The sequence below is a fragment of the Schistocerca americana genome, chromosome 2, assembly GCF_021461395.2.
Source record: "Schistocerca americana isolate TAMUIC-IGC-003095 chromosome 2, iqSchAmer2.1, whole genome shotgun sequence".
NCBI lineage: Eukaryota > Metazoa > Arthropoda > Insecta > Orthoptera > Acrididae > Schistocerca > Schistocerca americana.
In genome coordinates this window covers 998,020,764-998,309,121 of record NC_060120.1, presented here as the reverse complement: position 1 = coordinate 998,309,121, position 288,358 = coordinate 998,020,764, and positions in this window count along the sequence as shown.

The window sequence follows — 288,358 nt, the reverse complement described above, 5'->3', positions numbered from 1 at the left end:
GGATTGGAGACGTGCTGCTACACAGGCATTTTGAAAATTAAAACTGGTAGGATGATAACCCCCCCATGAACCATGGACCTTGCCGTTGGTGGGGAGGCTTGCGTGCCTCAGCGATACAGATAGCCGTACCGTAGGTGCAACCACAACGGAGGGGTATCTATTGAGAGGCCAGACAAACGTGTGGTTCCTGAAGAGGGGCAGCAGCCTTTTCAGTAGTTGCAAGGGCAACAGTCTGGATGATTGACTGATCTGGCCTTGTAACAATAACCAAAACGGCCTTGCTGTGCTGGTACTGCGAACGGCTGAAAGCAAGGGGAAACTACAGCCGTAATTTTTCCCGAGGGCATGCAGCTTTACTGTATGATTACATGATGATGGCGTCCTCTTGGGTAAAATATTCCGGAGGTAAAATAGTCCCCCATTCGGATCTCCGGGCGGGGACTACTCAAGAGGATGTCGTTATCAGGAGAAAGAAAACTGGCGTTCTACGGATCGGAGCGTGGAATGTCAGATCCCTTAATCGGGCAGGTAGGTTAGAAAATTTAAAAAGGGAAATGGATAGGTTGAAGTTAGATATAGTGGGAATTAGTGAAGTTCGGTGGCAGGAGGAACAAGACTTCTGGTCAGGTGACTACAGGGTTATAAACACAAAATCAAATAGGGGTAATGCAGGAGTAGGTTTAATAATGAATAGGAAAATAGGAATGCGGGTGAGGTACTACAAACAGCATAGTGAACGCATTATTGTGGCCAAGATAGATACGAAGCCCACGCCTACTACAGTAGTACAAGTTTATATGCCAACTAGCTCTGCAGATGACGAAGAAATTGAAGAAATGTATGATGAAATAAAAGAAATTATTTAGATTGTGAAGGGAGACGAAAATTTAATAGTCATGGGTGACTGGAATTCGGGTGTAGGAAAAGGGAGAGAAGGAAACATAGTAGGTGAATATGGATTGGGGGGAAGGAATGAAAGAGGAAGCCGCCTTGTAGAATTTTGCACAGAGCATAACTTAATCATACCTAACACTTGGTTTAAGAATCATGAAAGAAGGTTGTATACATGGAAGAACCCTGGCGATACTAAAAGGTATCAGATAGATTATATAATGGTAAGACAGAGATTTAGGAACCAGGTTTTAAATTGTAAGACATTTCCAGGGGCAGATGTGGACTCTGACCACAATCTATTGGTTATGACCTGTAGATTAAAACTGAAGAAACTGCAAAAAGGTGGGAATTTAAGGAGATGGGACCTGGATAAACTAAAAGAACCAGAGGTTGTACAGAGATTCAGGGAGAGCATAAGGGAAAAATTGACAGGAATGGGGGAAAGAAATACAGTAGGAGAAGAATGGGTAGCTCTGAGGGATGAAGTAGTGAAGGCAGCAGACGATCAAGTAGGTAAAAAGACGAGGGCTAGTAGAAATCCTTGGGTAACAGAAGAAATATTGAATTTAATTGATGAAAGGAGAAAATATAAAAATGCAGTAAGTGAAACAGGCAAAAAGGAATACAAACGTCTCAAAAATGAGATCGACAGGAAGTGCAAAATGGCTAAACAGGGATGGCTAGAGGACAAATGTAAGGATGTAGAGGCCTATCTCACTAGGGGTAAGATAGATACCGCCTACAGGAAAATTAAAGAGACCTTTGGAGATAAGAGAACGACTTGTATGAATATCAAGACCTCAGATGGAAACCCAGTTCTAAGCAAAGAAGGGAAAGCAGAAAGGTGGAAGGAGTATATAGAGGGTCTATACAAGGGCGATGTACTTGAGGACAATATTATGGAAATGGAAGAGGATGTAGATGAAGATGAAATGGGAGATATGATACTGCGTGAAGAGTTTGACAGAGCACTGAAAGACCTGAGTCGAAACAAGGCCCCCGGAGTGGACAATATTCCATTGGAACTACTGACGGCCGTGGGAGAGCCAGTCCTGACAAAACTCTACCATCTGGTGAGCAAGATGTATGAAACAGGATAAAATACACTCAGACTTCAAGAAGAATATAATAATTCCAATCCCAAAGAAAGCAGGTGTTGACAGATGTGAAAATTACCGAACTATCAGCTTAATAAGTCACAGCTGCAAAATACTAACACGAATTCTTTACAGACGAATGGAAAAACTAGTAGAAGCCAACCTCGGGGAAGATCAGTTTGGATTCCGTAGAAACACTGGAACACGTGAGGCAATACTGACCTTACGACTTATCTTAGAAGAAAGATTAAGGAAAGGCAAACCTATGTTTCTAGCATTTGTAGACTTAGAGAAAGCTTTTGACAATGTTGACTGGAATACTCTCTTTCAAATTCTAAAGGTGTCAGGGGTAAAATACAGGGAGCGAAAGGCTATTTACAATTTGTACAGAAACCAGATGGCAGTTATAAGAGTCGAGGGACATGAAAGGGAAGCAGTGGTTGGGAAGGGAGTAAGACAGGGTTGTAGCCTCTCCCCGATGTTGTTCAATCTGTATATTGAGCAAGCAGTAAAGGAAACAAAAGAAAAATTCGGAGTAGGTATTAAAATTCATGGAGAAGAAATAAAAACTTTGAGGTTCGCCGATGACATTGTAATTCTGTCAGAGACAGCAAAGGACTTGGAAGAGCAGTTGAATGGAATGGACAGTGTCTTGAAAGGAGGATATAAGATGAACATCAACAAAAGCAAAACAAGGATAATGGAATGTAGTCTAATTAAGTCGGGTGATGCTGAGGGAATTAGATTAGGAAATGAGGCACTTAAAGTAGTAAAGGAGTTTTGCTATTTGGGGAGCAAAATAACTGATGATGGTCGAAGTAGAGAGGATATAAAATGTAGGCTGGCAATGGCAAGGAAAGCGTTTCTGAAGAAGAGAAATTTGTTAACATCCAGTATAGATTTAAGTGTCAGGAAGTCATTTCTGAAAGTATTCGTATGGAGTGTAGCCATGTATGGAAGTGAAACATGGACGATAAATGGTTTGGACAGGAAGAGAATAGAAGCTTTCGAAATGTGGTGCTACAGAAGAATGCTGAAGATTAGATGGGTAGATCACATAACTAATGAGGAAGTATTGAATAGAATTGGGGAGAAGAGGAGTCTGTTGCGCAACTTGACTAGAAGAATGGATCGGTTGGTAGGAATTGTTCTAAGACATCAAGGGATCACCAATTTGGTATTGGAGTGCAGCGTGGAGGGAAAAAATCGTAGAGGGAGACCAAGAGATGAATACACTAAGCAGATTCAGAAGGATGTAGGTTGCAGTAGGTACTGGGAGATGAAAAAGCTTGCACAGGATAGAGTAGCATGGAGAGCTGCATCAAACCAGTCTCAGGACTGAAGACCACAACAACAAACAACAAAGGATGATAACCGAAGAATGTGTGACAGACACTACAAGGCGTTAAGAAAAGTATTCCTCATTTTGAGAGGTGGTGGATGAAAATACCGCGTATACATGAGATCTGCAACACGTAACTAAAGAGGTATGAGCCCTTGTTCTTTCTTACCGTGAAACACATCTCTTCTGATATAAGCTCCTTGCTATTGCGGATAATCTACAGAGAGCAATATCCAAATAGGACACGTTATTCTGTTGTTGCCCATTGGTACAACATATTAGACGAGGTACCATTCCAACAACGGCTGGAGATGTGATTCATGGGTGATTGAGCACCAACCCATTTTCCCCGGAGTGTCCGAAAACACCTCACACGTACTTTTAATTGACAATGGGTTGGTCGGGGAAGACTAGTACATTGACCAACTTCTTCAGATGATCGTTATGCTTGCGATTTTTGGTTCTGCGGACTGTTGAAACCTTTGGTGTGTGTAAGCCTCATTAATGATGTACAAGCACTGCTTAACGTGCCGGCAATACCGGCCAGCATATCAATGACCAACCTGGAGTCTCTCAAAGAGTGCATGATTCCCTTAGACGTCAGACAGTTAGCTGGTACGCTAGAAGCTCTGCTGTTTCATAATAAAAGAACAATGTGTACTCATTTCTTTCCTGATCTCTGACTGACTTATGTAGGCTGTTCGAAATGGCAAGGAACTTGCTGTAAAGGACATGTGTTTCACTGTAGTGACGATGAACAAATGCTAACAGCTCTTGACGCATGCCGTTTGGAACCCTTATTTATGGACCTCTAAAAATATCTGAAAATTTTCCTTAATACACCGTTTATCGGAGTTACAGAATAAGAAAAAATGTGATAAGACGTCAGGGAGTAATGTTATGGAAGACAGATATTGATGTATATCGTTAATTTTTTTTATTTAGCAAGAGAATTTTGTTCTGTGGAACACGGAACACTTATTTTTCCGTAAGTTAGAAATAAATACACAACAGAATACTGTGGAACTTCCATTTACGTGACCCCAGTCTTATTCAGACTTCACCAAAGTTAAGGTCTGTCAGTCTTAGCCTGCACTCGGGTGGGTCACTGTACGGGTCTGCCAAGTGCTGTTGATAAGCGGGGTGCACTCAGCCCTTGTGAATCCAAGTGCACGAGAACTGACAACGGCCGCGAGAGTGGTGCGCTGACCACATGCCTCTCTGTATCTGCACCTGGTAATACCTAAGGGCTGAGGATGACACGGCGGCCGGTCGGTCGCCATCCGAACAGGCCTTGAAGGCCCAACGGTTCCAACCGGACATCGTGTCATCCTCAGCCCTTAATTATTACTGGACGCGGATACAGAGGGGCATGTTGTCACCACACAACCCTCGCGGCCATTGTCAGTTTTCGTGAGTGGTGCAGCTACTTCTTAATCCGGTAGTTCCTCAATTGGCTGCACAAGGGCAGAGTGCACCCCACTTGCCAACAGGACTTGACGGACTCTGACAGTAAGTCATCCAAGTGCTAGCCAAGCCCGATAGTGCTTAACTTCGGTGATCTGATGGGAACGGGTGTTACCACCACATTGGATCAAAAAAGGTATAATTCCAATTCTTTTGAGGTAGACATCCAACTATACCACACTCGACCAACATCCCAGTCCATGCGCCGGTGGCGGGGATACCACATTGAAATCTTCAGTGGAGAAATTGGAAATTTCTGGCGAGTTCTATGGGACCAAACTGCTGAGGCTTACACACTACTTGATCTAACTTAAACTATCTTACGCTAAGGACAATACACACACCCATGCCCAAGGGAGGACTCGAACCTCCGACAGAGCTAGCCGCACGAACCGTGGCAAGGCGTCCGAGACCGCACGGCTACCCCCTGCGGCCTCTTCAGCGGGAACCCTGACTTTTTTATTTCAGATTACGATTCCACCGCAAAATCCATGCAGCGTATATAGTGTCTGAAGCATTTTCATCGTTTCGCCACAGATGGCGCTGTAATCAGAGGAAAAGAAATGGGTACACAGTCATAATTTACGACAAGCTATTCAACGGCCCTTGAATATCCGATGGCACATAGGATCTCACCTCCGTGCTGCAGGTGTAGGACAGGACAGTGTTTCATAACTTCTAATTGGAAACCCCATTCGCAACGTTGTATTCCTCCGACATATCGAACAGGTGACCACTCGACTCGGCACTATGGATATGGCTCGAGGCGCACGCTACTCTACTTTTTGAATCAGAGTAGCTGTTCAAGCGTAGTACCGTCAACTTCAGTGCACTTAGTGCTTTTCAAATGACCGTACACAGGACGGAATCATATTTGCGATGATGTCAACACCCGCGCTTCTGATGCGGTAGACCATGTCTTCAACGCCTGTTGGCACTTGCTGGTATACCTTGTCTTTTAAATAACCACACAGGAAGAAATCCGGGAACATCAAATTCGGCAGCTTAGTCTGACAATTAATAGGGCCATCGCTTCCAAAGCACCGACCAGTGTAAACGGGGTGTAAACCTCCCATGCTTCTAATGCGCTGGGCAACCGTCGTGCTGAAACTACATACGTTGCTGAATATCCAGGGCAACATCGTGCAGTGGTGCCGGAATTCATCTTCTGAAACAGTTCGGTACTTGCGTTCATTCAACGTGGCGTCGATAAAATACGGACCAATGAGATTTTTTCCTCATGAAGCCACACCATACATTATCCGCCCAAGGACGTTGATGGTCAACTTGCCGTAGCCAGTGGGGATAGTGTACACTCCCTCAATGCTAGTTATACCGGCTAACGCTACCGTGGTTTGTGAATGTAGACTCGTCGGAAAATAGTATCACGGCAATGAACGTGGGGGTCGTTTGCATTTCTTGATGTGACCATTCACAAACACTATCCGGTTATGGAAATCTGTGCCATGAAGTTCTTAATGCAGTGACTCGTGGTATGGATGTTACTTATTACGATGCAGTATTTTGACAATACTAGGTAGGAGGAACATATCTGAATGGTGGTACAATTGCCGGGCGCTTATCCGTCGGTTCTGATGTACTGACGCTAGTACAGCTATTTCATTAACTTCTCCTGTAATACGTTTGCCTCGTTTCCTTTCACTGATCTGTACACTGCAATCAGACACAAAGGCGTTCATCACCATGTCAAAGAACGAACGAGAGCGAGCTTTCCCGGGAAAACGCTCGGCATACAGAGCAAAGCAGTCTCAGCATTTCCCCTGCGTTCTCCGTTGTTAAATCACGATCATTTCAATTTTTTCTTCTGTCGTTGCAACATTCATCGACCATTTGCACGTCTTTTCTCTCTAGTTAGGTGTGCAGGCAATTAACATTGCGCAAGTATTGTAACGTTTACAGCCGCTGTCTGTTCTTGGTATGCACGATACGTGAGCTCCGATCACAGTCTACTACCTGTTGTGATACGTCGCAGTTCGCTACACGGCCACGGTGGCGCATCGAGTAACACATGTTTGAGAAGTCGAAGCAATACAACGTTGCGAACGTGGTTTCCAATTAGAAGTTACGAAATACTGGTCTGTCCTACCCTGCAGCATGGATGTAGGGTCTCGTGTGCTTTGGAATATTCAAGGGACATTGAGTACCGTTGATGTGCAATTCCATTGGGAACCGTGTGCACTACAACCTTATCATTGTCAATATATTTTGGATAAATGCCAGAATAGGCCGTGAAGCTTGAAATGCTTTATTTTATAGATCGATTTAGGTCACTGATTAACCATTTAGAGTGCAAACTATACGAATCTTGTAGGCCCTTATCATAATAACACACTGTCATGATTACTTCCAACAGACATCTTCACTTTTACTGCATACGATAATTTTGAGTCACAGAAGAACCAATCCAGTGACCTTAGCAGTTGCCGATCCAACATACAATTGACTGTATGTTGAATTTTGAGGGACTTTATACGTTTAATTATGTAATAAAATGGAACACTTGCAGCCGCACTTTCAGTGTTATACAGCTATCAGTTTCGGTGTTTCAGTACACCGTCATAAGGCCTAGTGAAAATCGCATACATGATTTCCTCAGTTCATAGATGTTGTCCATTGATGGGATCGTGTATAAGTTTGTAGTCCCACCACCCCCCTTCTGCCCTCTCCTTCAACGTCAATCAAGGCCTGATGATGGCGTACTGAATCACCGAAACCGCTAGCTATGTAATAAATAACATCAAAAGGACGGTAGCAGGTATTCCATTTAATGGCACTAGACATCAGGAAATAACTTCCATGGTACGAGAGAGAGCTGTACAGGGTAAAAACCATAAAGGAAAACATGCACTGGAAAACACCCATCAAATAACGGAGAATTTTTGTCCCAAGTTTTACTCTAGACGAAGGGGATGGCACAGGAGAGGAATTTCCGAGGCGAGCAACATCAAAATAGTCAGAAGAATGATGATTAAGAAAATAATAATAATAAAAATAAAAAAATATTATAATCCAACCACTCAACGTGTACAAAGCAACTCTTAATTGAAAGAAGATGTTGAACACTGTGGAACCCATTTTGATAAGCGAAGAACTATCGATCATAAGATGTACAGACGACTCCAAAAGAAAGCACAGGGGCAGCAAAATCAACCTGTATCCGGCAGCGTACTAGCCGTGATCCCTAACCACTGTGGTACATTCGTCTGTTCGAAATAGGACTAACGTTGCGGCTACAAGAGGTACGCGTAGAACATCAACATCGATATTCTCGGAGAAGCCGCTAGGCAAGTATTCAGGACAAATCTCTGGTACATCGTACCTAAGACTCATCAAAATCCGTGACAACACGTCAGACGGTCTCCTTGTTAGTTGTGTTGATATTCTATGGCATTTTTATTTACCTGTTTTCGAAAGAGGGCAAGGAAAGGCAGCACATTTTGTATTATCGCGAAATATGGGCTGGAAATCATTAAAAGAAAGGCATTTTTCGTTGCGACGGAATCTTCTCACGAAATTCTAGTCACCAAAATTCACCTCCGATTGCGAAAACATTTTGGTGACATCGACCTACATAGGGAGGCACGATCACCACGATAAAATAAGGGAAATCAGAGCTCGTACGGAAAGATATAGGTGTTCATTCTTTCCGCGCGCTATACGAGATTGGAATAATAGAGAATTGTGAAGTTGGTTCGATGAATCCTCTGCCAGGCACTTAAATGTGATTAGCAGAGTATCCATGTAGATATATTTAAGATGTCGTTGTGATTAGATGGTAATAAATATGTCTAGTCTGCCTCTCACTATTAATGAGTCGTATAACTAGCGAGGAAAATCCTCCAGTTGGTAATACCGGGTAGTTCTAGTTAAAGTGGAGCAACTCACAGAGGTCCCTTGTAGGCTACAGCTATCGTAAGGCAGCGAAACTTGATAGATATTCTAATGTTTTAATGAAAAACCGACTTTGACCACCTCGTGAAAAATTTGGCGCTGAGAGCGCAACAAAAAGTTTTAGAGATGTTTTCATATGTAATAGATTAGGGACGGGACGTGTGCAGAAAAAGTGAACAAACAACTGAGAAAGTCATAATGCTAATTTTACGGTATATTGATAATTTTTACTTATGGACCGTCTGACAGCAACTGAATAAAACACAATTTTAGTGCCATACGCGTTTAGCCTTTATTTTCTGCAAGGCATCATCAGTGGTAGGTTGCGTGGACAACTTCTTACATATTACTCTCCTGTTGCATTTTTAGTGTTGTTCTTCTTCTTATGAATACCAATTTGCGGTTTTTCTCCCACATTCCACAGCACTATGAACTGAACGTTTGTTTCAATGCAATGTTTTGGTTTTTGTTGCCGACTGTCAAACGGTCCATAAGTAAAAATTATCAATATACCGTAATATTACACGCAACTGAGGCAGACAGGACTAAAAATGTTGAAGATGTCATAATGCTAAACTTATTATTAATAACCGCTTCCACAAGCGGTTCAATATGAGTACCAGAGACGTCGATGAGATGCTGTACAGCGCCAGATTTGACCTAGTGGTCAAAATGGGAACTAATATTTTGCAGCGTAAATCGGTTCCGCATCAACGCTGTAGCACGTCTACCAAGTGTCGCTGCCATACGATAATTACCGCCCACAGTGGATCTCTGTGGGTAGCTGCACTTTAACTGTAACCATCCGGTACATGCTGTTAGGATCGCTGCTCTGACTTAGACAGGTAGAGCAGCAGATTCTAATTCCTTCTTCGTAGTAAAGCCTACAACGGATCTCGTTACCAAGTATTTATTTTTGGAATATTCCACAGCTACTAGCTGACTAGCAACGGTGTCTTTTTTAATAGATAATTTTGATAGGTATAGGGCAGTGGGGAGAAGAAATGGAGATACTAACGCATTGAAGGTTCTGATACTGTGAAAGTCAATACGTAACGAAGCCCTAAAACTTCATGTAACCCAACGGCCTCTGTAAAATGTACATGACTTAACTGGCTGAGAGACGACTCCATCCCAGCGCCATATTAGAAGGAAGAGTGGTAGCGCCAGCTGCAGCCGGACGATTCGTTAAAGCGAGAGGAGCCAGAATGAGTAGGGGAGGAGTGGGAGCGGACAGTGGGAGGAGAAGGGAGGGGAAGGCGCTGATGAGACGTAATCTGGCCTCCGTCCACGCCGCGCAGTGCTACAATTCAATAAACAGCTCGTCCGCCGAAGAAGGCCTTAGGCTGCCGGCAACGCGGTCCGTCCACTGGCAGTGCTTGCGGCATTTTCTTGCTTCCCCGGTCGCATTTCTTGCCACGCGCTGCCCGCGACAGCTATAACAATGAGCCCGTGGCGGAACTGATGACTATGGCGTTTCCGGAACGTTTCTTGCGTGGCAGATATCGCGGCAAAATACTGTACATATGCAGCTGTTCGTGTGTGATTCTGTACTTATTTGCACAGGGGAACATGACGGTTCCCTCTTCGCCTGGTGACTTCATCAGAGCAGATAGGGGGCCTTCGCTGAGCTCCTTTACACATGGGTACCCCTTTATTATTAATATCAACAACAGCATTGTTAATGCCTTTTCCTGTCTTCTTACCTCCTCCTTGCTTATACATTGAAGTGCGCAAAGGACCTAGTATAGACACTCGTATTCAAATGCATAGATTTGTAAACAGGCAGAATACGACGCTGTGGTCGGCAACGCCTATATATTACAAGTGTCTGGCACAGTTGTTGGATCGGTTACTGCTGCTACAAAGGCAGATATCAATTTAAATGAGTTTAAACTTGGTGTTATAGTCGGTGCATGAGCGATGGAACACAGCCTTCAACAAACAAATTATTTTCAATTTTCTCTTAGTAAGGCCTGCAGCCGTCATTATAGCTTGATACTGTTCGTTAAGATTGTTTAAAAAAGGTTTCAGTATTTTAACATACTACTGCATTCTTTACTTGTAATTCAAGCCTTTAGGCACTGAGTATTCTGAAACTTGCTTATGGCCTTCAGCTCCCAATAATTTTGAATCCTTTCTTAATCAGGGCTTCAACTGTTAATTGTTTGTAACATTGCTTGTGGCCTTTAGTCGACAAATAATTTTCAATCCTGTTTTAGTGAGGCCTTCAGCTGTCACTATAGCTTGTAAATGGTTATTAAGATTATTAGAAAGGGTTTTAGTATTTTTAAAGTGTAATTGTCCACCTAATTTGTAATTGAGGCCTTCAGCCGTTGTGTATTCTGAAACTGCTGCTGGCCTTCAGTTGTTAATTGTCTACAAATAGTTTCAGTTCTGCCTTGATAAGGTCTTTAGGCGTCATTATAACTTGTTACTGTTATTAAGGTTGTTAAAAGGGTTTTTGGTATTTTTAACGTGTAAATGTCCACCTTATTGGTAACTCAGGCCTTCAGCAGTTGTCTATTTTTGAAATTGCATCTGGCCTTCAGCCGACGAATAATTTTGAACCTTCGTAATCAGGTATTCAGCCGATGATTGTGTGTAACATTGCTTGTGGCCTTCAGCTGACAATAACTTGAAATTCTTCTAATAAGGCTTTCAGCCGCCGGTGTAGTAAAAGCTTTTAAAAATGATTGTTGAGAGTTTTTTTTTTTTTTTTTAATAAAGCGTATGTGTTTTCTGCGCAACCAACGGTAACTGATTAGGTCCCGTCCACACCTTTCCTGATTTCCCTACGTCCAACGTCTCACTAATGTTATCAAAGTGCTGGTTCCCATTATTTTGGTAATTCTCGAGCTATACGTCAGCGACTGAGACATCTTCTCACACCACTGACTAGTTATATCGATTTTTTGTCAGAACACTTGTCTCTTCCAAACCTCCTCTGGCCGTGAGACCACTACAATTCAGTATTTCAATAAGGTATGAATAACCTTAGTATTTAAAAATCTAAAGTACACGTAAAGAACCCAATTACGATAAAGTACTTCACAATAGTATATTTTTTAAGATATCAGGAAAAAGTCCCTAAGGCATTAAAGGCAACTGTAAGGGCTAAAATGTGCAAGGGACAATAGAGGTAGGAATTTATTCAACATATAAAGAACTGAACTAGAGACCTCGATGATTCTATGGAAAGCTAGCCTGTGATTTCCTGGGCTTGCGCCACAGAGTTGAGAACTGGTGTGTCCCCCTAAATGGGTCAGATGTACGGCATACATCACAGGCTGCTACTCAGGTAGCTTATTGTGTGTGGGTCGCACAAAATGACTTTTTAGATTAGGTAAATCTCTTTCCAATCCACATAACGATAGCTGCAGGAAACTCAAAAGAATCAGTGTAAGATCAAAAGAAATAGCTTCCACAGGTGATAGTATTAAAAGTCTAATGGTTAACTGCCGAAGCATTCGCAACAAACTGCCAGAGTTTCTAGCGCTCCAGAAAAGCAGTGAAGCTCGCTTAATATTACGTAAAGAAAGCTGGTTAAAACCTGAACTTAGTAGCAGTGAGATTTTTGGGAAATATTTAAATGTATATCGAAGGGATAGACGAATGAGAAATACAGGCGGTGTATTTGCGGCAGTAGAAAGTCAAATCCACCGAGATAGAAATTGAAGATTTATGTGAGGCTGTTTGGGCAAGACTCAGTATCAGGCATAAAATGGTTACCGGATCCTTCTATTGGTCACCGGGCTTATAGTGTGATGTAAAAGAAAACTTTAGAGAAAACGTTAGTTCACTTGGCGTAAGTTCCACAATCATACTGTAATCATCGGTGGAAAGTTTAATCCTCCGACAAATAATTGGGATAATTAGAGTTTTGTGGGTGGTGGGCATGATAATATATCTTGTGAAACATTACTCAATGCCTTCTCAGAAAACTACCTAGAACAGATAGTTAGGAACATCACTCATGATGGAAATATGTTGGATCTAATGACAACAAATAAACCTGACCTCTTGGAGGATGTCCACATCGAAACTGGTATCAGTGACCATGACGCAGTTGTGGCAACAATGATTACCAAAGTACAAAGGACGACTAAACCAAGCAGAGAGGTGTATATTTTCAGGAAAGCAAATAAAGAATTAGTAATATCTTATTTCAGTGAGGAACGTGAAACTTTCAGAACAGGGCAGGAACACGTAGACGTGTAAAGGAACTGTGGCTCAAGTTTGAAAGAATGGTTGACCCCGCAGTGAATAGATATGCACCCAGTATAACAGTTCATAATGGATGGGAAACTCCATGGTAGACAGACACTATAAAAAAAAATACACCATCTTTTAAGAATTACTGCTTAATGATGCAAAACAAATCGTAGGGCTATAGATGAATGAAATGCGTTTGGTTGTCAAGAGAGCAACGCCTGATACATTCAATGACAATCCGTACGAGCATAGTCAAATGAAATTTCACAAAACCCAAAGAAATTTCGGTCGTATATAGTGACACATAAGTTAGTGTCCATTTCCCAGCAAATGAGCGAACTGAGAGTAGCAAAGCAGAAGCTGAAATGCCAAACTCCGTTTTCTAGTTTTCTTTACAAAGGAAAACATAAGAGAGCTGCCCCACTTTAATCCTCGTACCACTAAAAACAAAAATGAAGTAAGCGTTAGTGTCAGTGGTGTTGAGAAACAGCGGAAATCGTTAAAACACAACAAAGCTCAAGGGCCCGATGGAATCCTCGTCAGATTCTATACTGAGCTTGCGGCTCAGTTAACCTCTCTTCTGACTATAATCTATAGCAGAGTCCTCGAACAAAATGTCGTCCCATTTCTAGGAATAAAAGCACAGGTCACACCCGCTACAGGAAGGGTAGTGGAAATGATTCACAAAACTACCATCCAATGTGCTGCAGAATCTTAGAACATATTCTAAGCTCAAACATAGTGAGGTATCACGGACAGAATGTCCTTCTGAATACCCACCAGCATGGTTTCCGTAAACATGGATCATGTGAAACTCAACTCGGACTGGTCTCACATGACATACCGTGAGCTTTGTATCGAGGCAACCAGGTAGATGCAGTATTCCTGATTTCCGAAAAGTATTTGACTCAGCACCACACCTACGCTTTTTGTCAAAAGTACGGCAATGTGGAGAATCAAGGGAAATTTGTGACTGGATTTAGGACTTTTTGTAGGGAGAACGCAGCACTTTATCTTGGATGGAGAGTCATCGTCAGATGCAGAAGGAACTTCAGGTGTGCCCCAGTGAAGTGTATTGCGGCCTTTGGCGTTTATGTTGTATATTACAATATAATACAATAGTAATAGCAATCTCAGAATTTTTACATGAGATGCAGTTACCTATAATGAAATAATGTCTGACAGATGCTGCATAAATATTCAGTCAGATCTTGATAAGGTTTCAAAGTGGCGCAAAGACTGGGAATTTGCTTTAAATGCTCAGAAATGCAAAACTGTTCACTTAACAGAACGAAAAAACGTAGTATGCTATGGCTACAATATCAATAAGTTACTGTTGGAATGGGACAACTTATACAAATACCTGGTAGTAACACTTTGTAGGTGCGTGAAATGATAAAACGGAATGATCAAATAGGCTCAGTTGTGAATAAAGCAGATGATAGACTTCGGTTTATTGGTAGAATACTGGGGAAGGGCAATCAGTCTACAAAGGGCATTGCTTACAAACCATCGTTCGACCGTTCTCTATCCAAGTGTGTGGGACCCGTACCGAATCGGACTAAAAGGGGTATTGAACGAATAAGGAGAAGGACAGTACGAATGGTCCCAGGATTGTTTGATCCATGGGAGAGCGTCACAGAGATGATGAAGGAATTGAACTGTAAGAGTCTTGAAGCCAGACGTGAACTATTCCGAGAGAGTCTATTAACGAAGTTCTAAGCATCAGCTTTAAGTGATGACTCTATGAACATACTACAACCTCCTACGTATCGCTCACATAGGGACCGCGAGGATAAGATTAAACTACAGCGTGCAAAGAGACATTCAAAAAATCATTCTTCCCGCGCTCCACACGTGAATGGAACGGGAAGAAACCCTAATGACTGGTACAATGTGACGTACACTCTGCCATCACTTAGCAGTAGTTTTCAGAGTATAGATGTAGGTGTAGATGTAGAAGTAATCGAAGTTTTGCTACTCTGAGACCAAGAGCTTACCACAGGAGAGGCATCCATGACGGTCCCCATCAAACCAGTTAAAAGAATGATGATGTCACCACCTGCTCAAATAAATCTTCTTTGATCAGAATTACGGTATTCTGTCACAACTATCGCAGTTGATAGCTGTCAAATTCACATTTCAAGAGTTCATTTGTATAATCGGTCGCTGATGTTAGAAAGTAACTTCTTTTGGCCAACGAATATATATCTCTGGAAGTATTTAAATATTATAAGGTTTTTTTCTTCATGTTGCTCGTCTGTGTGACACAACTCAGTGACCATTGTACGCACATCACACATGTCACTAGTTAGTGCATTACTATACTATCACAACGTATGAACACATAATGTATGTACATTCTTGATTCATTCGTTCCCTGAAATGATCGTACATCAAATGAGTCGATTTACAGTACTTAATAGGTGTAAAGCACTTCGATACGAACTTACAGGACCAGCACGACACCCAGAAAAGGATTAAGCAGTTTCAAAAGATAGCGTCAACTTCTGCGTGAGGTAGCTTCCACTTTGGTACAAATGGTATATTTTTTTTGTTATATGAAACTGTAGATCCTACAGTTCTTTAGTAGAATGAAGTATAGAAACATCATGGCTTGGAATAGACGCAAGACGAAACATAAATGATCGCAGTTGTTTTCAAAGGTATTTAAATTTCCGTTAAACGTTCGTTCATGTTGGGTAGCAAAATCATATTCAGCCTGTAAAAAGAAATATCTCTAAAAAAATATACTTAGTCGACTGTAGTATAGAATTTCGCATATGTCTAGATGTTGGAGCTCCGAATGTTGCATTATTATATCGTAATAAAAGGAACAACGACAATGTTATTCATATGAATTATGCAATCTTGAACGTGAGCCGAGTTCAATATCAGAAGTGACTCTAGTACATATTTGTCGCTGAAGTGCACGTCCTGTTTAGGCTTCTTCAGTGCTAAGTTTTTCATATACGCTGTTAGGTCTAACCGTTTTGGAGAAAGTAACGCGCACTTATTTATTAGAGGATTTAATCAGAGCCAGAAACAGATTTCTTAAATTTAGGCTGAGAGTTGTCAAAGAAAACAAGAAACTTTCGAAGAGTATTATTAATGAAAGTAAGGACTTTATAACATCAGAAACGAGATTACGAAGAAACTGGCGAAGGGAAAGAATTCAGTCTCTTCCACTACCTTACGACTGTTACTAACGTAGAAGTTTTGCATTCTTTTTCGAGTGATTTATGTTCTTTATTTCTTTTACAGGTTCATAATGGTTGTCGAGATGAAATTCTTCTACTCTGTTGCAGAAGTTGATGATAATTTGTGAGATATTAAAATTACCCACCTTACCTATTTTATGAGAGCATAGTCATTATCTCTCTTCCTAATTTCGAAGAAATGCGAAGAAGTTTGAGGCGTGCTCAGGGCGATGAATTCGAGGGATGAAACTTACCACAGACTGCTGAGGGCCTCAAGTCTTCGTCGTCACACAGTTTCTGCTTGTCAGGTACGATCAACATAGAGAATACGTCACAAAATCTCACATGAAAAACTGTGTTTTTTAATTACTGAATATCAAATTTTTATGTTGAGTACAGGTCGACGAATTAATTAAAGTAAAAATGATAAATTAGCACTCACGGCATAATGATGTTGATTTGATGGTATCATCAGAATATAAAAAGAATAAACTTAGATTTATTCCAGATAAATGTTTATAGCTTCCAAAGAACTGGCTGGTATCGAAAACAATGAATTCATTTTGTGTTAGCGCCTCCATGTCACCGCTCGTCAATCTTCAGTATTTCTCTTAGGTACGTGCTTGTTGAGCTAACTTGTCTCCCCCACGTAACAAACGCATTTCTGCTGGGTTCAATTTTCACTTCCCCATAACACAAAAAGGGGGGGGGGGAGAGAAAGTGAGAGAGAGAGAGAGAGAGAGAGAGAGAGAGAGAGAGAGTGAGACACATGGATGACAAAGTGCATGAAACAAACACACAGGGAAGAAATTGGTAGCAAGTGAAACTACTGATGCACAGATGCCTCATTTCACCAAGTTGTGTAGGAATTAAGCGAAAATGAAAAGACTTATTGTTCCAGGCATCTCACTCACGGAGGATTACATAATTTCAGAATAGTGTTATTTGAAATGCGTTACTCTGCATTGTCTTAACAGAAACAGTAATGCCTATGACATTTTATGTTTGATGTTGTTATTGAAAAACACCAAATTACTCTTTACAGTATATACAAACAAACATATTTTTTACTTTCAGTGAGTGCAAAAACGGCCTCCCTTGTTCTGTAGTTCCTGATGATCTCAACTCGTAGCAGGACGTAATTTGTATGTGTAATTTATAATAAGGACGTAATTGGTCAGTATCGCTGCTGCTTTAATCTCCTGTTCATCAACGTGTAATTATGTTCCTCATTAACTACACATGTATCGATCTCCGTCTCTGTCCGTGCGGCCAGTCTGTCTCTGTTGTCTGTCTCCCTCACGTACACACAGAGGCACACGCAGTCACACACACACACACACACACACACACACACACAAACACACACACACACACACGCACCCACTCACACATACATACACACCCAAAATGTGCAGCACAGCAACTGACAACAAATTTTGTGAACTGTACATCTGCAGTCCAGTTTCTGCGAGTACACAGCATTGTCAAACATTCTTGATTAACCTCTTTACGTAGTTTACCAGTGTATAGAATCGTGTAGTTGAACGTAATCAATCATTAAAAGTCATTTTGAGTCCACCGCAGCCTTTAATTTGACATCAGTGCTAAATTATTCTTATAAATGCAAGACTTGAAGTTTCATTACGTGTACTACAGTTTCAGCTTCTAGGTGGATTAAAAATGATCGTGGTCTGACGTTAGGTTACGGATCATTACGAAAGTGTATCTTTCTAGCATGCTAATTTCACATCTTAGAGAACTCTGCTTTCCGATGACAGGTTAAAACTCTATGCTTGAAATATGCTTGTTGTGACACTGAATATTTGCACCTGATCGAATTACGATTTCGCGCAGACTACTTGCAGCTTCTTTCGGGAAGATTCACATGTAACAATAAAATATTGCCTAATTCAAATCACTGAGTTATTGATTTTATAACAAATAGTTGCTAGCCCAATACTGTTAGCACGATGAGTACGCTGATAATCTGTTCTTGTGAGGTCACAATTTTAAGCGTAAGACTATTGTGGAGAAATCATTCACCTCGTAAACAGTCTCTTTCTAAGCAGTCGTACTTCTAGATTGTCTAGAAGCTGTCTGTTCTGTAGCACGCATTACAACATAATCAGCTTTCCCACAAACAAAGTGCTCAGCACATGGCATCCTAAACATTTGTACTCCTGTCCGTCCGAAAAGGCCTTGGAAGGCCCAACGGTGCCGACCGGCAGCCGTGTCATCCTTAGCCTGCAGGTGTCACTGGATGCGGCTATGGAGGGACATGTGGTCAGCATACCACTTTTCCGGCCGTATGTCAGTTTACGAGACGGGAGCCGCTACTTCACAATCAAGTAGCTCCTCAGTTTGCCTCACAAGGGCTACGTGCACCCCGCTTGCCAACAGCGCTCGGCAGACCGCCTGGTGACCCATCCAGGTGCTAGCCCAGCAAGAAAGCGCTTAACTTCGGTGACCTGACGGGAACCGGTACTACAACAGTGCCAAGGCCGTTATGTAAACATGTCTACACTATCAAAGAAAGAATTAAATCTTAAGCTTTGTATCCAGGGCCACCAACTGTTCCAATGGTCATCCGCGTTATCTACCGTACAGCTTACTGAAGTGATGTAAGACCGAAGCGGAGTCGGCCAGATTTCGGAACTGTTATAGGCCTTGATCTAACTCCACTGTGTGGCCGGACCCGTCTTCATCAAGTAACTACATTGTACGCTGTCCAGTTGACTGTTCTGAAACTTTTGCTGTACCATTCTTTACTTTTGCTTCTATCTTTGACAATAATTTATATATTGTACCTTTATCTGTTGATATATTGTGTCATACGACAACCTTCGAAACACTTTCTTCTGGACACGCGTATTACTTTTGCCTCCTAATAATACGTCGTCCTTGATGACGCTGAAATATACTGAGCTGACATCGCAATTTTAGCTCTTGCATTAATAATACCAAGACTAATGAGACGAAGTATTCTTTAACATTTCCTTGTTCTGTTGTTTTTACTTCATTTCGTTTTATTCCACAAATAAACTGTAGCTCTTTTGCAGAAACAGCCTCACAGTAATATCAACTAATCTCTATGAAACTACTTCGTCACCCACATAAAGCTATGTGCGATAGTGGATGAAACTTACTTTACACCTTGCATCTGAAACTGACACCAGTTATTGTACCCGATGCTAATATGCTAACAGTACAGAATATTGGCAATACTTCCGAATTTATCTATTAATATTCATCTTATCATTTAATCGAAAGCCCCTAGGCTACCAACAGCTCCTATTGTTGTTAGCTGCCCACTTGCTTTAGCCGAAAGTTACAAAATTGTGAAACTCGTGCTTGAGTCAGTCAGCTGATAGACATGGAAGTCCTGTGTGGAGAGTGATATATTTAGTTGCCAAGTATCAATTTTCACAGGTCCCACATGATACCATTTGAGTTACAAGCTGATTATGCTCGATTACACTGCTTGCTCTCTTTGTACTCTCAAAGAAATTGCTGCTCTTTCCTGATGTAACTTTTGAGACACCTTCCGTAAGGACGTTTTCCTGGTTTATTAGTGCAAATGCTCAGTGCCAGGTCGCGTTCCATAGAAATGCTCTCCTGCTGTGACGAACAACTGGCATAATGTCTCATTCCGTTTCGGTGGAATTGTTAAGAACTGTATAGAATGAATACGGACATCTTTGTGGTCGCCAGGTCCATCCGTCGGCGTGTTATAGCACATAATAATGGATCAAGTTGTAGAGCGAGTACTTAGCGCGGATTTTACCTCTGCTGGTGTGAGAGCAGAAATCCAAAGACACTCCATGCACAGGAATTTAGGCTTTCGTTGTCGAGTCGCTTGATAAATAAATGAAAAATGAAATGATATTTATATATCAAAGGGCCCTGTGTGTCTCGACTGGTCAATAATCACCTGTTCATGAAAAGGTACTCTGATTGTATCCTTTGCCTACGGGTAAATGTCGTTTAGGTGGAATTAATTGTGTCGGTGTCCTCTACTTCATGTAACCCAGTCATTAATATGGATGTTGTATAACTATTTAAAGGTTTGCAATAACTGAAAAGTCGTGGTAGGGATCTTAATCAACCTTATATTATGCAACAGATTACAGTTCTATAGCCCGCATCTCGTGGTCGTGCGGTAGCGTTCTCGCTTCCCACGCCCGGGTTCGATTCCCGGCGGGGTCAGGGATTTTCTCTGCCTCGTGATGGCTGGGTGTTGTGTGATGTCCTTAGGTTAGTTAGGTTTAAGTAGTTCTAAGTTCTAGGGGACTGAAGACCATAGATGTTAAGTCCCATAGTGCTCAGAGCCATTTTTACAGTTCTATCTAGTGGGTAAATAATTAAATAAATATGTAACCAGTGATTTTCCTAAGTGACATTAAATTTGCGCTTTGGAGATTTTTCTTTCTCGGCCAGTTTCCGTTCATAAAATACGGAATTTATTATGGCACGCTTTGGAACAATCCCACTTCAGTCCTATCCTTTCGTGAAGTTCCGATAGGTGGTGGCGAAATACATAGCCTTCAAAATTGTGTCTGTAACGGAGTTGCGTTCCAAAAAGACAGCTGTCACTGAGATTTATTTATATATATTACCAACAGACAGTCAGCCCTTGCTGGCTGAGAGGTCAGCGCGACGGTGTGTCATATCTTATGGCCCGGGTTTGATTCCTGGCTGGGTCGCAGATTTTCTCCGCTCATGGACTGGGTGTTGTGTTATCCTAATTATCATCACTTCATCCCCATCGGCGCGCAAGTCGCCGATGTAACGTCAACTCGAAAGAGTGGCACCAGGCGAACGGTCTACCTGACGGGAGGCCCTAGCAACACGGCATCAACAGACAGAACAAGCAGCATACAAACGACTGTGATATTCTGAGTGGCTAACGCGTGGTATATTATAACACGATGTGTAACGTACCTACAACAAATTAACCATCTGTTCGTCTGTGGAAATGGACTCGATAAGCAACCTGAGCTATCAGTAATCGTAACCTAACCTGCGTAACGCTGTGTGCGTGTTTTATGAGTGTCAGTTTCACTGTCTTTTAGGTCCTCGGCAGATCGGTACATGAAAAACTTAACACTAACATTTGGATAAGCTATCTGACGGCACATTTGAATATGAAAAACTACAGGAACAAATGAACCTGTAACAATAAATACGTAAGTTACGTGACTGCATATCAGAATAAGAATTAACAGGTGATACAGAATCTGGTTTGTGCAACGGAATTTACTGGATTAGAGTACATGACATGTTGTGGAGCGTCAGTGTCTCTGTGTTGGCCCTAAGTTTTGCAATCACTTCTTTAGATGACTGCCTTTTTCCAAGTGGCTTACAGGAATTTGCAGCAGCAGTGGCTAAAGCTTTTTGTTACTGAGAATGAATTTTGATAAAAAGGAGTTTGATTTGCGTCCTGTTAACTACTAAATTCCTTGTAAGAAGGGATTTCATAAATCAAGTGTATTTAAAAACTTTAGAAATCATCATGACCAATAATAGTTTTACAAATACTAATAATGGCGAAATGCCTGACAATGGCCTTGTAAGTAGCAATAATGGCTGAGTGCCGAATTAACAAATTATTTCAATTTCAAAGTTACATTATCATTTAATAACCATAACATATTTATGAATTAGATGTGCAGAATAATTATTATTATCTGGAGGATGAGGAGGCTTCTTTAATATACAAGCAAAACATGGGATTATTGCAAATTCGAACTAACAATGACGACCCTAACCCTGCAACTGCGTTTTACGCTATGCTTGCGAATTTTAACTTGAATTCCATGTGTAGTTAATCCAGTTAATCTCTCCTGGGTATAGAAATGAAATCAGCCCTTGAGTGTGGTAAGATCTGCCATCACCGACGTGAGGACAGCGTGAAACGTCTTCTGTCTCCGAGCTCTCGACCAACACTACTGAAATTTTATTCTCCCAGACAGACCTCGTCTCACAACAATGCTTAGAATGGCGCCGCCATGTTTCGCCCTCAGACAGTTACTATCGATATCTGAGTGCTTATTTATTTCCATAGAAAATCGCAGAATCTTACACAATTCAAAGAATAACCGTGGTTGACTATATTGTTTTCGATACTCAATGTAATATTTAATCAATGTAATGGAGAGTTCTGACACACTCCGTACAAATGCTCATGTTCCCAGAGATTGCACTGCCAGACGCTGAAGACATGTTTCTATGTCGCACTGTGGACTAGCACCATCACGTTCTGGCAGTTCGAGCGTAGGTAGTTAATTCAGAAACTTTTCAAATCAGTGTGAGGTTGGTTCTGGATTGTTACTCTGGCACGATTGATGATTATTACGCTGGCTCGACCGACGATTGCAAAAACCGCGGAACATGAATGGTGCGGATCTTGAAGGATGTATACGAAGGGCATTCAGTAAATATGCAACACATTTTTTATCGATCTATTTCGAGTCAAAAAATGTGGAATTTGTTGTGGAACATTTTGGAACGCTGTGAGTAGCCTTCAAAATGGCATGTGTAACAGAGGTGTGTTCCAAGCAGAGAGCTGTTATTGAGTTTCTTTTGGAGGGAAACAAGGACATCGTAGATACCTATAGACGTTTGCAGAATGACTACGGGGACCTTGTAGTGAACAAAAGCATGGAGAGTCGTTGGGCGACGCGTCTGTCATGAGCGCAGCGAAGTCGTGCAAACTTATCCGATCTCCCTTTGTCGGCTGGCCACACACTACAGTTATGATACTCAAAGATGTGCTTCTACTGGGTTCCTTACCGATTAATAGAAGTCCATAAAGAGTAATAAAGGACCATTTGTGCGGAATTCCTTCCGTATTAAAAGGTTGACTGTGAAAATTTTTGTCGAAAATCATCATAGGTGATGATACAGTGGTCCATCATTTCGAACCAGACACGAAAAGGCAATCCATGGACTGGCGTCACACTATGTCTCCTCCGAAGAAAAAGTGAAAAGACGCACCCTCATCTGGTAAAGACTCTCAAGGGGTTATTCTGTTTGATGTCCTCCCTCATGTTGCAACTGTCAGCTGTGCAGTGTATTGTGCTGCACCCAGGTAACTGGAGACACGACTTCAGCCTCATCGTTGCTACAAGAATGAAAAACAAATCTCTCCCAATCCATGACAACGCAAGGCCCACACAAGCGTGCGAACCCGAGAGGAGCTCAAGGGACATCAATGGACAGTTTTTCCTCATCCGTCTTAGAGCTAGGATTTCTCACCTTAAATCTGTTTGGTCCAACGAAGGTTCAAAATGGTTCAGATGACTCTTAGCACTATGAGAATTAACATCTGATGTCATCAGTCCCCTAGACTTAGAACTACTTAAACTTAACTAACCTAAGGACTTTACATACACCCATGCTGGAGGCAGGAATCGAACCTGCGACCGTAGCAGCAGAGCGGTTCCGACTGAAGCGCCTACAACCGGTAGGCCACAGCGGCCGGCCCCAACGAAGGGCGCAGTCCACAGGAAGCAATATGTGGATGAAGGGAGGTTATTCATTTAGTAAGACGTTGACTCTGACGTCGAGCACTGGAGTGGCGCCATGCGGTGTAAGGTGTCAGGCAAATCCAACACCTTCCATGACAACCCTGACATGATAAGCTAATCCAGTAGTATGTCACATAGCTCCGAATAAATCGTGACATTAAATTAACCAAAGTAATTCGAGTAACGAGTGAGCAAATGGAATACCACAGACTAACACAAGAATGCCTAAATGCATTTCATACCTTCCCACCGTGAGACAGACGCAGTTCCGAGGGGAGAAACGAGAACAGAAGCCTAGAGCAGAGCCCTGTTAAGCTGGAAGGCCCTACGATAGGAGACGGACACCTACGTCGCCAGCTAACTGCTAGGACCACCCCAGCCGCAAGTTTTCGCGTGAGACTTTTTGCGTCTCTGTTAAGTCAGGACAGACCCCCCCCCCCCCCCCCCAGCCCATGTTAAAAGCTAGAGCCCTCCAGAAGAACAGTATAGATCTTACGATAACACTAAAAGGACCACGCCAGCTGCAAGTTTTAGCGTGAGTTTTTTTCGTGTCTCTGTTTCATTGCAAACTTTAAAAACATTGCCCCACCACGAAAAGTATAACGTTTCTCATTTGATTGACAGAATTTTTGTAGGCGTAGCTTAAGGTTAACATTGAGACCCTGATTGGTCAGATGAAAACACGGCCAGATAGTTTTTTTAAACTAACTTCGGTAAATTGTAGTAAGGAGAAGTTAGGAGGGAGTTGCTTCCGAGACGGCGATGTGAGCGGAGCTGTGCTGCCCGTCCCCTCTGACAAACACCGACAAGGTAATGAACGCACGCGATGCCGCATAACAGCGCATAAAGCTTCACTCAGAACTGCAGAGGTCTCATCTGTTACACCCCTTTTTGCGTAATACTGGTGTCGATCGTCAATTAAAACTCATGGTGTTCACATTTGCCACTTGAAGTAAAAATCTGAAACGCGATGACTTTTCTGTTATATAGTTATTGAGAAGCCACATCAGCCACTGTAATTTACGACAAGTTAGATAAGTAATTAAAGATAATTGAGGGTCACTGTAGACCATTTTGATAGTTTTCTCTTTTGTGGAACTAAATAGAAACCTAGATTACAGATGTGATATGGCATAGGTCATCCTTTGATCCATAGTAGAACTTGGAAACCCATTCAGGGAATATTCGTTCACATTTTTGTTGAACGCAGTTGGTTTTTACCATCCTGTATTAAAACATTTCCTTTTATGAATAGTGCAATTTATAAACAATGTTTTGTGAGTAGAATAAAATTTCCAATCGTAAACTTAACTGCTTTTTCGACATTATTTTACCAGCTAACTAAAAATAGGAAAGCCTTGAACCCCTTCCACTAAATTTAATTAGTATTAAGATTCTTTTACAGGGAGTGCAGTGGAGCTGACGCTGAAATCCTTAAGTATTTGGTTATATCATTGCTAGTCTCACTGAACTCTTCTGAACTCTACATGTCATGTGTGGTCTGATGTCTCCTTACCAGCAACAGGTCCCAGGTTCAAACTAGTCAATTCCCTAAAAAACACGCTGAGAGCGTCGTTGCGTGAAAGTGGTAGGGAGACATGTTGTAGAACAACAGACACCACGCAGAATGTTAGAAAATGGCGACCCTGCCAGGATGATGAAACACCATGATCGAAGGTCGATCACATGCCTAACTAGGTCAGAAAAATACCCTGTTAAAAAATTTTTCGTAATAAAAAAAATTATTTGAAAGGCATAAATAGTTGAAAACAATAGCTGCAGCGATAGACAGTCAGACATTCTAGCAGAGACAATAGCATAATTAAGTTATGAATTTTAAAAATTTTTAGAATTAAGATTTCTCCTCAATGCAAGCGCACATGTGGCGGATACATCGTTGACATGTTGGTTCTGACCCAACAAGTAAGTGAATATATTGTCAATTCGTGTGTGTAAAAGGTTTACGAAACGCGTGAGAATGTATGAGCGCATGTTGACTTGAAGTAGGGCGCGTGAATTGCTTTTAAAACAGAAAATAATGGATTCGGAAAGATTAGCAATGGCAAATCTAGACCTTAACCGAATTGAGGTAGAGACCCTGCATGAAAATGGACAGAGAATAGAGGACAGTACAACAGACGATGCAGTATCGCGAGAAATAGGACACCATAACGAGGATAATGTACGTCAAGGCATAGAAAACATAAGTCAGCATACGACAGAGGAGCAGGAAAGTAGAGAGACAGTCGATGGAGATTCTAACTTGCGTCTTGAATATGTAGAACCCATAGTACAAGTAATCAGAGCTCCCTCACCACAGAGTACAAGGAATGCGAACAGAAACGTGTCACAGCACAGTTCAATGCAATCGGTTGCGAACCAACACTTGGGAGAAAGTACAGAGCGTAGGACGTCGGAAGAAAACGCAATAGGACCCACCAATCTGGCAGAATTATTACAATTAATGACGGAAACCATGAGAACACAAAGTAAAGAAATTGTGAACCAAATTAAAATTCAGAATGCAGAAACGACGAACCAAATTGCATAAATCACGAGACAAATGCGTGAGATTAAAGAACAAAACAAAAAAATTCAGTTACACCTAAGTCATATTGAAGACGAGGCAAAAGAATCTCGAGAACTGATAGGAAACTTAGTAACAGGTCACAATGAATTAAGAACAGACATTGACAAGGTACAAACGGACGTACAAACATTGCGTAATGACACTCAGGACGAGATCAAAACATTACGTAACATCACCCAGGGAGAAGTCAAGAAACTAGAGAAACAGATAAACGTAATTACTAGACAAGCAGCAGCTACAGCGCGTGACATTGTTGAAAACAGTGTGTTACACAAACGTATCACAAAAAAGCAGCGTTGAAAAGATATGATAACCGCATAGTCAAAATAGAAGCGCAAACGAAGCGACAATTTCAGAAATTGCGAACAGAGTTGTTGCAAACCATTGAAGAGCGTAGTGAACAGGATCGAACAAGCACTGAGTCTGCAACCACATCCGTATCTGTAACAGCACCGGCAAAACAAGCAATTAACGAAGATATCATGCATTTTCAATTCCAATCACAGGGGGAAAGTAACATACGTGAAATCAGACAGCCTGCACCGCGGGTACGCGAAAGTTACAGTGGACAATATCCAATGGATCTACCACAACCCGAAAGAACGATGGGAGAAATGATCAGAAACAAAAGTGGAGAAGAATCGCGGATTTCATATGGAACTATGACGAAGTACGATAACGATCTCCTCACAGCCAGAAAATTTCAACACTTTCGAGAAGGAAACTCATTACATCCACGAACTTTTATTGATCAATTCCGAGTAGGATTACCAGAACTCTGGACGCTAGCACACAAATTAGACTTTACATGTGCACACATGTCAGGAACAGTCGCAGAAACCATGCAGAATGTTGCAGCAACATGCCGATCGTACGAAGATTTCAGAGAGAAGCTTCCCTCACGATACAGAGTGAAGTACGAATTATTACAGAACCCATATTTTGAAAATTCAGGAGAGAAGAGTCCCGTGAAATTTTTCGAATTAATGACAAAGAAAAATCAATGCTTAGATATACCATACAGTGACGGAGAGTTGATTAAATTATGCGGGATGAAGCTACCATTGAAATACCAGCAATCATTAGTAGGTCGCGGAGGCAATGACGTCGAAGCAGTTAAAGGTATTCTAAGGGAACTAGAGTTCATATTTTCGGAAGATGACGCAAGAAAAAGACGAAGCGCACGTGAAAACGAAAGCAAAAAGCAGTGGAATCCACAAGACACAGTACGAAGAAACAATAAATACGAACCACGTGATAACCTCGCACCAAGAAACGACAATAGATTTCAACAAAGAACCGTTTATGGATTTAGAAGAGAATATGGCAATAACTATAATTCACCCAGGAACGGCAACAACTATTACAGAGGGAATAACGACAACCGGAACGGGTACTGGAGAACCAATAGACCGACAAATTATCAACAAAGAAACCACTATCAATAAGCTGAACAAGAAAAGAGAATACAGATAGAAGAGGTGGAGGTAAGACCACCAAACCGCGATAAACGTTCGAATTTACAGCTAAGCGCCCATGCCAATGAGAATGACGCACCGACCCAGGACAATTGCAGCACCTTGAACAGAGAAGTAAAAATCTTATCACGAGAAGAAATGAAGGAAGAAACAAATCCGCAGGAACCAGATGAAAACGAAGACAAGAAAATAACAATATCGTGTTGGGACGAAATTAATTGGGAGAATACTGACGAGGAAGATGAATCACCAGAGGCATGCACAACGAATGTAGGAAGAAAGGACGAAGTAATGAGTATTGCAGAGCTATTTGAAATGGAAACCAGGGAAAGCGAATTCAATGAGGATAATGCGCAGTCGACAGAAGTTGAAAATAAGTTACGATTGGGCACACAACCCAACGTACATAATGAAGGAAGTTATGAAGCGATAATTAGAGCATTTAGATGCGATTATGTGGAAGTGGCGATGAAGAAGGAGAAGATAGACGAGGATGAGGAAAAGGTAGAGGATGTTGAAGGAAGCGTAAATGAAGGAAGAAATAGAGAAGACGAAGTAAAAGAGAGAGAGATCGCAGTCGAAGCTTATCACAAGGGAAATTCCAAAAAAGACTCATGTATGTTGCAGTGGAGGATTCGTTGATTCAAGAAGAAGAAGAACAGAACCAACCCATTTCAAATTCAACCAATTGTGAAGGCCATGGTAAAGCATATCCCAGTCAATATTGTAATTGATAGCGGAAGTGAACTGACTGCGATCTCAGAAAATTTATTCTTGCAGTTTAATGCAAATGAAGAATTGCCAATTCTGAAAACACGTAAGATTAAAGTAAGAGGTCCTATTACAAACAATGCTGTGGAAGTTACGAGACAAACAAAGTTAACTCTTTCATGTCAAGGTCAAAAGATCGAAGCCAACTTCGTGATTACACCTAAACTAACTGTAGAGTTGATTATAGGTGCAGATTTTTTAAATGAGAGACGAGTGATAATGGATATGAGGAAAGGTAGCGTAACATTCGGGTATGTCGCACTTCTCTTTGAGCAAAAGCTAAAATTAGAAGAAATACCAGTTACAAACAAACAATAAAGAATGATGTGAGATAAAGAGGATGAAGAATTAGAATGGTATGCACAAAAGGGGTAATCGCCTCAACTCATGTTAGGAGTCCATACAGAAATCGACGAAAAATTGCAAGAAGTTCAAGGTATTTCGGAACAGTAAAAGACAATTAGAGAGTATTTTACGAGATAAAGCAGAGGTACTTTTACCTACGACTGGCAGTATTAAACACTTTCAGCACAAGTTTATTGCTGGTAAATAATCAGCACAATATTTCAAGATTATGTTCCAGAAAAGATCGTCAGGAGAAAGAAGAATGAAGAGAGAGGAAGGTGGGAAAAAGAAAAGTAGTTTCAATAATAACACCAATAGTACCATAGATTAAGGTGAAGGGATAAAGCATAGATAGTCTAACAGCATGAAATACTAAAATGCTGTACACCATGACACAACACAAAAAATTAAAAACGAATTAGAGGATTGTTTTAGAAGTTAAGACTAAAAATATCTTAGAATTGTAACATGGAAAGGGCGCCGAAATTTGTAAAGCTTTTTAAGAAGGCGTAAAACAATGTAGGTACTAGACATATGTTAGATGATTATAAGTAAATCTTTTTGTACGAACCATTGTAAAAACTCCAGCAAGGACGAGATGCATTGACCCACAAGTTTCAACAAGAGAAGTATCAAGAAAGAAAAGGACGTAATTAGCAAGACACGATTCCTACAAGGCAGAAGCGTTGAGAGAAGGGAAAAGACAGCGAGACCAACAGAGGGCTATTGTATCAGAAATGGGCAATAAATCTGCCTGCTAAGCGGAACCCTGCTGGGTCAGAACACGGAACCACACAGTGGCGGAACCCTGCAGACACACGACAGGACACCGAACGCCAGAAGGGTCTCTGAACGCCCCCACTCAGCGGAGCGAGTAAAAAACGGCCTGACGAGTAGACCAAATGGGCAAGCCACCACTGGCAAAATAAAATATGTGTAACAGTCACACTACTGCTATTAAACAGCACGCTGATGCACGAAAATGAAGAAAACTTCCACAAAGTAAAAATGACATGCCCAAACAATTTATCAAACTGTTACTAAGAGGAGAACTTCAAAGCGACTAGTTATCAATAAATATTTCCATATCCTGCCCAGAGAAGAACCAAGAAGCAAGTAAGAAGCAGAGAAAAAGCAGGTAGAACAGAAGTTGAAGATTTGAAAGATTGAGACCAAGAAAGAAGATGGGTGAAGAATAGACGACATACCTTCCCAACTCCCTATCCTATTGTAAACTAGTCGTCTGCGAAGTATTACAACGAAATACGACCGCTTTCAGTGACACATAACGATGACTTTCATACATACAAAACCAGTAAACCATGAGATTCTGCACTCACAGCTCCATTCCATTATGGGACCTCCACAACAGCAACACACACTTACTAAGCCAACAAGGAACGACGAATGAAGCTGTACATCAAATACTTGCCCACATCCATCTCGCTCAAGTCCATCACCTTTGTGCAAAAAACATTCGCCAACCTCATGCTTAAACATTCATAGGATTGTGTGTATGTGTGAAATCAAATTATGTGATGTAGGAATTGTGCAAAAGAAATGTGTGAAAAACCAAATAAGTTAAGCACACCAGACAGCTAATAAACTACAAAATAACAGTCATTGACTAAGGACTTAAGTAAAAAAAAGACTATCGATAAAAATAAGTCATTAGTTCTGAAATGGACAGTATATAAAGAACAAAAGTAAGGCACAATAAACACTAAAACTATATGCCACTTATTTTCTCCTCATAAAAATAAAAGAATTACTATATTTCACTTATTTTCTCCTTATAAAAACCAAGAATAAAAAATTATCTTGTTGGATGTTTTCCCTTTTTTTTAACATTTGTGCCACTTGCTAGGATAATATCTCAATACTTGTGTATGTATGTATCTTTGTCAAAGCAATTCTTGGAAAAAATTCTTATTTGTTAGTGTAACAATGTTGAAATGAGTGTCCAGAAACAAAAACATTTTACTTGTACATGATATTTAGAAAATGTGTTAGGAATACATTTTATTTAATTACTACATTTATAAAAACAATATTTCTCAGAAAGTCAATGTGAAAGACTCCTCACTTTCGATAACAAACTTGTTAAAAAAACAAACTTCACAATTAAATAAAGAAAGAAAGTAATTAAAAAATAATAATTATAGTAGAATAAAAATATTCTTCCCTTGTCAATATAAACATATTTTTGATAATAGTATGGAAGAATATAAAAATATAAATCAGTAATACAAACTAGCATAGAACAGAATAACGTGGCTGAACTGTAGGCAACAAAATTTAGATAACGGAATAATTTTTGACTGGCTCAGAGAACGATTCAATCATTGCCTAACTTCAGTACAAAAATTAAGTTCGAAGGGTGGTGTTATGTAAGGTGTCTGGCAAATCTAACACCTTGCATGAAAACCCTGACATGATAAGCAGCCGGCCGCGGTGGCTGTGCGGTTCTAGGCACTCCAGTCCGGAGACGCGCTGCTGCTATGGTCGCTGGTTCGAATCCTGCCTCGGGCATTGGTGTGTGTGATGTCATTAGGATAGTTAGGTTTAAGTAGTTCTAAGTTCTAGGGGACTGATGACCACAGCAGTTGAGTCCCATAGTGCTCAGAGCCAGAGCCATGATAAGCAAATCTAGTAGTATGTCACATATCTCCGAACGAATCGTGACATTAAATTAACCAAAGTAATACGAGTAACGAGTGAGCAAATGGAATGCCACAGACTAACACAAGAATGCCTAAATGCATGTCATACCTTCCCACCATGAGACAGACACAGTTCCGAGGGGAGAAACGAGAACAGAAGCCGAGAGCAGAACCGTGTTAAGCTGGAAGGCCCTACGATAAGGGACGGACACCCACGTCGCCAGCTAACCGCTAGGACCACCCCAGCCACAAGTTTTAGCATGAGACTTTTTCACGTCTCTGTTATGTCAGGACCACCCCCGAGCCCATGTTAAAAGCTAGAGCCCTCCAGAAGAACAGTATAGATCTTACGATAACACAAAAAGGGCCACACGCCAGCTGCAAGTTTTAGCGTGAGACTTTTTCGCGTCTCTGTTACGTTGCAAACTTTAAAAACATTGCCCCACCACGAAAAGAATAACGTTTCTCATTGGATAGACAGAATTTTTGTAGCCGGAGCTTAAGGTTAACATTGAGACCCTGATTGGTCAGATGAAATCACAGCCAGATAGTTTTTTTAAACCAACTTCGGTAAATTGTAGTAAGGAGAAGTTAGGAGGGAGTTGCATCTGAGACAGCGAGGTGAGCGGAGCTGTGCTGCCCGCCCCCTCTGACAAACACCGACAAGGTAATGAACGCACGCGATGCCGCATAGCAGAGCATAAAGCTTCACTCAGAACTGCAGAAGTCTCATCTGTTACACCCCTTTTTGCGTAATACTAGTGTCGATCGTCAATTAAAGCTCATGGTGTTCACATTTGCCACTTGAAGTAAAAATCTGAAACGCGATGACTTTTCTGTTATATAGTTATTGAGAAGCCACATCAGCCACTGTAATTTACGACAAGTTAGATAAGTAATTAAAGATAATTGAGGGTCACTGTAGACCATTTTGATAGTTTTCTCTTTTGTGGAACTTAATTGAAACCAAGATTATAGATGTGATGTGGCATAGGTCATCCTTTGATCCATTGTAGAACTTGGAAACCCGTTCAGGGAATATTTGTTCACATTTTTGTTGAACACAGTTGGTTTTTACCATCCTGTATTAAAACATTTCCTTTTATGAATAGTGCAATTTATAAACAATGTTTTGTGAGTAGAATAAAATTTCCAATCGTAAACTTAACTGCTTTTTCGACGTTATGTTACCAGCTAACTAAAAATAGGAAAGCCTTGAACCCCTTCCACAAAATTTAGTTAGTATTAAGATTCTTTTACAGGGAGTGCAGTGGAGCTGACGCTGAAATCCTTAAGTATTTGGTTATATCATTGCTAGTCTCACTGAACTCTTCTGAACTCTACATGTCATGTGTGGTCTGATGTCTCCTTACCAGCAACAGGTCCCGGGTTCAAACTAGTCAATTCCCTAAAAAACACGCTCAGAGCGTCGTTGCGTGAAAGTGGTAGGGAGACACGATATAGAACAAACAGACACCAAGCAGAATGTTAGAGCGGGCAATCAGGCTCTCCTGGTAAGGTGGCGTAAGGTTGTCCCACTGAATGGAGATTATGTTAAAAATAGGGATTTGTAGCCAAAAGATTGGGGAATAATATGTTGCATTGGATTCCTGTTATAAAACCAACCTGCCTTCATAAAAAGATGCGTTTCATTACTTGCTGAATGCCTCTCGTACACTATCCGATGAACAGTATCTGGACACCACTTGTAACTCGGATCTGATCCTCATACGTCACGAGAGGCAGAGCCGTCAATATAATCAGAGGCAGGGGTTATTGTGTTGTCAGTAAGAGAAGCTGTAAGAGCGGAATGCATTCGTCAGGAGGGCTGAATAACCTCGTAAGTGGAGTTGTTGTTGGTTGTTAACAGAGTAACAAAGGTATCAGGAACAGTTCAATTCTTCTAAAGCTGTCCAAGTTAACTGTTGATGATGACATTGTGAAGCGGATACGCAAAGGAACGACCACGGATAAACGAAGACATCATGTGCAGACGGACAAGGACAGTCGACTATGGCTATAAGAAAATCGCATGAAATCTGTGGAAGGGAGTACTCGTGGGATCCCAAGTTCTGTAAGAAGTCCAGCACAGTAACTGTGCATAGGGGATGGGGTGCAGATCCCGAGCATCTCCTCGTAACTCAAACATTATCTGTAGTCAATGCTATGGGGGCAGTTATTAGAAATAAACAGCGGGAAGAGTGTAATCGGTACTCTAGTCTTTTCTCTCTGCAATATTTCTGTCTCGGCGCTGGGTAGCTTCTCCATTTACCGTCTCAAGACACTTGCCTCTTTTACACTGAATGAATGAAGCTAAGTTTTATGACTACAGTTAGCAAATTCCTCTCGAGGAGTGTTAATAGGAGACCAAAAAATGTACAACGATGGAACACGATATGGTCGATGCAAGAGATATAGACCGATGATAAATCAACGTCCCGAAACAGCTCTATATATCATGTACGTGCAAACAGTACCACTGGGGCAACACGTGGTATGGTCACCTTTGTGGATATTCTACATTGCGACATTGGGTGACAGGGAACGATAATCTGAACTGATGTATCACGCTGTATCCTCTGTAGGAACCCGATGGAAGGTCTAGGGTTCGGCGTGTTCTGGCATAGATGGGTTGGTGCTACGGCACGGCGGTGTCTTTAGTGCTCAGCATGTAGTGCATTCAGCGTGATTTTTTCAGTCTGTTTTGATGCCGCCTGCCACTAATTCCTCTCCTGTGCCGACCTCTTCATCTCGGGGTAGCACTTGTAAACTGCGTCCTCAATTATCTGCTGGATATATTCCAATCTCTGCCTTCCTCTAGAGTTTTTGCTCTCTACAGCTCCCTCTGGTACCATGGAAGTCATTGTTTGATGCCTTAACAGACGTCCTATGATCCTGTCTGTTCTCCTTGTCAGTGTTTTACACATATTCCTTTCCTCTCCGATTCTGCGCAGAGCCTCCTCATTCCTTACCTTATCACTCCACCTAATTTTCAACATTCGTCTATAGCACCACATCTAAAATGCTTCGATTCTCTTCTGTTCCAGGTTTTCCACAGTCCATGTTTCGCTACAATGCAATGCTGTGCTCTAGACGTACATTCTCAGATTAGGACTTGTGTTTGATACCAGTAGAGTTCTCTTGGCCAGGAATGCCCCTTTTGTCAGTGCTAGTCTACTTTTTATGTTCTCCCTGCTCTGTTGACGGACAGGGTTATGTTGCTACCTAGTTATCTTCATCTACTTCGTGACGATCAATCCTGATATTAAGTTTGTCGCTGTTCCCATTTCTACTACTTCTCATTGCTTTCGTCTGTCTTCGATTTACTCTCAATTAGTATTCTGTACTCATTAGACTGTCCATTACATTCAGCAGATCATGTTATTCTTCTTCACTTTCCCTCAGGACAGCAATGTCATCATGGAATCGTATTATTGATATCCTTTCAGCTTGAATTTTAATCCCACTCGTGTAGCTTTCTTTTGTTTCCAGTATTGCTACTTCGATGTACGGATTGAACAGTACGGGCGAAAGACTACATCCTTGTCTTACACTCTTTTTAATTCCGAGCACTTTGTTCTTGGCCGTCCACTCTTATTATTCCTTCTTCGTTCTTGTACATTTTGTATATTACCTGCCTCTCCATATACCTTACACCTATTTTTTCTCAGAATTTTTAATTTATTGCATCATTTTTCATAGTCGAAGGCTTCTTTTCAGGCCGATAATTCCTATGAATGTTTCTTGATTTTTAGTCTTCCTTCCATTATTAACCGCAACGTCAGAACTGCCTCTCTGGTGTAAATCACATTAATGGTTTTAATTACAATAAAGCAGATTGACAATACTTAACATGACGTATTTACAAAAATTGGTTGCAAGCAATTGGCGACCTGCAAATAATTAATGTCCTTAGATGCATAGAGTTTCCATGCAAGTAAATGATACTGCTCATAAGTCACGGTTCTTCTATCGCAACTCTACTAGACCTCTCTTCTATTGCGCATCTTCTACTGTCCGGCCGCGGCTTGGCAGCACGTCGCTTCGTGTAGATGCTGCTCCTGCCATGATGGCGTCCTAGACACATTGCTACTGGCTGATGTCGTCTCAAAGCCCTCTCTGTTGTACCGGTATCGTTCGTGATCGTCGTGTCTTACCTTTCCTAATGCCAAACTGATCGTCTTCTTATACATTCAGTTTTCTTTTCCATTCGTCTGTAGGTTATTCTTGTCAGTAAATTGGATGCATTGGCTGTTAAGTTGATTGTGCGATAATTGCCGCACTTGTCAGCTCTTGCAGTCTTCAGAATTGAGTAGATATTTTTTCCGAAAGGCGGGTGGTATAACGCCAAACTCATACACTCTACACACCAAGATGAATAGTCGTTTTGTTGCCTCTTTCCCCAATTATTTTAGAAATTCTGATGGAATGTTATCTAAACCTTCTGCCTAATTTGGTCTTACGTCCTCCAGAGCTCTTTTAAATTCTTATTCTAAACGGGATCCCCTACCTTTTCTAAATCAGATCCTCTTTCTTCTTCTATTCCTTTCCACAAATCTTGCCGTCATAGAGGTCTTCATTGTACTCTTTCCACCTATTCGTTCTCTCCTCTGCATTTAACAGTGGAATTCCCGTTGACTCTTTCTGTTACCACCCTTACTTTTATTTTCACCGAAGGTTGTTTTGACTTTCCTACTTGCTGAGTCAGTCCTTCCTCCATTCATTTCTTTTTACATTTGTTCACAATTTTCATGCAGCCGTTTCGTCTTAGCTTCCCTGCACTTCATATTTATTTCACTCCTCAGCGATTTGTATGTCTGTATTCCTGAGTTTTTCTAAATATTTTTGTACTTCCTACTTTCATCTATCATCTGAAACATTTTTTTATGTTGCCCACGGTTCCTTCACAGTTACCTTCTTTGTACCTATGAAGTTTTTCTTTCTAGCTTCTGTACTTATCTTTTTAAAAGATGTCCACTCCTCTTCAACTGTACTGCCTACTGAGCTACTCCTTACTGCTGTATCTATAGCCTTAGAGAACTTCAACCGTTTCTCGTCATTGCTTAGTACTTCCGTATTCCACTTCTTTGCGTATTGACTCTTTCTGACTAGTGTCTTAAACTTCAGCCTACTCTTCATGACTACTATATTGTGATCTGAATCTATGTCTGCTCCTGGGTACGCCTTACAATCCAGCAGCTTATTTAGGAATCTCTGTCTGACCATGATGTAATCTAACTGAAATATTCCCGTATCACCCAGCCTTTTCTAAGTACACCTCCTCTTCTTGTGATTCTTGAACAGAGTATTCGCTATTACTAGCTGAAACTTGTTACAGAACTCAATTAGTCTTTCTCCTCTCTCATTCCTTGTCCCAAACCCATAAACTCCTGTAAGCTTTTCTTCTACTCCTTCCCCCAAAACTGTATTCCAGTCTTCGATGACTATTAGCTTTTTATTTTTCATATCCCTTTACATACTGTATTACCCTTTCAATATCCTCATATACCTTCCCCTATCTCTTCGCTTTCAGCCTCTCACGCCGGCATGTATACCCAAACAATCGTTGTCGGTGATGGTATGCTGCCGATTCTGATAAGAACAGTCCTGTCACTGAACTGTTCACAGTAACTCTTTCAGCCTTCAATTCCTATTCGTAACGAACCGTACTCCCGTTATACCTTCTCCTGCAGCGTGGAGGATGGGCTGTAGCAGATGCTGTATGCAGAATGAAATGAATATATTTTATCGCATTGTGTACTGTGTATACTAGAGGAAATTTTCGGAGACAATGGTTGCTTTTATCAACGTGACAATTCACTCTGTTATTTAGGAGAACTGTGTAATAGTAGTTTGTGGATTACGAAGTTCCAGAACATTACTTACCTGTCCACAGTTACGACCTGAATCCAATGGGAAAGCTCAGCGATGAATTAGATCGTCACTTTCGCTCTAGACCCCTGGGCTCATCTTCACAACCGTCTCTGGTTTCGGCTTTACAGGAAGAACGGGCTGCCATCTTCCACAGCCATTAACGTACCGTCCTGAAATTGTTTCCAGCAGCGTTCAGGCCGTCATGAAGGCGAAGGGTGAGTGTCACCCTTATTAGTGCCCAGCAATGTGTGACTGGGTTCTTTTGATCAGATGGTGTGGAAGACTGTAGCAGCAATAAATAAGTCAATATGGACCTTGCATATTGAGCCGGCCGCGGTGACAGAGCGGTTCTAGGCGCTTCAGTCCAGAACCGCGCGACTGCTACGGTCGCAGGTTCGAATCCTGCCTCGGGATGGATGTGTGTGATGTCCTTAGGTTAGTTAGGTTTAAGTAGTTATAAGTTCTTGAGGACTGATGACCTCAGATGTTAAGTCCCATAGTGTTCAGATCCATTTAAACCATTTTTGACCTTGCATATGGGTTCCCCAGTGGCAGTCTCCCTTGGGTGACCAGAACTGAAGAGTAACACGTAGTTCAGGAGGTTACGTGGCGTCAGAAAACGGCGAAGGTTACAATATCAGCAAATGAGTGCGCTGGAACAGTGCACAGCTTTATCATATAACTTTTACCATATCACGAAATTTTGCGTATTGGAATCTAAATTGTAGGATGTGTAATGTATTGACACAGTGGAAATAAAACGGTACGCAGCGTGGAGCAAGTAAAATATTACACAAATAGATAAAATAACATGACGACCACCATATTGCCCTTCCGGCCGCAAAAGATCGCCTGCCTTCGTACCCAGTACCCATAAATCAGTGAAACATTGTACTCGCATCCGAAGCCTGAGAGCCTAAATTGCTCCTGTGCTGTGGCACTCAACTCAGTTATAGCCGGTTCAAATCATGGCGGTGGAAGAATTGTTGTCCTTATGTGTAAAAGCGGCAAGTGGAGGTAGAGGCGATGGCGTAAAGTTCAAGAACGCCAGACTTTTCCCCAAACTCCTAGAGTAAATTCCATTCCCCTCCGCAGTGTTTGATGAGATGGAGAAACACATTACGACGATCCTGTCGGATGAGTACATTAAACCCTGAAATCCTCTTGGTGTTAGTCGAGATGAGTAGAATGTGCCGTTGACGTATTTCAGTCCCTCCTTTCTCTCATTGCCTTATAACACTTTATCACCTACATTTCCAACTTCACTGAAGTCCTGCTACATATCTTGTGGGATTAGAACACTTGGAAGAAAGGAGTACTAGTCCCACAAGGTGTGCAGAACTACCTTGAAGTTTGGAAGATGGAATATAAGGTACTGCTCGAAGAGAGGCTGTATTAGATGGATCAGTGCGTTGGTAGGTCAACCTGCAGAGCAGTTGCCTGTGAAAGGAGAGGTCCAGGCTGAGTCCCAGGAAATGTCATCGAAAAATTTTGATCGTTTGCAACTGAGAAAAACATCTAGTGACGTCATATGCCTTCTGAGATTAATCGGGAATAGAAATGCTGCATCAGAGACGTTACACTGGACTCGCATTCGGGAGCACGACGGTTCAATCCCGCGTCCGGCCATCCTGATTTAGGTTTTCCGTGATTTCCCTAAATCGCTCCAGGCAAAGGCCGGGATGGTTCCTTTGAAAGGGTATGGCCGACTTCCTTCCCCATCCTTCCCCAATCCGATGAGACCGATGACCTCGCTGTCTGGTCTCCTTCCCCAAAACAACCCAACTCAGAGACGTTTTTGAGGCCCAAATGCTGCCCTTTCGCAGATAACTTCAAATGATTATTTCCTGTAATTGGCAAGAAATTTCGTTATTATGAAGGCTGGAAAGGGAAGAACCACTTGATGAGAAATGGCGGTACCTATAAGTGAATGGATGATAACGACTGGGAAAGCATTGTGATGACTCCATACCTCTACGTACCGCACCCAAATGTTGCTGTAAAACTCTGCATGACACGGCAGCAGATCATCGTCGAGATTCCTCTGGGCCTTGATAGCAGAGTTAAGGACAGGAAGAAGTAGAAGAAGATGAAGATATGATGATGAGGAGGAAGAAAGATAATCACAAGAAAAGAAGTAGAAAAAACACCAGACGAGATATGGCGATGTAAGTTCTCTGACGTATTTGATGTATCGTATAACATGTAACGTCTTTCTTTTTGCTGGAATTTGCTCAAACGTTAGACTGCATTCAATGTTACGAGTACCCTATGAAATAAACGTAATTCCTGTTTCTGAATTCTTCTGCCTGCTTTCACACAAGAGAGTTGTTTCGGTGGCTGCAGTAGCCACTATTTGACATGTATGTCGCTCAGCTCTTTCAGTTTTTCTTTCACGTGTACATGGTGGAAAAATGCCGCAACATTTGGCGTGTGAATCCTCATCCCAATTCAATAAAAAATGTATGTAGCCAATAGATTCAATAGAAATGCCATTTAAAAAACAATGCTCTGGAATCGCTGTAATTACGTACAGCGTGGTGCGAATAGTTCAGTCTGCTTTCTGCAGTGTGGGGCGAGCGCGCACTCCTAGGGTCTCACCTTATTGTGCTGCTTAAGAGCGAGCGCGCGTTTGTTTACTTCCGCGCAGTGGCCTGTTTCCATATTGGAATTCACCGACTACCATGGTGTTTTCCTATCGCCAAGCCACGATTAAATCAACCTTTCCTTTGGATCATGAACGACCTAAAGCGTGTGAAGTAGAACCGTTTATTTGGGACGAAATGTATCTCCCATCTGGATATGTTCTCGGAATTAATTTTTCGATCGTTAGTACCAATGTGTACGTAAAACTGGCGAATGAAGAGTTGTGCGCCAACATTGTGCAGTGCTATGCTAACGATCTCAAGTACCGGTACTACGACGATGTTATTGGGATTGTTGTGGATGATCACACCGATTTTGGCCCCCAAACGTCGAGGGTTCTCGAATTCCTATTTTGAGATGCCGTCGGTCATAGCGGTGACCTCTTTTAAAGGTTACAGCAGCCTCGTCATTCACGTTGCTGAAGCGTGTAAGACATTCGATACATACAATTCCTCAGTGGTGATGGTCTTGTAAAAATTGAACCGAAAAAACACGCGCCTTCCAACTTGGCAATTGCTGGATGAAGGGCTGTCGTCATGTACGATGGGCAGCGGCGTACTTGTTCAAGTTGTGTCTAGGAAGGTCATGTCCATTCTGAATGTGTCTGACGTAGGCAGGCTCTGACGCCGTTCGGAGACGTCGCTCTTCCTGTGCGCCTGCTGTGTCACCTCTATCTTACATATCCACAGCGGGGCTGTCTGCTGCGCCCACTCTGAATCAGTTGACATCGACTCCTCTTATCGAGACGAAGGACGGTTTGCCTGTCTCTCGTACACTGCCGGAGGAGGCAGTACCAATGGACGATGGTCGTAAGCAGATGGAAGCCGTCTGCCGTGACCCAATGTTTGTTGATCATTGAGCCATACCGACCTCTAATTTTCTGCTGTCTGGCGACATGTCAAAAACCAGCCGCCTACATCCGACATGGGTCAACCTGTTAGGAAGCAACGGTCGTTGAGGAAATGGGACAGTGCCGTACACCTTCTGATTACTCCCTCTGTCTGCTAAGGGCACAGGTTTACTACCCTCCTACTGATGATACACAGTCCTCCGACGCACTGGCACCAAATGACGCGATGGCCTTCCCCTCCTCAGCCTTCATTCGGCAGCCACCGATTGACACCGACCATCCCCCACCTGCATCTCATGTGGTTGCCTCCCTTTCAGTGTCTGAGGCTACCTTTGATAGTGTTCAACTGAACCAGCCTGTTGAGTAGTCCGTCTCCTGGGCAGACCACGTCGATGCTGTGGATGGTCTTCCTGAAGTTATGTAGAGCTATGGACTCCCCTTGGTGGGGTTGACTTCTCCCTGCCACAGTCCCTCCATAGGGACCTAACAGGGACATCCTGTGCTTCCCCCATCCTCCTGGTGATGGCAGCGTTTCAAACCTATTGCACAGCCCCAGGCAGTGTCAATACGATTCGCGGATGCACCTTTACTCCTGGAAATGCTATACACTGTGGACGTTGACGGTGCCTCCTTCAGGAGGTGCATGTTGCAACCTTTCCTGCTCCCCATGGCTTTACATCTTCCATGCTTCCCCTACTGGTATTGGTGTGGTGCTCCTAGGTGACAGTATACTCTTTGATACAGTTGCCTGTCTCTGTAATGCTAGAGTGCTAGAGGTGTGTGTCTCATGTTTGGTGCTTTCAGGACATTAACGTCTATACGCCATCTGGTTCCAGTAGCCGCAGCGAACGTTCCACTTTCTTTGCCAGGGCAGTCACGTCTCTCCTCCTGGGCTGGCAGGAGGCGATGTCCACTCCACCCAGGCACCCAATGACCAACTGCCATATCACACACTGTGCGTGGCACTAGCTGCAATTCTGCAGTGCCTCAGCCTTATGGACTTTTGTGATCGTCTAGGGTTTACGCATTTCACTAGCCATTCTTCTAGTCGCCTTGATCAAGATTATATCTCCCATGATATTTTCGGTGGGGCGGAGACTGTTGAACTCTGGGCCATAGCGTTCACTTACCATTATGCATATACATATATATATATGTGCCATCAGCCTCCATCATCAAAGGATGTGGCGTGCCTGGGGACCATGTATACTGAACATGACGCATCTTACTTCATATGACTGCCAACAGCTCATCGAGAGTTAGCTTGTCGTGAAGCTGTAATGCTTACCGGTCTGCTGTTTTATAGTGGGTGCTCTAAGCAAAGATTTCCCGCGACAAGGCCTTGATTTGTTACTGAAGGGAGGTCACTGTGTGGTGACGATGAGGCCAGGATTTATGCTTCACCATTATCTTGGAATTTACTATGATACCCTATTCGCCAGAGTATGAGGGATGGTGAGTTGTGCCATAGCGTTGCTCACAACCGAATCTCGCCGAAAGCTTGAATGAGCTACGATCATTTCACACACACATGCTGGGCTGGTGCAAGATCGTCACGTATAGAGGAACTTTGTTAGTGTTGGAAGACTTTGATTAACGTTGTTACGACTGACGAAGGGTGGCGCTTAGATATGCAATGGGTTATAGGGTCTTCCCTCCATGTATACTACGTTATGCTATACTGTGCACGTCATGATCCTGCCAGCACTACAGCGGTCTCATGACCCTCCTTTGACTCGTTTCCTGGGAATGAAACGCTGGGTCTGTTTGCTGAAATCACGGAGAATTAAGTCCATGATGCTAACCTGGCATATTCTACAAATAAGTCGCCTGACGCTGAGGGCCTGCCATTGGAGTTTTATCGCGCATTTCGCCCCCTAAAGGCGCTGGCGTGAACGGAAATTTGTCAGGAAGTTACGTCACGTGATGCAGATCTCAGACGATTTATTCTATAGTATCCTCATTCCCATCCACAAGCGTTAGAGTATGTCACAGATATGCTATTCGCAGCCCTTTACATTGCTCAACGGTGACACGAAGACTTTCATCCAGCGGATGGCTGCACAGGTTAAACGGACGGCCCCTGATCAGATGACATGCGCAGCGCCCTCTGCGCTAACTGGATATAATCACTCTTGCTCATGATCATGCTCATCGTGATCTTGGACTTTTGGCACCTCTTGACGTCAGCTTGGCGATGGACTGGACTGATCATGATAAACTGGAAGGGGTGTTCCGCAATATGGGATAGCGTGATACTACCGTCGACATTATAATGCGTCTGCTTCGTGGAGCTACGTCCCATGCATTCTACAATGGCCATATCACTCCTTCGATCTTGATGCATCGTTTGATGCGTCATGGCTGGCTGCTGTCTGTACAGTTGTACTGTTGACCTCCAATCTCCGTCAGTTCTTGTCTTAGATGTCTCTTGGTGGCTAAGTATTCAACTGCAATGCTTATGTGGACGACCTCGTCATCGTAGTGGCGCTGAGGTCAAGGAGTCACTGGCATTGGTTACCGCCTACAGTAAAGCTTCTAGTAGCTCCCTTAACGTCCGAACATCGAGCGCCATTTCTATAGGTGCGGACCTTCCTGCGAACAGCGCTGCTCCATTGCGTTTAGAGGCGACTATCCGACCCTTAGGACGCGATTTTCCAAGTGATCTGCGGTGGACGTCTGCCCCCAACTGCCGTCGCCTATTATTCCGATTAAGAGTGGGTCTCCTTGATAATCATTTACGAGCCCTCGATCTTCTCCAAGGCACGCAGTGCATAAATGTATGTTTGACGTCATAATCTCCCACGTGGCGCAGACACTTACCATTCCGCCATCAATGGCCCGCCATATACTGGCAGCATTGGGTTCATACGGTCGCCATGGGTGGTTGTTAAAGATTCGGTACGATACCCTTACCCTCCCGCGGTGTCAGGGCAGTTTTGCCCTGTATCACGTCCCTTTCCGGCAACTCTCAGATGATGTTGAGGCGCCGTTGTTCCAAGAGACTCACCAGCCTGTTGGTGGAGACCCTGGCATCAAGCTCCCTCAGCCCCTGTCCAGCTTTGGGACGTCCCGCAGCTCTTCTTCCGCCTTCTTTCCTCGAGCTGTTATATCCTTACTGCGATATTTCCAACGCAGTTGACATACGCAAAGGCGCTCAACGGCTTTAAGCAGCACAAGTTACCGAATGTGGCTGAGGGGAAGCATCCTCACTTCAACTGGCGTGCCGTCCGCCGATCGGTATGCTCTCCTTACCAACTGACGGCAGTCTCTATGGAACCTTACAATCTACGGAAAACAAGTATGCCAGTCATACCTTCACGTGATTCACCTTGCAGGCAGCTCGTTGTCTGACGCATGTGATGTATTTGACACGGACCAGCAGCGCTTCGTTCGCTGATCAGCGATAGGTGTCTGGTTCTTGGTGCGACGGAAGCTGGCCCTGATTATCCGTACTACTCCTCATCTGGTATGTCCTCACCTGCTCCTCTTTCCAGACTCGGGAGACATCTCACAAGGACGCTTTCCACAAAGGGAACCGAACTCCCTAAAGTGGATTTGTGGACATGCCGTTCACTACTTGTTTGCTGACTGCAGAATAAAATGCTCTTGATTTTTGGCACTTCCTTAATGAGCGCCACTGCGCAGTTGTACGCAATCCCAAATTCAAATAAATTATCTCCAGTTCCCTTTGTAGTGTCTTTCTTAACCCACCCGAGAGGTGGGTGTTACTGCAATGGGGAGCTGATGCATGCCTTTTTCATTCTTAGAACCGGATATTCTCTGGTCATCGGAATGTTCTTTTCCGAAAAAGTTGTCTCACCGAATCCAGCGACTCGCCCATCTCTCCTCCACGCGATGCCGTTCTTTTGCGGCTCTCGGTAGTAATAATAACTGAAAAACAAGTACAAAATAAAATAAAATAGAAAAGGAACTTTAATAAACCAATAAATCATTGATGTTTTTTATACCTCTACTCCACGTTCCCTACACTTTTCTTGGGACAGGGAGCGGAACGTGGTTGTCAGGCCTCGGGTTGCAACCTCTGCCCACCTTGTCCCCACCCCTCCCTTTGAGCGCCGGGAAGGTTCCTTTGAAATAAATTAAAGTTCTTTTTACTTCTGTTTAAGTCCTATATTTTAGCAAGCTACGTTTATTATCAAACAAATACTGAAAAAATTAAAATTTGGGACGAGGCAACGCCGTAAAGAATGAATGTGCAGACTTGCTGATGGAAAGAGTCGCTTTCGTGTTGAACATTTTTTTCCCTTTTTTTTAAGTTAAAGCGTAAAATGGTATCTAATTTACACCTCCACAGTGCTGTGTCTTGTGTATTTATTTCTATTACTGTTATCCTTATTTAAATATTAAGACATTACTGAACCGAGAATTTAGTTTTAAAACCTTTTGTTTAGAATTTACTTTATTTACTAGTGATTCATCGAGAACATTAACACATTTAATCACACTATGTGACCATAGAAGTAGTTGCCAGTGGGTAATAGAAGAAATCAAATTAAATTTCTTTCAACAAATGGAAATTTTATTCAAAAAGGCCTTTTTTAAACATATTTAAAATTATAATCCTCAAAATATCAAGTTACAATTTTATTCAGAGGCAGAAAGAACAAATATTGACAGTATGAGCTTCCGGGCTGAGAACCTTGCCACTGCTTTTTGACACGGCCGTAGTCACCACCGCTCATCACAACCTCTGAAAGACTACACTGGTGCACACCTGCAACATACAAGATTACTTTAAACTAAAAATTTTTAACAACTCATGCAAGCACATAAACTATGCACCCCGTAGGAGGTATGGAAATGGTACAAAACACTAACATTAAAAAATTAACTTGCCATCGTAGGTGCAATTTGATTTAAAAAAATAAAAATAAAAAACAATTACGGTGGAAGGGTGGCAACTTTATATACTAAAATGACCATTTAAATAAAAATCCATGAAATGCAGTCTTACATAAAATATACAAACATGCTCTACATTACACATATACCGCCTCTCAAGATGAGAGGGAGGATAAAAACATATTTCAGGAATTCGACCGTTGTACTTCAAGTAATAAATTCGTTAACACCGAATCCGACAAACATGACAGAGGCAGCTATTAACGTACGGCAGACCGACAGACAGACAGACAGACGCTAAGAGCCTGACAAATGCGGAAGAGAGACAGACGAGCAAGCTGGTGACGAGAGACTGACCAAGAAAACAAGTAGAATTTAACAAGTAACTGAAACAACATATCACGAATCACTTAACTAATAATAAACAGCGATGTCTGGTGAAGACCTGGCGCAGCACCCCCCTCCCCCCCCCCAAAAAAAAGGCTCTCCCGAACCGTCGGCTGCCAGCCGCTTCAACGGACGCAGGAAGGCGCGCCGATCTCCCGTCTCACGGCGTCGCAGCTCGCACCGGCCTGACCGATGTCGTGGGTTGTCTCCTGTTGCTCTCGTGTCGACCGCGAAGCCACTACCCCTCTCTATACGGCGCGGCCCACTGGACTCACGTGGCGACCTCACATGCGCCGAAGCTCAAGACGGACAACTCATCTTGTGTCCCAGTGCTCGACCGACCAACCGATCGATCCAACCGCCAATGACCATTGCCTGAACAAACTCGAGCAGACTGGTGGCCTAACACATACTAGCACTCTGCCCCACACTGACCCGGCTGACCAACTGACCAGACTCCCACCTAGCTTAAAAGCATGTGAGGAGGCTACTTTTTCCCCTTTACCACCTGAGGGAGACACCAAATCTGCGATTGGCACAGCGGCTCCACCGCCAGAAACGGAGAGCGACTACTTCACACAACGCGCTGTGGCGCGCTCTTCAAATCAGCAATTTTTACCACGGCTCAATTACCCGAACTTCCTACAGACGTAAACAATCATTTTGTTTCGTCCATGACACAAATAAAGCCATCAGAAAATAATAGTGGGTACAGTAACATCGTTAGTATCCAGTGCCGTAGAAAGTATGCTACACCAGACTACACGTTGTGCTAAGCACAATAGTTCCATTTTTTACGTTTGTCGTCCAGGATTATCTTCATAGAGCATATACGTACAGGAAGGCGCAACGCTTAGCTTTAAGTGTTAAAAGCGACCAAGCTCTTTATCACTCGCTGGAACAGCCTTTGCTGGACCCAAGGCAACAACCTGCATCCGCAGTAGCCGAAGCTCATAAGGTCATGAACATCCATGGATGTAGTACTATAAAGCCGTTCTCTTGAGTGATCCCACAAATATAAAACTAGAGGACTAAGGTCCGGCGAAAGTGGAGTCCAGGAGCAATACATTTCGCTGGAAACGCTTTATATAAATTAATAACGCACATTCATTCCAAACCGTGACGGTGCACCATCATGCTGAAACTACAGCTGTCGCCGAAACCAGGTGGAAAGTCTTCTAATAGGTCGGGCAAAGTATTGTAACGAACGTATGGTACAGAGGGGCATTCAAAATCTCCTACAATAGGTATGGGCCCCTAAGGACTCCTTCAACGATTTCAGCCCGCAGCTTGATGCTAAATCGTGCCTCAATGTTACCGTCACGAGTTGTAATCCGACCAATAACGACAATTGTGGAACCTGGAAAGACCTTCGCGAGCGAAGCTAGATTCGTTGGGCAATATCGCATTATTTGTTAAGTGTTCGATATCTGCCACTTGGTGCAAAATGCATTCACAAAACGACACTCGTCGAATGCAGTCTTTTGGCCTCTGGTGTTGAGTCATGTAATGACATGTGTACAGTTCGCAATTGTGCAACACTTCAACGACCCTTCTTTGACAATTCGGGAACAGCTTTGCAATATCACCGGAACTTCACCGAGGTGACTGCCGAAAGGTTTCAAGAACTACGTCCTCCGTTTGTGGAGTATGTGGAGCCCTTGGACGACCTCTGTCCATTACTTGTGGACGAACGTTACGAGTTTCCCTCAGGCGTTGTTCCAGGCGACGAGAAACATTTCTATCGCGATGGGGCCTTTGAGGGTATCGTGCACCACGAGAACAAGCAGCAGCAGCAGCTTCAGCTTGGCTACCGGATGCACCCAGCACCAAAAGCACATCGACGTATTCATCGTTTGTGTAATCTGTCGGGAAGCCGCCCTACATATACTTCACCGGACCAGTTTTGTTATTGCGCTGACAGCTTAGTAGACTCATGCATGCTGTTTAATTGATCTCTCTGACATGTGGCAGGCCATTGTCATGTGACTAAATAATGCCCTGCTCATAGACGACGAAAACTAGGCAATGAGAGTTAAAAAATTGAAAAGAAACCTGACGAGGATTCGAACCACCGTTCCATGGAGGATTCGGGTTTGACGTTCCAGGAGTCGATTCAGTGAGCTATGACGGCCGTTGAAGTATTGGGTGGGTGGGGGGGGGGGAGGGAGGGGACCGAGAGGGGCTGATAGACGAACCGCTGCAGGTTTTCTTGCCATCTCCTCGCTTTCAAACGTTTTTATTTTATTTTATTTTTCAAATTGCACCCGATTTGATTTTGCGAGGTAAACTTCTGTCTTGAATCTGCATGAGGAATCGCATTCTGACCATCAAGTTCGGATTTTTTTCTTCACGCTGCGTAAGGGAGTGGTAGTTTTCGCTGGTGCAGTCAATATTCGGCATGTCTGGTGGAATAACGGTCCACTCAAGCACGTCCGGTTTGTCTGTTGGCCTGACTCATGTCAAAACAAAGCAGCAAAATCGAATAATACTCTTCAACTGCTGGTTCGAGGACGATTCCTAAAACAAGCAGTCATGATTTAACTTTCTGTAAACGCGATTTGGGTCTAAAATGTATATAAGAAAGTAAAAATGTATACCACGTTAACGAAGCCCGTTGATTGTAAAACATGTCGCATTACGGCCCCGTGACCATGAACTGCAAGCAGAAAACGTGTGTGTCATCTGTTTCTGCTCACTCGAGCACGGATTCTAGTGGTGTCTCCATTTGCATATTGTGGTGAGAATGCAAGTCAGAATGAATTACAGGGTGTCGTGTAAACGGAAGAGCCCTACACAATCACATGTGAACGATAATGCGCCGTTTCACGTAGTTCATGCATATGTAGATGACAGTCAACCAGAACGTTATTATTATCAACATAATCGCTTGTTAATCCACCTCTCATATGCAAAAGAGCTGCATTTTATCGTCCTACAGATTTTAAAAAATATTTTGTTCGTACTGGAGGTAAAAAGAGCGTGATTTCCATCCACCTAGAATGCAAATTCTGTGGACTACCACACTGTGTTTAGAGAGACCTAAAACTTCGTTTAATGAAATCCCAGTTCTGTTTAGTTGGACTGATTTTTAACGAATTTAGGGTCAGTAAAGCAGCTAGAATTCATCATCATTTCTTCACGTCCCTGGCCATTAAATTTTGGAACACCATGAAGGATAGCAAGCAATGGTTCGTTTCTAATGATACCACTCACGGATCCCAAGCCATAAAAACCAAGAGTTTCGATTTTTGAAAACAGGTGATAAAACTTGTACTGAGAATTTTTTTTGTTAAATAATACTTTAAAATTCAGATTTTTAAAACATAATATCTTATAATCAATACTATAGCACCAGGGTATTTATATAAACAACAGCTCCTACCATGTATTCTTGTAGCAGCTTCATGTTGGTCCCCAGTTTTGCTCGATACATAAGGGCACGAATGGCATGAATATGACGTCATGTTTTCAACTGCTTCCAGCCACGAAGCTCAAACAATTACATTGTAGCTCCTCGGAGCACATGTGTTCATAATTAATTAATAAAACATTTAGCGGAAAATGACGTTCAATATATTGGAGGCCCATCGGTGTCATGAACAGTTCCAACTTTTCGAAGGGTTTTTATTTTTTGTCATTAGTCTTCTGACTGCTTTGACCCGAATTCCACTGCTGTGCCAACCTCTTTATCTCAGAGTAGCACTTGCATCCTACGTCCTCAATGATTTAGTGGATGTATTCCAATCTCTGTCTTCATCTACAGTTTTTGCTCTCTACAGCTCCCTCTAGTACCATGGAAGTCATTCCCTCATGTCTTAACAGATTCCCTATCATCCTGTCCGTTTTCCTCATATGTGTTTTCCATGTGTTCCTTTTCTCTCCGATTCTGCTTAGAACCTCTTCATTTCTTACCTTATCAGTCCACTTCATTTTGAACATCCCTGTGTAGCACCACATATCAAATGCTTCGGTTCTCTTCTGTTCCGGTTATCCGAGAGACCATGTTTCACTACCATACAATGCTGTACCCCAGACGTACATTCTCATAAATTTTTTCCTCAAATTAAGGCCGATATTTGATATTAGTAGAATTCTCTCTGCCAGGAATACCATTTTTACCATTGCTAGTCTGCTTTTGATGACCCCCTTGCTGCGTCCGTCATTGGTCATTTTACTGCCTAGGTACTAGAATTCCCTCATCTACTTCGTGACCATCAATCCTGATCTTAAGTTTCTCACTGTTCTCATTTCTACTACTTCTCATTACCTTCGACTGTCTTCGATTTGCTGTCAATCCATATTCTGTACTTGTTAGACCGTTCATTCCGTTCAGCAGGTCATGTAATTCTACTTCACATTCACTCAAGATAGCAATGTCATCAGCGAATCGCATCATTGATATCCATTTACCTTGAATTTTAATTCCATACCTGAACCTTTATTTTACTTCCATCATTGCTTCCTCGATGTACAGATTGTACTGTAGGGAGAAAGGCTACGTCCTTGTCTTACACCCTTTTTAATACGAGCACTTCCTTCTTGATCGTCCACTCGTAAAATTCCCTCTTGGCTGTTGTACATATTGTATATGACCCGTCTCTCCCTATAGCTTACCCCTACTTTTTTCATCTTGCACCACTTTACATTTACTAACGCTTTTTGCAGGTCGTCAAACCCTATGAAAGTGTCTTGACTTTTCTTTAGTCGTGCTTCCATTATTAATAGCAACGACAGAATAGCCTCTCTCGGGTCTTTACCCTTCCTAAAGCCAAACTGCTGATCATCTAGCAGATCCTCAATTTTCTGTTCCATTCTTCTGTATATTATTCTTGTAAGCAACTTGGAAGCATGATCTGTTAAGCTGATTGTCTTAGTTCTCACACATGTCAGCTCATTCCGTCTTCGGAATTTTGTGGATGATGCTTTACTGAAAGTCAGATAGTATGTCGCCACTCATACATTCCACACACCAATGTGAACAGTCGTTTAGTTGCCACTTCCACCAATGAATTTAGAAATTCTGATGGAATGTTATCTATCTCTTTACCTTATTTGATCGTAAATCCTCCAAAGCTCCTTTACATTCTGATTCTAATACTCGATCCTGTAAGGTGTCAAGCAAATCCAACACCTTCCATGAAAACCCTGACATGATAAGCAAATCCAGTAGTATGTCTCATAGCTCCGAATAAATCGTGACATTAAATTAACCAAAGTAATACGAGTAATGAGTGAGCAAATGGAATACCACAGACTAACACAAGAATGCCTAAATGCATGTCATACCTTCCCACCGTGAGACAGACGCAGTTCTGAGGGGAGAAACGAGAACAGAAGCCGAGAGCAGAACCGTGTTAAGCTAGAAGGCCCTACCATAAGGGATGGACACCCACGTTGCCAGCTAACCGCCAGGACCACCCCCCAGCCCATGTTAAAAGCTAGAGCCCTCCAGAAGAACAGTATAGATCTTACGATAACACTAAAAGGCCCACACCAGCCGCAAGTTTCAGCGTGAGACTTTTTCGCGTCTCTGTTACGTTGCAAACGTTACAAACATTGCCCCACCACGAAAAATAACCGCCAGGGCCACTCCCCAGCCCATGTTAAAAGATAGAGACCTCCAGAAGAACAGTATAGATCTTACGATAACACTAAAAGGGCCACACCAGCTGCAAGTTTTAGCGTGAGACTCTTTCGCGTCTCTGTTACGTTGCAAACGTTAAAAACATTGCCCCACCACGAAATGTATAACGTTTCTCAGTGGATAGACAGAATTTTTGTAGGCGGAGCTTAAGGTTAACATTGAGACCCTGATTGGTCAGATGAAAACACAGCCAGATAATTTTTTTAAACCAACTTCGGTAAATTGTAATAAGGAGAAGTTAGGAAGGAGAGTTGCATCTGAATCGGCGAGGTGCGAGGAGCTGTGCCGACCGACGCCCCCTGACACTGCCTAACCAACGAAAAGGTAATGAACGCACGCGATGCCACATAACAGCGCATAAAGCTTCACTAAGAACTACAGAAGTCTCATCTGTTACACCCCCGTTTTGCGTAATACTAGTGTCGATCGTCAATTAAAGCTCATGGTATTCAAATTGGCTACGTAAGTTAAAATCTGAAACGCGATGATTTTTATGTCATATAATTATTGAGAAGCCACATCAGCCACTGTAAGTTACAACAAGTTAGATAAGTAATTAAAAAAATGGTTCAAATGGCTCTGAGCACTATGGGACTCAACTGCTGAGGTCATTAGTCCTCTAGAACTTAGAACTAGTTAAACCTAACTAACCTAAGGACATCACAAACATCCATGCCCGAGGCAGGATTCGAACCTGCGACCGTAGCGGTCTTGCGGTTCCAGACTGCAGCGCCTTTAACCGCACGGCCACATCGGCCGGCTAAGTAATTAAAGATAATTGAGGGTCACTGTAGACCATTTTGATAGTTTTCTCGTTTGTGAAGCTTAATTTAAACCTAGATTATAGATGTGATATGGCATAGGTCATCCTTCGATCCATTGTAGAACTTGGAAACCCATTCAGGGAATATTCGTTCACATTTTTGTTGAACCTAGTTGGCTTTTATCATCCTGTATTAAAACATTTCCTTTTATCAATAGTGCAATTTATAAACAATGTATTGTGAGTGGAATAAAATTTACAATGGTAAATTTAACTGCTTTTTCGATGTTATTTTACCAGCTAACTAAAAATAGGAAAGCCTTCAACCCATTCCACTAAATTTAGTTAGTATTAAGATTATTTTACAGGGAGTGCAGTGGAGCTAACGCTGAAATCATTAAGTATTTGGTTATATCATCGCTAGTCTCACTGAACTCTTCTGAAATCTACATGTCATGGGTAGTCTGGCGTCTCCTTACCAGCAACAGGTCCCAGGTTCAAACTAATCAATTCCCTAAAAAACACGCTCAGAGCGTCGTTGCGCGAAAGTGGTAGGGAGGCACGACATAGAACAACAGACACCACGCAGAATGATAGAGAATGGTGATCCTGCCAGGATGGTAAAATACCATGGGTGAAGGTCGACCACATGCCTAACTAGGTCAGAAAAATATCTTGTTGAAAAATGTCTGTAACAAAATATTTTTCCTAAAGTTATAAACAGTCGAAAACAGTAGCTGCAACGATAGATAGTAAGAAAGTATTCAATTGAACGTGAGACATTCTAGCAGAGACAATAGCATAATTAAGATATGAATTTTAATATTGTTAGAATTAAGTTTTCTCTCCAGTGCAAGCGCACAGGTGGCGGATACATCGTTGACAAGTTGGTTCTGACCCAACAAGTAAGTGAATGGATTGTCAAGTCGTGTGTGCAAAAAGTTTATAAAACGCGTGAGATCGTATGAGCGCATGTTGACGCGAAGTAGGGCGCGTGAATTACTTTTAAAACAGAAAATAAGGGATTAGGAAAGATTAGCAATGGCAGATCAAGACATTGACCGAATTGAGGTAGAGACCCAGCATGAAGACGGACAGAGAATAGAGGACAGTACTTAACAGACGATGTAGTATCGCGAGAAATAGGATAGATAACGCACCATAACGAGGATAATGTACGTCAAGGCATTGAAAACGTAAGTCAGTATACGACAGAGGAGCAGGAAAGTAGAGAGACAGACGATGAGGATTCTAACTTGCGTCTTGAATACGTAGAACCCATAGTAGAAGTAATCAGAGCTCCCTCACCATAGAGTACAACGAATTCAAGCAGAAACGTGTCACCCCATAGTTCAATGCAATCGGTTGCAAACCAACACTTGGGCGAAAACACAAAGCGTAGGACGTCGGAAGAAAACGCAATAGGACCCACCTATCTGGCAGAATTATTACAACTAATGACGGAAACCGTGACAAGACAAAATTAAGAAATTGCGAACCAAATTAAAATTCAGAATGCAGAAACGACGAACCAAATTGCAGAAACCACGAGACAAATGCGTGAGATTAAAGAACAAAACTAAAAAATTCAGTTACACTTAAGTCATATTGAAGACGAGGCAAAAGAATCGCGAGAAGTGATAGGAAACTTAATAACAGGTCACAATCAATTGATAACAGACAGTGACAAGGTACAACGGGCGTACAAACATTGCGTAATGACACTCAGGACGAGATCAAAACATTACGTAACAACACCCAGGGAGAAGTGAAGAAACTAGAGAAACAAATAAACGTAATTACTAGACAAGCAGCAGGTACAGCGCGTGAAATTGTTGAAAACAGTGTGTTACACAAACGTATCACAAAAGCATCGCTGAAAAGATATGATAACCGCATAGTCAAAATAGAAGCGCAAACGAAGCGACAATTTCAGAAATTGCGAACAGAGTTGTTGCAAACCATTGAAGAGCGTAGTGAACAAGATCGAACAAGCACTGAGTCTGCAACCACATCCGTATCTGTAACACCACCGGCAAAACAAGCAATTAACGAAGATATCATACATTTTCGAATCTAATCACAGGCGGAAAGTAACATACGTGAAATCAGACAGCCTGCACAGCAACGAACACGTTTCGAAATTCTTGATGAACAAACGGCACCACAAACACATGCAGAACCACTAATGTATGTGTCAAGACAGTTTGGACCGTGCAATGAAGCAGCAAGGTTAGCCGACAAGATAACGAACCTATACCTGACAATGGTAAGCCAGGTCGCGAAGAGTACAGTGCAATACATTCAGCTACATGTTCACAACCGATGGAGGAAAATTATTGCATACCACTCCAACGATACTACGCAAGGGTACGCGAAAGTTACAGTGGACAATATCCAATGGATCTACCACAACCCGAAAGAACGATGGGAGAAATGATCAGTAACAAAAGTGGCGAAGAATCGCGGATTTCATATGGAACTATGACGAAGTACGGCAGCGATCATTTCCTCACAGTCAGAAAATTTCAACACTTTAGAGAAGGAAACTAATTACATCCACGATCTTTTACTGATCAATTCCGAGTAGGATTACCAGAACTCTGGACGCTAGAACACAAATTAGACTTTATATGTGCACACATGTCAGGAACAGTCGCTGAAACAATGCAGAACGGTGCAGCGACATGCCGATCGTATGAAGATTTCAGAGAGAAGTTTCTCTCACGATATTGGTCCAGCGAAGCACAGAACAGAGTGAAGTACGAATTATTACAGAACCCATATTTTGAAGAGGCCCGTGAAATTTTTCGAATTAATGGCAAAGAAAAATCAATGCTTAGATGTACCATACAGTGACGGAGAGTTGATTAAATTATGCGCGATGAAGTTACCATTGAAATACCAGCAATCATTGGCAGGTCGCGGAGGCAATGACGTCGAAGCATTTAAAGGTATTCTAAGAGAACTAGAGTTCACATTTTCGGAAGATGACGCAAGAAAAAGACGAAGCGCCCGTGAAAACGAAAGCAAAAAAAAGTGGAATCCACAAGACACAGTACGAAGAAACAATAATTACGAACCACGTGATAACCTCGCACCAAGAAACGACAGTAGATTTCAACAAAGAACCGATTATCTATTTAGAGGAGAATATGGCAATAACTATAATTCACCCAGGAACGGCAACACCTATTACAGAGGGAATAACGACAACCGGAACGGGTACTGGAGAACCAATAGACCGACAAATTGTCAACAAAGAAACCACTATCAACAAGCTGAACAAGAAAAGAGAATATAGATAGAAGAGGTGGAGGTAAGACCACCAAACCCCGATAAACGTTCGAATTGACAGCTAAGCGCCCATGCCAAAGAGAATGACGCACCGACCCAGGACAATTGCAGCACCTTGAACAGAGAAGTAAATACCTTATCACGAGAAGAGAAGAAGGAACAAACAAATCCGCAGGGACCAGTTGGAAACGAAGACAGGAAAATAACAATATCGTGTTGGGACGAAATTAATTGGGAGAATACTGACGAGGAAGAAGACTTACCAGAGGCATGCACAACGAATGTAGGAGGAAAGGACGAAGTATTGAGTATTGCAGAGCTATTTGAGATGGAAGCCGGGGAAAGCGAATTCAATGAGGATAATGCGCAGTCGACAGAAGTTGAAAATAAGTTACTAGTGGGCACACAACCCAACGTATATAATAAAGGAAGTTATGAAGCGATAATTAGAGCATTTAGATTCGATTATGTGGAAGTAGCGACGAAGTAGGAGAAGATAGACGAGGATGAGGAAAAAGTAGAGGATGTTGAAGAAAGCGTAAATGAAGGAAGAAATAGAGAAGAGGAAATAAAAGAGAGAGAAGTAGCAGTCGAAGCTTATCCTACAGAAAGTCAGGGATATTCCTGAAAAGACTCATGTATGATTCAGTGGAGGATTCGTTGACGCAAGAAGAAGAAGAACAGAACCAACCTTTTCAAATTCAACCAATTGTGAAGGCCATGGTGAAGCATATCCCAGTCAATATTGTAATTGATAGCGGAAGTGAACTGACTGCGATCTCAGAAACTTTATTCATGTAGTGTAATGCCAATGAGGAATTGCCAGTTCTGAAAACACATAAGATTAAAGTAAGAGTTCCTATTAGAAACAATGCTGCGGAAGTTACGAGACAAACAAGGTTAACTCTTTCGTGTCAAGGTCAAAAGATCGAAACCAACCTCATGATTATACCTAAACTAATTGTAGATTTGATTATAAGTGCAGATTTTTTAAATGAGAGACGAGCGATAATAGATATGGGGAAATGTAGCGTAACATTCGGGAATGTCACACTTCTCTTTGAGCAAAAGCTAAAATTAGAAGAAATACCAGTTGTAAACAAACAATTAAGAATGATGCGAGATAAAGAGGATGAAGAATTAGAATGGTATGCACAAAAGGGGGAATCGCCTCAACTCATGTTAGAAGTCCATAAAGAAATCGACGAAAAATTGCAAGATGTTCTAGGTATTTCGGAACACAGTAAAAGAGAATTAGAGGGTATTTTACGAGATAAGGCAGAGGTATTTTTACCTAAGACTGGCAGTATTAAACACTTTCAGTACAAGTTTGAAGTAATACAGCACAAACCATTTAGAGTGCCACCCCATACAATCCCATTAAGCTACAGGAATAAAGTATTTCAGAAGATATCTAAAATGTTAGATGATGATATTATTGAACCAGCTACCTCCACATATAACAACCCGCTCCATATCGTACAAAAACGAGATGGGGGCATCAGGTTAGTGCTTGATTCCAGACAGATCAAAAGAATCATAATCACTGAGACAGATCGCCCAGAAAAATTAGAGGAACTGATACAAAACTTCCGATACGCTAAGATATTTTCATCAATTGATTTATGGAGTAGTTGCTGGCAATTAGAATTGGCCCCAGAATGTAGAAAATTTACAGCATTTATCGTATTCCGTAGATGTTACCAGTTTAAACGATTGCCATTTGGTTTAAACATATCATCAGCAGCGTTTATTAGGGGATTTAATACTATGCTCAGTCCTGAAATTTTACAAAAAATTACTTGTTATGTTGATGATGTGATTATAGCTGAACCCTCTTGGGAACATCACAACGACACATTAAATCAGTTTTTACAGATCATGAAAGAGCATGGGGTCACAGTAAATATAACAAAATCCAAATTTGGAAGGCGAGAGTTCAAATTTCTAGGACACTTAATTTCAGAGAAAGGGGTAATGCCCGACCCAGAAAAACTAATGGCAATCAAAGAATTCTGTACTCCATATAATAAGAAAACTCTCAAAGTATTTCTAGGTCTCACCGGATTCTATAAAAAATTTATTTGGATCGACTCTCTCACAACACCACGCCTATGTGCATTTACTGGAAAAAACACGCCATGGGTATGGGATCAACAAGCCAATGAAGAATTTTTAAAAGTGAAAAACGCATTAACAGCAGCACCGATTTTACCACATCCTGATCTAACACAAAATTTTTGTATGGCCACTGATAGCGTGAAAACAGGTTTAGGAGTTGTTTTATTCCAAGAATACGAACAGGCAGGGCTAAGATCATATAGAACAATTGCATTTGCCAGTCGTGTACTCACAAAAAGCGAGAAAAACTATTCAGTCACGGAGCTGGAAGCACTGGCCATTGTATGGGGCTTCCAACGTTTTCGATACTTCCTAATCGGAAGAAATACAAAAGTATACACTGACCACAAAGCATTAGAATTTCTGTTATCCGCCAGACTAACTCATGGGAGGTTAACCAGATGGATGTTAATACTACAAGAATTTGACTTCACTATTACACACATACCAGGACCAGCGAATGTATTAGCAGATGCTTTAACACGATGTCCATAGGGTGCATCCAATAACACAGGTTTGGAAGCAGCAGAAGACCAGTTTACAATGTACTATATGAAACAAGTACCTTTCGAAAATTACATTACGACAGCATTGAATAACATAGGCAATGAACAGGACAAGGATCCCGAAATACTAGGAATCAAACACAAGTGGAGAAGTAAGGATTTTCCAGACATTCGACAGAACTATCTCGTAAAAAACAAAGTTTTACTTTTTAGACGAAATGTTGCAACGAATGAATGGTTAATTTATATCCCAGATGAACTAATTAGTAAGTACATATGGTATACACATTTAAGTAATGGCCACTTTGGACCAAAGAAATGCTTTTTAAAAATAAAACAAACAAACCATTTTCTCAATATGGAACGACGAATTAGAACAGTATTAGTCAAATGCAAAAAATGTATGAGGGCTTAACACGTCACTTTCCAAACCAAACCACCTATGTTTCCAATAATCCCTAAAAAAAAATTGAAACAAATAGCTGCAACAGATTCGATGGGGCCCTCCTACGCACAAAAAATGGATATAATTTCATATTTGTCGTTTTGTAACTTACTTCTAAATATATTACCATGACACTATTAAAATGGGCAACAGGTCTTACTATGAGTAAAGCATTTAGACAGGATTTTATCAGACAAGTAGGTCGAGTGAAACGAATAATTTCGGATAATGGCCACAATACAAATCAGTGCAATAGCAGAACACGTTAAAACAACACAAAATAAAACCCATCTACATATCTAAGTACAAACCTAGCGCAAATCTAGCAGTACGATATATGAAGGACATAGGCACTTTATGCCGATTATATACAGGCAAAAGACACAACACTTGGGATATATACCTTAAAGATTTTCAAGAAGTAATAAATGAAATGCCACATAGCACTACGCTACTACGTTCAGTTACTGTACTTAAAAATATTGAACCCCCAAACATAACCAGATAAAATGTTAGGTATCCTATTGTACCACATAGACAGCACAAACAAGTCATAGCAACAGCGCTCTCCAACATCAGAAAGGCAGACATTAAAAGAAAAGAAAGAGGAGATAGAACAGCAACTAAAAGAATATTAACGGTAGGCCAGAAAGTGTAAAAACACACCATCTCTCCAGCAAACAGAAACACAAAATACATGTGTTTTACGCTACATAAAAAGGACCTGTCATAATTAGCTGAATTGCTCATGATAATGCTGTGGAACTAATGAACCCAAAAACAGGCTAAACCTTAGGACTTCACCATGTGAGCCGTATCAAAAAGTTTGAAGATTAATTTCATTACTGGTAAATAATCAGCACAATATTTCAAGATTATGTTGCAGATAAGATCGCCAGGAGAAAGAAGAACGAAGTGAGTGGAAGGTGGGAAAAAGAAAGTAGTTTCATTAAAAACAAAAACAAAAATAACACCAATAGTACCATAGGTTAAGGTGAAGGGATAAAGCATAGATAGTCTAAGAGCATGAAATACTAAAATGCTATACACCACGACACTACACAAAAATAAAAAAACCAATTTGAGTATTCTTGTAGAAGTTAAGACTCAAAATATCTTAGAATTGTAACATGGAAAGGGTGCCGAAATTTGTAAAGCTTTTTAAAAAGGCATAAAACAATGTTGGTACTAGACATATGTTAGATGATTATAAGTAAAACTTTTTGTAAGAACCATTGTAAAAACTCAAGCAAAGACCAGATGCAATGAACCACAAGTTGCAACACGAGAAGCATCAAGAAAGAAAACGACGCAATTAGCAAGACACGATTCCTACAAGGCAGAAGCGTCAAGAGAGGGGAAAGGACAGCTAGACCAACAGAGGGCCCTTGTAGCTGAAGTGGGCAGTAAATCTGCTGAACCACTGACTGGCAGAACCCTGCCTCTTCAACTGTACTGCCTGCTGAGCTATTCCTTACTGCCGCAAAACTTCAACCGTATCTCTTCATTCCTTAGTACTTCCGTATCCAATTTCTTTGGGAATTGATTTTTCCTGGTTAATGCCTTAAACTTCAGCTCACTCTTCATCACTACTATATTGTGATCTGTGCCTATGTCTGCTCGTGGGTACAACTTATAATCCAGTATCTGATTTCGGAATCTCTGTCTGACTATAATGTAATCTAACAGAAATCTTCCCGTATTACCCTGCCTTTTCCAAGTATAGCTACTCCTCTTGTGATTCTTGAACACAGTGTTCGCTATTACTAACTGAAGCTTGTTATGAAACTCAATTAGTCTTTCTCCTCTCTTATTACTTGTCCCAAGACCACATTCTCCTGTAACCTTTTCTTCTACTCCTTCCCGTACAACCACATTCCAGATTCCCAGGACTATTAGGTTTTCATCCCCCTTTACATCCCCACAAAGTTTCTCTAACTCTTACTCTTCAGCTTGCGATATCAGCATGTATAACTGAACTATCGCTGTCGGTGTTGGTTTGTTGTTGAATCTTATAAGACCAACCCTGTCACTGAACTGTTCACAGTAACACACTCTCTGTCCTGCCTTCCTGATCATATCGAATCCTACTCCCGTCATACCAATTTCTGCTGCTGTTGATATTACCCTAAACTCATATGCCCACAAATCCTTGACTTCTTTCCACTTCACTTCACTGACCCCCAATATATCTAGATTGAGCCTTTGTATTTCCCCTTTCAGATTTCCCAACCATGTTGAAGATTCTGACATTACACACCCAGACTCATAGAATGTTATCCTTTTGGTGATTACTCAATCTTTTTCTCATGGTAACCTCCCCCTCGGCAGTCACCTCCCAGAGATCCGAATGGGGTCTATTCCACAATCTTTTGCCAATGGAGAGACCATCATTACACTTCTTCTATTACAGGCCACATGTCCTGTGGATAGTCGTTACGTGTCTTTAATGGAGTTGTTTCCATTGCCTTCTACATCCTCATGTCATTGATCATTGCTGATACTTCCGCCTTTAGGGGCAGTTCCCAACCCTTAGGACAAGAGAGTGCCCTGAACCTTTGTCGGCTCCTCCGCCCTCTTTGACAAGGCCGTTGGCACAATGAGGGTGGCTTCTTATGCCGGAAGTCTTCGGCTGGCAATGCTGATCATTAATCAATCAACCATATAATATGTCTTCAGGAAACTTTAATTCCGTTTGCCATTTGTATCATTGCAGCTGCACGGCGCATGGCTCCTGAGTTGGTAGCAGCGCAATATGAAGAGAAAAAGCATCCCCACCTCTCTCCTCTCCTCAACCCGCAGATGCCATGATCTCTCTCCTCTCTTCCCCTCCTCATGCGACACTGCTATGTGGACAGACAGTATTTAATATTATTCAGCCGGAGTTTAGCATTCAAAACTCGCAAATTAGTGAGTTAAACAGAATTCACAGTCTTATTAAAAAAAAGTATCTCTAGAGATAATAAACAAATAGGCTTCTAAATGAAGCACGTAGCTCACCATATAAAAATATCTGTGCTTTACACTTTTTGTTGTGGCGTAACAAGCTAGTTATGCCACACTGAGAAGGGAGCCGAAAGGCACGCGTACACACACGCCGACTGGCGTCAAGTCTGGAACAGGGTACGTTATGACTGCTATAAAGAAAATACGTAGCTTTGGAATATACCTAACTTTATTCTTTGTTGGTTTACAACGTTCTTCTGGAGACATTTATACGATAACTCTCAAACTAGGTATGGCTAATGGCGCCTTGCTAGGTTGTAGCCATGGACTTAGCAGAAGGCTATTCTAACTCTCTCTCGGCAAATGAGAGGAAGGCTTCGTCTGTATTGTCGCTAGCAATGTCGTCCGTACAACTGGGGCGAGTGCTCTTCCGTATCTCGAGACCTGCCTTGTGGTGGCGCTCGGTCTGCGATCACACAGTGGCGACACGCGTTTCCGACATGTACTAAATGGACCGTGGCCGATTTAAGCTACCACCTAGCAAGTGTGGTGTCTGGCGGTGCCTCCACATTCCTCCCCCGCAAATCGGTGAACGGTCGTGTTATAAGGCTTCCGCCCGCCGTGGGGAAGACCCCATGTTGACGTATGCGAGGAGGTGGGGAGCCTAACAACCGGCGAGGCTGTGCCACCCGCACCCGGCCACTGCATCCGAGGGGAGCTGCGAAACGCCTGAAAGCCTAGTCCAGGGTGCACATCAACATGCGGTGTATGCGCCGGTAAAGAGACAGGAGGGGCCGAAGGGTCGACCTCCATTGCGTCGGGGTATCCGATGCGCGAAGACGCCATGTGGTCCGGAGCGGGCAAGAGTTCCATGGCGGAGGGCAGCTGGCCATGGGAAGCGATCGGCGGCGCGTGACCCAGGGAGGCGCTTGGCGGCTGCAGCGAAGCGTCGAATGCGGGCGGCGCCGGCGGGAGAACAGGCGGCGGCGGCGCCGGCTGCGGCGGCGCGTCGCCATGGGGCAAAATGGAAGGCATCGTCGGTAACACCTGGGGATGAGGCGAGCCAGTAGATGGGTCCCCAGGGCGCTGACCGGACGGCACCGTCGCTGAAAGCAGACGGGGAGCGGCAGAACCCGTGCGACGACAGAGGCGCAGCTGATTGAGATGCCGACGCACCTCACCAGAGGCCCCCAAAACCAAATACATCGCGCGGCCGAGGCAGCGAAGAATGCGCCCTGCGAGCCAACACCGTGAATCTCGATAGTTGCGATAAAATACAACGTCACCAGGAGCAAAAGCAGGAGTCTGCCGCTGCACAGGAACCTGATGCGGCGGATGCAGCAAAGACATCAAGGTTCGATGAGGACGACTGTGGAGCAACTCAGCCGGCGAGCGACCATCTCGGGGCTGAGAGCGATACGAAGACAAAAAGAGCAACAACGCGTCCTCCCGAGAATGCGACTCTTTCAACTTTAACATCTGTGACTTGAAAGTCCGGACCAATCGTTCAGCGGCACCGTTTGACTGAGGCGAAAACGGCGCGGATGTCAGATGTTGAATACCATTGGCCTGGCAGAATGACTGAAATACTGCGGACATGAATTGTGGGCCATTGTCGGAAACAATAGTCTGCGGAAGACCTTCAATGCAAAAGATAGCAGAAAATGCTTGAATGGTGGCAGATGACGTCGTGGAAGACATCCGGACAACAAAAGGAAAATTACTGAAGGCATCTACGAGAACCAACCATCGAGCATTCCCGAATGGACCAGCAAAATCCATGTGCAAGTGTTGCCAAGGGGAAGTGGCTTTTGGCCATGCAAAGACTTTCCGCAGCGGTGCGGATTGGTGTCCGGCACACGCCATGCAAGAAGAACACATATTCGTAATCGCAGCATCGATTCCGAACCAAGTACAGTCCTGACGAGCAAGTTGTTTCGTTCGCACTATACCCCAATGTCCTTGGTGAAGAAGCTGTAAAACAGAGGACTGTAACGAACGTGGGACCACGACTCTGGACTGATCATTATCAGAACGCAACAACAAAACACCACGTCGAACAAAAAGTCTCTCCTTGTGAACAAAAAGTCGGCGAACCAACGGATCCTCGATCCGTGACTTTGACAAAGGCCATTGCGTAGCAACAAAACGCAAAACGGTAGCAAGGACAGGGTCAGCAGTGGTGGCTGTAGCTACACGACGAAAATCAATCGGAAACGATTCGACCACTGCATCGGTATCCGAATCAATGAACATGCAAGCAAGTTCGGAAGAATCGAATGCTCTATCTTCAGCAACAGGCAAACGGGACAACGCATCGGCGTTTCCGTGCTTAGCAGTGGACCGATACACGATATCGTAGCGGTACTGCGAGAGGAAAATAGACCAGCAAATGAATTTCTGCGCTGTACGTGGAGGCACAGGTGTGTTCGGATGAAAAAGCGATGTCAAAGGTTTGTGGTCTGTGATGATGGTATAGTGACGACCATACAAGAAATCATGGAACTTAGTAACACCAAACACGAGAGCCATAGCTTCTTTCTCTATCTGTGAGTAATTTCTTTGCGCAGACGAGAGCAATTTGGACGCAAAGGCAATAGGGCGATCATGCGAGCCAACTTTGCGCGCAAGCACAGCACCGATCCCGAAATCCGATGCATCTACCATCAACAAAAGGGGTTTCTGGGGATCGAATGGCGTAAGGCAAGTAGTTGAAAGCAACGCCGATTTCAACTGGCGAAAGGCGCGTTCGCGTTCCATCGTCCAGACGAACGGAACACCTGTACGGCGTAAGCGATGAAGCGGAGTTGAAATGAAAGAGGCATTGCGCATATTCACTCACACCTTATGATGCTAGATCGTTTAATGGTCTTGCGACCTCGTCACGCAATGCGTGGGGAACATTGCGCGCTCTGAAAAATGTCGGTTGCGCGTTGACTTTCAGTTCAAAATGTGCTGCATAGTTTGTAGCGCAACCAAGGCCCGGTGCAAAATTGTCTGCAAATTCTTCACATAAGCGAGAAACACTGTCTGAAGGCACAGTCTGATTCACTGATAGGACCTGATTTACAATAGACATGTTAAGCAACTGACATAAATCTAAACCAAACAAGTTCACTGCAGAAGAAGAACGAAGAACGTAAAATGACACAAGTTTTGTTTGTCCCTTTTATGTTGCAAGAAGAGTGCACTGTCCTAACACAGGGATGAGCTGTCCTGAATAACTTTTTAACTGAACATTTGCGGCACGCAACGGAGGTGCGCCCAGTTGTTTGTACGTGTCGTGATTGAGCAATGAAACTGCAGCTCCGGTATCGAGCTGGAATGATATGACCTCGCCATGAAAGTCCAAATCTACAAAAAGTTTATTGTCCTGCTGACGACAAGAGCGACTGTCTCGTGCAATTTGAACCGATACAGGCACAGCATCACTTGCTAATTGACATGATTTCCGGCGACGTCGACGCACAGTTCTTGTGGGACGAACACAGTCACTGTTAGAGAAAGTGGCACTGGACGAAGTGGAATTAACGACATGAATGTCCATGGGCGAAGGTCCACGAGCCTTAGTGTCCTTGGTTCGATTCCGGCGCGAAGCAAAGGGCCTGGAATGGTTGCGATTGTCTGATCTGAGCTTTGTCTGGCAAACACTTTGAACATGTCCTTTCTTATGACAGAAAAAGCAAATAGCTTGGCGTGACGGGCAATGTTCACGCGAATGTCTAGTAGCGCACCGCGGGCATGATTTCACTGCATTTGTGTGCTGGCGCGGCACACCTGGTGTAGAGCGCGGCGGCAGCTGCGTCGAAGTGCGCGAGGGCAGGTGACCGGGCCGCGCAGCTCGCCCGGCGGGCCGGTTAATGTTACACACTGCTGGCGAAGTTTCAAAAGATTTCTGAGCACAGTCAAGTGTGTCTTGTCTATCCAATATGTCTATCACTTGTTGAAGGGAGGGATTAACTAGTTTCAAAATTTGCTCCCGTATGCGAACATCAGAAATGTTCTGTGCTATTGCATCATGCACCATTGTATCTGAATAAGAAAGGCCGCAGTCACATTCAAAGGCACAGTCCGTAGTAAGTCCTTGCAATGTTGCTACCCACTCCCTATTAGTTTGACCGGCTGTACGTTTTGTATGAAAGAAAGTATACCTTTTTGCAACTACATTAACTGTTTCTTTGAAATAGGCATCTAAAGCAGACAAAATTTCTTCGTAGGACAGAGTTGCTACGTCGCGTCGGGGAAACAATTTCACTATCACACTGTAGGTGGACACACCGACACAAGAAAGCAAAAACGGCTGCCGCTCATTACCTTGAATTCTGTAGGCGGCTAGATGAAAGCCAAACTGTCGGGACCATTCTGGCCACGATTCTTGCGCTGGATCGTAGTGCCTAAAAGGCGGTGCAACTGCGAGTGGTGGCTGCGGTAGCGGTGAAGCGGCGGCTGCCGCATCGGTTTGAATGGCACGTTGACCCTGGACGAGCTGTCCAATGGCATCCAATAACGCCTGCGTCTGCTGATTCTGCAAGCGATAAAATTCGGACAGTACATCTGGCGAAGCCATGACACAAGTAAATGTAAGCAATCAGAAAGAACACTTCTCTCGTCGCCAAACTGTTGTGGCGTAACAAGCTAGTTACGCCACACTGAGAAGGGAGCCGAAAGGCACGCATACACACACGCCGACTGGCGTCAAGTCTGGAACAGGATACGTTATGACTGCTATAAAGAAAATACGTAGCTTTGGAATATACTTAACTTTATTCTTTGTTGGTTTACAACGTTCTTCTGGAGACATTTATACGATAACTCTCAAACTAGGTAAGGCTAATGGCGCCTTGCTAGGTTGTAGCCATCGACTTAGCAAAAGGCTATTCTAACTGTCTCTCGGCAAATGAGAGGAAGGCTTCGTCCGTATTGTCGCTAGCAATGTCGTCCGTACAACTGGGGCGAGTGCTCTTCCGTATCTCGAGACCTGCCTTGTGGTGGCGCTCGGTCTGCGATCACACAGTGGCGACACGCGGGTCCGATATGACTAAATGGACCGCGGCCGATTTAAGCTACCACCTAGCAAGTGTGGTGTCTGGCGGTGACACCACACTTTTTATAATTTGATCACCAGAAAGCTACATTTCCTTGCTATGAACCACAAAATCATATTGTGTGTAGGTACATAAGGGGCAATCAAAATCTTCCCCACTGAAGGCGTTGCTTCAGGGCATATGCTAGTTAGTGTGACTCGGATGTCATTATGTATGCACCAACATGTAGGCAAGGAATTAATGTGGCATTCGTGTCTTTCCGACGTTCGAGCGGTAAAAGCTAAAACGTGAACTACGGTGATGTTATTACCAAGTACGTCCAAATGGAACTAACTTACTGTTCTTCTTTTCTTGGCTGCCGAAGATCAAACACTGGCAGACATCCACCAGAGAATGGAGAATATGTTTGGGACAGTATGTCTGCTAAAAACTACTGCTGTGGAATGGTGCGACAAGTTCCGTACAGGTTGCTGCTGCCTGATGATAATGCACGACCCAATGTCACAATTACCGTAAAGTAGAGGTTACGCTAATTCAAGTGGGAGACACCCGAGCACCCAGCCTATAGTCCTGATCCATCCCCTTGCGATTATCAAGCGTTAGATCCCTTAAAAAAAAGGCTTTGAGGTATCGAAGATACCTGTCGAACCAAGATGTGCAACAGTCATTTAAATACTTCTTCACACAATATAACACGGTAATTTCTAGTCGGGTATCTTCAACCTGGTGTGACAGTGGGACGACTGCTTCAAGGCTTATGGCGAATTTGCCTGATTGGCAAACAAATCTGGATTGTACGGTCTTCGAACGCTAACTTTTCGATCGCCCTTTGTGCCGTGAAATTATCGGCACAAAAGACGAAATTAACAGGCTCTTACTAATTCGAAAGTGGCAGAGGAGGTGATGGAAGTAATGTGTAACTAAATAACAGTCTGACTGACAGTATTTGCAAATCATAAATTAAGTAAACAGTTTCTATGTTACAAGCCACAGAGAAACATCTTTATCATTTAACTTACATTACATTCAGTGTGTAAATGTTGAAGTAATACGACACTGTTGTTGTGTGTTAGCCTCGCAGCAGATTCGGTTCTCATTATTGCCATCGAAAGAAACGACGGTACGTGGTTCTGAGTGTAGATGAAAACAGCGGGCATGAAGCGGTGTGGGTGTTATTCTGTATACAGGAATCGCTGTTACCAGTCTAGGATAAGAACATTTCCATTTACTTCACAATGTCTGCTCCATCACTTCCTTTCTGCACCCACTGATCATTACTCCGTAAACAAACTATAGGGGGCGATCAAAAATAAGCGAGTGGGAGGCATATTTACAGAAACCGGTACCTGTATGTTAGAAGTATTGACCCTGGCTGTTGAGACACTTGTCCCACTGTGATACAAGGCGGTGAATGGCTGTCTCATAAAACTCCCGGGGCTGCGATGTGAACCATTTCCGCATGCACAACTGGTCGTCGTCGTCCAAGGTGAATCGTTATGATGACGTTCTTCTTTGACCAAGCTGACCTCCTTCTGATTCACTTCCTGCAGCACGGGACAACAGTGAATGCCCAGCATTACTCGCAGACCTTGACCACCCTTCACCAAGCGATCAAATCCAAACGACCAGGCAATCTCACTCGTGGGGTCTTTCTGTTCCACGACAATGCAAAGCCTCATACGTCCAACACACTCGGGGTCAAATGGGAGGTTCTTGGCCACCCTCCATACAGTCTGGACCTCTCAACATGTGATTACGTCATTTTGGCTCCCTTAAAAAGGCTCTGAGGGGAAATGACTCACCTAGGACGACGACGTCCACCTGTACGTTCGGATTGGGTTAACATCGCAGCCCCGGGAATTTTATGAGACGGCCATTCACCGCCTTGTGTCACAGTCGGACAAGTGTCTCCACAGCCAGGGTCAATACGTGCAACATACAGGTACTGTTTTCTGTAAATATGCATCCAGCTCGTTTCTTTTTGAACGACCCTTATGGAAATGAGCTCGCTTGAAAACTGTACTGAAATCTCTTAAGTATTATAATTTTGAAAATAGCTGTAAATCTATATGGAATGTAGCTGAGATGAGAACAGATAGAAACTTAACATCAGAATTGACGGTCACGAAGTAGATGTCGTGTAACTAGGGCCTACCGTCGAGTAGATCGTTTGCCGGGTGCAAGTATTTCGATTTGACGCGACTTCGGCGACTTTCGCGTCGATGGAGATGGAATGATGATGATTAGGACAACACAAAACCCAGTCCCTGAGTGGAGAAAATCTCCGGTCCAGCCAGGAATCGAACCCTGGCCCTTAGGATTGACTTTCTGTTGCGCTGACCACTTTCTTTTCTATTTGTTTTGTTGTTGTTGTTCGTTGTATTTGGTTGTAGCGGACGTCACATGACATCCGTTGAAGCTCGTTGTTGATCCTTTCACTCAGTTTTTTTTTTTTTTTAATTACAGAGACCAGCCGGCTCTCTGACCGAACACGCTGAGCTACCGTGCCAGCTTAACTACCGGGGGCGGACATGAAGTAGATGAAGTTAAGGAATTCTGATTCCTAGGCAGTAAAATAACCAATGATGCAAGGAGAACATCAAAAGCAGACTAATATGTTTTGTTGTTGTTGTTCGTTGTATTTGGTTGTAGCGGACGTTACATGACATCCGTTGAAGCTCGTTGTTGATCCTTTCACTCAGTTTTTTTTTTTTTTTTTTTTAATTACAGAGACCAGCCGGCTCTCTGACCGAACACGCTGAGCTACCGTGCCAGCTCAACTACCGGGGGCGGACATGAAGTAGATGAAGTTAAGGAATTCTGATTCCTAGGCAGTAAAATAACCAATGATGCAAGGAGAACATCAAAAGCAGACTAATATGTTTTGTTGTTGTTGTTCGTTGTATTTGGTTGTAGCGGACGTCACATGACATCCGTTGAAGCTCGTTGTTGATCCTTTCACTCAGTTTTTTTTTTTTTATTACAGAGACCAGCCAGCTCTCTGACCGAACACGCTGAGCTACCGTGCCGGCTCAACTACTGGGGGTGGACATGAAGTAGATGAAGTTAAGGAATTCTGATACCTAGGCAGTAAAATAACCAATGATGCAAGGAGAACATCAAAAGCAGATTAATACTGCCAAAAAGGGAATTCCTGTCCAAGAGAAATATACTGGTATCAAACATAGGTCTTAATTTGAGGAAGAAATTTCTGATTATGTACGTTTGGAGCACAGTATTGTATGGTAGTGAAACGTGTACTGTGAGAACATTGGAACAGAAGAGAATCGGAGCAATTGAGGTATGGTGCTACAGACAAATTTTGAAAATTAGGTGGACTAAGAACGGAAAAAATGAGGAGGTTCGAGCAGAATTGGAGAGAAAAGGAATATATGGAAATTTGTAACAGGGACAGGATCATAGGACATCTGTTAAAACATCGGGGAATAGCTTTCTTGGTACTAAAGGAAGCTGTAGAGGGTAAAAACTGTAGAGGAACACAGAGAATGGAATAAATCCAGCAAACAATTGAGGACATATTAGGTGGCAAGCGCTACGGTGAGATGAAGATGTTGGCTCAGGACGGGAATCCATGTCGGCTGGCATCAAACTAGTCAGAAGAATGATGACCCAAAGTAATTAAGTAAAAGGATCTTTCAATAAGCACAGCACCGCTTAAGATAGCTTGATAAAATTTAGATCACTAGAAGACAGTTTAAAAAACTTTAACGATGAACTCACTGTCTTCCCCTGCATTCAGCACATTAGCTGCTACAGACAACATACCAGATTCTCTTAACTCAGATAGAAGTCAGTGCTGTTGATTACACGGCTAAACCCACTGAAACATAAAGGCACTGGACAAGAAAAAAAGTTCTGTAGATGCTCACCATTACTTTGGTGAAGTGGAAACCACCTCTGTTCAACTTATAAAATAACTTTGCACCAGCCAAAACGCCTGCCAGAGTGAAACCCACTAAAAAAGATTAGCATCCACAGTGTGCCACGTTTTCGAGCCATACGACGCCACCGCACACCGCACATTGCGGCTACAATGGCCGACTCAACACATTGCATGGTTTATCCTTTCTACCGGGTGCCGTGTCTCCATACCACGCCGTACACGGCGGGATAATAATACTTCACGCTGAGCAGGTGCTCTTCCGCTAATATAGCTTCCAAGCATCTCATTTCCAATACAACTGTTATTAGTTATGCATGCGATAAGCAATGTTCGATCTCCACAGTTGGTTAAAGTAAACTTCGGCACCACACCACAAGTGCCTCTCGCAAACAGAAATTCGAGTGGACCACAACAAGCCGCTCGGTGCGTCAACCGTCACAGTCGTCTGCCCGTCTCACAACATTTGTATAGTTGGCACCACCTGGCCAAAGACTCCTCCTTTGAATAGAGGCACAGTTACAAGTCATAAAACTCCCATTTTGATTTATACAGCTAAAGAAAAGTGCTTTGCTGTTCAACGTCGAAACTGCTTATTGACCTGCCTCTGCTGAGATGAAAACAATTGAACACGGAAGCGTTGTTCAGCGAGAGCGTGTCCCACTGATGCAAACAGGTGATAATCGGACGGAGCCAAGCCTGGAGAATAAGCCGCTTGCCCTAGAAGAAGTATCCGGACACACCAAAAAACATACGTCTTTCATATTAGGTCCATTGTACTGCCACACACTGCCAGGTACTCCATATCAGCGACTTCAGTAGTCAGTAGACATCAGGTGAGAGCAGAATGGGGCGCTCCGCGGAACACACGGACTTCCAACGTGGTCAGGTGATTGGGTGTCACTTGAGTCATATGTCTGTATGCGAGATTTCCACATTCCTAAACGTCCCTAGGTCCACTGTTTCCGATGTGACAGTGAAGTGGAAATGTGAAGGGACACGTACAGCACAAAAGCGTACAGGCCAACTTCGTCTGTTGACTGACAGAGACCGCCGACAGTTGAAGAGGGTCGTAATGTGTAATAGGCAGACATCTATCCAGACAATCACACAGAAATTCCATACTGCATCAGGATCCACTGCGAGTGCTAAGACAGTTGGGCGGATGTGAGGAAACTTGAATTTCATGGTGGAGCGGCTGCTCATAAGCGACACATTACGCCGGTAAATGCCAAAAGACGTCTCGATTCGTGTAAGGAGAGTAACATTGGACGATTGAACAGTGGAACAACGTTGTGTGGAGTGACGAATCAGCTTACACGATGTGGCGATCTGATGGTAGGCTGAGGTTATGGCGAAAGCCCGGTGAACGCCATCTGCCAATATGTGTAGTGCCAACAGTAAAATTCGGAGGCGGTCAAATTATGGCGTGGTCGTGTTTCTCATGGAGGGGGCTTCCACCCCTTATTATTTTGCGTGGCACTATCATAGCACAGGTCGACATTGTTGTTTCAAGCACCTTCTTGATTCCCACTGTTGAAGAGCATTTCGGGGATGATGACTGCATCGTTCAACACGATAGAACACCTGCTCATAAAGCACGTCCGGTGGCGGAGTGGTTGCACGACAGTAACATCCCTGTAATGGACTGGCCCTCACAGAGTCCTGAGCAGAAGCCTATAGAAGACTTCTGGGATGTTTTGGAATGCCGACTTCATGCCAGGCCTCACCGAACGACATCGTTACATCTCTTCAGCGCAGCACTGAGAATGGGCTTCCATTCCCCAAGAAACCATCCAGCACCTTATTGAACGTATGTCTGCGAGAGTGGAAGGTGTCATCACGGCTAAGGTTGGGCCAACACCATACTGAATTCCAGCATTACCGATGGAGGGCGACACGAAGTTGTCAGTCATTTTCATTCAGGTGTCCGGATACTTTTGCTCACATAGTGTATTTCCCGTCTCAACGCCTCGAATGTTTCACTGACCCGTTTTGCTGTGTGTGATGGGGCGTTATCGTGGAGCATTATGATTTTGTGTTGCCTTTTTCCATATTCCGGTCGTTCCTCACGTAATGCTCAATTTGAACAGATCATTTGGTGTTGGTAGCGATCAGAGCCAACGGTTTCACCAGGTTTTAGCAGCTCATAGTAGATGACACCCTTATGATTCCATCCAACACAGAGCATTGGCATCTTTCCAAAGTGATTTGGTTTTGCAGCGGATGTCGATAGTTTGCGTCGATTTATCCATGATTTACGACACTTAGGATTCTCAAAGTATGTTAGTTTTTCGTCACCCGTCACTATTCGATGAGAAACGACTTTCTTCTGTATCTGCCGAGCAGCATTTCACAAGTCGTGTTTCGAATTTCTTGCTGTCTTTCATTTAGTTCACACGGAACTCATTTTGCCACTTTCTGCACCTTTCCCATAACTTTCAACCGAAGAGAAATGGCTTTGTGCGTCATATTCAATCGTTCCGGGAGTTCCTGTTGCATATGAGTATCTTCTTCATCCAATAAGGCCAGAAATTCGTTGTCTTCGAACTTTTTCGGTGGTTTTCGAGCTCATCGCTTCTGTCGTCGAAATTAGGACTTTTAAATTTTTTGATCCTCTCGAAACACTGTGTTTTCCCATGTGCACGTTCGCCGGAAGCTTCGACTACCGTCCAACGCGATGTTGCAGTAGTTTCCTTCAAATGATAACAGAAAACCAGTGCTGTTCGCAAATCGTAGTTCATAGGCCCAAAGCTCGACATGTTAACATTCGTCTTTAGCCGTCACAAGAAGCAGGTGGCACTGCAGTCTCACGGGCCCTACACTGACGTCTAGCATCATCTATCCACATGGAAATTCCGTTTTCATAATTCTACACCTGGTAAAAATTTCCCATTTAATTTTATAATGCTTTTAACGTAATATACACTCCTGGAAATTGAAATAAGAACACCCTGAATTCATTGTCCCAGGAAGGGGAAACTTTATTGACACATTCCTGGGGTCAGATACATCACATGATCACACTGACAGAACCACAGGCACATAGACACAGGCAACAGAGCATGCACAATGTCGGCACTAGTACAGTGTATATCCACCTTTCGCAGCAATGCAGGCTGCTATTCTCCCATGGAGACGATCGTAGAGATGCTGGATGTAGTCCTGTGGAGCGGCTTGCCATGCCATTTCCACCTGGCGCCTCATTTGGACCAGCGTTCGTGCTGGACGTGCAGACCGCGTGAGACGACGCTTCATCCAGTCCCAAACATGCTCAATGGGGGACAGATCCGGAGATCTTGCTGGCCAGGGTAGTTGACTTACACCTTCTAGAGCACGTTGGGTTTCACGGGATACATGAAGACGTGCATTGTCCTGTTGGAACAGCAAGTTCCCTTGCCGGTCTAGGAATGGTAGAACGATGGGTTCGATGACGGTTTGGATGTACCGTGCACTATTCAGTGTCCCCTCGACGATCACCAGTGGTGTACGGCCAGTGTAGGAGATCGCTCCCCACACCATGATGCCGGGTGTTGGCCCTGTGTGCCTCGGTCGTATGCAGTCCTTATTGTGGCGCTCACCTGCACGGCGCCAAACACGCATACGACCATCATTGGCACCAAGGCAGAAGCGACTCTCATCGCTGAAGACGACACGTCTCCATTCGTCCCTCCATTCACGCCTGTCGCGACACCACTGGAGGCGGGCTGCACGATGTTGGGGCGTGAGCGGAAGACGGCCTAACGGTGTGCGGGACCGTAGCCCAGCTTCATGGAGACGGTTGCGAATGGTCCTCGCCGATACCCCAGGAGCAACAGTGTCCCTAATTTGCTGGGAAGTGGCGGTGCGGTCCCCTACGGCACTGCGTAGGATCCTACGGTCTTGGTGTGCATCCGTGCGTCGCTGCGGTCCGGTCCCAGGTCGACGGGCACGTGCACCTTCCGCCGACCACTGGCGACAACATCGATGTACTGTGGAGACCTCACGCCCCACGTGTTGAGCAATTCGGCGGTACGTCCACCCGGCCTCCCGCATGCCCACTATACGCCCTCGCTCAAAGTCCGTCAACTGCACATACGGTTCACGTCCACGCTGTCGCGGCATGCTACCAGTGTTAAAGACTGCGATGGAGCTCCGTATGCCATGGCAAACTGGCTGACGCTGACGGCGGCGGTGCACAAATGCTGCGCAGCTAGCGCCATTCGACGGCCAACACCGCGGTTCCTGGTGTGTCCGCTGTGCCGTGCGTGTGATCATTGCTTGTACAGCCCTCTCGCAGTGTCCGGAGCAAGTATGGTGGGTCTGACACACAGGTGTCAATGTGTTCTTTTTTCCATTTCCAGGAGTGTATTAACCTAAAGTAACGAATTAACTCTGACCAAAACTCGGTGGCAATTGATCATTCTGTTATGATGGTCACAGGATTCAAATGGCTCTGTGCACTATGGGACTTAACTTCTGAGGTCATCAGTCCCCTAGAACTTAGAACTACTTAAACCTAACTAACCTAAGGACATCACACACATCCATGCCCGAGGCAGGATTCGAACCTGCGACCGTAGCGATCTCGCGGTTCCAGACTGTAGCGCCTAGAACCGCTCGGCCACCCGGGCCGGCGATGGTCACAACGTAATTTTATTATTAAATAGTGCATTTTTAGAAGATACAGAATTTTAAGTAAGCTCATACCTTTTAACTAAGTTCATACTTCAGAGGCTGAAATTAAAAAAGGACATATACACAGTGATCTGATACAATTAAATTTCCCTCGAGACATTTGAAACTCATTTTTATCTAAAATATTGATGGAAATTGAAGAATTTGACTAAACTTTTTGTTAGGGCTGGCAGTTGAACTTAGGTCTTCTTGCGTAATAGACTCATACGCTATCCACAACGCCTCCATGGCACTGTAGCTACCACAGGTGCACGGAATCCGTAGTCCACTGCCCATCCTAACACAGCTTTAGTTCACATCTTCAGCTTACGGCCTTGCCGCACTGGTAACACCGGTTACCGTCAGATAACCGAAGTTAAGCGCTGTCGGGTTGAGCTAGCACTTGGATGGGTGACCATCCGGTCTGCCGAGCGCTGTTGGCAAGCGGGGTGCACTCAGTCCTTGTGAGGCAAACTAAGGAGCTGCTTGATTGAGAAGTAGGGACTCCGGTCTCGGAAACTGACATACAGCCGGGAGAGCGGTGTGCTGACTACATGCCCCTCTATATCTGCATCCAGTTACGCCTATGGTCTGAGTATGACACAGCGACCGGTCGGTAACGTTGGGCCTTCATGGCCTGTTCGGGAGGAGTTTTTTTTTTTTTTTAGATTACCATTATTGCTGATGCTCTCTGGTACTGGAATAGCACCCCAGCATTGGACATAACGGGGATATACTCCCTGTATCTCAGACGTAAGTGTTATATAGATTTGAAGCAATTAAATTTTCCTCGAGACATTTGTGTCTCATCTTTAACTACGACAATGGTGCAAGATCAAGAAACGATTAAAATTTATGCCATGGCTGGGAGTTCCATCCGGGTCTCCTTGCTTACCTTTTTTTTTTAATATTATTGATTCAGTATTTAACAGTTTCTCATAATAACACAGAGCAAACTCATCAGAAAAATAATTATATAAATTACAGCACTTTCACATTTCAGTCTATTATAAGGAACTCTGCAGTAAATTGTCCATTGAGTTATTTCTTAGATCATACTTTTGTAAAACTCACTTTACATTTCTTTTTTTTTTCTTCCATGAAGTTTCAGGTCAAAATATTATCATATGCTTTACGCATTGGAGTCCTGTGGATATTCGCGTATGTAAACCTGTGTTTAGGATGACGAGCTACTTTGTCGTATTCATCCCATAAGTATGCCAGGTACTGAAAGTTGTTAATATAAGTCAGAAACTATATGTATCGTGTGCGCTGTGATCCATGTTGTGTGTCGCCTTGCTTTGGGAAACGGCTTCCATTCGGCTATCAGGGCGTTTGAGACCCATTTATTGCGTACGTCCGTTGTATTGATCAGTCGAATCGCGTCCCTTGGTGTGTGCCATATCTCGACAAATTTCGGGCTGTCAAAACGATATTCGATTGTGTCCTCCGCATTATAGTTTCCGCATGCTGCTGATTTTAAGATGATGGAGTAACGTTTGGAGTTTCTCGCTACTGACCGGTTCATCACTTTGTACGAAGTCGATGTGGTGCCTTACGGTGTTATTTTCATCGCTAAATATTCCCACACGATATTCCAGTTGTGCTGCTGTAGTCGCTCCCATTCATGGAAATTGGATTTCCTTTGAGAGCTATGGTCATATTACGTACTTTGGCTTGTTTAAGGAGGCCTGCTGGTATGTAGCTTTTTTTGAGACAATATTTCGACTAAGATTTATGAGTGTAGAATAATGATAATGTAAACTGTCACTGGCTCTGATGTCGGCCGATATTTGTGAAAGAATCTACATCTACATTTATACTCCGCAAGCAACCCAACGGTGTGTGGCGGAGGGTACTTTACGTGCCACTGTCACTACCTCCCTTTCCTGTTCCAGTCGCGTGTGGTTCGCGGGGAGAACGACTGCCGGAAAGGATCCGTGCGCACTCGAATCTCTCTAATTTTACATTCGTGATCTCCTCGTGAGGTATAAGTAGGGGGAAGCAATACAGAAGCATACAGAAACACACCCTCTCTAAACCTGGAAAGCAAGCTACACAGCGATGCAGAGCGCCTCTCTTGCAGAGTCTGCCTCTTGAGTTTGCTACTCAGCTCCGTAACGCTATCAAGCTTGCCAAATAACCCTGTGACTAAACGCTCCGTTCTTCTTTGGATCTTCTCTATCTCCTCTGTCAACCCGACCTGGTACGGATCCCACACCGATGAGCAATACTCATGTATAGGTCGAAAGAGTGTTTTGTAAGCCACCTCTTTAGTTGATGGACTACATTTTCTAAGGACTCTCCCAATGAATCTCAACCTGGCACCCGCCATAACAAGAATTAATTTTATAATATCATTCTACTTCAAATCGTTCCGTACGCATACTCCCAGATATTTTACAGAAGCCGGCCGCGGTGGTCTAGCGGTTCTAGGCTCTCAGTCCGGAACCGCGCTACTGCTACGGTCGCAGATTCGAATCCTGCCTCGGGCATGGATGTGTGTGATGTCCTTAAGTTAGTTAGGTTTAAGTAGTTCTACGTTCTAGGGGACTGATGACCACAGATGTTAAGTCCCATAGTGCTCAGAGCCATTGTACAGAAGTAACTGCTGCCAGTGTTTGTTCCGCTCTCATATAATCATACAATAATGGATCCTTCTTTCTATATATTCGCAATACATTACATTTGTCTATGTTAAGGGTCAGTTGCCACTCCCTGCACCAACTGCCTATCCACTGCAGATCTTCCTACATTTCGCTGCAATTTTCTAATGCTGCAACTTCTCTGTATACTACAGTATCATCCGCGAAAAGCTGCGTGGAGCTTCCGACACTACCTACTAGGTCATTTATATATATTGTGAAAAGCCATGGTCCCATAACACTCCCCTGTGGCACGCCAGAGGTTTCTTTAACGTCTGTAGACGTCTATCCATTGAGAACATCATACTGTGTTCTGTTTGCTAAAAGCTCTTTAATCCAGCCACACAGCTGGTCTGATATTCCGTAGGCTCTTATTTTGTTTATCAGACGAAAGTGCGGAACTGTATCGAACGCCTTCCGGAAGTCAAGGAAATTGGCATCTACCTGGGAGCCTGTATCTAATATTTTTTGGGTCTCATGAAGAAATAAAGCGAGTTGGGTCTCACACGATTGCTGTTTCCGGAATCCATGTTGACTCCTACAGAGTAAATTCTGGGTTTCCAGAAAAGAAAAGATACGCGAGCAGAAAACATGTTCTAAAATTTCTACAACAGATCGATGTCAGAGATATAGGTCTACAGTTTTGCGCATCTGCAGTTGGCGAGTGTGGTCCCTTTTCTATTACACACTCTGTTGACGAGTAGTGCCGTACATTCTTCGTGCAAGTCCGTTAGTCGCAGTCCACATTGATTTATACTGAGGGTGCAGGTCGACAGAGAACCTTGAAGGTTTCACTCCTCCATATAAACCAGTATATCGCTTGCTGTACAGCCCTCCCTGTTTTTTGGATATCGAGAGGACATGAGCTGCGAATCTGCTTTTGAGAGTATTTGTTTGTAGCAAAGCTTGACTTTTCCTGTCGTAGCTAAACTTCTACCTGCGTGTATTTTTACTACCGATCTTATATTACGTAGTGTTGTGCACCAATTGAGACCTTGCCTTCTTTGTGGCTTATTTGCCATAATGACGCTCAACTCCTTTTCGTAGTGAACCAATTCCGCTCCAGATACCAATTTTTATTTCCAGTTGGCAACATCACAGTCCTTTTAGAGTTAATAAAGCACCTGTAGCTTTCGAAGGATGTTGTACAAGAAGTCAATATCACGTGTACTTTCCATGAAAACATCCAGGTCATCGGCGTAAACTCTGCATGTGAGCCTTTCATTTCCTACTGAAATTCCTTGGCACTCACAACATATGGTACGGCGGAGCGGATCTAAAGAAGGCCATAAATAATGAACAACCTTGTCTGAGTGATCCTTCAACGGGAATTTTCTCACTGAATCTACCATTAACAGGTGACACAGTATTGCCCAGAATATTCTGAATTGCATTAATGAAAATGGTGCCATTTTGATTATGCATTTTCACACATATTTATGACTAACCCCACTAACTAACGAATTTCAGTAGCAGTGTGTGGTACAACTTCCCCTAAAATATTAATTTCAGATAAAATGAAACAGACACAACATCTCCTTCAGGAGGTTTTTCTTTAGGACTCGTTTTTATTGCTTCCTCAATTTCGTCTTAAGTGGGGGGTTCGTTAAGATGTGTCCGATCATTTCCCGTCGGTATGTGAGGGTTTTCTTGGTGAAAACTCTTTACTGCGGATGAGTTGACGTCGATTTCTTTGAATAGACCTATTCATTGGGTGGTGATTTCAGTTTTTATTTCATTCTCATCTATAGTTTTCTGGCCGGTATGTTTTACCATTGTGTTATAAAGCAATACCTGCCTCTCTTCCGCTCCATGTCCAAGTGGTGGATAGAAATAGGTTCTTCTGCGTAGGCACCAATCTGTTAACTTCTTATTAAGGTCCCCTCAGTTTTCTTTCGGAGGTCACATAGACGTTTTGTCTTCATTTGTCTCCACCTCGGTGATAAGGTCGACTGAACTGTTACTTTACTAACGATATCTTGAAGAAAACTCGTATAGAAAACTATGATAGAATTATCAGGTTGATCGGAGCCAAAGGACACTATAGTTGTGTAATTAATGTCGAATATCAGGCTTAACGTTGGCTAGGGGTAGCGTCTTTGATTAGCAATAAAAACGTCCTCGGTATCGAGATCGAAACCCAAGACCGCTTTAAATTCGATTACTAATCAGCTCTGGCGGCCAAAGACTTCTGGCATAAGAAGTCACCCTGGTCCTGACAACGGCCTTGTCAAAGAGGGCGGAAGAGTGGACAGAGGTTTAGGGCATTCTCTTGTCTCTGCCCCTAAAGGTGGGAGAACCAGCAATGATCAACGGCATGAGTATGCAGAAGGCAATGGAAACCACTGCATTAAAGATATATAACACGTATCCACAATACATGTGGCCTGCAATTGAAAAAGTGTCGTGATAAGCCCTCCGTTGGTAAAAGATTCAGGTACAATCCCCCATTCGGAACTCCTAGGGGGCACTGCGAAGCGGGAGGTGACCATGAAACAAAGACTGAGTAACCGACGAAAGGATAACGTGCTACGAATCAGGGCATGTGCTGTCAGAAGCTTTAACGTGGTAGGGAAGCTGGAAAAATTGAAAAGGGAAATGTAAAGGCTCAATCTGGGTATAGTAGGCTTCAGTAAATGAAATGGAAAGAAGACAGGAATTTCTGGTCAGATGAGTGTTGGGTAATATCATCAGTAGCAAAAAATGGTATAATGGGAGTAAGATTCCTTATGAAGAGGAAGGTAGGGCAGCGTGTGTGTTACTGTGAACAGTTCCGTGATAGGGCTGTTCTTATCAGAATTCACAGCAAAGTAGCAACAACAACGATAGTTCAGGTGTACATGTCGACATCGGAAACTGAGAATGAAGAGATATACAAAGCTTATGAGGATATTGAAAGGGTAATACAGCATGTAAAGGGAGATGAAAACATATTAGTCATGGGAGACTGGAACGCAGTCGTAGAGGAAGAAGCAGAAGAACTGGTGTTAGGAGAATGTGGGCTTGGGACAAGTAATGAGAGAGAAGAAAGACTAATTGAGTTCCGTAATAAATTTCAGTAAGTAATAGCAAATACTCTGCTCAAGAATCACAAGAGAGGGAGGTATACTTGGAAAAGGCAGGGTGATACGGGAAGTTAGATCACATCATGGCCAGACAGAGATTCCGCTATCAAACACTGGATTGTAAGGCGTACCCAGACGTAGATATAGTCTCATATCACAATATAGTAGTCATGAAGGTTGGCTGAAGTTTAAGAAATTAGTCAGGAATAAGCAATATGCAAAGAAGTGGGATACTGAACTACCAAGCAACGACGACATATGCTTGAAGTACTCATAGGTATAGATATGGCAATAAGGAATAGCTCAGTGGACATTACAATTAAGAGGAATGGACATCTGTAAGAAAGGCAATCACAGAAACCGGAAAGAAAACTGTCGGTACAAAGAAGGTAACTGCGAAGAAAATAAAGGTAACAGAAGAAATTATCAATGAAAGAAGAAAGTAAAACAAAAATAAGGGAAATTCAGGAACACAAAAGTGCAAGTCGCTGAGGAATGAAACAAACAGGAAAGCTAAGTCGAAATAGCTGCTAGAAAAATTGGTAGAAATCGAAAAAGAAATGATTGTCGGAAGGATTGACTCAGCGTTGAAATTAAAAGCGAGCGTGGTAGCATTAATAGTGCACCGGGAATTCCCCGGTGAAATGCAGAGGAGAGAGCAGTTAGGTGGAAAGAGCACATTGAAGACCTCTAAGAGGGGGAAGAATTGTCAGATGTAGTAGAGGAAGCAACAGGAGTCGATTTAGAAGAAAAAGGGGACTCAGTGTTAGACTCAGAATTTAAGAGAGCTTTGGGGGCTTAAGATCAAATAAAGCAGAAGGGGTTACCTTATATCTCATCAGAATTCCTAAAATGATTGCTGGAAGTGGCAACAAAACGATTATTCACGTTGGTGTGTAGAATGTATGAATCTGGCGATATACCATCTGACTCACGGAAATATATTACCCACAATTCCGAAGACTGCAAGAGCCGACAAGTGCGAGAACTGTCGCACAATCAGCTTCACCGTGCATCACGTTATTGACAAGAATAATGTGCAGAAGAATGGAAAAGAAAACTGAGGATGTGTCAGGTGACGATCGTATTTGCTATAAGAAACGTAAACGCACTAGGAAGGCAATTCTGACGTTGCGGTTAATAATGGAAGCAAGATGCTCGAAATTCTGATAAAAATAAGGGTGAGTTGCAGAGGGAGACGTGTAATATACAATACGTAGAAAATCCGAGAGGGAATAATAAGAGTGGACGCCCAAGAACGAAGTGCTCGTATTAAAAAGGGTGTAAAACAAGTATGCATTCTTTCGCCCTTACTGTTCGATGTGTACGTCGAAGCAGCAATGATGTAAATAAAAGAAACGTTCAGGAGTGGTATTAAAATTCAAGGTGAAAAAATATCAGTGATACGTTTAGCTGATGACATTGCTACTTTCAGTGAATATGAAGAAGAATTACATTATCTGCTCGTCAGGAAGTAGATGAAATTAAGGAATCCTATTATCCAGGCAGTAGAATAACCAATGACGGACGAAGGAATGCGGACATCAAAAAGAGACTATCACTAGCGTAAAGGGCATTCCTGGCAAAGAGATGTTCACTAGTATCAAACATAGGCCTTAATTTAATGAAGAAATTTCCGGACATGTATTTTTTAGAGCACGGCATTGTATGGTAGTGAAACATGGACTGTGGGAAAACCGTAACAGCAGAGAAACGAAGTGTTTGAGATGTGGTGTTTCAGACAAATGATGAAAATTATGTGTACAGATAAGGTAAGGAATGACGAGGTTCTACACAGAATCGTAAAGGAAACGAATATGTGGAGAACAATAACTAGGGGAGAGAACAGGATGATAGGACATTTGTTAAGACACCAGAGAATGACTTCCGTAGTACTAGAGGGAGCTGTAGGGGGTAAAAACTGTAGAGGAAGACAGAGACTGCAACTCATCCAACAAAAAATTGAGAAGGTAGATAACAAGATCTACACTGAGATGAAGAAATTGGCAAATGAAGAGATTGGCACAGGTGAGGAATTCGTGATGGGCCGCAGCAAACCAGTCAGTAGACTGATGACTCAAAAAAATGTAGGCTAATCTTGTGTAAGCCAGCATTCCAAAATGATATTAGCGTGACAGAGATTTTCGACTACCTCTTGCCATGTGACCAATAAATCTTGTGTCAACATTTGCTCTTCCAAAAGTTTAATGTTAATTTTCCTAATGCCTTTCTTATAGCTACAATGATCCGAGAATATCACTGGTTTTGTTTTAGCATTACTTTGAGCTTGAATTGAAGATGACACGTATATCCTATCAAGTCTACCATATCCATTAGCATAAAAAATGTACTCGGTTTTGTTATGGTTTAAGACTTGGCAATGGTCTTCAGCTCGGTAAAATTCAACCACTGATTTAAGTTCATTTCACTTGTTTGAAACAGGTTTCTGATCGTCATTACTAATTACACCGTTAAAATGGCCACCAATGACAAGTTTATTGTTGTTTCTATGAGGTTGTTGTTGTTGTGATCTTCAGTCCTGAGACTGGTTTGATGCAGCTCTCCATGCTACCCTATCCTGTGCAAGTTTCTTCATCTCCCATTACCTACTGCAACCTACATCCTTCTGAATCTGCTTAGTGTATTCATCTCTTGGTCTCCCTCTACGATTTTTACCCTCCACGCTGCCCTCCATTGCTAAATTTGTGATCCCTTGATGCCTCAGAACATATCCTACCAACCGGTCCCTTCTTCTCGTCAAGTTGTGCCACAAACTCCTCTTCTCCCCAATTCTATTCAATACCTCATCATTAGTTATGTGATCTACCCATCTAATCTTCAGGATTCTTCTGTATCACCACATTTCGAAAGCTTCTATTCTCTTCGTTTCTAAACTGTTTATCGTCCATGTTTCACTTCCATACATGGCTACATTCCATACAAATACTTTCAGAAACGACTTCCTGACACTTAAATCTATACTCGATGTTAACAAATTTCTCATCTTCAGAAACGCTTTCCTTGCCATTGCCAGTCTACATTTTATATCTTCTCTACTTCGACCATCATCAGTTATTTTGCTCCCCAAATAGCAAAACTCCTTTACTACTTTAAGTGTCTTATTTCCTAATCTCATTCCCTCAGCATCAACTGACTTAATTCGACTACATTCCATTATCCTCGTTTTGCATTTGTTGATGTTCATCTTATATCCTCCTTTCAAGACACTGTCCATTCCGTTCAACTGCTCTTCCAAGTCCTTTGCTTTCTCTGACAGAATTACAATGTCATCGGCGAACCTCAAAGTTTTTATTTCTTCTCCATGGATTTTAATACCTACTCCGAATTTTTCTTTTGTTTCCTTTACTGATTGCTCAATATAGAGATTGAATAACATTGGGGAGAGGCTACAACCCTGTCTCACTCCCTTCCTGACCACTGCTTCCCTTTCATGCCGCTCGTCTCTTATAACTGCCATCTGGTTTCTGTACGAATTGTAAAGAGCCTTTCGCTCCCTGTATTTTACCCCTGCCACCTTCAGAAGTAACTGGTAATATTCTTGAAAACGGCCTGTATTGGCTTAGTTTCCACTACCAAATGGAGCATAAACGGTCACAAGAGCAGATCATGAATCGATCAAACGATTCCACGTCCACTCGGTAGAACTCCTACATTCTCTATTTCAGTGACAAAATGTATTACAATGGCGGTACCAGTTCTAGTATCCGGATCATGTCAGATATACAATGAACACAACAATTTTATTAGCTAGTTCACTTGTCACCTATTGCTCTAGAGCTACATGACATTGGTCTCCTTTAAGACGTTTTTAAGAGCAGCTATGTTAGTGATATTGGATATCTATGCTAAGAGTTTGAGTGTTGCAGAGAGTGTGACTGTACGCCATTTATTGTTACCTCACCGTCTACCTATTCCACTGGTTTTACACTTCACTCATCACTGGCACTGTATGACTGACTAATATCGAAAAGAGATGCTTGTACAGATTTCTTAGCATATCGGTCATGAGAATTTGGTTTTTCTTTTACCTGACATGGATCTCGATTCTTTCGTTTGCCTGGCAGAATTTCACTTGATTTTTTTACTGAGGGTGACATCTTTAATTTGACATAATTCTGCAACTGTCTTTTCAGGGTTGTTATCTCTAGCTTTAGAGGCCACAGGGTTTTTGACCACCCGTTTCTTTCTTTTTTCTGCAGGTTTGTCTACTGTATTTTCGATTTTAGTCGTCTAGGACACAACAGTTTCAGAGGTAACCCTACCTTATATCTGTGGTCCCAATTCGTAATATGTCTTAGTTTCCTCAGTTTTTCCTTTCTTTTCTTCTACTTTTGAATTTGATTTTCCTTTATTGGATTATCTTCTTTGGCTCTGGAATGAATTTCCGTAATGTTTGCAGGAGTAAATGGGCTTCTATTGAGGGCAATATGGTTTGTTAGCATTCTGGTACAGGTTTCTGAATTTCCGTTACCATTTCCTGAGCGGGTTTAATTGCCACATGCACTACACTAACAGTCGTTGTAACTGTTAGCAGTAAGGTATACGCCACCATCCTGTTCATATACATATACACATAGCACCTACGCCTGAGGTACAGGCGGGATTTCCCCAATATGTCCAACACTGAGGTGCTACTCCAGCGCCGGCAATAGTGACAAACTAAGAAGGGAAAAAATAAGCTGAAGGTGTGAGTTTAAGTAGTGTTATGGAGGTCACTGGGCTAGCTTCCCGTGCAGCGCTTTTGGTTATAACATTGTGGTAGTTACAGGTAGCATATCTGCCTAGTAAGCATAGAGACCGAGGTTCAAACAACAGTCATAGCACAAATTTTAATTCATTTCTTCAGGTTCCACCATTATCATCCACAAACTCTGGAAAAACGTTTTCAAACGCTATCTATCAAAAGCAAACAGTCTTAACTGGATTAATAAAAACATTTCTATAGTACTATAATATCTTCATTACACACTTTATCTATTCGTTTCTTTGACTGTGTGTCAAGTGCAGAATGATGTCTTCCGTTCGATAATCAAGAGTTTACATGGCGTCTAGGTTAATCTCTAACCGCAGAAGGTCACAGAAAATATATATATATATATATATATATATATATATATATATATATATATATATATATATGTGTGTGTGTGTGTGTGTGTGTGTGTGTGTGTGTGTGTGTGTGTGTGTGTTAGTTACATATATTCTGGCTGTTGTAGTAGGTATTATAATAGATTGAGGAAACACCTTTGTTTCCTCCACCTCCAGAGAATTTTGAGGCAGTACCATGATACAAAATGTCTCTGAACTCAGTCTGCTCCCAAGACCAAAATCCTGGACTCGACTCTGAATTCGCTAAACTACGACGCAGACCAACTTTGAGACTAAATACTGTCTGCCCGAGTACTAAATAACGATTTCCAAAGTCAAGAAAAGAACCGGTAGTGTTACAAAAGTATTAAAAATTACTTTATATCATTGTTTTTTACAGATTGAAGGTGAAATGAATTGATCGTATGGCAAATATTGGCCGGGATACCCCCTTCGGGGTTCGGCCGCCGTATTGCAAGTCTGTTTAGGTGACGCCACTTCGGCGACCTGCGTGCCAGTGATGATGAAACACACACAACACCAAGTCCCCTGCCGGGAATCGAACCCGGGCCCCCTTGAGTGGTACGCGATAACGTTACCGCTGCTCTACGGAGGCGGACAAATTGAAGATAAACATAGAACGTCTGAAAAAGCTTCACTTGGTATAGTATTACAAGACCGTAAACAGATTCTTGACGAAAGAGGGTGTGGGTTGCGGGTTGCAGAGTGTCATCGGCTCGGAAGAATTCAAGCAGCTCGCTGGAAAAAGTCTTTTAGAAACGAATGAACTACAGAATGTGCTCCATTCCACTCTCCACAAGCCTCTCATTATCGTTCCTGTTGGACCGGGTTTTCATAGCTGAATACTACCCGGGTGACCTGATGGGGCTGTATTTTGCCATTTGGCCCAATAATTATACAATTTTAAGCAGTTTTTTTTACAAGTAAATGCGACCATCGCCATTTGTGCTATATTTTAGTTGATCAGCGCAATTTTTGGGCGACACTGGCAAATCCCAGTATATTTCTATGCACTGATTTTGACTTAATATTATTTGTAGTGATGTTTACCGCTCCGCTGTCTTGTGAAGTACAGAAATATTACAACCCCAGAGTCCTACCAGTCTCCATATAACGACTCCTGTGCTAACATTAAACTACTAAAGAGGGATATTTAGGCTATTCTAGTAGTGTGTACTTATTTTTCATTTAACATACAGCTAATTGACGAATCAGAATCGGTTTTCCTACTCTTTCCTGTTACACAGGTTTCCAAAATTAGCAACAATCACATTAGCACACAGCACAAAATTAACAGACGGCAGCACTTATATTAAGGTCAGTTGCAAGTAATAATTGTACTGATTAGGAAAAAAAAGAAACATCTTAGCTCAAGTAAGGCCCACAGTGTACGGTAGTTGGTCTTGGCTGAAGTATGGATGGGCGATAGCCGATAGTGCTACGATAAAACTATCGATAGCATTGGTAATTATAGGTAGTGCGTGCACCTTTCTCGTCGTATGACTGAAAATCAAAATACTTTTCAATTTCATAACTCGATAACTAGCTCGTGTCTAAGTCTTAATTTCATCTAGATGATAAGGGGGAAGGGTGCTGACTCCCTGGATGCCCTTCCCCCTTTGGCTACGTTTGTGGTTACTGAAAATCGTGAAAGTTAGTCACGGATCACGTTTCGCCATCTTGCGCGCCATTTTAAACACAACAGAGGTCGTCGCACGCTTGCTCCGCGATTTCTCTTAGATGTTCATAAGGACTGTAAACATAGTAGCGGTAAAGTTGCATGTACTTGGAGTCAATCCAGGTAAATACTTTGGCTTCCGAATAACTATAGACGTTCGCTGGGATGACCACTATGGCCCTGAGACGAGGGAGCTAAGCAGGCATTGGAAACGCGTAGATTCCCTACGGCCGAAGAGGGCAAGATAATACTGAGTAGTACGGGACTGCTAACAGATTAAGTTCCTACAGGGCTGAAATGGTGTTACTACTTTCTGTTCTTCTGTGATGTTCCACTGGTTCAAATGACTCTAAGCACTAAGGGACTTGACATCTGAGGTCATCCGTCCCATAGACTTACTACTTAAACATAACTAACCTAAGGACATCATACACATCCATGCCCGAGGCAGGATTCGAACCTGCGACCGTAGCAGCCGCGTGGTTCCGGACTGAAGCGCCTAGAACCGCATGACCACAGCGGCCGGCAGTTCTGTTAGTACAGTAATCCTGGAAAGGGTGACAAATTCTTTCTCAACCGGCAACAGAGGTGGTACGTGTACTTATACTAAATAGTGATTTACTGCCCGCATCTCGTGGTCGTGCGGTAGCGTTCTCGCTTCCCACGCCCGGGTTTCCGGGTTAGATTCCCGGCGGGGTCAGGGATTTTCTCTGCCTCGTGATGGCTGGATGCTGTGTGATGTCCTTAGGTTAGTTAGGTTTAAGTAGTTCTAAGTTCTAGGGGACTGATGACCATAGATGTTAAGTCCCATAGTGCACAGAGCCATTTGAACCATTTTGAACTGATTTACTTTGTCAACAATTACGCTGTAAGTCAAAGTTATATTTTGTTAATCATACGCTAATGGATGCTTAGCAGAATAGTGACGTTAAGAAAATAAAAATAATTTCGCCCTGCACAATTAGTACTGTAAAATATAGCACTTAAACATGTGTTCTGGACATCAATACTGCGCATTAAATGGGAGCACATTTAGACACATTCTATAAAAATGTGAATGTAAACGAAACTGAGATAACCAAAGTTATATGAAGAAAATATGCTCAGGTCAGTGGTAAAACGTTCCAATCGCACATAAGCAGAGCAAGTCTCACGACTTTATTTTATCAAGTAACTCCAAGGAAAACTGCCAGCTTATAAATCTGTGCCACAACAGTAAAGACCACTAGAAATGTTCAACCTAAGTTCCTTAAAGAGCGTGCAGCTTAAAAGTTAAATCAGATAATAATTCCTTTTCAGATGCAACATTTCACAACAGCTTTTACAGAGTAACCGCTGCCTCCGGCATTCCAAACAAGTCCCCTCTCAAACAGACATCATATATTATTCAGAGGGAATCACATTCTTCAGTGATCTAAAAGTACATAAAAAGCAACTATAATTAATGTCATAAATAGTATAATCAATTAAAATATTTTACACTCTAAAATAAAGCAATACTTTACAAAAGAGCCCATTGGTAAAACACAGTGAAACGTTTTGGGTAATGTAATTTGCAAGCCACGTAACGGTGGTAAAATACATCTTAAATCAGAGGGCTTTTATTCGATAAGAATTTTACCTTCAGTTAGGTCTTAAATAATCCAACTTCTTACTATTACTTGGCGAAAACACTAGCGATAAAAAACAGAAACTCTTTCGAAAATCTGATTTCAAAGGCTCCGATAGTAAAATGCATTACAATGTAGCAAAAATTTCTCAAAAAAAAAAAAAAATACTAACCTCAACTAAGAGCAATGCTATCAAAACATATTAATCTTTTGAAACGATTTAAAACATTTAGCAAGAATAAAGGTAACTAATGACAAATAATTTTAAAAACACTGCAATCAAAACGCCAAATGGCATTCAGCTGAAACTAAACACTCAAGACATCGTTGAACAGTCTGCCAACACTGTGCATCACTCGCAGTACGCAACTGAAACGCAAACGCTCCCCAGCACCATCAAAGAATTTCGGAAAGTTAACCAATGCCGCATATGACAAGTAGAAGCTGACAAGGGTTCGCGTATTAAACAGCAAATCTCTCCGTTTATTGGTTTGTGAAGCTGACAAGAGCTCGCGTATTAAACAGCAAGGATCTCAGATTATTGGTTTGTGTTCTTTCTTATTTTCACTCTCATGTTCGTAACTGTCAGGCTAGTATCTGAGAATATGTAAAACCTTTCTTCCGATCGAAACATCTGAATCGCAGTGCAAAGGAAAAGAACTGTGTGCAGATTTAATTTTGAACGGAAATGCATGGAGCTCACGCTACACAGTGCGAAATCCAGACAAGCCAGCACAACAAACAAATCTCCTGAGAGAATGTAATCCGTTTTCATTGAAATTTACATACATCCTGAATGTTGTCTTTAGTATTGAAACAATCAGTGTACCAGAACTGTTATTGCAATTACAGAGCAAATGTACAAAGAAATTAACGCAATTGACTTTATAATAAAACAACTGGAGAATTCACAAGATGCTGCTTAACTGAGATCTTCTACAGTTATTAAGCTTCAGAACCCATACTGTCATTATTTTCACAACTACACTTTGACAAACATTTCGCCTAACAATGGTCATGAACCTTGGTGTTAATTAAATTTATAGGCCTACCTGTACATAAAGAACGCTCGGCTGCCCTGCAACCTGTCACTACATAGGAATATATTGAGACTGTCAAAAATCAAATTCCATTTGCCGTACTTACAATGTACAGTGCAAGACAGTATCTTACCACTTTTCATAAAATGCTCTTCAGTACACAACTCGTGATGTGCAATATGAGTATGCAAACACAGCCATGAAAATAAAGAATGAAAAATGGGGAACTAAACTTAAATACTGATAAATGACAACAAAGACTCCAAATATACCTCTGCTCCGTTAAGCCATAAGAACAATAAACCTTTTCATAAAGTTCTCACGCCTAATCAAGTTCGGAAAAATATTTATTAATAACTGTCTTGTCCACAATAGCCTTCCTTCACACTTGTTTCAACTATCAGACTAATCCATATGCTACACTACAAAATTTCTACAGCAAACTTTAACCTTGTGCAATGTTCTAACAAAAAGAAACTACACAGTTAGATATATAAAAAGACTGGATTACGTACCTTAAAAATTGTTTTTTGTCGTTCTTGCAGTCATAGCATCTCATTTCCTAAAATTTTTAGCCGAAAACTTGCTACTACAAAATTTCTTTAAATAATGCTGCCTCCTCTACTTGGCAAGCCGGTCTTTGTAGCCGAGCGGTTATAGGCGCTTCAGTCTGGAACTGCTCGACCGCTACGGTCGCAGGTTCGAATCCTGCCTCGGGCATGGATGATGTCCTTAGGTTCGTTAGGTTTAAGTAGTTTTAAGTTTTAGGGGACTGATGACCTCAGATGTTAAATCCCGTAGTGCTCAGAGCCATTTGAACCATTTTTTACTTGGCAGGTCAGCTTCCGTCCTTTTCAAACGAAGAACATAGCCAGACTGTCCCGCACACACTGCCTGCTATTCTCTTCAAAAGAAGAATCTCTCTGACCAACGTCTACTTACAAGGAATATCGTTATATGGATATTACAGAGGCTGAGTTCATTTATCAGGTTCGCAAAACCCGTTACTTATATAGGCACAATTTCTTGCAAATCGTCATAGCAAATAAGGCAGTCCTCTTTAATATGAAAATCCACAAGCAGCAGTCAGAATCGAGACAAATTAGCAACTGACACACGCTCTGCATGTTGCGCCCGTTGACCTCCCGTAATCCAGTCAGCACATATAGGAGTGTGTAAACATTTCATAATCTGTATGAAAAACCAGCTGGCCCACGAAGCGTAACACTTCCACACCAATGCTCGGTTTGGACTCAAGATATAACTCGAAATCCCACTTTACTTTCAGGTGACACTGCGAACAAATGCTATAAATCATACCAATGAACCTCCGTCCACGTGCCGACCACGCCGCGCCAGCTCCATATTGCGAATAGCTCTGTCTCTGAAGATTAATACTTTCATCCGCTGCAGGTGACAAGGACATGAGCCGGTCCACATACGGGGTGCATTACAGCCCCACAGCTTGACCTCCCCCCCCCCCCCCCCCCCCCCAGGACGTGACATCGATATCTTTCGTTACCGATAATGCACTGGGATCAAAAATAAAATGATCTCAAAATAATTTAAAATATGAAACTGACACAGAAGTATTTTGTCAGTACGACGTTTCACGTGATGTTTCATTCGCTTTGAAACAATATGATGGCTCTTCGTCACCTTGTTTGCTAAAATGACGTGACCCGTGGACATAGAGGAAGGTTTCACGTCACTAGGAAAAAAAAGATCAATAACTCTGCATAACCTTTGAACTGATTTACAGCAGGTAGTGATGAAATGCATCACACAGAACTAAAGGGATGTTGTCGTTGTCACTCATATTTTCGCAAAAGACACGTTCCACCTTTGCAATAGTTTAATTTGAATTGCTAAATTAATCACCAGTGCGGATAGCCTTTCGCATAAAACGTCAAACAAACTGCTACTAATTGTCGAATCGCGTGCAACATAATGAAAGTTTATTGGTTCAAATGGCTCTGAGCACTATGGGACTTAACATCTATGGTGATCAGTCCCCTAGAACTTAGAACTACTTAAACCTAACTAACCTAAGGACATCACGCAACACCCAGTCATCACGAAGCAGAGAACGAAAGTTTATTGTTAAATACCAGTAATGGTACGTCATAGACACTGAAGCCAGTTAGCACGCTGATATGAGTTTTATCCACGGTGGTACAATCCATTACTGTTCATTATTCGTGCCGTCATTTTGAATCCTCACTATGCTATATTTTTAATATTGTTTTTTCAGAAAACAGTCAGCGGCATCGATATACTTGGACCGAAGCATTACACACACTGTGCTGTCTTACACGTATTCACTACCAGTTTCGATCACTCGCTATCTTCACAGTGAAAAAGTATCTATTGTAACGATTTCAGATGATGTACATGCTATTTACCCAAAAAAGTATACATAATTGCTGACTTGAAAACGTAAGAAAGTGATACTCAACGCGTTAATATGGGCTTAACCAAGCAGAAAACAATATTGAAACCATGAAACAGCATTAAGCACACAGCAGCATTGCTCAAGCATCTGTGCCTGAACAAAAGGACAGAGCAATTCTTGCTGTTACATACTTCTTAAGCTGAAAGAGCAGCATAATAAGAACAGAGTGAACTACAGTTCATAATCTTGTTTTGCATGAAAAGCACAATAATATTTGCCCATATTCCAGTTACAACTTTTTCACATCGTCCATTCATGTAAGGACGGCTATAGATGCCAGGGCGGGAAAAGTGGCCACATCGTTTTATTTTCTTGCAGACTGCTGTAACAAAGTGGCGAACATTTAAAACCATTAAAAGAGACTATTTATTTTTGTCAACGAGTTTCGTAGCAATAATTTATCGCACTCTTCGCCATTGAAATGTTTTGCGTTTTTTCTACAAATGACGCAAAGTTCGTGACAAAGTCATTTACACGCACTAAAAAATGTCTATTGTTGCGTGTAATTGCTTCATCGGGTTAAAACATTATACTTTATCCTCCGAAATCACGTGTTTATGAATTGCCTAGGTTACGTAATTTGTTATTGAGAGAACATTTAGAGTAATGGCTTCGAGTCGGTCACCGTGAGCACTTGGTCATTTCGTCTGAATGTAAATTTTGTAATGTTTTTTACGTGTTACAAGGCAGTGGAATTGATAACAAGAACACAGTGTTTTATAAAAAAGTGTAGTGAGGCATTAGTGTATAACAGTACGAAAAGCTGTGTTATCTTATTACAGTTGTTTGTTAACACGGTATCAAAGTATTTATAAGAATCACTGCAACAATCACGGGATTCCCAAGCTATGCGACATGTATTGCTTTTTTGTAAGTAAAGAAAAGATACCATTTGCTATAGCAGCCAGTGTCTAAAGAAACACACACTTAAAAGAATTCTTAGAAAAACCTGGAGGCAACATTATTTATAGGAAGTACAAGAATGCTCAGAGAAATTCAGGAATAAAGAAATACAGGGTGCTGATTAATCAAATAAATAGGAAATGCAGAAAAGCTAAAACGAAATGGCTGTATGAAAAATATGCAGAAACCGAAAAAGAAATTATTGTCAGCATATAGGAAAGTTGAAGTAACTTTCGGTAACACTAAGAACGCAAAGGGAATTTCACTATTATATGCAGAGGAGAGAGCAGATAGGTAGAAAGAGTACATTGAGGCCTCTATGAGCGGGAAGATTTGCTTGATGTGATGGAAGAAGTAACAGGAGTCGATTTAGAAAACATAGAGGATCCGGCATTAGAATTAGAGTTTAAGTCAAATTTGGAGTTCTTAAGAACAAATAAGGCAGAAGGGATAGATAATATTCCATCAGTATTTCTAAAATCATTGGGGGAAGTGGCAATAAAATGACTATTGTCGACGATATGTAGAATTCATGAGTTAGGCGACGTACCATGCGACTTTCAGAAAATATCGTCCACACAATTCCGAACACTGCAAGAGCTGACAAGTGAGAGAATTGTTAAACAATTAGGTTAACAGCTTTTGCATCCAAGTTATTTACAAAAATAATACACAGAATAATGGGAAAAAAATTAAGGGTGTGTTAAATGACCATCAGTTTGGTTTTAGGAAAGGTCGTGGCATCAAAGAGGCAATTCTGAGATTGAGGTTGGTAATGGAAGCAACACTAAAGAAAAATAAAGACACCTTCGTAGGATTTGTCCTGGGAAAAGAGTTCGATAGTGTAAAATGGTGAAGGATTTAGAAATGCTGAGAAAAATAGGGATAAGCTATAGGGAGGGGCGGGTTATACACGATATATACAAGAGCCAAGAGGGAATAATAATAGTGGACGACCAAGAACGAAGAGCTCCAACTGTTTACTCTGTACATCGAAGAAGCAATGATGGAAATAAAAGAAAGGTTCAGGAGTAGGAGTAAAATTGAAGGTGAAGGGATATCAATGATACGATTCAGTGATGACATTGCAGTCCTGAGTGAATGTGAAGAAGAATTACATGATTTGCTAAATGGAATGAACTTTTTAATGAGTACAGAATATGGATTGAGAGTAAATCGAACAAAGACGAAAGTAATGAGACGTAGCAGAAATGAGAACAGCGAGAAACTTAACATCAGAAATGATGACCACGAAGTAGGTGAAGTAAAGGAATTCTACTACCTAGGGAACAAAATAATCAATGACAGACGGAACAAGCAGAACATAAAAGCAAACTAGCACTGAGAAAAAGGGCATTCCTTGACAAGAGAAGTTTTCTGGTATCAAACATTGGCCTTGATTTGAAGAAGAAATTTCTGAGAATGTACATATGAAACAGAGCATTGTATGGTAGTGAAACGTGGACTATGGAAAATTAGAACAGAAGATTATGAAGGTATTTGAGATATGCTGCTACAAACGAATGTTGAAAATTAGGTGGACTAATAATGTAATGGATGAGGAGGTTCTGCGCAGAATTGGAGAGGAAAGAAATATGGGAAAAACACTGACAAGGAGAATATCTTCGATGGTACTAGAGGGAAAATCTCTAGAGGAAGACAGTGATTGTAATACATCCAACTTGTAATGGAGGACGTAGGTTGCAAGAACTACTCTGAAATAAAGAGGTTGGCACAGGAGAGAAATTAGTGGCCGGATGCAACATACCAGTCAAAAGACTGATAACTCAAAAAAATAAGTCTGCTCTTGAGGTCCTCCTTGCTGCGTCCGTCATGACTTATCTTGCTGTCTAGTTAGCAGAAACCTCTACCTTCATCTTCTTCGTGATTACCACCCCGATGTTAGAGTTGTTCTCTGGTCTACAATTTATCGTTTCTTTCATTTTATTTTCGACTTACTCTCAGTTCATATTCTGTACCCATTAGACTCCTCATTCCACTCAGTTGCTTCTATTATTGTTCTTAAGTTTCAGTGGGGTTAGCAATGTTATCAGCGAATCTTATCGCTGATATCCTCTCGTCTTGACTTTTCATTCCACTCTTGAACCTTTCCTGTATTTCCATCATTGCTTCTTTGAACAGTATGGGCGAAAGACTGCATTCCTTTTTTTACATCATCTTTAATCGCAGCACTTCGTTCTTGGTCTCCCACTCTAATTGTTGTCCCTTGGCTCCTGTACATACTGTTTATTACCCGTCTTTCCCTATCGCTTACTCCTATTTCTTTCAGAATTTCGAACATCCTGCACCATTTGATAACGCTGTCTCCAAGTCGAATAATCCCATTAATGTGTCTTGCTTTTTTTAGTCTTCATTCCATTCTCAGTCGCTACGTCAGAACCGCCTGTCTGGTGCCAGTTCGTTTACATTCATCCGCATGATATTCTTGTCACCAATATGGAGGTGACGTCGGCATGTATACCTGAATTACCGTTGTCGATGTTGGTTTGATGTCGCTTGTGATGAGAACACTCCTGTCACTGGACTGCAAGATAAGGATTTAAGAGGCAGTACAATTGTTTTATAGTCACCGAATGTAGACAGTTGATATGTTTCGTATGCTCATCTATGAAATTATCTCAGACAAAAGATTTGTTTTTCTTTTTTTTAGGGTGGCCCCTATACTTAGTTTTCCCCAGTTATTGGAGTATTTCTTTTCATCAATCAGTCGTCAGTCATACTAGACTAATTATTCACTCTATATCGACTGTTACAAACGTACAACATGTTCCATGGCTCCATACATTACTAATACTTCAGCAACAATACTTGCAGTACTTACCTCGTCTTATGCACCAGTACACAAATATTATTAACGTTTGCAGCATTCTTCAAGTTTAGAAAGTCTATTTCACTTAATTATCTCAGTTCTAATGTACAAAGCGGTAAAGTGAGACAGTGACGTTCGTCATTATCGATACTAAATCTTACATAATGATGTTTTTACATGAATTCCAGCATGTTTAATCACGGGTGCCTACACAACTTGTCGATACTTCTGCTTGTCAGTATGACACAGGTTAAACCAAAAATACAAGTTTTCTTCTCAAAATTCATCACCGAAATCGCCTGACAGATTTGCCGCAGGATGTAAAGATGAACAGTGCGGGTAACGATTCAAGGAGATGATTTCGTTCCATGTTAAAGCTGTAGCTCATTCTGCAAATGCCAAAATTACACATTCTGCTTCTCTGAGCTATCATACTTAACCTTACCTTGCCCTACCATGGTAGCAAGGAATTTGTTTTTCCATTCTCGGATGAAGAAAAAATTGCTAGACAAACATTTCCAAGACAGTGATTTTAGAGGGGGAACACTTCCTGACCATCCAAAATTCGACATCCATGATGTCCGCCGTATAATCCATCGTTGGGTAAAGCGTTGAACCGCTGGCTATTTAGAGGAGGACTACCGCTGCTGTTCCCCCAAACACCTTAGGACACAGTCTACACAAAAGAGCAGCGAGCTGCCTACATCGCAGGGGCTCCTTGGTCAAAGTTAAGCTCCAAAAGAGTGCTCACACAACGAAGTCTAAGTTATACGTCAACCTAATTACACATGAATAATTACCAACCGGACATCCACCCACCAAACGCGGATATAGCCAACGACAAGGCTTCACTCAGCAGTTATGCAGTACCTCAATGCATTTGCCAGATAATCATCAGGACAGTATCCCAGGACTCACGTGTAGTCACCAAAAGGAAGAGACAATCCATACAATATAGACGTGATGTTAGTCATAAATCACTGGATCAAAGACTGTACTAGCGCTTAAAGACAGATCAATGCAAGTGGGCACACACGATCTTCGTTCCCCCGTTCAGTAAAGTGGCAGTGAAATGAAAACGAGACATATTATAAAACGGGCATGGTGCAGACGTTAAGAACGCAGCTAGGTGTGTGTACGTAAGCGCCCTCTACTGGGATCACAAAGGAACAGCGCGAAAGTTCACGACTGTGCCATTTTTCTGATGGACGTGATAAACGTAAGGGCAGCGAATTGCGTGTGCGTCTGACATTAGTATGGAAGAAGTGAAATTTGTGTCAGAATGGCTGCTGTACAAGGTGACCATAGCATGTCACGGGAGCGTGTGTTTGCTTGGATTTCGCGAAAGTCGAGTGTCACTAAAATACAGCTGTCAGTGAGGCCATGTTCATCCTGTCATTACTCCTTGTGTCATCGTAGCGATGGCTGCTACCGTTCGGAACGACCGAAGTCCCACGGTGGAAGACATTCGGTTCATCATGGGCTTCGGTCACGGAGCCAGTCTCGCCGTCATGACAGAGCATTTCAGCAAAATCTGTGCACTGTGAGTTCCCCTCAGCAAGACAGAGGAAGATATTTGGGAAAAATGTCGACATCACTGCTGCACCTGGAATGGTATCACGACAAAAAATATATGCTCCTACCACAAATTGACGCGGGCGTTGAAAGATGACGTCACTATTTTGAGCAGAAGAGCAAGCGTCAGGGCCAACAATGGACGCTCACGGAGTAATCACCCACCGAAAAACTCCAAAACCGTGCACACCATCTCCGGAAATCTCATGATAAACTTTTTCTTTGACTGTAAGGTCCGCGCTGCTCATTGGCATTCTGGAACAGTGCCCCACAATTACTGCACAGCGGTACGTGGGTCATCTGCAAATACTGGGGGCTATGTCAAGTTCAAACGCGCAGGAACGTTGACGGACGACATTAAACTGTTGCAGGGTAATGCCAGCCACATGTTGCCAACGTTTCGGCGACTACGCTGCAGAAGTTTCGCTGGGGAGCCCTTACACATCCTTCACACAGTCCCGATCTCTCGCATGCAATATTCACATTTTTGGAGCCCCGAAGAAAAGAAATGTGGCCGTTCAAAATGGTCCAAATGGCTCTGAGCACTAAGGGACTTAACATATGAGGTCATCAGTCCCCTAGAACATAGAACTACTGAAACCTAGCTAACATAAGGACATCACACACATCCATGCCCGAGGCTGGATTAGAACCTGCGACCGTAGCAGTCGCGCGGTTCCGGGCTGAAGTGCATAGAACCGCTAGGCCACCGCGGAATGTGGCCATCGTTTTGCTTTACACGAAGAGTAACCTGCCTGGGTACATTGTTCTGTAGGCACTGACCGCCTTGCCACGCACTGGGATAAATGCATTAAAAGTTAGGGTGATTCCATTTGAAATAATAAACAGTTTACTTTCTTCCATGAACCTCGTTTTCATTTGTCTGTCATTTATAAAAATTATTTCAGTAATTCATTGTATATTGTTGCTAATCTATGTTGACGCCGATTTAGCCATAGCTGTTGACTAACCATGTTCGGGCCGTGTGACGGACCTTTATAGATGCTGCGTGCTCGAAGGCGGGTGCTCCTCTTCAAGCCACGTTTATATGTGTGACCTTACGAGCATTTGGCGAATGGAAGGAGCTCTGTTTCACGGTTGCAGCAAAGAGTTGATAGTTAATTTTAACTACTCCATTTACAAACAATTCCGCAAGAGGAACATCCGCAACTGAGCATTATAGTAGAGGTTGAAAATACAGCTTCAGTTTCATTTTTTAGTGTTTAAACCTCGACCGGTTTCTCACTGCTACATACCGATCAGAGGCTTAGTTGATATACGGCATATATCTCTTTCCCATACTGAGGACTTTAATGCCCATCCAGTTTCTGTTTTGCATAGCTCTAAAAGTGTCCTCTTTTATAAAAGTTCGCATATTTTCAATTTATTAGCGCATGACTACGGTGTGTTATTATGGGTCATTAACTGTGTTCTCACTAAATTAGAATATGCCTCTCACTGGTGATTCAAAATTTGTCTCACGTCTTGTCTTACGTAAGCCTTGTTGAACCGCCGGCTTTTAGTTAGCAGTTTTTTGAATTGATCCTACTTTTATATGCCCTTTACTGCTATTACTGCTAGCTATTAAATAGTATGGGAATTTTTAGTAGTGGACCTCAAGATTTAGCTGCCTTCCACCTTACTTAGTAGCAAGATGGTTTTTAATAGCAATGGAATACGTGTATGCTCTTTTAACTCATGACTGTGGTACGTGATTCGACGTCGCCATATGCGTCCTCAATCAATTAAAATTTGCACGTCATTCACAGAAAGGGAAAAAATTTCTTTGTAGTTTACGGTTTGTACGTAAGCTTTTAAGTCGCCGGCTTCCGGTTAGGAGTTGTACTACAGTTCTGTACTACCTCCGTTCAGTATGTTAATTTACCACTCACAGTGTACTCTTAAAGCTTTTCGTGCAACTTTTTTGTGATCTTTTTTTTCCTTTTGAATGCAAATCACTAATTAAAATTTTGAACGGCCGTGCTAGTAGGTCCCGCGTTGTTATTCCCGTTCACAGGCGCCAGGACTTTTGCCAATCTTTTCTAAGTCCATTATTGAGATTGGAAGTCTGAGGGGCTTCGGCCTTTCAGTTATGTAGTAAAACGTAACACCTACAGCCGTGCGTATGATGTTATTCATTACATGGCTACCAGTTTCGGCCCTTCAGTGCCCCACCTTCAGGCCTTTACTGACGCTGAGGGGGATAACATTGTCTCTGTTCACGATTCATCAGTGGCCAACATCTATGACTGGTTTCCGCAGAGTACCCGTAACAACAATGTTGTCTCTCCAACTAATCAACGCCGCCTTAGTTGAAGGTTGGAGCGATCCCCTGAGCGTCAGTAAAGGCCTTAAGATGGCACACTGAAGCGCCGAAATTGGTAGCCATATAATAAAAAACATCGTAAGAACGCCTCTATGTGTTCCACTTTATTACATTTTGGTTTCCCAATTTGCTTCGTCCTGCGTGTACGCTAACCTGTGCTCTACGCTCGCTGGTGGTACACCGCGTCCTATATCCTCTATCGCAGCGCTCGGGATCACAGCACAAAATGTAAATGTCCCGGCATTCATTCCATACTTCTTAACCCCGGCAGTCGTCCGTTGTATTGTCTGTCATCGCTTAGGCACTGACTTATGCTTTACCGCACCTAGCCCGACTGCTGTATACTAAAAATATTCCATGATACTTCTTTTTTGTTTTCCTATGTGAATTGTTTTTCTTTTGTGTTTTGAGTCTTCTGACTAGTTTGATGCGGCCCGCCAAGAATTCCTCTCCTGTGTCGACCTCTTCATCTCAGAGTAGTGCTTGCAACCTACGTTCTCAGTTACTTGCTGGATGTATCCGAATCTCTGTCTTTGTCTAGAGTTTTTTACCTCCACAGCTCCACCTGGTACCATGGAGGTCAGTCCCTGATATTTTAGCAGATGTCCGAATCACCTGTCCGTTCTCCTTGTCAGTGTTTTCCACATATCCCTTCGACTCCGATTCTGCGCAGAAATACCTCATTCCTTACCTTATCAGTCCAACTAATTTTCAAAATTCGTCTTTAGCATTACATCTCAAATTCTTGGATTCTCTTTTGTTCCGGTTTTACCACAGTCTACGTTTCACCACCGTGCCATTCTGTGCTCAAAACACATACTTCCAGAAATTTCTTCCTCAAAGTGAGGCCTACGTTTGATACTAGTAGACTTCCCTTGGCCAGAAATGTGTGCTACTGCGGGAAAACTATTAATAGTTTAGGTCTCCTGGTTATTTTCAGTATCAGACATGATGATGAACATGTAAAAACCCGAAACCGGACGTGGTTCAAGCACTGAGAAACGAAGATAACATCTCAACTGAAGCATTTTCAACCTCTACTACGCCGTCTATCATAATATTCTTTCAATAAATCTGAGTCTGTCAACTACTTTTCCTCCTTATTTTTTTCTTTATTGTTAATTTCACACCTGATACAGGTAGGCCAGCAGCGGCATACTACGCCGTTCTTCGGCCACAGATAAAACTAATGATACAAAAGAAGACAATCGGAGAACAGACATGGTGGATATACAAACGTAGACGTACAAAATTAAAACACACGGAGCCGTTCACGGGCGCAGAGTCCAAAATGAAAATGGTCAGACACGTGGACACGCACAGAGATGACAGATGACACACGTGAACGGCGGAGCACAAACGATTAAACACTGGAACACTTGAGCACGAACACGACGGCACACACAAACACTAGGCGACGATCTCCGGCGCGCGAAAGTTCACTATACGTGAACGAGTCCGGGGACCTGCCAAAAGGGAAAAAAAGGGGGGGAGGAGGGAGAGGTGAGTGTGTAGATGCCAGTGGCAGAGGAGTTGGGAGGGGTAAGAAAGAAGGTAGGGCGTAGGGGAAGCCCAGGAGGAGGAGGGAGGGTGGAGGGAAAAAACACAGGTTACGGTAGAGGAGGATCAAAGTTGGTAGGAGGGGTAGGTGGAGGGGGTGAGGGCATCATCAGGGAGGGGGAGTTGGTGGAAGCCACCTTGGGCGATTCCGCCTTAAATCACTCCAAACATACATCTTCTTCCGTGGCACAGAGTTGTCAGGGGAACCTTCTAGTTCACACCTTGTCACTGTGCACCCTGTTATTCAGTGGATACGACATATCCCGTAACTTATTGGTATATGTCTAGTATAAGTCTACCTCTGGGGGAGGGAATTAATTCCGCGACAAACTGGCAGAGACGAAGCCGGTGCCTAATCACCAGCAGCGTCCACAGAGCGGCCAGGCCGAGGGAAGCCGTACTGTGGCGGCGCGCAGTGGGCAGCAGCGGATTAAGGCCCACCGAGCAGGGTGAAACCAGCGCGAGGGGGCCGCAGCAAGTTACTCGCAGAGCGTCGCAGCCGGTGTGAAGCATCGGCGGGCGGAGCGAGTTATTAGCTAAGCCCCGTTATTACTCGGTCTCTGCGGAGTGCGCGGGGCGGTGACAGCTGATCCACGCCACGGCACTCTCTTCCACTCTCCCCTCCTGGCAAACACACACACACATACACACACACACACACACACACACACACACACACACAGCCTCGGCGCTGACACAGCAATATCGCCGCCGGCCACTGGCTCACCTCCTTCCCCCTGATTATACGCTAGCGCGCGTCTTGTCCGCTGGCCGCTGGTACAGTCGGAGGGGCAACACCCCACGACGCTCGAAACCTCTGTGATGAGGTGTCTGGCAGGCGAGAAGCCGCGTCGTGACATCTCGCCTCTTGGTATACTGCTGTGCGAGATGATTTTCCTCGTGTTTGAAGCTAACTGCTCTCACAGTGTATAGATCAGAGCTACTAGGGGACCGAATTTGCATCTCATCAGCGATCTCGTTCATATTTAAATTATGCAGGGCGCGACCAGAAATGAAGGACAGATGTGGGAGTGCCAGAAGGCCAAACGTCTGGAAGAAACAGCATTTCTGGCGCCTCGCATTAAGGAGGACTACGGTTCATTCCCGCGTCCGGCCATCCTGATTTAGGTTTTCCGTGTTTTCCGTAAATCGCTCCAGGCAAATGCCGGGATGGTTCATTTCAAAGGGCACGGCCGACTTCCTTCCCCGTCCTTCCCTAATCCGATGAGACCGATGACCTCGCTGTCTGGTCTCCTTCCCCAAAACCAACCCATTTCTGGCGCGGACCAGGAGAGGTATAAGCCATTTATGAAATGTAGTTACAGGCACCGGTTCGCGCAGGAGAAAGATTTCAGAATGGTAATCCGATGGTTGTGGGGTCGATTCCTTATGGGGAAACATGTCTTTCTTTTTAGTTTTCACGTCATGTTCACTGCATTTACTTGGTGTAAATTTTAAGTTGACAAACCAGAATAATCCGAAAAATAAGCTTCACACGAAAAAATGTGTAGAAACCAAAGTTGATTATTTTCGATGGAACATCTGCTGGTACTAAACTTAGCCCGCCACCCCAGACCCCTGGTGGTGCGGCGGGAGACAACTTTAAAATTTCAAATGGGAACCTCCCTTTTTTATTGCAGAATCAGATTCTACATAAAGAAATACGTACATTTTGTCTTAAACATTTGTTGAGATTCTTGGTACTTGCCGCTGTAATTCAAGAAAATCCATGTTCTCATTTTTGCTTAGAAAAATTTCGTACATTTTGATTCGCTAAAACTGAAACTCTCCCTCTGCCCCTATAGGGTGTGATTTGATAGAGAAGAATTAGAGTTTTACAAATGTTGACCCAAATATGAATTATTTTCGCAGATTCGGATAAGTTTTGTTAGTTTCGTTGTCATTAGGCCACACAACATTTAATTACCAAAGAAATCATCTGACTAGGTAACAAACTAATCAAACACCCAACTTACAAACGGGTGAACTCATTAACTAACAGAGTAAACTACGTAAAAGACTAACTGAGGAAAAGACTAACCCACTCGGTAAATAAAAATGAACGTATTCCCGCTTAAGATTTGGTGGTCCTGAAAAGGAACGTTTGGTTTCGTATTAGTTTTAGCGAATCAGAATTTGCGGAATAAATGAGTATTGCCGGCCTCTGTGGCCGAGCGGTTCTAGGCGCTTCAGTCTGGAACCGCGCGACCGCTACGGTTGTAAGTTCGAATCCTGCCTTGGGCATGGATGTGTGTGATGTCCTCAGGTTAGTTAGGTTTAAGTAGTTCTAAGTTCTAGGAGACTGATGACTTCAGATGTTAAGTCCAGTAGTGCTGAGAGCCATTTTTTCAAATAAGTATTTTTTATTTATCCGTAACCATTTTCCACGCAAAGATGAGAACATGAATTTTCTTGAATTACAGCGCCAGCTACCAAGAATCAAAACAAATATTTAAGACCAAATGAACGTAGTTCTTTTTAGGTAGAATCTGATTCTGCAATATAAAATGAGGCTTCCCTTTTAAAATTTTACAGTTGCCTCTCGCCCCAGCCCCAGTGGCCTGGTGGGCTAATTTTAGCACCAGCAGATGTCCCCCTCGAAAATAATCAACTTTGAATTCTACACACTTTTTCGTATGAAGCTTATTTTTCGAGTCATTCTGGTTTGTCAACTTAAAATTTACACCCTGCATATTGAGATGACAAGGAGTAGCGTAATGGATGTATACAGATGGCGGTATTTCTACTGAGGTGATTCATGTGAAAACGTGCCCCTACGTGATTACGGCTGCACGATGGGACTTAACTTATTCTTAATGCGGTATGGCAGTTGGAGCTACAAACTCTGGACATTCCATTACGGAAATCGTTAGGGAATTCAGAATGCCTAGATTCATAGTGTCTTGAGCGTGCCGCGAACACCAAAGTTCAGGCACTTCGTCTTACCAATGGCTACGCAGTGGCCGACGGTGTTCACTTAACGACAGAGAGCAGCAGCGTCTGCGTTGAGTTGTTATCGCTAACATAGACGCAATCAAACACTGCGTGCAATAACTGCAGAAATCTATGTGCAACGTGCAACTAGAGCATCACTTAGGATACTGTTGCGAGATTTGGCGTTAATGGGCTATGGTAGCACATGACCGACACGATTGCCTTTGCTAACAGCACGAATATCACCTGCAGCTCGTCACCTGAGCTTGTAACCATGTCGGTTGGACTCTAGCCGACTGTAATACCGTGGTCTGCTGACATAAATCGCGATTTCAGTTGATAAGAGCTTATGGTAAGGTTCGAGTATAGCATGTACCCCAAGAAGCCAAGGACGCAAGTTGTCAACAAGGCAGTGTGTAAGCTGGTGGTGGCTCCACAGTGCTGTGGGCAGTGATAGTGAAGAATAGACTGGGTCGTTTGGTCCAAATGAAGCGGTCATTACGCTCTGCTCCTTGGATAATATTTGCAGTCATTCAACCGCTCTATGTTCCCAAACAACGATGGAATTATTGTGGATGACAATTACCAGGGCACCTGGCCACGGGTGACAAATTTTAATATATCGCAGTTTACCGGACAGCGAATACATAGACACAAAACCCCGTCAGAACCCGTGTCAATTGCCGAAGGTGAGAGTATCAAAACGAGTCAGCAGAACGAGGGAACGTAAAATGGAGGCTCTCTTATTTCAGGCGCTCCAGTGGAGGTGGTTCCTATCGTATCCGTCACTGGCGTTGCCGGCATCACCTGCCGAAACTAGGCTCCGTTGGCGCTCTCGACGTTAAGGCTCGAAGTGTCGTGTCGATTTGTGCTTTACGCCTGGGATATAAGACTGAAAATATCACAATTCGGCCGAATAGTGTCGTGTCAGTGCAATTCGTGATTTAGTCTGTGTTTTCTCTGGGAAAGTAAGGAAAGTCTTAACAGAGGAGGAACATGCTACGAACTGTCAGTTTCGTTGATACTGGTTCATACGGTCAACATCATGAAGCATTGCCATAACAAAAATGGCTTTGTATGAAACTGTTACTTTTGTCCAACTACCTTTGAATTACAGCTCTGAGAAATTTCCAGAACCTCATGGCCGCTGAAAAATCCGCACAATCAGTTTACCGCGCAACTGTTGCCCCAGTGGCAAGAATGCACGACGGGAGTCAATGTGCAAACTTTTTTCTTTCCAATTTTTACGTTACACTAAAAATACATGTTAGTAACACAATGTTGTATTTATTAATAATCTCAAAAAGGACATGAGAAGCAAAGGAATATCTGGGAATGATTTTCCAAGAAAGGATTGTGTATCACACGCGAAAGTAAATAAGGTGTATAAAATGTATGTACAATCAGACTCACTTTTATTGATGTTTTAGACGTATTTGGGTGTTGTTCATGGTAAAAAGAGTGGAAGCAGCAATTTTCCCGGCATCTTGCAGACATTATAAAAGCCGCATTTTGACAATTACATAACTGCTGTAAAAAGTTCTGCAGAAAAGCAAACCTGGTTTACATTCATAAAAGGTTCTTGCACTTGAATTACAATCCCTTCTTGAAACGTTATTTTCAGCGATCACTATTTGTATTTAACGTTGCTAGCTGTCAAAACACTTGCTCTTTACAGTCGCATCATCACGTGTTTTGGAATATTTTAGTATGATGGGTCTGCATACTCTCATGATACACTTGTACCTTGGTATGTTTGAAGTATGCAGCGATTAATGACGAGGTAAATTTATACCGTGTGAGTAGCAGACGAATCGCAATACGTGCAGTCCACGGTCATCAATTAATCGTAAAATTAACCTGTGGTTCACAGCCACTAACATTATTGTAAATATTATTTAATATTTATAGAGAACTCCTTAAGCAAAAAAGACAGGACATAAGCAGAATGTGAATTCTCTCTGTCTCTCTCTCTCTCTCTCTCTTGCCCCCCTCCCTTATGCCAACCATAGCATAACGGCACTTAAACGTCTATGACATTCTCCTATTTAGAAAAGACGTCCGCTATAACTGCGAAAAGCTTCGCTTCCACTATCAAGAAGGTTTTTACTACCGTCTTCGTTGTTCTAAGAGGCCCTAAACGTCAATGCGAAAAGTAGACAGTCCTATCTTTCCTTCGGTGTAAACTTACGCGAATTCAAATAGCTCAGAGCACTATGGGACCTAACTTCTGAGGTCATCAGTCCCCTAGAACTTAGAACTACTCAAACCTAACTAACCTAAGGACATCACACACATTCATGCCCAAGGCAGGATTGGAACCTGCGACCGCAGCGGTCGCGCGTCTTCATACTGTAGCGCCTAGAACCGCTCGGCCACTCCGGCCGGCAAAATTACGTGAGTGTTAATAATACAAAATTTTCCTCTTTCAGTGGAATCGGTTGTCAATAATTTATTGTGGAATACATTAATGATATAATTAGGAACCATACACAAACACCCAGACAAACACACTCTAGATGCTGCTACTTCCAACGAACAAAACTCTACGCTACATTGAACTGCTCTTAGTTACTTATATAACATGCGGAGGTGAAAGTGAGAGTTCATTTTTAATTTGTAATTTTTGGAGATTGAAGTTTCAAGGTGTGATAGGACATGTTTCTGCAAAAGACGAAAACTCATTCTTCATTAATTTACGAGGCAACGTTATTTTATGCATCACTGCTCAGAATACGTATACAGAGCCAAAACGTTTCACAATTTACGAAAAGACGCATCTTAGAAACTGATACGCCCTTTTTTTCTATTTTACAGGAGTGTCAGACTTTTTGTTCTGATTGTAGCTTATGTGCAGTCAAAAGTGGCACGAACAGTATACGAGCAATGAGCCAAAAACTGATGCGTGCGAAATCCGAACTGAAAAGAGAAAGCGCAGACACAATTAAAAAACGAAACACAAAGAAAGAAAGAAAGCGGGGAAACAAGCGTGGTCCGTCAGTTCTTATGAAATAAAACCGAGAATTGGTTTAAAAATCCGCAGATATACCGCTCTGTCAATCAGGCTCGCGTGCGGAAGATTGAAAACGCAACAATAAATTCGGTGGCGGGTCGTTCTCTTTTTGGCGCGCGGGTAGCCGCCATTTTTCATCGGCCACGCCGCTCCGGCCGTTAATCTCCCGCTGCGGGGATGAAGCCGCCACGCGGTGCACGCGAGGAGCGGGCGCTCTGTGCCAACTTGTACCCAGCAGTCACGTGACGCGGTCCGTGTTGCCGCTGCTCGCTGTGACGCGCACCGTGTCGCGAATACATCAGGTCATCTTCAAAAGTAGCAATTACACTTCACTTGCTGCTATTTTAGTTCTTACGTGCGGTGTTATTATGGGCTTACGGGCTTTGGCACCCTACACTCCAAGTAGTCATAAAGCACTGCTTAAAAGTGGTTCAAATGGCTTTGAGCACTATGGGACTCAACTTCGAAGGTCATCGGTCCCCTAGAACTTAGAACTACTTAAACCTAACTAATCTAAGGACATCACACACATCCATGCCCGAGGCAGTATTCGAACATGCGACCGTAGCGGTCGCACGGTTCCAGACTGTAGCGCCTAGAACTGCTCGGCCATAAAGCACTGCTACTCACAGATGTCCAGTGTGGGCAGAAATTACAGTACGGCAGCCAAACGGGGTAGACACGCTAACGCAGAAACGTGGAACCGATTTACGATGGAAAAAATTAGTTCCAATTTTGGCCACCAGACGCCAATCTGGTGCTATACACTGTTCGTGTGTGATTAGACATCTGCGCTGTCATTTGACAAACCATAAAGTGAGTGAACAGTGTGGCTAACGGGAACAGAGACAGTGTGATATTAGTGAAACTGTTTTATGTGAACGGCAAAAGTTACAGTGCTGCATTGAGAAGAGGCCCAATGTCAAAAAATGGTTGTCAAAATTTTTTTAAAAATAAGACGGTAATGAAATTCTAAAATACAGCTACTCAGAGAGGTCCGGTGTGGGTTGCACTTATCATTTAACAACAAAATTGGGTGGATATGCTAATGTGTTAATGCAGACCTGATTAACCAAGGAAAATAATTGCTTCCAGTTTTGGTGAGAAGTTGCAAATCTGGCGCTGGGAATCCAGGAAAGACAGATAGTACAGTTTCCGTATGTGTTGGGTTAGGAACGGGATGTGGGTAGAAAATTTGCAACAAATGAGAACGTCATAATGTTGATTTTATTATTTATACAGTAAGAGAACAGGAACCATCAACGAAATGCTACGTGCATGAAAGGAGGTGACACATAGAACAGGACGGCGTCCTATCGAGTGAAAGTGACTGACGCGGTTGCTGTTGCTGTAACCTGACCATGCAGCAAGTGCCCCATCCAGTACTAACGCTCGTGCAGTGTCATGAGAGCTTTCCATCGCATGGCCAAGAGTACGGGAAGTTTTGCGTTCTGTTTTACACTCCTAAACTTATAAGCTACAGCAAATGAAACATTACGATCCACAGCAACGTTCTCAATTTGCTCATCCGTTTCCGGCACGGCATTATCCTACTGAGTGACGAGGCACATTTTACATTACATTTTACGATGAATACACAGAATTGCCGAATTTTGGATACTGTTAAATTGTATGTGTTTTGTACGAAGAGCCATTGCACTCGCCAGATGTGTGGGGCGGATACTTGGCACGTTCTTCTTTGACGAGAATACACGAAAAGGGCCTATCCAGTGTACTGTGACATTCTGCATGTTATTGACACACACTTTTACTGCATGTGATTCCTGCTATGGAATTGTGCTATTGTGTGGAAACCAGTGGTTTCATGGAAGATGGAGCAATAGCTCATGTCGCTCTCCCAGCAAAAGATTTGTTTAATGCAGCCTTCCACGATCGCGTTATCTCCACAGATTTACCAAATGCATAGCCTGCAAGATCACCTGATCTGAATCCATATGACTTTTCGCTCTAGGGATATCGAAACCAACGCTTTTGCCAGGGACACGTTCTGTCTCCACCTGATGTATGTGGCACTATACAGGAACACGTTGCTCATATTCCACCGGAACTATGGAAGGCAATTTTGTTCAAGCATTCGCAAAACCCACACCCTTCAATCTTATTGCCACGGGATAGAGCGATCAGCCATCCACTGCCAGTCACCAATCTAAACGTCGCTTAGCACTGACTACAATGTGTGGCAAATGAGGAGCTACCCAACCACTGTACACCGTTATTGTAGCTCTATAAGCACATTGTGCTAGCTAAACTCCTGGTAGCACTATGTAACTCACAAGTAATCCTTTCAGCTCATTTCACGGTATTTTTATATATATATATATATAGCGACCGTCAGCAATACTCTACGGTTCCTCGCCGCCATTACACGAGGTCTGCCAGGCCTTGGTTTAGTTGTGGATATTCCTTCATCTTCCCACTTCACAACCACATCACCAACACTCGATTTGGGCAGCTTAAAAAGGGTTGAAATATGCCTGACGGATTTGCTACTCATGTAACATCCAGTGACTATCCACTCGTCGAAGTGAGTGGGCTCTCTAGTCCGACAAATTCTGCTGCTACCGCTGCGCTTCTTTCCTTTCACACTAGTCGGTTCACCCCTCATGAAATTTCGTGGTGTCTGGACACTTTTGAAAAGACAGTTCAGCGAAGTTGCGACGGTTGAAAATTATAGAAAAGTAAAGGAAGCCCTACTGGACGTGGAGCCTTTGTGAGCGAACCAGCTGTCGATAGTCATGTGGAGAAAACGTAACGTACTGCACTTAAATGGAATGAATACATGTTTTATTGTTGAAGGTTCAAACCATGTTTTATTTCGGACTGCATATTTTTTTTCGAAATTAATTTCTTACTGTTATTCGTTGAAGGCCATTATCGGATTTGAAGCCAGTGTCAAGTGATATCCAACATATTTATGATCATAAATTGAGTGTTCACACATGTACAGCAACATGTGACGTCAGAACCACGATAGACGAGATGGAAAAGTTCCAAAGAAAAGCAACACATTACGACGTGGATTCGATTAGTAGGGATGTGAGCGTCGCAAAGATATTCCGGCAAAGGTGGCAGACATGAAGAGGCCTCCTACGCGGTCGTGCGGTAGCGTTCTCGCTTCCCGCGCGCGGGTTCCCAGGTTCGATTCCCGGCGGGGTCACGGATTTTCTCTGCCTCGTGATGATTCGGTTTTGTGTGTTGTGTGATGTCCTTAGGTTAAGCGAACTTTTGCTAAGGACAACACACACACCCATGCGCGAGGGACGACTCGAACCTTCGACGGGGGATTCGCCCGGACCGTGACAAGATGCCGTAGATCGCGCGGCTACGCCACGCGTCTGATTATCGGGAGGCACGGGAGTCAGTAAAAATTTGTTGGAGCTCGAATTTCTCTTTCTTGATGGTCATAGTACTTTCGTGAGATAAAAGTGAGATGGAACAATGTGTTCCTTGACTTCCCTCGCTCATTACATGAAACCTCTCCGTTATGCGTAGGAGGCTCAAAATGGTTCAAATGGCTCTGAGCACTATGGGACTTAACATCTATGGTCATCAGTCCCCTAGAACTTAGAACTACTTAAACCTAACTAACCTAAGGACATCACAAACATCCATGCCCGAGGCAGGATTCGAACCTGCGACCGTAGCGGTCATGCGGTTCCAGACTGCAGCGCCTAGAACCGCACGGCCACACCGGCCGGCCAAATTTCAAAAATCTGCCTCCCCATAATCATTGGTACGTGCCTACAGGACTAAACTGCTGAGGTCATCGGTCTACTTAATCTAACTTAAACTAAGTTACGCTAAGGGCAACGCACATCATCATCTTGGACAGTTTCCAGCCACTGGCTGGGTCTGTCGGTAACGCAAGCCTCTCCATCGTGTTCTGTCTTTCCACCGTTCCCCCTCTTCCACCTTCGTCCAGTTATCTCCTCTTCTCGTCACACATTCCTTCACTCCCTTCACCCATCTATCTCTTGGTCTTCCTCTGGGCCTCTTCCCCTCCAGTTGCAGATCTAACATCCTCTTTGGAATTCTTCCCTCATCCATTCTCTTCATGTGTCCATACCACTGCAGTCTTGATTTTTCTATCCTGTCCTGTACTGGTTCCGCCTTTAGTCTTTCCCTCACATACACATTTCGCAATCTGTCTCGTCTTGTTACACTCAACCTGCTCCTCTGGAACTTCATTTCACTAGCCTGTATTCTACTTTTGTCGCTTTTGTGCATTACCTATGTCTCACTTCCGTATGCCAATATGGGGACAAAGTAGGTTCGGTATATAATTCCCTTGGATTTCTGTGGCACCTCCTTGCTCCAAATAAGCCCCCTAATGCATTTGTAGAACTGCCCTGCTTTTCTGCACCTTTAATTTATTTCCATTGCGTTTCCCCCCTTACTTTCAATCATGCTTCCCAGGTACTTGAAGTTCTCTACCACTTGTAGTTTTTCCCCTCCACAAGTTATATCCACATTTGGCCTATTCTTCTTCCTTGTTGTGACAATTATTTCACTTTTCTTTGCAGAGAAATGCATTCCATATTGTGCTGCCGTTGCCTCCCATACATCTAACTGCTCTTGCACCTCCTTCTCGCAATTTCCCCATAACATCAGGTCATCGGCAAAAAGCACTGCTTTCATTTTATGATCTCCAATTGCATCTGATACTTGCTGTAGGATTTCATCCATAACAATAATAAACAATAAAGGCGAAAGTGCACTTCCCTGTCGCAGCCGATTTTCCAGCTTGAACCATGCAGTATGTTCCCTCCCCACTTTCACACAACTCTCACTTCCCTCATACATTTTTCTGACTTTTCGTGTTATCTCTTCATCTATCCCTTTTGCGTTCAGCACATCCCAGAGCTTGTCCCTACAGATACTGTCATACGCCTTCTCAATATCTAAAAAGGCCATGATTAAGTCCTTCCCCTTTCTTGAAGATCGGGACTATAATTCCTTTCTTCCAATCCTCAGGAATTCTGTTCTCCTTCCACACCACCCTCAGCACTCTGTATTGCCACTGGGTTCCTACTTCTCCTGCTGCTCGTATCATATCCACTGTTACTTCGTCCCAACCTGGTGCCTTGCCCCCTTTCATCCTCTTTATGGCTTCTTCCACTTCATTCCAAGTTAGATCATCAATTTCCCCACTATTGTAATCGTCTGCTGCCTTAGGCTCTCCATCGCTGTTAGTTACCCGCTTGGTAATTACTGCTCCTAATTAATTGGAGACGTAAAGTGGAAAAATAATTCCTTATGTCCCTTTCGGACGTTGAATTTGTGAGCACATACGTATTTCATCAGTCAGTTATCGAACTAAGCGTTGCTACACAACAAGCAGATTCAGTTGCTCAAAATAGAAAACGCAGCATGAAACACATGAGCTTCACGCTGAACCGTAGCGAAATAAATCATTTTAACATTACTGCTCACAGACACTTGTATCGATAAATTACTGAATCAGTATTCTAGAGGCGTTTCTATTCATGAAGTATTTGTGCAATATCGACAGCTCCATTCTGTAGCGGCACTGAGTACACCATGAGTTTCCTATCTCTGAAACCGCAACACAGCATGACACAGCGTCAGCTTGCACATCTCACTTGTCCCATTAGTGTTCAAATTTAGGCCTACATTGGCGAGGCTGGAAGAACAAAAGGGACTTTTCCTTCTACACAAAACATAGTTTAGAAAACCATTTTAACTGTTTCAACGAGAGGACAGTTTAAAGAAGATAAAGGAGTCACGTAACCTGAACAACCGTGCGCCTCAATAAAATACATTCTAAGACAAAAATGGACGCATCAGGAAGAAATTATCCGAATGGATCGGAAATGTGTAGATGAGAAGCACATGTACAGATACAAAAATTATCACAATTTCAGAAAAATTGCGTGATATATTCAAGTTCACAGATTTAACACGTCGATAACGCTTTGATCGACCTAGGGCCCTTGTTCAAGCAGTTATTCGGCTTGACACTGATAAGAGTTGTGGGATGCCCTCCTGAGGAATATCGTGCCAAATTCTCTCCAACTGGCAACTAGTGCGTTAGATCGTCAAAACCCCGAGTTTGTTGTAGGACTCAGCCCATAATGACGCAAAAGTTCTCGAATGGGGAAAGATCCGACGGCTTCGCTGGCCAAGGTAGGTTTTGACATGAACGAAGACAACCAGTAGAAACGCCTGCCATGTGCAGGCGGGCATTGTCTTGCTGAAATGTAACACCAGGATTGATTGACATGAAGGGCAAGAAACGGGGCGTAGAATATCATCGACGTATCGCGCTGTGATAATGCCATGAATATTCTCAGAGTAGTTCTAGACATTAGCGTGTTTAAACAGACACAGACAGACACGACGCTTTTACAGTTTTATCTTTAGTAAAGATCTTTATTCCATGGCCTACATTCCTGAAAAATAGCGTACCTGTATATCGATGGAAATGGCAATCATACGGTGAGCACCTTGACTAAAATTCCCAAACCAAACTGATGCTCCAGTATTTCCATCACCTTGGGGATGCGAATAAAATTTTATCCTCGTAGTGTCTTAGTTCCAGGACAAAAGAAATTCATTCCTGTAGAAGAGGAATTGTGCAAGTACATGACAAGACGGACGTTCGATCCATACGTAACATGTTTTTTTTTCTCGGCCGATTACCGGTGAAAAAACAGGGAATTTATTGAGGAACATCATAGCACATTCCTGCTTCAGCCCCTACAGTTTCACGAAGTTCCGAAAGGTGGTAGCGCTATACGTAGCCCTCAAAATGGCTTGTGTAATGCCGATTAGTTCCAAGCGGAGAGCTGACATTTTCTTTTGGGGGAAAAACCAGAACATCACGGATATTCACAGGCACTTTCAGAATGTTTACGGTGATCTGATAGTGAGTAAAAGCACAGTGAGCCAATGCGCGAAGCGTCTGTCATCATCCCAACAAGGTCGCGCGAACTTACCCGATCTCCCTCGTAAAGGCCGCCCCCACACGGATGTGACACGTGCAGTGTTGGAACGTGCTGAGACACACATTCAGGGTGATCGACGGATCACAGTCAAACACCTCGCTGCTCAGCTGAGCGGCTGGATGGGTAGTGTAGACGCTTTGGTCCACCAGTTGGGGCCCTCACAGGTGTTTGCCCGCTGGGTTCCTCGCTAACAGAAGACCATAAAGAGCAGCGAAGGAGCATATGTGCAGAACTGTTTGCGCCTGCAAAGGCTCATGGACACAATTTTTTGTCACACGGGATCATCACTTCGAACCGGATACAAAACTTCCCTACCGTAGAAAAAGTTCAAAGCCACACCCTCAGCCGGTAAAGTCATTGAGACTGTCTTATGGGCCTCTGTTTGATGTCCTCGCTCATGGTGCAAGGCCTCACACAAGCCTGCGCAGCCAAGACGAACTCACAAACTGTTCTTTCTCATCCCCCGTGCAGGCCTGATCTTGCACCTTCCGACTTCCATTTTTTAGGCCCAATGAAGGACTAGCAGGAAGCAGTACGAGGGTGCTGGGAAGGTTATTGGTGCAGTAAGCCGTTGGCTCTAACGTCGACCAGTAGTGTGGTACCATGCGGGTGTACAGGCCCTCTGAGCGGAGGTTATACTGAAAAATAGCTTTTTCTAGCTAAACGAGTGATGAATTATATGATGTATTGGAGTACTGAGTAAAACCACTTGCTCTCAGAAAAGAATGTGTTGGATTACTTATTGAACGGCCATCGTATTTATTGTGAGCGTCTATTGTTGCTGCAACTTCTTAGAGAGAGAGTCAAAATTATCCAGATGACGTACAGGGACACTTTATCGTCATCCTTAGGACTTTGAAAAGGTCGAATCATTCGTTTGGTGAACATGGGATCATCATACAGAAAGATGGCGCCAGCAGCCGGCCGCATTGCGCTGACTGAGGAACAATTGGTCAAAAGGAGTCGTCATGACAGTGTGGTGCAGCATGTCTCCAGGAGCACTACACCAACAGAAGGCTTTAGTATTTTTCGACGGGATCTGACGAACATACGAATGACAATAGTGAAATCCAGGTAGAGGTTAAAATTATATCGTGTGTAATTTTCAACCATGAAGACTGCCGTTCTTAAGAACAAGCTGCTCTAATGTAAGAAATGCCACAATTCATACTTCTTCAGGTAATGAATGTAAACAACACTCGTACGCACCCTTGCGTGTACTATTCTTACTTCTTTCCAATAGCAGCCTACGTTTCTTACCCTGTAGAAGCATCACGATGTGCCCACAGTTTTCTAGGATGTTTTTGCTTTGTGTCTTCTTGAACCATTTATCTATGATTGCTTTTTCTTAAATTGGAATATCTGTTACTACCAGGCAGTCGGTCTGGAATATTAACAAGAAACCAACATTTTTTATTAAACCACCCCGATCGGTGTGGCCGAGCGGTTCTAGGAGCTTCAGCCTCGAACCGCGCGACCGCTACGGTCCCAGGTTCGAATAGTAGCTAGCGCGTGGATGTGTGTGATGTCCTTAGGTTAGTTAGGTTTATGTTCTAGGGGACTGATTACCTCAGTTGTTAAGTCCCATAGTGCTCAGAGCCATTTGAACCATTTGAGCTATAAACTACCGAAATAACTGTTCTTTGTTTCCTTGATCAAACCAGAGATGATCTAACAATAGACATGCTGCACTAGCTTTTAGTCGAGTCTACGATAGAAATAAAATTATAATGAATAGGCACTTAAATTACAAAGCAAACTTGATAACTCAGAGTTTTATAGCATAGTACATTAATAAAACCTATCGAAAGAAGTAAGTTTATAATACACAAAGTGAGATTAGTAAGTTAGCAGTTAGTTCGCATTCGTGAAGATAAGATTGCAGTACTTACTTCTGTCACTGACGTAAACTTCCGAAAATACGTCTGTCACTGAATTAAAAATAACTAATAGTGTCATCTATTAGTTCTTTGATGTACTGAGAAGCTAACAGCACCATCTAATGGCTCTTTGGCGTTCTACGCCGTGATAATTAAACGTCCGAACTACTAACCTGAGGCCGTCCGCGGTGGTCTAGCGGTTCTAGGCGCTCAGTCCGGAACCGCGAGACTGCTACGGTCGCAGGTTCGAATCCTGCCTCGGGCATGGATGTGTGTGATGTCCTTAGGTTAGTTAGGTTTAAGTAGTTCTAAGTTCTAGGGGACTGATGACCACAGTAGTTAAGTCCCATAGTGCTCAGAGCCATTTGAGCCCATATAGGAATTATGAAATTCTGGTCAAAGCGTTTACATGCATCCAATGACTACTTTATCTCGCAGAGCATTCAAACATATTGTAGATAAACCTATATTTTACAATAACTGTTGGGAAGAGATTACCGGAAGCTGGGATCAGATGACGGTTTACCATGCGTTGTTTACCCCTGTCACGAAATCATAAATAATGGGGTCATGAAAAGTCAAGAGCCAGCTTCAATTGGTACATGTGTGATGCTCGCTTCTGTTTGTTGTTTTGAAACTGAAGCCAACGTGCCTACAGATGACCTGATGAAAGATTACGGGAAGCAGCATTTCTCGAGACCTGTAAATCTGAAACTACAAGAATTATAGTATAAGGAAGTACTGAACACGACATCAGGACTAATTTGGTTATCTTGAAAGTGTTGCTCAATCCTCGACAATATGTGGCAAGAATGGTAAACTGTGGTGTCAAACTACTATATACGACCAGGATATAGAGTTATACGTCGTAGTGGGATAATGCAAAATGGTGACGCAGCAGATTACACCAGAAACGTCGTGAGGGAACTACAGGTTCTTGACTGGCCTGCTTGGGCCACAGGTATGTCACCCATTGAGCATGTCTGTGTGCGATGGAAAGCCTCCAGCCTGAAATCTTCACGTGTTTCAGGAATAGACTGAAAATTGTCTGTGACATTCTGAGATTGTTTGATTTCTTTCCACAACGAATCCAAGAGTGAATTCATAACCGTGGACATCAGTTACGAATCAGATGTACGTTTAAACAATCAATCCCCGTTAGGTGATTAACGTCGCCATAAAGTTTAATAAATATTGAGCTGATGCTTATTGGTGTAAACTTTCGAATTCCGCCTTTGTAGCGTTGTGTGAATGTTGAAAGCGAAGGACTGAGCGTTTTTGTGATATTAATTTTAGGTAGACTCTTATTTAGCCAGTTGGGGCATCACGGAGTCGATTTTGTGACATGCTGCCAGTTCCGCGGCGTTCGATTGTGGTTACGACAGGTGCCTGCAATGTTTGTCTGCAGCACAAGTTACTCGAATCAGCGCGCGATATGGCAGTATGAGGGTTAACGTCGGCAGCCAAGAGGAACGAAGCTTATAATCATTTTCGTGGTTGATGTTAGATGATCACTTGGCTGTCTAGTTGTATCTCGTTCATTTTGGTGCTCTACACTACCGATTTATAAGTTCCTCCTTTTTTCCATGGCGCAGACAATCGACCCATCTCTCTGACAAAAACTAATAATCACACACATGACGACACTGACTACAGCCCACAACAATTTTATGGACACTGCCTCTAGCCCCGAAGCCTGCGAACTCACTATTGTAGTTTCACATTAATGTACAGAAAAAATTGCTTTCACTGTGTAGGTACCCGCTCTTTTATTACGATAAACGGTAGTAAAAATCGTCTCAGATGTCTGAATGTTATCACTGATAAAACTTCACAAGAGGTCATCGTTCGTGGCCTATATGAGAACATATTGTCTTCCCTCATCGGACATCACAACCTTTTTTTTTTTTTTTTTTGTAGTTTTAAATGGTTCGACAACCCAAAGTGCAATGGTCGTACAGAGTTCTGTATACAGAAAATGAAGTATTTAACCCTGATTTACACTGGACAGTATGTAACCTTACGCAAGGAAACGCGAACTCGAAGTGCCTTAGGATGACGACTACTAGATCTGTGCGTGCAATTGATACTTCTCTGATTTGTACAGCCGATTACAGCTGTGAGGGACTGGGGAACTGGAGATTTTAATGAAACATTGCATAATGCAACATTTATTAACATTTCCTTGTTCAGCTGATCCAGTTGTCAGGGAATTTGACAATAAAAGACTGGAAACTTAGTCCTTATAACTGTCCCGTACACATTCGCAGCTGAGTACACATTCGCAGCTAAAGTGACACTAAATGTGACAAATATCTGCGTAGAGGTTACCCTGTGCTCTGAGGAACCGGATGCTACATAGTAGACTTCTCGTAATGGTCTGCACTGCAAAAGGTGGTTACTCAGGCTTTTGACAGGAGCTGCCTTTAATAGGTTCCACAACGAAACATTGTCTCGAAATTTGGTAGAAAATCCGAAGAAATTCTGGTCGTGTGTAAAGTACACAAGCGGCAATACGCAGTCAATACCTTCGCTGCGCAGTGCCGATGGTACTGTTACCGACTACTATGCCGCTAAAGCGGAGTTATTGAACACCTTTTTCCGAAATTCCTTCACCATGGAAGACGAATGGAATATTCCAGAATTTGAAACACGAACAGCTGCTAGCATGAGTTTCTTAGGAGTAGATACCTTAGGGGTTCCGAACCAACTCGAATCGCATGATACGGGCAAGTCTTCAGGTCCAGATTTTATACCGATTAGATTCCTTTCAGATTACGCTGATACAATAGCTCCCTACTTAACAATCATGTACAACTGCTCGCTCACCGATAGATCTGTACCTACAGATTGGATAATTGCACAGGTCGCACCAGTGTTTAAGAAGGGTAGTACGAGTAATCCATCGAACTACAGACCTATATCATTGACGTCGGTTTGCAGTAGGGTTTTGGAGCATATACTGTATTCAAACATAATTAATCACCTCGAAGGGAACGATCTATTGATACGTAATCAGAATGGTTTCAGAAAACATCTATCTTGTGCAACGCAGCTAGCTCTTTATTCGCACGAAGTAATGGCCGCTATCGACAGGGGATCTCAAGTTGATTCCGTATTTCTAGATTTCCGGAAAGCTTTTGACACCGTTTCTCACAAACGACTTCTAATCAAGCTGCGGGCCTATGGGGTATCGTCTCAGCTGTGCGACTGGATTCGTGATTTCTTGTCAGGAAGGTCGCAGTTCGTAGTAATAGACGGCAAATCATAGAGTAAAACTGAAGTGATATCAGGTGTTCCCCAGGGAAGTGTCCTGGGACCTCTGCTGTTTCTGATCTATATAAATGACCTGGGTGACAATCTGAGCAGTTCTCTTAGGTTGTTCGCAGACGATGCTGTAATTTACCGTCTAGTAAGGTCATCCGAAGACCAGTATCAGTTGCAAAGCGATTTAGAAATGATTGCTGTACGGTGTGGCAGGTGGCAGTTGACGCTAAATAACGAAAAGTGTGAGGTGATCCACATGAGTTCCAATCGAAATCCGTTGGAATTCGATTACTCGATGAGTAGTACAATTCTCAAGGCTGTCAATTCAACTAAGTATCTGGGTGTTAAAATAATCAACAACTTCAGTTGGAAAGACCACATAGATAATATTGTGGGGAAGGCGAGCTAAAGGTTCCGTTTCATTGGCAGGACACTTGGAAGATGCAACAAGTCCACTAAAGAGAGAGCTTACACTACACTCGTTCCTCCTCTGTTAGAATATTGCTGCGCGGTGTGGGATCCTTACCAAGTGGGATTGACGGAGGACATCGAAAGGGTGCAACAAAGGGCAGCTCGTTTTGTATTATCACGCAATAGGGGAGAGAGTGTGGCAGATATGATACGTGAGTTGGGATAGAAGTCATTAAAGCAAAGACGTTCTTCGTCGCGGCGAGCTCTATTTACGAAATTTCAGTTAACAACTTTCTCTTCCGAATGCGAAAATATTTTGTTGAGTCCAACCTACATAGGTAGGAATGATCATCAAAATAAAATAAGAGAAATCAGAGCTCGAACAGAAAGGTTTAGGTGTTCGTTTTTCCGGCGCGCTGTTCGGGAGTGGAATGGTAGGGATTGTGGTTCGATGAACCCTCTGCCTAGCACTTGAATGTGAATTGCAGAGTAATCGTGTAGATGTAGATGTAGAATCATGTAATTAAGAGAGTTGTTCCGTTAAAGGAAACTAAGCGAAACGAAAGAAAACACAGACACTTCAGTACTGAAAGGGAGAGGGAAAGTACGAAACCAAATGAGAGATTCAAGTTCAAGTTTACCTTACTAAAGCTTCAGTAGTTCATAAAAGGAAGGACTAATCCGGGACAAAGAAATTTAGCAAGAACAAACTGGACACTCACATCAGCTGAAACAATGATTGTAAATCGTCTCTTAATTGAACTATTAGGCAGAGGAAGAAAGATGAAAATACTGATGCAGCTGCCATCTACTCCAGAATCCATAACTCATCGCTGGCCACACTTAAAGTACTTGTTTCTTTCCAGTTCATCGTACTGGAAGGAAGAGCCCTGGATGGCACCAACCTCCGTGGTCTTCCGTCACTCCACTGCTACATCCGACGTTATTTGCTGCAGCTACTCCCAACTTTGATCAGACCAAGCACGGTAATAAAACTATTCTTCATAATTAACTTCCCAGCGCAGTCTGGCTGAACTTTAGAATTAATCAGATATCTGGCTGAACTTTAAACGTCCCACAAAACTAACTCGACATCCTTCTCACGACCCCAAATCTATCTCAACTCAACTCTTCGCTTCTCCAAAGCCATCTTTCATCACTACAGCGACCAAGACGGCATCTTGCCCGTGTTTTCTTCGTTGTCCACCTTGATCAATCCTCTGACACACTCTTCTGCTCGAAGGTATAGGCCAGTCAGATACCGGGAAAAGCGCGTGGGAGTATAGCCTCCCTGGCGCCCTTCTATCGAGATAAAGCTACCAGAAACTTCAAGAAGCTTCTCACGAGAAACCGGACAGGGAAATAAATTTTGAGGGGCTATATAACCATCACCAAGCCACTATTAGGTCACGGAAGCTAACGGAACCTTCCTGTATTCCCTTAGCAAGCCAGAAAAGAAATATGTCCAAAAACAGCTAATCTTACATACTCATGCACTACAGTGAACCGACACAGGGCTGCGATTTGCTGTTCAGAAAGGGCTGTTAAAAATTAAAAATAAAACGCAAGTTACCCAGATAATTCCTCTGCGTATCGCATTACTCGACGGAATTAAACATAGTCGAAAACGTAACATGATACCCAGTTAAATTAATCGACCGTAGAATCAGAGAAAGAGGTATGAAAACAACGTACGCCTTACAACTGAAACAGCTCTTACACAAAATTTTTCACTGCACATCTTTTTAAACTGTTCCTACAGATACGTTCGAATTCCTTTCCCGAATACTTTCACGTTCACAACTGCAACTTTCGCGCAACTTTGCCGAAAACGCTGCGTCAGGGGTCACAAACGTCAGCCTCGATACAAACTGCAGTTTTTTTGAGCGCTGAAACTGCCACAAATTTTCATGCTGGTATGAGAAAAGCAAATAACAAGCGTTTTGAACGCCGCAACATTCATTGCACAGAGAGTATGAAATGTTGGAACAGTGTATCAATGCAACGTTAACAGCTTTTCTGTTTCGTCTGTTCAGGGATACTCAAATAATAAACGCCTGCCGAAAGTTGGGACTGTAAATAGCAATCGGTGGTGCGGTGAACACTCTGTATCCGGTTCCCATGAGAATTTACCAATGCTCCATGGTACAGAGAACATGTCACAGCAGTTTATGTTCCTTGTTTATGTACATCAGAACACGTTATTGTAAATATTACTAACAAACCCTCTTAATTAATTTCTTGCATCGTAAGTGGGAATACAAGAGATACAAGCCAGAGAAAACTCCGAAATAAATGTTGATATTAACTGGTATGTTGAAATATGAACGCACCGTCGCACCCAGTCAGTGTTCGAATATAACTACACGTTACATTCTTAGGAGTTAACGCCGCATCAGGTGACTTTATTAAATTCGTTTCTGCTACTGAAATCTTTTCTAATACATTGATTTGGAAATTTGGATACACACATGCAATGTCAAAGTTGATCATACGCTTGGAGACGTATACATATGGATTGATTTCCATGGCGTTTTTGTATAATTTTTCCTATTTCTATTGCTTAGGTATAGAACTATAAAATTTGAATCAGCACGGGCGATGGTATCCATCACAACGCAGAATGAGAAGGGAGGTCATTAGCCATTATAAACTATTGCTCAGTTCAGCAAATAAATTTAATTTTTCATGAACTGTTCACGCCAACGGCCTTGCCGTAGTGGTAACAATGTTTCCTTTCAGTTCTCCGAAGTTAAGCGCTGTCTGGCTTGGCTAGTAGCTGGGTGGATGACCATCCGGTCTGCCGAGCGCTGTTGGAAAGCTGGGTGCAGTCAGCGCTTTTGAGGTAAACTGAGGAGCTACTTGACTGAGAAGTAGCTACTTCGGTATATACGGCCGGAGGAGCGGTGTGCTGACCACATGACCCTCTATATCTGCATCCAGTGACGCCAGTAGCATAAGGATGACACGGCGACCGGTCGCTACCGTTGTCCCTTCAATATCTGTTCGGGCGGAGTTTAGTTTCTTAATGAGAGGTCCATGAAGAATCGTATTACTTTTCTCCTGTGATTCCTAGTTGTAGAGGACATTCCGTGCTGTAGAGCGTTCTGTGAAATTCAATGAAAGTCGCTGCATCGCGACCCGCACCAGCCTCACCTCCAACTGTCAAATCCATTGCCGCGGGGCGGGGGGGTAGGGGGGTGTTCGTATACCAGCACTTCCCCGGCAGTGATATTCCTGGAGTGTACGGGGAGCGACTCAATGATGTGCTTCCGATGCGTTTGTGTACACTGCAGCAATACTGATTCGGACAATGTACCAGGTTGGTTCTGCTCGTGCGAGGGAGTCCTAAAAGACACGGGAGTCACTAAGTTGAATTACAAGTATTTAAGTGACTCATACTCACTCTTTAACGAAGCATGTACAGCTGTGATCATCTGTGATGCATCAAATATCTGTTCTGTACTCTTCATGTAGATGACAGTGTGCCACTAACTCAGTACAATGTATCGATTCTTGGTTTACTCTTTATCAGAGATGAGTAAATCGAACATTTCTTTGGTTCTATGATTACTTACCAAACTCTCGTTCTACCATACCTTTCGGGAACTGTCTGATAAAATTGGCTAAGGACATTAGAAAATAAGCGTTGCACGCTATGTGTATTAAGTGTGGTGTTACGCTTCATTTTATTGTGCGTGTACATGAAGGAATACCGGAAGGACAGTGAATGAATGATACGAAAAGGGACTGGACGTGATGTGACTCATTAAATATTTACGTATAGAGCATAGCAAATAACTAACCTCTAACAAACACAACACCGTATGTCACTCATAATGGAGAGAAATCTACAGATGTAACAGTAATTCGAACATACCACAAGGGAGAGCTATAGGATCATTACTGATATAATTGCGTAGGCTTCCGCGGCCAGAGTCAGTCAGCATAAAAGTTTTCTGGGTTTGGTACCGCGTCATAATGTGAAAACTACTGCTGCTATAGAAAAGCCAACGTTTCGGCCACGATTGCAGCAGTAGTGTTTACATTATGACGCGGTACCAAACGCTGAAAACTTTTATGTTGGGAGGATCATTACTGTTCACAATATACAGCGTGTCTTGACAAGCAAAAATTGAGGACAGGAACATGTGTCCGCATACGTAACCCAACAACGCTACAGAGAGTCGGAGTTACAGGGGCCGCTGCTTTCCACTATGCCACTCCTTCGGCAGCAGATGTGACTTTTTATCTGACGGCCAACAGGCAGAACGTCTCGCAGTGCTGTTTGCTATACAGTGATCGCCACTGATTCCCACGACCGCCGGCGGAGAAAATGGAGGGAGCTAGCGTGTAGACAGAAAAACAGTGAGGCCGGAGTGGCCAAGCGGTTCTAGGCGCCACAGTCTGGCACCGCGCGACTGCTACGGTCGCAGGTTCGAATCCTGCCTCAGGCATGGATGTGTTCGATGTCCTTAGGTTAGTTAGGTTTAAGTAGTTCTAAGTTCTAGGAGACTGATGACCTCAGAAGTTAAGTCCCATAGTACTCAGAGCCAACCAACAAGCCAGAAAAACAGTGAAGCAGATGGTAAACGGGGCAACAGAGCATCGCATTTGTGGGTGATAAGGCCTTTCTACGCAACAGCTAGTTCCACCTTCTCCACTAGCTATAGTGATCATCAGTCGCGATCGCTGAATAAGAAAATACATTGCGAGACGTTCAGCCTTTGGTCCGTCAGCGTACAAAGTCACGTTTGCTGCTGAGGGGGTTGCCTAGTGTCAGGCGCCAGCGCCTATGACTTTAACGCTCTGTAGTGTCGCTGGATGACGTTTCTGGACACGGGCTATTATCCTACATTTGTTCCTTAAGACACACTATATATTTCTGGGACGCCCTGTATTTATAAATTATTTGGTAGGTTACATCAGAAGCTTCATAAGGTTTCCTGCGAATAGCACATTATTCTGCAAAAAGTTAAGGACGAAAGTAATTCCACATTATGTGTCAGTGTCAAGTAACATATCTCGATAAACTCGGACCATACGTAGAAAGAACTACAGTGCTAGAGTATAGTGCAGAAGGTAAGTGAAAGAAATAGTCAGTGAGATGAACCTAAATTAAAAACAATAGTGACACTGAAGTCACCGCTAATCATTATGGTCCCCTTGACATTAAAAACGGTATTGACATGCTTCTTATTAGAGTGTGTGATCGGCATGGGCATCAGTGCGTGCTCCCATGGTGGCCACAAGGTGATTAAGGAGTTCATGAGGAAAGAAGTTCCACTCCTCCACCACCGCTGTTGACAACTACTGTGTGAATGATTGGGAGGAATGACAAGCCACCGTTCGTGACTATTTTGGCTATGTGGTGGCAGGAGGCTGGCTTGCTCATTCAGTGCACGGGAAACAAACGCACAAAGATCGATACTTGAACGCCAATAGCTATCACCACCTTGTACACAAGAAAACGTAGAAAGATCGTTTCTAAAGTCCGAATTGCAGCATTTGAATCGCATGTTTGAGGTGCCACCGACGAAAGACGTCTTCTGGCCAAGACACCTGCTTTCCTGCCATACTGTGGGACAACGAGCAGCAAATTTCGATGTCTGCTGCAGATACATGAACTGAGACCAGGTGCCGGTTCTCCCACAGGACGACACATATACTCCACCCTGTGAAAGACGACATAGCTCTTCATGTGCCTGTTATGTATGGTGTCCCTTGAGAATGCGGCCACATCTATAAAGGTCAAACAATTCGTAGAGTTGCGGAGTGTTGTACAGAGCACACGTGACTTATTAAACAAAGGGAGCTTTACAAGGCTGCCATAGCTGAGACTTGCTGAAAAACGGACATAAATTACAATCTGGAACGACGAGAGTATTGGCCCATGCGTCAACGTATTGGGATTTCATTATAGGAGGCAGTCGAAATGAGAGTAAGAAGGAACAATTTTAATAGAGGCCAGTGATGCACACTTCGTAGGCTGTGCGGATGACCTTTGCACATCGAAAAAAGAAAGCAAAATAATACGGATGCTTGAAGCTTGCAGGAATGCGCTGGGCATTCGAGCCTCCTGAGACACTGTCTCGTGGCGGACCGGATCTGCTGCGAGCTGCGCAACTGTTTTTCCGCGCATGCGTCATGTCGGCCCTCTCTTATTGGTGACAGAAGTTGAAATCCTGTCCACACAAGCGGAAAATCGCGCCGGTCCGCTAGGCAGTAGTTTTTTACTTCTGACAACGATGGCGGATGAAGCCATCAGAAGCTTGTGTGTTTTATTTGAAATGACGCGATTTGTAAGGCTAGAAGATTTTATTCAGGGATGACGCAGAGGGAAAAATTGCTATATGGTCTTTGGTGCATGTCCACGTGCTTCAATACATCTTCCCAACCCTTTTCACATTTGTCCTTTTCGATTTAAATCAAGGTAGTCGATTCGCCAAACATCCTCTCCCTCGAAAGTTCCTCCACCTGCCATGTTCGATGCAGTCGCGACTTGTCACCCATAAGCGGAAAGCGGCTTTGAAAAGCTGGAAATGGAAAGAAGTTCAGTGTCACATTAACACTGAGTGTCCGAAAATTAATGATAGGAAAGCCGAGTTAATACTGAGATTCATAGGTCATATTAACACTGAGCGGTGAGTGGACCATGTTCAAAGATTTGGACGTAGTTACACCCATGCTATATTATGCGCCCCTACACCATAAGGCCGGCCGGGGTGGCCGAGCGGTTCTAGGCGCTACAGTCTGGAACCGCGCGACCGCTACAGTCGCAGGTTCGAATCCTACCTCGGGCATGGATGGGTGTGATGTCCTTAGGTTAGTGAGGTTTAAGTAGTTTTAAATTCTAGGGGACTTATGACCTCAGATGTTAAGTCCCATAGTGCTCAGAACCATTTGAACTCAGAGCCTACACCGTAAGACGTGAACCACCAAAACGATTATGTCTGACATCGTTCTTGTGTTCATCACGAGTTCCTTTCTCTCGCTTTATGTGGGTACCTAAGGAATCCTGGAAGACGGACGAAGGTGATTCTTTTGTTGGAATGGCTTGCCTGTTCCCCCGACTTAAATTCATCGAGCACGTGTGGAATGTGTTGGGTGGACATATAGCAACAAGTCTATATGCACCAGCGGCCATCCAGAATTGCCAGTCGTGCTACTGAAGGAATGGAACAGCCAACCACAAGAACTCCTTCCCGACATCGTCCCAGCACGGGACGTTACAGAGCATCCACTGCAGTCCATGGCGAGCACACACCCCATTGAGAACGTTGCCCGGCGCATTTCAAGACAAATACACTGTCATTAATCGCGTTGACCTCAGTGTATTGTCTCTAAATAAACTTTTAATGCCGGTTCAATTTTTTTCAGTTAACTTACGTTCTACATGTTAGGTCGGTCGAGGGGTAGATGCGGTGGAACAAATGGGTGCCGAGATAGATAGCAAAATAATGAGCTGCAGATGTAATATACTCTTAACTGCGATTTATTTAACTTGAATTCAGTATGTCCAGTTGTATTCCAGCAGGTCCTTGACAAAGCAAGTTCGTCGTACGCAATAACAGAGAGAGGTGTGGCTAACTATTAGGCTTGGAATGCTCCGAGTGAACTCCACTATCTGACCGTGGTGGCGTCGGTGGGGCGTCTTCTTAGGTAAACTCTTCGTGGTGTTGGCCTTGTGTGCTGCGATGGTGTGTATTCGAGTGGGCTCCGGATTGTCGGGGCAGTCACATGAATTACTGCCAAACTCTTGACGTTGACTGTTGTACACTATGTATGGTCCAAGTTTGATGGAACTCCGTTATTTGGCAATGAAACATCGTGCGAAAGTTGCTTCCGTCCTTACGTTTTTCATACCTTGTATACAGAGAAGGTGTGACGCTATAAAATTGTAGCGAAGTGGTGGAAGACATTGAGAGGGTCATGGTTCGTTACAGAAACTGGCAGTTAACTCTGAACAAAAAGAAGTGGAACATTTTACGCACGAACAGGCGGAAAGAGGTGTTATCGTATGATTACAGCATTGCCTAATAATCCTGGAAGACCTCACTTTCATTATCTGTGATTGTGCGAACGGGGTGATTTAAGGTAGAACGACAGCAGAAAATTAATAACAGAAAAGGCTTCAAAATGGTTCAAATGGCTCTGAGCACTATGGGACTTAACTTCTGAGGTCATCAGTCCCCTAGAACTTAGAACTACTTAAACCTAACTAACCTAAGGACATCACACACATCCATGCCCGAGGCAGGATTCGAACCTGCGACCGTAGCGGCCGCGCGGTTCCAGACTGTAGCGCCTAGAACCGCTCGGCCATTCCGGCCGGCACAGAAAAGGTGGGTAAGTACTGGGTGTGGGATCTTTCCCACTTGTCGGTAATAGGGTCCCTAAGGGATGCAACGTTCTCGGATTGCTATACAAAAATTCAATCAAATAAAATTAGTAGTTTTATTTCTATTAAGCAAATGACGATACTTAACTTTGGAGGTACATCGGTATCACAAGTAATATGCAAACCGTAATAGTCCTCGCTATAAAAATAGTCCAAACAAGTAACTGATAAGGATCACAACTAGTTGTTCTTGTAGCACGCTCCGCGAGTTCCGCTAACGTCAGTATACAGACGCGATCTGAACCCAAAGGCTGGCAGGAGCGGCACTTATATTCACATCCTGGCGCAGCGCGCTCCAATATCGAGTAGCATTGACCGACGTTTCCTCACCGCTTTCTCTAAACTTCCGTTCGTCTTCGTTCCGGCGCTTGTGGTTACGCCAGGACACTGAGATTCACCGGACGGATCCTCAGGAGGTGTATGAGGGTCGTTCAGTAAGTAACGCAACACGTATCTTTCTGAAAACAGGTTGGTTCTATTTAGGATTCCAAACCACCATATTATTCCCCACTCTTTTGGTTACAAGTCCGCCCCGATAGCTGCGTGGTCAGCGTTGCGGTCTGTCACGCCAAGGGACCCGGGTTCTATTCCCGGCTGGATCGGAGATTTTGTCCGTTCAGGGACTGGGTGTTGTGTTGTCTTCATTATCATTCCATCATCATCAGTGGAAGGCAACGGGAAACCACCACTGGACTCAGTTCCATAGACGCTCATGCAGTGGACCTCTCTGACGTGGCTTCATCCATGACAAGACCTGCCGTCAGGCAGAACACAAACTCTTAAAGTTGGTTACAAAACCATATTTTTCAACATATCACCATCTTACTTGAAAGGTCTGTATACCTGCATGGTACGTCTCGACTGATCAACGTCGGAGCCAACGCCTTGCTTCATCCATAGCCTCCCATCACCACGTAAATCCTTCATTGGTCGTAACAAAGTCTTCAGTTAGACGGCTAGGAACACAGCGGGCACACATCTATGAGTAAGCGAACTGCTGGATTAGTATGTAAACATTACCAAAAGAGACGTCCACTTGAGCAGCGAGGAGTCATTGCGATTGGTCGATCACCTCGGATGAGAGTGTCCGCACGTTCTAACATTGCAGGAGCCACAGCTGTGTGCGGCCGGTCGGTAGGAGGGATATCGGACTGGTTCGCACGACTTTGTTTGCGATGGTGACAGACGCCTCGATCAACGACTCATAGTGCGTTTGCTCACTGCCAGATTTCCGTAGACATTAAGCAATCTTCTATGAATATCTGCGACGCTCTGTTTTAGATACTTAAAGACAATTCTTCGTTTTGAACGCAGCTTCGTTACAAACGGCATTTTTGTGGCTACGTATGAGGAAGTTAATCTAGAAGAAGGTATAAGCGACCACAATGTCGTTATCGCTCTATGTCAGTGGAAGTTGCAAAAAAACCAAAGAAACCAAACCTTGTTTGGGAAAGGAAATAAAAGTGTCATTAATGAATATCTTCGTAGTCAGCTCCAAGCATTCATCACGGAACACAAAGATATTGAGCATCTTTGGTTGGAATTTAAAGGTATTGTCCACCAAGTGCTAGGGAAGTATGTGCCTAGCAAAAGTATAGGGAGGGAAAGGATCCACCTTGGGACAACAAACATATTAGGAAATTGCTGTGAAATTAGAGAATTTTGCACAGTCGTTTTAAACGTAGTCACTGCCCCGGTGACAAACGGATATTATGCGAAATGAAAGCAACTGTGAGAAGGGCAACGAGAGATTCTTTTAACGAATTTGAAAGTAATATTTTGTCTGCAGATTCTAAAATAACCCTAAAACATTTAGCTCGTACGTAAAATCTATTAACGACACAAAGAATCTTGCTTCTCTTGCTGAAAGTACGGGTAATGTAACTGACGAAGATAAACAGAAGGCCGAAATACTAAACCTAACCTTCAAAAACTCGTTTACGGGAGAGGAATGCAGCGCAAACGAAAGGATGGCTGACATAGTGTTTAGTGTATCTGGGATTGTAAAATCGTTAAGATCCCTAGATGCCAGGAAGTCATCTGGCCCGGACGGTATCCCCGTAAGATCTTATGTTGACTGTGGTACAAATACAGCACCATTCTTATCCATCATGTATTAGAGATCACTTGAACAGCGGAAAGTGCCACGGGACTGCAAGAAGGCCCAGGTCATAGCAATCTACAAAAAGGGTAGAATTCCGATGCACATAATTACCGGCCAATTTCATTGATATAGATTTGTCGTAGAATCATGGAACATATTTTGTGTTCAGATATAATGACCTTTCTAGACACTGAGAAGCTCATCTGCAGAAACCAGTTTTAGGAAACAGCGGTCATGCGAAACACAGCTGGGCCTCTTTGTGCATGGTATACAACACGTTCTAGATACCGGCTCCCATATTGATGCCATATTTCTCGACCTTCGAAAGGCGTTCGACTCAGTTCGGCACTGTCGCTTGCTACAAAAAGTGCGCGCTTACGGTCTATCCGATCACATATGCTGTTGAATAGAAAGTTTTCTAACAGACAGGAAGCAGTATGTCGTCATGAACGGGGTGACTTCAACAGAAGCAAGCGTAACTTCTGGTGTGCCCCAGGGCAGCGTAATAGGTTCACTGCTTTTTACGATTTACATAAACGATCTGGTTGATGGTATTGACAGCGGCCTTAGACTGTTTGCCGATGATGCTGTAGTTTACAGGAAAGTAGCATCACGTGAAAGTTGTGAACAAATCAATGAGGATTTGCAGAAAATAAATGCGTGGTGTAATGACTGGCAGTTATCTCTCAATATTAGTAAGTGTAATCTAATGCGTATAACAAGGCGAAAATCTCCATTCATGTACCAGTACAAAATAAATGCCAAGTCTTTGGAAGCGGTAACGTCCGTCAAGTATCTGGGTGTGACTATTCGAAATGATCTCAAATGGAATGATCAGATTACACAAGTAACGGGAAAGGCGAACTCTAGATTGCGGTTTATTGGTAGAATCCTGAGGCGATGCAGTCTTTCAACAAAGAAAATAGCTTACAATACGTTAGTTCGTCCAGTCTTGGTGTATTGTTCGTCTGTATGGGACCCTTACCAGTTGGGTCTCATTCAAGAGATTGAGAAGGTCCAAATAAGAGCGACAAGATTCGTTACTGGTACATTTAACCATCGCGAGAGCGTTACAAATCGCATAGAAAGTATGGAGTGGGACACACTTGCAGACAGATGGGGGCTGCTCACTAAATTCTGAAATCCGATCTTCACCGAGAATGTAGAGCATATATTATTACTACTAACTTTCTAATCGCACAACGATCACCATTCAAACATAAGGGAAATAAGAGCTCGTACTGAGGCGTTCAGACAGTCGTTTTTTCCTCGCGAGGGGAACAGAGGGGGGGGGGAAATATGACTTTGGCGCAAATTGTGCCCTCCGCCACACACCGCTTGGTGGCTAGCGGACTATATATGCAGATGTAGATGTACGTATACCGCCGTCACCTATGGGAACTTCATGAAACTACAGGGGTTGAAGCGGAAATATTCCACGATGCCTCACAACAAATTTCGATTTGCTTTTCAAAGGAAATTTGCAGAGAAAAAATATGTTGCGTTACTTATTGAACGCTCTCTTAGTGTAGATGCAAAGAAGGTTGGTAGCTTTCAAAACGCTCGATCAACTGACAAGTGAATATTACTCTTCGGTGAGGGATCCGAACCCGATACAACTGATATAGAAAGTAGAGAAGATACAAGAAGAACATCGCGTTTCGTGGTAGGATCGTTTAGTAAACGCTCGAGCTTGCGATGTTCATGCGACTCGCAAACGCTACAAGTATAGCGTCGTACATGACGGAGTGCCCTACTCTTCACATTTAGACGACATGCTTTCCTGCCAGAGTGAAAGAATATATCGCTTCTTCTCACGTATACCTCGTGGGAAGGCCGCAGAGATAAAATAAGAGAGCAGCTTCACAAACGTCGTTCGCGAAGTGCAGCCTTCGAGACTGCAAGAGGGACGCGAGAAAGTGACAGTGGCACTCAAAGAACCTCGCTACCACACTCCATAAGACGGCTTGCCAAGTACAGATGTAGAGGTAGAAGAGTGTGACACATCCTCTGGAAATGTGGTAGAGTGTTTCTCTGATTGCGTAATAGGCCGTATGACGTGAAGCATTTGGTGCGGAAAGTGGGGCGGCAGAGTTCCTACAGCGGTGGGCAATGAAATGCAAATTGCGGGACATAAATGTAGTTTCAGATGCAGGAGGCTGTAAAGGGCCGAACTCTGCGAGCGGGTTGACTGCGGCCGCGGCGGCAGGTAGCACGTCGGCGGCCGTTTTAACATTCAGCGGCAGCGGCGCCGGCGCTGGCTGTGGCGGCGGCTGCGGCGGCGGCGGCAGCAGGGGCGTGATCCGAATCGGCGGCCGACCCACCTGTACCTGCCCATTGCCGGTCGCGTATTTACCCGGTCAGCAAGCGGCGCGCCAACATTTGCATTCACACCCGCGCCGCGCGGGTCCCTTGGATCTGTGCGCATGAATTTTTTAAACGTTTTCCAGACCAACTCGCTCACTGTAGCTCGAACCTGGAATTCGTACTTCGCACGTTTCACCTGTCAGCAGTGCGTCTTCAGGCTCGCACCTGCCTTGCGAGATATTGTAGTCCAACAGTTTCATGTATTTCCCAGAGGAGCCGCTGCATCTTTATAGTGTTGTTTTAATTATTTTCTTTGATTGTTGGGCACCTGTTGAGCACACACAGAGTTGCGTTTCCTGAGTATTTTCACAGTACCCTTTAGTTTCTCGCTCAGTCCAGTGCTGATTTAATACTCTGAAATTTCTTCAGTTGAAACTTCCGGGCTGAGAGGCTGTGGTCGATGTATAAACTTTCTACCTGACGTTTCGTTTCCATCTGCGGGAAACATCTTCTGAGGTCGTCCGATTACTGTCGGACGACCTCAGAAGATGTTTCACCCAGATGGATACGAAACGTCAGGTAGAAATTTTATACATCGACCACGGCCTCTCAGCCCGGAAGTTTCAACTGAAGACAGCACCGGCCGTAAAAGCCTACATTACTCTGAAATTTGTCGACAAGGCAATAACAACAGAATAGTAGATAAACATCATTCACGGATCTGGCCTTACGCCTTTTATGAATGGCTGACTGTTGTGTGGAAGGAACTATCTACGATTGTGTCACGTATGAGCAGCATGCTGCCAGTCCCGCCAGCTGATAATGCCACTAGCCACTACATGAATCCAAACGATTGAGCTAAGGGCTCGTAAACAATTCACGTGCCCTGATTTTGGGCATTATTCACTGGGGCTGCTATTGGAAGGGCGATTATCTCAGGCAGAGGGAGTCCTAAAGTAGGCCTCGAGCGGCGTTTGTGGGGCAGAAAGAGCCACGCAGCGAGTTTCAGGTGTCAGTGGACGTTAGCTATTTTTAGGTCAAGACCTGGTGCAACTAGTGAAGTCGGAGTTACGACACTGAGCTGAGGTATGACGTCGTTCTGTCCGCGCACGCTGATTTGTTCGGCTTAGATATTCCATGCTGTGTTTGGGTGGGTGCTATAAGCCGCACACGATATTTCCAGATTTAGAAAATATTTGCCACATCGCGTGTTTCTTGTCAGCATTTCTCACAGTCTGGTTGGCCCACCTCTATTCCCTGTGCTTGGTGGCTTACTGAAATATTTGTTCTAGATTAACTGTCTGAGCTAAGGCTTTGTTGCATAAGATTTTTTATATTTCTTAACAATTGAATATTTGGCTGTACGAGTAATTGTGACGGTACTGACGATTTCTGTGTGCTACTGAGAGCTTCATCGTAGAGTATCTATGTTGGCTACGTGCCAACCTTAATGTTTAATTTTGCCATTGGCATGGCCGTCGGCTTTCTTTTAACATAATATTCTGGGAACGTGTTTTGGCAGTAAGTTGTGGCAAAAATTTTGCAGGTTAAATTGCGATATTAAGTGTGTCTAAGGATTTTCCATTTAATCTTTTATTTTACATTCTGTTTGCTGTATTATTTATAGCAGTTAAACCTGTGTTGTAGATTCCCATGTCTAAATACCACGGAAGGAAGGATTGCTTGCAAGATCTACTTACTAAGCACCATTTGTAGAAGTTAGCTTATCATTTTCCTTACATTACTGTATGGTTCTCACAAGATACCTTGCCATGTGGTTTGGCTATATTATGACAGATCTTATTCTTTGGGCATTGATTAAGTTTTCTTGTATCAAATTTTATTCCGCTGAACGGTTTAAGAGATATTAACTTCGCCACTGCTGCTCTTTATTCATGTTTTGTAAATTTGATTAAAAAGTCATCATGCTGACTGTTTCTCCGGAAAGTGGCCATTAATATTCACTTAACTAGTTTTTTTGGCTTTTATTTCACCTAAGCCGTATTTTTAACACCCCTACTTAGTCTTCTGAACTTCGTGGCCGGTTTTTCAGGGCTGGTGGTCGTGGGGGCTTCCTGCCTTGGTGTTTAGTGGCTGCCTTTGAGGCACGTCCGCGAATGCCTTGGCGTTTTGCTTCATGCTGTCTGCTAATAAAGTTAGGTAGTGACTCTTTTACTTAACGTTCTGATCTATGCAACCTTGTTTTAAGTATTACGTAAAGTTGTACATCTTCTTTGGAATAAGCTTATGATGCCCGTGTTAAGAAGTTCGGGTAGCTAATTTCATCTAAACTTTCTTAAGTAAAAGGTACTGTCATGATTATAATGTTACAAGAATATTTCACGCTCGTGATTACTTGTATTAGCCTAAATTGGAACTGTACTTCCCCCACCTGAATCTATTTTGTCTGTTCTGATACTATGCTGACTTTAGCAGTGTCTTTGCCCTCTTGTGTCCCTATTTCGTTAAAAAAAAGTGTAATTAGTCCTCAGAAAATCCTTCAAAGGCCTTAACTGAACTTTTCTTAAATTGTATTAAAGATATATCTGCTTTGTAAAGAAAGACGTTTTTCTTTTAAAAAATTATTACTGTTTTACATTTACTCTGGCACTGAGTTTTGGAGCTTGTTGAAATGGCTCAAATGGCTTTCATGCACTATGGGACTTAACATCAGAGGTCATCAGTCCCCTAGAACTTAGAACTACTTAAACCTAACTAACCTAAAGACATCGCACACATCCATGCCCGAGGCATGGTTAGAACCTGCGACTGTAGCAGTCGCGCGGTTCCGGACTGAAGCGCCTAGAACCGTTCGGACATAAGGGTCGACTAGCTTGGTGAAGTAATATCATTTGTTGAAGATGATTATTCCTATAAGAAACTAATGTGCTTTACGCTGTCGTTAAGAATTATTTGTTATTAATGTACTTATTTATTCATGCTATTATGTGGAGGTTAAATAAATCTTCTGCTTCTCCAAGTAACTACTGCAACCTACATCCTTCTGAATCTGCTTAGTGTATTCATCTATTGGCGTCGCTCTACGACTTTTACCCTCCACGCTCCCCTCCAATACTAAACTGGTGATTCCTTGAGGCCTCAGAACAAGTCCTACCAATCGATCCCTTCTTCTAGTTAAGTTGTGCCACAAATTCCTCTTCTCTCCAGCTCTATTCAGTACCTCCTCATTAGTTACGTGATCTACCCATCTAATCTTCAGCATTCTTCTGTAACACCACTATCTCTTCTTTTCAAAACTATTTATCGACCACGTTTCACTTCCATACGTTGCTACACTCCATATTAATACTTTCAGAAAAGATTTTCTGATACTTGGGTCTCTACTCATTGTTAATAAATCTCTCTTCTTCAGAAACGCTTTCTTTGCCATTGCCAGTCTACATTTTAATTCCTCTCTCCTTCGACCATCATCAGTTATTTTGCTCCCCAAATAGCAAAACTCATCTACTACTTTAAGTGTCTCATTTCCCAATATAATTCCCTCAACGTCACCTCATTCAATTTGACTACATTTCATTATCCTCGTGTTGCTTTTGTTGATTTTCATCTTGTATCCTTCTTTTCAAGGCACTGGCCATTCCGTTCAACTGCTCCTCCAGGTCCTTTGCTGTCTCTGACAGAATTACATCGTCATCGGAAAACCTCAAAGATTTTATTTCTTCTCCGTGGATTTTAATTCCTACTCCAAATTATTCTTTTGTTTACTTTATTGTTTGCTCAATATACAGATTGAATAACATCGGGGATAGCCTACAACCATGTCTCGCTCCCTCCCCTACCACTTCTTCCCTTTCATGCCCCTGACTCATATAACTGTACAAATTGTAAAAAGCCTTTCCCTCCATTTATTTGTCCCCTGTCACCTTCAGAATTTTAAAGACAGTATTCCAATCAACATTGTCGAAAGCCTTCTTTAAGTCTACAAATGCTAGAAACGTAGTTTTGCCTTTTCTGAATCTATCTTCAAGTCGTCGGGTCAGCATTGCCTCGCTTGGTCCAACATTTCTACGGAATCCAAACTGATCTTCACCTTGGTCGATTTCTGTCAGTTTATCTATTCATCTGTAAACAACTCGTGCTAGTATTTTGCAACCGTCACTTATTAAACTGATAGTTCGGTAATTTTCACACCTCTCAACACACTACCATAACGAATAATAATTTTTTTTCCACTTTTTGGATTAATAATTTTTTATTTCGGGCCTCATCACTATGGACTCCTAAAACAACTTGCGGTAATCTTCAAGACGATTTACTGTGAATACTGGTGAATGTCTTCCTTCATAGACTGTCGTTTTAGGATATCTGACGCCTACAGACGACACCTATCTGAGATGTCGTTGGATAGTTGTAATGGGCTGTTACAAGGGGTGCCTATGCGTTACGCTATTGCCTGTGCTATCCTGATGGCTGATTGGAATGCTAATGTAGTAGGCGATTGGTAGGATGTAGCGTAACGGCTGGCTCTTGCCTGCGCCACTCTGGCAAGTGATTGGTAAGCAATCTCTCATTGCTGATCAAAAGGCAATTGCAAATCGGCAGCTTGCGTACAGCAAGTACATGGCACAAAACGACGCTGTGCTACGTTCGCTAACAACTCGAAACCACCAGATTAGTGACTCCAACCACATACAACGTGAACTGAACGAGCTCAAGACAACATTCCATACGAATGAATACAGCCACAGAAAAATACAAAGAGCTATAAGGTACAGCGAAGACAAAACAGACAAAGGTATAGAAGATACTCGTGCTCGCGTTATGTGAGGGGTGTCAGCGACCGTGTGGGCAAAGTTCATCTTCGCTCAGAAATCGGACCTATGTTTGAGAGTGGACACAAATTCCGAGATTGGTGGAGACCCACTCATGTTCCTGTAAATGCTTTCCATAGCGCAGGTGTCTATGGACCTGAGCCGTGGCTGGCTCATGTTATTAATTGGATTAAAAACCTTGGTTGCTATTCTGTGTTTAGTCTCCTGCAGTTATCCCGATTATGCTGTTATCCTGTTATGGCAGCAGCGGTGTGTATCGATATTCGCACCTTGTACTATGGCCTGGCGCTTACAGTTTCAAGCTGTGCTGTATGCGACCAGTTGGTCGGTTGGCGTGGAGTAGCGAGGAAATCTCTGCGGTGCGTGCATTGGCCGGGGCCACTGGTGGCGTCCACGCGCGGTCGGAGTGTGTGGTGCTGGTTTCCATTGCTACGAGGTCTGAGGCTCACCGATCATGGACACGAAAGTTGAGATTTCACTTAATCTACCAGAGTCACAACTGTTCACATTGTGTAGTTCGGATTTGGTTTTCGGCTGTTGGGACATTCCCACGAACAACAACGTGTGTTTTCAGGTTGGCAAATTTTAGCCAGCTTCCGGTAGAGTTTAACTGTACTTGGTTATTTTGAATTGAAGTGCACCAGCGGAATCTTCTGCCTTGTGGTCGTTAACGTTCCGATTACCTGCCCTGGCCATTGACATAGATTCAGGCAGTGTATTTTCCTCATCATGTTGTCGCTGTCGAGCACAGTGTGTAGTTTGACAGCTCAATGTATAATTGGTTGTGGACGCCAATACTTTCTACGTTGATCCATTGAACTCCATGTTGTGTGCTGGTCGATTGGAGCGGATGTTATCTTGTCAGTTGGTCCGTTGACTGTCTGTCAGTTGGGTTGTCGTCAGATCGAGAATGGTTGAGCCGACTGCCTGTCTCACCCAGGCGAGCGTTAGTGTTTGAATTCCAGCCCGATCCTCGGAAACGTCTGAGCGCCGTTAGGTGTACTGCCTTTTCTAATTTGTTCTTGTTGTTTGTATTTGTATGGCTTCTAGCCGATTTTTAAATTAAGATTGTTTTGCCTTTAAGGAGTAAGACTTTTTGGTCCTTCAGCCTAATTTAAAGAACTGTTTTAGGTAAGGCCTTTGGCTTCTTTTAAAATTTAATTTTGTTGAGTCGTAAGTGATGGGCCTTCAGCCAATTTTGAATTAAAGTTGTTTTGCTCCTAAGATGTTAGACTGTTTGGGCCTTCAGACTAATTCAGAGAAATGTTTTAAGATAAGGCCTTTTGCCTTTTAAAAATTCCGATTTTGATTTGAGTCTTAAGTTATTGGCTTTCAGTCGATTTTAAATTAATGTGGTCTTGCCCTTAAGGCATGATATTCTATGGCGCGTTCAGCCAATTATAGAGTTCCAAAAATTAATGCCGTGTTTTTTTTAAATTTCCTTAGCCCTTGTAATGTTTGATCAATTAAATAATGTTGTATGTTCGAGTGTAACTGACAACCGCTTATTTTGCTCCCTTTTCCACAATTTAAACTACCTGTCCTGTCCTGCGGGTTGTGATGTTACAAAATAGAAGTCATGTTGGTATTCAATGGAAAGTTGGAAATTGAGATTTAGCTTACTGTTTTATCAATCAAAATTGGCGTAAGAATCATGGGTTGACCATTCTCATAAAATATTGCATTATGAGATGTGAATAGTTTTTACTTGCAGTTTCGCGTGGCTTGAGGCAGTCACAACTACCGTGCTATTGATTAAGAAATTGCATTATCGTCTTTCTAATTACTTCATGATCGTAGATACGATCATACCCGACTGGGAAGTTATTGTTATGACAAAACAATTTCCTAAGGGACCAGAAAGTTCTTAAGGGCGCAAAAACAACTGTAACATCACACAAAAGGGAAATTCAATATTAAAGCTGATGCAAGAAGACGATAAAACAGTTTTCTTTTTATCAATGTAACACGCACATTGGACTACTGATCTTGGTGTCTGTAATATTAGCAAAATGCATAATTAAAATGAAAATAATACTGAGGAGATACTAGGAATGAGCACTGTTAAATGATTCAGTATTCCCAGAACAAATATTTATTATAATTAAAACATATATCGTACCTTAAGCTTAGTACTACAATAACGGTAGATTTTTATGTCCGTATCAAGTCCATTGAGCGCTCTTTTATATAGCCATTGTCTTCTTTGAGTCGCTCGTGCGTCGTCACGGTAAGTTATAACAGTTCTTTACACTTCACTCAAACTTAGACATAACACGTTTTTATATATTTAGTAAAAATTAGATCAGACTGCCACAAATCTGCGTCCGTCTTACTTGAGAAAAACAGTACAAGTCTTTTTAGCGCTCAAGGCTTCATTTGTTGTCCAGCGAACAAAAAAGTGAAGGATCGCATATCTATCCGTATTTTTCTGTTTGCCGCCCAAAGACGACGAATTACATTATTTAGAAAATTCCACAGTCGCCATGCGACTCCTCATTATACATTAATCATTATTTACAAACAAGTATTTGCCTTCTGGCTGAAAGTATTAACTACTCGTATTTGCTGTTTTAATGAAGTCAAAAATAGCGAATATCACAGGGTTTAGCATGGCGTCCCAGGACTAGGGTGTGAATGCTGCGAAGTCTATATTGGTGAAACGAGGTGAACCATTAGCACTCGCGTTTCGGGGCATCAACATTACGTACGACTGGGACAGAACAACAAATCGGCTGTAGCAAAACACCACTAGTAATGTGACCGTCCTATCAGTTTTCAAGAACTCCGTGTGCTTGCTCGGATGCCATGGATGCAACGATGGAAAATAAGAGAGGCTACTGAAATAATGAACCGTCTTGCCATCATGAAGAGGAAGGATGGCAACAAGTTACCTGCTGTCCGACTGCCAGCGATTCCAGCTCTGTGAACCGAGCGTTCGCCAGCCAGCAGCGCCACTTCACCAGGATTTAACAAAATAAACAGTGACCACGAGAGAAATGCCGTACCGCCTAACGCCCCGCCGCAGGAAACACTACCCCCTGGATACATACTGCCGCTTCACTATTCCTCTACTGTCATTAACAGGAATTTGCCTACCAATCTCTTGCCAGAGTCGCACAGAAAAGAGCCAGGCAATACACTATCTTTTACCAATTACCTACCTGAGTTGCCTTTCAGTCAACCACAAGGGTAGCACAGGTAATACCGTAGCATACAGCCACCCCTTCCACAACAACCTTTCCAAATTTTCCAATGACATCTCAGATAACCGAAAATGACAGTGCATTAATGAATACATTCAGCAGTATTCAGTCTTGGACCGCCCTGAAGTGAACCGCAACAAGTCGGTAGAAACGTCGACAACTTAGTTGTTGTACTAGTTTACAATAACGCAGCCCAATACCCAAAATTATCTTACCCAAAGTGACACCGTCCATGGAAGCCGACGAACTTATACTTCTATCATAGCGTGTAGGCTTTCACGGCCAGCGTCTTCAGTAATTAAAACTTCCGGGCTAAGAGGCCGTGGTCCAAATGTAGAAATACTTCTCCCTGACGTTTCGTTGCCAGCTGCAGGCAACATCATCTGAGGTGAGTCTACGACTGTCGTAGACAGTCACCTCAGATGATGTCTCCAGCTGCGGGCAACATCATCTGAGGTGAGTCTGCGACTGTCGTAGACCAAAGGTATCGCACATGCCACAATTTCACCGTCTTTCTGTGGTGAAAGTTCCTTGCTAAGGTCTTTAGTTTATGTGTTATTTAGATCTTATTCAATAAAACTGTGAACATCAGCACTGTTTACCGCTATCCATATTAAGTATAATTGTAATTAGGCTGTTTATGTTTTCTTATTGGCAACGTTACGTAGCGCTTTGTATGAAAATCACTGGCTGTGCTACGTGCAGTCTGTGGCTAGTTTGTATTGTTGTCTGCCACTGTAGTGTTGGGCAGCGGCAGCTGGATGTTAACAGTGCGTAGCGTTGCGCAGTTGGAGGCGAGCCGCCAGCAGTGGTGGATGTGGGGAGAGAGATGACGGAGTTTTGATATTTGTAAGACTGGATGTCATGAACTGCTATATACATTATGACTTTTGAACACTATTGAGGTAAATACATTGTTTGTTCTCTATCAAAACCTTTCATTTGCTAACTATGCCTATCAGTAGTTAGTGCCTTCAGTAGTTTGAATCTTTATTTAGCTGGCAGTAGTGGCGCTCGCTGTATTGCAGTAGTTCGACTAACGAAGATTTTTGTGAGGTAAGTGATTTGTGAGAGGTATAGGTTAATGTTAGTCAGGGCCATTCTTTTGTAGGGATCATTGAAAGTCAGATTGCGTTGCGCTAAAAATATTGTGTGACAGTTTAAGCACAGTCATGTATAATTTTTCAAAGGGGACGTTTCATATGGCGACCCTGCCAGGATACCTTCAAAACGTCGAATGACTCTGCTGTGGGTTTGCTCTGTTGTGGCTCATTACCTGTCTGCATGTCGAGAGTCAGCACTGTCTTTCCGTTGGAAGGACAACACTACTTCTTTAAGACTGCATGGAAATCCACCACTTCCGTGTGCATTTTCTTTTACTGCTCAGACTTTGAGAAAAACACTGCAATTTTACTGTGATGAACGATCAGGACTGTCTTTATGGACTGTGAGAAAATTTTAGCTTTTGACCAACATTGTATCCTTAAGTGTGTGCATTTAATATCTTTGTTATTGTAATTGTGAAAAATTTTATCAAATCATTATTGGCCACTGCCCTAAACAATTTGTAAAATTTTTTGTGGGGAGCATGGGGGCTATGTAATTAGGCTGTTTATGTTTTCTTATTGGCAACGTTACGTAGTGCTCTGTATGAAAATCACTGGCTGTGCTGTGTGCAATCTGTGGCTAGTTTGCATTGTTGTCTGCCACTGTAGTGTTGGGCAGCGGCAGCTGGATGTTAACAGTGCGTAGCGTTGCGCAGTTGGAGGCGAGCCGCCAGCAGTGGTGGATGTGGGGAGAGAGATGGCGGAGTTTTGAAATTTGTAAGACTGGATGTCATGAACTGCTATATACATTATGACTTTTGAACACTATTGAGGTAAATACATTGTTTGTTCTCTATCAAAACCTTTCATTTGCTAACTATGCCTATCAGTAGTTAGTGCCTTCAGTAGTTTGAATCTTTTATTTAGCTGGCAGTAGTGGCGCTCGCTGTATTGCAGTAGTTCGAGTAACGAAGATATTTGTGAGGTAAGTGATTTGTGAAAGGTATATGTTAATGTTAGTCAGGGCCATTCTTTTGTAGGGATTATTGAAAGTCAGATTGCGTTGAGCTAAAAATATTGTGTGACAGTTTAAGCACAGTCATGTATAATTTTTCAAGGGGAACGTTTCATAATGAGTAGCTACTTGATCCCTACAGATGGCTGTTGTAGTTTGCTATCTAAATTTGTCACTATACTTGCCGTTATGAAATTTACTTTTCACTAAAATGCGTGTTTTAACACCCAGGATCAAGAGTTCGTTTCTTAACTCTTTTGTTGCTACTTCAATAGAAATTCTCAAGCTGTTTTCCGTTAGTGCTGTTCGTAAGGTGTTAGTTAAAAGTTACAGTCATTTCGAAATTTAAAAATTTGTTTTTTATAAATTATCAACTTTGGTATACAGGAAGTACATTCCAATCTTCAACCGTCACTGTCCAAGGTTCCGTATGCTTCGCGTGTGATGCCTTGGTGGGGCCAGCAGCTCTCTCGGCAGATTTACCGGCTGTTCTCCCCGCATCTGCCGGAGGACGGCTGCGCGTGATTCCCCTGAGTGAGCGTTAACACTGATGCAGTTGGATTAAATTAAGCTTACTTTTATTTACAGTAGGCGCTCGAAGTAATATCCCTCAGTGGTAAGAGCCCCTGACATCTCCTGAACATACGTATTACCAAACACACGACAAATTTCGGCTGCCGTTAATTGGGAAATTACTAGTCGGACATTGTCTTCTAACTCTTCGAGTGTATGCCTTATCTTTTAACATTTTCGAAAGATGAAAATCAGACGGATTTAGCCCTGAAGAACGTGGCAGTTAACTATTACTAACTAATTAAGAACACTTCGTATTACCGTCATAGAAGCATTTATGGTGTCTTGTCTTACAGTGTCCTATATGAATTAACCATTGGTCTTTCGTCAGGTGTCAGTTCTCTAAAAAGGATGCAGTAAATCATTTACATACTAAACTGTCTGACTAAAATAATTATTATGGTTGTTGAGTTAATTTAACCTCCGATTCTGAAATATCAAAGATAATCTATTTATATTTTAAACTGGTCTGACTGAAAATGCAATGCATTTTACTCTTTACTTTAAAAAATGTGAAATCTGAATCGGAATATTGTTGAGGAAGATAGAAAAATTAATTCTGTGAAAAATTATTCTGATAATGTTTTAACTACTGGTACTCGTTCAGAGATCAGAAAAGTATTTATGTTTAATGTATGAAGTAGTTCGCTTATGAAGTCGCACTCTTGTTTGGTGTTGATAGGTTACAACTCATAAATAATTAGAATCGTTGCGATAGACCATTCGGAATCAGCCCTTGCAATGAAAAGAACTGATATAGGATTCTGGTTATCACTTTCAGTTCTAGAAAAAATTTAAGATGGAGGAAAAGAGTTTCGCCGTGCATGAAGTTCTCCCGGGAAAGTTCTGATCGTACGCAGGCTCTTGGATTTCTACCAAATTCCATCCGTTCAGAGGGCAAGTGTGATGAGCAATATCGGTTAAAATGGAAAACAAATTTACCTTTTCGCAATTAAAGAATGCTGTAACTTCACAGGTTCCTCTTGTACGATAATAAATGTTGGTTGTATCTATTGTATTGCCTTTCTAGCAGATCGTTAAAAGTGCTGAATTCAGAAATTATCAAGATGGCAGACTGTAACAATAAAGAAAAGTTGCGTCAGAAAATCTCTGTAACACGCCTAATCGATTGACAGTGGTACAGCAGGAGGGATCCTGAGACCCGGGAGTTGATCCCCTGCCCTACCCACGTCGTCTCCCTTTCCTGGAGGGAGGATATATGGCGGATTTACCATATCATGTACTTTCTGTATGCAAAGGTCCGGATTGAAACGTACGAGGGCCGAAACGGGCCAGTCATCTGTCGCCAATGCCAAAGTTAACGCCATACTGAGAGTTACCGCTCTCTGCCGTTGCGGTGTGGTAAGTATGCCGGCCCACATTTAGTGGAGAACTGCACGCTCCCTGCTTTGGAGAAACTTACCTGCGCCAGGTTCTTCGGCACGACCCACAATCCCCACCACATGGCATCTTGGACGGGATGTCCTGCTTACCAGAAGACGCTGAGGTCTTTCCATCCTCCCAAAAAGAAACCAAGAACAAATAGACCTCCCCCCACTGTAACGGGACACGACCAAATTTCCTGTTTTGCGGTGCCAGCCTGGTGCACCACCCTCAGAAGCTGCTCCGTTACCAGCCACTCAGGCACCAGACGGTTCTGTGGCTTCTCTGCCCCCTTCTACCTAGACTCCTGTGACATCCTTGGCTGCTGCAGTTCGGCCTCCTCGTCATTGTGCGTCTTCCATGACGGCTTCCATTGCTCACTGAATACAGGAGCCAGCCGCAGCCCCACTCCAGTCCACCTGTGACCGGACCTTTGCCCTTACCTTCTACTACACCCGCTCCTGTGAGCCACAGTGCCAAGCAGTCCATCCTGGACCCTCCCACACTGGTGGAGACTGATGCGTCCTTTTGGGAGGACATGGGCTTAATCCTCCAGTCATATCCTTCTTCAAAAAACACCACATATAGACTGTTATGCATGACACTGCACACAAAATCCGTCGGTCGGAGGATGGGCTCATCGCCCTTGTGGAAGGATTAAGTCAAATATTGTTGTAATGGCGAGTCGAACACCACACCACCACCAGCCCCCTAGGGATCTTTAATGCCATTGGAATAAAACGGATGAAGACAGAGTAGAACGCCTTCCTCCATGACCATCGTGTGGATGTTTTACTGGTCACAGAAACCCATCTCAAACCAGCGGACAATTTCCACCTTCACAACATGTTGTTTTACCGTTCTGATCGCCTCGACTGCCGTGGTGGAGGCACAGCAGTGTTCCTCAATAAAGCTCTTGTCCACACCCAAAAGACTCTCCAGCCATTGGAACACATAGAGGCCACAGCGGTTACCTTCTCCATATGCCATGGTGACATTAACTTTGCAGCAGCGTATTTGCGCCCAAAAAACCCACTGCTGGAAGCAGAAATCCGCACATTGACGTCCTTCGACAGGCTCATCGTTGGGATGAATCTCAGTGCAAAGCATCTGGTCTCTAATCCCAAAGGCCGGCTCCTACTTGACCTGGAGGATACTTTAGCACTATCGGTCTATGGCCCCCACGAACCTACTCATATCCCAGTCCCTTCTAACTGCCAGCCAGACTTTCTGGATGTGGCCATCTTCAAAAACATTGTCACTCAGTTTTCACTGGAAGTTCTCCACAAACTGGCCTTTGACCATGACCCAGTACTCCTGCACTTCACCGACGCTGCCCTTTCTTTGATGTTTGTTCCCCTGTGTCCCTCACCGACTGGGACAAGTTTGCCAGCGTACTTAATAACACCACTCGAGACGACCTCAACTTGACAACACCGGCTAATATAGTCTGCCAAAACACCGAAAACAGTGAAACTCTCCACCTCCACTGCACCTTGGGCTTTAACCCCTCTGGACGATTTGCCTCCCCTGTTACAGGAGCTGAAGGTGCAAAAGAACCGCTACCGCCAGCAGTGGAAGCAGTTTCGCGATCCTTGGGACAAAAGCCAAATGATATGCCTCCATTGCGAATTCTGCCACCAGCTAGCCGACTGGTGGTCCGACCAATGGGAGGACAGGATGTCCTCATTCCTCCTCTACCATAAGTCTGACTGCGTTCTGTGCCGGCGACTGCCCATCCTATTCGCACGGCAGCGGGCTTGTGGTGTGATACCCTCCAAATTGCGGAAACACTGGCGGATGCGTTCGTGGCCCCCTAAACCAGAACCTTTCTCTGGACAAAATACAGGACGAACACAAAGTCCTGAGAGCTGTTGCCTCTTTCCGCAACCACCCATTCCAGTCTAGCCCCCTCCTTAGATCCGTGGCTCTAGTTCAGCGTTTCCTACGACAGAAACGTGACCGGTCGGGCCCAGGGTTGGACGGAATTTTAAATGAACATATTTGCCACCTTCCCCCCACGCCTCTCATTATGTTCACCAACATTTTAAACTGTTGTCTCACGTCAGGCCTTTTTCCCCCTCAGTGGAACGCCTATGACAAGATCTGGCAAGACAACCTAGAACACAAGATGCTGAGGGAGACCCCTATACCCGATAATTATTTCATGATCGTCAATAACTTCCTCTGTCGTAGGACCCCTAGTGGCTCAAGGGGGAAAGCATTGCGGCATTCGCCAGTTGTCGGTGGGCACCCCACAAAGATCGGTGTTGTCTCCCATACTTTTTAATATCTGTGTGAATGATAAGCCGGTCATCCCCGAGTGACACCTGGGACAATATGCTGACGACACAGCACTATACATACCACTAGCTGTATTACTATCGCCGTCGTCGCCCTCCTCCAGCGACAGGTGGACGCCACCGTCACCTGGCGTCAGACAAACAAAATAGTTCTCAGTGCCACCAAAACTACGGCAGTCTATTTCACTGCGATTCCAGTCGAAGCGCTACAGCTATTATGTGTGATTTTTGTTGCGTTCCGCTTCGAACGCACATGCTATTGAGCAAACGAAACAGTTAATAGAATGACGTGTCAAATAACTTAAAACTTTATTGATGTAAAAAAAGTACACTTATCTTTCGTTCTCCACTACTGTCGCTGTGTGAACACGCCTGAAATTAACTACGCATTACATACCTTGTGGTTCAAATACACACGAGGTAGCCGTGGACACGGAGCTGCGCTGAGGTATAAATCTGCAGATAATGAACTTCGAATGTATGCTGCAAAAAAATGGTTCAAATGGGTCTGAGCAGTATGGGACTTAACATCTATGGTCACCAGTCCTCTAGAACTTAAAACTACTTAAACCTCACTAACTTAAAGACATCACACAACACCCAGTCATCACGTGGCAGAGAAATTCCCTGACCCCGCCGGGAATCGAACCCGGAAACCCGGGCGCGGGAAGCGAGAACGCAACCGCACGACCACGAGCTGCAGACAATGTGTGCTGCAGCTACGACTAATACGTGTACGCTGGTGGCACTCAACATTCTGAACATTTTCAACAGAACTAGGCTCGACTGAGCGACGATACGATGACCCTATCCTTTGGAAGCTGAAGTAGAGCTTCGACGAGTGACTGCACTTGGGACGGAACTGTAGTCACAGCTAGTAGAGTGAAGACAACTGGCCGCCCTGGTATTCTGCGACGGTATTTGAAGAGCCTGTCGCAATGGCGGCGATTCTTATAAGATGACAATTGTTGTACTGTATGAAATAAAATTGCCATAACTTCTGAACGGTTTGCGTTAGGACTTTGAAACTGCATGTTTGGCAGCTGGGCATGATGGGAATTGCTATGCGCAAACGTGGTGTGGTTAAGAGAAGAAGCCCACTTTCATTTGGATGGATTCGTCAGTAACCAAAACTGGCGCATTTGAGGGACTGAGAAATCACATATCGCAATCGAGAAGTCTCTTCACCCTTAACCGGTATTGGTGTGGTATTCACTGTCCAGTCACGAAGTAATCGGTGCTATATTCCTTGACGGTACGGTGACTACCGAAGGGTAGATGAAAGTTTTGGAACACGATTTCATCCCCATGATCCCATCAAAGCAGGAGAGTGATGTTATGGAGAAGCACTTTGGGGTAGCCGGAGGCCACTGGCATGGGCCTCGATTGGCCGCCATTTTCCGCAGATCTGAACACATGCGACTCCTTTTTGTGACGCTGTATTAAGGTGTACAGCAATAACCCTAAAACCATTGCTGAGCTGAAAACAGCCATTCAACAGGTTATCACCAACATCGATGTTCCGACACTTCAGTGGGCCACGCAGAATTTCGCTATTCGTCTGCGCCACATTATCGCCAATGGTGGCAGGCTTATCTAGCATGTCACAACCGATATCCGAATATCTGTAGTGACGTCTACATTTTGAATAAAGTGTGTGCACGCCACAGTTCGTAACTAATTTACATTTTTTCCATATAGTTCGATAATAGTCACACTGTAAAAATGGGAGGCGTGGCTGACTGGTTCTAATGGTTCAAATGGCTCCGAGCACTATGGGACTTGACATCTGTGGTCATCATTCCCCTAGAACTTAGAATTACTTAAACCTAACTAACCTAAGGGCATCACACACATCCATGCCCGAGGCAGGATTCGAACCTGCGACCGTAGCAGTCGCGCGGTTCTGGACTGAGCGCCTAGAACCGCTACACCACCGCGGCCGGCGTGGCTGACTGCATCTTGCTCATTGACGACCAGTGATGCTGCTTGGGCATGCAGCATGTCTGTGATGGTCGACTGTCAATTTTCTGCGGTCGATAATGTGTTTCAGTCTGAATTTGTACTCAGCTCTGTGAACAGCTGTGTGAAGTATTGTATGACTTCATTGTGGGACCTCTCCTACATTTTAGTTGAACCCTGGCTTCTTTAGGCTTTCGCTTTTCGAAATGCACCGAGTTTCTTGAAATTTCATCATTAATCGACCCAGCATTGGGAGAGCGTACACTACAAAATTGTCGTATGAATGCAAGTCCACATTGCGCATAATATTATATTTTTGCATAGTTCAACACAAAAACCACTTGTTGGTCCTTCATTTACACAAGGGGTGGACAAGATTACGGCTGGTGAGCGGTGCCCTGGCACGAGTGCCATAGCGCTCAGGCGGGCTGGCGCACTTCTTCCATCGCCACACCACTCTGTTTTGCAGCAGTTAACCGTCATCTAAGCCAGATCAAAACAAAATGACGATTGCGGCAAGATCCCACCGGAGTACTCAAATTGCTGTTGGCACTCGCTTTCAATTTTAAATGGAAAGAACGCATAAATTTAACGTACTGTACCAGAATGGTTGGCAATTAACACGTAAAAATCAAATACATATGCAATTATCGTCGGCACATAAGTCATGGGGCAGCCGATGTCGTACAAGGACCAAGAAAATTACCCCCCGCAAGCAGTATGTTCACTCGCTCTGGTTTAAGTGAGCCCTTGTTAAGAGATAACTCGGCAGACGGAAGGTCATTATTAACTTCCGTTACATGGTCATGATGACTGCCACAACAATGTCACAGCAGGTAAACCTCACTTAACCACTTCCGTGGCAGGATCAAAACCTGAATCCGCCTCATGGAAATTCCACGAAAGAAACAAAAAATTTATATGTGGCCAAAAGTCGCATATCCAGTTCCAAACCGAAAACCCTGCCTCCTTTACACGTTGACAACCGCCGCTGTGCGTGTGGTACCACTAGTAAAAGTGCACACACTTCGGAAACCATCTTTCGTTAAAAATTCTATTTTTATATTGTGCTCCACAGCAATTGCATGGTGAAACCTTATGTTGTTTCAGAAAGAGATGATTTCTGTACACCACAGCCACTGTTTAGAAATTCTTTTTTCTTTTGCCATTAACGACGATAGTCTAAAAGCTGAACAAGTGCACAAAATATGAACACAACTTTCTAACTACTTAATAGGATCAAATGTATGATAAGAAAAAAGAGTAATCAGCCACATTGCAAAGATCAGCTCAAAAAGCTGGGCTGTTTATCTATATGTAATGTAAGTATATTTACCAACCAGTTATCCTTATCAATTACTAGGCAGTCACCTATGCCCATGACCGTGGAACAGGATAAAGACTAAAATTACGTTTAGCTAGAAGGAATGAACGTAAAACTCTAAACAGGACTTTATAATAAGGAAAAAAATTATGCAGTCTGGTGTTTGCCTATCGTATTTCTAACTTCCAGAATTTACGGATGTCTGCTTGGGTCACGTCGCAAGTTCTCGACTATATTTCGGCAAACAGACTATTTGTCATCTTCATGTGATACCTGATCACTGCTGTTCCGCTCTTGTCGGCGTCCTACATACGAGGGCTGTTCTGAAAGTAAGGTCCGATAGGTCACGAAATGGAAATCCGATGAAGACGTACACAGACTTGTAGGGCAGTGTCTCTAGGATGCCTGTCGCTGGCATTACGTTGCTCTTTTGAGTTCTGAGCACACAGTGACCATGTAAGGATGCCTAGAACAATAATGCCTCGCAGCAAGTATGGATGCCCGCTGCAAGTTGATCGTCACTGTACGTGGGGTATGTTGACGTGCTCGATGTACTTACGTAGCCGCTCTCCCCCACTGTGCTTGTGCACTGTCGAAGCGCGATGGAAACTCTAAGGATCTACCATATCTAGTGTCAATGCGGCTAAGGGGAAAGGATACACTGGAGGGACTTCACGCACTGTAGAAGAGAGCGCCCACACTGCCAAACCAAACGTGGCCGTCCATATAATAAAAACTGGCCAAACTGTGGATTACAACAGAACCAAGATAATCAGTGAGTGTGTGAGTAAAGGGGCATTGAAATTAGGGTCCAAGTGGCAAATGACTGAGTGAGGTGTGGAACCCTGCACTGAGCTTACAAAAAGAAAAGCATTCTCGTAAGAAAAGCATTCTCGTACTGCGAGGTCTGCAGGCGGGTGTCACCACCGCATAAACCACCGCGGCGGCCGCACAGATAGCAGCGGAGGCGGAGGTTCACGGTCAATGTATGAAGGCTATTCGGAAAGCAAAGCCCAATCGGGTGCTAAATGGAAACTGCAGTGAAAATCAAAACTGTTTTATTTATAACAGTCAGCTTCACCTTCCAGCTACTTCTCTACATAGTCGCCACTCGGACTTAGATATTTGTCGTGGAACTGTACCAACACTCCAATTCCACCGTCACAGAAGTAAGCCGCCTTTGCTTTCCGCCATTTTTCTGCGCTGGTCTACAGTTCGTTGTCTAAGCCAGAATGTTCTATTCATAGCCAGCAGTTAATGCGAGCAGAGATGAACATCAGAGAGGGCCAAGTTTGGGGCTGTATGGTGGGTGATAAAACACTTCCCGTCGGAAACGCTGCAGGGATGTCCTCATCACCCCGGCTGTTTGCGGCCGAGGATTGTCATGAACAAGGAAATGCATGACAGGAACGTTGTGTGGGTTTGCATGAAATCAGGAGCAACCTCGCAGCGTGCACCCATACTTGGCAGCAGACACTATTGTTCTAGGTAACTTTACGTGTTCATTGTGTGATAACAACTGAAAAAAGCGACGTGATACTACCGACAGGCATACCAGAACACTGCCAACACATCTATCTAAAGCTTCATCGGATTTTCACAGCCATTTCCATTTCTCGACCTATCGGACCTCACTTTCCGAATGGCCCTCATGTATAGGACGCCCGCAAGAGTAACAGACAATTGGTATCAACGGATGATAGCAATTAGACAGTTTGCCGAAATATCAAGGAGAACATACAATATGATCCTGACGGACATTAGAAGATTATAAACACGGAAGTTATAAATGTAAAGCGGAAACATAATTCTACACTGGGTCCCCGCCTTCTTAGCTAAGTTGCGAGCGCGCTTGATTGCCAAACACTTAGCCTGGATTCGATTCCTAGTTGGGTGGGGAATTTTCTCCACACAGGGATTCGGTACTGTATTATCCTCGTCATCATTTGATCATCATCGACACGCAAATCGCCCAATGTGGCATCAACGGAAAGGACTTCCAACTGAGCGGCCGAACTTCCATCAATGGTATACGTTCATTTCATTTCATTTACTTCTGGTTAGAAACTACTGACTTCAGTTTTAAATTTATGCTTTTCGGGTAAACTAATTTTTTCCGTTATATTGTTCCATGGTACTCGACAGGGCTGTGTGCAGCAATTATTATCAACTTTATTTTAGATACGCGTAACAGGTTGGTAAATGCAGTTACATCATTGAATTAAGAATTCCAGCATTTCTGACAGACGAGAATGAGATTTTCACTCTGCAGCGGAGTGTGCGCTGATACGAAACTTCCTGGCAGATTAAATTTGTGTGCTCGGTCGAGACTCGAACTCGGGACCTTTGCTTTTCGTGGGCAAGTTCTCTACCATCTGAGCTACCGAAACACGACTCACGACCGGTCCTCACAGCTTTACTTCTGCCAGTACCTCGTCTCCTAGCTTCCAAACTTTACAGAAGCTCTGCCAGGAAGTTTCATATCAGCGCACACTCCGCTGCAGAGTGAAAATCTCATTCTGGAAAGATCCCCCAGGCTGTGGCTAAGCCATGTCTCCGCAGTATCCTTTCTTTCAGGAGTGCTAGTTCTGCATGGTTCTCAGGAGAGCTTCTGTAAAGTTTGGAAGGTAGGAGACGAGGTACTGCCAGAAGTAAAGCTGTGAGGACCGGTCGTGAGTCGTGCTTCGGTAGCTCAGATGGTAGAGCACTTGCCCGCGAAAGGCAAAGGTCCCGACTTCGAGTCTCGGTCGGGCACACAGTTTTAATCTGCCAGGAAGTTTCATTTTTAACAGACCTTTGCAAAGCACCCGATTGCTCTTTCCTGTTATTGGGTCCTATTACAAAGTTTGGAAGTTACGCAATTGTTCTGCTTGCCGACGATCGTAGTTAGTAACAAAGGATTTAAAGAATTTAAATACGTCAGCTATGGTGCTTAAATATCATGTCTTTCTATAACGACATATTGATACCACGTGTAATAGGTGTGAAGCACAATACAAAAATGGAATTTTTAAAGAAAAATGCTTTCCTGCCAGGTGCGTTTATATTAGAGATATGCATATATAACAGTCACTCGATGTAGACTAAAAATATAGCATGTAATAAGAACTGCAAACTGCAGTTGAGACCTATCAATATTTCCTTAATGGTCTTTACATTTGAAAATTCCTTTTACTCCACTACATTTCAGTTAAACGTGACAGAGAGGGGCTGCCTGCCTTCTGTCTTTCGTCCGCCTCTTATGGAAGTGCGTTAACAACGCGCGTCTCTCTGCAGAGCCCTGCACGCTTGTTACCTTTGTACGGCACCGGCTGCGTACTCAGATTTCCGACTTGAAGCAGGTCTTGAATGGAGTACCAACTACACACGTCTACCTGCTCTACCGTTACTCCTTCCCATTCCGTATGGGGCAGGCTCCCAAAATGTAAAAGTTCATGCTTATTCATTGGCACCGTGAGGCTCGATATTCTCTTTCGATGTCATACTTCCAACGACCTATCGACGAATCGGATTATGTTTTGTAGCCACAGCGGTAACTACGAACACATTTAACGTAACAGAAGCAGCAGGGGAATGTCGCACCTAGAGAATAGTGTGCTCAGGAGCACACCATGTTTTTTGGTCGGTATTGCAGTTAGTGACTGGTAATAGAATCACACGAAGGAACGCAACTACACAGCGCAGTACGAATTTCCGCTTTTTTCTACGGATCTTGTTGGTATTTGACAAGAGATTGTATTTGTCGCAGCATGTTAGCATAGTTCGCGTTCTACACGTTCACGTACTACATGATAATTGTAAAGCTATTTGGAATAAATCGTTAATTATTCAGGTACAGATATTTCATTGTGACTAAAATTCTATATACTATCTTAACTATTTATATAACATGTTGATGCTTGAGCCGTACTTCGTGAAACGTGCGCCATATTGATCTTGAAACGGAAGCTCTTTCAGCATGGAACATCTGATACTTGCAAATGAACTGGATTTCTCTAATGTTTACAGTTTTACCAGTCTTGAAAATGGAAATTTTTTATACTTTCCAATTGCTCCTATTTCATAAAGTATTCAACTATTTAACTAGTAACTGGTTTTTTGATATTAGTTCTGTTTATCTTGATTTCACTTACTGTTTGTTGGTGTGTAACAGAATTTTCATTTAACAGGTAAATCATGATATACATTATTGAGAAGATTTTCTTGAGTTTGCACGTGTTTAAATTTCAGTCGAATAGTTGTTACTAGGTACATCTCTACCATTCCACTCCCGAACAGCGCGCGGGAAAAACGAACACCTAAACCTTTCTGTTCGAGCTCTGATTTCTCTTATTTTATTTTGCTGATCGTTCCTACCTATGATATAGGTCTGTAGTTGGACGACTCCTACTACCCTTCGTACGTTATAATGTTGTAGTATGGGACATGTATTAACACCTAGAGAACACTTAATGCCTTCCTTTGTTGGTAGGAACTGTTCTTGCCAAAAGCCGAGAAGAGTATGAATATAAGTGGGTATACCTTTTCAATACATTATCTTTGGAACTAGCCGTTGGAAGTACTGATGAAGTGTGCACAATAATCTAAGTAATTTCCGTAGACTTTGAAAGTGAAAATCCTCTACATTAAGAACCCAAAAGAATTTTAGTATTAAACGTACAGGGCAGAGCAGATGGGAGGAAGAAGCACAGTTAAGTGTTCTACAAGGAGGAGGAAGTTGTAGCACGAAACGAGGTGAAATGGATGACGATACGGATGACATCCAGTGTCCGGGACACTGGATGTCGATACAGGTGTCATCCAGTGTCCGGGACATAGTTTTACAGAGCTTTGGAAGACTTGCTAACAAACAAGGTGGAAGGAATAGAAACATTTCAGCGGAATATCTACAATTATTGGGTGAGGTGGAATCTATGAACTCGATTTATGTCGACCATCGCAACAATTTCATCCACATTGTCTGATTAGTGCAAGAATTGTCCCACAATACGCTTCACAGCTCATATATCTGTGTTCCTGACCAGAATAAGAAAAAGAAGAACGGCCAAGAAAACTGAAGATTTTGTGGTTAACGTTTAGTTTAAAATATCTGAAAGCGCATAGAAGTAGAACAAGTATTGAAGAACGTTAAGTTGTGCATGGTGTGGGATATGTTCCGGCGTAGCGACAAGAGCCGGCATGAAGATGAAGAACGACACAGCAGAGAGGGCTGCGAGATGAGGTCAGCCAATAGCACGCTGAGTAGGACGTCACCACGACAGGAGCAACATCTACACGAAGAGGATAAAAGCGACGCGCTGCGTAGCCTCAGCCGCACTAGAAACCGGGTTCTAGAAGAGAGGACTATAACAATCGCATTAGTAGAGCCGGACTGGATTACTTGCAAGGTCACTTACTGTTTGCAAGTCGCCAATTGCTTGCGACACCATCTTGTTCATATGCAAGTTAAGTATTGTCAAATCAATTACTGTAATAAACAACAGTAATATGATTTGCTTGTATGTTGTCTAGCTACCTGCGAAAACACCTTCCTAGGAACCCTATAAGAAACGAGTGGGCAGGACTCCACAGGAAATATAGGTTGACCAAACAAATAAAGGTGAACAGTATACAATACGTACCTGAAAAAAAATGAATATCGAAGAACAGGAGAGCAGTGCCTGGGTATCTATCAAACAAAAGAAGTTATCTGCATTTTAAAATACTTGTTCTGTCTGTCAGGTTTTTACTTCAATGAGCAGATTTTCGAGGACTTTAACAGCTCACTTTGCAAACCTTTCTACACCAAAGATTCACAAGATCATTTATCCTCCTAGTACTGCGCTGGTGGTTATCTATGTCACTGATTCTCTCTACTACTCTCAAACTGCAATATATTGTTTATAACAAATTTCAAGGGTGAATAATTGTACTGAGCGGCTGTGTTGCATGACTGATACAGTTTGAACAGATGACTGCAAGATGTACGTGTATAAACATCACACATAATTCTAGTTACTTAAATTTGTGCAATAAACACTTTTTTTATGATTGAGGAGGTACCCCAGGATATTATCCCGTGTGTTATCAATGAATACAAATAACCAAAGTATATTACGTTACTGATGTCTCAAAACACCGAAATTTTCCTCTGGCAAACGTAGCTGAACAAAAAGGCGCCATCAAGTACCCCAAATCACTATCGTCATTTAGCAATATGTTAGCCTTTGTGAAACACGCTATAAATATAGCACAGATGGTTGCAGGCACTGACTCACAAAGCGGCCTTCAGCACGGACTGGTTGAGAGTCCATTCGGTCATTGCTGTAGCCGTAAAAGTACTAAACTCCTCACAGCGTGAACATGAGGATTGGGCACTGGAATAGGCACATTTCCGTTCCCATAACTATCTCTGGTATGTAATTTATGGAGCCCCTCCTATGTTCCGTTTGTCATAAGAATAAACAAAAATGGCTCTGAGCACTATGGGACTTAACGTCTGAGGTCATCAGTCCCCTAGAACTTAGAACTACTTAAACCTAACTAACCTAAGGACATCACAGGATTCGGACCTGCGACCGCAGCGGTCGCGCGGTTCCAGACTGTAGCGCCTAGAGCCGCTCGGCCACTCCGGCCGGCTAAGAATAAACCTCATGTAAACATTACACTATGTACTTGTATTCTTCCGCGTTTCATGGGATCTCACTGGATTTCGTTTCACTTCGAGTGGAATCTAAGCTGTCTCGAGTGCAGTCAAGTGCCATAATGAAGATACGTTTCATGCTGTGCGTTACGCATATATCGACTTAGCGATAGTACGGGGTAGATGATAGCCTCGTTGTCAACGTAGCAGTACTGAAATGTGTTCCTTCAATATGGAAGGACTTCAGAGATTACCAAACGAATGACTGTAATACCTTCAGTGGGTTCAATATTTAACTACATGGTGAAATCTCAGCAGTGCGCTTTTATGACACACATAGCCAATACAACACGGATTCAGAAAATATCATTCTTGTGCGACACAGCTAGCTCTTTATTCCCATGAGGTAAAGAGTGCTGCCGACATGGGATCTCAGATCGATTCCATATTCCTAGAATTCCAGAAGGGTTTTGATACCGTTCCTCATAAGTGACCATTAATCAAATTGCGTGCATATGGAGTATCGTCTCAGTTGTGTGACTGGATTCGTGATTTCCTCTCAGAGATGTCACAGTTCGTAGTGATAGACGGCAAATCATCGACTAGAACAGAAGTGATATCTGACGTTCGACAAGGTAGTGTCATAGGCCCTCTGCTGTTCCTGATTTACATAAGTGATCTAGGTGACAATCCGAGCAGCCCCCTTAGATTGTTTGCAGATGATGCTGTAATTTACCGTCTAGTAAAATCATCAAACGATCAATTACAAAACGATCTAGAGAGAATTTCTGTGTGGTGCGAAAAGTGGCAATTGGCACTAAACAAAGAAAAGTGCGATGTCATCCACATGGGTACTAAAAGAAATTCGATAAATTTTGGGTATGTGATAAATTGCACAATAAGGGCTGTCTATTCGACTAAATAACTAGGAATTACAATTACGAGCAACTTAAACTGGAAACATCACATAGATAATATTGCATGGAAGGCGAAACAAAGACTGCGCTTTGTTCGCAGATAACTTAGAAGATGCGACAAACCCACTAAAGAGAATGCCTACATTGCACTTGTCCGTCCTCTGCTGGAATATTGCTGCGCTGTGTGGGATCCTTACCAGGCAGGAATGACGGAGGACATCGAAAAAGTGCAAAAAAGGGCAGCTCGTTTCGTGTTATCGCCCAATAGGGGTGAGAGTGTCACTGACATGATACGAGACTTGGGGTGGCAGTCACTGAAACAAAGGCGGTTTTCTTTGCGGCGAGATCTATTTATGAAATTTCAATCACCAACTTTTTCTTCCGAATGCGAAAATATTCTGTTGACACTCACCTGCGTAGGGAGAAATGATCATCATGATAAAATAAGAGAAATCAGAGCTCGAACGGAAAGATTAAGGTATTCCTTTTTCCCATGCGCAATTCTAGAGTGGAATGGCAGAGAAGTACTATGAAAATGGTTCGATGAACCCTCTGCCAGGAATTTAAGTGTGAATTGCAGAGTAACCATGTAGATGTAGATGCAGATGTAGATGTACAGAAAAATTACCCTCGGTAAATTCAGAAATGTTCATCATTCTTGTTTTTAATTATAACAATATGTTAGCTAAGATCTAGATTATGTTATGTTTTCCGTCCGCTCACCTAATATGCGTATCGCCTTAGATTTACCATGTATTGTTTCCATCTATTTAGAAATTAAATGACATTCAAAGCTATATTGTTCTCTTCTGGTCTCTTTTTACCTCTTCACTGCAACTGTTCACATCACTGCAAGTTAGTTAGCCACTTGCCTGGCCTGTGCTGTCTGTATTAAGTGCGCCAGTGAAGCTGTTGCCCCGCATTATCGATGAGTCGATGTATGCGTAACGCACAGCATGAAACGTATCCTCATTATCGTACTTGACTGTACTCGTGACTGCTGGGATTCCACTCCAACAGAATGCCAAGTCACCAGAAAATCTAAATTTCCTCTTCTTTTATGACGTGGTGTTCCACATTTCAGCATAGTTCGGCAGTGACGTGTCAAAAGCTTCGTGCATTAGTTACAACTCGTTTGGCAACAACATATGTGCAGCGTGCTCGGTGCAGTGAAAATTATTGTTTTCCATGTTTCTAGGACGGTTATCACTCTAGCTCGTCTGATACCACATCTGTCCTAGAACACAGTGGGCATATTCAAACAAAGAGAACCTGATTTTTCATGTTTCTACGAAAGTTTAACTGTGTATCGTAATATGAGTTAATCACCGCATGTTTGTTAATCTGAGATGCTACCCATTACGCCAATCATAAATTACGATTATTGCCTTTACTTTTAGTAGCTAGTCGTTGTCGAACAGAGTCAAACTAATTTTTCTCTGTAATCTTGCGAAAAATATTAACAGCAACTTTTTTTCCCATTAACGGCGTTCTGGCTGCAGGAAGCAGTGTCATCCATTTTCACGGTACGTATGAACAGCGGGACAATGGGCTCATAAGTAACGTTTACAGAGACTGTGACTCTACACGATTCTTTAAATCAAAATTACGTAGCTAAAGTATGATTGCAGAAAACATTGACGGCTGTTAATACATCAGAATGGCATAAAGATTCATTTACAGTGACTTACTAAGAAGACTTCTAACACGTAAATTGGACCTACTTCCAAGAGCGAAACAACACCAGTGTATCAGAGATACGGCTGCTGAGCAATCGAACGCGTTCGTGTTTATTTACATCAGGTTTATAGTCTTATGTTGAACAGAGGATAGCTGTTAGTATACCACACTTTTTACTCATTCTTAACTTATGTTCACTGTTACCTAGGTTTGTCGGTAGAGTCAGTACCCTGTCTAATCCATACTTTCGACCCGAATAATTGTACTGTATTTCCTGGGATAGTCACGAATTTCAAGTTTATTAGTGCCATACGGTGATAATGATTGTATGAATTGCTGGCGGAGTGCTCCAAAGAGTAATAAAATGCATTGTGTTGCAATGTATTCCATGGACATTCGAGATTCTGTGTCTGAACTCTGTAGTCTTAGGTTGTCTTCTTCTGTTATTGGACTTAAAGAGAAAAGAACGACTGTGTTTAGTTCATCTTGCTGTAATTGCCTATGTAAGTTTAAAACGAAGAAAAAATATAGTTGCTCATAAATCAATAACGTGTATTCTTCAAACTTGCTTGTCCTGTGTAGACCTGGTGTTAACGGAATATTGAACATTGTTAGGCTCCATACTAGCAAATAATTAGTAATTTTCTTTCAGCTCATCTTCGAGACGTGCCGCCGGTTAGGACCAAACTTCCTTTCAGATTCCACGAGCTATGCAGCCGCTATGAATAATTAAATATAATTCACTTTCTGATTTTCTCAAGGTTGCGAGATAATATCACAGGCAGAAAGGCCTGGTCACAGGATTCTAATTCTAGTATAAGATTTCATCTGCAAAAGTTTAGGCTTGTTATCTTATACCGGTATTCGAGACGAAACCACGATCTTGAGTTATGGGTTGCATTACTTCACATTGAACTGAAGTTTTATGGGGTGCTGTAAGTTTTAAATATACTTTGGATATACGTACATTGGGGAGTATCTGTGATGATTCAAGAGAGAGACAATTAATTATTTATAATCCCGTAACCACCCTGGGTACTGAGCTAATTTGCTGATTGCTGATCGACGTCGGGCGAAATTAAAAGTACATTACCACGTTCATAGTATTATTAGTTATTTATCTTTTATTTTGACATCACTTTATTAAAAGATATCAAAGCCGATACAATAAATTTAAAATTTTATTAAATTATATTACATATGATATATGATGTTTACCAAGTTGAGCATTCCTGCCTCTTTCACTTTCTCTTCCGAGGACGGTTCTGTAAGCAACGCAACACATTTTTTGCTGGAGTCAGATTGGTTTTATTCGGTTTTTCAACATAATCCCAGTTCAGTGCGACGGCCTTACGCCACCTTACTTGGAGGGTCTGCATGCCCACATAGTACCACTCTACCGGCCGCCGTCGGAGCCAAGTCTAGCTGCATCAGTGCATCAATAACCTCCACATCATCCAAGTTTCCTTCCCGATGAGTGAAACATCTAACACGTATGTAATACCATCCTCAACTGATGTAACAAAACGTTTGAGGCCATAGGGAAATTTAACAGCAGCATGGGCAGTATGGTAAATACTCCCATTAACAAAACGCATACAAAAAAATCGATGAGTTTTAGGTTATATGGAAAGATAATGCAATGACATTTATAACCTGTTCGAACTCACAGAAAAGTGTTGTATACTACATGCCTTAGATCATGGATCCAATGACGCTGTTCAGCGAGTTTTTGGCGCGAATTGATGTCAGTCGGCATCCACAACGTGGATTTATGAAATTTAACTCGAGCAACTAATGTGATCAGCATGATCGGATGCTTGTTCTGTCAAACCAAAAACGCTTTTTAATCAACGAATCTTGTAAAAATACACGCACAAAATGTAGATGTTATATTTGCTAGATATTCCACAGATATCAATCAATGATTAGTGAGAAAGTACTACCTCATTTGGGAAACTGAAATATTCCTTTCCGTACATGGCGGGTATCTCGCCGACAAAGCAGCACTTACGTCTATGGTTCGGCTTGTCTGCCTCGACTAATTGCAGTTATTATCATATGCAGTGTTACTGGAGAAAGAATTCTCTAAAATCTTACAGAAATCGTACGTTAATTTATGAAAAGAAACATTGTAGTGCAATATTCGACTCAGCGAACTGTTTTATTTTTGTTTTATTGCGATGAAGGCAAAGTTTTTTAACAAATAATACTGATAGCTGTATCACCAGACGATTTCAGCTCTTCCGAACAACATTCAAATATGTATGAGAGCTGCATGATATAGGCAAAGTGAAACAACTTTGAAGGTAGTGGGATGAATACGATGGACTCTCTTTACGAAAAAGAATACGAAGCGTTTATTCACACACGAAATATTAGCTTACAAATTCGTTGAGGAGCCTAGAGCGTAAGTCGATATCCTGTAATTCGGAGATATGCCGATTTTTGTTCGGTTTCCTTACATATAAAGGACTGATAAACTTTGGAAGAATTTCGCTACTGTTAAAACCAGGAATATTTTAAATCTACAGGATAATCAGTTACTTCAGTGGTGCTGTAGGTGAAAAGCTGAGAGTATTTAACTTACAGAAAAATGTTCGCCATTTGTATTTTAGAAAAAGATATTAAACAAAATTTCACATGCCACCCATTTATATGGTTTATCTGAATGTGAGTCTTCAGAAAGTTATGGGGACAACTCACTCTCTGCTACAAAAAATTATTTGTGGTGATGAAAATGCTAGACCTCACGTCCGTCTTATACCAGGCAAAGATATCATAGAGTCATCGCAAGGCATCGAGAGATATTAATTTAATACATACGCTAGACATTGTTAGTTCACCTTTGATTAATGAACTACAGAAAGAAAAACTGAGCTTACTAATAAATGGAATGTAAGAGCATTTACGGCATGTACATTACAGCTAGAAATGCAGAAGTCTGAAGCGCCAATTTATTACATCCTGTTCCTGAGCAGATGATTGGAAAATCATAAATTCCAGCTTTACAATCACGCCATAAAATATCGGTACTGCAAACGAAGAAGAAGAAGTTAATGGCTCGTAAAGACACTTCGCCTGTAGATGTCGTTATTCAGCACTGCAGGAAATACGTAAATTCTGCTGCCAGCCTGCCGTTACTTCGCAACAGAGAGAACTGACATGAAAGATAGGACAGCTTTCGTTGTCTCCTCATGTAGAAACGATTCTCTTATTGTATATTCTTATCATCATGACGTCATTCCGCCATCTGAAATAACCGACCTTCGTGATCGTAATTCTATCTGGCATCAGAAAGAACATCACAACGAAAAAGCGCGAGTAAGTATTTTCAAAATGTAGAAATTCACAAAAACTCTGTTTCAAACAACGGTAAGTTGATAATGTTAGAGTCATTGTATCCTTGAGTCGAAGTATACATTCATGAAAATTCATAGGGGATAAGTACCCTTTATCGTCGCATAAATTCAGTGTTACAGATATAGCGTTCTGAACGTTTGGATGGGTTTAGAGAAAATTTTTGATAGAAATTTCCGGCCTTCGGCTGTAAATTGCTTTTCATTTATTTCACACAATTACGTTTTAGGCTTCATAGTCACTTTCGAGTGCAAGTTGAATTACCACAAAATGTTCGACCTGTCTAACTGTCACATTCAACTTGGGAACAGCTGTAAAACTGAAACCTTAAGTGCGTGAAATAAATTAATTGTCATTTATGGTCAAATGACATGGTTATTAGAGAATGAAATTATAATTGATCGTTACAGCTCACATTCACGGTCCCGGGCACTTCTGAAACTTAAAGTACTTGGATCAGGTGAGAATTCCATCAATAGAGACCTAAAAAAAAATTTCATGAGAAGAGAAATGGTTAATTAGATTAATGACCCTTTCTCATCATCTGACTGCATAACTACTTAAGTTAGGCCTGCCGTTGAGGTATAATAAAGAAAGTAGGTGATACAGACTTACGCTGTACGCTGCATCAGTAGATTACTTTAGACTATTGCTTTTTTGTTTAACACACTGGACTCGCATTCGGAATGGACGACGGTTCAAACCTGCGTCCCGCCATTCTGATACAGGTTTTCCATGATTACCCTGAATCGCTTCAGGCAAATGCCGGAATGGTTTCAAGGCCGATTTCCTTCCCCAACCTTCCCTAATGCGATGGGACCGATGACTTCGCTGTTTGGTTTCCTCCCCCTAACCAATCAACCAACCTGCGATTGCTCCTTGTTCTTCTTATCTGTCGTGTTCACGTATCAGTTGCTGTAAGTATAAAGTGTTACAGTGCTTTCGTGAATAACACACGTCAGGAATGGATTTTTAGATATTTTTCTGGCCTGAAATGCATATTTCGTCCGGCAATACGACACATCACGTCTTTTTAAAATAATTTTTGGTGATAGTTTCGAATAATGAAAACGAGCTGTACGTTATGTGAAAATGCTGCTTTGGCTATCCAGCGCTTTCTTTGGGGACTGACGAAATTGATTTTCGGTCTGTGTTCTTTTTCCGATAATGCTGAGTACGTATTGGCTACGATTGATCTGTTTCCAGTCATTCCTTCTCACTTAGAGAGCTTCTCGACTTGGAATAACAGGAGATCTAAAGACTATTGAAAAAAATAAGGCAGTTACAGTAAAAGTGAGCAGCGTAACCAAACGTCTTCTGTAGAAAAGAAATAATCGCTTGAACGAATCCACTAACGAATGGAATGTGATTCCTTTACATATTATACAGTAATCAGTATCATTACTGCATCCATAAATAATCCAAACTGGCGTTTTTATCACAACACTTCCACCAAAAGCTAATGTTTGGGGCAACTAACATGGCACACTTCAGCTTCCAATGACAAGTTCCTTTTACTATATCCTCATGATCCCTTCAAACGATGTAAAGTTACAGTTCTCACGGAAATTACATAAAATCTGTGGAATAATTGTCACTCTCACTTACATGAATATTACTAACCCTCACATAAAACCGTTCAACCTACTCAACTTCGAAATTATTAGTCACACTAAAATACTTTCACATCCGTAACTTGCAGCTACAAATCAGAACTGAGATAAATGCTGTGTGATGTTTCCACTTATATTCTGAAGAGTACCCATTACACGCACTGCTGCGTATTTTTTCATAGATAACTTTGAGTAATTTATTTTAATTTAACAGAAAGCAATCAGGATATTACCCTGGTACATAGTAAATAAAGTACGCCAGTCAATCAACTATGCAATCCAACACCCGAAGGTACGCAATTAGATTTCATGTTCTTTGTTCCGCAGCAATGAAGTCCCATCATTCCATGGTTGCTGGAATATTGTTGCCCTGCTGTCGTTACTCACGCAGGTAATGGCGTCCTTACAAAATCCCCTTCCATAAAAATTTTACGCACACAGTAGCAGAAAGTAAATCCTCGACTTGTGGTTTTGCCTAGAAACTCAGTAATATTGTTTAATTCATTCTCCTACGACTAGTGTGAAGATCAAAATTACGTTTTAACGCTCATCATTGGCGATCCGCTACACACACACAACGAGAAAATATGTTATAAAGAAAAGGGTCCGAGAATGCTTTTTCTCATGTCAGCTATCACTTTCTGTTGTTGACAGTATCTTAATCATGAGAAACATGCATGAATAGAGCAGACTAGTATATCACGGGAATCTACTTTCACATGAAAATCTGAAAACGCTCTTTCGGTCACGTTGAAATATTTTGCTCAAGTCATCTCCTCCATTATTTTCGAAGGACAATTTTATTTTAGAGTCCGTAGCTGATGAAGAGGTTCATTCTTTGTGACTAGTTTCGCTCCGTTATTCTCAAGCGCTCGTTCTTGTGCTCAGCGAAGCTGCCAAACTGAAGCCTGGTATCATCAAACATAACCGTTAGACATAAATGGATCTGACGGCTCTGTGGCTGAGAAATTCCACACAGTAATCAAGGGCATATAGGCTGAGAGAGGTGGCGTAGTTGTAAGATATTGGAATTCTGTTATAGAGGACGTCGGATCAGATCTTGGTGTTCTTGGAAGGTTCCCTCTGCGTTTTTTGCGTACCAGGATGTGAAACAGAAGTGAAATAGAAGTCAACTTTTCTCAACGTGAAGATAATGCCATGGAATATTAGGAACGTATTAAGTTGCTTTTTTATGATTATACCGTGTTTCAAGGCGTATGTTTGTGCCTGACGTTTCATTTTCCAATGCTGTAGACATCGTCAGAGACTATGATTCAGAAGGCAGTCACAATCCGAACTGGCTCAGCAGTCTCATTTGTTTTTACTTAAACATGCAACAGTCGGTACGTAATGTCATCACACAGCAACCTAAGATCGCAAAGTCACACCATCATGTTATGAAACTTGCAGAGGTGAGGAGTTGGCGCTATCTGTTTTATTTAGCACTAAGGCCCACAACTTGACTAACTTGAAGCCTTCTAGTTTTCTGTTAAGGTTTTTTGTGCTTTTGAATTTTATATGGCTTTTCTGTGCGCCCTAGCATAATAATAATTAGCTCTTGAAAAACAATGGTACTGGAGAAACGAATTTTGTATATACCTGGTGCAGGCGCGTGATGTACTACTGCCGATTTGCACAGGTTGTCGTGTTGCCCAGACAGCAGTTGCTCTTCTGTTCCATAAGGCTGGGGTTAATATATATAAAAATATATACTACCTAAGTCATATCTAAAAATTCATCTGTTGAGTAGAAGGAGTTGTCGTTCAGGAATTGATTTGTTTTAAAATGATGTGTAGCTAACTGTCAGACTTTTAATGCTATTTGGCAAACGACCAGAGATATCTCTGACCGCATAATTCACCCCTTTCCGTGTCGACATCAGATTTAACCCAGAATATTGAAGACCATCCCTTCTTCTACTGTTGTAGCTAAGCACTTTGTTATTACTTTTGAATTGGGATGGATTATTAATAACAAATTTCATAAGTGAACATATGTAATGTGAAGGTACTGTTCCTTAAACAAATGACTGCAAGGTTACCTTTGTTGGGCACCAGCTATTATTCTGATTACAGTATTTCATGAAATGAATACTTTTTCTGTTAATGGTCAGTTACCCTAAAATATGACGCCATAGCAGTGAATGGAAATAGCTATAGTAGGCTAATTTACTTATATGCTTATCACCAAAATTTGCAATAACCGTGGCAGCATAAGCAGCTGGACCGAAACGTTCAGCAGATTATCACTGTATTTCTTCCAATCCAATTACTCATCAATGCAGACACCTAGAAATTTTGGATATTCTGCCTTAGTAACAGACTTATGTTAAAATTCTGTATTTATCTACAGCGTTATGCCATTTAATATACGGAATAGTGTACAGTGTATTTTCTCAAGATTTTGTGAGAGTCCATTTGCTGAGAACCATTCAATAATTGTCTGGAAGAGATTATTTACATTTTCCTCGGCTAATTCTTGTTTTTTTCTTTGGGTGTGATTACTATATTTGTATGAACAGCAAAAAGAACTAGCTTTACATCTTCATAAATGTAGATTGGCAAGTCGTTCATGTATATATTAAGAACAATAAAGGTCCCAACACTGAATGGACACAATTCTTGATACCTCCCCAGTTATAGACTGATTTTTGCAGACTATCTGTACTTTTAATTACAAGCTTCTGGATTCTTCCAGTTACATAAGAATTAAACCATTTGTGCATGGTCCCACAATACTAAACCTTATCAAGAAGAATTTCATGATCCACATAGTCAAAAGCCTTTGAGAGATCACAAAATTTCCCTGTGGGTGATGTTTGGTTATTCAGAGTATTTAATATATTTAGCATATTTGGTTGGAAAGCTTGATGGATATCTTTCCCTTTAATTAGTTTTTGTTCTTCAGAAACTTTACTTCTTTTAGGGTATAGTGCCCTACTTAATCTTTGTTAGAGCAGTTGTTTCTACTGGAGGCAGTTCTCATACGATGGCGCTCGGCATCGACCTCCTGTAGTATGAGATACTTTTTTCAGATACTTTTAGCTGGGTCCACCAATGTTTTGATTACTCCTCTTTTCTGCTTGGGAGAGTGATCAGAATTCCTCTAATTTTATCTGCCAATGTGAGTTTAGTCGTGTTTTATAATTACCTGTACACCCAAACTTTAAATTGAGATTCTTGTCTTGTTTACGAAGGGAAATTTTTGTTATAATAAATAGTACTCGGAAAATTTAGAAATCCTGAGAGTTCTTTTTTCTTCATGAGGCTGCACAACGAAAGCATCATTAATCTACCAACATAAGGACTTTTTTCACCGTCTGGTGGTTTGGTTCTTCAGATATTGCCACATAAAAATGCTCTTCAACTGTGTGGATTGGGTTTCTCATAGTCAAGCCATCTGATTTTCGTTATAATTTGTTGGCCCAATGAAAGTAAGGTCATGTGGGACGATGTTTAAACGTGACTGTAATACCCTTTGAGAAAATACTATGTAACTGTTGCCTCACTTCATTAAGAGCAGCAAGCGTATACAGTGATATAACATCAAAACGGAGCATAATATCATTTCGACAAAAAATGAAAGATTTTAATTTTTCGATAACATAGTCAGAATTTATGGCCAGAATTTATGACACGTGTCAGTTTTTCATATATTTGGCTGTAGGAGAGAGGCTAAGTGTTTGGCAATACCATAGGTCATACAATCAATAATGCTAACAATAGGTCTTAATGGAATATCAGGTTTGTGAATTTTTGGTGTAGCATAAAATCTTGGTGGCAGTGTTTCTGATTCGATGAATCCTTTCTTGTCAAAGGCACTATTCGAAGAGGCCGTTTTTAGTTCGCTCGTTACGCTAAGAACACAAGTTTTGGGATCTCCTTTAAGTTCTCTGTTCGTTCCTGGTTCTAATATGTACCAAAATTCATTGTGATACTCTTCTTGCTTCATAAACACTGTAACATTGCCCGTATCTGGTGCAATATTTAGATTGTCTGTATCAAAAAATTACTTTTATCTGAGCATATGTTAAGTTATTGTTATGTAGTGTACTCCTAGGTACTATCCTGATAGATTCAATGGGTACTTCATCAACAGTAAAACTGCTCAGTCAAAAATAAATCAAGGTTTAACTGGCGAATCCAAACGAATTCAAAACAATGTATCTGACAAAATTTGACCATAGATACACGAAAGAACGCACTTGCATAAGATCATGAAGGTAGGCGTTGAGTTCTACAAACGATAATACATCTTTAGATGGTCGTAGTAAATTACAGAAATGCAACCAGACTACCGAAACACACCCCGTGCCTTTTGTAATACGATCTCGCATCTCAGTTCACCAGCAATAGTTACAACTACGAACGCCACCTGAAATACAAAGTAGTGTCGTGCTTGCGTGCATATAGTGAGACTTGCAGTCAGCAGTTCTATCCCTTACTAACAGGTGGCAAATACCTTGAAAGAGAGTCAGTTTCCGAGTTTGGTAATTAACCTTGAAGTGGTAATGCATAAAGCAATTTAAGATGCTTCAGAAAAAATAAATTTTAGGTAGAATGATAAACGTAATTGCCAAGGAAAACTGATGCAGCTGACACCAATATATGTAATGCCAACGTATTCAGTAGTTCGGCAAAAGCTATTAAACAGTCTGATTTAACAATACGATCACTGAAGTAATGTGAACGCTACGGAAATACGTTACTACAGAATCTGAACGCCACCGGGAAACGTGGGCGACTATGAGGCCTTGTTCACCCAAATACTGACGAAATACACCAAAATCGCCCTATGTTCAATCTGTTACTTCAGAACAAATGTATACTTGCTTACAAAGAGCATCCTTTCCCCACAAGTCTCATATAAGCGGGTCAACTAGGCACAGCGTGAGTGAAACGCCGACTGCAAATAGCGGGACGCACAAAATCTGTTTCCCCAATCTCCCGTCGTGTCCAAAATATTTAGAACAAGCACTGGAAACACAATCCGAATACACCAGTAATAAGAACTTGTAACGCAGTACCCATGGGTCCGAGATGGAGACCACGAAAGTCCACGCAAAGCAACTCAATAGCCCCAATGATCTAACCGTACTACAAATATCCACAGCGTTAAATAACAAAACACAAAACAAGCAGAGACTTTACAATACGTAATAATGATCAAGAGTGGAGACGATACCAATTTTTACAATTAATGCGGTTGGAAGCCACGTTGTTCTTGGAAGGAAATCCATGTTTATTATTGGCACAACCATTTGCTATTATAATATAACATAAAAACAACAAACCGTTTAAGAGGATAGTCGCAAATGCAAAACATAAAAATTACTATGAAATCATAAAATCGTCTACTGCTCAAGCTGCGTAGCATCTCATCAAACCAGCGATGGCTCTACATTCTCCACGATCTACCCGACTATCAAGCGTCTCAGAAGAGACTCCCATCGGCAGGTGGTGGGTTTCAGTTAATTATCATTTATTCTAGAGAAGCTGCACGGTCATCAATGGTATCTGTTCTTTCTTTTATTTTCATCATTGCGTCTTCTATGTATTGAAAAGCAGGGGCGAAAGACTGCTTCTCTGTCTTACAACGTATATCATCTGAGCACGTCTCTCTTGGTCGTCCACTATTATTGTTCGTTTTTGGTTCTTATAAAGTTTTAATACTGCCTGTCGTTCTCTGTGGCAAACTCCCCATTTTTCTCGAAATTTCGAAAATCTTGCACCAATTTAAATTGCGGAACGCTTTTTCTAGCTTTACAAATCCTGTGAGCACGGGTTGATTTTTTCTTTTTGCTTCCATTATCGAGCGCAACGCGAGGACTGCCTGTCTGACGCCTTTACCTATTCTAAAGTCAAACTGATCGTGATCTAACATATCATCAGTGTTCTTTTCTGCATTAATAAAAGCGAAGTGATGTCTTTTGTATGGGAACCATTTAGTTCTGATCTAGGGTTCCCACGGTTCCCCTAAATAATTTGCTACAATTGCTGAGATGTTTCTTTTCAAATGTCAGGAACGAATTCCTTCCTCATCGTTCTCCAACCCAGCGTGGTGTTCCGTCTCTAATAACCTCGTCGTTGACAAGACGTTAGTCACTAATCTTCCTTTCATCAGGTGAACTTGTCCTGTCGTAGTAAATACTCTACCTAATCTGTTTGAGGATTTGAGTTTACTAGCGCGACGAAACACTTACTTCACGCACAGTGACGCTGCTCATCGTTACACTGTTAACGCCTGTCCCCTTCAAATAACAGTGTGGCATAGATATCAGACAGTCCATAGGAGGCAGCCATGTGGTATAGGTGCGTAATTCTGCAGCTGAAGTTTGCAACACTGCTAGCGTGGCGTTCTGCAACTCAGCGATTGACCAGATTGCTGCATTGATCAACGTTCGCACACGACTGCGTAACGGGCATTGAGTTTCTCTCATAACATACGAAGCTAGGGCAAGTACGAGGGCAGTTCAATAAGTAATGCAACACATTTTTTTCTCGGCCAATTTTGGTTGAAAAAACCGGAAATTTCTTGTGGAATATTTTCAAACATTCCCGCTTTGTCTCGTATAGTTTCATTGACTTCCGACAGGTGGCATCGCTGTACGGAGCTGTTAAAATGGCGTCTGTAACGGATGTGCGTTGCAAACAACAGGCAGTGCTCGAGTTTCTTTTGGCGGAAAACCAGGGCATTTCAGATATTCATAGGCGCTTGCAGAATTTCTACGGTGATCTGGCAGTGGACAAAAGCACGGTGAGTCGTTGGGCAAAGCGTGTGTCATCATCGCCGCAAGGTCAAGCAAGACCGTCTGATCTCCCGCGTGCGGGCCGGCCGTGCACAGCTGTGACTCCTGCAATGGCGGAGCGTGCGAACACACTCGTTCGAGATGATCGACGGATCACCATCAGACAACTCAGTGCTCAACTTGACATCTCTGTTGGTAGTGCTGTCACAATTGTTCACCAGTTGGGATATTCAAAGGTTTGTTCCCACTGGGTCCCTCGTTGTCTAACCGAACACCATAAAGAGCAAAGGAGAACCACCTGTGCGGAATTGCTTGCTCGTCATGTGGCTGAGGGTGACAATTTCTTGCCAAAGATTGTTACAGGCGATGAAACATGGGTTCATCACTTCGAACCTGAAACAAAACGGCAATCAATGGAGTGGCGCCACACCCACTCCCCTACCAAGAAAAAGTTTAAAGCCATACCCTCAGCCGGTAAAGTCATGGTTACAGTCTTCTGGGACGCTGAAGGGGTTATTCTGTTCGATGTCCTTCCCCATGGTGAAACGATCAACTCTGAAGTGTATTGTGCTACTCTTCAGAAATTGAAGAAACGACTTCAGCGTGTTTGTAGGCACAAAAATGTGAACGAACTTCTCCTTCTTCATGACAACGCAAGGCCTCACACAAGTCTTCGCACCCGAGAGGAGCTCACAAAACTTCAGTGGACTGTTCTTTCTCATGCACCCTACAGCGCCGATCTCGCACCGTCGGATTTCCATATATCCGTGGGAGGCACTACGCGGATGATGAAGAAGTTATTGATGCAGTACGACGTTGGCTCCGACATCGACCAGTGGAATGGTACCGTGCAGGCATACAGGCCCTCATTTCAAGGTGGGGTAAGGCCGTAGCATTGAATGGAGATTACGTTGAAAAATAGTGTTGTGTAGCTAAAAGATTGGGGAATAACCTGGTGTATTTCAATGCTGAATAAAACATCCCCTGTTTCAGAAAAAAAATGTGTTGCATTACTTATTGAACTGCCCTCGTATAAGTGCTCCGAGTTCATCCCATAGCTTCATTCCATCGGAGCCGCGCATTCATCTGGCACCGTCTCCACAACCTTTGTCAGAAGTGCGGCCAAGCAGTTAACTGTTATCGAATAGCACCGTCAGCTAGGTGAAGCCTCTGGTGGTGAATCCTCAACTAGCCCCGATGCTTCCGATTTACGAAGTGGCACCGCCGAGGTGAGACCTCTCGATGAGAGCAATTTCCTGACACTCCGGTCAGCCTTTGAGATCTTTGTGGATGTGCATAGCCCCGCCACTCACGTTGTGCCGAGGTCAGAGTAATTGTGTCCAGCCGTGAGCAGGTTGTGCTGCGGAGTAGACACCCGTCCTGTGTCAACAAAGCTACGTCCACTGCCAGTCTATGTTACGCTCTGTCGGCAATCCACTACTTCAGCGTGCTCTCTTGCTCCCGCTAGCGAAGGTCAGCACCTGGGACGCGGTCGTCGACCTAGTCAAGGAGAAACGTCGAAAAATAAAGATGTAGTGTTGCAACATTTTTGACTTCGTGCTAGCTGCGGCATTGTAAGATCAAATCTCCAGAGCTTTCTGCAAAAACCATTTTGGAGACAGAAATGCTTACTGGTGCCAGCGTATCGGTCAACAAAAATACCACATAATTACATCAGGAAACTAGAAACGGATAGCTGGATTACTTCGTTGATCTGCACTTTCTCAGATTTAAAACCACTATCAATTTTGTAAGATATTTGGAAGTAGTATTCTTGCACGTTTTGCGAAAGAGCTGCGAAACCATAGAAAATATTCCAGCACACATCAACGGATCCCGGACTCAGTGAAATCTGCAGGTTAGTAGAATCCTAACGAATACAGTCGGCGTCATTTTCGCGCTTTGATTACGCAGTCTCAAGTTTAGCGGTACACAGTTTTTAACTTCAGTATAAAGGGTGATCAGAAAGGCATTCATTCGGCAGATTTTCAATGCAGCGCGACTCAGATGTGGTTATACAAGCACCGACATGTAAGCAAGACATTACTGTGCCAATCATGTCTTTCCGACGTGCGTGCAGTACAAGCGGAAACGCGAACTAAGGTGACGTTATTACCAAATAGGTCCAGATTGGAACACCGTGATGTTATGCTTTTCTTGGCTGCCGAAGGACAAGCACCAGTAGACATCCACTGGAGAATGAAGAATGTGTGTGGAACAGCATGTCTGTCAAAAATCACAGTTTTATAATAATACGCCAACGGCTGCTACTGCTTCATGTTAAGGCACGTCCAAATATCGCAAATATGTTTACGCAAAAGTTACACAAACTCAAGTGAAAGGCACTCGAGTGCCAGCGTTTTAGTTCTCACCTCTGCCCATACGCCTACTACTCCCCCAGTCCCTTAAGAAGAGGCCTTGAAGGGTCGGAGATTCCTGTCGGACAAAGATAGGCAGCAGGCAATTAAAGACTTCTTCACGCAGCAGGACACGGTGTTTTAACAAATGGATATTGTCAACCTGGTGCGTCAATGGGATGACTGCTCAGTGCTCATGGTGCGATTTTGCCTGGTTGGTGTACCTACTTTTCTTGGTAAAATTTTTTTATTTATTTATAGACACAATCACATGTTTATGACACAGTCATAACCGGTTTCGGCCAAACAATGACGATCTTCAGATGCTAAAGGCGGCATACACCGAGCACAGGTTCGTGCGTTGTCGAACCTATTCTAGACTGCATGGCATTGGAACGGAAACATTTTGACTGCACCTTACGCTTGACGTGTTGTGTGAAAGTATAAAAGTAAGATAATACCTGTTAATGAGTAGACTGAGGCGGAATTTTTAAACAGCAGCAAAATGAATAAATGTTTTTTGACGTGTTACGGCCATTTATTAATTTTATACTGCCTTACGCGTTTCGGCCTCTACGCCATTCTCAAAAGCTATAAATACCTTTAACACTGGTAAAAGGAAACCGAAATGCTCAAACATGCATACAAACTACCTGGTCTGCATTATCTGATGACATCTGATTGTAAACCACGTTTGACAAATTCATTTCCGTTTTACCTGTAAATGTGTTGTAGATACTTGGAGCCTTTGAGAATGGCGTAACGACGAAATGCGTAAGCCAGTAAAATTAATAAATGCAGTGATCCAGATAATATCGGTTGAGAGCATTTTAAAATTATTGAATTTGGTTAATAACAGTAGGAAACGGTGAAAATCAGACTTCAGTTGCTACTGCAAGCCTCTAGATTGGCAGCCTGCAACTGTGACTAGCTGACCTTCTTATCAGCTTAGCAAAACCGACTGCCGAACAAGCTCCACAATTTTGTCAGCGGGGTCGGTTTCACGTAGTATACAGGTTCTCACTCTCGCTCCTTTTTCCTCTCATCACCGTGCTCAGTTTCATCCGCTTTCTTTCCTTTCTCTTACGCAGTCAGCATCTGATGCCCTCATTCTACCTCACTGACCAGCATCTACCTCTTTTACCCACACATGGTCACATGATCACTGTGGTGTCACCGCCAGACACCACACTTGCTAGATGGTAGCCTTTTAAATCGGCTGCGGTCCGCTAGTATACGACGGACCCGCGTGTCGCCACTATCAGTGATTGCAGACCGAGCGCCGCCACACGGCAGGTCTAGAGAGACTTACTAGCACTCGCCCCAGTTGTACAGCCGACGTTGCTAGGAAAGATTCACTGAGAATTACGCTCTCAATTGCCGAGACGATAGTTAGCACAGCCTTCAGCTAAGTCAATTTATACGACCTAGCAAGGCGCCAATTATCCTTTGCTATGTATCTAATGAAGCATGTACAGTAACAAGACCAATGTTCACCAATTGTGGATTAAAGTTAAGTATTCCAGCAGCTACGTACATTTCTTTCTAATCCATCCACTACTGCCATTTTCGTCTCTCTCTATCTCTGTCTCTCTCTCTCTCCCTCTGTCTGTCTCTCTCCCTCTCCCTCTCTCTCTCTCTCTCTTCTCTCTCTCTCTCTCTCTCTCTCTCGCACACACACACACACACACACACACACACACACACACACACACCTTTCTCCTCTCTCTCTCCCTCTCTCTCTCTCTCACACACACACACACAAACAGGCACACACACACACATACACACACACACACACACACGTACAATCATTCACTTTCTCTCTCTCTCTCTCTCTCTCTCTCTCTCTCACACACACACACACACACAAAGACACACTAACACCTTCGTGATTTATAAGAAAGGAGTAATAATCTGAAATCCCCGCTCATTGTGCAGCTGTGCTGACGCCTGACGGATGGTCGGTGGCGGCAGGCATATCCGGGATTACGAGTGGGCTCGGAGGGGCGGCTCGGCCACTCAGCCTCCAGCAGCCCGTCGCGGCGCCAGCCCCAGTTCCAGCTCCAGCGCTGGCGGTCGTTACATTCCGCAACATTGACCGCACCCCACCCCCACGCCGCCCCCGACCCCACCCACCCCCGGCACACAACAGAGCCCGCCCGTCCACAATCCCGCCCCCGTGGCTGAATGCCTGACCACACTTATTTAATGATTTCTCCACTCTCGGCGCTCCGGCCCCCCGGCGTGGCCCCGCGTTTGGCGCCGGTTGCGATCGGCACAATGGTCACCGTCTTCCACTTCCCGCCCCAGCCATCCATCCGATGCCACTCGAGGCGCTGCCGGAGGGCCGCTGGCACACCGCCCCCTCACCGTGGCGGCCAGAATCGCCGTGAATGGTGAGCCGAGGGCAGTGACCACTTGACCCCAGAGGAACTGCCACGCTAGTTGCGGCGCTGCAGACGCCGAAAATCACAATTTTCTCCAAAACTCGTAGCAGGGAAACACGTTCATATCTCAATGCCCATAATATTCGGAAGTTTATGTAAGCAACGGAGGAATGTCTAGCAATATCGGACTGCGGTATTGTATAGGACAATAACTGTTTCTAAACTCTAGTATTAATGAAACTTCCTGGCAGATTAAAACTGTGTGCCGGACCGAGATTCGAACTCGGGACCTTTGCCTTTAGCGGGCAAGTGCTCTACCAACTGAGCTACCCAAGCACGACTCACGCCCCGTACCCACAGCGTTACTTCCGCCAGTACCTGGTCTCCTACTAGCTCATTTGGTAGAGCACTTGCCCGCGAAAGGGAAAGGTCCCGAGTTCGAGTCTCGGTCCGACACACAGTTTTAATCTGCCAGGAAGTTTCATATCAGCGCACACTCCGCTGCAGAGTGAAAATCTTGTTCTGGAAACATCCCCCAGGCTGTGGCTAAGCCTTGTCTCCGCAATATCCTTTCTTTCAGGAGTGCTGGCTCTGTAAGGTTCGCAGGAGAGCTTCTGTAAAGTTTGGAAGGTAGGAGACGAGGTACTGGCAGAAGTATAGCTGTGAGGACGGGGCGTGAGTCATGCTTGGGTAGTTCCGTTGGTAGAGCACTTGTCCGCAAAAGGCGAAGGTCCCGAGTTCGGGTCTCGATCCGGCACACAGTTTTAATCTTCCAGGAAGTTTCATATCAGCGCACATTCCGCTGCAGAGAAAAAATCTCATTCTGATATTAATGTCAACACCTGTAGCGCCAATCCCTTGCGAACTTTGGATAGCAACACCACACCCGGGGTTCGGAATAAAACTTGCAGTCGCTTTTGTCGTGGCAAATTATGTGTTCCTTGTAGAACTATCGTTGGTAGAGCACTTGTCCGCAAAAGGCGAAGGTCCCGAGTTCGGGTCTCGATCCGGCACACAGTTTTAATCTTCCAGGAAGTTTCATATCAGCGCACATTCCGCTGCAGAGAAAAAATCTCATTCTGATATTAATGTCAACACCTGTAGCGCCAATCCCTTGCGAACTTTGGAGTAGCAACACCACACCCGGGGTTCGGAATAAAACTTGCAGTCGCTTTTGTCGTGGCAAATTATGTGTTCCTTGTAGAACTATCGGTGTACGAACTTAACTTTGGAATGTGGTGTTCCGTTTGCAAGAAGCTAATGCAGGATGTTTATAAATGAATATCGGGATTTTAACGCTTTATAATATTTATTAAATTAAACTTAAAGTTATAAATTATATGTCTAATGAAAGAGCAACTCAGTTTTACTAAGAACCGTATAAATGTTTACTGGCATAGCGAAGCACGCGACTGGTTGAACTTCAATATACGCAAGCGCTGGATACGCCGCAAGGGGCCCAGTGACAGGGTTTGCTTTGCATGGACTCCACGTTCATCCGACCTAACGCCACGCGATTTTTTCCTTAGGGGCTTCGTCACGGATCGTGTGTACGTGCCTCCGCTACCAGCAGACCTCCCTGAATTAAGAAACCGAACTGAAGCAGCTGTTGCTACAATCAGTGAAGACACTCTTATCAACGTTTATGAAGAACTGGGCTGTAGACGTGATGTGTGCCGTGTGACAAATGGTGCTCACATTGAACATTTATAAGTTTCTTGGTAAAACTGTTTGAGTTGCTCTTTCATTTGACATATCATTTTAACTGCAACTTTAATACAATAAATACTATAAAGCGTTAAAACCAAGATTTTCATTTATAAACACTCTGTATTAAATTTTTCGTAAATTATCTGTAGATATAACTTGTACTTTCTATATTGCAAGTTATGAAAATGTCCTGTCCAAGTAATAACGGGTTGTACTGCAAAAAACAGATAATATAAAAATTTAAATTTTTAAGGTCTCTTTAACAAGCAACGATGGAGAAGTAAGGACATAAATGAGACGAAAATAAGGAATCAGCAAAAACTCAGATTTGTTGAAATGACAACGTTCCAAGAAGTACCTTATGACTTGAAGCTCTAACGAAGAGGGACCATGAAACCCGTTTTAAAAATTAATATGTTTTCACCAAGAACATTTAGTGCTGATCAGGAAGCAGTACTGTACTATCTTGTGAATAATTTATACAAACAGCTTTCGCCCTTGGGTAAAAGATGAGTTCCTAAGTCTAGTGTGCACATATGTAGAGTAAATGAACATAAAGCATTGCTTAGATAGGGCAAAGAAAAAACCGGTAAAGACGGACGACTTTATGACTAGACATGTGTACCTAAGTCTGAGGACAGCTGAATTCACAGGTTTGGAGAGGTCAGAAAGTTACATCAAGGAACAAGTTGACAGATTATTTGATAAATTGACTGAGCCGATGCACTAGTTCATGTTTGTAACCCTTTACGACCCCATTATAACATTTTTAAACAACAGTTAAACCCTCACATTTCATGTCCGATACAACCAACCGAAAATTAAAACGGCTGAAGGCTGGGATAAATGTTAATAGTTGTCGAAAGTAAGTTCTCTGTTGGATGTTGCCCACTTGTCGCTTATAGTGTGCCTAAAGGATGCTGCGTTCTCGTAATGATATACAACAATTCAAGCAAATAAGATTAGAAGTTTTATTTCTATAAACCAAACTTAAAATACTTCACTTGTATTTACAAAGGTGTCGCAACTAACATGCAGACACTAATAGTCATCGCTGTGGACAAAGTTCCTGCAGGTTGACGCACATCACTGATAACTAACGTCTGCCATTCGGTAGGATCGGCGTTTATATTCGCTTTTTGTAGGGGGCGCTCCTGGCGTGGCTCGGTCCTTGTCAGAGGACTACTGGCTGACGTTCCCTCACCATATTGTCTGGTTTTACGTTCTTCGTTCCATCGCTTGTGGTTCCACCAGAACATTCTCACTATAAGAAGTTTTATAATTTTAAAAGTAACTGGTCAAAGTACTGTTACAAGTAACAAATGTTCGAAAACAGTCTTCAGAAAATATTATTTATAATTTTATAAGTAAATTGTCAAAGTACTGTTACAAGTAACAAATGTTCGAAAACAGTCTTCAGAAAATATTATAGTTCGAAAAACCTTAGGTCTTTAGCACTGCCCGACAAAGGATTTCCAATGCTGACAAGTCTTTTGACTTCACGAGCTTTCGATTGGCTACACATCGTTATCAGTTGACTGATAACTATTGTGCAGCTGTATCACTTGACTATATTGACTGAAATTATTTTGACAGTCTTATTTTTCGCTGTCTGCGCTGCCAGTCATGGCGTAACAGGTATGTCATTCATTGTTATGTAAGGCGTGACTGTTAATTATTTTTTGTTAACCGGCACTCGAATGGAGTTTGGAAGCAAAGGTTTCGCCCTCGTCAGAAGTCTTCTTCAAAGAGTCTATGTCGCCTAACACGATCACGCCAATCGATTAGTTACATCTGTACAGTTCTATATGTGATATCTGGTTGCTATCAGAAATCATAAAATGTTTTCGATCTTTAAAAAAAATACAAGAGAAGATTAGCTACTCTTCTGACGTTATTACTTCGTGGATGCAATATAGACAGTAAACAGTCTTTACTTTGATTGGAAGAAGAATAAAATTAGTCTGGTGAATTGTGTAATTGATGCAGCTATTCTTATTGAAATTTTATTAAACTAGTTGGTGAATTACAGGGATTTGCTGTTACTGCCACTTTAAGGAGAACTTTTAAAACCGCGTCACTATTAAGGAACGGTAAAGGTGTTTTAAATTGCTTTGGTGTGGCACACCGGTATTTTAAACAATGGTGCAACTGAGTACGCACAGTGGCTCTTTCCACCATCAACTAGATACGATACACTGCGTCACATGGAGTGGTTAGAATACAGTATTCTGTTACATCGTATTGCTGCTAGTCAACGCATTCATTTCTGTCAGCTTCTTTCAGTCTCATATCGTAACGAGTGCGCCTTTCATACGCTGATAGGACTTTTCTGTTTGAAAGAATGGTGCATCATGTTGCGTCAAGCTCTAAACTAAGTGTACATTTATTTACATTAAGTACCTTCCTTAAATTTCTTTCCTTTGGCGCAGAAACTTCATCGGTAAACTCGTATCCATAATTAACCCAACTCCAGTAGGTCGCGGAATAGGGAGTTTCATGGTAGACTACGTCTTCATTAAAGCAGTTGCCAAAAACAAACATCGTCTTATTTGAACACAGTGGCTGTAAACTCTAACGCTAAAGCATGAGGAAGCAGTCCGCTGGAGTTACCAAGTATGAGCAGTACTCTGCGGTATATGATACTGTCCGTTGGTATGAATCTGACCTTCATTAGTATAAAGAACGACTTAAGGAAAAAGGAGCCGATTCGTATGTCAGTTCGGCACTTATTTTGTAACTTGAAGTTCCAGATATATTATTGTTTTGATAAAACTTCGAACACATTCAGTTAGACAGCATTACCTTTTACTTCGACGGTTTAGTTTCCGTCGTGTAGCATTAAAAATAAAATCGTCGTAATAGATGCTGAAGTTGGCCTCCTAACATTCTCGTGTAGGAATAGGGACTAAGACAGCAAATAAGACTACCCTGGGATTTAGCTTACAGCTCCATTGTGTGCCTTCAGCTACTTTAATGAATGATGTAATATGCGAAAAGATGAATCGGAAGAAACTAGAAAGTTGCCTATACGTTATTGATAAATGATCTATCACATTTTCACTCTCGCCATGTCAGTGTTCTAAGTTGTCACTATCACTTCTTAATGCACCTCTTAATGCACTAAGAGATATTAATGGAATGTTACGCCCAAAAAGGTGCCTGAAATCTCGAGGCTTTATTGCATACCTGAGCAGGAGTAAAGTAAGCATGGAATCCGCTTCACGGATCTCGAAGCCAATATAGCAGAAGCTCTTCTAGTTGCTGTGCTATTGTTCTTGATTTTACCCTACGATGTGTACATAACCGTAAATCATGACGCATGTTGACGGTTTAAAAGTATTCACGAAAGAAGTACGTCGAAAATTTAAAAAATTGAAATTATGAATGTTATGAAGCTGTGAATTCATCTGAGTGACCTTATAGCCACAGATTATACGCACTTCAGACTATAAATGAGATAATGACAGGGAATATACGAGTTCTTTCTGACACATTGTTACAGCCAATATCATGTACGGACTTCTCTACAAACAATGAACTATGGATAGATACGATACTAGAAGAACCCGTGCTCCGTGTAAATCCGCTTAACTGTTTCAAAAGAACGGTATCGGAAAAATTAAAATCAATGAAATTCAAGCCATCTCTGCTGGACAAGGTGAAAATGGTTAGGCCTTTTCTTGTTGGTGCCCACTGAACTTCCGTACAAATAGGTGAGCTATTCATCGTCTTACAGGCAATATTATATGGACTAGAGCTTCTGAAAAGCTGCGAAATCTATGCCACAAGATATCGTCCGACATCTAACGCGATCTAAAGGTGTAGTAAATTTCAGCTAGTAATAGAGTAACCTCCGTTCAAGAATCACAAGAGGAGCGGTATACTTAGAAAAGCCTGGTGGAAATTGGAAATTTTCAGTTAGATTACACCATGGTCAGGCAGAGATTTCTAAATCAATTGCTGGGTTGCAAGGCTTACCCCGAAGCAGACATAGACCCACATCATAAGTTACTACTGATGAAGAGTAGACGTAAGTTTGAGAGGCTAGCCAGAAAGAATCACTATACGAAAATACTATGAAATGAAGAGATACTCTTGAAGTTCTCTGAGGCTACAGATATTACGGGATGGAATAGCTCAGTAGTCAGTTCTACTAAAGGGGAATGGACATATCTGGAAAGGTCAGTCATAGAAGTTGGAAATAAAACATTGGTACAAAGCTGGTAACTGTGAAGAAATTATAGATAACATAAGAAATATTCAGCTGATCGATGAAAGAAGAAAGTACAACGATGTTCAAGGAAATTCAGGAATACTGTAAGGCGATTCACTGTGGGATGAAATAAACAGGATGCGCGGGGAAACTAAGACAAAATGACTGCATGAAAAATATGAAAAAATAGAAAAAGAAATGATTGTCGAAAGGACTGACTCAGCATACAGAAAATTCAAAACAAACTGCGGCGAAATGAAAACCAAGGGTGAAAACATTAAGAGCACAGTGGGAATTCCACGGTTAAATGCAAAAGAGGGAGCGGATAACTGGAAGAGTACATTGAAGTCCTCTGTGAGGAGGAAGATATGCCTGATGTGAAAGAACAAGAAAGAGGAGTCGATATGGAAAAGGAATTCAGTATTGTAATCTGAATTTAAAAGACCTTTGGAAGAATTAGGACCAAATAAGGCAGCAGGGGTGGATAATATCACATCATAATTTTGAAAATCTTTGGGGGAGGTGACACAAGGACGGCCATTCATGTTGGTGTACAATGTATGAGTCTGGTGGCATACTATCTGACTTAGACTGAAAGAGCTTAACATCTCATGCATCCAAGTTGCTGACAAGAATAATATATAGGAGAACAGAAAAGAAAATTGAGAATACAGGGTGATTCAAAAAAAATACCACAACTTTAGGAATTTAAAACTCTGCAACGACAAAAGGCAGAGCTAAGCACTATCTCTCGGCGAATTAAGGGAGCTGTAAAGTTTCATTTAGTTGTACATTTGTTCGCCATTTCAGCCAATAAAGTTTTCGGTCCCTTTTTCTTCGAAGGTGCTACTGTAGCTGGACTACAGTATCTGGAGATGTTAGAGAATTGGCTGTTCCCTCAGCTCGAACAAGAAGCACAACAATTCATATTTCAGCAGGATGGAGCGCCACCACATTGACATCTGTCCGTAACTACCTGAACGTCAACTACCCGAGGCGATGGATCGGCCGCCAGGCAGCCCGTGACAGAGCACTTCATCACTGGCCTCCAAGAAGCCCTGATCTTAACCCCTGCGATTTTTTCTTACGGGGGTATGTTAAGGATATGGTGTTTCGGCCACCTCTCCCAGCCACTATTGATGATTTGAAACGAGAAATAACAGCAGCTATCCAAACTGTTACGCCTGATATGCTACAGAGAGTGTGGAACGAGTTGGAGTATCGGGTTGATATTGCTCGTGTGTCTGGAGGGGGCCATATTGAACATCTCTGAAGGTGTTTTTGAGTGAAAAAAAAAACCTTTTTAAATACTCTTTGTAATGATGTATAACAGAAGGTTATATTATGTTTCTTTCATTAAATACACAGTTTTAAAGTTGTAGTATTCTTTTTGAATCACCCTGTATATTAGATGACGATCAGTTTGGCTTTAGGAAAGGTAAAGACACCAGAGAGACTTTTCTGATGTTTGATAAGGGGTACAACAGTAAAGAAAAATCAAGACACATTCATAAGATTTGTCGACCTGGTAAAACCGCTCAACAACGTGAAATGGAGCTATATGTTTGCTATACTGAGGAAAACAGGGGTAAGCTATAAGAAGAGATGGGTAATATAAAACAAGTACAAGAACCAAGAGGGAATAATAAGAGCGTAAGGCCAAAAACGAACTGCTCGGATTTAAAGGGTGTAAGACAGGGATGTAGTCTTTCGACCTACTGCTCATCGAAGAGCAATGGTGGAAATAAAAAAAAGCTTCAATAGTGGGATTAAAATTCAAGTTGGAAGTATATCAGTGATAAGATTCGCTGATGACTTTGCTGTCCTCAGTGAAAGTGAATCAGTAGAAGTGAAGAATTATTACAGAATTTACTGAATGGAATGAACAGTCTAATGAGTAGAGAATACAGATAGAGTATAAGAAAGATGAAAGTAATGAGAGTAGGAGAAATGTGAAAAGCGAGAAACTTAACATCAGGATTGATGATTCCTGGGGCAGCAAAATAACCAATGTCTGACTTAGCAAGGAGGCCATCTAAAGCAAATTACCACTGTCGAAAGTGGCATTCCTGGCCATGAGAATTCTACTAGTATCAGACATAGGCCTTACTCTGGGGGCTGCGCGGGATTAGCCGAGCGGTCTAGGGCACTGCAGTCAAGGATTGTGCGGCTGGTCCCGGCGGAGGTTCGAGTCCTCCCTCGGGCATGGGTGTGTGTGTTTGTCCTTAGGATAATTTAGGTTAAGTAGTGTGTAAGCTTGCAGACTGATGACCTTAGCAGTTAAGTCCAATAAGATTTCACACACATTTGAACATTTTTTAATCTGGAGAGTAAATTTCCGACAATGTATGTTTGGAGGACAGCACTGTATACTGTGTGGTAATTGAACATGGATTTCGGTAAAACCGCTACGGAAGAGTATCAAAGCATTGGGGATACGGTACTACAGAAAAATGTTGAAAATTAGGTGGTCTGACAAGGTAAGGAATGAGGAGATTCTCCACCGAATCCGCGAGGAAAGGAATGTATGGAAAACACTGACATGAAGAATCGACAGAATAATAGGACGTCTTTTAAAATATCAGGGGAAAAAAAGCGTCTCTGACGTAATGGCTCGGAGCGTCAACTGAAGCTGCACTTCTTCAGTGAGTCGAGCAATATATAAATTGGACAGAAATTGCCTACAGGGGTGGAATGTGGTTCGTCGAGTTACAATTTCGTCTCTCTCCAAAAGTTGCACGCACATTACCGGCGGTCGAGAACGGCTTTAGTAATATATAGATAAGTCAAATGACAGGTGTAAATACGTATTACATGAAATTTGATCGCTATACCTGGTAGTACAATTATCCTAATCCGAGAGACGAAGGTCAATGCCTTTATGGAAAAATGTTTGCGGTTCCCTACGGCACCCAGGCGCGCACCTCTTCTTCCGAAGCAGATCGACAGCCACGAATGTCTTTCTTCAGGGCTCCAAAAATATTGAATATACAGGCGAGAAATCGGACCTGTACGGAGTATGTGTAAGGGCTCCCCAGTGAAACTTCCGCAGCATTTTCGGAACAGCCTAGATTACACGTGTGACCACCTTTAGTACTTACTATCACAAATCCATAGGAAAGCGAAAACACATTTCCATGAATCCCAGTGGGATAAATGTATTAACGTTTATGGTGATTACATCTTAAAATAACGAACAGTTTTATTACTTTACTCCATCGGCCACGTTTTCATTATGACTACCTCTTGTAGGTTGTAGACGGATGCAAGTGTTAAGTTTGTCTTTCTTTTAGGCTACGACAATATTGCTGATACGCCTTGCCTAGACAAGTGAAATGGTGAGATGGTACAATATTTGTTTACATAATCTCCCTTCCTGTTAATGAAAGTAGTTCAGTAGCTTAACTTTTTATATCATATTTATAATCTATTCTCTTCAGTCAAAGTTACCAGAGTGAATTAATAAAAATCTCAGAACCGTTAAGACGGTGGTTGTGGTTCAAATGCTTCAGCTGTTCTCAGCCAGCCCACCTCCACACCCACACAAACCCCCACCCACCAGAACATTCATACAGCAATATTAAAAATGTCAGAAAAATTCTCCTTCGGGATGCTGTTAAACTCGTGTCATTTTAACTTGTCGAATCCAGGACTCATTTACCACAACGGGAGTGGGTTTCCTGTCTCACTAACCCAATGCGTGCGTAGTGTATACTGATGGGTCCAAATCTAGTGGCGTCGTTGGTAGTACCGACGGGGCACCTCGAAGCAAACGATAAGACCTATACAAGCTGTATCCACACTCCACTATTATGATAGCCGAGCTGATTTCCATTTTGTTAGCCCTGCTATTCACATAGACGAACACGTCACACAATAGTTACGTTGTCTGATAGTATGTCAGTCCTACAAAAGATTAGACACAATCATAATAGTTGTAGCAGTTACATAGTTGCAGCAATTGTCTACATTGTGTTTCGGATGCAGCAGAACTATCTCTAAATCATGACTGTATGGATGAAAAGCCATTCTGGAATGACTGGAAATCAAGAAGCAGATTGAGAGCTGGTTCCTCAGGATGGGGCAGGATAAGGTTACGATTATGGATGGGGTCGTAATCAGTTACTGTCGGTTGCACAACAAATACGTAAACTTTATTTAAAGAAATTACAATTTTAAAACAATCTCTTAAAAAAACACAATTGACTGTATGACGGCTGAAGGCCTTATCACACAAATAAAATTCGACAATTTTAGGGCCGAAGCCCACCAACAATAAACTCAAACAACAAACGGCTGAAGGCCTGAATTATAAGTCAGAAGCATAATTCAAAACAGCACATATAAAGATTATAACAAACTGTAACACAGCTGAAGGCCTTATTACAAAAGACGTGAAATTATCACTCGCCTGAAGGTCACAAACAATTTCAAATAACAAACGTCTGAAGGCCCGAATTAGAAGTCAGGAAAACAATTCCCAATACCACACATCTCAACAAATACCTTGCATTTAAAACAAGTTAGCTTTAAATAAACTTACTGTAACACGGCTGAAGGTCGTACTATGAATGAAGTGAAATTATTGCTTGGATGAAGGCCACACACAACTTCAAATAACAAACGGCTGAAGCCACAGTACAATACAACAGGCTGTCGAACTACACGCCATTTTGGACAGCATCAACATGACGAGGATATGTACACTGTCGGAAAAGTACACTAACCACCAGGGCAGTTAACTGGGGTGTTAGTGACCACAAGGTGGAAAATACCGCTGGTTGCACATCATTAATAAGAATAATACTCAATTCAATGATGAATAACCAATAGTGCAAGACAGCTGCAATATTTCAGCGCTTTGAAACACTTCACTCGTTGCCGCCATTCTCAGTGGCCCTGGGAGCAACAATCCGCCGACCAAAGGGGAGATCTCAGAATAGTCGAGGTTGCATTAGTAGTTAACTCTTCACTCAACTTAAACGTCTAGGGTATGGTGTGCAACGAAGTCGTGGCTCTCAGAGCTACCCCTCATCCATCCAGCAGTGGCAGCATGCCACCAGCGACCCAGGCTTGCTCCCGCACTGCACGGATCTGCTCGCTGCTGCGCCCCCAATCGACCTGATGTCCGTTCACATCTGCCCCTCTCCACACAACGCGACCCGGAAATACTAGCGGTCGCTCCAAAGATAGTACCACAGTACTCGTATCGATAAGTGCTGCCGCTGCCACTCACTGGCAGGCAAGCCAGCAACCTAGTGACGCCAGTAAATCGAATAAGAAACGAGATGCCATAACCGCAATGAGAAGATGCTAAGCATTAAACGGCATGAATACGAGCCACGCACGGCTCACAGATGTCGAAGTGTGTCTCCATGGAACTCTTAAATGTGGTAATATCCCTCTCACTGATATGATATCCATGCTCGAAAAGCGGCGGTCATCAGTCTGCCAAGAGGAATGATCGAGTAAATCTAAAATTAAATGGAAGTCACTACGCACTAATTCATCTCACGAATCCACATGAAAGAATAAGACGCATACGTCATGGAACTTCACGACAGTTACAGCATGGCCGAAATTGAAGTTCAACAAATATGGACGCAACATAAGCGCAACCACTCTACGTGTTTGCGGAGAGGGAGAAGATCCAAACCATACATTCTTCCAATGTATTCGGAATGTGTCTCACATAAAAGTCTTTGCAAGTAATGTTCGGGTTTTTAATTATCAGTTCCTAATCAGCCTCCCATCCTTGTCAGGATCCAACGCTATAGTACATATAAACCACTGTCCTGATTAATTTCAGTGCCAACATCAAGATATACCTCCCTCCGCTGCTAATCTAATGCTCTTGGTAATCACAATGCCAGGTATAGACCAAAGAATAGTTTTTACTATCTTCGCACCTTATACTCAGCAGGAAATACTCCTTCGACGCTGATATTCTACCTGATAAAGACAACGGTGATTTTCACAGACCAGTTGTGGAGGTTTCGGTGGTTTAACTGGCCATGATTGGTAAATCTGGCTATATCACAAAATAAGATACACGATATGTCTACAGTATCCTGTCTTAATGCACATTTACAGAAGTTAATACGGTTGTCGTAATCATTTCCAGCTCTTGATGGAGACAGATGTGAAGCGGATGGAACCTATGTCGATGGACAAGGCGTAGGACGCATGCCCACTCCACTTCCTCGTGGGATTGCTCAGGAGCTAACGAGCTGATCAACTGCAACAGCAGCAGAAACATTAATTTCTCCCTCTTCTGTCGTCATTTGCTTCCTCCTTTTACTTTTTCTATGTGTTACACTACCACTTTCATGTTGTTGTTGTTGTTGTTGTGGTTTTCAGTCCTGGACTGGTTTGATGCAGCTCTCCATGGTACTCTATCCTATGCAAGCTTCTTCATCTCCCAGTACCTACTGCAGCCTACATCCTTCTGAATCTGCTTAGTGTATTCATCTCTTGGTCTCCCTCTACGATTTTTACCCTCCACGCTGCCCTCCAATACTAAATTGGTGGTCCCTCGACGTCTCAGAACATATCCTACCAACCGATCCCTTCTTCTAGTCAAGTTGTGGCACAAGCTCCTCTTCTCCGTAATTCTGTTCAATACCATCTCATTAGTTATGTGATCTACTCATCCATCCTTCAGCATTCTTCTGTATCACCACATTTCGAAATCTTCTATTCTCTTCTTGTCTAAACTATTTATGGTCCATGTTTCACTTAAATACGTGGCTATACTCCATACAAATACTTTCCGAAACGACTTCCTGACATTTAAATTTACACTCGACGTTAACAAATTTTTCTCCTTCAGAAACACTTTCCTTGCCATTGCCAGTCTACATTTTATATCCTCTCTACTTCGACTTTGATCAGTTATTTTGCTCCCCAAATAGCAAAACTCCTTTACTACTTTAAGTGTCTCATTTCCTAATCTCATTCCCTCAGCATCACCCGACTTAATTAGACTACATTCCATTATCCTCGTTTTGCTTTTGTTGATGTTCATCTTATACCCTCCTTTCAAGACACTGTCCATTCCGTTCAACTGCTCTTCCAAGTCTTTTGCTGTCTCTGACAGAATTACAATGTCATCGGCGAACCTCAAAGCTTTTGTTTCTTCTCCACGGATTTTAATACCTACTCCGAACTTTTCTTTTGTTTCCTTTATTGCTTGCTCAATATACAGATTGAATAACATCGGGGATAACTACAACCCTGTCTCATCCCCTTTCCAACCACTGTTTCTCTTTCATGCCCCTCGACTCTTATAACTGCCATCTGGTTTCTGTACAAATTGTAAATAGCCTTTCGCTCCCTGTATTTTACCTCTGCCACCTTCAGAATTTCAAAGAGAGTATTCCAATCAACATTTTCAAAAGCTTTCTCTAAGTCTACAAATGCTAGAGACGTAGGTTTGCCTTTCTTTAATCTTACTTCTAAGATCAGTCGTAGGTTCAGTATTGCCTCACGTGTTCCAACATTTCTGCGGATTCCAAACTGATCTTCCACGAGGTCGGCTTCTATCAGTTTTTCCATTCATCTGTAAAGAATTCGCGTTAATATTTTGCAGTTGTGACTTATTAAACTGATAGTTCGGTAATTTTCACGTCTGTCAACACCTGCTTTCTTTGGGATTGGAATTATTATATTCTTCTTGACGTCTGAGGGTGTTTCGCCTGTCTCATACATCTTGCTCACCAGTTGGTAGAGTTTTGTCAGGACTGGCTCTCCCAAGGCTGTCAGTAGTTCTAATGGAATGTTCTCTACTCCGGGGGCTTTATTTCGACTTAGGTCTTTCAGTGCTCTGTGAAACTCTTCACACAGTATCATATCTCCCATTTCATCTTCATCTACATGCTCTTCCATTTCCATAATATTGTCCTCAAGTACATCGCCATTGTATAGACCCTCTATATACTCCTTCCACCTTTCTGCTTTCCCTTCTTTGCTTAGAACTGGGTTTCCATCAAAGCTCTTGATATTCATGCAAGTGGTTCTCCTTTCTCCAAAGGTCTCTTTAATTTTCCTGTAGGCAGTAACTAACTTACCCCTAGTGAGATAAGCCTCTACATCCTTACATTTGTCCTCTAGCCATCCCTGCTTACCCATTTTTCACTGCCTGTCGATATCATTTTTGAGACGTTTGTATTCATATTTGCCTGCTTCAATTACTGCATTTTTATATTTTCTCCTTGCATCAGTTACATTAAATATATCTTCTGTTATCCAAGGATTTCTACTAGCTGTCGTCTTTCTACCTATTCGATCCTGTGCTGCCTTCACTATTTCATCCCTGACAGTTACCCATTGTTCTTCTACTGTATTTCTTTCCCCCATTCCTATCAATTATGCTCTCCCTGAAACTCTATAAAACCTCTGGTTCTTTCAGTTTATCCAGGTCCCATCTCCTTAAATTCCCACCTTTTTGCTGTTTCTTCAGTTTTAATCTACGGTTCATAACCAGTAGATGGTGGTCAGAGTCCACATCTGCTTCTGGAAATGTCTTACAATCTAAAACCTGGTTCTAAAATCTCAGTCTTACCATTATATAATCTATCTGATACCTTTTAGTGTCTCCAGAGTTCTTTCATGTATACAACCTTTTTTCATGATTCTTAAACCAAGTGTCAGCTATGATTATGTTATGCTCTGTGCAAAATTCTACAAGGCGGCTTCCTCTTTCATATCTTAGCCCCAATCCATATTCACATACTATGTTTCCTTCTCTCCCTTTTCCTACTCTTGAATTCCAGCCACCCATGACTACTATATTTTCGTCTCCCTTCACTACCTGAATAATTTCTTTTATCTCCTCATACATGTCTTCAATTTCTTCGTCATCTGCAGAGCATTTTTTTTTTTTTTTTTTTTTTGGACATCAGTCTACTGACTGGTTTGAGCGGCCCGCCACGAATTCCTTTCCTGTGCTAACCTCTTCATCTCAGAGTAGCACTTGCAACCTACGTCCACAATTACTTGCTTGACGTATTCCAATCTCTGTCTTCCTCTACAGTTTTTGCCCTCTACAGCTCCCTCTAGTACCATGGAAGACATTCCCTCATGTCTTAGCAGATGTCCTATCGTCCTGTCCCTTCTCCTTATCAGTGTTTTCCACATATTCCTTTCCTCTCCGATTCTGCGTAGAACCTCCTCATTCCTTACCTAATCAGTCCACCTAATTTTCAACATTCGTCTATAGCACCACATCTCAAATGCTTTGATTCTCTTCTGCTCCGGTTTCCCCACAGTCCATGTTTCACTACCATACAATGCTGTACTCCAGACGTACATCCTCAGAAATTTCTTCCTCAAATTAAGGCCGGGATATTAATATTAGTAGACTTCTATTGGCCAGAAATGCCTTTTTTGCCATAGCGAGTCTGCTTTTGATGTCCTCCTTGCTCCATCCGTCATTGGTTATTTTACTGCCTAGGTAGCAGAATTCCTTAACTTCATTGACTTCGTGACCATCAATCCTGATGTTAAGTTTCTCGCTGTTCCCATTTCTACTACTTCTCATTACCGTCGTCTTTCTCCGATTTACTCTCAAACCATACTGTGTACTCATTAGACTGTTCATTCGGTTCAGCAGATCATTTAATTCTTCTTCACTTTCACTCAGGATGGCAATGTCATCAGCGAATCGTATCATTGATATCCTTTCACCTTGTATTTTAATTCCACTCCTGAACCTTTCTTTTATTTCCATCATTGCTTCCTCGATGTACAGATTGAAGAGTAGGGGCGAAAGGCTATAGCCTTGTCTTACACCCTTCTTAATACGAGCACTTCGTTCTTGATCGTCCACTCTTATTATTCCCTCTTGGTTGTTGTAAATATTGTATATGACACGTCTTGCCAGACTCATATATTCTACACACCAACGTGAATAGTCGTTTTTTTGCCACTTCCCCCAATGATTTCAGAAATTCTGATGTAATGTTATCTATCCCTTCTGCCTTATTTGACAGTAAGTCCTCCAAAGCTCTTTTAAATTCCGATACTAATACTGGATCCTCTATCTCTTCTAAATCGACTCTTGTTTTTTCTTCCATCACATCAGACAAATCTTCACCCTCAAAGAGGCTTTCAATGTATTCTTTCCACCTATCTGCTCTCTCCTCTGCATTTAACAGTGGAATTCCCGTTGTACACTTAATGTTACCACCGTTGCTTTTAATGTCACCAAAGGTTTTTTTGACTTTCCTGCATGCTGAGTCTGTCCTTCCGACAATCATTTCTTTTTCGATGTCTTCACATTTTTCCTGCAGCCATTTCGTCTTAGCTTCCCTGCACTTCCTATTTATTTCATTCCTCAGCGACTTGCATTTCTGTATTCCTGATTTTCCCGGAACATGTTTGTACTTCCTCCTTTCATCAGTCAACTGAAGTATTTTTTCTGTTACCCATGGTTTCTTCGCAGCTACCTTCTTTGTACCTATGTTTTCCTTCCCAACTTCTGTGATGGCCATTTTTAGAGTTGTCCATTCCTCTTCAACTGTACTGCCTACTGCGCTATTCCTTATTGCTGTATCTATAGCTTTAGAGAACTTCAAACGTATCTCGTCATTCCTTAGTACTTCCGTATCCCACTTCTTTGCGTATTGTTCTTCCTGACTAATATCTTGAACTTCAGCCTACTCTTCATCACTACGTGATCTGAGTCTTTATCTGCTCCTGGGTATGCCTTACAATCCAGTATCTGATTTCGGAATCTCAGTCTGACCATGGTGTAATCTAATTGAAATCTTCACGTATCTCCCGGCCTTTTCCAAGTATACCTCCTCCTCTTGTTATTCTTGAACAGGGTATTCGCTATTACTAGCTGAATCCTGTTACAGAACTCAATTAGTCTTTCTCCTCTTTCATTCCTTGTCCCAATCCCATATTCTCCTGTAACCTTTTCTTCTACTCCCTCCCCTACAACTGCATTCCAGTCGCCCATGACTATTAGATTTGCGTCCCCCTTTAGATACTGCATTATCCTTTCAATATCCTCATACACGTTCTCTATCTGTTCATCTTCAGCTTGCGACGTCGGCATGAATACCTGAACTATCGTTGTCGGTGTTGGTCTGCTGTTGATTCTGATTAGAACAACCCGGTCACTGAACTGTTCACAGTAACACATCCTCTGCCTTACCTTCCTATTCATAACGAATCCTACACCTGTTATACCATTTTCTGCTGCTGTTGATATTACCCGATACTCATCTGACCAGAAATCCTTGTCTTCCTTCCACTTCACTTCACTGACCCCTACTATATCTAGATTGAGCCTTTGCATTTCCCTTTTCAGATTTTCTAGTTTCCCTACCACGTTCAAGCTTCTGACATTCCACGCCCCGACTCGTAGAACGTTATCCCTTCGTTGATTATTCAATCTTTTTCTCAAGGTAACCTCCGCCTTGGCAGTCCCCTCCCGGAGATCCGAATGGGGGACTATTCCGGAATCTTTTGCCAATGGAGAGATAACATGACACTTCTTCGAATACAGGCCACATGTCCTGTAAATACACGTTACGTGTCTTTAATGCAGTGGTTTCCATTGCCTTCTGCATCCTCATGTCGCTGATCATTGCTGATTCTTCCGCATTTAGGGGCAATTTCCCACCCCTACGACAAGAGAGTGCCCTGAACCTCTATCCGCTCCTCCGCCCTCTTTAACAAGGCCGTTGGCAGAATGAGGCTGACTTCTTATGTCGGAAGTCTTCGGCAGCCAATGCTGATTATTTATCAAAATTTAGGTAGTGCGGGTATAGAACCCGGGACCGAAGACGTTTTGATTATGAATCAAAGACGCTACCCCTAGACCACGGGTACAAGAGTCTGCAAAGCTAGTTGGCATATAAACTTGCAGTACTGTAGTGGGCGTGGGCTTCGTGTCTATCTTGGCCACAATAATGCGTTCACTATGCTGTTTGTGGTAGCTTACCCGTACTCCAATTTTTTATTCATTATTAAACCTACTCCTGCATTACCCTTATTTGATTTTGTATTTATAACCCTGTATTCACGTGACCAAAAGTCTTGTTCTTCCTGCCACCGAACTTCACTAATTTCCACTATATCTAACTTTAACCTATCCATTTTCCTTTTTAAATTTTCTAACCTGCCTGCCAGATTAAGGGATCTGACATTCCACGCTCCGATCCGCAGAACGCCAGTTTTCTTTCTCCTGATAACAACGTCCTCTTGAGTAGTCCCCGCCCGGAGATCCGAATGGGGCACTATTCTACCTCCAGAATATTTTAATCAAGAGGACGCCATCATCATTTAATCATATAGTAAAGCTGCATGCCCTCGGGAAAAATTACGGCTGTAATTTCCCCTTGTTTTCAGCCGTTCGCAGTACCAGAACAGCAAGGCCATTTTGGTTAGTGTTACAAGGCCAGATCAGTCAATCATCCAGACTGTTGCCCCTGCAACTACTGAAAAGGCTGCTGCCCCTCTTCAGGAACCACACGTTTGTCTGGCCTCTCAACTGATACCCCTCCGTTGTGGTTGCACCTACGGTACGGCAAACTGTATCGTTGAGGCACGCAAGCCTCCCCACCAACGGCAAGGTCCATGGTTCACGTAACTTGTTGAAGAGATTGATGAACAACTGCCAAAATAGTTGACGTCTGGGATATCTTGCAGCACACACTGTACAAGAACGAACTACATTCTTCCTACACTCTTCATACACCATGAATACGTCGCCTTTTTTGCATTGCTAAATCCCATGGTCCACTCACGACCTACTACTTTGGCTGCAAGACACTAATGTACTCCCAAGTCGTAATGGACTCAAGGAAAACACAAGCATTCTGTAAGAAACATTACGACATCGTACCTAGCGAATGCACAGTTTGAATGGCACAGATAAGTATCGGAGTGGAAACTTTTGAAAATACTGTGAGCTGTGGCTGGCTCATGCTATGCGTTGGATTAAACCTTGGTTCCTATTCTGTGCTCAGTCTCCCACGGTTATCGCGATTATGCTGTTATCCTCTCTTACCGTCGGTGGCACAAGCGGTGTGTATCGATATCCGCACCGTGGACCATCTTTGGCCTGGTGCTTATAGTTTCTGGCTGGGTTGTATGCGGGCGGTTGGTCTGTTGACGTGGGGCAGCGAGGAAATCTCCACGGCGCATTGTTTGGCCAGACCCGCTGGCAGCCTCTGTGCGGTGTCATAGTGTGTTCCCATTGCTACGAGGTCCGTGGCTCACCGATCCTGGACATTAATGTTGAGTTTTGACATAATCTGCCAGCAAGTCACGACTGTTCACATTGTGTCGTTTGGAGTTCGTTGTCGGCTGTTGGAATATTCCCACGAGCAACAACGCATGTTTTCAAGTTGGCTAATTTTAGCTACCCTCCGGTGGAGTTTAACTCTACTTGGTTGTTTGAATTGAAGGGCACTAGCGGAATATTCTGCCTTGTGGCCGTTAACGTTCCGGTTACCTGCCATGGCCTTGACGTAAATTCAGGCAGTGTATTTTCCTCGTCGTGTTGTCGCTGTACAGCATGGTGTGTAGTTTGACAGCTGTAGGTATAATTGGTTGTGGGCGCCAACACCTTCTATGTTGTTCCATTGAACTCCCTGTTGTGTGATGGTCTGGTGAAGCAGAGGTTAGCTTGTCAGTGGATCCATTGACTGTCTGTCGGTTGGGTTGTCGTCAGATCGACAATGATTCGGCCGACCGGCTGTCTCTCCTAAGCGAGCGTTAGTGTTTGAATTCCAGGCTGATCCTCGGAACTTGTGAGCGCCCTCGGGTGTACTGCCTGATCTTGTTTGTTCTTGTTGCTTGTACTTGTATGGCTTCTAGCCGCATTTAGATGAAGATTGTTTTGCCCTTAAGGCGTTAGATGGTTTGGGCTTTCAGCCTAATTTAAGGACTGTTTTACGTAAAGCCTTTGGTATTTTTAGTTTTTAAATTCATGTTATTGAGTGTTAAGTGTTGGGCCTACAGCCGATTTTGAATTAAACTTGTTTGCTCTTAAAGTGTCGAATTTATTGGGCCTTCAGCCTAAATAGATAACTGTTTTAAGATAAGTCTTTGCTTTTTAAATTTCTGGTTTTGGTTGATCTTTAAGTTATTGGCTTTCAGCCGTTTTTAAATTAAAGTTGGCCCGCATTGTACGGCGCATTCAGCCGCTAATTAAGTTCCAAAACTAAAGCTTTCTTTTTTTTAATTTTCTTCGCTCTTGTAATGTTTGATCAGAAAAAAGGTAGTATGTTCGAGTGTAACTGACAGCCGCTTATTTTGGCCTCTTTCCACAACTTAAACTACCTGTCCTGTCCTGCGAGTTTAGCAGGACCTTTCATAATGTATCTCGTAGACGACTAACAGTAAAACCCTGCAACAAAGACCACTGACATTCTATTTTACCCTACTTTTAGTTTTTTAATGTCAATATGTATTTCTTCATTTAAAAAAGAGTAAGTTTTTTTCAAAAAGATATACTTTCTAAGTATTGTTACAATAAATTGATTGGCTAATAATAGGAATTCCTGCCCAACAATCCATTCTATGATAACCGCACATCAATAGCATTTTACATTTCCACAGTATTTGTGGTGCAAAATTTTGGAGATTAACCCTGTATGCCTACACTGATGTGTCAAAACATTATGAACACCTAATTAGTAGTAAGTTAATCCACTTTCGTTGCGACAATAAACCATTGTCCTGCGTGGCAAGGATTCGTCAAGTCCTTGGTGTGCTTCTAGAAGTATGTGACACCAAATATCTACGCACAGGCCACACAGTTCCCACAAATTTCCGGCCGGTGATTTTTGGAAGCGAAGGTGGCGCTCGATTTCCCCCCACGTGTGTTATATCTTGTTAATATTAGGTGAATTTAGTGGCCAGGACGTGAACGTGAGTTTATCGTGCTCCTCAAACTACTATTGCACGATTCTGGCCTTGTGAAACATGCAGTTATCCAGATGGAAGATATCCATGCCCTCGGAGAAGGCATCAAGCGTCAGTAAGTGCACGTTACTCCTAAAAATATTCTCGAAGACCGCAACACTCATGGAGCATTACTACTACAGGTCCCACGGAAGTCCAGGTGAATGTGCCTCATACTGTAATACTGCCTCACAATAGTGAACGACATTAGTGCGGTGTGTGCTTTGAGAAGCCGTTCGGTTCGCCTAAATCATCTAGTACCGGGATACGATCGTATATCTAGCGTAACGAATCAGTTGATACACATTCCAATCTCGGTGATCCCGTGTCCACCGTAATCGCTGTCCACAATGTCGGTGGATCAGCATGGCAGCAAGGAGGGGTTTTACACAGTTACAAACCTCAGGCCCTTATGTTCTCTGGTGAGGCGAGGACGTCCAAAACCTGGATTAATTCCAGAGTCCGATTCTACTCGTTTGCTACATATAGCAGCACCACATATCGGAACCTCGTGAATTTATATGAGCTGAAGTTGGAATATTCTGCAATTTCCCACAACAAAGTCCGAATTATTTCATCCAAAATTAGCAGAGAAAATAATGCGTTGCATTTCTTATTGAACGTCCTTCGTAACTGTGAAAATGTCACCCATAAACTTCATCAGTGCAGAAACACCGAACAAGCTGGTATGCACACCAGTCAAAGCAAAAAAACGGAATAAACTGCCTTGCAAATCGTCTACCAGGAACACACCTCAGGCACACAATCCACAGAGAGGTCACTCAAATAACTTGTTTCGACTAATCGAGCTGATCATAGTACAAACATGCAAAGCATTCCACGCATGAACTCCGATATGAGAAAAGCGAATATATGGTCAAAAAACGAGTCTACGGGTGAAGAGGTAACTTCCACGCTTATGTCTTCTCCTTAGAGCGTAACGGCGTAGTGGACGGTATTCAGTTTCGCAGTGGACAGCGGACATTATATTTTGGCCCCTGAGTTTATGTAGAGCATGTAGAGCACATTCGCTAAACGTGCCAATGCTGCCCGCAGATTACAACGAAGCCTTACAAGGAAGTTACAAGCGAAAGAAAGGGACTACAAAGTGGTTATCTGACTGGTGTGGACACTACACACTAACATGAAGTTGTTGCGTACCTAGTCTGCCCACAAATTAACACACTTTCTGTATCCTCTAACACTTTTTTAAAACTCTTCAACGATGCCCTTCATAACACCGAGCGAAATGTCGCAGTGGCTAGCACACTGGACTCGTATTCGGAAGGACAACGGATCAAACCCGTGCCCGGTCATCTTGATTTAGGTTTTCGTGATTTCCCTAAATCGCTCCAGGCCAATGCTGGTGGAATGATTCCTTTGAAAGGGCACGGGCGACTTCATTCCCCATCATTCCCTAATCGTACGGGCCCTGCGACCTCGCTGTTCGATCCCCTCTCCCAAATCAACCAACCCTTCCATGTGGCACCTTACACTGAAGAGCCAAAGACAGTGTTTTTTTTTCCGTTTCTTAGCCCACCACGAATTAGTATCCTGTGCTAATCTCTTCATCTGAGAGTAGCACTTGCAACCTACGTATTCCAATCTCTGTCTTCCTGGACAGTTTTTGCCCTCTACAGCTCCCTCTAGTACCATGGAAGTCATTCCCTCATGTCTTAACAGATGTTCTATCATCCTGCCCTTCCTTTTATCAGTGTTTTCCACATGTTCCTTTCCTCGACGATTCTGCGCAGAACCTTCTCATTCCTTACCTTATCATTCCACTTTATTTTCAACAATGTTCTGTAGCACCACATCTCAAATGCTTTGATTCTCTTCTGTTCCGATTATCCCACAGTCCATGTTTCACTACCATACAATGCTGTCCCCCGGAAATTCTCCCTTAAATTAAGGTCGATATTTGATATTAGTATACTTCTCTTGGCAAGGAACGCCCTTTTTGCCATTTGTAGTCTGCTTTTAATGTCCTGCTTGCTCCGTCCGTCATTGGTTATTTTACTGCCTAGGTAGCAGAATTCCTTCATCTACTTCGTGACCATCAATCCTGATGTTACGTTTCTCGCTGTTCTCATTACCGTCGTCTTTCTCCGATTTACTCTCAATCCATACTGTGTACTCATTAGACTGTTCATTCTGTTCAGCAGATCGTTTAATTCTTCATCACTTTCACTCAGGATAGCAATGTCATCAGCGAATCGTATCATTGATATCCTTTCACCTTGTATTTTAATTTCACTCCTGAACCTTTCTTTTGTTTCCATCATTGCTTCCTCGATGTACAGATTCAACAGTAGGGGCGAAAGGCTACATCCCTGTCTTCCACCCTTTTTAATACGAGCACTTCGTACTTCATTCTTTGTCGTCCACTCTTATTATTCCCTCTTGGCAGTTGTACATATTGTATACGACCCGTCTCTTCCTACAGCTTACCCCTACTTTTCTTTCAGAATTTCGAAGATATTGCACCATTTTACACTGTCGAATGCTTTATCCAGGGAGACAAATCCTACGAACGTGTATTGATTTTTTTTTAGTCTTGCTTGCATTGTTAACCGCAATGCCAGAATTGCCTCTCATGTCTTTACCTTTCCTAAAGCCAAGCTGATCGTCGTCTAGCGCACCCTCAATTTTCTTTTATATTCTTCTGTTTATTATTCCTGTAAGCAACTTGGATGCATGAGATGTTAAGATGATTGTGCGATAATTCACGCACTTTTCAGCTGTTACCGTCCTCGGAACTATGTGGATGATGCTTTTCCGAAAGTCAGATGGTATGTCGCCAGACTCATACATTCTACACCCCAACGTGAATAGTCGTTTTGTTGCCAGTTCCCCCAATGATTTTAGAAATTCTCCTGCCTTACTTGTTCTTATGTCCTCCAGAGCTCTTTTAAATTCTGATTCTAATACGGATCCCCATCTCTTCTAAATCGACTCCTGATTCTTCTTCTATCACATCAGACAAATCTTCCCCCCCATAGAGGCTTTCAATGTATTATTTCCACCTATCCGCTCTGTCCTTTGCATATAACAGTGGAATTCCCGTTGCACTCTTAATGATATCAACCTTGCTTTTAATGTCACCGAACCTTGTTTTAACTTTCCTGTATAATGAGTCTATCCTTCCGGCAAACATTTCTTTTTCGATATCTTCACATTTTTCCTGCAGCCATTTCGTCTTAGCTTCCCTGAACTTCCTATTTATTTCATTCCCCAGCGACTTGTATCTCTGCATTTTTGTAGTTCCTCCTTTCATCGATCAATTGAAGTATTTCTTCTGTTACCTATGGTTTCTTCGCAGTTACCTTCTTTGTACCTTTTTTTTCCTTCGAAATTCATGTAATGTCCATTCTTCTTCAACTGTACTGCCTAGTGATCTATTCCTTATCGCGGCACCTGTAGCCTTAGAGAACATCGTCATTTCTTAGTACTTCTATATGCCAGTTCTTTAGAGTATTGATTCCTCCTGACTAATGCCTTAAACTTCAGCCTAATCTTCATCATTATTATGTTGTGATCTGAGTCTATATCTGTTCCTGGGTACGCCTTACAATCCAGTATCTCATTTCGGGATCTCTGTCTGACCATTATTTGATGTAACTGGAACCTTCCCGTATCACCCAGCATTTTCCAAGTATCCCTCCTCCTCTTGTGATTCCTGAACAGAGTGTTCGCTGTTACTCGCTGGAACTTGTCACAGAACTCAATTAGTCGTTCTCCTCTCCTGTTCTTTGTCCCAAGCCCATATTTTTCCATAACCTTTTCTTCTACTCCTTCCCCTACAACTGTAGTCCAGTCTCCCATGACTATTAGATTTTTAGATCACTTTACATACTGTATTACCCTTTCAATAGCCTCATACACTTTCTCTTTCTCTTCATCTTCAGCCTGCGACGTCAGCATGTATACCTGAACCATCGTTGTCGGTGTTGTTTGCTGTGGAATCTGTGAGGAACAACCCTATCACTGAACTGTTCACAATAAGACACTCTCTGACCTACCTTCCTATTCACAATAAATCGTGCTCTCGTTATAACATTTTCTGCTGCTGTTGATATTACCCTACACTCATCTGACCAGAAATCCTTGTCTTCTTTCCACTTTGCTTCACTGATCCCTACTACGAGCCTTTGCATTTCCCTTTTCACATTTTCTAATACCCCTACTACGTTCAAGCTTCTGACATTCCACGCCCCGACTCGTAGTACGTTATCTTTTCTTTGATCATTTAATCTTTGCCTCATGGTAACCTACCCCTTTTCAGTCCCCTATCGGAGATACCAGTGGGGAACTACTTCAGAATCTTTTGCCAATGGAGATATCGTCGTGACACTTTTTCAGTTACAGGCCACATGTACTGTGGATACACGTAAAATGTCATTAACCAGTGGTTTCCATTGCCTTCTGCTTCCTCAGGTCACTGACCACTGCTGATTCTTCCACTTTTTGTGCCAGTTTTCCAAGTCCAGGACAAGACAGTCAAAAAATGGTTCAAATGGCTCTGAGCACTATGGGACGTAACATCTATGGTTATCAGTCCCCTAGAACTTAGAACTACTTAAACCTAACTAAGGACAGCACACAACACCCGGTCATCACGAGGCAGAGAAAATCCCTGACCCCGTCGGGAATCGAACCCGGGAACCCGGGCGTGGGAAGCGAGAACGTTACAGCACGACCACGAGCTGCGGACGACAAGACAGTCCCCTAAACCTCTGTTTGCTCCTACGCCCTTACAGAATGAGGCGTGACTTCTTATGCCTGATTATTAAACAATATTTAAACAGCGGCCAGATTCAAACGCGGGGCCGAAGACGTTTTAATTATGAATCAAAGACGCTACATCTAGACCACGAGAAACTGGTACATCTGGCTAATATCCACCCACGAGCACGCAGAAGTGCCGCAACACGACTTGTCATGGACTCCACTTATGTCTGCAGTAGTGCTGGAGGAACTGACACCGTGAATCCTGCAGGACCGTCCATATATCCGTAATAGTACGAAGGGGTGGTGATCTCTTGTGAACAACACGTTCCAAGGCTTCCACGATATGCCCAATAATGTGTCTGGAGAGTTTGGTGCCCACCGGAAGTGTTTAAGCTCAGAAGAGTGTTCCTGGAGCAACTCAGTAGCAATTCTGGACGTGTGGCCTGTCGCACTATCCTGCTGGAATTGCCCAAGACCGTCGGTTTATACAATGGTCATGAATGTTTGCAAGTGATCAGACAAGATGCTTACGCACGTGTGACCTGTCATAGTCGTATCTAGACGTATCAGGGGTCCCATGTCACCCCAACTGCACGCGCACCGCACCATTACAGAGCCTCCACTAGCTTGAACAGCTGACATTCACGGTGGAATGATCGCACGGGAAAATCCCCACTTCATCTCTATCTCGTAGAGTCTGTGTCCAATTGCTCGTGCACCGACTATAACAGCACGTTCAAACTCACTTAAATCTTGATAAAGTGCCATTGTAGCAGCAGTTACCGATCTAACACATGCGCCAGACACTTGTTGTCTTACACAGGCGTTGCCGCCCGCAGCGCTGTATTCTGTCTGTTTACATGTCTCTATATTTGAATATGCATGCCTATACCAGTTTTTCTGGCTCTTCAGTGTATTTGGGTCACCACGATTTCGGTCCTTTTGTCCATACGACGTTTTTATTCGTGAAGGCTGCACTTTCATTTCGTACCGGTTTCTACGACAGTTTGAGTGCTGGGAACCTGTCGGTGTCGCGTTCAGAGAAAGAACGGCGCTACTCGCGGGTTGCAGATACCCCCACCTACCCACCTCGTGGCCCGTCATAATTGGCTCTCCGACTGACAGCCGACGGTCGGGAGGCGCTCTCGCGGGAAATCATGGGGCTGCTCTTAAATACCGCCGCTTCCAGATCACTGTCTGCAACAGGAAAAGTACTGCCGCGGCCTGCTGTCTCCGCCGGCGCTTTCTGGGGAATTCCAAATCACCCTCTCTCTCCCATGACCTTTTAAAATTCTTCTACACTTCACGTTTTCCTTCAGACGTGAAGCACAGTGTGTACCAAAAAGATTCATCCGATTTGGCATGTCTATATTTCTGAAACGAATAAACGTATACAGCGAATTTTGTTTTTTTCATTAATGAGAAACTCACAAAGTTGTTTCGTATTTTTTCAGGGGTGTTCAATATGACCTCCTTTAGATGCACGGCATATGTCAGTGCGGTATTCACTGCACTGAGTGAACTTGAGTTATAGCTAAAGTCCTTTATAAAGCCCACAAGAAGTAATCCATACAGTCGGGTCCAGTGACCTGGGAGGCCAGTAATGTAAGGCTGATCATTTTGTCAGTACGACTGTTCCATGTTTCAGTAATCCTTTCATTTAAAAATTCCCTCACTTCCAGATACACTGTGGCTGTGCCCCATCCTGTTGGGAAGTGAAGTTTCCAACTGTGGGAAAAGAATGTTCTGAAGCATATTGAGACAAGTCCTTCCTGTAACACTGTTCTCGGCAAAGAAAAATAGACCATACACCTTTTCCCGTGAAACTGCCTAAAGTATTAAGCTTAGGAGAGTCCTCCTCATGTTGTACAACTTCAAGTGGTTGTTCCGTACCCCATATTCTCACATTATGGCGGTTCACGTTTCCATTTCATTGGAATGTTGCCTCGTGACTAAATACTAAGCGTGGGGGAAAACTGTCATCCTCCATATTGGCAAGAACGAAATTTCAAAACTCCACACGTTGTTGTTTGTCATCTTCACGAAGAGCTTGCAGTAGCTGAATCTTGTATGGTTTCACGGTTAAAGTCGATGCAACACACAACAGACGGACATCGGGGGCATGTTGATCTGTCCAGGTGTACGGTGAACGGATGTCTGCGGACTCTTTGTGAAACTATGGCGGATGTGTTCGACGTCTGTGTCAGGCACTCGGGAACGGCCCGACGATTTGCCTTTAGACAAACAACGTGTGTCTCAGAATTGTACACGCCATCGTCTAAAGCTCTGTCCTGTAGGAGGATCCAGACCACACTTAGTGCGGAAGTCACACTGAACAGTTATTTCCGACCCGCACTGTGCAAAACGTAGAACTGATAACGCCTTCTGTCGTCCCGACAATATTTTTACTAGAACTGGAGTGGGCGCACACTGATGCTACTCAGTGGAACCATGTAAAAGTCTAGAATGTGCTCTTTCCAACAGCGCGTTTTGACGCACATGTCTCAAATAACAAAATAGTTAAGATTTTTTTAATCAGATGATTCTTTTTGAAACACCCTGTATACTTGCTTAAAAAGTACGAATATTAACGTCCAATGTTCTGCTTTTTCATAATATGGGCTTATTCTTCATACTTAACTGGTTAACAATTCAACTACCTCAAGACAAAGACAGAAAAACATAGTTAAATATAATTCATAGTCCTCCTGAAGGTTCTGTAACGCTGGAACTAGGATGTCACTTTGTTAAATATTACATTCTTTTGAGCGAGCACAAAATGGGAAAATCCAGACCACATTTCATATATTCAGTACAGTCAAATGACTCTTCCCTTAAATCATTACAACAAAAAACCATTCAGAAGCCCTCAGCACAGAGGAATCTCTACCCCACGGTTCCCACCTAGACTGACGACGCAAGAATACGGTGTTATTTTCTTTTTTTTTATGTTACACCTTCCAAATACATACTAAGTACATTTTCTAACCATGCACATATGTTATACATGAAATGATTTAAACAAAAACAGTTTGATCACTGGATTTATGCTGATGATAAAGAAATACAACACAAGATTGTGTTACTGACTAAATTACCAGAAAGAATTAATTTGAACAACAGGAAAAGTTTTTTAAATACATTCAACCTTCTTCCAACATGAATAAATAAAAAACTGAACTTTGAATTACATGTGCTCCAATATTTGCAGAAGCATAAATAGCACTGTATGGATATCAACAAGATTTTGGGGTAATTTTTCATATGTTAATGTGCGCAAGGGAATCGTCTCTGTGAGAGACAGGTTAAGGGAAGAAACTGATCTTTAACCTGCTCAGCGCTGTCAGACTAGCTATTAGCATTTCACACAGTTGTATGGAAGTCACTAAGACGTATGCTGAATAAGGAAGATTTATGCCCATCGCACATAAAAACAATTTGATAATCATATTAGACAATATCTTAAGTACTTGAGAATGGTGGAAAAGAGGTGTTATAAAGTTGACTAGCCCTCCAACTACACTTTCTGGACATTAATGAAATGTTAATTTTCCGAAGTGATGAGACCTATAAAACAGATCTTTCACTGGAAAACTGCCTTTCTCATCACAGTACAAAAGTGAACAGGGCAATTTGTGAGCCGTTGAATATTACGTTACATCAGATAAAATCTTATGGTGTTAACCAATCGATAAAGACATTTCTATAAAAGCTGCCACTTTTCATACTTATACTATAAACCAATACGCAGCTTTAATGTTTTGTGTTTTCAGAATATTAGACACATAATCTGACTGTCACATAAGTTCTGTACATTAGCTTATAAAATTTCAAAAAGTACTTTCTGAAGTTGAAAAAGCACATACCAAAAATTTACAATAAAATTTTAAATAATATCCTTAAGTTAAATGCAATACATCATTGTCAACACAGTCTTCTTTTTTATATTAACCAGTGTGCATTCTTTCAAATACAATTTTTAACGTATTACCAAACTTTTTCTTGTGATTCGAATACCTACGGGTACGGAGCGGTCGAAACAACTTGTGGAATGGTGGGGCTACGCTGGCACGGACAAATGCGAGTGTGGTGAAACACAAACATTGGAACACCTTCTGAAATGCTCCTTAGTGGATGTAGCCAAAGACTGTACTCAAGATGACCTCCTCAATTATAACAAACAGCTGCAGCTTACATCTAATTCTCGACGAACGAAATATGATACATCATTTACTTTTTATTGCATATTTCTGAATTTCGTTTATATATTTTAATATAAACATACCTGGTTTGCATTTTAGATTATGTCGTTTCTGAAAGTATTTGTATGGAGTGTAGCCATGTATGGAAGTGAAACATGGACGATAAATAGTTTGGACAAGAAGAGAATAGAAGCTTTCGAAATGTGGTGCTACAGAAGAATGTTGAAGATTACGTGGGTAGATCACGTAACTTATGAGGAAGTATTGAATAGGATTGGGGAGAAGAGAAGTTTGTGGCACAACTTGACTAGAAGAAGGGATCGGTTGGTAGGACATGTCCTGAGGCATCAAGGGATCACAAATTTATCATTGGAGGGCAGCGTGGAGGGTAAAAATCGTAGAGGGAGACCAACAGACGAATACACTAAGCAGATTCAGAAGTATGTAGGTTGCAGTAGGTACTGGGAGATGAAGGAGCTTGCACAGGATAGATTAGCAAGGAGAGCTGCATCAAACCAGTCTCAGGACTGAAGACCACAACAACAACAACAAACATCTTGGCTTTCTTCAGTTACTGTATATTTTATGATGTTTTTCATACACAAATAACTAAAATGTTATTTGAAATTGTTTCGGAGACACTATGGCTTCATGAAGTTTTCTCATAATTACCTGGAATGCTCTCTTTCAAATTCTAAAAGCAGCAGCAGTAAAATACAGGGAGAAAAATATTATTTACAAACTATGCAGAAACCTTTCTGCATTTACGAGCGGAAGGGCTTGAAAGGGAAACAGTGTCGAGGGAGACAGGCTTTGTAACCTATTCCCGTTATTCAGTTTGTACATTGAGTTAGCAGTAAGTGAAATGCAGGAGAAATTTTTAAAGAGAATTAATATTCAGGGAGGTGCTGTAAAAACTTGCCGATTGCTCAGTAATACTGTCAGAGACGGCAAAGAACTTGGAAGAGTGGCTGAACGGATTGGACAGTGTCTTTCGAAAAGAAGAACATCAGTAAAAGTGGAACAAGTGTAATGGAATATTGTTGAATTATTTCAATTGATTCTGAGGGAAATACATTAGGAAATTAGACCCTAAAGGTAGTAGATGAGTTTTGCTACTTTTGCAGAGTAGCTGATGGTTGCCAAAGTACAGAGGATATAAAATGCGGACTGGTTATAGAAAGAAATGAATTTCTGAAAAAAAGAGCAATTTCTTAAATTCCTGTTATAAGTTCAGGTGAAAGGAAATTTTTTCTGCTGGTATTTGTGAGGAGTGTTGCCTTGTGCGGAAGCGAAGTATGAACGAGAAACAGTTCAGACAAGATGTGATGCAACACAATAATGTTGAAGATTGCGGGGGTGGACCTAATACCGTACTTTAAAAACCTCGTCGTCGATAGGAGTTTAATCGGTAATCTTCAATCTTTTTCATTTTTATGCCGTTCTGATAGTATTAAATATGTTTGGACCTCTTGAATGGAATTGATTACTGATGTTCTGCTTGGAGTCTTAGCCTGTCGGCTGTTTGCCGGTGACGTCATTCTGTAGGTAGACTTTATAGGAGACATAGAATAGGGGATAAATAAGTCGAATGAAACCCTGGAAGTCGAGTGAAATGTGACTCATAAGAGGAAAGTAGTACGCGTGAAATGTGGAAGTCAAGAATAGTGCTTTGAGGCCATTTGCCGTCCTTGAAAACAGATACATTCGGGAAAGTTGGACTAGTGATACGCAGCTGTTCTCATTCACATGGGTTATTCTATCGTTAGTCTTTCCTTTTGCATAGCAGCGCTCACTGGGTTTTAAGATTCTGCAGTGAATTTTAAAGTTTGCATTAAAGCCTCCACCTATAAATGTTATTACTGTGTCCACGGTGCTGGTCCTGACTGCACTGAGATTGCAGTACATGTCTCCACCGCAATTACATCTTATGGCATAAGAAAAGTTCCAATGTTCTGTAAATTATACTGAACTTGACCGTGTACTAGTGGCTGAAATCGACGTCTGCTGCGAGTCACTCGGATATTCAGACAAGGCGACTTTTTTAAGTGACATAGTCGAAATTTCAAAAGAGATATCAGTTTGTTATTCATGAAGTTGCCGTGGTCAAAATAACATACCCAGAATCACAAATTCGTCCTCTCACAATTATAAAGGAGCAAGATAATCCACAAATGTTGCAAAAATACTTTCCACGCACAATGGGTAAACAACTTTTCTTCCCAATTTGTAATTGGTGTGGCTTGCTCAAAGACTAGAGCCAACAAGTAGCTTCACTGCTGCCTGCAAAAAAAGTACCTAACGACCAACAGTCCACTGCGGATCACTTCTTGAGGCACTGATAATGGTAACCCGACAATGCACTTGGTGATTCGGGCTGTTAATGTATTTTATTATTTTGCAAATGTTGCAGATACATAATTGTAATAAGTATATGACAATAAGTTCACTGGTGAGAGACTTGTTACCTTCTTCCACTTCTTATTCGATTTCGTGTTTAATTAATAATAGTGTTGACGTTATAGGTTTTGGCACTGAAAACGTACCTCAGCAACAAGTCAGTTTCTATTACCCTGCTCCTCTGGTTGCATGCCAGCTAGAAGCAGCAGTACTGTAATTCCTTGTACATACAGATCCGTCCTTTGGTCAAAAACACCAATCAGTACTTTTTTGTGGGGTCAGATGTCTATTCCGTCTCGCAAGCTGCTTTGAATAACAATAAAGTAATCTTGCCTGCTGCAAGAAAGAGAATGACGTACTTTATGAAAAAACTAATGAACTTGCTGCTAACGTAATGATTCTTGGGTATGGAATGACTAATGTGAAAGTACCTTAGTCTGTTATACTCACAAAGAACATTAGAATTACTGTTAGTTTACGTTGCTGGTTACTGTAAATTGTTCAGTATCGGGTTTGAACGAGGAACTTCGACTCTTTTAAACATATACAGCTCTGTGTGTGGTAGACAGGTTCATACTACCACTACCAGCATAGATTGTCTTCAGCTGTGGTACCCAAAGAGTGAAGTACTATTTGTTCGGAGAAATCTAGGATGTCAACGTTAAAAATTTAATAAACAGTGACTGTCAGTTTTAAATAAACCCGTCGCCAAAGAAACTGCTTCAGCATGTACGTAACCAACAATCAGTCCAGGTGCTTCTACGCATATTTCTCATAGCGGTGGCTCTTTCATAACAAAGTTACTGACAATGAAAGTTTTGAGTCTGCACGTGTTAACACGGCGAGCCAAACTAGCGGCACAGTTTCTAGATTCAGGCCGCATGGTGCGTGACCTACAATTTTCACCAGCCTCCCACTTTCTGCGTACGCAAAAGAAGTTATCCTATTGATGCAAATACATGAGAAACGTCGTCGTTTATCGGTCAGTTTTATTATAATGGGCGTGACCAATAAATCCTGGAAAACTAATTTTACTATCACAAAAAAACACCTAACTGCACAAATTTAATATTGAGCTCCTGCGCTAAGTTTTTCAAACATTTAAATTAAAAGTGGGAATTCTAAATAGCACACAGATATCCTACGTTGTAACAACCAATCTGAAAAATTGGTATCTCATTAGGAATACGCAAATGAAGGTAAACCATTGATATATAATCTTTTTAAAATGCTAACATGGCGTCACACTGTATTAAGTAACACACAGTGTATCTACACCTCCATCTATCACCTATAATTACGGTGTGCCGATGAGTATACCACTTGTTCCCCCTTCCCTGTTCCGATCACGAGTATAAAGCAATAAAATAAGTAGTTCTAGCTTTTCACAAGTAAAATTCGTTAGTCCAATTGGAGCAATGACTTTATTACAATACATTGTTCTTCATCTCTCCTTATTAGCGACTGCTGACTGTGGAAGTTGCCTTGTCGCTTGTTGTTTTCATTGCTCATACTCCATGGCTTCAGTCACATAAACATGAAATTTAACTCGTTCGCAGTACACGGATATGCAAGCAGGATGACGGCTCAGGTCAGTGATTTTAAAATCGTTTTAACACCGAGATTGATCAAAGAAGTTTCCCTAATCATCGTCGTTCTTCTGCTGCTTAGCAACTGGCCAATTCCATATGCTTTCGCTTTAAATTAGTAACGGACAGGGAATAAAGGGAATGGATATGACTGGACTGTTGCAGTATAGAGGCACAAATAGAGACACTCTCATAACAACAAGGAAGAAGAAGATAACCGATAAACTGGAGAGTGAAGTTACGGCACAGTTCGTTGGAATGGTACTTCTTGGCAGTCATGTTAATTAATAACACAGATTATGTTGTAACGGAATGCTTGTCGTTAGGTCAGTGGTGATAAAAGAGTATGTCTGAGTTATACAGTGTCTCAAACCAACTATTGCTACTTCAAAATTAATTCTTCAAAATTAATTCTTCTAACAATCAGTTGATAATGAAACATGAAAAAATACTACAAAAATCAATGAAATACACTTCAGCCAAAATTTTGTTTAAAACGTCCCAGAACTACACATTGTAATGCATGAATACATAACCAATATCCAACACACATCACTAACTATAAAGAAATACCTTAACTTATGGTATGTTTCTATCTTATTAAATTACTGTTACTCTGAGAGAGTGATGACAAGATTTTTAAGGTTTGTTACTTAAAAAAGCTAGTATTCATGGGTTTAAAAATAGATATATTAAGGTGCTGGCCATGAACTTCAAAATAGATTGGATGTAATAGAAGGAACTTCCACAATCATGTTATTCCACACATTAGAGGGTGTTTATAAATGAATATCGGGGTTTTAACGCTTTATAATATTTATTATATTAAAGTTACAGTTATAAATATGTCAAATGAAAGAGGAACTCAAACAGTTTTACCAAGAACCTTATAAATGTTCAATGTGAGCACCATTTTTCACACGGCACACATCAAGTCTTCCCAAACGTTAATAAGAGTGTCTTCAGTGATTGTAGCAACAGCCGCTTCAATTCGGTTTCTTCAGGGAGGTTTGCTGGTAGCGGAGGCACGTACTCACGATCCTTGATGAAGCCTCAAAGGAAAAAATCGCACGGCGTTTGATCAGATGAACGTGGAGGCCATGCAAAGCAAGACCTTTCATTGGGCCCCTTGCGGCCTATCCAGCGCTTGGGTACAGTGAAGTTCAACCAATCGCATACTTCGCTATGCCAGTGAACATTTATATGGTTGTTCGTAAAATTGTTTGAGTTTCATTTGAAATACCATTTATAACTGTAAGTTAAATGTAATAAATATTACAAAGCGTTAAAACCCCAATATTCATTTATAAACACCCTGTATTTTTCTTTAATAGTAATCATCATAAAACAGGGAGAACTCCGTTTTATTATTAACAATGATTTTACATTTTTGATAATACATTATTTAATGTCCAATAGTTCAATTTGGTTGTAATTTACTTTCTTTCAAAACATAAGTACACTTAAAGCAAACAATGATACAAACTCATCAAATAACATTACCGATTTCTGATATACATTGTGTGCGAATTCGAACCAACAATTTCCCGCTTCTTAGACTTATTTCTGGTGTATTCTCTACAGTAAAAGGCAAATATGTTTTAATTAATCGCCCGGTACTGCCCGGAAAGAGACATGCCCACTACATACGAATGTCTTCTTATGTTTCGGTGTTTTTCGCTCTTTCTAACATATCACACTCAAATAGTGTCAAAAAGTTCAAAATGGATCTCAGATACTTTCTTCTAAAGCGCAATTGCAGTTGAAACCAAAATATGATACAAACTCGTCAAATCACATTCCTGTTTCCTTACATGCATTGCTTCCGTGTTCCTACCAACAACTTCGCGCTTATTGGACTTACCTTTACTGACTTCTCTACAGTGAAAAATCAATCGGTGTTAGTCCGTTGTTGCCCTCCAGCAACCAAAGCTAGTCATCCGCGTAACATACGAATGTCTTATTCCGTGTCGCTATGTTCCTGCTCTTTTTCACGTATCACAGTCGATTAATTCAGGACGTGTCCGATCTACGGCATATGTCACAACTAGTGTACAGCATTGGAGGGGCGTTCAATAAGTAAACAGGCGATGGACTTACGCCACATTACTGGGAGGGCCTGCGTGCCCAAATGCAACCACTCCACTGGTCGACGACGGAGCCAACGTCTTGCTGCATCAGGAACCTCCCCATCATTCACGTCTGGCTTTCTGCGGAGTGCACCCTTAATCGGGCCAAACAATGGAGGTCTTAATCAAAATATCCCTGGGTGTACTGCCGGTCTACAGTGCCCAACGGGCACAATATTTCGGCAATCATACATGTCGCCATCATCAGGTGAACTGACGGACTGAGCTCCTGTGAACGTGCCGGCACGGAAATCCGTACGCTATGGCTGCTCAGAGGGAACTAGGTTCGGTCACGGCGGCGGCCGATTTAAATACCCTCCATCCGCGGCGCGCTCCCTCCGCTGTCCGCGCCCCGCGCCACGGTCGCGCGGTGGAACAGATTGCGACGGCGTCTGAGATTACGTCGGAGTGATGGCTCTGTCCGCCGTGGTCGTCACAACTATACGTTTGCTCCATTTACTCTTGATCTGTTCCACCGCCCGACCGTGGCGCGGGGCGCGGACAGTGGAGGGAGCGCGTCGCGGGCGGAGGGTATTTAAATCGGCCGCCGCCGCGACCGAACCTAGTTCCCTCTGAGCAGCCATAGCGTACGGATCTCCGTGCCGGCACGTTCACACGAGCTCAGTCCGTCAGTTCACCTGATGATGGCGTCATGTATGATCGCCGAAATATTGTGCCCGTTGGACACTGTAGTCCGGCAGTACACCCGTGGATATTTTGATTATCAGATACGCCTGGAGAAACTCAAGAATTGCGATGGAGGTCTTTATGTTCTTTTGTCGGGTGATGACGAACTCAGGTAGCAGACGCTTTTGAGTACCCCAACTTATGTACGGGTTTGTAAGCGCCACCAACGTCCATTTCAGCAGCGAGGTGTTTGATACTGATCCACTGATCTTCTTGAAGGAGTGTGAAAGCATGTTCCAACATTGTGGGAGTCACCGCTGTGTACGGCCGGCCAGCACGAGGGAGACTGGACAGGTTTGCGCCACCTTGTTACAGTGATGACAGACGCCTAGCCCAACGACTTATCGTGCTTTTGCTTACCGCCTGGTCTGTGTAGACATTTTGAAATCACCTGCGCTCTGGTCTCCCCCCAAAAGAAACTCAAACACAGCTCTCTGCTTGGAACGCATCTCTGTTTCACACGCCATTTTAAAGGTATATGTACAGCGCCACCACCTATCGGAACTTTCTGAGACAATAGGGGCTGAAGTGGGAATTTTCCACGATGTGCCAAAATAAATGTCAAACTTTTGCAGACAAATTTGGCCGAAAAAGAAGCTTGCTGCATTACTTATTCAACGCCCTTCGTAAGTAGGCGTTTCCTCGCCCGCACAGGGTGTTGGAATGTCAGTTTGCAACGGCGCCTTGCGCGTGGCCCCGAGGCCTCCAGGATAACGGAACGCCCCATTACGGATGCAGGCAGTGCGATAGTATCGATTATTCAGTCATGACTGGCCAGTTTTGATTCGCGATTTGAAGCAGCTGCTGTTATGCTTGCATTAAATGTCGCTGTTTAATCCCGGTGATGATGTTATTCAAATGTAGGCAGCCAGTTAATTACCTGGCACCGGGCGCAGCGAAACTCCGTCCACACCCCCTGCTCCTGTTTTAATGCATGCACTGATTGGCCGGCGGCCTGCGCGCGTAGCGGGAGGTGGTGGTGGTCGGCGCCTCCGCATCTGCTTTTATTGAAAACGGCAGCCGCCGTCCTGCACGGCCGGTATTAGCTTGCATCGTGGGATCAACTGAAATGATCTACGACGGGTCGAAATTATTATGTCAGGCTGTGTGAATTGTCCTGTTAGTTTGTCTCAACACTGGTATTCAGTAGGAAACGACTGCGGGAAAACACACACACACTCACGCCCACACAAACACACACACACACACACACACACGCGCGCGCGCGCGCGCGCGCGCGTGGGCCATTTGTCATGATCACCCCAAATAACTTCTCATCCAAAGGCAAAACACAAAAACGCATCAAAGAAATGTTGTTTAGCTGTGAGAGGTAGGGTTTGATTTCTGTTTTCGGAACCTTTCCTTTTTTGAAAAATCGGCTTTCGGGACGTGCTCATACAGCCTTCTCAACAGTGGAAGATACGACACTTGCTCCATCACACGTAAACGGACTGCGACAGGTTTCACATCGCAGGTCACCTGAATGAAAAGAGCCATCTGGATAGACCGTCGGGATCACAGGTTATTTCGAAAGTAGTACAAAGAGATACGTTCTGAAATGAACACAGAACAACGAACGCTTAACCGACGGCTTCCAGTGTTATAGACACATTCACGGAATGACATACAGAAACGCACTGAACAACCAAAGAAACTGGTGCATCTACCTAACATCGAGTAGGGTCTCCGTAAGCACGCAGAAATTCCGCATCACGACATAGCGTGGACTCGAATGATGTCTGAAGTACTGTTGGAGGGAACTGACACCATGAATCCTGCAGGGCGGTCCATAAATCCGTAAGAGTACGAGGGGCAAGAGGCATCCTAGATATGACCATTAATGTTCATGTCTGGAGAGTTTGGTGCCCAGCGGATGTGTTGAAACTCAGAAGAATGTTCCTGGAGCCACTCTGTAGCAATTCTGGCCGTGTGGGATGTCGCATTGTCCTGCTGGAATTTCTCAAGTCCGTCGGAATGTACTATGGACATGAATGGATGTAGGTGATCAGACAGGATGCTTACGTACGTGTCACCTGTCAGAGTCGTATCTAGACGTATCAGGGATCCCATATCACTCCACAAGCGCACGCCCCACGACATCACAGAGCCTACACCACATTGAACAGTCCCCTGCTGGCATGCAGGGTCCATGGATTCATGAGATTGTATTCATACTCACGCGGCACAATTTGAAACGAGACTCGTCCTAGCAGGCAATATGTTTCCAGTTATCATCGGTTCACTGTCCTTACGGACGAGCCCAGGTGAGGCGTGAAGCTTATTGTCGAGCAGTCACTGAGGGTATACGAGATGGCCTTCGGCTCCAAACGTCAACACCTATGATGTTTCCTTGAGTGATTCGCACGCTGACACTTCGTCATAACCCAATACTGAAATCTGCCGCAGCTTGCGGAAGGGTTGCACTTCTGTCACGTCGAACGATTCTCTTTTGTCGTTGTTTGTCCCGTTCTTGAAGCATCTTTTTCTGGCCGCAGCAATGTCAGAGATTTGATGTTTTACCGGATTATTGATATTCACGGTACACTCGTGAAATGGTCGTACGGGAAAATTCCAACTTCATCGCTACCTCGGAGATGCTGTGTCCCATCGCCCGTGCGTCCACTATAATACCACGTTCAAACTCACTTAATTCTTTACAACTTGCCACTATAGCAGCAGTAACCCATCTAACAACTGCACCAGACAGGCGCTGACCTATGCCCAATATTTCCATCAATTTCTTGTTCGGTTTCAGGAATCCAAACGAAGAACTTGTTTCGTGGCACCGTTTCTGGCTCCCCGTTGAATTTGCGCTCGCAATGTCCTGATTTGCTAATTTCAATGCTAATTAACTCGGAAATGGCGATACGTATCTAATTTTTTATCAACAATAATTTCTCAGCACAACCTACGCTCCAACACCTGTACAGGCTTTCCAGACTTTTATCGACCACTCTGTATATGAATTATTTTTGTTGATCCTAAATTGCTGTATTGTGGTACCAATCCCTGTAAGAGTGATCTACAGACGAAAAAAAAACGTATATATTACTACCACTACATGCGCAATTCACAATACATATTATTTGCATTTTCAATGTTTGCTTGGCCTTCTCATTCCGTAACGATCCACTGGACACTACCAGTTCGTGACATCAAAACACTTAACAAACAGTATCAATAAGAACGTATTCATTCAGTCCTCAGCGGAGTACACAGTGTTATAAATCTCTTTTACCGAGTAAAAGTTCATGCTCGAGTGGAATTCACGGAAGCTACTTGCCTTTTGCAAGTAATGTTCCCATCGATGGAGAAATTGCGCCATGACTCACGAACCCCGTCGTAGTTCCTTGCTTTCGGTACCTCTCTTTCAACGCTGTAGCAGCTGCCCTGTACAGGTTCCTGGTCTAAAACTTAGCAAACATGTATGCTGTAGAGCTGTGCCTAGGCATCCCACTAGAAATGATCATATCCTACAGAAGACAAGTTTCCGGTTTGCGTTACTGACTGACATACAATTTTAATCTGTCATGCTCCTTCTGTCACGATGGTGCTTTAAAAGTTGGTCAACAATGTTTCGAAGCTGCTTGAATATTATGTACATGACATGTCTTGGTACATTGGGGTTAAAGTTCTACATTTTGTTTACATGGAGCTCATTAATGACGTGCCGTAGGCCTAGTGACGTATAGGACTATTGTGACACATATTTCCCTATCTCCACTGACTTTCATTCGTTCTTTTCCCTGGTGAGCAGGGCATGGGTGGGAAGCGGTGAAGGGGACAAATGTAGCGTAGGCTCACAGTACCAGATGGCAGTGGCTTATGTTGTGGGTACGAAGATAGAGCCAGTGCCGTTCGCAGTGTATCTAAAAGGTAAGCGCTAAGCAGGTAAGAGGATCTTTAGTGAAAGACACAGAAAAAACCCGTGTCATAGCATCAGGATGGAGTATCTCTTCACGTAAAATGAAATTGACACAGCTGAGAGAGTAAACCCATGTTGTGTGGCACGTATACAGCTATCACAACAAAATTAAGAAAGCACGCCAGAGAAACTATTAGGCAGTTCCAGTAAGAAAGACACTGTTTCCTTCGTAGCGCTGAAGAAGGAGTTGAATTGCTTCTAGGTGTCACGTGGTGTAAGCCATGACAGCGAATTAGCGTGTATGTATCACTTGGATCTATACACAGTGCACTAAGATGAGTCCACATAGTGGCGGGATAGAATGAGAGAAAAGTCGATCGTGCTTGTCCGTGTCAATGACAACACCACGAATGATGAATAAAAGCGGATTCTGGAACCTATCTTCAAGGAATCGAGTTCCACTAACAGCTAAGAAATATGGCAGTGGTCACGAAACTATCCCAACAAACATGGGCTGGAAACGAGTGTCACGATATGTCAGTTTCAATCGATTTCGAACACAACAGGAATTGTTTCTATCAGTGAATGCGAGTCCAACTCACCCAGCGGAACAAACATTATAAAGTAAAGCTGCATACAGTGCACATATGGAGTTGGGAACTTGGGAAAAGACCATGCCTTACATCGACACTTAAGGCTGCACTTCAGCTGATCAAACAACAGAAAAATTGGTTAGCAGCTCATTGTTGGTGTGTAATGAGTGCCGACAAGTCGCAATTTTGTTTCTTTAAAATGTTACGGAGCGACGGGTGCACCAGCAGCTCGATGGGACGTATAACCCACAGTGCGACGAGGGTGTAGTTCTGGCCGGATGTGGGTGTATGAAGCGGTCGAGGCGTCGAGTGCACAGGTAGCTCGATGGGACATAGCGTGGAGTGTTTAGGTCTGGCCAGATGTGCGTCTGTGATGCTGTGGTAATGAAACGAAGCATCGAGTGCACATGCAGCTTAATGGGACGTATAACCCACAGTATGTGAGGGCGTAGTTCTCGCTGGATGTCACTGTATCATACTCTAATGGTAATACAAAGTGTGGAAGGCACCGGCTGCTCATTGGGACGTATAGCTCACACTACGTGGAGGGTATAATTTGGGCCGGAAGTGGGTCTGTGATGCCGTGGTGCTGTCTTCAGTACCATGACTTGAGCTCTCTCATTCAGCTTTCTCGATGAGAAAGTGTTTCCCTATCACTTACACCCCTATGATGAGTATACTGCGAGAAGTGCTGTTTTCGAACGTCACAACATTCATGTACACAGGACTGCATGCATACGTTCCTGGTTTAAAGCATCCATTTCACTCTTTTACTGGCCTGCTGAACTACCCACTCCCAATCCCACAGAAAATATTAGGAACTAGGAAAAATTGTACGTTTAAAATCAGCTCTACAAACTTATTGTTCATCTTTTACCGGTTCTGATCGTGGCGAGCTTCTGCACTGGAAGGAAAAGAACCCGTGCATTAGATAGATATGTTCTGATTGTTTTCTGTTTATCCAGTGGGGATAAGTTGAATTGCGTATACATCTAACGTACAGCTTTTTTCTTCCTATGAAGATGCTCACTAAGACTAAAACCGGTAGGAAAATAACAATAAATTTGTACTGTTGACGGCGGCCGTGGAATTCTTGTAGTTCTTGACTTCTGTTTTTAGTCATCTCATAACTCTTACGTAGAACCATTTGCTACAGTGGGAGAATCATAACGATTAACATCCCCACAATTTGGTAATTCTATAGGAACCATACACCCCTGTCAATCTTATGTATGTTACTTGTTGTAATACCGTCAAAACAGTCTCCATGCGTGTCAGATCAGCATCTATCGGACCAGCTGCTGCCCAGTATAACACTCCTAAACCACAAGTGCTTTCCCTGTGACCTGTAAGCAAGGGCTAGTTAAGCCACTGCCTAAAATGGATATTGCCAAAGTATACTCTGATAACCGATCTTTCTGCGTTCTACCCAAGGACTTAGAATATACAGTCCACGACTAGCTAACAAACTACCTAACTACAAACGACCTACTAGACGAATACCAGTAAGATTTCCATAAACATTGCAGCACAACATCTGCCACAATAAAGGTAGCCAATGGCCTGAAGCTTGCCATGGATGCAGAAGAGACTACAATCATTGCTTCTTAGACTTCAGCAAAGCCTTGGGCACAGTCGACACTGACTTTTTACTTGCCAAATTTAGCAGCCTAAATTTTTCGATGAAGTGCAGTGCATTGATTTCGCCCACATCTGACGTCTCACCAGCGATGGTGAGGTACCTACAACCAGGCGGTATGAGGAGGAGGAGGAGGAGGAGGAGATTACTGTTTAACGTCCCGTCGACAACGAGTCATTAGAGACGAAGCACAAGCTCGGATTAGGGAAGGATGGGAAAGGAAATCGGCCGTGCCCTTTCAAAGGAACCATCCCGGCATTTGCCTGAAGTGATCTGGGGAAATCACGGAAAACCTAAATCAGGATGGCTGGACGCGGGATTGAACCGTCGTCCTCTCGGTATGAGGAGTCCTGGTGTTAGATCCCATACTCTTTTCTTTGTTTGGCAACGATATGCCATCAGTTTTTTCTTGCTGCAAATACAACATGTATGCAGACGGTCTCCGGTGCAAAACCAATAAACCTGAAGACAGCTATCGAAAATCTGAGTACTAACCTGTATGCACTATCAAAACTGTCACAGAATATAGTGTTAAAACTCAACCCATTCGAAATGGTTCAAATGGCTCTGAGCACTATGGGACTCAACTGCTGAGGTCATTAGTCCCCTAGAACTTAGAACTAGTTAAACCTAACTAACCTAAGGACATCACAAACATCCATGCCCGAGGCAGGATTCGAACCTGCGACTGTAGCGGTCTTGCGGTTCCAGACTGCAGCGCCTTTAACCGCACGGCCACTTCGGCCGGCTCAACCCATTCGAAACCCAGGCTCTACTAGGTGGTCGTTTTAGGCTCATTAGCCCAAAGTATAGGCCATCACAGCTATCTACAATCCCAAAACCGACACGTCTACTGCTCTCCCTCAGGAAAGAATCTAGGAGTAGAAACAGATGAAAGACTAAGTTTGACTGATTACGTAAGTGCATTGTGCAAGAAGGTATTACCTCTCCTCGCCATACAAAAGTATAAAGTCCTCTTCCGTCCTGACCTGACTCTTACGAACACTTATGCTTCCAGTTATTGATTACATTCGTGTTATGCTAGAAGGTCTTCCTCAGGAAAGCTCACGGCGAGTGGAATAGTTGCAAATACCTGTGTTCGCTTGTAATCGACTCTTTCATCATATTTCACCATCATATGTGCAGCTAACCTGGCTGCGTGTAGACAGGCACAGTGATATCCATATCTTCTCTCTTCTCTACTGTATTGTATCTCTGAAATATCCGTTCCCATTGCAGCAAAATCCTTTTGGTCACACTCCATCGTTAAACTATATTCTCTAAACACTTCCCAGAAGCAGGAATCCGACTCTGGAATAAGCTCCCGCATTATATTAGAGACCCGATAACATGTCCAGCTTCAGAACACAGTCAATGACATCAATTGAAGGATGAATAATGACCGTCACTGGTCCTGCACACACTCGTTAGCCCCGTACAGATCTTCTTGATTTCCCAGTATTCTTAGCGAGTGCAGTCCCTTAAAATTCCTTTCCCCAGAACTGTATCCGAAAACTTCTATTTTGAAAAACTAATAATTCTTCTTACAACTGCTTTTACTATTTTTGTTATTACAGTCATTACTATTATTATAATATTTATTATTATGGTTATTAGGGGACGTAGTAGAAGGTCAGAAGTACTACCAATATTGCCTCCATTAGTTCTTAGTCATTACTATCTACTCACATTATGTCTATATACACTCAAGTCATTTTAATAGACTTTTGTCATATGAATATCATTATTTTTTTAGGTAACTACGATGTACAATTTGTGCTGTATGTATGAAACCCTTGTCCGATGTCAGATCACATCAGATAAAACAAATAAATGAATAGATTCGATCCAAATCTGACATACCTAAAAGTAAATTCCGGAGCCTATTCCTCACAGAAGAAGGTCCGTTATTAAGGCTAGACGCTCTTTTATGTGGTGTTATGCCCTGAGAAGTTTTTGAAACATACTTCTCTGACATAACGGCAGTATCACATAAACAGCCTAGATCGTACACAATAATTTCATTGTGAAAAAGTGACCGGTTTTGACCTGCTTTTAACCGTCTTCAGACTCTTACTCCATGTTCTCTTCTGGAGTTGATGGCACGGAGCATAAACCGCTCTAGGATGGCGTGAAGAATAGCTACTCGCAAGTTTGTTCATCACGCCATACTGGAGCGGTTCATGCTCAGTGCCATCACCTCCAGCAGTCAGCTCGGAGTAACGGTCCGAAGATGATAAACATTGATCGAAACCGATCGCCTTCCTAAAGTAAAATTATTGAATGGGTCCTAGACCGATTTTTTATGGATACTTTCGTGGTAAATGTTATTGGTTCCGAAGTGGGAAAGGCAATAAATGGATATTTATTCAAGGCGTTCTCATTAAATAATGAGCAAAGAATAACGACCGTATTCTTCAGACATAAACAGATTCACAAATATACCTCTTCAGATGGAGACAGCCGGCCGAAGTGGCCGTGCGGTTAAAGGCGCTGCAGTCTGGAACCGCGAGACCGCTACGGTCGCAGGTTCGAATCCTGCCTCGGCCATGGATGTTTGTGATGTCCTTAGGTTAGTTAGGTTTAACTAGTTCTAAGTTCTAGGGGACTAATGACCTCAGCAGTTGAGTCCCATAGTGCTCAGAGCCATTTGCATCATTTCAGATGGAGGCTCTGTCACAAATATTGTAGACTACACAATTACAAGTCAGAAAAATTGGTCCCTAATGCAACTCACAAGGGCCTTCAGAGGTCCAGATGTCTCTCCAGACCATTTCTTCCTAGTCTCAGAAATAAAGCTGCTTAAAAGATGGAAGATATCTTCCAAACAGAAATAAAATAATGCTGATGCATCATTTAAAGTACATGTGCTTCAAGATGACAGTGTCCGGTTACTTTATTTAAGTGGTTTGAAAAATACATAAGTTTAAACTTAGCGCATAACATCAACCAAGAATAGAATGATGTAACGAAATCACTAATTAAAGCAGCAAAAGAAGCACTTGCCACACGAAATAATTTTTCAAAATGGGCATGCGATACTGGGACGATGAAATACGTAGTCTAATTGAAGATAAGAAACATGTCCTCTTAAAAATGTTGTATTCCCCAAACGATCAATATCTGTCACTAGATTATAAAAGAAAGTCGGCTCTGGTTAAAAGAAAAGCCGGGCCGGTTAAAAACCTTAGTAGGGGAAAATTCTTTAGATATATTGAACATGATGTAGGAGGAGGGCAAAACGAAGCATATAAAATAAGGCAACATTTAGGCAGAGGGAGATAAAGAAATCGTCAAACAAGCACAATGTCTGAATCTTATTGGTTACAATAGTATAAAACTCTCTGGATGGATGCGCAAGATGCAAAGGTGGTTCTGTCTGAACCACATAGGATCGCAGACTTAATATCGCTGGAGTAACTGCAGGATGCAATAACGTCTAGCAAGAATCGGAAGACTACAGAGTGTGACAAAATCAGTATAGAACTGATAAAATATGCACCAAATGCTTAAAAAATAATAATGCTCGATTTTATGAATATGTGATGGCAATGTTGTTTATACCCGGATAGATTCCCTGTTTATAAGAAAGGAAACAGAAATGAGTGTCAGAACTGCAGAGCTATTAGCCTTCTGAATTGTTGTTGTAAATTGTGTGATAGAATTTCAACGAAACGACTATCGTCAATAGCTGTAGCTGCATTATCTGATGCCTAACATGGTTTTCGAAAAGGGACAGATCATGCTCGAACTATATCTTTACCATGGCACAACAACAGAAAAAAAACAGTCACTTGAATTTACTAACTTTTCTTGCTTTCATTGACTACGAAAATGCATTTGATAAAGTAAATCGGAACAAACTATGAAAGATTTTAAGAAACCGAGCTGTACAGATTTTTATATAAACAACAAAATAAAAATAAAAATAGCTGGCAGTAGGCATAATACGGCTGACAAAATCCTATGTTGAAATCAGTACACGTTTCCTGAATAACAGCCATGTTCAAAATTGTAAGATTTCTTCTGCCCAGGTTTCTAAGGCTATATCAAAGTACAAGAACTTAAGAAGAAAATTATTAAACATATCTATGGCTATTAATTTTAATAAGAATTGTGAAGAAAATGGACATTTTTCAAGGTACGTGAAACTGTATTTTAACATCAGACACTGCATGAAGTATGCAAACACTTATCAGTGCCTAGTTAACAAAATTGCTTCCGGCAAAATCAGTGCTTTATACAAGCAAAAGGACGGATCAAATGAAGAGGCCTATGTTTTGTATCTTGAGCTCACTAAAATTTTTCGCTTGCATTTTAATTTTCGGACTGATGCTTTTTGGTTTTTATTGTTAATGATGGTTTACATAAATATAAGAATTGTATTGCAAAAAGATACGAGAAGAAACTGTCTAGTCTTAAGAGCTTTTTACCTGTAAAAAAAGCCTGTTGTTAGTAGTTTTCTTATGTCTGAGCATAAATTTTTCAACAGAACTCTGAATAAGACTGAAATAGATTTTACACTCGAAGAAACAACCTTGTTGGAAAAAGCTATTATATAAAATATAATGCCTAATCTGTCAGACAAAAATATTGTGGGAAGTATGATTGTAGAACATAAAATAGGCCGTGATAGCGTCAAAGTAGACGCTTCTTGACAAACGAGATTTGATAATGACGTATGTAGTATTTTTAAGAAACATGAAGTTAATAAATCCTGTAAATATGATTGTGATAAGAAAGTCATTAAAATATTAATGTCGAACTAAAAGAAAACAATGACCTTATAACAAAGTCTGCTAAAGGGAACGCTGTAGCCATTGCTACTCAGAACGAATATGTGTCAAAAACTTTACAATTTTTAGAGGAGAATAATGTTTCGGAGCTAGAGGAGGATCCAACCCCACGACACAAAAAGAAATTAGGCTACGTATTTGCTCAAACCATTTCATTAAAAGCAATTCATTAATATGAATCGACAGGCCCCAAAATTGCCTTCCCAATTTAAAGTATCTAAATGTCACCACCCGATAAGTCCGATTGTGAACAGCACTAACAGTGCATATAATGAGTCAGCAAGGTTTCATCACGAAAAAATAAAAAAAAAATCCTTTGTTGTTCGAAATAATTATTCTGTCATTAATAGTCAAAATTTAATAAGCAAAATTAAAGATCTGCAGTGCGACCATGATGTTAAATTGTTTTCATTAGACTGACGGCATGACAATGGGTAACCCACTGGCAAGCATCTTGACCGATATGTTCATAAATTCGCTGGAAGAGAAATTCTTCGATACTTTTTCAGCTGCTGATCTTGGTATTTTGTCTTATGATCGGTACGTAGATGGCACTTTTATCATAAAAAGTTGTTCCCGGGAAGGAATTCAGCCTTTTTTTGATATTTTTAATAGTCTTCATGAAAAAATTAGCGTCACTTGTGAGTTAGAAAATAACGACGGTCAGCTTAATTACTTGGATCTCAGTATTGCTACTGACAACGATAGTCTCTTTCAGTATTTTTTGGAAAACCGCTAATACAGATCAAATTGTGACCGCTAGTTCAGTGCATCCTTATTCCCATAATAAATCATTTTTCCATTGAAGCATTCATCGTACAGCCTCTGTACTTTTGTCACCTGACAAGCTTGATGGAGAGATGTACGTAATGAAAACTAGTAACGGCTAGAATCCCACGTTAGTTGACAAGATCTTCAAATCAAAACTGACTCTAAAGTTACCACTTTAGACAGCAGTGATATTTCTGACAGTTGCGAACAATAATTTGCGAAAAATTCTCACCCACAATCTCATGCGCACAGTTACTCCGATACACAATTCAGGAGTGTATAAAATCCTTTGTGATACGTGTCCCGTGTATAATTTATGGCAAACTGGAACGTCTTTTAGTGTCAGGTATAAGGAACATTTGTTGGGAAAAAGAGGCACTAATGCACACGATTCCACTTTTGCTGATCATCTGCTAATTTACGAACACAAATCGAAACGCACAGGAGACATTTCCGTTTTAGAAACAGAAAAGAAAGGTCGTAGGCTCTATATTCACGAAGAGCTAGAGATTATCAAGCATATCTCTAAGGATATTGACCTCATCCTCAATGAACAGTTACAACTATGTAACAAATTTTTTTTCAATGGTTTCTATCCACTGCTTGTGGCATTTTGATACCTCTAGTTTTACTGTATTCTTCCCTGCTACTGATTTTGTTAGATTATTTTTTTCTAATCTCACAGGTATGTTCTGCTGAAGCATTGATGCAAATATTTTCTGGATTCTACAGCTGTCCGTAAAATTTTTCCTGTGCCTTTCTATTCTTTACGTAATAGTAATTTCTGTAAAGCCTAACAGATGGCTCTATTATACTTAATCTGCTTGAATACTATGTATTTTCAAAAAGACGTTAAGCACTATATGCAGGGTTATTACAAATGATTGAAACGATTTCACAGCTCTACAATAACTTTATTATATGAGATATTTTCACAATACTTTGCACACACATATAAAAACTCAAAAAGTTTTTTTAGGCATTCAGAAATGTTCGATATGTGCCCCTTTAGTGATTCGGCAGGCATCAAGCCGATAATCAAGTTCCTCCCACACTCGGCGCAGCATGTCCCCATCAATGAGTTCGAAAGCATCGTTGATGCGAGCTCGCAGTTCTGGCACGTTTCTTGGTAGAGGAGGTTTAAACACTGAATCTTTCACATAACCCCACAGAAAGAAATCGCATGGGGTTAAGTCGGGAGAGCGTGGAGGCCATGACATGAATTGCTAATCATTATCTCCACCACGACTGATCCATCGGTTTTCCAATCTCCTGTTTAAGAAATGCCGAACATCATGATGGACGTGCGGTGGAGCACCATCCTGTTGAAAGATGAAGTCGCCGCTGTCGGTCTCCAGTTGTGGCATGAGCCAATTTTCCAGAATGTCCAGATACACGTGTCCTGTAACGTTTTTCTCGCAGAAGAAAAAGGGGCCGTAAACTTTAAACCGTGAGATTGCACAAAACATGTTAACTCTTGGTGAATTGCGAATTTGCTGCACGAATGCGTGAGGATTCTCTACCGCCCAGATTCGCACATTGTGTCTGTTCACTTCACCATTCAGAAAAAATGTTGCTTCATCACTGAAAACAAGTTTCGCACTGAACACATCCTCTTCCATGAGCTGTTGCAACCGCGCCGAAAATTCAAAGCGTTTGACTGTCATCGGGTGTCAGGGCTTGGAGCAATTGTAAACGGTAAGGCTTCTGCTTTAGCCTTTTCCGTAAGATTTTCCAAACCGTCGGCTGTGGTACGTTTATCTTCCTGCTTGCTTTATTCGTCGACTTTCGCGGGCTACGCGTGAAACTTGCCCGCACGCGTTCAACCGTTTCTTCGCTCACTGCAGGCCGACCCGTTGATTTCCCCTTACAGAGGCATCCAGAAGCTTTAAACTGCGCATACCATCGCCGAATGGAGTTAGCAGTTGGTGGATCTTTGTTGATATTCGTCCTGAAGTGTCGTTGCACTGTTATGACTAACTGATATGAGTGCATTTCAAGCACGACGCTTTCTCGGCTCCTGTCGCCGTTCTCGAGCGCTCTGGCGGCAGAAACCGGAAGTGCGGCTTCAGCTGAACAAAAGTATGAGTTTTTCTACGTATCTGTAGTGTGTCGTGACCATATGTCAATGAAAGGAGCTACAGTGAATTTATGAAATCGCTTCATGACCACGCTGCTTAGCGCCCGAAAACCTCAAACCACACACACCTGTAATAGCCCTGTATGTATTGTTTTTAAAATTAACCTTTTTTTTTCAAGTATTTCTGTCATAACGTTTCAAATGGGCACATGTTACTGTCCACGCATAATAGGTGACGCAACTCTTTTTGTTTTCATGTGAGCAATGTAGGCCACTATTCCGATCGGTCTGAAGTTGTTCCCAGCTGGGCACATGTGGCAAAGGCTACAACGTTATATTTTAGTTTTGACAGGAGCATAGCTGCTCCTAATTCTGCCCATTGTTTTTAGCAGTGTAATTTTACGTAAGTAACCTTTATGCGTCCTGAAAATTGTCATCATGATTAATGTGTTTTTAGTCATACCTAATTTCCTATGTATTATTTTATAGGATTTAGCAACATTTATTCTGACGAAGACACCCCTAGTAGGTGTCGAAATCTTGGTCAATGTATCTATCGATTATGAGCAATCGGTTGGCTGTTTAATCCTATGTAGATAAACCAAGGAGTTAGACTAGGGCGTCCCTCTCATCTAATCCTTTCCATTTGTATATCAACGATGTAACCAGAATTTGCTTACAGACAATAGAACATTTTAAAATTCACGATGTGGATTTTAATGTACTACGTTTTGTTAACTACCAAGTAACTGTCAGTTAAAACGAAAAGGACTTATAAGAAGCTATCTGTAATTTGAATAAAATAGCCGGACACTACAATTCGAAAACCTCCATCACTCTGACAAAGTCAATAGCATTTCCAGGACAACAGCCCATACGCGTTAAGACTGAATTTAGCGAACAGATAATAGAGCAATTTAATACACTTAAACATTTAGTGTGCGGTATTAGATACGGGGCAATCAATCAAATACAAAAATTTTAGACCTCTCTATTTCTGTGGATCTTTATCCATATAACTGCGAGAGAAAGTCCGAACAAATATAATGTTTGTTAGGTTATGGCTGAACGAGCACTGCTCTATGGATTGGAAAACAGGAAAAGAGAATAGAAGCTTATGAAATGGATTTCTTTAGGCATGCGGCTGGATATACTTTGATAGATAAAAGGAGAAATGGTCACACTCCGAGGTGAAATGAAAATGCGCAACATAATTGACAGAATAAAACAATATTGGTTAAGGTGGAAAGTATCACTGAAGCCATAAAACAGTATTTATTTATTTATTTAACCTGGCAAGATTAGGGCCATCAGGCCCTCTCTTACATCTAACCAGGCATTCTACTTATTTTACATTCATACGTTTTAGTAAGCATGTTAAACTACAGCTAGTACAAAAAGTGAAATAAACAATTAGAGAGGTACACCTGGAAAAATACATACATATAGAGTTTATATTCGTAGATCATAAGTACTGTTATAATAAGACATTATTGAAGACACAAATTTTAGATAGGAGTGCTGGCAGCAGGGAGTATGAGGGAGACTCATGGTGAAGGGAGGAGAAGAATAGACATGATGAAACATAATTAAGGACATATAAAGGAAAAGAAGTTTGCCTGGCTAATAGAGATATATGAAGGGGAAATCATCTCAGGAGCAAGATAGGAGAAGCTAGCTTTGCTATTTGACAGATGAGAGGATTGGCCTGGTACATTACTTTTGTGGAGAACTTTATGACTATGATAGTAGGAAATGCTTCAACTTCTTCTTAAAAGCAGCAGGAGATTGAATTTTGCGCAAGGTAAGGGGCAGTTTGTTCCAGAGGCGGACAGCGGCAACTGAGAAGGAGTTTGCAAAAGTTTTTGTTTTGTGAGTGGGCACAGTTAGGATACCAAATAAGAGTGACCTCGTGTTTCGATTATGATGGCATGACAGGTTTTTAATCTCTGAAACAAGGTACTGGGGTGCTTGCGCGACGAGGAGTCTGTGAAGTAGACATACAGTGTGGTAGTCACACAATTTGTCCGGCCGCAGCCACTTTAGCTCGGAGTATGAGGCACTAACATGATCATATCGGCGAATGTTGCAGGTGTAACGCACACAGGCATTCATGGTTAGCTCTAGCCGTCTTTTGTTTTCACTACTCGTGCCTTGTTGAATCACATCATAATAGTGGAGGTTCGGTAGAACGAGTGCTTGCACGAGCTGGCGTTTCAAGTACTGTGGAAATATGTTCCGAAACTTTTTGAGAGCATAGAGACAAGCAGACGTCTTTCGGCACACTGCGACTGTATACTCCGCCCAGTTGAGATCCTCATCCAAAGTTACACCCAAGTTCTTCACTGTTTTCTGATATGGTATTGGAGTACCGTCGAGCAGAATAGGAGGTAGCCGTTCGCGGAAATCTGAACTTATTAATTTCTGATGGGCTATTAAGATTACTTGCGTCTTTTTTGCATTTATTTTAAGCCCCAGGCTTTTCGCCCATGTCACTACCGAAGACAGATCATCATTCATCTGAGCGATTGCAGTGTTTACGTCTTCATGTCTGACGCTTAGGTAGAGCTGGAGGTCGTCGGCATAGAAATGATATTTACAGGAGGACAGAACCGACGAAATATCGTTGACATGTAAAGAAAACAAAAGTGGTCCTAAGACTGATCCTCGTGGCACTCCTGAGGAAACATGTTTCCAGGAAGATTTTTCATTTACGCAGACAACACATTGCTGTCTGTCTTTTAAGTAGCTTTCAAACCATCTCATTGCACTATCAGAGAAACTAAGCTGTTGCATTTTTCTGAGCAATATGTCAAAGTTAACAGTGTCAAAAGCTTTGCCGAAGTACAGTAGCGTCAATATTGTTGCCTTTCGATTGTCGATGGCACATTTCAGGTCCTCTGTTACTTTAATTAGAGCAGTGTTTGTGCTGTGATGTTTACGGAAACCGGATTGAAATTTGTCATATAGGCTGAATTCATGCAAGTGTTCAGTGATTTGGTCATGAACAATATATTCGAGTGCTTTGGAAACAGCAGGCAGTATGCTAATTGATCGGTAATCACTAGGCAGTTGCGGGTTTTCGATCTTAGGGATGGGTCGAATTATGCTTCTTTTCCATGCAGTGGGGTATATTCCGTTCACGAGGGAAAAATTAAATATGTCGGTTAAGACAGGTACTAAGATATCGGCAACATACTTAATCATGGTTATACCGATACTGTCGTTGCCTATTGCATCAGAAGAGACTCTCATTATTGCTTTTCTTGCCGTATTTGTTGTTACATGTTTTAGATGGAAGCTATCGTTGTTAGTTATCCCGTTTGGGGATTCTTGTGGATGGTAATTCTCAGCTGTGCTGGTATTCAGAGGTGCAGACAAGAATTCATTTAATTCGTTAGCTGATACATGAAAAGTAGTTTCCGATTATGCCTTTCCGACCCCCAAGCTACGGAGATTCTTCCAGAGAGTCGTGGGCGTCAGATCGCTGCATACAAGGGAGCGAGCGTGCCTGATTTTAGCATTGCGAATGCATTGTTTCACTCTGTTCCGTAGCTTTCTGTATTCTTCGAAACGCTCGGGTTTCGGATCTGCCTTGAAACACCTGTGGGCAGCATCCCTATTAGTCATCATTTGACGTAATTCAGCTGTCAGCCATGGAGCTGGAGATTTTCTTACACGGATTGTGCGCACAGGTGCATGTTTGTCATAGAGGGCAGTGAGTTTATCACCAAGTTCATTAATTTTGCTGTCGATTGTAGGTTCTCTGATTATTTGATGCCATGAGATTTCTGAGCAATCGGCTGTTAGAGCGTCACGGTCAATACGTTTCATGTTCCTACATGTTATGTAACGCGTTTTGATCCTTGGGGGCTGCACAGAGTAGGCCAACATCATGTGCTGAGAGGCCAGGGGCCGATGTTTGACCAACATCTCTTACTTTGTCAGTCTGTTTCGTTGCGATTACGTCTATAAGAGTATGACTGTGCGCCGTATGGTGTGTAGGTTGTAATGGAAGAATGTTCATGCTTTTGCAACTAAACAATCTTCTTAGGTTTATTGCGGAGGGAGTGTCTCTTAGCAGGTCTACGTTCAAGTCACCCATTACGATGACATGTTCGTATTGACACTGGAGTGAATGTAATTCCGACTGGAAGGAACTCATTGAGTTTATTTTTGGCGGCTTGTACACGACGCCAGTCAAGAATTTCCGACTTTGTATATTTATTTCAATGAACATGAATTCAGCCTCTTTTTCCTCAGCAGGATTTGACGAACATAAGACTTTCGCTTTGAGATCTGTTCGTATATACGCGCCGACCCCGCCACCTCGCTTTTTTGATCTGTCTGCCCTAAGAAATGTGTACCCTGGGAGATGAATAGATGTAGAGGATATGTGTGGTTTCAGCCACGTTTCGGATAAGAGGATTACGTGGTAGTTTTGTTGGTTGAAGAGGAGGCTAAGTTCTTCGTAATGTGCAGGTAAAGACTGGATGTTGCAGTGAGCTGCTAAAAGCTCCGACGCGTTCCGCTGAGCAGCCTGGAGTAGGGTGGCAGACTGGCTTGTCCCTTTGTTAGGCACTACCTGCCGCGAGGGGCACTGGCCGGTGATTCCGCCAAGTGACATAACACAGGGGTGTCCGAGATTTTGCACGCCCTGTTTGTGACTCCGCGAGTGCTGAAAGAAAGGCGACTGCAAGAGATTTCCTGAGGTAGCGGGAGTATAGAAAATGGATTAGTGGTATTCGGTGCAAGGAGAATATGACCAATAATAGTGACGGCCGTGTGTCACTGTGTATCCTATGTCGTAAGAGGAGAAATGTAATTAGCGTATTTGAAACAGGTTAGGGTGGAAATAAGGGAAAGAGGAGTGATTTGAGAGGCCGATGCTGCCAGCAGAGAGAAGTAAGCTTAATAATTAATAGATTATCGTAGAAAGCTAGAATTAAATTGAAATTTACTAAAGTGATACTGGTAGTGATTATCGTAGGAAGCTACAATTAGATTGAAATTTGCTAAAGTGATACTGATGGTGATTTTTGTTATGAACAATTTAAACCGAAGAGATGGGTGATTAATGAACTAAAGGAGAGACTAATAATTGCAATGGAACTATTACAGAATGGAAGAGAATAAACTGAGAAAATGAAAAAAAGTATTAGCAGTAACTAAAATTAAGTAATGGTCAGAGCTACAGACACAAAAAAATTGTGAAAAGTTAATACAGTTACAAATACAATTAGTTGAAGGTACAAATATGGGTATAATTGAAAAGTTAAGTTCACTTAATACTAGCCGGCCAAAGTGGCCGTGCGGTTAAAGGCGCTGCAGTCTGGAACCGCAAGACCGCTACGGTCGCAGGTTCGACTCCTTCCTCGGGCGTGGATGTTTGTGATGTCCTTAGGTTAGTTAGGTTTAACTAGTTTTAAGTTATAGGGGACTAATGACCTCAGCAGTTGAGTCCCATAGTGCTCAGAGCCATTTGAACCAACTTAATACTATTCAGTTCTGTCATGTTTGTGACTGTCTTCTTTCCAGCTGCTGTCTTAATGATTACTCTGCCATCCTGAGTCCACACATTCTGAAGACCGAAATGTGATACGGCACTGTTTAAAATCTTTAGCCGTTCGTGTGTCAGATCTTCCCTTATTGTAAGCCCTGTCCTTGCTAACTTCTTCTTCTGGGTAAAGATCTCTGCCCTTTTCCGGTACGAGAGAAATTTAATTATTATTGGACGAGGTTTGGTAGCACCTGGTAGTTTTCGTCCCACCCGATGGCTCCTGTCAATGTCTGCCTTGGTCACTTCAACACCTAATTTTTCACGCGCAACCTCTATAAGCAGGTTGTCTGTGTCTTCTTCCTTATTTTCTGCTACTCCAAACAGTCGTTGAGTATTTCGCCTTTGGTACTGTTCTAGCTCGTCTGTTGCGGCAGATAGTTTCACTTCTAACTCTCGTGTCTTTTTCTCGTATTCAGACACCGACTTTTTTAGTGCTGTAATTTCGGCAGTATTGGCCTCAACAGTTTCACGCATTTTGGCCAATACTGCTGCCGTTACAGTATCTGATATAGTGCCTGCTATCAGATCGAGATTGTTCTTATCGCGAAGCGCAGCGTTTACCTCAGAGCGGACCAGCTCCGCTATACCGGGAGCCGCGGCCGCACCTTCCGCCAAGAGCAGACCCGCCGCACCTGCGGCTTCCCCGCTGCTGGACGCGCTGCTGTTCACTCTTCTGTTTACCATTTTCTCGAAGATATTGGCGGAGCACAGAAAAAAATAGCACTACTGCACAGAACACTGTTGTTTACACGATTTCCACTTGTACTAGACAGCACCACCTGCGAGAACACCTTCGAAATCAACTAAATTTCGCGAGCCGAACTTAACACGTGTTACACTGCAGCCGCCATGTCCGTATAAACCAGGCAGAAAAAGATGTTTAGAGAGATCAATGAAAAGATGATTTGAGCAGCTTTGAAGGAGACGTAAAGGACCAAAAGGTCCAATCCTCGATGTACATGATGTTGATGACAATTTTTTACCATTGTGATTTTCCTGGGTCACCGTAACTTTTTGTCCTGTGAGCCTATAATCTGATTCCAGATTCATCCACTGAAAAAGAAAGAAATTTACGTATGGTAAAACATCTTGCAGTTGACAGCTCCGAGGAAGAGAGAAAGGATCGAGCCATGCTATGATGTGACCATGCAGCTTCATGAACCCTAAGGAACACGAAATGATGAAATATCAAGAAACAGTGGACTAGATTTCTCGCATCTGACAATCTAGATGGTAATTCTACTCACACTTGGTTGGCAAGGTTTGTATCAATTGACGTCGCTGCAATTTGATAATTCTACGGAATTTGATCGTCAATGATTCGATTGAGCTGAATGATGAATACTTAAAGCAGCTTTTGAAGACACTTCTTCAGCTAACCGAGGTCATAGTCAAGGGTGGAGGACGTTTCATGCAGTATTAGCGTAAATTCCTGAATGTCACTAATTACTTTGTGACCAGACCTAGCAACCTGCTCACTAGTAGTGTACTGATTCGCCTGTGAAACACAATGAAGCAGTGATTCTGCTTGACACGAGTTCGTCAGCTTCTTGGTAGTATTGAAGAAGTATATGCTGTTACATGTCTGCGCACAGGTCACACAATCGCCATGAATTACGGAATGTGGTTTGTTGGTACGCTACTGGCCATTAAAATTGCTACACGAAGAAGAAATGCAGATGATAAACGGATATTCATTGGACAAATATACTAGAACTGACATGTGATTACATTTTCAAGCAATTTGGATGCATAGATCCTGAGAAATCAGTACCCAGAACAACCACCTCTGGCCGTAATAACGGCCATGATACGCCTGGCCATTGAGTCAGAGCTTGGATGGCGTGTACAGGTACAGCTGCCCACGCAGCTTCAACACGATTGCACAGTTCATCAACAGCAGTGACTGGCGAATTGTGACGAGCCACTTGCTCGGTCACCATTCACCAGACGTTTTCAGTTGGTGAGAGGTCTGGAGAATGTGCTGGACAGGGCAGCAGTCGAACATTTTCTGTATCCAGATAGGCCCGTACAGGACCTGCAACATGCGGTCGTTCATTATCCCGCTGAAATCTAGGGTTTCGCAGGGATCGAATGAAGGGTAGAGCCACGGGTCGTAACACATCTGAAATGTAACGTCCACTGTCCAAAGTGCCGTCAATGCGAACAAGAGGTGACCCAGACGTGTAACCAATGGCACTGCATACCATCATGCCGGGTGATACGCCAGTATGGAAATGACGAATACAAGCTTCCAATGTGCGCTAACCACGATGTCGCCAAACACGGATGCGACCATCATGACGCTGTAAACAGAACCTGGATTCATCCGAAATATTGACGTTTTGCCATTCGTGCACACAGGATCGTCGTTGAGTACACCATCGCAGGGGCTCCTGTCTGCGATGCAGCTTCAAGGGTAACCGCAGGTACGGTCTCCGAGCTGGTAGTCCATGCTGCAGCAAACGTCGTCGAACGATTCATGCAAACGTCCCCATCTGTTGACTCAGGGGTCGAGAGCTGGCTGCACGATCCCTTACAGCCATGCGGAGAAGATGCCTGTCATCTCGACTGCTAGTGATACGAGGCTGTTGGGATCCAGGAAGGCGTCCCGTATTACCCTCCTGAACCCACCGATTCCATATCCTGCTAACAGTCATCGGATCTCGACCAACGCGAGCAGCAATGTCGCGATACGATAAACCGCAATCGCGATAAAATCCGACCTTTATCAAAGTCGGAAACGTGATGGTACGCATTTCTCCTCCTTACACGAGGCATCATCACAACGTTTCACCAGGCAACGCCGGTCAACTGCTGTTAGTGTATCAGAAATCGGTTGGAAACTTTCCTCATGTCAACACGTTGTAGGTGTCGCCACCGGCGCCATCGTTGTGTGAATGCTCTGAAAATCTAATCATTTGCATATCACAGCATCTTCTTCCTGTCGGTTAAATTTCGCGCCTGTATCACGTCATCTTCCTGGTGTAGCAATTTTAATGGCTAGTAGTGTATTTAGCTGGAATACGGTAGCGTCACAAGTTTACCATTGTGTTCAGATCAGGAGAATTTCGTGTCAAAGGTATTAACTTGAGTCCAGTAGGAGCTCCTAAGACCACTGTAACAAGGACGGTGATCCTTCCGGAAGATACTATCAGCATCATGGATGGTAACAAGCATGGATACGAGAAGCTGGTCCGCAGTAGTCTTCAGGTACTATCGTGGTGGCATCGATTACTACCACAGCCCAGATGGACACTCACGGCGCACCGGCCTAAGTGCGGTGAATGTTTAGAGCATACATACGGCTTCCTGGTTTCATTAGAGCAGGGGACACTTTTTTGTCTAATCACAGTTCATTCTCCACTATCCCGAGTCTACTTTAATCGTAATTTACTAGGTGGTTACGTCTGTATGGGAACGCGAGGGCGTTCGTCTGTTGTGGAGTCCCATGTTCAATAATGTGGTCTGAATTGTGTACTCCGAAACACCTGAGCCTGCGCCAGAATCATATTTGCCACAGACTTTCCTGTCGTTTGATGAGATGTGGACGTCCAACATCTTGTCGCCTACTCGTGGTTTCCGAGTCCATGAACCACTTTCAGTAGATGCTCATTACAGTAGCGCGAAGACATACGACCACCTTCGCCGTTTCCATGGTGCCCGTACCAAGTCCAGAGCTATAAGAATCTGTCCTTTATCCACGTCACTTGCATCAGTGTATTTCCCCAGTTGCGTCCCGTATTATGCGTAAAATGAATTCCCATTCGTCTGCTGCACTTATACAGTTTCAATACCGGATCATGTGCTTGTTACAACACCGGGTGTCATTCAGTCATACAGAGGACAGTGGTAATTATGTTTTGCCAACTGCGACATAATCGCGTATACAAACAGTGATCCAATACTGTATAATGCTTTTTTATTCCAGTCTCTGATCACCCATGAATTCTTTAGACGATGACCGGTTTCAGTCTGTAATGACCATCCTCAGATCTTGTTTACACCATGTCCTAAAGTGATACGGCCATAATGGCATCGTCAAAACATATAAATATAATCAGCACAGCACACCATGTTTTAAATCTATGTGACGATGCTATACTGATTATATTTACATGTTTTGACGATGCCATTATGGCCGTATCACTTTAGGACATGATGTAAAAAAGATCTGAGGATGGTCATTACATACTGAAACCGGTCATCTTCTAAAGAATTCATTTGTGATCAGAGACTGGAATAAAAAAGCAATGATGTTTTGATTCATCAGTTGATAATGAAATGAGGAGATATGTAGGAGAAAGATATGTTTGCTGATTACATTTATCACCTGGGATAAGACCGTTTCGTAGACTGTAAATCCACACGCGCTTGATTGGGAAGGCCTGCTAGCCTGCGATTACGCGTGCTACTGCGCCTCTGAGCGGCTGCCGGTGAAAGCCAGGTTTAGCGGCGCGCGCGCCGGCGTGCCGGGATTAACACGCGCGGCCAATTAGAGGGCTGTCGACGCCGGCCGGACGAAGCGGCGTCACACGGCCACGAGCTGGCGGCGGCGGCCGCCTGTGCCGCGGACCCTGGCCGTACCGGCAGGCTGGCCTAATTGCGTGGTCTGGCGTCGCGGCGCTGCGGTGCCCGCTGTGCGATGTGAGGCTAGCAGGCGGGCGGCGCCGTTACACGGGCTCATGCACTCGAGCCACCAGTCGGGTCTGGCTGCTAGGTTAACGCTCTCTCCTCAGACCTGTTTGAGGCAAATTTGAGGACTCAGCTTGTGAACTGCGGACAACCCTCTCTTAATTGTGTGAACTGCGGACAGGGGTAAAATGGAGACGCGTGAACTGCTGACGGAAGGTAAATTAACCAGTGAGGAAATCAGCATGCATTGCACTATTTCGATTGCCATCGATAAAATGGGGACCAGCTATCTTGGGGGACACCAGGAGAATGTTGGCTGATCGTCTCCAATATTTGTCACCGGAATTACAACCAAAACAGCAGCCAACAAAAACATAATGACAAATATGAAATCGTCTGATTTCATCCTCTTCAGTTCTTGGGCAAAATCTTTGAACCAACTCTATTCACAAAACCGAACCGATCCATGACTCCTTTGTCAAGTCTTCGTCTGCTCCCGTAAAAATGACTTCCTCTCAACTGAAAATGTCTCTTCAGACCATTTCTATCTAGTCTCAGAAATAAAACTGCTTAAAAGATTGAAGATATCTTCCAAACAGAAATAAAGTAATGCTGATGCAACATTTAAAGTACATGTGCTTGAAGAAAACAGTGTCCGGTTACTAAATTTGAGTGGTTTGAAAAATACGTAGGTTTAAACATAGAAGCGCGTAGCATCAACCAAAATTGGAACGATATAAAGAAATCACTAATTAAAGCAGCAAAAGAAGCACTTGCCACAGTAAATATTTTTTTAAAATGGGCATCCGATATTGGGGCTATGAAATACGCAGTCTAATTGGAGATAAGAGACATGTATTCTTAAAAATTTTGAATTCACCGGACCATCAATATCTGTGACTATATTATAAGAGAAAGTCGGCTCTGGTGAAAAGAAAAGCCGCGAAAGTTAGAAACCTTAGTAGGAGGAAATAAGTTAGATACAGGGTGGTCCATTGATCGCGACCTTCAATTTTCGCCACAGAAAGAAAGCCGGGGCGTCAGATCCGGTGAACGTGCGGGCCATGGTATGGTGCTTCGACGACCAATCCACCTGTCATGAAATATGCTATTCAATACCGCTTCAACCGCACGCGAGGTATGTGCCGGACATCCATCGTGTTGCAAGTACATCGCCATTTAGTCATGCAGTGAAATATCTTGTAGTAACAATGATAGAACATCACGTAGGAAATCAGCATGCATTGCACTATTTCGATTGCCATCGATAAAATGGGGACCAGCTATCTTTCCTCCCATAATGCCGCACCATACATTAACCCGCAAAGGTCGCTAATGTTCCACTTGTCGCAGCCATCGTGGATTTTCCGTTGTCCAATTGTTCATATTATGCCGGCTTACGTTACTGCTGTTTGTGAATGACACTTCGTCGCTAAATAGAACGCGTGCAAAAAATCTGTCATGGTCCCGTAATTTCTCTTGTGCCCAATGGCAGAACTGTACACCACTGCGTGGATTAGCCGCGACAGTAGCTAAAATACATACTTGGGCATCATCATTTGTTGCAGGTCTTGGTTAACGTTTCACATGTGACTGAACACTTCCTGTTTCCTTAAATAACGTAACTATCCGGCGAACGGTCCGGACGCTTGGATGATGTCGTCCAGGATACCGAGCAGCTACATAGCACACGCCCGGTGGGCATTTTGATCACAATAGCCATACATCAACACTATATCGACCTTTTCCGCAATTGGTAAACGGTCCATTTCAACACGTGTAATGTATCACGAAGCAAATACCGTCCGCACTGGCCGAATGTTACGTGATGCCACGTACTTATACGTTTGGCACTATTACAGCGCCATCTATCACAAAGCGAAAAAAGTGGTCCAGCTAAAACACTCATATTTCTTTACGTACTACACGAATATGTAATAAAAAATGGGGGTTCCTATTTTTAAAAAACGCAGTTGATATCCGTTTGACCTACGGCAGTGCCGTCTAGCGTGCCAACCATAGCGCCATCTGATTGTCCCCTTCAAGCTAGACGAGTTTCGTTCTTTGTAGATTTTTCGTTTCATGCTTATTTCGTGACATATTTGGCCCGGTCACTATCAATGGACTACCCTGTATATCTGCTTGCATCTCAGGCAGAATCTCCATACGACGACAGACGGAAGGGTAGGCAGAACAAAACGAACCGTTCTGTTTAGAATGGGAAGCTTCACAACTGTTTGTGGTACGGTTGCAGGTGGGCGAGTGTTCGGCCGAGATAGCTGGCAGCAGCTAGGCTTTGGGTGATAAGCACGTCTCTAAAACGTAGTCGGTAGATTTTACTATTGCAGGGTTCTCTTTCAACACGTACTCCCCTTCTTCGCACACCCTGTCTCCAGCGATAACTGCCGTGATATCATCAGTCAAATACTCGATCATCTCGTTTGGACTCAAGAATGACAGCTCGAAGAAGTTTTTCAAGTAACAGCTCTCTGTCGTGTTCTAAGTTGCCTTATATGTTTTCGACAGGCATACCTCCTATACATCCACCACAAAATCTGAGCAGGGCGAAAGCGACAGCTGAACGCTTCATTGCCAGTTACTGTGGCTGAATCAATTGCCGTGTCTGTAGTATCGACGCGCGTTGACACCAAATGTAGGACATGATGAAGTGGGGATCTGTAGCACCTACAGGAGCAGTGAGCAAATAAAAGCGAATGAAACTGAGTAAGTGAGCAAGACGAAGTTTTTCTCGAACTTGTGTAAATGAGTGTCTACAGTTACAAAGTTTCGACAGTGAGGGTCGAGGAGCGATTATCGTATTAGCCGATAAGCCCACTCGGACCGCAGTTTACATGGCAACATAATGCGGTGAACCCGGCGTACGCAGTCCGCACGCACGCTTTTACAGAAGGTCAGCAATCAGTCGCAAAAATCCGTAATTTACTGTGTAAGGTGGCTATAATTTCACACCTTACACCCATCTACATACTTTGCCGTGATTTATAACCACAGTTACGTACCGTTTGATGGTTGTACATCATATATATGAATATTTAAAGAAGACTGACATTGTGACATACACCCTGTAGATAGCTGATACGCTGACTGCATGAAAGGTGATTGTCTTTATTAACACTTCCTAAACTCTAAAAATCTAGGAGCGAGGAAGCGTTACCTCGGAAATCACGCAGGCTGGGTTATTCCTGGGGATTTTTACTCTGAGAAGTGTACCATTGTATGAATTCCTAATTAACGGGTATTTCCTCGCAAACTTTCCGCGCTGGAAGACAAACGACTAAAAAATGGTTGGTCGCCATTTCGAAGAATCTGTAGAGAGGGAGAATATGTTACGCCTTCTGCAGTTACGAGGGAGGGGAGCCGAACTTTGCTGGGAATTCAGCGGTGTAGAGTAAGAGGTCTTCCATTTTGAGCGTCCGTGTTGTATGGTCGCTCAGTATCAGCTTTTGTTGGTACAGATGGACTTGCAGTCTTTGCTCTCAGGAGGTTTTATAGTTAGAACGGTTGGGTACTGTACTGTTGTGAACTTATACAACTCTGGACCCCGCCTCCGGGTAGCGAGTCGTCGTTGAGTACGCAGCGTTCAATGATTGAGGGCACTTCTTCTGTCTATACTCAAGCAGAGACATTACCTGAATTCCATCCTTGTGGCTGGGAGTTCGCGTTACTTGTCTGTAGAGCACAGAGGGGAGAAGACAGTATTAGATTATTCTAGTAAGAGGACCACCTTCTGCTGTCTTATTCTAGTACGAGGACCGCCTTCTGCTGTCCTAGTGTTTGAAAGAGTTTTTATTTTGTGGTTGGAGTTCTTCCATAATCACATACGTGTACGAGAACCATCACCCCGATGCACTGGATGCAGTACATATTGTGATATTGCTAATTTCTTCGGCTTATTAGGGCTATAAGGCTAAACACCTGTTATCACGTAAGTTTTATTTCCACTGAGGTTGTACACCACTGTAGATCATCTTTGAAAGTAGTGTCTTCTAGTGTTTGGTACGTAGATGATGTCAGTCATCTCACGTTATTTATATTAAATCGCGTAGTCGTAAAAAGAGGCAGATTTGGGAAATTGATCAATCATATTAGTTAGGAAATACGTTTGAATCTATTTATGTCCATTGTACATTGATATATAAACATTTGTAATATATAAAGGGGTTTTAATCTACAATAAATGTATAACTTGAAACACCATTTATCATTTTGTAGTTACTAGTTCCCTCAATCATTCATTTATGTTTATGTTGTAATTTATTTGTTAAAGAGCAAGAAGAAGGAAATAATTTCACCATTAAGAGGTCCTAAGATCTGCTTCAGGGGGCAGTCGGACAGGGCCAAGTCTTCATTTTCGCGTTCAGTACTTTCCACTGCGCACATTCATTTTACACCTCCCTCGAGTAGCATCTTGGAACTGCATATCTAGATTTCGATTACTGCACATCTAGATTTCGACGCATTACCAGAAGAATCATACACATACTAAAGTGACAGATAAACGTTCGTCAAATGGCACAGTGTCACTTGTCATAAGTATTATGCTCTGGCATGGTTGTACCTATCTGACTCTACTCGAAATGCACCAATGTAGACGATGTTACAGTAGAAATACAGATCAGAAAAAAAATTTGCATTTTTTTTTTATACAGGCTCATGTGCTCAAAAGCGTGCAATGGATTCTAATTTACTTACGCTCTGTAGGATTCCGTATCTCAATCGGTAAAAACGAAACGCTTCCATGATCACTTTGGTGACCGTCTATTAAGATTCCTTTTTCTCAGGAACGAGTATAGATATCAAATTTAAATTTCTGTCAAGCGGTGAGGTCTACGTCCATTGGCGTCCCATCTACATAAATGTTGCATCTAGACGTCCAGCGGTAAACCGCATGCCTAGTATCCGAGAGATTGAGGGATCCATTCTCGATTAGACCATAGGTTTTTAAGTCGTCGTTGTGACAGCCTTCATCTCTAAGCGATGTACACTCGTCGCCGATGTATTGTCCAGTTGAGAGACTTGCACAAGGCCACTGGGTCACCCGTAATCATTATTATTATATAAACCCTCACAGCGCGAGTCTTACTCGCAATTGAAAAGTTTTTATTTATAGCCACAAGCCTTATGAGTGTACCGTTGTATGAATTCCTAATTAAGGGGCATTTCCTCGCAGTCTTTCCGCTCTGGAAGATAGTAGATTAAAATATGCTTGGTCAGCATTCCGTAGAATCTGTAGAGAGGGAGAATATTCCGTGGTTTCAAGAATGTGACTCACCTTCTGCAGTTGCGAGGGAGGGGGGCCGAGTTTTGCTGGGAAGCCAGCGGTGTTGGACGGTCGCTCAGTATCAGCTTTTGTTGGTACAGACAGTATGAATTCCAAACCCCTTGTCTTAGAGGAATACTTGCAACGTAAGTAGTCAGTTGTTTGTTGCGTGTACAGTATTCCCATCACGCTCTTCCCCAAGGTTTTTACCGTCTATAGCACTTTCCAATACCTTGGAGGTAATTGCCTGATGCCTTAACGTAAGTTTCATCAAATGTTCCTTCTTCATGTCAGTGCTTTCGTATGTTCTTCCCTTTGCCGATTCTATTGATAAGCTCCTCATTTTTTAGCTTGTCAGTCCACCAGATTTTCAACATTCTTCTGTACCATCAGATCTCAAGCGCTTCTATTCTCTTCTGTTTCGGTTTTGCCACAGGCAATGATTGACTACCACAAAACACTGTGCTCCAGAAGTACATCCACAGAATGGTTTTCCCAAAGTAAGAGCCGTTCTAGTATACAGGAATGCCCTTTTTGCTTGTACTAGTCTGCTTTATGTCCTCCTTACTTCGTTAATCATATGTTCCTTGCTTCCAAGGTAGAACTCCCTAAATCCGTCTACTTCGAGGTGGCCAAATTTAATTTATACTACTTCTCATTACTTTCGTCTTTCTTCTGTTTACTTTCAGTCCATATTATACACTCACAAGACTGTTCATTTAATTCGGTAGGTTCTTTAATTTTCACTTTTATTGAGGATAGCAATGGCATTAGCGATGCTTATCGTTGATTTCCTTCCGCTCTGAATATTAGTTCCACTCTTGAACCTTCATTTTAATTCAGTCATTCGTGCATGAGCAGTGCCTATTAGACGGAAGGGATCGGACAGCTGATCGGTTCCAGTCATTCCACCAGAAAGGAGGTACACGGCTCGTGTTTTCTGTAGATCAACCATGACTAAACGCTCAATACCTCAGTTCGATCGCGTCCGCATTGCTACATTGTGCCAGGAAGGGCTCTCAACAAGGGAAGTGTCCAGGCACCTCGGAGTGAAACAAGGCGATGTTGTTCGGACATGGACGAGATATAGAGAGACAGGAACTGTCGATGACATGCCTCGCTCAGGTCGCTAAAATGCTACTACTGCCGTGGATGTCGCTACCTACGGATTATGGCTCGGAGGAACCCTAACAGCAACGCCACCATGTTGAATAATGCTTTTCGTGCAGCCCCAGGTCGTGGAGTTAAGACTCAAACTGGGCGCAGTAGGCTGCATGATGCGCAACTTCACTGCCGACGTCTATAGCGAGGACCATCTTTGCAACCACGACACCATGCAGCACGGTACAGATGGGCCCAACAACATGCCTAATGGACCGCTCAGGTTTAGCATCACGTTCTCTTCACCGATGAGCATCGCAATTGCCTTTAACCAGACAATCGTTGGAGATGTGCAACCGGGTCAGGTTAACGCCTTAGACACTCTGTCCAGCGAGTGCAGCAATTTGGAGGCTCACTGCTGTTTTGGGGTGGCATTATGTGGGGCATTCGTCTTTATGGACGACAATTCGCGCCCCCATCGTGCACATCTTATGAATGACTTCGTTCAGGATTACGACATCGCTCGACTAGAGTGGCCCGCTTTTTCCCTTGACATGAGCCCTATCGAACATGCCTGGGATAGATTGAATAGGGCTGTTTGTGGACGACATGACCCACCAACCACTCTGAGGGATCTACACCGAATCGACGTTGAGGAGTGGGACAATCTCTACCAACAGTGTCTTGATGATCTTTTGGATAGTATGCCACGACGAATAAGGCATGCAACAATGCAAGAGCACGTGCTGCTGGGTATCAGAGGTACAGGTGTGTACAGCAATCCGGACCATCACTTCTGAAGTTCTCGCTGTATGGCAGTACAACATACAATGTGTGGTTTTCATGAGCAGTAAAAAGGGCAGGAATGATGTTTATGTTGATCTCTATTCCAATTTTCTTTACAGGTTCCGGAAATCTCGTAAGCGAGGTGATACAAAACCTTTTTTGACGTATATACTATTCATAATAATGATAATAACAATAATAATAATAGCGGTACACTCGAGGCGAGGTGTAATAAAGAACCGTGATAAAATGAACGAGACGTATTCAATATGTAGTGCAGCACATCTTTTTTCTCGGACAGTTTCAGTTGAAGATATGCAGAACTGCTGTGAAACATCGTGGAATATTTCCGCTTCGGCTCCAGTACTTTCATGAAGTTCCGATAAGTGACAGTGCTAGACGTGGGATTCAATGTGCCGTCTGAACGGAAGCGCGTTCCACAGAGGAAGCTGTCATTGTGTTTCTTTTGACAGAGAAAGAGAGCATGTCAGATACTGATAGGCACTTGTCGAATGTCTACGGAGACCTGACAGTCGTTGGGCGAGGCGTCTGTTATCATCGCAACAAGGTCGGGCGAACCTGTCCGATCACTTGCGTACCGGCGGCCGCACACGGCTATGACTCATGGAATGTTGGAACATGCGGACAAGTCGATGTGACGTCACATACGACGATCAAATAACTCTCTGCGCAACTGGACGTCTCTGTTGGTAGGTGTGGCACACTCGCGCAGCACTTGGGGTTCTCAAAGCTGCTTCGCCACCTAACACAAGATCGTAAAGAGCACATTCCGGTTTCGATCTGTTTGGTCCAACAAAGGGCGCACTCCGCGGGAGGCTGTACGTGGATTTATGCAGCAAGACGTCAACCTTTAGAGTGCTACCATGCGGGTGCACAGGCCGTCCAAGTACTGAGGCGTACTCCCGTCGCATTGAACGGAGATTATAGTATGGAATAAGGTTTTGAAGCGAAAGAAGTAAGGAATAATATGGAGTACTGGGATTCTGAATAAAATCAAACTGTTTCAGAAAATGTGTGTATATTATTTGGTGAACGCCCCTGCACTTATTTCCGTCAACAATTTATCGCCCACTCATTTTTCTGAAGCTACATCTGCATGACTATTCTGTATTTCTGACTGAAATGCCAGGCAGAGAGTTCTTAGAACCACCCTCAAACTATTTCTCCAACAGCTCGTGGGACAAATGAAGACTTAAATCTTAGTGTACGAGCTCTGATATCTCTTTTTATTGCATGATCATTTCTCCCTATGTACGTTGCTGGCAAATTTCTTTCACATTCAGAGAAAAAACCTGGTGACTGAAATTACGTGAAAAGTTCTCCCCACAACGAAACACACCTTTGTGTCAATGATTGCCATCCCAACCCGTTAATCATATCCATCCATGACACTCTCTTCCCTGTTCATTAATCATATCCATCCATGACACTCTCTTCCCTGTTCGTGGTAATACAGAACGAGCTGGCCTTCTTGTAACCTTTCCCAGTCCTCCGATTAACCTTTCTGGTGAGGATGCCATACAACACAACAATATGAGATGACACAATGGAAACATCCCCTTTAGTAGACTTGCTGCATGTTCTAGGCTCTATAACAATAAAACTCAGAATTTGATTTGTCTGCCCCATAAGGTTAGCTATGTGATCGTTCCAATTTCAGTAGTTCCTAACTGTAATAACAGGTATTTTGTCAAATTTGCAGTCTTTAAATTTGTGTGGTGTACCGTGCAACCGAAATTCCACGGTTATTTTTTCTTTTTTTTTCTATTCATGTGGATTACCTCACTTTTTTCTCAACTGCCACTATTCACACCATACAGGAATTGTGTATAAATCATTTTGCAATTGATTTTTGTTTTCTGATGACCTTATTACAAACGACAGCATCGTCTGCAAACAATCTAAGAGGATGCTCAGTTTCTCGCCTAAATGGCTAATGTAGAATAGGAACAGCAGAGGGGTATAACCCTTCCTTGGGAACCGCTGGATTTCGCTTCTGTTTTACTCAATGTTCTTTCGCCAATTGCTATGTACTACGACCTTTCTGAGAGGAAATCAAGAATCCAGTCGCACAACTGCCGCGATACTCCATAGAGACGCAATCTAGTTAAAATTAACTGTCCCTTAATGCCTTAGGAGGTTTCACGTCAACGTACCCCTTTCAAGTCATAATGCACCATTCCGCGCGATTTGATACATAATTTTTTCACTAGTAATTGTATCAAATATCCAGTTTTCTTCTGTATCGACTTATTTCGTAAGCTCTTATAAGTTCCTAACAACGCTACGTTGTAAACCAATAATTTCAAAGAAAAGATCCCATTACGTTCATATTCTAAGTTAACATTATTATCTGGAATTTATTCCTATTGCCAGTCTACATTCCACTGCTCTTAACTTCTAAAACCATCAGTTTTATTGATGGCCAATTATCTATTACCTTCAGTTTCTCATTTCTTAATCTAATTCCTCAGCAACATGTGAATTAATTAAATTATACCACGTCACCTTGTTTTACTTTTGGTAATGTCAGTCTCATAATCTTGTTTCAAGGTACAATCAGTTTTGTTCAAGCCCGTTGCAATATTTTACAAAATTACCGTGTCATCGAATACCCTTAAAATTTTCATTTCTTCTCCCTGAACATCAATTACAGGTCTCACTTTCTCCTCTTTCTTTCTCAGTTTACTTCATTTTTCGGACTGAATGAGGTTGCAGAGAGGCTAGAGGTCCGTATGTCTCTTCCACTACTGCCTCCATTCATTGTCTTTGACTCTTAACACTACAGTTTGGTTTCCGTTTGCGTTCTAGATAATAGTTCTCAACATTTACTTTATTTTTGAAAGCTTCAGAAGTTGGTGTGCACTCATGATTTATTGATATCATAATGCAAAGTTATTTACTAGTAAGAGCATCCTGTTTCTTTTTCTTTTTCGATATGTATTTAGAGTGTGATAGCTGCAAATTCGAAAAAAATTAACGATGGTGTCTATGCCTATAAAAGTTGCAGTAAGACTACGTATCACGTGAGATGTAATGATACAGAGATATTTAGAATATTATACAGACGTATCAAGAAAAGTGAGGAGAAAGAATGCATCATTCTATAAATCTGTGTTAATTTGCTAGGAGAACGAATATGAGTGGACGCACCACATAAAAACTGCATGACTTCATTTGAGACCGCAGTGCAGGAACAGGGAATTAGAAAAATCGATACTAATGCCGTTGTGTGTCGTAGACAGGCAAAGATGATGACAGTGGCAAAGGTTATAAATAACTGAAGAAGATATATGTTATGAACTGAAACATAGTTTGCACAGTGTGATCGTGGATCCAGCTGTGACCGTGTGATAGTTTGCCTTCTATTATTTTAAGGCTACTTTCGTATGCTCCTACATACCTTCCGCTCTTATCCTAATTTCTCGCTTCTAGAGAATGTACTACATCAGAATCCTCCATGTTCAGTTCAGTGCTTTGAAGTCTTTGCTCCCTCTATAATTTCACCCCTCTAGAAATTAAAACCTTCCTTCCTTCAGTCTCAATGATATTCCCCTTGCAGAAGAAAATGCATTCACCTCTCCTACAGCTGGTGGTGTTTATGTTATGTAGCTGTGGCTGTTTCCTTTCCAGAAGTACATTTCCGTATTTGCCTTAACGATCCTTAACGGAGCTATACTTTTAAGTATTGTTAATTTTCAGCGAATAATGGTAACTTGTAAATAATAGTTTTAACATCTGTTCTTCATACACTTTCTTTTTCGACGTAGGTGCGTAGAGTAGTCTACAGCTCTACAACAGGGCCTAAATGTGTATCATTTTACGATTCAGCAGAACAACGGGATCTTTTTCAATAAAACTGGCAAGAGCCGCCGATGTCTATGAGCTTACAGTTTTGTTATCTATTCGCTTATTTCCAGCCACATTAATTTTTTCTTTGAGATTCAAGTGAAACACCAACAAAAAAGTGTCTTCCTTGACCTTGCACTGTTAAAAATTGCACAATTAGCTTTCTGCGGTTGATATCCCTGTCCTGCAAATACGTTTGGGTTTCCTGTTATTGCTCTAACGAATACGTCCTTTGGAAGGACCAACTGATATCCTTCATGTTGTTCGACTTGGAATTGTGTTTTGTCTTCCAAGTTGTTCTTGAACTACAGCCTGTTTCTCACTCACGCCGTGATATTGTTCGTATCACTTCCATCTTAAACTATCGAACGTTATTGTGAGTTCAGAAATGTGACAATGACGTCCCTCCAGACACATTTCTTTTAATTTTCCTGTCTTTACTAAACGTAAGAGCGGAATCTTTTGTCCAATATCTTCAACTTTTCTAAAAGCGACAAGATACGGCTTTCCCATTCTGTTCGTTAGCAGATTGTTATTGGCGGTACATTACAGGTGCGAAATTGTCTGACAGCTTTCAAATTTAGCTGCCTGTGTCTACTTCGTTAAATGATGATGGAGGTTGTCTAGAAGCTGGGTAGGGAAATATCATATGTCGTAGATTTCTGAGGTCCAACTATGTAACGCTTGACTAAGTATCTTCCACGCTCTGAAAGGAAGACTTGTTTGTCTTCAAATCTGTCGGTATTGTGTAAAACTATGGTTTTACTTGATCGCCTGCCCATTCCACTTAGACTATTCCATTCTCTTGTATATTATTTCGAGTCAGCTCTTTTTCATCACACATCGTAAGTTACCTTTCACTTTACTTCTCTGAAACAACATTTAAGTTTCCTGGCGCCGAGCAGATTTCACCTGCAGCATTATATTTTCGTGCGTATTGTACATTTTATCCAAATTCATTTAGTCTTTTTGGCCTTTACATTTAAATTCCAAGCAACCTCTACTGCAGACATTGTGCCTTGTTTGCATTATTATATATTTCTTCCACTATTTCCCATCGGGTATGATTACTGAGACATGCTACCTGCTTTTATAAGGAGCTGTGTTGCCATGGAAGTTAGTGGTGTAATTCATTCCGATTTTATATGGTTAAATTTCAAGTCGAAAATGGCTTTTACGATCTCGATGTCGGTGGCAAGTTGTATCTCAAGACCTCTTTAAACGACATAGTCAGCCCTAAAATGAGTAATGCTTAATACATACTACGTGGACACTTCGACTAGCGGCACCTAGAGAATATAATTGTGTAGCTGCTTAACGAAAAAAAGGAACGTCACATAATCAACACTGCGAAGTGTGAGTATACAACAGTGGAGTGTTTCAGTATTGTAATCTCATGGACGAAGAGAGCTACGAAATCTCCGAAGATTAACCCGCAGTAAACGAACTAGATTAATCGCACAAACAGGTGGTTTGAAGGGACAGGTAATCCATCAATGTTCCACTTACGCGTCACTTTGTGGTTTAACAGGTGCAACATATTAACATGCTGTGTACGTGGCAGGGACGCGCTGCGTCTGTGGCCTTTCGTCGAAAACCTTGTGCACATTGCAGTGGCACAGTGTAGCATTAGGAAATATATTGTTATTTATTGAGAAATACTGTATCGCAAAGGTAGCTGATTTAGTTTAATCACAGATCATCATGCACAGAAATGTGATAGTATCCACAATATTGTGAGCGTATTTTACTGAGGCGTATGCATTTTTTTAAATTATATAATTTTTGTAATCGTGTTATTACAACGCAGAGGATAAATAGTGTCATCGAGCTGGAACAATAAGTCACTTCCTATCGGCGACACCAACAGTTGTATTTTGTTGCAGTAGTATCTGATGTTGTTGACTTCTGTAGGATATGTCTGGTCTCTATTCATGAACTAGTCTACTGTCATATTAGCTGCAGTTTTAAGGCTGCTGTAGAATAATTCTTGCATATTGTAGAAGTTCGCGCTTTTAGTACCTTTTTTTACTGAGCCACAGTCACTAGTCAAAATTTTTGGAATGTAGCAAAATACAGCATTTTTATTGTTTCTGTATGCTTGGTCCATGTCGATGTTCACTTGAAGAAGGAATAAAATGAACAAATGAGGAAGTGACGTCATGGGAAACCCTTCCCGAAAGGAGAAACAAGCTACTGGTGCACACACTTTGACACTCAGGAAGGAGCTTTAGAAGGAACAAAAATGTGAAGGAAGACAATGATTAAAAATTAAAGAACATGGATAAAAATTTCCTGATATCCTTCGTTCACATTTTTTTGTTCACTAGAAAACGTAAAGACCACTCAGGGGAAAGGCCTCATGTCTGTTCCGATTAGTCGACTGCTTCCTCCAAGACAAGTCGATGAATGATCTGTGATCGTGAGAAATGTCAACAGTATGTCGCCAACCATTTCAGCCGATATTGCCGGTTGATAAATCCTGGTGACGTTGCGGCTTCTTTCTTCAAGCAGCTCATCATTTAATCTTAGGAGGGTGAGTGAACACCATTCCACACCTCCCTCCTTCAGAAGAGTCCGAGGCGATACCTGGAATAGAACCCAGGGCCTTCCACAACGAAGGCAGCGATGTTTACCATTCTGTTAGAGACTTCTAACTTCTACGTTCAACGTCGTCGTTATGAGTTAAATGTTTTATTCATAGGCCGTGTAGATGGCCGAATTACGCCACGAAGATGTCATGAAATCTTGGGTTATCCACATCCTACCAGAGATTATGTGAATGTCTGAGATGGAGAAAGAGTAGTAGCGATGCTGATTTTGATGGTAGATACCTCAACTAATTCTCTGTAGCCTTTGCTTATCAATCGCCAGGTAACTTTTACCTCTAACGGCCGATTGTGCAAAGAATTTAATCTTTGGTTAAGAGAGAAAATGACCTCAGATCAAGCTTAACCTGGAAATCTGTGTTTTATAAACGTTAATCAAAATGGTTCAAATGGCTCTGAGCACTATGGGACTTAACATCTGAGATCATCAGTCCCCTAGAACTTAGAACTACTTAAACCTAACTAACCTAAGGACATCATACATGTTATGTCCTAGCCGGTAATGCCAACCGAGCCCGCTACCAAAAGGTTGGCAGCATCAAAGTCCGGACGCCGTCCGCATAAGCAGCGCCAGCGAGACAGCAAATCGCCGCAAGTCTGCGCGCGTCACCGCTGGCTTCTGGCTTCTTAAGCGCTGGAGTCGCGAGCGCTAGGACACTTCTGTATTCGCCGCTCAGTTGTATACTCGCCTCCGAATTGTGTACTTGGTAGTCAGTTGTGTGTTCATCGCAGCAGAGTTGTTGTTTGTCGTCAGCCGACGCTGACCTAGCCGCTCCGACTCGAACTAGACAGATTTCTGTAGACACCGAGTTCACTACTGTGTTACTGTATCTTCATTAATAAAAGATAAGTACCGACTTTTATTTAATATGAGTGTTTGGGCTTTCATCTTTCTGTTCACTGTTCCAGCGGACCGGTCGGCCCGCTATTAAAAGTGTGGCGGTGACTTCGTAAGCCATTTCTACGGCCAAGTGTTTGTCGCTACGAACACCGCCACAAAAATACACATCCATGCCCGAGGCAGGATTCGAACCTGCGACCGCAGCGGTCACGCGGTTCCAGACTGAAGCGCCTTTAACCGCACGGCCACACCGGCCGGCTTCCACAAATTGCCACAGATTTAAATGTCGGGTCATCAACAAGTGGTAGCGTGCGAACCATTCAACTTAACATAATCGACAACGGCTTTCGTAGGCGAAGGCCCAATCGTGTTCCTTCTACGACTGCACGACAGAAAGCTTTATGCCTCGCTTGGGCCCTTGGAATCCGACATTGGACTGCTGATCACTGGAAACATATTGTCTGGTGGGACGAGTATCGGTTCAAATTGTGTCGAGCGGGTTTGTAGTCAACCTCATGAACCCATGAACCCTGCATGTCAGCAGGGGACTGTTCAAGCGGGTGGAGGCTCTGTATTGGTTCAAATGGCTCTGAGCACTATGCGACTTAACTTCTGAGGTCATCAGTCGCCAACTAATTAGACCTAACTAACCTAAGGACATCACACACATCCATGCCCGAGGCCGGATTCGAACCTGCGACCGTAGCGGTCGCTCGGCTCTCTGTAATGGTGTGTGGCGTGTGCCGTTGGAGTAATATAGGACCCCTGACACTTCTAGACACGACTCTGACAGGTGACACGTATTTAAGCATCCTGTCTGATCACCTGCATCCATTCATGTCCATTGTGCATTCCGACGGACTTGTGCATTTCCAGCAGGACAGTGCGACAACCCACACGTCCAGAATTGCTACAGATTTTTCTGAGTTTACACATTTCGGCTGATCACTAAACTCTCCAGAGATGAACATTATTGGCCATAATGTGGGATGCTTTGCAATGTGCTGTTCAGAATAGATCTCCACCCCCTTGCCCCTTACGGATTTATGGACTGCCCTGCATTGGTGTCAGTTCCCTCCAGCACTACTTCAGACATTAGTCAAGTCCATGCCGCGTCGTGTTGCGGCACTTTTGCGCCATCGCGAGGGCCCTACACGATATTAGGCAGGTGTTCCAGTTTGTTTGGCTCTTCAGTAAATATGTTCCTTTTCGCCTAGAGTGACGGTAATTATGCAATTCGTGTTAAACTTTTAACTAACGAACACTTCTGAAACTGCTGTGACAAAAAACATGCAACTAAGTATCACATATTTCGGCTGCTCAGAGGTGACGACGTGGGCTGCAGTGCATAGGATGTCCTGTGCGGACTCCAGTCAGTTCTTCGATCTTTTTTCACTTTTGTTACTACTTTCTCTACTGTACAGTAAGATAACTGTAACAACATCACCATGCCATTCCATACCGTTGAAACCACACCACACTTTCCGTTTGGCGAGCGTTCCTGTCCACTATTGGCCAATGTTCTGTGTTCGTCAACTCTAAACAACGTGAATTGTAAGGTGTATTGTGTATCAAAGCCGGAGACCTAGAAACGACGGAGAAGCTTCCTCCCGCCTTAGCCCTCAGTGGTTCACAACCCCACAACACGACACAGCAGTCCACCACCTACCTCACCGCCGCCACTCACCGAACGCAGAGTTATTGTGCCGTTCGGCCCACAGTGGACCCTCTCTCCTTCCCCCCCCCCCCCCCCCCCCCCCCTCCGTCACCTTCCAGGAACGTCTGATACCACGCGAGTCTAACGTCAAGTGTTTGTGTGGTAGAGAAATGATGGTCACGGGTACGTGTAGAAAGTGTTTGCGCAGCAGTCGCCGACATATTGTAACTTTGTAACTGAGGCGGGTTAAGGGAACCAGCCTGTATTCGCCGAGGCAGATGGATAACCGCCTTAAAAACCATCCACAGGCTGCCGGCACACCGGACGTCGACACTAAACCGCCGGGCGGATTCGTCCCGGGGAGCGGCACGCCTTTGCGCTCGGGAAGCAGCGCGTTAGACCGAGCGGCCAACCGGGCGGGCAACGTGAACTACTTTGTTTCCTTTAGTTTACTTTACAGATATCTGTGTATTGAGATGTGTAGACTGAGGACACGACGAGTGCCAATGAACTCCCCACACTTTCCGTGAAAGGGTGAACCCACTCTTGAAATTAAATGGTTCAAATGGCTCTGAGCACTATGGGACTTAACATCTATGGTCATCAGTCGCCTAGAACTTAGAACTACTTAAACCTAACTAACCTAAGGACAGCACACAACACCCAGCCATCACGAGGCAGAGAAAATCCCTGACCCCACCGGGAATCGAACCCGGGAACCCAGGCGTGGGAAGCGAGAACGCTACCGCACGACCACGAGATGCGGGCTGAAATTAAATAAAAAGTCATTTAAGCTCTGGCTTCGATTAGACAAAAGTACTGCAGAGCAGTAGGACCCAAGATTCAGAGACTATTCGATAAAACCAATCAAAAACGAACGGCCGCTGACTGAAATACGTATGTTTCTGTTAACATTAAGATTTAACGCCATAGGAACCTTTCAGATGGTTATGGTGGTCTGTGTAAATTAGACGTAGCAACAGCTTGAGAGCTGTCAAAAAGGTATCAGCGTGTATTGCCTCATTCAAAAAAGGAGTTATCAAAATGCCTATGGAAGAAAATGACATTAGTAACACCCAGCATGATTTTTATCAAACAGAGCATTTTCCTGGCGTCTTAGGTGCTTTTAACTGCACTCATATCGCTATCAAATCTCCTGGTGGCGACAATGTAGAAATACGTATTTAAAAATAGTTATGGACGTTTTTATAAATGTACATGCGATCTCAGACGCTAACCTGCGATGTTTAGATATCGTGACTAGATGGCAAGGCTCTGTCCATGACAGCAGCACTTCAGGAACCCAATCTTACATACTCAGCTGGAAAGAGAAGAAATTCCGCAAGGCATATTTCGTGGAGACAGCGGCTATAATTGTTGCTTGTATTTATTGACGCCGGTACTTCGCGAAGAAACGGCGGCTGAGCGAATCTGTAATCGTGCCCACAAGAAAACCAAGTCAGCAGCTGAAAGAACGTTTGAAGCAGTAAAAGGACGATTCCCCTGCTTGAGTTTAGGACTCAGCTTGGCGGTAAATTGCGCAGCATTTGTCTAGAACCATATGGCTGCCACATCAAAGGAGGAGCTTGAAACTGATGACAAAGTATTTACCGAGAGAAGACTGTACGCAGAAATTACAGCAGTTGCAGAACGTGAAGCCAACGGGAGTCATAATACATTGAGGATGGGATTTATTAATGATGTAAAAAGTTAAAAAATCGGAATAAATGTCCAAAATGTCAGTCTGAGAACCAGATTTTCTTTTTGTTTCTTTTAGTTCTAGTTACTTCTCTACCTCCTGGTTATTGAATTCTGTATCAGAACAAGAACACCACCAATAATGTTAAAAACAACCATTTACGCAACAAATCCATCTCAAAACTTTTCTCAGAGTTCATTAAAATGTACATGAAGTACCGCATATAACTTCGAGGTGAACATTTGTCTACGACGATACTGCAGTAGGCTACACACCAACAGAAAATGAAGGTAACAGGAGTCACAATATAATGAATGCGAAATTTGTTAACAAAGTATTTATACAAAATGCTGCAAGATTGGAAGAAATTTACAATGTATCATTTTAAGTCTTTTTATTTCTTTAAGTTCCAGTTCTTTAATTTCTTTATCTATTTTGAGTATTTCTATTCTTATTTCGTATTCTGCAAGCAAGCACTGTATTTTGATTTTATATTCAAGCTCTCGGCCGTCTAATCTTCTCTTGTAAAACTGGTACTTCTTATCAAGATCATGTTCTATTCTTTTGTTTTTGGGAAGAGATTATGACATTACAACAGAATCCCTGCTTGCGAGTTACGCAACTACGTGTAATTAGAGGTTATTTTCAGTGTATTGCCGTTCTTGTCAGTGCAATTTAAACATTCTCTCTTTCGTTTTCATTTATATATTCTTGAACAACAGCAATATTTTCATTTGAAGCTACAGATGTGTCTTCGTTCTCTGACGTGAATGAACTGCAGCCTATGCCATCTGAACCTGTATCAGAAGAAGCCTGTCACGAATAACATTATAAATAACGTTTTACGCATAGTTCAGTTGCTTCAAAAATCGGTGTGATCGCATCAAAATGCTTAAAAACCACTCCACATAACTTCAGGATGAAAATGTGCGTCGTCATCGTAGAGTTTGGATATGGGAAAAAATTATGGCGTCTAGGCTGCAAATTGCTTCTTTCCACTTTCCGTAACAATACGCCTGACGAAACTACCACCTCCAGTTTTACGTATTTCAACGTTGAAAAGTTTTTATACATTTCAAACCTGAAAAATTTTGACATTGTTTTTCTCCACTTTTCATACCACATACATAAAAAACGAAACACAATAATTACAGAGTGCTTTCTTAAAATTATGTCCCTGTCAAACGTAAATGCTTTCTTGACCCTTTTTACTAACATCTTAAAACTCTTCCAATCCGATCTATCCCGATGTTACGAAAATTAAATTCAACAGCAACTTCTCTCCATTCCTTTACCCTGTTGGCGGCAGAGACTTCAGATTTCATTACTTTTTCTTTCACCCAATTATATCTTTGTACTGGTCCTATACAATTTCCAGCAGCAAATCTTGCTCGTATTGAGAAATGTTTGGGGATCGCTCCTTTTTCTGCTGTCTTGCTTTTATGGTTACATCACGAAACCTTCGATAATATACAGTGTGTATTTACGACGTACGATAAATATCTGTGGTCGAAGCCAATAATCGTGTCAATAGCTGATTTCAGCCGTGTTGCCAAGCATGTTACTTGCTACCTTAGATCAAGTCTGACTCTGCTTCGGTTGATCCAGCTTCAGCGTTGTACTATAGAGCTCCGTTCTCAATATAGTTCACTTTCTGGCCTAACGTAAAATTTGATCTCTTGTCGGCGATGTACATACAATCGGTCCTAAGGGTATATACCAGCAGGACCGGTCGTTGCTCATTCAGATCCAAATAACAAAGTGCCATGTTGATGCATGCGATAAGATGTTCGTTTCATTTTGCATGGCAAGCAAAGTGGCCATTGGTGTCCTTGGTTGGTATAAGGTGCTCGCATATCCCAGGAAATGCTTTAACTTTTTCCACTTGAAGAACCTTGCCACCCCAGGAAGTGTAACCCATCTACTGTGCCGGTCCTCAGCGCTGTAACATTTTTTGTGAATTTAATTATGCTGACGTAAAGTAAGTGATCAGTTAGAGTATTTACTGTGGAAATGTAATGTGACTTACGGCTTTGTAACAAAATTCTCTAGAAAGTATCATACCTTGACTCCACAAAACTACATTAGTAACTCAAAATGCAGTCATGCTGTTAGAGGGTATACAGATTTTGTGTAAAGCCGTTAATGAGGCAAAGTGATCATTTAGATGGTGGTATCTGGCCACTTTGTGCAGGGGGAGAATGTCAAAGCAGCAGCTGAAAGAAAGACTCCAAGGCGATACAACAAGTCCTCAGCCCGCATCTCGTGGTCGTGCGGTAGCGTTCTCGCTTCCCACGCCCGGGTTCCCGGGTTCGATTCCGGGCGGGGTCAGGGATTTTCTCTGCCTCGTGATGGCTGGGTGTTGTGTGATGTCCTTAGGTTAGTTAGGTTTAAGTAGTTCTAAGTTCTAGGGGACTGATGACCTTAGATGTTAAGTCCCATAGTGCTCAGAGCCATTTTTTGAACAAGTCCTCATAAGAGTAATATAGAAGCGGCAAATAAAGAAAGAGAAGAAAAAGAAAGTAAAAATGACGAAAATCGGAAAGAAGCTGACGAGAGGAAAGGCAGTACAAAGAAAACTGCGAAGAGCAGGAAATACAACCCTAGAAGAACACTTTTTGACGACAACGATGACAGCGGAGAGTGCACGTATTCCAAAATAAAATAAAAATTCAAGACTAGAAGCACAGTGGATTTACTACGAATGGTGCTTCCTCTGGGTCCATGCACTTTGTACAGGAGCTGAGAAACATAGTTTCACATTTATTTATAAAATGTGTAGTTCGAATCACGTTTCGTAATAAAATATATTTAGTTCTCTGCTAAACAGTTTTTTACCCACTATTTGTGACTTGAATGCCAAGTGGCCACGGGTAATTGAACTATTCGATATTATACTTCGATAGTTGCAGATTATAAGCATTCATTTCTAGGCATTTGCGTCTACCGCTACGCGGCTAATAGAGCAGAAATACCCTGGTCACTTTGCCCGACTCTCCCGAAAGAACTACACGGGCAGCTAGGACGCTGGTTAACTCTTGACCGTGATGAAGTAAACGAGTGCTGAAGTGTGCAAACACAGCGAAAGTACCGAGAAACTTTTATCCAAGAATCTCATAGCGGAAGACCACTTCATCATATTCAGTACGTACTATTTTCTCGGTGGTCCTCCTACTGCCAGTTCATATACTCAGATTTTCATGTACTAGTTTCATACACTAGAAATCGATAAGAAAAGTATGACACCAGTCGAAAGAACGAGGACTCTCAATTGTGTTCCAGTAATTACTAGTAGAGGTCTATACAGGGTGTTCGGAAATTACCGTTACAGACTTCTACGGCTTAAACAGGTGAGTGACTACATAATATTTTGAAGAGGAAACCATGTCCGGAAATCTACCGTTTCCGTGCTACTACCATTTGAAAACATGTTGGTAGAGCACTTTTACAAGTAATTGATTAGGAGTGACCCACTACATAACTTGTTTTACAGTCCCAATCGGTAACAGCCAAAGAAATTGTCCTTGTGCTCCGTGGGTGTTCTCTTCAACGTGACGCAGAACAGTTATTACGGAACAATTCTAAAGGAAACTTTACGAAACATCCATTTATCACTTAATCTTATTGTTAGTATTAACACTTAAACAGTACATATTTATATTATTCCGGAACAAAAAAACAGCATACTGCATGTACGGAACGTAGTGTTGAGGTTTTAAAACAAACAAATGCGCTTAAGTGATAAATGGGTGTTTCGTTACGTTTCCTGTCGAATTGTTACCTGGTAATTGAACTGCATCACACCTAAGCAGAAATGGATGAGTCAAACAACCGAGCTGAAAGCGTCGTAGAACGGACACAGTACGTTTCCGGACATGGGTTCCTATTCAGAATATTATGTACCCACTCTCCTCCACAAGTCCTAGAAGTTTAATACAGGAATTTCTGAACACGCTGCAGATAAATTCTACATTTTTGTGGACGTAGTTGCTTTACAATTCTTTTTGTTCTGTCGCTGCAGGTACAAAAATGTATGATTTTTCCACCAGACGCGTTTCGTTTTATTGAGGTAAAGAATTATCAGTGGTTTGTAACTAAGTTATTTGTCTTTTGATTTGCTTTAAGATCGAAAAAAGTTCGATAAGAATGTGTTGGTTTGGACCTTGGGTGATCTTCGCTTGATTTCTCGCTTAGATCTGGAAATGTCATCTGCTAGCACATCGTTGACGGATTTCCGCTTTAGACACTTATAATTTCGCTCTACTTTTTAGTTGTTCCACAGCAGTAATGCGTTTCTCATGTTTTTCACATCACACTTTTGCGCACACCACAGTTTCTGTTTGTTTTTATGCTTATAAGTAAGTGTTGTGGTTTGTGTTTTTTTGTGCAGCCAACATAACCTTTCCACTAGTTTGTCTTTGACCTACAACCCTTTTTTCTCTTACTTTTTTTATTAGTATATTATATGTATAAAATTCTATTTAATTATGTTGCCATGTAGTTATATACAGTGTAAGAGTAAGGAAGCAATAGAGATGGAGATTTTTTTCTGTTCTAATTCACACTCCATCATACTACTATAGACTTATGTCAACTCACCATGGCTTCTCCCTCACCTAGAAAAAAAATCACTATTCCTTTCCTACTCTTACGCAGTATATCAATACACAGCAACATACAATCCTGGAAATTGAAATAAGAACACCGTGAATTCATAGACCCAGGAATGGGAAACTTGATTGACACATTCCCGGGGTCAGATACATCACATGATCACACTGACAGAACCACAGGCACATATACACAGGCAACAGAGCATGCACAATGTCGGCACTAGTACAGTGTATATCCACCTTTCGCAGCAATGCAGGCTGCTATTCTCCCATGGAGACGATCGTAGAGATGCTGGATGTAGTCCTGTGGAACGGCTTGCCATGCCATTTCCACCTGGCGCCTCAGTTGGACCAGCGTTCGTGCTGGACGTGCAGACCGCGTGAGACGACGCTTCATCCAGTCCCAAACATGCTCAATGGGGGACAGATCTGGAGATCTTGCTGGCCAGGGTAGTTGACTTACACCTTCTAGAGCACGTTGGGTGGCACGGGATACATGCGGACGTGCATTGTCCTGTTGGAACAGCAAGTTCCCTTGCCGGTCTAGGAATGGTAGAACGATGGGTTCGATGACGGTTTGGATGTACCGTGCACTATTCAGTGTCCCCTCGACGATCACCAGTGGTGTACGGCCAGTGTAGGAGATCGCTCCCACACCATGATGCCGGGTGTTGGCCCTGTGTGCCTCGGTCGTATGCAGTCCTGATTGTGGCGCTCACCTGCACGGCGCCAAACACGCATACGACCATCATTGGCACCAAGGCAGAAGCGACTCTCGTCGCTGAAGACGACACGTCTCCATTCGTCCCTCCATTCACGCCTGTCGCGACACCACTGGAGGCGGGCTGCACGATGTTGGGGCGTGAGCGGAAGACGGCCTAACGGTGTGCGGGACCGTAGCCCAGCTTCATGGAGACGGTTGCGAATGGTCCTCGCCGATACCCCAGGAGCAACAGTGTCCCTAATTTGCTGGGAAGTGGCGGTGTGGTCCCCTACGGCACTGCGTAGGATCCTACGGCCTTGGCGTGCATCCGTGCGTCGCTGCGGTCCGATCCCAGGTCGACGGGCACGTGCACCTTCCGCCGACCACTGGCAACAACATCGATGTACTGTGGAGACCTCACGCCCCACGTGTTGAGCAATTCGGCGGTACGTCCACCCGGCCTCCCGCATGCCCACTATACGCCCTCGCTCAAAGTCCGTCAACTGCACATACGGTTCACGTCCACGCTGTCGCGGCATGCTACCAGTGTTAAAGACTGCGATGGAGCTCCGTATGCCACGGCAAACTGGCTGACACTGACGGCGGCGGTGCACAAATGCTGCACAGCTAGCGCCATTCGACGGCCAACACCGCGGTTCCTGGTGTGTCCGCTGTGCCGTGCGTGTGATCATTGCTTGTACAGCCCTCTCGCAGTGTCCGGAGCAAGTATGGTGGGTCTGACACACCGGTGTCAATGTGTTCTTTTTTCCATTTCCAGGAGTGTAGTTAAATAGAAATACACACATACAATAATCTAATAAAAAAAAAAGAACAAAGGTCAAAGACAAATTAGGGGAAAGGTTATGTTAGCGACACTATAAAACACAAACCACAACACGTACTTAGATGTATAAAACAAACAGAAAACTTTGTTATGATTAAAAGCATGATGTGAAAAACATAAAAAATCAATAGTGCTGTAGAACAACAAAAACTTAGAGCAAAGTTATCACTGTCTAAAGGGGAAATGCGTCAACGATGAGCTAGCAGACGGCATTTCCCGATGTAAACGAGATCTCAAGCGAAAATCACCCTAAGTACAAACCAAAACATTCTTAACGTACTGTTTTTCTATCTTGAAGCAAATCCAAATATAAATGATTTAATTAAGGGTAACTGATGATGCTTTATCTCAATAAAGTGAAACGCGTCTTTTGAAAACTTCGAAAATATTTTTGTAGTTGCAATGACAGAACGAAAATACCCTCAAGAACTCTGTCAATAGTTACATTCAGCATCGTTTGTACCCGAAGGCCCCAAGAGCCTGCTTTGCGCACAGTGTCTAGTGAAGAACGAACCTAGAGACTGCAGCCTGTGTAGTACTGGATCCTGTCCCCGCCGTCTCGTCCCGGACGAGATGATACAGCCGGTCATTATTACTTGAGCCCCGTACGTGCTGTGCCTAATTCTGCGCTCATTTGTACTGCGCTGTCTGGGGCAAGCTCAGTGGGCAGTGTGTGTTGTGTTTGTGTGTGTGTGTGTGTGTGTGTGTGTGTGTGTGAGAGAGAGAGAGAGAGAGAGAGAGGAGCGTGTATGTGTGTGCGCTTGTGTTTGTGCCTGCTGTGCTGGCAGACGGAGGCAGCCCAACCGAGGCGGGCCCTGATTACTCTGACATTTGGAAGCGACTCCCAGTCTCTGCGGAGCTGACGAAAAGTAAGACCGGTGAGGCGTCCCGGGACTTAAAAACTGATTACTCGGCGCAAAAAAACGTTTCCTGAATAACGCATTGCACTTTCATGGTCTTCAAGTCTGTCCTCCTGCAATCTGTCACTTACTGCAGTGACAATGATTGCAGTATAACAGCATTTATTTTTCTTTTGTTCGAAGTTAAGATTAAATTTTCAGTGTCAGCTGTAGACAAGTCATTCATTAGTGGAGTGCCGCTGGGTTCACTACTGGTTCCTCTACAGTTTGTCATACATGTTAATATACATATAATATTTAATATACATGAAGATGGGGTAGTTTTTTCGGAGAGATAATTCTATAACGTATCATCTCTTTCTGTCGATCTAAGATCGACTGCAAGCACGAAATTTTCTCTTAATGAACGTTGTGTATGATGTAATGCAACAGACTCTTGTACATAAAATTGCTGAAATTATCCGTTATCTTACATATACAAGTTGGACAATTAATTCATCTTAAGGTATGACACGCTTTCTATTGTAGTAATAATCCACAAGAGCTGTTGTCTTATATTTTGTTTACTATTTCCAGTTTCTACAGATGACTCAATCTCAGTTGGTACCTAAATAAAAAAACGACATTGTTAACACAAATATCTATCTATGTTCGTATAAATACATAACATGTCGGTGTATTGTAATTGTTTCTCACATTCTAGGATCTTAAATGCTATTTATCTAATTTATTCTACATCTGCTTTTATATTTGTATACTTTTTTTGAATTATCTATTTACGTGTGAAGTACATGCTTTCCTATTAAACGCGTATCTATGAAGAATAAAGATTTGTATCGTATGCAAAATTTAGAATTGTCTTTTGTTCTGAATTTTTCCAAAGTTCTAAAAAACATTTTCTTGAAATATCTGTATTTGTCAGTTAAGATGTTATTGGGCCAACTTCTACGAAGTTCTCATCGGTCAGATGACTGAGAACAAAAGACAGTCCTAAATTTTACGTATGATATGAATGGATTTTCTTCAAAGATATAAATTTTATAGCAGACCATATCTCTGACAGACAGCTTGATAATTCAACAATAATGCACAAATATGAGAAAACAACTGTGGATCATAATTGAAAAATAACATTTAAAATATTATAATGTAAATAACAGCTATAATACAACCAATTATTATTCGTTTATATGTGGTAATAATACCTTAACTGTATTTAAGTCACCGCTTGAGATTTAGAGAGCGCTCGAAACTAGTAACAGTAAATAAAATATTAAAAGAACAGTTCTTAAAGATCATTACCACTTTAGTACACATTACGTACAATTTTTTGATGTTGCAGAACAACACGCAAGAAATATTCACTATGAGATAGGCAAAGGTAACTAACATCGTCCCGCCTATGTGCGGATGATGACATTTAGGTTGCCCATCTTAATGTGAACGAAATACGTTTGCGCTCCTTGTACTTACGAGTACTAGAGAAAATTAACTGCAGGATCCGGTCCAGAGGGCAGCACTCTGTCGAACGAGCGCCGTGTCATCCTCAGTCATGAGGTGTCCTTTTCATGCGTTATGGAGGAGCAGGGAGTCAGCATGCCCCTCTCCTGTCCATTTTCAGCTTTGCAGACTTTGGAGCCGTTACTTACCATTGAAGTATTTCGACAGCTCATATTGCGAAGCTCAGTAGACCTCGTTCAGGTGATCGCACGAAGCTACTCATCTCTAATAAAAAAAAAAACAAAAAAAAATGGTAGTCGCACAGAACCATGTCATAACAATAATATGTAGTACCCACCCACGATCGTGTTGTAGAGTTGTAGACAACTGTTTAAGGAAACAGGTATTTTAACTCCAGCTTCCAAGATAACATTTTCTGACGTAATAATCGTTGTGATTCATCCATTATAGTTCATAAGTGAAATCAGTAGCTACTCTACTGGAAGGAAAGTTACTTCTGTTACTCTTCATTGAAGGGTAAATAGTGCTGTTATGAAAATTTTTGACCACCTCCAAAGCATACTAAATACTTGGCACAGAGGAAAGACAAATTTTTAAATAAGCATGAAACGTTCCTACTAGGCAACTCCTCTGTCACAGAAGAACGAGTTTACCTACTTGTGTTAATAACTGAAGTCTTCTCTGAACAGTCAGTATATGACCTTAGTTACGAACGAAATATGTTGATCATTTGCAGACAGACTCGTTCCTTGTCATTGCACAAAGCTTTCTTGAAACAAAGTCCTTTCCTGGAAGACTAAAAGGTCAAGCATCCAGAAATAACTGAAATGTCCTTGGACTAAAGCAATATAAATTGTGATAGATACGTAAGGATGAAAAGACAGGGTTCTGAGACATACAATAATTTCTGCAACCACTACATCATATTAGCTCCCTATGTAAATAAACATTTAAGTTTGCTGCACTAATAAGCACTACAACCTACGTCAATATTCATAGTCTGCAAACCACCTTACTTTTTGTGAGGTTCCTGCTTCTGATAGCACTGTGGCAAGTGGCTTATCAGTTCTACTCGAACTGGACTTGTTAGGTGTGACATTGGAGATAAGTCCGAGAAAATCGTAACGCCATTTAAGACTTAGGATTGCAATGCCAGTAGCATCCGTTCACAGAGCCGCATACGAACACAAGCTGTAGCCTGACAAACAAATGGTTGTGCATCGACTGACCAATTCATATACTGTTGCTCAACTTCAGTATTTGAACGGGCAGCTGTACTCTGTATATAATGGAGCGGCTAATCCAGATGTGTTCTCTTTTTCTGTTGAAGCTTGATTGTTTTTATCGGGGAACATAAACTCGTGAGAGAAAGACGTTGAAGTTCTCACGGTTGTCATCAGTTGCGTCAAGAGCCCCTCACCATGATAGCATGGATCTATTATGCTGTTAATCGAACAGGATACAATCGATCTATTTCGAAGTCATAAATCCTGACTGTTACATGAACAGCCGGCCGTGGTGGCCGTGCGGTTCTGGGCTCTGCAGTCCAGAACCGCGGGACTGCTACGGTCGCAGGTTCGAATCCTGCCTCGGGCATGGATGTGTGTGATGTCATTAGGTTAGTTAGGTTTAAGTAGTTCTAAGTACTAGGAGACTGATGACCACCGATGTTAAGGCCCATAGTGCTCAGAGCCATTTGAACCATTACCGGGTTGTACAGATCAGATATACTGCAGTTGTGAAATACAGTAATCGACTTCTGGACGAATGAGTACTTGAGATCGCCGGTGACCTGCTTGCCACTCGCAGTATTACTTCTGTTTTCGTGAGTGGTAGCTTTGAGAACATATCTTGAGGAGAGGCAGCGCATTACCGAATAAAAGATGTCAGGTGCGCTTTAAGAAAAAGGGTACTCCTCTCCGTATCTTGGTAACGAACCAGGTTACAAGGAACGCCATCTTTTTTATGTACAAACACTCAGAGTGCCAAGTTTCAGTTTTTTATTTGAGTGCTGACTAGTTTCGGAGTATCGGAACTCATTTTCAGATTATTCAGACAGAAAAAACAGTATTTTGTGTTATAGCGTGCAAGCCATGATAAGATTGAATATACATGTGTATTAAAGTCAAGTTTTTCTCTGTACAGCAGCAGGACAAAATCTTTCATAGAAAAACCTGACTTTTATTTACGTTTAGGCAGAGTCATAACGTGGTTTGCATGCTATTACGTCAAATACTGCTTTTTCTGTCTCAGCGTTTTGGAAATGGGTTCACGTAACCCGAAACTAGTCATAAGTTAAATAAAAGTACTGAGTCTTGCAACTATGGCTGTCTCTACATCAAACTGCACAAGACAAGTTGCTATACCGTTATTAACCCACTATGTTCGAAATCCATAAAAGGCAATCATGCTGGTCAGTGTCTCCCTGGAAGCTAATCAACATATGTTCCATGCATATTTTACTGTATTCTGGACAAAAAGTTTTGGGGTTATCACAACAGCAGAATCAAACGTATGAAAAGGAGTTTTTGGGAATACAAGGCCTTCTGTGCAGACCACCGTTAACTTCGAAAACAGTACGGAACACCTAGTTGCTGTTTTCGAAAAGAGTAAAGAGTGCTGTACTGCGGCACTTAGGAATAAAAACTCTCCGTTGTTTACAAGTTCACGTGAACTTTCCAGTGCATGGAACAGTCGGTAAGAGTGTGAGAGATTATGTACTAGAGTTGGCCACTTTTTCTGTGTTTCGATACAGTGTATCGATACATGGGACTGTTTCTGTGTTTCGTAGCGGTTATGTTTCACTGTTACGAAACAGTGGTGTTTCATTCCGCTCTGTCTAGGATAACGGGGCCAGTCGCGATCTCGAGCCAGACACAGAAACTGAATCGCTGTTGCAAAATAACGCTGCTTCATTACACTTGTGCTTGGAAGGACTAATTGTATCGAAACAGTGATGTTTCATTCCGCTCTGTCTCGAACAAGATTCGGGCACGGCACAGATACTGAAACACATTTCACATACCTCTTGATGTAACACTTTCAGGAGTGTCGCAATCATTTTCACACAAAACAGCATGATGGTTTAAGATTTCCGAAAATAAAGCGTCATTTCTAATTGACCGCCCTATTCCGAAATGGCGTAATATCTGCTTCATAAACACTAACCAACAACAAAATAACGGACTGTATTCGCATTTAAAATAATAAAAGTGTGAAAAACATCCAGTTTAGTTACACATCTCTTCTCTGTTCACGTACAGTAATCATACTAAAAACGCGAAACATACAACATTTTGAATAAAAAAAGGCGTAGGATGGCCGTTTTTAGACATATACACAAACTGGATGTACGTATAATTGCAAGGAACCGGATTTGCACATCATTGATGGTGTAATTGTGAAGAGGACGGGTTGAGAAGCATGGTGGATTTATAATAATGGTTCGAAGCATATCGGGGGACAAAATTTTTTTATTTTATATTTTGTTATTTTTTCGAATTACATTGCGTTATTTGTGACTCTATAGTCAATGTGCCAATCCTCCACAATGATTCCTTTTTTTGTGCATCGAAATTGGCAGGACGGTTATATTACTCATATTAACGAAATGTGGGAATCCCAGTAGCGTATCCGTTGCTTCCGCAGTTTGCTCACGCCTCCAATTCCGTTCGTGTTGGTTCTTCTGGTTTCAGCTATAGCGTTACGGAGCCCGGTGTGAGATTATTTTATGAAGATCAGCCCTGAGAAAATTAAGTGTAACTTGTGCTCGGCAGTGTTATCGTTTAAAAGTAGTTCCTTCTTGCTTAAACAGACACTTGCGACATAATCATCCAACAGTTAATGTAATTGAAACTCGTTCGAAAGTAGGTTTTATGAATCTGGGCAGTTCAGCTTCCTCAGCAACTATTCAATAATCTGCCATTTTAGTGCCTGTGCGTTAAAATTAACAACCTGTACGAGAAATACCCTACACGTCCACGGGTTCAGTTCTGTGTAGTGTGGTAGCAAAATGAAGGTTACTGGATTTTCATCAAGACCAGTGCTTTCACCCAAACGAGCCAAAATAGACGAACAGATTTTAAGACTTGTTGTTAAAGAATACCTTACATTTAATGTAGTTGAGAGTGTAGAGCTTAGAAAAATGATTTATTTATTAAATGAAAACTATGTACCTCCTGGAAGAAAAACACTTTCCAACACTTTACTCTCAAGTATTAGACAACACACTAGTGCGAGTAAGGTCTGCAGTGCAAGCTGCGTCCTGCATGATGGATGGACATCTGTGAATATTGCAGTGATTGCTCACTTCACTGATGGAAACTGCAATCTGAAATCATATTTGTTATCATGTTTTAAATTCAATGACAAGCATACAGCTGAAAACAATTACATAATGTAACTTCAGCTTGGAATATTAACAATAAAATTGTAGCTTGCACTACCGATACTGCACCTAATATGGTAAAGGCAGTGATGATGTGCAAATGGTGGGATGTACCTTGTTTTACGCATACACTGAATTTAACTGTGCAACCAATTACAGACGCTAAGGAAAAACTGAAGATAATAGTGGAATATTTCAAAAGAAGTCCTCAAGCACTTGAGAAATTACACAATATTCAGAAGCAAACGCACTCCCCTATTTCAACACCGAAACAAGAGTGCACTACTAAATGGAATTCCACGTATGAAATGTATGACAGTCGTTTCAAAATCAAAGAGGCTTTGCAAAGCACCCCCGCCATCCTCAGCGTGGATTCACAAACAAAGCTGTCCAATGAAGAGGGGTCGGTTATTGAAGAATCTTGTGAAATACTATCTCCTTTTGTGCAATTCACGACAAAAATTAGCAGCGAAAGAAATGTAACCTTGTCAAAAGTTGTCTTATAAAGCGAAGGTTTACAAAGTCCTTGTCCGAGACTGAAAAACTCAGACTATTAATATAGTTATTGTTAAACTTGAGGACGGAATCTGTAACCGCCTCGTTCAAAAATTTGCAGATAAAGCAATTGCTTGTGAAGCAACTTTATTGGATCCTCGCTTCAGGGACCATGGATTTTCAAAAACTGGGAATCGATTAAAAGAAACAAAAGATTCCATAATTAATAAGTGCTGTGCAATACGACAGAAACCCACTCGGTGTTCTGCAGACAGTCCACCACCGGCCAAACCAGCACATTCAACTCTAGTAGTGGCAACATTTGTCAAGATTTTGACCAAGCTGTAGGAAGTTTGATCCAAAGTGTAGACAATCCAGGTGCTGCAAGTGTAGTCGAGCTTGATAAATATATGAAGATGCCACTGGTACACAGACCACAAGATCATTGCTGTGGTGGAAAGAAAATCATGTGCTCTTTCCTACACTGTTTGAAATAATGAAACTACGTCTTTGTATTATGGTCACGCCTGTTCCATGTGAGCACATATTTCCAAAGCAGGTGAAATTAATAACAGAGAGACAATTCCGTATTTCAAGCGAAAAAGTATCTAAAATGATATTTCGAAACTACAATTTAGAATAGGTACAGTATATCTATTCAGAAATGAAACAGTAAAATTTCAGTTGATTTTGTTCTTCTCTTGACTGTATTTTGTTTAGACCACTAAATTTTACATGTAGCTACCTTACAAGAATATTTTTCTCACATTTGTTTCTCCATTCAGTGAGTTATTTTTGATTGTGTTTAATTATTTATCTGTTTGAAAATAATTATGTGATTTATGTATGTATATGTTTATTTTTGTAAATTAGCTATGTTTGGTTACTACACAATATAGGCATCTTAATACTTGTTTATCATAAAAAATTGTAATCGTACTTTGATACTTTTGTTTTTGGCATTCAGATACTGTGATATTAATTGCATTCCAGCAGCAACTTAACTTCATCTCTGATTTCCTAGGGAAGTTTATAATAAAATGACAATATATCAGCTTCCTGTGAGTACTTCAGGTAACTCCATATAACTGTACATCTGACAAACTTCTTTAGCAAGAATTGTAAGTGGTGTAGAGCCAGATCTGCCATGATATAGGTATCACAGAGGCATTACACTGTATGAATTGTTTTAAATTTTAGTCTCGATTTTATACTTCAAGGAAACATACCGATCTCTGCATTTCAATTACCTTGAAATGTTTTAGCATGTTTTCCAGTTCTCAGTTCTATCAAGTGTACATATTATGAGCTGTATCTAGCAAACTTGTGAAAATTTGATGAAAAACTGCCCTACTTGAACAATGTGCTATATGCCCCAGTCTGTTATGGTAATTTTTTGATCTGTGTGCGTCAGTCACTTTGGATCCTGGTCTGTGTGACAAATAACGGAAAATTTAACTGTGAGTAAGAAAAGTGTGAAAGGCACACTCATAAATGTTAATTTAGTGTTTCGCTTCCGAGAATGCCATCTCAATACATTTTATCTCATGATATGCCTTTTCAAGAACACATACTGAATATCACACATAAAACCCATCAAAATTACTCACTTGAATACAGGGAAACGAGTTTGGCAAAATCTGTTATGTCAAACATACAAAGTCCGTCCTCAACCAATTGGAAAGTATGAAAGTCACTTAACGCGATAGCAGCGCATTTGCTCCAGGAAATACGAAACTGCCAAGACGCCTAAGTGACAGTTCCATACTTTCGGCGATATGATTGGCTCTTTAGCATCTCATTCGTGTTTTTTTGACAATACTTATACAGTAGACACTCAAGATAATATAATGTGTAGGCCTATACGGTTACAAAACACAACCTGTTTCACTGTTTCGAAACAGCGTTTTGAAACATTACATTGTACTGTTTCATTTGTTTCGGAACACTTATATATTTAAGGTGCCAATATCTATTATGTAGTGGTTGAATGGGAAAGACGTGACGGGTGTAGGGTGAGGACATAGTCCGTAGGGACTGTGGGGGAGGGAGGGTGGGGTGGCAGATGCAGGGCATCGGGAGCTGGGACCCAGGTGGCGCAGTTGTGCCACGGTTCAATGGGGACGCCTGCTGTCACCGCGGACAGCCGTGCCCCTAACGCTAGGCAACCCGCTGCACCAAATGGCAGTCAAAATACGGCTGGATGAAGGAAACTTTACGCGGGAAACTGTACCGTGGGCCAAAGTATCACCTTACATGTCTGCCAGGCTGCAGTCGTATTCCTGCAAAATGATTTTGCCTATGAATTTTTGTCATAATGCGGGGCCACAGTCATAATATATTTCCTTAAAGTCAGTACCGCCTTTACACTGTTGTTTATTTGCAGTTTTACATTTACACTATCATGATTTCGGCTTCAAACACTTGATAATGGCACTTTGAAGACGAAATCATGATAGTGTAAATGTAAATGAAAAACTGCAAACAAACAATAGTGTAATGGCGGTACTGACTTTAAAGAAATGTTGCCTAACAACGTAATTAATTTATTAGCCACGTCGTCGAAGGAAAATTAAGGGAAAAATTTGTATAGTCGCAAATTTTGGTACGGTGGCAGGGGGAGTGTTATGACATACTAAAAACTCTGATGGAAGCGCGTTGAATATGGACGTGGTGGGGCGTGTGATGGTCAGTATTTTTTTTAACATTTTCTAGAATATTTCGAAAACTACAGGTGTTAGCAAAAATGTTTCACAGTACAAAATTTAATTGCATTTAATTTCCCACAAAAATGGTTCCTATTTTTTCCCTAGGACTAACAGTTTCCGTGTTGCAATCGATGGAAAATATCTGGTTATTAAAAACTGTGTTTCAATGGTTCAAAATTGTTTATTCTTAAGTAAAGTGGTGTAACACATTTATGTCCAGGAGAACTGTATTGAGGGATACACTGTGTTCTCGGAATGCAACAGAGTGGTAGAATGAGAGGAAGATGGGTCGCCGGACTGTAGTCATGTTGTTGCCTCCTTCATAGGTCTGCAAACTCAAGAGCGAACAGGCGATTCCTCATTCTGTCCAACCTTTTACAGCACAAAAGCGACTACAGAACGTTTCACAGAGTTATACCGACCCTACCGCAGCCCCCGTTATGAATCACTGGTGACACAGTTTTTCAGATATTCCAGGGGGTGTCCATTTTCCACAAAAAGACTTGACTCTACATGGAATACAAGTATGAATTACTAGTAATACTAACACAAGAAACGTGCTATGTTAAAAATATACCAAAATTTCTGCATACTGCTCTACCCCGATCGCGGGTATCCGATTCCTAGTTATCCTGTACGGCAGCTGTAGCGTTCTTCCGTGTAAGGCAGCTACCTCCACCAAGCGCGCTCCCCACTTTTCGGTTTACAAGCTTGCTACACTGAGGTGACTAAAGTCGTTGGATAGCAAGATGCACATATACATATGGCGGTAGTATCGCGTATACAAGGCCTAAAAGGGCAATGCATTCGCAGGGCTGTCAATTATACTCATGTGGAGAGGTTTCCCATGTGATTATGAACGTACCACGAGAATTAACAAACTCTGAAAGCGGGACGGTGGTAGGAGCTAAACGCATGGAACATTACATTTAGGAAATCGTTAGGAAATTCAATATTCCGAGATCCTCAGTGTCAGCAGTGTGCCGAGAAACCTTACTTTCGGGAATTATCTCTCTCGACGGACAACGCAATAGCCGTGAGGTCTCATTTACCAACCGAAAGCAGCTTAGTAACTTACTGGTCATACATTAATTCACCACCAAGTGACTACTACACGATTTCACAGTTTTACAATAAGCTGGCAACGACAGACAAGAGCAATATGCCACATTTGCCTTTCCAGTCCGTTACCTCCCAACACTGCGTAGATCACTGACAATATCACACTTACAAATTAAACACTTGTCAGCCATGATTTACAGGTACGTATTTTACGCAAAAGCTCACTTAATAACTGCAAGTAAGTACTCAGTAAACAGGAAATAACTCGACTCCATAAAGACAAGCTCAGTAAAGTTACTTCTTCTACCAACATAAGAGAGAAGAACAGGAAATGCTGGAAAGATATAATCTATCTGTAAAGCGAAAAGCGAACAGTGCTCATTTCATGGGAATCACATTTTTCGGAAGAACCGTACAGCTGCCGTAAAGAATAAATAATATTCAATTTCCCCTGTAGCGGTGCAGAACAGTGTGCAGAGATTTAAGTAAGAATCTGTCCATAGGCTGTTCTTGCATGAGTATTATAATTCCGCTTTGCAACTGGTATGTGTATTAATTTATTCAGTGAAGAATTTTCACACCTTCACCCTCCCCCCCCCCTCCCCACCACCACCACACACAACCTTACCACCTGGGAGTGTCTGGACACTACGTCGTCAGTGATTCTTAATGCCAACTGCGAAAGAGTCAGTATAGCTTTGTGAAATGAAATACATTGTAGTGGCGTCTTGTGATGTGGTGGGATGAAGAGAGTGGGGAATTACTCATTCACTTTTAAGTGTAATGTCTTATGAACGAGAGAAACGCATGACCACAATCCGGTGAGCCCTCTCCACTCCCTCCAGTACGTTACATCGGTGGAACTCAATCTATCCCTTGAAATTGTTCTATTGCACTTAGAGGTTACACAAAAATTAAATATTTGTTCTTAAATCGTTCAATTAATAATATATATATATATATAATCTACGGTTTCTCCATCCCTTGCAACAAGGAAAAAATGAATGTGAAATTTTTGGTACGAAACGTAATGTAGTTAAATGTTGTATTGGGAAAAATTTTCAGCAATGTCGCGATTTTTCAGATATTAAACAAAAACATAGAAAGTTAGCGTGAAAAACCCGCAAGCTCACACCACATATCTGAAGTTTATTACTTTGCCTTCCATGCACTCTCCCTACCACTGTAGACCTATTTTGGTCTTCACTGACTGGTTCAAGTCTTCTATGAAATTATTCGAATACGTGTTCCGCAAAATAAGCACAAAAATATCGTATTAAAGTCTATCGAAGGTAACATCGGCGCACGCGGAAACAAAGAGGCTAACCAACTGGATAAACAAAGTGCGTTTTCTAGTACACCTGGCCGCAGAGAGCTACTGCATACCTACAAATTGAAACGATGAAGCGAATGAGACGGAGAAAAATAACTTACGAGAAAAGAAAACTTTATAGAAGAAAATGCCCTGTGATCAAGATAGCTCATTGGTATACCAAGAAAATGGTGTCAATCGAATTTTAATACTACCTTTAATCATGATCGGTTTAATAACACCTACGAATGTTGCAGCTTTCATAGTTGCCGCTATTTATGGCCGCTATTTATTTGAAAGTTATACGTAATAGATACATGATTCAAATTTTTAATGGCCTACGATGTCACCTTCATTGTGTATAACCAGATGCCAACGATACGGAAGTGGTAGGATACATTTATTAGTGCCATTTGTGTTGTTATTTCGATGGGCCATCTACTTGCCGACGATCCTCTGTAACAGTTCGAAACCGAATGCCGTGAGGTGTTTCACTCAGTTTACGAATCCGGGTCCTGCAGAAACTGTCGCTACTTTTCTGTCTCTGAGTTGTTCAATTTTGAAACACAGCATGCTACCAGGTTAGAGAAGGCAGCGACGACTCTTTCTGCAGGACCCTCCCACCATCTTGCAGGTCATTGCTCGGGAGCATATGGCGCAAGTTGTGGCTGATTTCTTCTATCGATGGGGCTGGGAAGTGCTGTTCCGCCCAACACACTCCTCGAAAGTAAGCCCGCGTGACTTAAAGTTGATTCCTATATTGAAGAAAGCATTCCTGCTATTCACTTCAGAACTGTTACAGCGATTCGACTGGAAATAGAACGCTCTACTCGAACTACGAACACAAGGTGGCGTTGCTAAGGGTTTCCTTCTACAACCCTATGGCTGGCAATAGATTGTACACGATGACGGTTACTGCTTCGAAGGACAGTAAAACCTTGAAACATGTACACTTTAATAAATAGTTGTCACTAATAAAATTACGACCTTCGTACATCGATTCCGTTTCGTTTATGTCTGGCTGTCTGTGTTTGGTGAGAAGACGTTAGAAACCACGTTAGAAACCATGTCTCGAAAAGAAAGTTACGACAGGTCGAACAGTAAGACAATTCAGTGCTATGGTGTACAGAGGCCTCTACTAGGTTACCAGTATGTTGGTCACAATAGATATTAGAGCTCATGAACTGTGGTAGAAATTTCTCAAGGAGTGGAGAGTGTTCATATAATGAGGCTCTGGGAAATTAAATCCTACGGGGAAATCAAAATCCCTATTTCTTCTGTAAGCATTTCTAGAATTACATTTTGGACCATGAATGAGTTGGAGAAGAACTGCAGTAAGGAATAGATGATAATGCTGTGACTCCGAGGTGTTAACGTCACAGTGGAGAATAGGTGCAACGAGGAACGACATTGTTTGTTTCAGTAATTCTAATTTCCTCAAAGGACAGAAAAACGAAACGAATATGCACACTGCAGTGGATACATGTAGCGAATTTTACTTGAAATTTACGAAATTATCGCACAATCAGCTTAATAGCCCATTCATCAAAGTTACTTATAAGAATAATGTACAGAAAATTGGAAAGGAAAATTGGGAATCTGTTAGGTTACGATTAGTTAGTCTTTAGGAAAGGTAAGGACGCCAGAAAGGCAATTCCGTCGTTGCGGTTGATGCCGGAAGCAAGACTAAAGAAAAATCAAGACCCGTTCATAGGATTTGTCGACCTGGTAAAAGCGTCCGACAATGTAAAATGGTGGAAGATGTTTGAAATGCTGAGAAAGTAGGGGTAAGCTGTAGGGAGAGCCTGGTAATAAACAATGCATATAAGAGCCAAGAGGGAATAATAAGTGCTCGAATTAAAAAGGGTGTAAGACAGATATGTAGCCTTTCGTCCCTACTGTTCAGTCTGTACATCGAAAAAGTAATGATGGAAATAAAAGAAAGATTCAGGAGTGGAATTAAAATTCAAGGTGAAAAGATTTCAGTCATATGATTCGCTGATGATATTGCTGTTCTGAGTGAAAATGAAGAAGAATCAGCTGATCCCTTGAATGTAATGAACAGTTTATTGAGTACAAAATATGGATCTTTGGAAATCTGTGATAAGCTTCTATGGGACCAAACTGCCGAGGTCATCGGTCTCTAGACTTACGCACTACTTAATCTAACTTAAACTTACGCGAAGGGCAACACACGCACACACACACACACACACACACACACACACACACACACACACATGCCCGAGGGAGGACTCGAACCTCCAACGGAGGGCGCCGCGCGAAACGTGGCAAGAGGACTTAAATCGTGCGGATACCCCACGCGGCGAATATAGATTGAAAGTAAACCGAAGAAAGACGAAAGTAATGTGAACAGCGAGAAACTTAATATCAGGATTGTTGGCCACGAAGTAGACGAAGTTAAGGAATTCTGCTACCTAGGCAGTAAAGTAACCAACGACGGAAGGAGCAGGAAGGACATCAAAAGAAGACTAGTGCTGCCAAAAAGGGCATTGCTGACCAAGAGAACTCTACTAGTATCAAACATAGGCCTTGATTCGAGGAAGAAATTTCTGAGAATGTACGTTTGGAGCACAGCGTTGTATGGTAGTGAAACATAGACTGTGGGGAAAATAATTGAGGACGTAGAATGCAAGTGATACTCTGAGATGTAGAGGTTGTCGCAGGAGAAGATTTCGTCGCGGGCCGCACCAAACCAGTCAGAAGACTAATGACAAAGAAAAAGCTACTTATTTTGCACTTGTACATTTCCTCTGTAAATGCAGTACCGGAGATAGTTTCATTGGTGAGGGTGAATTATGGATGGTGGTATGGCCATGAAACAATAGGTCAATGACAAGCAAAATTTACCACCATCGAAGGAAAGGTAGTGAACAGTAGAAAACCTGGCTTCGAGATCATAAAAACTACAACGGCAAAATCGATAGTCCTTTATAGTTGTGTACTTCAGCTGTCCTGAGTAATTCATACTTCGGTATGTGTTCCTGTACCATTCATACAGATTGCTCCGCGGGATTAGCACCTCTTTGATGTTTTCTGACTGAACTCAGTACTGTGAATCGTTTTCATTTCGATCTGAATTCGCGTCTGCATACACCACTTTCACGTTTCAGTCAGCATCTGGAGTTTCTACGAGGCGTATATCCCCAGGACAGGGAGATTGACATCCGAGGCAGAAGTTAGATGGCGGGTATCGTTTGAGCGAGTGAGCCCTGCAGATTAGTGTATCATCCTGCAGGATTCCACACGAAGACGCAGACCTTCTCCAGGCGGTAGAAGCTGCGTAGTCTCTCGAGAAATGCCGAGGAGAGGGAACATTTCTCATCGCAGAATCGTTGAAGATGCTATTACCCAGACAAAGTGCCACTTGAAATCTTATTGTTTTTTGTATAAGTAAGGACAGGCGCTTGTTTGAGAAACGTTGTGAAAAAAAATTATTGTTTTTTAATCAGTAGAGTCATTTGTTGGAGACATGGGACTAAAGTGAAAATCATAAAGAAGTCACTGAAATAAACGTCCAAAGCACACAACTGTGCAGAAGAGAAACGTTGATGCTAAAAGGAACTAAGAAAGAGGAGGTACAAGTATTTTGTAAATGACTGAACAAAAATATGGAAGCATACGGAAAACGCATGCTGGAACATACACGGAGACAATTGTTGAACAATACGAAAAAAAACATAAATTTGTTACAAACTACCGCGTCTACACACCTTGTTCAACATGTAAACTTCACTACAGATATTCGAATTTCAAAAATGATTGAAATGGCTCTGAGCACTACGGGACTTGACATCTGAGGTCATCAGTCCCCTAGAACTTAGAGCTACTTAAACCTAACTTCACACGCATCCATGCCCGAGGCAGGATTCGAACTTGTGGTCGTGCGGTTCCAGACTGAAGCGCCTAGAACCGGTCGGCCACTATTCGAATTTAGGTTATGACATGATCGATACGCCTGCCATCATTGGCGATTACGCGACGCAGACGAATAGCGAAATTCTGCGTGACCTGCTGAAATGTCAGAACTTCGGTGACCTCCCGAATGACTGCTTTCAGTCTCAGCAATGGTTTTGGGGTTATTGCTATACACCTTGTCTTTAATATAGTAACACAAAAAAGAATCGCATGTGTTCACATCCGGAGAATATTGCGTACAATCAAGGCACATGCCAGTGGCCTACGGGTACGCCAGAGCGAATGTGGTCCCTAGAGTGCTCCTCCAGTACATCAAACATCCTCCTGTTTCGATGGGGTCGAGCTCCGTCTTGCATGAACAATGTCTTATCGAAATCAGGGTCTCTTTGGATAACGGGGTTGAAATCATCTTCCAAAACCTTCACCTACTGTTCGGTAGTCACCGTGCCATCAAGTAATATCGTACTGTTTATTCTTTGACCGGAGATCGCATACCACCCAGTCACCTGTTGAAGGTGAAGAGACCTCTCGATCGCGAAATGCGGATTCTCAGTACCAAAAATGCGCCAATTTGACGAACCCATCCAAATGAAAGGAGTTCGTCGCTAAACCAAACCATGCTCATACGAGGGTCATTCAGTAATTAAAGAGACAAATTGGTCTCGGGAAAAACATGTTAGCACAGCCAGTTTTAAACTTTTGTGGCTTTAAGTTGGCTGCACTGGAATGAGCCCTGATCAACTGAAGTATCAACATTGTTTTGTTTATAACCTCAAAAATACATTTCAAAATGGCGAGTCCGCTTGAAACGTCCACATTATTGGTACAACGTCCTGTTATTCGGTTTTTACTTGGTGAAGGCGAGAAACCAGTGAATATATACTGTAGTATGTCTAAACTTTATGGTAAAAATGTATGATTAGTGCAAATTTTTACAAGTGGGTTGAGCAGTTCAGAAATGGTCGCGACTCAGTGGCCGACGAACCCCGTCCTGGCCGACCAGTAGCAATTTCAACTCCTTCACTTGAAAGTCGAATTGATGACATTACTCGTTCCGACCGCCGTGTGACTCTGAAAATGATTGTTGATAAGGTTCAAGTTAGTACTGGTACAGTTCATAACATTTGCAACAAGTTAAAGTACCACAAACATGTGCAAGATGGGTCCCTAAGGAGTTGACGCGGCTACACAAGGAAACAAGTGTGAGAGTGTGCACAGAGCTAAAGGAACGTTATGGAAGAAAAGGTGGGCACTTCCTCAACAAATTTTAACTTGTGATGAAACTTGGATTCACTATTATGAGCCAGAATCAAAAAGACAAAGTGTGGAGTGGAAGCACACCAACTCACCTGTCAAGAAAAAAATTCAATAAACAAGCATCAGCAGGAAAAGTCATGTTGACAGTGCTTTGGGATGCAGAATGTCTAGTTTTTTGGGATAATCTCGAAGAGCAGCGTACAATGAACAGCGAATACTACTAGGATTTGCTTTTGAAGAAGGTTAAATCAGCCATGAGAGAGAGACGTCGTGGGTTTCAGACGAGATGTGCGATTCTCCAGCATGTCGGGACGCACGTCCTTATATTGGTCAACTAATCAGTGAAACCATCGACAGAATGAGCTGGTAAGTACTACTTCATCCCCCTTCGAGTGCTGATTTACTACATAGTGATTTCCATTTGTTTGGTGCACTGAAGGAGGCATTGCATGGGAAGAGGTTCCAGGATAACGAGGAAATGAAAAAGTTTGTGGGAAATTGGTTGAAACATTGAGATAAAGAGTTCTTTGCAGCCGGAATAAAAAAGCTTGTAGCCCGTTGGAACAAATGCATAAATGTTGAAAGGGATTATGTTGAAAAGTATAAAAAGTACTGTTTTGTGAAAATAAACGCTTTTTCTCCAGACCAATTTGTCTCTTTAATTATTGAATGACGCTCGTACCAGTTCACATCATGCCCCGCAACCAGCAAGGGTTGTCGACGTGTTTGTTGTTCCAAGAGACACAGCAACAAAGACTCATACCGTATACTGGGAAAGCGGAATAACATCATCCGCTAAGTCACTACGCAGACGTAAATGAGTGTTGAGTGATCGCGACATATTGTCATTGAAGAGGAATGGGACAAGACATACGAGGACAATACATGTAAAATTCACTGGATAACTGAATGTACTCACGAACCGTGGCAACACCAAACAACACGAAGGGAGCTCCACGGACTGGGAACTGCAGGGCGAGCCGGAATTACAAAACAACTTGTCAGTGATGCAGAGGGACGTAACACTAAAGCATAAAGATGAAGCCATGAAGCCTGGACTTTGGAGCAATGGAACAAAGTCACTTGGCCTTGCACACATTTTCAACTTCTGACCGAGTTTACGTCCCAAGAGTGGAACATGACGGGGGCTCGTTGATTATTTGGACAGCCAAATTACAGTATTTCGAAAGCCACATGGATAATCTGCTAGGTCATGTTATTGTCAGTGCTTAGGTGACAATTTTTGCTGATCAGGTCCATCCCATCATACAATGTCAGTTTCCCAATGGCGACGCTGCGTTTCAAGACGACAGCGCCATTTTTGACGCAGCTCCCATCATCCAGGATGAGGAGGAACTGTTTTATGTACTCTGGCGTCCACAGTTATAAGTTCTCAATATTTTTGGGCATTTGTGGTCCACTTTGGGGGGGGGGGGAGGCTACGTGATCGCTATCTACCTACATTATCATCACCTGAACTTGCTGCTAATTTACAGGAAGAATGGTATGAGATTCCCTTGAAAATCGCACATTACCTGTATTTATCCATTCCGAGACGACATGAAGCTGTTTTGAATGACAATCGTTTTCCTATACCGCCATGTTGAAGGTTAATGATTTAGGTTCAAATGTGTTACTTTTTAAGCGATCACCAATCTTCTCTAGGTTACGCGGATAATGACAAATGCACTTCGTAACATGTCTACTTAATTACTGCTGGAAACAAATGAACTGAACGTGGGCCGGCTATACTTATTTTGTCTCTCTTACCTGCCTTTATAACATGTGTGACGAGATGAGGTCAATGCCCATAAAGTCGTAACCACTGTTCAAAATACGAGTACTCTCATATTTCGTGTTTAAACAAGAAGAGTCAGGACATACTTTGCAGGGGAATATTGTAATATTGAGACAAAAAGATTAGAAATGCAGAGGATACAGTTGTTTTCATAATGTGATACAGTTGTTTACATAACCAGGATCAGTTTATAAAATAAATAAAATAAATAAATAAAAATATATTGTTATTTAGATATTGATTATTCTATCTGTATGATGGTGATTGTGATTGCAATTGTATTTGCTTATCTGGAACGTGGACGTTTAATTATTCGATATCAGACGCTTGACAATGGCTTTTTCGTAAAGGCAATGTTACTCGTAGTTGACCGTGAAATAAAACTGAATAATCGGACTTCGTAATTAAATCGTTTCCAAAGACTGCTGCGGTAGGTGCAGACTCATAATCTAAATCTCAATATTACAATAATTTGCCAGCCATGCCAATACGTCGTACAGAGGTGATTGTCTACTAAACATAAAAAAGTTACACAGTTAGTTAAATCAGATATATTCAATGAATAAGCCTACAGTTCATAATCCTACTTACTTTTATAAATATAAATTCTTTACAGAATCGAGTGCCTAGTGTGGTTGCAACTCGCAGTATTCTTCTATAACATGAAATATGGCGGTGTGCCAGACAATAAAAAAAAAATACGTGCTTCTCGCACCACTTCAACCAGAGCTCTCCTTTCTTAATCAAACATAAGAGTAACGTAATTGTGCTTTTGTTTTATCAGCGACACAGCGCTGCAGTTGTGTGCCATAGGCTTTATTTATTTGTCACTGATTATTTATTTAATTAATATTTCGCGTTTCCGCGGAAACTCACGCTCGGCATGCAAATGTGCCTTTATATTGCCCCCTGAATTGCGAGGCGAAAGGACACACCTGCAGGCGAGCAATTCACCTAAAGGCACAAGAAAATCTAAGTTATCTACAACTATTTACATGACTTACATTACACATTATACACATTATATACAAAATTTGAATGACGCGGGTGCGCCGTAAAAGTTCTTATGTTGGCAGATAGAGTGCGCGCATGCGCAGAAGCGTCTGTGTAACTGCGGCACTGCCGTTATATCGTACAGTTAGATCACGCGGCACAGTATTGCAGTTCATATTGTTCGTGTGCGCGCGTTTTTCAGCCGTTGCACAAAGAAAATATTCAACCAAGATTACATATGAAGACTACATTCTACGACAGGTAACTTAGTTTTAAATTTACAATATTTGTTATAACACAATACAACTTAGATTGTTGAATGTTCTTAGTTACATAGTATTGTTTTGAAATACTTCAAAGAAAAATGTCCGTATTTTTCAGGTGCGTTGACCTATACACATCGTGTCGTTATTACAGTTCATATTCATCCGCTGCACAACAACTTTTTACAGGTTAGTATCGTCGTGGTAAAGTTTTTTTGATAACAGTAACATCGTTGTATAACAACGTGATTAATATATAAGCGTGTCCATTTCTCATTTCCATTATAGTCGTAGTGATGCAGTTCGTTGTGACTAAAAGCATTGCTTATTACAGATCAGACGTGACCCGTCGAGTAATTGGTCCACGTGCAGTTCGTTTTTTACATTCCGTGGAAGCTTGGTTGCAGAACCTCGGACGGCACATAGCTGGCGTCGATCCTTGGACAGTCCAGGTAAGAGTGTCCGTCACATTTCGAGAACATTTCATTCCCTGAAGTTCCAACCAAAATTCTTCCACCCGTCGTGTTGTTTTCTGGACAGGCACTTTGTGTCCATTTAATCCAGTTAACATCTTGAAGTTGGGTACTGTAGTAATATCACTAGACGATGCACGAATTATGCACTTCACATTTTCAGTTTTTTGCTGAATATAGCTCACCTAAATGTTCGTAGTTATTAATCAAGGAAATCGTTCATCGCGTTTACATAGATACGCTGCATAATGAATGGCATTAACAGTTTCTTTCACATAGGTTTCCGCGTAGTTGCAGAGTTAGTAATGTTCGTTAATGTCCGTGAACAGTGGTTCACTATGCAATGTCTTTTTGGCACTCGTTTTGTTCAAATTTTTACATAGTAACAGTTACACTATACATCAGTTAAAAAAATAAGTAATTATACATACACACGTCACATATTTTCTTAGCATAAACATAATACAGTTGCACATAAACATGTTTACATCATCATTACATCGCTATAGGTTATTACATTGTGTCACATTTGATTTCATGAATTGCAGATATTTACATCCTCTTTAGCGGTTTTGCTGGGATATTATCGATGTTTTTTGTGATGTCATCTGAAATTAAGATAGGTTAGACACAACATTCATTACATCAGTAGGCAAGACCAGGCGTTTTCACTACTCAATAAATATTCAAAATAGTAAGAGAGAGAAAATGTTCGATTCCTCGCGTTTTGTGCGTGTGTGTAGAGTGTCTGTGTGGCCTTGACTACTGATAGATGCTTTTCGTGTTGAGAGATGTGCGTCTAATCTATTTCTCAAAGTAAAAGATCGGTTCACAGATGACGTCTGTCAGTTCGTCAGGTGTCACACCAAGTCAGTGGTACCTTCAGTAACAAATGTTCCGTGAAAAATTAATATGTCATCCACTGCTACGTAATCATAAATTTTACTTTAATATTCCGTCTTTCAGGTGGAGGCGCGCGCTGAAAGAAGAGTTCTTCTGTCTTCAACTGCGTCACTGGAACCGCTGAAATGAAAATTTCTATACTACTTATTATCTGTGTTGTAACAACAGAGTTTTTCGAGTTGCTTAGCAATATTTTGATGGGTATGACCTTGACATTATTCAGCATGAAATGCTCTAAGATCTCGGTGTGCGTATAGCCCAATAATTTTGTTAGTTCTAGGATGTTGTAACAGATACGCACCAGGATGCGGTATGTTAACAATTATATAAGGTCCTTCATATAGCAGACGCCACTTAGCGTTGCGTCGTTTGAGTGCTACAGATTTATGATGAGTACGAAGTAGTACAAGCATTCCTACCTCGAATTTTTGTTTTCTTTTTATTATGTTTCCGTGATGTTTGTTTCGTATTTGTGCGTGATGTGTCAATGTAGTCAATACTTCTTTTATTTTCTGTTCAGGTGTGATTTCCTTGTCCGACAACTTAGGTAATGGTTCTATCCACTGATCGTTCTGCTTGCAATTGAACATGATCTCGTTAGGTGTGTAATTCGTATCGTAAATATTTAAGTTATTGTGTACGTCTTCGAAGAGACTTAGGTAGGACACCCAGTTAGTATGTTTTGATGAAATATAGGTCCTCATGAATCGATTTAATTCTCGGAAAAGTCTCTCAGTCGCGTTACATTGTGGACTAAACCTCGAAATAAATATACTTTTGATGTTATTGTCCTTCAAGAAATTTCTCCATTTGTACCCAGAGTAGTATGCTGCATTATCTGATAGAATTGCTTTAGGTTTTCCCACGTGCGTCAGGTAATCACTTGAGAATCTTCGTATTATAGCATTTGCAGTGGCGGATTTTAAAGCATAAAGTTTTACATGTTTAGAAAATATATCGTAAAGAGCTAAGATATATTTGACGCCTCCAGAGCTTGCTGGATGCGGTCCACTGATGTCAGTACACAGAATTTCCAGGGGTTTACTGGGTAAAATAGAATGTAAATCTGTTTTTGTGGATAAATTCTGAGGTTTTGATTTTTGACATATGACACATGTTTTTAGTTCCCTGTAAATTTTTCTTCTCATATTGCTAAAATAACAGTATGTGCTGAGCTTTGCCAAACACTTTTTCGTCCCATAATGACCCCAAACTAAGTGTGTGTGCCAAATTAGATTACGTTCAGACTCTTTGGGAATGCATACACACCAGTTAGTAGCATTTGGATGTCGGCGGTAAAATAACACATCATTGTGTAACTTGTAATACTTAGTCAAAGGATGATTGTGTTTTTCTACCAGTAATGTTATTATCTTATACCAGTGAGGATCAGATTTTTGTAATTCAGCCATGTTTCTGCACATATCAATATAATATTGGTGATACTGCTTGTCTTGCATTAAGAGAATCCTGTAGTCATTTATATTTTCTAAGTCACTGTTGGTATCATTCATACCTTGTGGAAGTCTAGACAAAGTGTCTGCAATGGTGTTGTCCTTACCTCTTATATACTTAATTTCAAAAGAGTAGTTCTGAAATGTAACTGGCCATCGTGATAGTCTAGGATGTACAAGTTTACAAGTTAACAAAAATGTCAGGGCCTGGTGATCGGTGTAAATTACCGTATGTTTTCCAAATAAATAATAATTGAATTTCTTGAATGCCCATACTATGGAAAGTGTTTCTAACTCAGTAGTGGAGTATGTACGCTCACATTCAGTTAGAGTGCGACTCGCAAACCCAATAATTCTTATCTATTCCTCCTCTTTATTCTTTACAACTTGAAATAAGCAACAGCCCAAGCCAGTACGTGAAGCGTCACAAGTCATACAAAAATCTAAATTGAAATCTGGATGGCTCAATATGTTAGCATTCACTAAAGCATGTTTAATTGTATTAAAGTCATTCTGGCACTGTTCCGACCAGATCCAAACTTGATTCTTTCTGAGTAGATTTAGCAGATGTTTACTGTTCAAAAGTGGTTGTGGCAAAAAACGTCTGAAAAATGAACATAGCCCAAGGAATGATTTTAACTGCTTTTTAGTTCGAGGGCTAGGAAAGTTTCTGATAGCATCTAATTTACTGGGATCCGGACGTATGCCCTGTGAATTAATGATATGTCCTAAATACTTTATCTCACTGCAACCAAATTTTGATTTTCTTAGGTTGGCTGTGACTCCAGCTTGTGCAAATTTGTCTAAAATTCTTTGAAGAGTGTCAACGTGTTCATTCCAAGATTGTGTAGCTATCAGTATATCATCTACATAGTGTGTGACTGTCTCAACTAAATCGTCGCCAAGCACGGTATCCAGGGCTGTAATGAATACCCCCGAGCTGACATTCAGTCCGAAGGGTAGAACACAAAACTGATAGGTTCGCCCCCCGAACATAAATGCAGTATATTTCCGAGAATCAGGAGTGATACCCACCTGCCAAAACGAATTAGCGAGATCTATTGTGGAAAAATATTTTGCATCTAGAAATTTCTGTAATTGCTCTTCTAAATTTTCAGGTTTTGTGTGAACCGGTAAAATTATTTCATTAATAGCTTGTGCGTCTAACACTAACCTAATGCTTCCATTTGATTTTTTGACAACAAGTAGAGGACTACAATAAGGTGAGGTGGATGGTTCAATGACCTTCCAGTCTAACATTTGTTTTAATTCTTGCCACACAGCAGGTCGTTGAGATAACGGTACGTTATATGTCTTATGGTAGAAGATCTTGTGAGGCTTAACTTCAATCTTGTACACATACGTGTTGATAACACCTAATCGTTTGGTAAAAACTTGTAAATATTTGGATAACACTTCCTGTAGTTTTATACATTCATGTACACTGAGAGCTGTAGCTTCACTTATCTTATGATCAAGCAATGTTTTCAAGTTCATAATCTCTGTGTCAGATGAGTGTGTTTGCATGTCTTGAATGTCTTTGTCAAGTACTAACTGAACCTTGTACCCTGTACAGTGTTTGTCATGCTTTAGAGTTCTCCTGTCCAAATCAATAATAATTACACTGCCTTTATCATTTAAAATACATTTACCTTTGGAGAAGTCTATAATGCAGTCCTTCTCGCTCATAATATCTATTCCTAATATGCAATTTGTCACAAGGTTTTGTACAACCAGGAATGGCCATTGTACGGTTCCATTACCTATTTTAACGTTTACAAAAACTTGCTTCGTAACCCTACATGACTTATTACCTAGTGCAGTAGTTATTTTACAGTTTTGGGCAGGAAACTCAGGCACAGGTTCCAATTCACACATCTTTTTATAGAAATTAAAAGACAAAACGCTCACAGCTGCACCTGTATCTAGGATAATAGTAGTTGGAATCCCACCTACTACACCAGTAGTAGATGCTAAAACAATTTCATTTGTGTTTAAACGACATTGTGTACTGTCTTGTAAAAGTTCATCTGATATATTGTTATTATGGTTGTATCTTATAAATAAAACAGGTAGTTTTTGTTTAGAATTACTCGGCATATCATTATTCTGTTGTTCAAGTGTGGTGTCAAATAACTGATTAACATTGAAGTCGCCCCCCAAGAATTCTTCAGCCACGACCTGGGGCAAAGTAGTGACTGTTTCTAGTTTGTTGGATTAGCATTTGTACTAGGTACTGACACAGATTGAGGTTGTGCATCAGGTGTCATTTCTATTATATTCACATTCGGATATTGCCTATTATGATCTCCAAACTTTTGCGGTTGTTGTTGCTGTTGCGCATTATAACTTACCTGTCGGTCGTAAGGTATGCTCCAATTTTGACCTGGTGGCTGCTGTGGTAAAGCAGAGTTTGAATGAAAGTACTGATCGTTACGAGTCCAACCTTGATGCTGTCTTGGCTCGTAGTTATTATTATTTCTATTTCTGTTTGTGTTTTTGTTATTACCTTTGTATCCGTTGTTACCGTTGTAGTTATTACCGCGGTGCCTCTTGTATGGATTGCCGCATGAAATGTTATTACTGTTGTAACTATTGTTTGCATTGGAATACGCGTGTTGATTTTGATTTCCGTACTGAGACGGCATGTGAGTTTGCTGTTTTTGTTGTACCGCGTATCCAACTGTGGGCGCGCCAGAATTGTGTTGGCAAGCCTGCATGTTTTGCATACCACTAGTGTAAACATTGTGGCTGCTGTTTTGCCGCGCGAAGCGCTGATCTTCAAGTAACATGTCAACCGAATCTAAAGCTGTTAAAAAATAATCTGAATCGTCATCCGGGATATGTAGGAGTTTTTCTTTAATGTTGAAAGGCAATTTGGCCTTCAACGCACGGAGTATATCACACGTTGCGACTGGTTCGTCTAAAAAATGTCCCATGTTCAAGTATTTTTCAAAATATCTGCGTAAGTTACCATTTTTACTGTTAAAAGTTTCAGGTTTTAAAATTTGTCTTCTGAGTCGCTCCTGGACGGATTGCGACCAGAATTTGTTCAGAAAAGCACGCTCAAACTCACTGTACGTGGTACATACGTCAGCTTGACTGTATGCCCAGACAGCTGCATCGCCTTGGATGTAACCGACAATATATGAAATCTTTTTCCGGTCACTCCAAGTGCGTGGAAATGCGTTACTAAAAGATTTAAGAAAAATCACCGGATGAATGGTTCGTTTTTCTGGGATAAAAATCTGAAATTGCCTGTGTTTCATTAAGCTTTCATCTTCCTTCGCATTGTGATATGGATTTATTCCACTGTAATTACTGGTATGTTCAGCTGGCGAGTAATTACGATAATGTTGCTGTGGTTTACCATGATAATAGCTTGTGTTTGTGTTTCCACATCGTGGTATGTGTTGTAGTCGTGGTGTGTTTTGTTCTTGTGTATTTGTCGTGTGCGGAATGTGTGTATCATACTCGAATGTATATTGGTTTCTGAACTGTACATTTTGACTGATATTTTCGTAACTTTCAGACTGTAGTTGATCGGTGAATTGTCTCATGGGTGCAGTGACGGATTGTACTGCGTCACT